This window comes from Antechinus flavipes, chromosome 4, assembly GCF_016432865.1.
Source record: "Antechinus flavipes isolate AdamAnt ecotype Samford, QLD, Australia chromosome 4, AdamAnt_v2, whole genome shotgun sequence".
NCBI lineage: Eukaryota > Metazoa > Chordata > Mammalia > Dasyuromorphia > Dasyuridae > Antechinus > Antechinus flavipes.
Window position 1 is genome coordinate 7607770 of NC_067401.1, and position 252500 is coordinate 7860269.

General features: G+C 45.6%; 6 protein-coding genes across 12 annotated transcripts in view; 5 read left to right on the forward strand and 1 right to left on the reverse strand.

Annotated features, from left to right (window-relative positions):
• Positions 1–2918, forward strand: part of LRRFIP1 (LRR binding FLII interacting protein 1) — a 180441-nt gene extending 177523 nt beyond the window's left edge. For all 4 annotated transcript variants that reach the window (XM_051999238.1, XM_051999235.1, XM_051999236.1 and 1 more), the window contains 2 exons: positions 61–165; positions 2057–2918. In XM_051999238.1, the coding sequence (XP_051855198.1) occupies positions 61–165; positions 2057–2167 (216 nt within the window). In that variant the 3' untranslated portion in view covers positions 2168–2918. The remainder of the gene's footprint in view (positions 1–60; positions 166–2056) is intronic.
• A 3300-nt stretch (positions 2919–6218) lies between these two features.
• RBM44 (RNA binding motif protein 44) lies at positions 6219–27389 on the forward strand. Of its 4 annotated transcripts, XM_051999244.1 has the most exons (16): positions 6219–6559; positions 10866–12520; positions 12720–12778; positions 13107–13280; positions 14484–14670; positions 14789–14811; positions 14979–15066; positions 16099–16213; positions 16743–16871; positions 18112–18197; positions 18324–18397; positions 21428–21719; positions 24103–24248; positions 24353–24497; positions 25632–25681; positions 26928–27389. In XM_051999244.1, the coding sequence occupies exons 1-15, from the start codon at positions 6412–6414 to the stop codon at positions 25656–25658; spliced, it is 3348 nt and encodes a 1115-aa protein (XP_051855204.1). In that variant the 5' UTR covers positions 6219–6411; the 3' UTR covers positions 25659–25681; positions 26928–27389. The 4 variants fall into 4 exon arrangements, with proteins under 4 accessions (XP_051855204.1, XP_051855202.1, XP_051855201.1 ...); XM_051999242.1 differs by lacking the exon at positions 6219–6559 and having other exon boundaries at positions 10914–12520; positions 21569–21719; XM_051999241.1 differs by lacking the exon at positions 6219–6559 and having other exon boundaries at positions 10914–12520; positions 18348–18397.
• A 6473-nt stretch (positions 27390–33862) lies between these two features.
• On the forward strand, positions 33863–81809 carry RAMP1 (receptor activity modifying protein 1). The gene is made up of 3 exons (XM_051999250.1): positions 33863–34033; positions 43780–43918; positions 81007–81809. Exons 1-3 carry the CDS (start codon positions 33973–33975, stop codon positions 81260–81262), a joined length of 456 nt encoding a protein of 151 aa, XP_051855210.1. The 5' UTR covers positions 33863–33972; the 3' UTR covers positions 81263–81809.
• Positions 81810–106142: 24333 nt separating this feature from the next.
• UBE2F (ubiquitin conjugating enzyme E2 F (putative)) lies at positions 106143–191762 on the forward strand. Its single transcript, XM_051999270.1, has 10 exons — positions 106143–106259; positions 133908–134041; positions 141800–141829; positions 144051–144116; positions 148450–148517; positions 163793–163863; positions 171959–172016; positions 180207–180239; positions 184311–184373; positions 191206–191762. Exons 2-10 carry the CDS (start codon positions 133924–133926, stop codon positions 191254–191256), a joined length of 558 nt encoding a protein of 185 aa, XP_051855230.1. The 5' UTR covers positions 106143–106259; positions 133908–133923; the 3' UTR covers positions 191257–191762.
• A 7761-nt stretch (positions 191763–199523) lies between these two features.
• Positions 199524–208848, forward strand: LOC127563065 (zinc finger protein ZFP2-like). The gene is made up of 5 exons (XM_051999271.1): positions 199524–199614; positions 201273–201328; positions 202999–203125; positions 203791–203886; positions 206617–208848. The coding sequence occupies exons 2-5, from the start codon at positions 201311–201313 to the stop codon at positions 208419–208421; spliced, it is 2046 nt and encodes a 681-aa protein (XP_051855231.1). The 5' UTR covers positions 199524–199614; positions 201273–201310; the 3' UTR covers positions 208422–208848.
• Positions 208849–229263: 20415 nt separating this feature from the next.
• The window catches only part of LOC127563068 (uncharacterized), a 31018-nt gene continuing 7781 nt past the window's right edge, over positions 229264–252500 (reverse strand). The window contains exon 6 of the mRNA XM_051999274.1: positions 229264–242016. Coding sequence (XP_051855234.1) covers positions 232817–242016 — 9200 coding nt within the window. The 3' untranslated portion in view covers positions 229264–232816. The remainder of the gene's footprint in view (positions 242017–252500) is intronic.

Below are 252500 nucleotides of genomic sequence, written 5' to 3' on the forward strand. Positions count from 1 at the left end.
GCCTGCACAAAGCGCACACGGAATAAGCCTCGAGACCTCAGGTTGGTTTTCCCCCCTCAGGTCATACGGTTAGAAGGGCAAGTGTCTCGCTACAAGTCAGCTGCTGAGAACGCAGAGCGAGTGGAGGATGAGCTGAAAGCGGAGAAACGCAAACTCCAGAGAGAGGTGAGAGCCTGGGGGGACCCTGAGCTTGGGGGGGCCCTGAGCTGGGGGGGGGGGCTGAGCTTCCTGTGGCCCTTCCAAGAGGTGGCTCCTCGTGGCACACGGTTATCACCACGTATTCCTTGTCATTCTGGACTTTACAAGGAGAGCCGAGCCCTCGGGCAGCCGGGGAGGGCTTACTGCTTGTTGACAGGAAGAGATCCAGGAGGTATCTCGTAGGTGACCCATGCGGATGGGAGAGAGGGGGCGCCAGGCTTGAGATTTCATGGGGTGGGGCCCCCCATGTGCCAGGGTAGCCATTGCGGTTCTGCAACGGCTCTTGGTTACCCGGGACACCACGTGGTCACCATGGGTCAGAAGCCAGACTTGAACCGGGCCTCCCTGTCCCACTGTAGGGAAATACTAAGTGACAAATGAAGGACAGCGGAGGTAAGTCCTGATTCTTGCTGGGAACGAGCTTGGAGGGCTTGCAAATACATGAGGGGAGGGCCACCTCGTGACCTCCAGGCCGAGTGAAAGGCTCTGTGCTCGGGATCAAAGCACCAGCAGGTAGTAAGCGCTGTTCTGGGCCAGGTTCTGGGGCTACAGAGACAATGGCCAACCTGGCCTTGCCTGCCCTCCAGCAGGGGACCGGCCGATTCGTGTTCGCAGCTGAGTTTGCTCCAAGGTCAGACTGGGGTTTGGAAGCGGCTTCCTGCAGGAGAAAATAGAGGGCGGATCTTGGAAGCTTGAGAGATTATGCAGAGTTTTACCTACCAGTGGAGGGTTTTATAGTCAAGCCTGGAGGTGATAGGGAGCCAAGGGAGTTTTATCTGGGGAGTATCCCAAGGTCAGATGTTCCCATCAGGAAAATCTCTTTAGAGGCTGAGAGGAGGATGGACTAGAGTGGGGAAGAGTCGTGAGGCAGGCCCCCTCCCCCCTGCAACTCTTGCATGAGGTGAGGAGGGTCCGAGTCACGTGGATGAAGAGTGCATGGAGCTGTCCTCTGGACACCTGGGAAAACCACCAACCAGGAGAAAATAGGGCTTCACTAGCACCGAAGGAGACACATCTCCCTCTGCAGCTGAGAACAGCATCCCTCTGAGTCATTAGGTGATAGGCAGAGTTCCAAAAAACAGATCTAAGCTGGGCAGCTCTTTGCTTTGAATGGTAAATGGACACACTCGGCTGCCTTTGTTCCTTATATCTGGGAATAAAAAAAGTCTGGTCGTCTGGGAAGAGATCAGTGTTGACTGCAGTGGTTCCCTGCGCCATAGGTGTCAGACTGAGAGGGGAACAGATGTAGAGGCGCGGGAAAAGAGGGAGGAAAAGAGGATGGATGGATAGATAAAGGATGGATGGATTAGAAGCTAGATTAAGTGCTTGTTCCGCGGTAGACACTGCCAATAACTGGGAATATTCGTAAGCAGTTCCCTGCCCTCGAGGAGTTTCCATTCTAATGGAGGATTGGAAGGGGGGGAGGGGGAGGAGGTGGTAGAGAATGGCCTGAGTGGAGACGCTGGAGATGAGGCGGCCACATGGTGAACCCAGAGTCGGCGTCAACAGCTGGAGGCACTTAGTGTCAGGGGGAATGTGGACGCCATTATGCCCCAGACGCATACCAGGGCCCAGAGGGCCGAGGAGATTCTTGCGGCCGTCCCCTAACCTCTCTGGACCTCCCACGAGGTCCCTTGGTTCCCCTTTGCGAAGGAGCCAGGGTTTGGCTGACTCCAGCTCCGCCCTCCCACCACCGCCTCCCCTGGACAGGATGTCTCGGCTCCTTCCCGGCTCTAGATCTGAGATTGCAGGGGCGCGAGAACGGCGAGCTTTGCCGCCGCCGCCCCCCCCCCCCCATCCCCAGGTGCGGGAGTCCTGCCGGGCCCTTCCCGTCCCAGCGTCCTGTGCTCTCTTTCAGCTTCGCTCGGCACTCGACAAAACCGAGGAGCTGGAGGTGAGCAACGGCCACTTAGTGAAGCGCCTGGAGAAGATGAAAGCCAATCGCAGCGCGCTCTTGTCCCAGCAGTGAGCCGGGCGGACCCGGCCCGCAGAGGTCCCTTCTCCGAGATGCTGCTTCCTCCCGGGCCTTCCAGAGGAGAAACCACCCCCTCCCGCACACGCACATGCGCACACGCACCCACAAACGCTCCTTTGTTCCGCGGGGCCAGATTCTGGTCTGCCGCCGCTGCTGCTCCCCCCTGCGGTTGCCCGGCCGCCCTCCGGCCCCGGGGGTTCTCATAAGCACATTTGGCGGGCTCTGGGGAAGCGCGGCAGCCCCTGGCCGCCATTTAAATGGCGTGGCAAGGGAAGATTAAGACTTGACTTCTTTTTATTGCATCTTGCTGAAAATTCGGGGGGAGGGAAGGAAGGACGATAATCTCCGAGGAGAGTGACTTGAGTAGTATTAGCCTAATTCTCCGCTTTTCATACACAAAGCACTGTGGAGCCATAAGCCATTACCGAGCAAAACTTCTTCATCACCGGAAACGAGAAGATGGTCATCGTCCAAGCAAAAGTGACCTTACGAGACTCTTCACAGACAACAAAGGAAGGCTTTCGAAAGGATTTTTTTTTTTTTGGCATCAGTTCAATCATAAGAATATTTTATTTCAGAGTAAATGGGCAATAGCTTCACTGAAGATGATAGCTTTTTATTTGTATTATTTAATCCTGATATTGGGAATTGAAGTTCACTTCTTTTAAAGGATGTAATGTTGCAAAAAAATTTACAAAAGGGAATTGCAATGTTAAAAAAATAAAACAATCCGGTATTTATATTATTTTCACTTTGTTCGCCAATTTTCAAGACTAAACACTGGATCGTTTGCTTAAATAGGAATCGACACCGATTTCTGAAACCATATTTGAAATAAACTGTTTCAAGTTCAAACAAAACCTCCCAGCACCAGGGGCTCTTGACAGTATTTAGTTCAATAAAACTGTCTAAACACCCTTCTCTTCCATTGCTTTAGAATGTTAAAGAGATGTCTGAATTTGAAAGCTGGTGATAAAAAAAAAAAATGATTAAAGGAGCAAAGCTGCTTGGTAACAGTTAGGGCCACCAGACTTGCAGTCAAGCAAAGCCAGTTCAGTTCCTACCTTCAGACATTCACAAGTCATAATTTGCTGGACTTGACTAAGTCACATGAGATCTCTCATTCTAAGATTATGTTCACTAAAATGGTCTTTCCCCACCCCACCCCCAATAACTGAACAGTTAAATTGTATTTTATCCATTTTTCATCAATATTTTTTTCCTTTTATCCTTCATAGAGGCAGCATGATGTGGGACCCGGGTCCCAACCCTATCTCTGAGATCCCCCTAGCTTTACGGCCTTTAGGAGTTCTGTGCTTTCAGCCATAAACTGTGCCATCAACTGGTCTCCTGGGACCGGCTTACCTACAAGTCAAAAGTGTCACCCTCTCCATCTGTGTTGGCCAAGGGAGTTCCTACATCGAGGGTTTTACTACTACTGAGGGTTTTACTACTACTCCTAAGATTGGAGGGTTTTAAATGTCTCTTCACAGCACTGCCAAAATATTGACTATTTCAAACTGTCAACAAACTCATAAGCCAATAGAAGCCAAAAAAAGACCTGATTCCCATAGCTCCTAACAAGGCACAACTGCTGGAATAAACAAGAATTAAATTCTGACATGTCAGGCTGGGAGAGACCTTAGAGACTGACTCCAAGTGCCTCGTTTTACTATAGAGGAAACTTCGGTCCTACAGTTATATGGGGCAGAGCAAGAATTCACACTCAGATTTTCATATCCTAAATGCCTCTAACAATATGATCCAGTTCAGTCCGACTGGCATAGGATTGGAGGGAGCTTTTTTCCTCAATAGCCCTGCCAATCTTGGACCAAGCCTTTTAAAAATACTTTTTGACAGTTTAGTGGATTGTAAAATAGTATCTTAAGATTATGTTTTTCTGATTATCTTCCAAAGTCTTTTTTAAAACAAAAATATTTAATGATCCAAAGAACATTTAAACAGGGAAGCGAATTAAGCACTTATGTGCCTAGTTAAGTGCACTAAGAGCCTTTTTACAAATATTCTCTCCTTTTATCCTCACAACCATCCTAAGAAGTGTAGGTGCTATAATTATCCCTATTTTATAGTGGAAGAAACTGAGGCTAGGGTCACACAGTAAGTGTTGGAGGATAGATTTGCACTTTACCCATCACCAGCTGCTTCAAGGATATTGAACTTGTTTCTTTAGTTGCAAATTTTCCATGTCTCAGCATTTGGGGAAAGGATAGCTTTGCCAAAGAGCAGTCTGGAAAAAGTCAGCAAAACCCCACCGTCCTTTAGGAAAACCCAGTCACTAATCCCATTGAGAAGAGAGGATTGTCTCCTTCAGACACCTTTAAACACTTACTGACCATGGATCATGGATCCAAGGACTGGGTTGGAAGGTGGGCACTACAACAAAAGAACCATTCCTGCCTGGGGAGCTTACGTGCTACAGGAAGGAAATCACAGCGAGTCGGACAATTCCATTTAAAAATATAGAAAACATGAAGCAAGTGGAGGAGGGGGGAATAGAATGCCGATAACCTGAGGGAGGGGAACGAAAAGGCCACAAGGCAGGCGTCACATGAGCTCAACACTGAAGGGAGCTACAGGGGAAGGAGGGAGAGAGATGGAATATTGTAAATGACAAAGACTCACAAATTTAGAGTTAGACGCGGCCCTGGTCGTCTATAGCCAACCCCCTTCATTTCACAGAGGAGGAGAGTCAGGCTAAACCAAGGTCATTGAGGCAGAAGAGCCAGGATTCAAAGGCAGCCCTCAGACCCTAGTCCCGGCACTCTCACAGGGTGGTCTTCTGCTTCTAGATGCCGAGTCTGATGCCTCTGCCCTGCCCAGGACGCTCACTCAGGGTCTCATAGCCACCAGGTGGTGAGTGTGAACCTGGCTGGAGAGACCTCCGCTCCATCCTCGGGGGCCTTCAGTCTCCTCCTCCTTACACTTGGTCCCACTGCTCTGTGCCAGTGCCTTGGTCAGACCCACAATTGGGAAATTTCTGTCATTTAACTCCTTGTAGAAAATGAAGGGAGAAGAGGCTAAGGGCAAGAAACCTAACTGAGACCACTGTACTAGCGGTGGTGAGTGGCCGGGAGGGCTGCCCCAGAGAAGGGGGCTTGGAAACGGGGAGAGGCAGAGACCCCCAACCTGGTCTGATGAATGACTGGATTGTGGTCTCACCCACAATCCTCCATCTTCTCCACAAGAAGAGGTGATATGAGAAGGGGCCATGACCTACTCTTCCCAACTGCCATTTCCTTCCCAGAAGCATCTGGGCTAGCGTTTTCCTAGCAATGGAAGCTCAGCCCGATGGCCTGTGGTTTGCAAACTGTCTCTTCCTTTTTCTCAAAATCAAGACATCTGTCCGCCAGTCTCCTGGTACTTTTCCCACAGGCCCCGGCCGTTCCTTACCCCCGACAATGATTAAGCCCTCTCAGCAGCCAGTTCTCACGGCTCAAGGATGGAGTTCTTCTGGACCCAGGGACCCTGTCATCAAGGGGAGCGAGATGTTCTCCTACTGCCTTCTCTACCTCCCCTCTGCTGCCCAGGATCGCTCCATCCACCTCCGCAAAGGTTCTTCTCTCATTCCTTCCCTCCCATTTTGGCTCAGAAACAAAAACTACCCTGGTTTTCCTTACCCCCCCCCCCCAGCTCCTTCTGAGCGTGAGCACTCCCAGCGTTACTTGCATGCCCTCCATCCCTCCCCTATACATCTTCGGGCGGGGCGGAGGCAAGGCGTCTGACAAGTCGGGTCCTCCTGACCGGGGGCGGGCGCTCCGTCCCCTGCGCCCCCTACCTGCCCCCGCGCAGCTTTATAAGGGCTCCCCGACGTCCTCCTCCCCCTCGTTCCCTTTTTGTCCAGATCGCCCTCGAGCGCCCCAGGAACTGAGGACACGGGACGTTTCTGCGGAGACCGGAAGGCGCGCCACAGGGGAGGGCCCTGGCAGCTGGGAGGCCCAGCCCGGTCTCCGGCACAAGGCCGGACTGCAGCTGAGACTCGCAAATCAATCTGGTTTCCACACAATCTCGGCAGCTCTGCTCCTCCACCACCGGCACGTGTCGTGCCCCCTGTAACAGAGCAGGGCCCCGCTACTTCTGCGCCTGCGCTCTCCCAGCGGGTTCCGGCTGGAGCCACGCTCCCTACGACTGCGCAGGCGCAGCCCGAACCGTTCACCGCCACTTGACGATTGGCGCTTACCTCAGCCAATCGTGGGGTCGCGACTCCCTCCTGGCTGCCAATGGAGGTTCACTCCAGGTCTAGGGGGCGTGGCCGACAGCCCACGCTTTCTAGCGGCCAAGAGCCGGGACGAAGGCGGCGGCGGGAAGTGGCGGCCGCGGCGGCGGCGGTCGCCGAGCAAGCTTCGCGGGCACGGGCGCCGGCGCCGGGTGAGTGCGCCGGGCGGTGAAGGAGCTGAGGCGGCAGAGGTGCCCCGCGAGCCACCCCACCGAGGCCCCTCCAGTGTATGGCACTCCGCTCCCTCTCTCCCAATATCCGACCCCCTCACCGCAGCCTCCACCCACTGAATGCCCCCAGTATTCGAAACCTCTTTAACCGATACTGCTACCGAGCCCCAGTCACCTCTCAGAAACGGGTACCCCAATACCCAGCATCCCCCAGGAACCACGCCCGTCCCTCTCCAACTGCTTCCCAGCAACCAGTGCCCCCAGAACCCCTCTGGTAATTGGCGGGCCCCCGCTCTACCCATAAGTGATGCCCCCAGCTTCTCTGTATCAGAAGAAAACCACTCCCAAGCTGCCCCCTTCAAAACCCCTCCAGGGTCCAGACTGCCCCAGTGGTGCCCCTCTAGAACCCTGCGGGGAGTCCCTGGAACCTCCAGTAACGGCTGCCCGCCCATCCCCCCAGCTCAACGGACATTGCCCCTCCCCCTCTTAGAAGGGTCCCGCCTCCCTCCTCATTGCCCCTCCCAGCCCGGGGTTAGGGCGCGGCCACTTCCGACCCCACCCCCTCTCCCGGTCAGGTGGGCCTGCTGTGGACGCTGGACCCGGTGTCCGGTTGTCCCGGGATCTCGGCCTTTTCCTTCTCTTCACCTTTCTGCTGCTTGGGATCCTCCAGATTTGGAGGCATGGAAATTAATAGAGGTAACCTTCTCTGGGCAGAGTCAGGATGGATCAACAGTGTTGGAGCTGCTTTTCTGCTTGGGTTGAGGGGGTCCAGGAATCAGGCTTTTGAGGAGTTCTTCACGTGGGTTTCCTGAGTGAGGGGAAATTGTCTTTATTTTCACTTTTATTCCCGCACTCCAGCCTCCTCCCTACTTGGGAATATATATGTGTTTGCAGAAACAAATTTCCACATTGACCACGTCCAGAAAATTTCTCACTTCTCTGAGCCCTTCATATTGTTTCCTTATGGCCAATACAGTGATCCCAGGTGCTCGTTCTTACACACTTCTTGTCCTGCAAGGTGTCTCTGAAGCCCCTCCATCATTCCTTACTCACAGAGTAGTATTCCATCACATTATATCCTTCATGCATTCAATCATTAAAGTTCATGAAAAACCTACTATGTGCCAGGCACTGTAAAAAGCACTGGGAATGCAAAAAGAGGCCCAAAGACTGTGCCTTACCTCAAGAAACTCACAATCTCACATGGGAGACAACATGCAAACAAACAACGCAAGTTTCTAGGAAATGATAAATGAATAAATAGGAAATAATCTACAGAGGGAAGGCACTGGAATTAAAAGGAGATGAGGTGGAATTTTAATTATGACATAAAGGAAGCCAGGGAGGTCTGTAGTTGGAACAGAAGAGGGAGGGCGTAGGAAGCAGGGAAAACAGGTGGACAGTCTTGGTTGTGGACCAGCCAGGAGGGAGGAAGAGGACATGTCTGGGAGTAAGATGTAAGAAGACTGGAGAGGTGGGAGGGGTGTGTTAGGAAATGGTTGGAATACCAAAGCACTTTGTCTTTGCTCCTGGGGGCAATTGAGTAGGGGTCAGTCCTGGACGACAGGGAGTGGGGAAGAGACTGAGGGCCAGCAGACCCATCCCCAGGATATTGCAGTAATCAAGGTATGAGGTGAGCAAGGGCGATAGTAGGGTAGGGGCAGTGTCAAGAGGAGGGAAAGGCCTTAGAGGAGAGAGAGAAATAAAGAGGTAAAATCCGCTAGAGATGTGGCAAAGGTAAAATCCACTGGAGATGTGGCAGAGGTGAAATCCACTGGAGATGTGGCAGAGGTGAAACCCACCGGAGATAAAACAGGTAAAATCCACTTGAAATGTAGCAGAGGTGAAATCCACTGGAGATGTGGCAAAGTTTTACAGACTTTGGCAACAACTTGGACAAGGGTTAGAGAGAGTAGGGAAGTCCAAAATAACTTCTAGATTGGGAGTGTGAGGGCCTGATAGAAAGGTGTTTCTCTCCACAATAATAGGAAAGGGAATGGGGGTGACAGAAGAAAATGAGTTCTGCTTTAGACATGTTGAGTTTAAGACTTCAGCTGCATATCCAGTTTGAGATGTCTGAAAGAATGTAGGAGAAGGGAGATCTGAGGTCAGCAGAAAGATTGGGGCAGAAAAGATAGATTTGAGAATCCTCAGCACAAAGATGGTAATCAAATCCAGGGCGACCAAAGGGATCACTCAATCAAGTAGTGAGAGGGAGAGAAGAGGGCCCAGGCCACTGTTCTGGGGAACACCTACACCTACCATTAGAGTTGTGATCTGGAGGGGGATCCAACTGGGAAGAGAACCCAGGAGAAAGGTGTGAGAGAAGAAAGTATATCAGCAGGAGGAAGTGATCAGCCCTGTTGCTAGATCTATAAAATGGTGGTGAAAAGGCTTGAAGAAGACCCCAGGGAAGGATGGCAGCTTTTGAAAGGGGAGTGTCCTGGCTCCAAGCCCAGTGCTGGTCGGCCCCCAACAGTGTCGAACAAGGGCCTCCTCCTACAGCAGTAAGGTCCCCCAAGCTTTGCTCCATGCTTTGGAGCAATTTAGAGTTAAGTTTGGCATGTGACTGGAAGCTTGAGTTCTTGAAAAAGAAAGAATTTCTCATTTTAGTTTAGACCTTGTTGACTTGCCAAGGCCAGGAGTGGTCTGGAGCAGAAGAATTCTGATGGGCTTTTTATTTTATTTTATTTTATTTAATAATAACTTTTTATTGACAGAACCCATGTCAGGGTAATTTTTTACAACATTATCCCTTGCACTCGCTTCTGTTTTGATTTTTCCCCTCCCTCCCTCTACCCCCTCCCCTAGATGGCAAGCAGTCCTATATATGTTAGATATGTTGCAGTATATCCTAGATACAATATATGTTTGCAGAACCGAACAGTTCTCTTGTTGCACAGGGAGAATTGGATTCAGAAGGTAAAAATAACCCGGGAAGAAAAACAAAAATGCAGATAGTTCACATTCGTTTCCCAGTGTTCTTTTTTGGGTGTAGCTGCTTCTATCCATCATTTATCCATTGAAACTCAGTTAGGTCTCTGTCAAAGAAATCCACTTCCATCTGATGGACTTTTATGAGGGGATGGGGCTACTCTGTTTCTGTGATTGTGTCTCAAGGCTCAAAGGGAGCTGAGCTAGGTTTCCAAGCCAGACCCTCCTGCCCAAACCATGGCCAAAGATATAGATGTGAGATTGGTTTGTGTATCCAGGGCAGTCAGACTCTGTGTCGCCTCTTCCTAGCCAAAGACTGCCACTACAGAATATTAATCATATTTATTTCTGCAATTATTGATACTTCTGCTCCTTTCTGGGCATTACCTATTACTATTCACTTATTTTTATATATAGATACAGATATATGTATAGATACATAGATATACACATCTTAAAAACATTTTTCCTGAGTTCCATTTTCCCAGTTGTTTCTTTTGATGGCCTTTTATATCTAGTTTCATTTGATGCTAATTATGATATATGTAAGAAGTATGGTCCCACCATACAGGGACATAGGGAGTCCCTGTTATCAAATACTGGACTCCCTGGGTCACTGGAGCCTGAGTCTTCCTTGTCTAAGCATTTCTTAAGTAATGCTCCTCCAGGCCAAGCACTGTACTGGATGTGGCAGATACTAAGACAAAAATAAAACTACTCCCAGCCCCAAGAAAGGGGAGGCAACCTGTCCATACAGAAGGATAGACAGAATAAATGCAAGGTCATGCCATGCAGCTGGGGGAGTAGGGAAGGAACATGTGCCCAAAATATCAGAATTGAGGAAAATGAGGGATTCTCAGAATTGGATTTGAGGAGGAAGGAGTTCTGGCCTTGGGGACGCCTGTGCTGAGGTGTAGAAATGGACCATCCTGTGAGGAGCAGCAGAAAAGCCCAGAGCATGTGAAGGATTGTCAGGATTGATCTGCTTGAAAAGTTGGCAGGAGCCAGTGGGTAAAGACCTGAAATGCAAATCAGTTTTCCTGTTGTTTATACTGTACTGGATATTCTGGGAGATTGTGGCTTCATAAAACAGGCTGAGGGTTCTGGTAACATGATGGCTTTCCTCCTCCCCCATTCCTGCTTTTTTAAAGATTTGAGTTGGGGAAGGTCTAGTCATTAGTAATTAGTAAAAGATCTAGTCTGGGCATTGAAAAATAACCCTTCCACCACCAAGAGTGTTCAGAAGTAGGGTGGGTCTCTTTGAAGGCCAGCGTGGACCCCAAAACCTGCTTACCTGTTGACAGAGACTTTTGTCTAAAGGCACATTTTTACGCTGCACTAATTTTGCTTTCAGATGAGCCATCAAGTCCCAAGAGAAAACATTTCTTCTTGGCCTCTCGTTATTATGATGAAAATGTCACTGGTGAAAGTCTGTTGACTATTTCTCGTGATCACTGCAATTTCCTAGTCTTGGAGCACCTGGACAAAGACAACATGAGCCTCTTGGACAAAGGAGAGATGTCAGAGCTGTCCTTCTCAGGGAGCCCCCCAGCCTCTCTTGACAGAGCTCCCTATCAGCTGAGTGAGCTCTCGAGCATAGCCGATTACGCTCTCTTGAATGATACCTATTCCATCCATATCTCAGACTCAGATTCTAAACTGAAAGAACATTTGTCATATCTAAGTTCAGAGGCAGATCTCGAAATGCAAAAAGAAGAGCAATTTTTTGATATGTTGAAAGATGAAAGCAAGAATACTAATGTTTTGGATGATATCTGCAGAAATCTAGATGGTGATTGTAAGGACATTATTAGTAGCGATATTGAAAAGTGTGATCTAGATGAAGATTCCCAGCAGGAATATCACAGTGCCGAAGAGCAAGATTACTCAGGTTACCATTTAGATTTTGACGAAATAAAGACACTGTGTACTCCCAATTCAGAAGTCATAGCGTTGGCAAATTCTGATTATGAAATTAATGCTAACGGTCTGGGACAGAATCATGTGAAGAAATTGGAAGGTAGCACCTTTTTCTCCTATGAAACAACTCACATCCATACCCAAGAAGATGTGGCCGAGGCGCCCAAGCTTCATGATTACCTGTCTCTGACCGAGTATCACGGCCAGAAGTACTGGAGGTGCCAAGAGCAAGAGGCGAATTTCACCAACCAGAGCTTGTTGGACGGCGTCGCTCGCTTGAGCGACACTGAGGACGGGCAGGACGCGGCCCTCGGGCACACGCCACCCTCGGGAAGCGGTCTGGAGAAGGCGCCGAAGACCCTGAAAGCTGGCATTTCCTCCGACAGGAGGAGGTCTCCGCAGACCGAAAAGAAGGATGTCTGTGGGGAAGTGGGCGAGAACAGCCTTCTGAAGGGCATGGAAAAGCCCGCTTTGTTCCTGGAAAGAGCGTCAGCGGCATCCCGGCAGCCCGGCAAGTGTTTTCAGAGTTCTGCAGCTTGTGTCTTTGATGAATCGGACGTTTCCGCCTATGACCAGTCGTGCTATAAATTCATCCAGAGCACCGCCAAGCCGGACTTAGATTTCCCCATGACTCTGCCGAAGGTTCCAGCCAAAGAGAGCCATTCGGCGGAAGGAGACGGCCCGCCGGAAGCGGCCCGCGCGGGCGTCCTGAACAAAACGCACTTTATCAGCGTGGAGTCGAAGCATCCTCAGCACTCGGGGGCTGCAAACTATGACTGCCTCGTGACCGTGAACCAGACGATCGACGCCAGCTCGGATTTCAGGGCCTGCTTCACGACGAGCCGGGCCACGAGCGCCAGGTCCTCGGTGGCCTCCAGGTCGAGCAATACGGAGATAACCATGATGAATAAGATGCGGCCCAGCGAGTGGGCACCCGAGAAGCAAAAGAGCATCGCCTGCAACACGGACTGGTCCTCTCTGCAGGACTGGGCGGGGGAGGAGGGCCGCCTGCCGGGGCCTGCGCCCAGAGGCCTAGACAAAGCCCTTCCGACTGAGAATTCAAAAGCTAATGATGATTTGTTTATTAAGGTAACTACCAGCTTTTCTGTTGTTTCTACCTCCCATGACACCTCCCTGGTTTCCTCCACTAAAATTATGGCGGGTAGGATTGATCGGAAAAGTATGTAAGAGACTACATTTGGTATACCAATGGGGGATCCCTGGTAGTGGCTTGTGGGGTGGCTTGATTTCCATTGCTGAAAGTTTCTAATTGTCAAAATCTTTTCAGGATTACCTGGAACTGAAAAATAAATATGATATCAAAGACTTAAAGAAAAACCCTGAGAGGTATGTCATATAGTTCACATAATGTTTTTATAATCAGTTATGAGTGACAAGCTCCCTCCCCTGTCTTCTCCAGTGCCAGCAGGTAAATGAGAAATCCTTACTGTAATAATATCTTAGCTTAGAAAAAAGTGTGAATGATTAATGTCTTTTTTTAAAATAACACATTTATCTTTAATTCCCCAATTCTTTTCTAATAAAGGTTACTGCGCAATTCTTCATCACTTGTAGATATTCATTTAAGATAAAAATCTCAAAAACAAATAACTTGCTCTTAATGTTAAGTAGACGTCTTTTGAGTTTTAACCTAATCCTGCTCTTTGTTTTAAAGTCAGTTTCAACCTAAAGAAGTGGAGAAGAATTTTTCACCCAAATGTTGTCAGAAAACATTGCAGAGAGCTATAAAAGCAGAGTTGCAGCTTTTAAGAGCCCATTATCAGATGTGTCATCAACATTGTTGGAAAATTTACAGACTTATAATGGAAGAAAAGGAAAGCTTTACTAGGCATGTATTGATTGCTTTTAAAATAATATCTGCCAAATCACATCAGAAAGAAATCATCTTAGCATGTTACAGAATTAATATTCATGAATTTGATGTCTAACACTGTTTTGTTAAGCTTAGAAGGGTGGAGTATTATGACTGGTGCTAGTCTGGGCAAGATCGTTAGCCCCAGAGCAAAGGTACTTTTAAATGCCTCCTCCTCTGGGATAGTGGGAATGAGTCAGTGCCAGCCCCTCTGAAGGTTCCTGCCCAGAGTGGGCTGCCACGGCCATGAACATGTCAAGCTTCCCTAGTGTTTGCCTTAGAAAGACAATCCTACTAGTTATTTCATTATTCTTTTGAAAACTTCTTTTGATTCTGGTAGAAATCGGCCTCTGTCCGTTTTGTACAATGTGACGTATGAAAAGTTTGAGAGACATAGTTTCTGGATAATAAATCATTTCATTAATTATGCTATCACATAGGTCAGGGGTACTCTCCAATGCCAAAGAACTCTCATGGAACCCATTCAGAACTTATGTGTCCTTGGAAGAGGGTAGAAATAAACTGATTGCTTAACAAAAGGGAATGGTTAACAAATAGAGAATAATTAAAGGCTGGCTTAATCTGAGTTGAGGCTGGGGGAGGAGGGATCTGATCACCCATTCTTGGATACTTCTCTCTTATCCAGACTACCCGCCAAGGGCAGTCTAGTCCTGCTTCTTAAACGGTGACCCCATATGGGATCTCGTAACTGAATGTGGAGGAGTCACAACATTTTTTTATTTTATAATTTTATCATCTTATTTTTTACTTTATTAGTAGCAAATGTATATTTTATATACCTGGGATTCCATAAAAATTTCTTGGGTGAAAAGAGATTGTAAGAACCCCTGATCTAAACAAAAGGGATCCACCTCTACTGACCCCTGACTAAGCAGAATCCAGTGGACAGGATTTCATGAGATTCAAATCTCTATCTACATTTTCCCAATGGGATCCATCTGCCCAAGATTTCAGCATCATCTCAGCCCTACTGACTTCAAAGGCTGACCAAACAGCCTACAGAAAATAAGGAAATGGAAGGGAGAAAACCTTAGTCCTAATTCAATAATTGATTGTTAATATAAGAAACCATTTTTCTCAGTGATAGTAATAAGTTTGTGTGTATAAAAGCCCAGGCTACAAGGGGTATGTACTCATCTATTCTTTATGGTTTAACAGGAATGTTGCAAGTGATTTTGCTAAAACAGAATTAGAATCTACATTACTGTCCCTTTTTGGAGATCTGAAATTTAAATATTTGAGTATGAGAGAAAAAATAATAAAAGGAATACCGTTGGATGAATTGCCTCCCCTGTCTGTAGAGTCCAAATTATCGTCTTTCTTTTCCACTTTTAATCCTTCCAAGGTAGGTGATTCAGTAAAGTGGGGGGTTTGTTTGTTTGTTTTTTAATATATATTTTTTCTGCAGAAAAGAGTCATGTTCTAATGGACTTATTCTTCCCTGTCTGTTCCTCCCTCTCCAGATAATAAAGGAAGACTCTCATATGTAAGTTATGTTTTTTCCTAATTCAGATAAGCATCAGCAAGCTCTGACAATAAACATTCTGTTTTTCCCTTTCTGTGTTCTACATTTGGTTCTTACTCAGAAATGTGATCTTTTCTCTGACATGTCCTGTTTGGACATGAGAGTAATCGGCGTTTCTCTCATTCTAGCCTTTCAGCACCAAACTCGTCCCCTGGTGTTCCTGCTGCACACAGTGCTGACCTTGGTGCCGCCCACTTGAAAGGGACCCTCTCTCAAGTGAGTTTTGGGCCCCTTCCCAGTGGGGACGCCCCCTAGTGGGGACAGTGCTGGTACCCCTCCTGGCTCGGCCGTGGGGACCCAGGGATGCTCCAGCCTGGTCCCTCTTGCCTCCAGGTCTCAGTTTCCTCTGGTTAAAGTGAGAGAGATGTCCTAGTCATTCCCTTTTCCCACACACATTATATACTCCCCCCCAGGCTGGAGGTGAGAATCACTCATTATAATCATGGCTCTTTTGTGGGATGCTTTACACCGTTCCCCACCCCGACAGCCCCTTGAGGTGGGCAGTATGGGTTCTAGATGGAGAGAACCTCACCCTTCCCCAGGCCTCCAGCCCCGCCTTTGGGTCCTTGCCTTTTAATCTCATGTGGAAGGTATCTCAGCTCAGGTATTAGATAAGCACCCAGTCTAGGCCTTCGGGTGCCAGACCCCTGGAAGAGCCAGGGAAGGCTTCCCCAGGGCTTGGGGATGTCTGCCTAGAGTATGGCAGGGGGCCTGCGAAGGAAGCATGGCCGCTGTAAGGAGACATGGGAGACCACCAAGGCTCTGGAGCAGGACAGCGGGAGCCTCTGGAAGCTTGTTCTGATCTCAGTCTCCAGACCAGAGAACCTTGTCAGAGGGACCACTCACTGAGGAGTGGGAGGTGGTGAGGGCTAGTGGCGGACACAGAGAGGAGACCCTGGCTGGCTAGGGGGCAGGGCAAGGATGCCCCCAAAGGGTCTGAGGGATCCATGGGAGGACTTCCATGTCGTTCTTGAAGGTCTCTTGGGACCAGGATGTCAGGGGCCTAACAAGGGACTCTTTAGACAGCTAGTGCAGGACCAGCGGCGGGGCCAGTCTTGTGCTTCTCCCCACTCCTGCCTCAGCTCTCTCTGCTAAGGCACAGAATTGAAAAACCTTCGCACAAAAAAAACATTTGGTGCCGTTTGTGACCAGGAGCACATGTCACCTATTGCTCGTGCAGACATTTTGGAATGGGGTGAGGCAGGGGACAAGATGTAACTCGTGTGTTTTCTTCTGATTTCTCCTCAGAACCTTCACGTGTCCGAGAATGGTCATCCCAAACAAGAAGCAGCCTCCAAGAATGACAGCAGGAAGACCCGGGATCTGAATGTTGGCTTCCGAAATCTGAAACTGGATGATGAAAGTCAGTGCCCCACGTGACCTGGGTGATGGGGGGAGGAGGGGAGTGTTCACCCCCCCATCTAAAGCAGCATCCGGGGGGCACAGGGTCATAGAGTCTCAGGCCAGGTTAGGATGGGCCTGAGACCTTACCCAGTTCTGTGACTGGACCCATCCCCACCTTAGAGTTTCCTCAGCTGTCAAATAATAATAGCCGCTCACACCCTCCACTTCCATAGAAATGTTGTGAGCAGCAGCTGGCCCCCAGTAGGTGCATAATAAATACTTGGGGCCCTCCCTTGCCAGTCTGCCCATTATTCTGTGACTTTTAGTTGCAAATTGAGAAGCCTGACCTTCTGACATGTTTTGGACCCAGAGAGCATAGAAAGGCTTTGTCCAGGCGGCCCTATTCAGAGGGCCCAGCCCTTGGAGTCCTGGCGCCGAAGGCCCTTGGCTCTTGGGCTCCGAGAAGGGCCAGGCTCCCCCGCGCTGCCCATCCCGGAGAATGGCTATAAGTCACTGCGACTGAGGCTCCCAGGGCTTCGGTTTTCCAGATTACCCAAAACGTCAGGAAAAAAGCAATGCCTGGTTTGAAGCCAAAGAAAACCTGATGGGCACCGAGTGCTTGGAAATATCGAACCCTCAGACGGAGCCAGAGCAGAGGAGCTCCGAGGTCACAGCAGGTGTGTTCTCCTCGGCTCGGGGAGAGGGGCTCAAGGAGGAGCACTCCCTTGGCTCCGGCCCTGGCCTCCCCGCACCTTATCCTGGACACCCGCTCCCCTTTCCCACCTCCCGCCCCTTAAGTCTGCTGGCTGCCTGGCCTGGTGAGAAAAGCGGCTCCTCCTTGCAGGAGGCCCCATTGAAGCCTCCTCGTCCCCGACACCCCTGGCTTGTGGAGCAGCTGCAGCTTTGTGTCCCTTGGAGTTGGTGGCTTCTGTGCTACAGAGCCTGTAGAGGGTCTAAGGAGTGTTCATGCTAATGGATCCAGCCAGTGGGCTGCCCCTCCCCTTCTCCATGCGTTAGCCATCTCTCAAGGACTTAGGGGATGATTTTCCTGGGTCCTGAGCTTTCTTGGATGGTCCTGAGCCATGTGCCGGGGCTCCAGGTTCCTCCTGGTCCAGAATAGGACCTTCCCTTGTGTAGACAACATTCTCCCTAATACAGGTCAGCTGTTTGGACCATCCTGGGGTTCCCAGCATTGATGACTGCAAAGTGCCTTGGTTACCCCTGTTACCCTGCAAAGGCCTCTGTGAGCAACCTGCAGGGTCTTTACCTGAAAAGGGGGCCTGATAGCAAGGCTGAGGTTTACTCTGTTGCTTTGCTTACATGAGTTTTTAAAATTATTTATTTCTTTTTCCCATTTCTTGTTATTTTTAACTTTTTTTTTTTTTTTAAATCATTTTGAGTTCCAAATTCTACCTCCTTCCCTGAGACGGTAAGCAAGCAGCTAGGGGTTATACACATGCAACCGTGGGAAACGTTTCCACATTAGTCATTTTGGACAGGACAACGAATACAAGAAAGAGAGAGGGAGTGTGAGCGTGCTTTCGTCTGTACTCAAGAGTGTCAGTTCTTTCTCCAGAGATGGATCCCGGGCGTCCTTGTGAGTCCTTTGAGATTGCAGGCTGTATGTGCAGCGAGCGTCTCCCAAGCTCCAAGCGCAGCCAGAACCAGCTGAAAACGGTGCACAAAATCAGGCAGAAAGCCGGACCGCGGAGTCTGTGGCCACAGGCGGCCTCCGTGGCTGCTGACCTCGGGTGCTCTGGCCACTGCCTCCGGCGCCTTGCAGACAATGGCCTGTTGTGGTCACTGGGGCCTGGAACTTGTGGAGATAACCCATTTAGACTTAAGCCAAAGTGGACGTTCCTTTCCTTTGGAAAGCACATCAGACTTAAATAATTGTCATGTTCTTTCCTCACACAGAGAAGAAGATTTCCGAACCTTCCCGTAGGGAGCCGAACAAAAGCTATCTCATTCACGTCGGCAGCTTGGGCCCTTCAGTGTCTGAGGTACAGGGGCCCCGGGCTGCCTCTTGAGACGGTTGTTGCAAGTCTTTTTAGACTGGCTCCGCTTGGATTTGTCACATGGGAGCTGGGGGGCTTTTAAGAAGTGGTCATGTGTCTTTTTCTTTCTAGACTGACCTAATGTCTCATTTCCAGAAGTATCAAGTTTCTGAAGTTTCCATTTGCACTTCTTCTCATAACTACAGGTAAATTGCATATACAGGGTAAAAAGTCTCTCATTGACCCAGAATCGGGTTTTTGGGTAACATTGAAATCAGTTGAGTTAGTCCTGTGTCCGTAGTCCAGCCTTGCAGCCCTGACCCCGCTTTAAGTCGGGTAGGTGACCTCGGGCTGAGGAACTGTGTGCCCACAGGGGCGTCATTAGAGCATCTCAGGAAGCTCTTGATGGTATGATGGACTTGGATGCTTCGTGTGCCCTCAGGATTGAAAGGGACATTGGGAGAGATGAGCCCCTTTGGTAGATCTGAGCTGGGGGACCTCCCTCAGCGGGCAGAGCTTTGTGGCAGAGGGGAGCGGCCAGTGCCTCCCAGGTCCAGGGACAGTCAGAGATGGCGCTGAAGGGGCAGAACTATGTGGGAGGGATGAGAGGCAATGGAGCCCAGGCGCAGGAGGCGTTTGTGGAGTGTGCCATTTGTGGCCCAAGCGGTTCAAAATCCTTGGATCACAAGCACTGAATTAAGACCATAGACTGAGAGCTACAAGGCCTGTTAGAGATGATCTCATCTACCTCTTCCGAGGGTCATTTGGGGCAGGGGCTTCCCCAAGGTCGCCCTAGAAGCTCCAAACAGCCTGGACCAAGCCCCTTCAGGCCAAGTGCCTGAAAATCAGGCAGAAAGTCAGAGCTGCCACGCAGGCCGGCCGGGGCCGTGTTCGCCGTCTCAGGCCAGGTTTGTCTGCACACTGAATGTGAAATGCCCAGCAGTGCAGTAAATCTCCTTTTACAGCGGCGACATTGGGGCTTTGAGGCAGAGCCATCTCCCTTTTTTGTCCTGGCCCTCTGAGGCAGACACCTGAGGAGAAGCATAAAACGCCAAGAAAATGATCCTTTTCCTTCTATTTGTCCTGTTGTTGTGATTTTCTGAGTTACCTTTTGTATTTTTTTCCATTTGGTTTATTCTACTGTTTAAGGAGTTGTTTTGTTTGTTTGTTTTCCAGACAGTTTTTCCCTTCCTTTTCCAAGCTGTCGACTCTCTCATGCGTACCGCTCATTTCTTTTCTCATTTTTTCTTCTCCCTCCCTCGTTTGCCTTTTGGAGTCTTCTATGAGCATTTCCCAGAAGCCTCTTTGGGCCTGAGCCCAATTTATTTCACTCTGAGATTTCCTCTGTGGACATTCTGTCCTCGTCCAAGTTTGTGTATTGGTCTGCCCTGTCACCATAGTAGCTTTCTTCATTCAAGGTTCTTTTTTTGGTTTTTGCTTATTTTCTTAACTTTTCTTCTGGTATTTCCTCTTTTTTACTTTTAAGGTGGATCTCTGCTCCTGGGCTAAAGTGGGGGGGGGCGCCTCCCAAGCTTCCTGGGCAGCTCTGAAACTTGGCTTTGAGCACGGAGCTCCTTGGGTTCGGAAACCCAGGAAACATCCTGGCTTCCCAGAGTTGGCTTCCTGAGCTGGGACTGGGAGCTGCCCCCCTGCTGTGCTCCTCTGCTGAGCCAGGACCGAGGGTACCTCAGCTGCTGATCTGCTGTGATCACCACTTTCACCTGCTTTCCCAGAGTCTGTCTGAACTGGGCCAAAACCCCTTTTCATCCCAGTGAAACGGACCTTTCTTGGAGTTTTTTTAGTCTCTCTTGAGCTGGAAAACGGTTTCATTCCATCAGACTCTGTTCAGAGGCTCGGTCTCATGTGGTTTTTGAGGGAAACTGGGAGCGCTCAAGCAACCTCCTGACTACTCCGCCATCTTGGTTCCACCCCCGGAACTCCTCAGCAGAAGGGGAAAGTTCTATCTGCTGAGTCTTCCTGGCTGGGTAGTGGGAGCACCCTCCAGGGCCCAGCCATGATCAGGGTGAGGTCACCCCCAGACTGTGGGCGGGCTTTGCCATCCCCTGGAAGGCTGTCTCAATTTTGACGTCTAGGAAAGAGTCGTGTTGGGGTTTTGTTTGGAGGAATCCAGTGCTTTTTCACACTCAGCTAACGGGAACGACAGAGTCCCCTGTTCTCTCCTTGCGCCCTGGCAGGGAAGGCACCTTTGGCTGGCAGAGCTGTCTCGATTCAGCTTTCATCTTGAGCTCTCATCCTGGTGTCTGTTCCCTATCCTTCCTGGCTTTTTGTTGGTTTAAGTAGCCCAAGACCTTTGTTTTGGGTGTGCCCCGTGTCATTTTTTAATTGTTCTTTTTTACTTATTAGATTTGTACCCTTGCAAAGACAGTGGTCTGACTGTACAAGCAGCTGACTCAGGGATAATTCCCCTATCCAGAATGAGTCTTTTCCTACCTTATCAAAAGGCCGCCTCTCATTTTTTGTCACATTATTAGCCATTTCCCATCCATTTCTTGAAGAATGTGCTGATGTTATAAAGGGGTCAAGGGGTGAGGGCCGGGGAGGGCGTCGTGCCTTCCTCTCTTGTTTCTTGAATGAATGAGCTCTAAGAGAACAAGACAGAGCCTGAGACAGTTGTATGATCTTGGACAGGTGTCCTGCCCTCCTAGAGAGCCTCAGTTTCCTTCTCTGTGAAATGAGTCTGCCTGACTCGATGGCCTCTGAGGTTCCCTTCAGCTCTGAATCGAGATCCTGTGATTCTGTGTGAAAGGCCATTTTCTCTTTTTTGGCCAGTGAGAACAGGATGCCGCTTTTGGATTTCCCCGGACACGGTGGGATGGGGGAAGAGCACTTGCTTGAGAATCAAGACACGGCCACTCAGGGCTCCTCCATCTTGTCCGCACTTAATCCCTTGACTCTGTAGAGCCTTAATTGCCACCTCTTTTAAAAGTCACTGGGTGCGCTCACGTGGTCTCGAACGCCTCTGTATGCTCTCAATCTGATGGATTTGTGGCCAGAGCAACAGCCTCCTAAGTAGAAAGTGCATGGAAATATAATTTTCATTTTTAGCAATTCTTAGTCGATGCACAGATGTTTAAAAAATTGTTAGTTTTTAACAAGCATTTGTAATTTAGTTAGCTGACAAGTTGATTTATGTTTAAAATGAAATATAATTCATCCATCACACACACCCCCTCTTACAGTCGGTCTTTAAGACGTCTTGTCCCCTTGTGTTTCAGGTATGCATCTCTTGTTTTTAAAAAAGCTAACAAGGCAAAAATGGCTGTGGAAGAAATGAATGGGAAAGAAATCAATGGGAAGTCAGTCAATGTTCGTCTGGTCAAAACCCCCATAGAAAACGTCCCACCCCTGTCCTTCAGGAACGAAAGCAGGCTTGCTCTCGGTGGTTCGGAGAAGATGCTGGACAGCAAAGGCTCCGGCTCGGCCCCTTCGCCTTCTAAGATACCGGCTCACGTGCTGAGGCCTCCGGCACCCGAGCAAGAAAGTGTTTCCCTTTCAGCTGACCAGAAGGTGAGGATTTGGGGGCGGCTTTTCTCTGGGCCGGGGCAGAGGCTGAGAAGCAACAGGGTCCTCCCCGAGCTTTTGTGCTCGCCAGAAGCGGCTCCTCCACCCTCGGGCTGAAAGCCTCACTCCAGGGGAGCAGGACGCTTGCGGCCCCTCTCCCCTGGGTCCCGACAGCTCACCAGACATCGTGTCCGTCACATCCGGGCTCCTCTGGGATCTTTGTCACCGAAGCCCTGCTGCTGGTCCTGCCCCTAGCACTGACTGCAATTGCCCCATCCGTCTTTTGGGGCTTCCTGGAATCATCTCCTGTCCCTCATTAAGGTGCTCTCCTGCCCCCTTACACTTGTGTGCCATGAGTCGCCCCCTTGACAAAAGGAGACTGTGGTTTGGACCCCTGTTTGTGGAAGGGCTTGGCCCTCATGGGCTCTGTGTGTGCACAGACCCCTTCCCAGAAGGGCTGGAGCCAGAAGTCTGCCGGGCTTTGGCCTTCCAGCCTCTCTGGCACGATGGCGGTGGCCATTTTTGTCCTCTTCCCCAGGTCTGCTGGAGCAGTCTTCATTGGCTTTCCACTTGTGCCTTAGTGACTTGGAGCATCTTTTCACACAATCATGGGCAGCTTGGGCTCTTGTCTATTGAGCAGAGCCTTGTTCTTGTCCACTGGGGGCCATTAGTTCAGACAGCTCAATAATCAGGCTTCTGTCCGAGAAGCTCGCTCCCCCGGCCGTGTGTCCGCTCAGAGCTCATCGTGGTGGGAGGTGGGAGAGGTGGGTCGAACTAGTGTCTGCCCGACTCCTTTCCAGTTTTGGACGCGGTTTTTGTCGAACAGGAAGTCACAGGCCAATTGACCAAGCAGCCACTGTTGGCTGACGCCTGGACCTCATCTTGCTTCTCTTAACCGAGTGCTTAGGATCTGGAATGGCCCACTGGGCCTCATCCTGCCCGTTGGGCCCCATCCTGCCTGTGCTGCCGCTTCATTCCCCTTAAGGTTTTCAACCTTTAGTTCCTCCCCATGACCATCTCCCTGCTTCCTCTGTAAGGAAACCTTTGAAGTTGGGGCAGTTCTAAACTTGGGTGTTGTGGGGGGAAGGGTGGGAGGACCGCCATTTTTATTCTCTTAGCGCCTCCCCTGTGGGACGTTGATGTCCACTCATCTCGATCTCTCTCGAGTTCCGTCAGTCGTGGTCTAGAGCTCTATTTCCAGAGCTCCTTCGTGGGTCCGGAAATTAGCTCTCAAATGTTTTTGACTTATTCTGGAGCGAATTTAAATATTTTTCTTTACCATTTGTTTTGGAATTTGTTGATAGGTTTAGACAAGCGAGTGATTTGTGTGACTTTGTTTTATATCCTGCTACTTTCCTGAAATTATTATTTCATTTAGTCGTTAAGTCTCTGAGGTTCTCTGAAGCAGCATCGTGGCATCTGGAAAGATTCATGCTTGCGTTTTCCTAGCTTCTGTCCTCCTTCCTTCCCTCTTTGTCTTACCTAATCGCTGCAGCTAGCGTGTGCCTGCTACAATATGAAATAATACTGGCCATCTTGGACCTCCTAGTTTTGGACCCAGATCTTCCTGGAAAAGCTTCTGCTTTGTCTCCATTCCATTTAGTATTAACTCTTGGTTATGGATGAGGCAACGTTTGGCATTGGGACAAAAAGGCCCACGACTCCTGCGCCTTTTGGGGTTTTTAATAGAAGTGGGTATTGCATTAAGTTAAAAGCTCTTTTTACATTTATTAATAGAATCACATAGAGTCAGCTCGATGGTGCAGCCAATAGGGCCCTAGATCCAGAGTCAGCAAATCCAGCTTCAGACACAGTTATGCGCCAGAACAACCCCCATACCTGAAATGATTCTAGAAAGAAGCATGGGAAGTCATTTGGGAGAGAGCGAGCTGGGCTGAAGCAGGGCCGGGAAGGGGGGGGCCTCTTCTCCCAGGATTTTGTGAGGCTTCATTCTGTAGAGTTCAGACACAGAGCTATGAGTGTCCACCGGACTCCCTGGGCAGCTCGGAGGACAGCTTGGCTTCCACAGTAAGTCCCTGGGTTCAGTCCAGCTTTAGGAAACTAGATTCCGACAATATCAGCAAATGATCAGTAATAATGAGCTACACTTTGTAGCTGTGTGATCATGATCAGGTCATTTGACCTCTCTGCCTCAGTTTCCTCATCTACAAACTGGGGATAATAATTACCTCTCAGGGTCATGGTGAGGGTCAAATGAGGCCATATTTCTAAAGAGCTTTGTAGACCTTAAAACATGGAGCAGTTATTATGCGATTTTCAATTTTTCATTAACATCATTTTAGACTTATTTCAAAATTAGTTTTTTCTTTGCATCCCATAATTTTTCTTTACAAAAATGTCCTTCTTTCTCTCCAAACATTCCCTCTAGAGTGGCAAAAAAGGTTTAAAACAGAATAAACCCGTGAAGTTGTTGTCTGAAACGCCTCTTCCCTACATCCCTCCAAATATCTTGAACCTGGGGAGCTTCACCAAACTTCTGAGGAAGCTTGAAGCTCTGCACCCCGATGTCAGCAGGTAACCCGAGCTCCCTTCCCTAGGTCGGGGATCGGAAGGCGGGGAAGTCGAAGGACCGGCCTGTTGGGGCCGTCTCCATTTTGTTTCTCCTTGTCCCCGTCCAGAGACACCATCATCGATGCTCTCCAAGAGGTGAGGACCAATAACAAGGGTTTTCTGAGCGGCCTCTCCCTGACCACCATCGTCGAGATGACGACCTCCGTCCTGAGAAACTCGGCCTTCAAGAAGGAGGAGAAGAAGTATCGAGAGGTGAGCGGCTCGGTGCCTCGGCCCCGAAGGTGCTGCGGCCGGGGAGGTGACGGCCACGATGGCAGGGGCCAGGGGGAGCTTCATGGGAAAAGCGGGGACCTGGCGCTTAGAAGCTGGTCCAACAGGCCTGTGAAACATGCTCTGAATCTGTATTAATCAGAGAAATGCAAATGGAAGCACTGCCCGGGTTCCACCTCCTCTCTCTCCGAATGGCCAGTCTGACAAAAACGGAAAATGCTCGGTGTGCAGAGGGTGTGGGGAAACTGGGCCAGAAACACCTCATTGGTGGAGTTGTGAAGCGATCTGGCCATTCTAGAGAGCAATGGAGCCGTGCCCGAAGGGCTGCCGAACGGGGCAGTGTCCCCACTGGTCTGGATCCCAAAGAGATAAAAAGAAAAAAAGGGAAAAAGGTTTAGAGCCACTCTTTGTGTGGCAGAGGAGTGGAAAGCCAGGCTGCCCCATCAGTTGGGGAATGGCTGAACAAGCTGCGCTGCCCAATTGGGATAGAACCGCGTCGTGCTCTGAGAAATGACGAGAATCACACAAATGGACGCAAAGCGGAGTGAGTCGGGCCAGGAAGGCGCCGTTGGCCGGGGAGTGAGAAAGCCTTAGCCCCTCTCAGCTGTGCAGCCATGGCAGAGGGAAGACCCCGTCCACCCCCAGAGAGAATCCAATAGAGGGAGGGCAAGTGCAGATGGAAACAGATCCCCCCCCCTTTTTTTTTAACATGGCTAATAACAGAAACGTTTCCTTCTCAGTGACTGAGGGACAGGGGAGAGGAGAGACAACTCAGAACTCAGAACAAAGAAATAAGGATTAAGTTTTTGTTGGTTTTAATCATTAAAGGCCTTTTTTTTTTTTTTTTTTTTAAGGGAACTGGCCCCACAGTCTTGTTTTAGAGATGAGAAAACTGAGGGCCTGAAAAGGGAAGGGATTTGTTCAGTCTCATGGCACTAATTGCCCGGAAGTCAAGTCCTTCACATGTGTGTCTTGTATGAGATTCTTACTTTTTTAAATTAGTTGATAACAAGGTTTATTGCAAGGGTCAATGTTGAAAAATTATCCAGGCGTATGCTTTGAAAAATAAAACATTTTAATAAAATAAGTTGATAAAATGCTTTTTTGTGTTCCAAGGAAATATTCAAAGTTGGAATTCATTAGACTTCTCTGTTTCTGCACATGAGGTGAGCTGTCTCAGCGGGATGTCTGATAACCTGTGCAAAGTAAGTTTTGGAGACTTCTGGGAAAACGGCAGAGAAACCACAGGCTAGCCTAGCCCCTTCTCCCACTCAGCCTGAGACAAAGGGACAGAGGGAAGCAGATGGAGAGACCGAGATGAGAGCAGCCAGTGCTGCCCGAAGGGCCCCTTGGCTGGTGGAGGTGCCCGGGCAGGGCGGCCCACGCGGAAGTGCGGCAGGCGCCGTGCCCTCGGGGGGTATCCGGGAAGGCCCGAGTCGGCTGTTCCCTTCTACATCTTTGTCAAGGCCCCCTTGTTAGAGGCAGCCTGAGGGCACCCGGACCACTGCTGGTTGTCCAATTAGGGAAGTGAAGTCCCTGCACCCTTCTCTCTGGGCATGTTCCCCTCAGGGAGTCCAGATGCAGCCTTAGGAACTCAAATCATTTGGAGGTGACACAAAGCTGGGGAACCCTGTGTCACAGAGTCAGTTTTTGACTGTGAAGGGATCAAGCATTTATAGAGCACCTAGTGTGCGCTATACATCACTGTACAAATAATAGCTCATGGCATCCTCACAACTCCGTGAGGAAGGTGCTTTGTTGATCCCCATTTTACAGGTGAGGAAACTGAGGCAGGCAGGTCCATAGCCAGTCAGTATCTGAAATATTTGGATTTGACAGTCAAATGGGCAAGTGTAGTGGTTTGTGGTCTGGGGGTCTGAGTGACCCATAAGCTCAGTGGGGAAGGGGAGCCAGGAGCTTGGTTCTTAGGTGGTCACGGGGTTGAAGCCAGCATCTCATGGCTGGGGGGGCAGGGGGGGGGTGCTCTTGGTGCGGGGTGACTGACCTTCACTCTGGTTCATTGGCTGAGGGCCCCGGCTCGGGCAGAAGTAGCTGCATCACACGGGGCCTTTCAGTTGGCACCCAGGCTAGCCCAGTGACCAGATTCATAGCCCAGGGAATGAGCCAGCCTTGAGGGCTGCCAAGAGTGACATCCCAGTTGTTAAATGTGGACCCCCACCCCATCCCAGATGTTGGGTGTGGCCCCCATCCCAGATGTTGGATGGGATCCCCTGCCTCATCCTAGATGTTAAACATGGACCCTCTGTCCCATCCCAGCTGTTGGGTGGGACCCCCATCCCAGACGTTTCCCCTGAGGGCCCTTTCCCCTTCTCCAGACCAAGTAGCTCCTGGGCCAGACCCGGGCACGGGAATCGTTACTTCTGACTTGTTCTCTCCCTTCTTGTTCCTCAGACCCCCCAGCCCTTTATCGCAGCCTCTTCTCCCAGGACCATTCTCGTAAGAAAGTTGAAGATAATTATGAAAGCCCATGCGAGAGATGGGGCTGCCGGAGACCGGCCCAGAGCCGCCAGCGAGTGCTCTGCTGCCTTCCTGTCCAGCTGGACTAGGAGCGGATGCTCACTTTGCGCCTGGCGCGATCCCAGCCAGAGAGCGCCTTCTTTAAAGCCCCGAGCCTTCCGGGGCTGCCGGGGCTCGAGGAGGCTGGTTCCAGCGACGGGGCGGCCAGTGTAGACACAGGTTGTCCCGGCATGTTTGCAGTCCCGGGGGCTCGAGGTGTGTTTGGGGGTTGGTTTGGTTGCTTTGGGTTTTTAGGCACGCTGCTGGGGCTCTGGGGCACTGTTGAAAAGTCACCAAAGAGCGTTGCATTTAGTTTTCAGGTATCATTTGCTACATTAAAAGTAGACCTTGGTCATTTGTGTTTGGCGTGTCGTGGGTCACTTCTGAGGACTCTGTTGTCTCTTAGCCTTTGAGGGAACGTCTGAACCTCCTCCTGCCTGCCGGGGTAGAGATGGGCCGCTCCAGCCAGTCAGTGACCCCTGCCACCCCCTGGGAATTTCCGGGCAGGCCAGTCTGACCCCTCCACCACGGCCGTGGCCCCATGAGCAACGGTGAGGAGGAGGTCGGGGCTGTGGCTCTGAGAATGGCTGCTCTTGCCCAGGCAGACCCGGAGCGCCGTTTTCTCTCAGACCCAGAGCAGCCGGTTTGATCTTGGTGTGACTGATGAGAAGGAATCTTCAGCCTCACTGGCGGCGGCAGGAAGGCGCGCTGACGCACTTCCTCCTGGGGGGTTTGTTACTGTTCAGGCCCAACGAGGCCGAATGCTGTGTCCGATGGAGGTGGGGATAGCGAGAGCTCAGCAGTGGGAGAAAAGCCGGCTTCCTGGGACCAGGAGAGCACGAGAGGTTCTGGAGGACGCAGAGCAAATTTCTACCTACTTCTTCCTTGGAGAGGTTGGGTGAGAATAAGAAGAACCAGTCAGTGCTCTAGAGTCTAGTCCTGGGTCCTCATCATTGAGAATCAACTGACCAAGTTCTGAAACAACCCTGAGAGCGTGGCCTGAGGCCCCCAGAGGTCAATCAGCCAGGTCTCCACCACTGGGCCACACGGCCTTTCTTCTCTTGGGCATCACAGTTTTCCCTGAGACAAATTGAGCTTGTGGGATTCAAGCAATAATTTGTAGATAATAAAAGTCGGTTCTTCCCCCAATAACCAATGAACAGTAGATGACTCAAAAATTTTAAAGAAATTCAGTCCTAAGTCCTTGAGGAAAATCCCAATCAGTTGGGGAGATGGCCGAGCTCTTGAGGATGGTGCTTCACCTTCCTGATCTTCCATGCAGAAGCTCAGGTCTATTTTTCCCTGATCCCTAGGGAAGAGGCCCCAGAAGGTTGGACCTTGTTCACAGATACCCACGTAGGGCAGGGGATAAGGTGGGACTCCTACGCAGCCTTCTAGAAGCCGTTCCTGCTGCATTTCTCCCCAGATAGTTCTCTTGGAGCTTCTCAGAATGCCTGTTACTTGACCATTTGGGGGCAGCTAAAGGCTAATATCAGCAGGTGCTGCTGCCTCAACTTCTTTTGCTTATTGCTAAGATTAGCATTTCCAGTTTAATTACTAAATAATTATTATTGAATAATGGGCATCCTTTGTTTCACAAACCTGGTCTTACTGGGAATGCTTCTAGCTTCTCTCCATTACATACAGTGATTGCTTGTAGGTAGATGCTGCTTGTCAGTTTAAGGAAAACTCCATTTAATCCTTTGCTCCCTGGAAAAAGAAAACCTTTTTCTGCCTCCATTGAGATTATCTGATTTCTATTAGTTCAGTTATTGAGATGGTCCATTCTGCCAGTAGTTTTCCTGATGTTGAACCAGCCCTGCATTCCTAAAAATCCCATTTGGTCATCGTGTATTACCCCAGGGAGAGAGAGTAATCTCTGTTGTTATTTTATTTAAAACTTTTGCGTCAGTATTCATTAAGGAAATTGGTCGGCAGTTTTCTTTCTCTGTTTTGGCTCTTCCTGGTTTAGGTACCAGCACCATATCTGTTAGAGAAGGAATTTGGCAGGAATTCTCCTACTTTTCCAAATACTTATAAGTGTTGGGATTGTTTTTTAAATGTTTAGTAGGATTCACTTGTAAGTCCAACACTCGGAAGTTTTTTTCCTTAGGGAGTTCATTGATGGCTTGTTCAATTTATTTGTCTAAAATGGGGTTATTTTGAGCATTTTATTATTTCCTCTTCTGTTAATCTGGGCAATCTTTACTTTTTAGGCCCTGTTGCCTTGAACACAGAAAAGGGGCTGGGAATGATGCATCCGGGGGAGGGATGCACCACAAATGAAAAGGCCCTCGGGGTTATTAGTGCCTAGTGTTCATGTATACTTGGAACTCGCTGCTTCTACGGACTGTGTGTCCCTGGCCCAGGCTGCTCGCTAGACTCAATCTTGTCATTGGTGAAATGAAAGGATTTCCCATTATTTAAAGAGCGATCCAAGTTCTCTCCTAAAATTTCAGCAGCAACCCGGTGGGGGAGGGAGTGTCAGTGTGTGAAAGTCATGGGCGTTTGAGGAGCTCTTCCCCAGTTAGAGCCATCCTGGGAGGCTCCCCTGCCCAAGGACTTGGATTGGTCACTGTGACTCATGGATGTTCTCTCTTGTCAGCTTTTAATCGCCTCCTAGCAACATCCTTTGAGGCCAAGGAAGAAGGGGAGGGTGGGCACTCCAAGTAGGCGCCTCGTCTTGGAAGTTCCCTTAAGCCGACGACAGATGGCAGCAAGCCTTTGGGCAGGTCAGCCAAGCCCCATTCGGAGCAGCTCCAGCCTTGTGGGGCTGAAAGGCGCTTGGAAGCTTTGGGACCCCAGAGCAACATCTCTGCCGCCGAGGAGGAGGAGGGGTCGAGGGAAGGGGGAACCCAGGAGGAATCCAAAGCTCGGGGGAGAGGGGAGGGATGGCCACGTGACACGTGCCTGCTGGTGATGAGCCCGCCCCAGCTCACAGATTTCTGCAGCTCTTTACCTAAAAGGTTGAGGAGTGGGGGTGGAAGTGGGACCAGGAAGGATGGCAAGGTAGGGAGCTGAATAGCCAGGACTTGTAGCTGCCCCTTTACTACCTCCCACATCTGCTAGGAATTGAATCCAGCCTAACCAAGGCCGTTTGCATGAGAGGGGTCAAGGGCAAAGCTCCACCCAGTCAGGGGAAGTGTGGGGTCCCAGTCCCCTGCTCTGTGTCTACGAGGGCAGAAAAATCACCCGATGGATGCAGCAAGCATCCAACTAAGCATCTGCCGGCCACAAGCACGGGAGACACGGAGGAATGACCCCTTTCCCCTCGGGGAGCTCCGATCAAGTGGACAAGTGGGCAGAGGGGAGAACAAGCGGACAGCTGACAGAGACCCTCACAGCAAGGGCCCCAGCATCAACTCGGGGCTTTCCAGGCAGAGTGCCGCCACCTTACTCGCTGACACTCCACGGGAGTCCATTTATACCTGGATGCTGGCCCCTAGCACTGGCTCTGAAGAAAATCTCTCCAGGCTTCCCTGTCTGTGCCTCCAAATAAAGGGCCGGCTGAAGGCTCGCCATGGACTAGATCGGTGGTCAGTCAACAAGCATCTCTTAAGTGCCGACTATGTATCAGGCATTGTAAGCACTGGGGGTCCAAAACCAAGCCAAAACACGGCCTCCGCACCCAAGCACATTCAGGAGGAGAAAATAAAAACCTAGATATTTATGCAGTAAGACCTAGAATCAGGCCCGAGTTCAAATCCAGACTTATTATCCCAGGGTAAGTCATTTGTCCTATTTGCCTCCATCTGTCAAAATGAACTAGAGAAGGAAATGGAAAACCATTCCTGTATTTTTGCCAAGAAAATCCCATGGACAGCATGGTCCATGGGCTCACCACCGAGCAGCAAGATATCCCCAGAGGGAATGGGAGGTCATCTCGGAGGAAAGTGAAGCACCCAGAAAGGGGGGTTGTAGCTTCATGTTCAGAAGGAAGCGGGGAAGTAGAGGAGGAGGAACATTCTAAGTATGGGAGAAGCCAGTGAAAATGCACAGAGGTGGGAGATGGATTTCATGAGAGATGGCGGTGGTTTGAGAAGTGTGAAAAAGTTGGTCCCAGTCTCTGCTGACATTTGATCTCACCTTTGCAGCTGCCTTTCAGACAACTCGGACATGTCCCTTAAACTCGGAGGCATGTCTAAAACACACTAAATCCCCCCCCAAAAAAACTCTCCCTTCTTCCTACCTTCCCTAAAGGATTTCCCCTCCTCCAGTCCTTCAGGCTCCCAACCAGTGATTCATCCTGGACTCACCATTCTTTCTCATCCCACAAATTTAGTATGCCAAGGCCTGTTGATTTTACCTCTGCAATCTTTTGTTGATTTCACTTCTGTAACAACTCATTAATTTCACCTAGGCAACATCTCTTGATTTCACATCTGCAATCTTTTGATTTCACTTCTGCAACATCTCTTTTCAACTCTGCAACATCTCTTGATTTCACCTCTGCAATTTTTTCATTTTTGCAACATCTCTTGATTTCACTTTTGCAACATCTCTTGATTTCACCTCTGCAATCTTGTTTTCTGCAACATTTCTTTTCACATCTGCAATCTTTTGATTTCACTTCTGCAGCATCTCTTCACCTCTGAAATCTTGTTTTCACTTCTGCAACATCTCCTTGATTTCACCTCTGCAATCTTTTCACTTCTGCAACATCTCAATTTCACCTCTTCAACATCTCTTGCTGATTTCACCTCTGCAATCTTGTTTTCACTTCTGCAACATCTTGATTTCACCTCTGCCACATCTCTTATTGATTTCACCTCTGCAACATTAATTGTTGATTTCACCTCTGCAATCTTGTTTTCACTTCTGCAACATCTCTTGTTGATTTTACCTCTGCCACATCCCTTGATTTCACTTCTGCAGCATCTTGTTGATTTTACCTCTGCCACATCCCTTGATTTCACTTCTGCAGCATCTTGTTGATTTCACCTCTGCCACCTCTCTTGATTTCACTTCTGCAGCATCTCTTATTGATTTCACCTCTGCAACATCTCTTGTTGATTTTACCTCTGCCACATCCCTTGATTTCACTTCTGCAGCATCTTGATTTCACCTCTGCCACATCTCTTGATTTCACTTCTGCAGCATCTCTTAATTGATTTCACCTTTGCAACATTTCTTGTGGATTTCACCTCTGCAATCTTTTCACTTCTGCAACATCTCAATTTCACCTCTGCAACATCTCTTATTGATTTCACCTCTGCAACATTTCTTGTTTTCACCTCTGCAATCTTTTTTTCACCTCTGCAACATCTCTTGTTGATTTCACCTCTGCAACATCTGTTGATTTCACCTCTGCAATATCTCTTGTTGATTTCACCTCTGCAACATCTGTTGATTTCACCTCTGCAATATCTCTTGTTGATTTCACCTCTACAATCTTGATTTCACTTCTGCAGCATCTCTTGATTTCCCCTCTGCAGCATCTCTTGTTGATTTCCCCTCTGCAACATCTCTCCCGCCTTTTCTCCTCTGACCCTGCTCCCACCCTAGTGCCCAGCCTTCCTCACACGACTATTACAAGAGCTGCTGGAAGATTTTCAGGTCTCTAGCCTCAAGTTGCTCAGTCCACCCTCCATTCAGCCATTCATTACTCCATTCAGTAAGCTGCTCTTCATCCTCTAGCCCCCTCCTGCTCCCCAATCTTCCTGACCCTCTGATCTGGTGACCCAGGCCTCTGGACTTCTCTCTGGCCACCCCCCATTCCAGGAAAACTCCCTTCTCGGCTCTGACTAGCGACCTATCTGACTTCCAAGTTCAAAATCCCAACTCCTAGAGAAGTCTTCCCTCTATTTCCTGTACATAACGTTCGCTTGTTTCCGTTAGATTGTACACTCCTGGAGGGCAGGGGCTGTCTTTTGTGGGGGGGTGTTGTTTTGGTTTGGTTTTGTACCCCCAGAACTTGGCCCTGGAGGCACAGGTTGTAGAAGGGCTTTGCAAGCCAGAGTGGAGAACAGGAGAGCCCAGGGCTGGTGTCTTTGTGTGGAAGGAAGCTCAGCCCGGATACCCCAAGGAACCTGGAGCCTCTTTCAGACCAATAAACGTTCAATCAAGGATCCAGCTGTCGTTCATCTCCCTCCGTGCCCTCGAGAAGCTTACATCGTCGGGGGTGGGGAGGGAAGCGGCGGCGGGCCCGACTCGGGCAAGTCCCAACCAATCTGGAGGGTCAGTGCGGGGTACGGGACGGTCCCCGGCTTCTGGGGGTGAGGGACTCCTGGACTTGATGGCACCTCAGCGGAAGGGCAGCGTGCTCGAGCGGCCGGGGGCCAGCCCTCCGCCCCTCCCGCCCCCAGTGCCGCAGCCCCACGCTCGCCCCTCCAGGGGATGCCCATTTGGCCGAGGCGTGCCCCGCGCCGCCTAAGCCGTCCGGTCCCTCCCTCTTCCCGCCCCCCATTCCTATCCCGGGCTATTTTGGGAAACTCAGGTTCCTCTTTAAACTTAGACACACCCCTAGAAACTAAGTGCGAGTCTCCCCTCCCCCCGCTCGGCCCCAGGAAACCTAGGTGGAGAGGGTCCTGCGGCGGCCGGAGCCGAGGCTAGCCCCCGCCGCGGGCCCAGGTGGCTCGCACGTCCATTGCCGTCCCCTCCTCCGCCCTCCGGCCCCTCCTCACCCCCACCTCCCTCCTCCCCGCCAGGCGCGCCCGGGGCTGCTCCCGGCGGAGCCCTCCAGCCGGGTGCCGGTGGTTGGCTCGCGGGGCTGTCAGGCTCCCCTCCGGCCCCTTCTCGGGCTGCTTTCGATTGCTTCCCCCTCCCCCTGCCCCGCCTCTCCTCCCCCCCCCCCCACTTTTCCCTCCTTCTTTTTCCCTCCTCCCTCCTGCGGACCGACAGGCGGGCGGCTGCTGCGGTTGCTGTTGCTGCTGCTGCGGAGGCTGCCAGAGGTTGCGGGAGCTGATCTCTGTCGGTTTGGCCAGAGGGTCTCGCCCCAGTCATGGCTCTGCCGCGGGGGACCCCGAGTCGGCCTCTGGTCGGCTTCATCTGCTTGGTCCTGGGTAAGTGTGAGCCACAGCCACCCGGTGCCGCAGGAATCCTGGGGCTCTGGGAAGGGCTGGCTGCTGGGGGTGAGATAGGGAGTAGGGAAGACCGAGAGCTCCGGGCACCGAGTCTGGAACCCCTTTTGTGTTCTGTTTTTCCATTCCCCAGCTGTGTGACCTTAGTCAAGTCACTGCCCCATTGTAGTTGCAGTTTTCTAATCTGCTCCGCGTGTATATGTGCGAGGAGTGGTTGAGAATGCTGGGGTTCGCCCTTAGGAGATGGCGGGGAAAGTGAGGAAGACGCCTTGGAAACCAGGAGGGTTTTGCCCTCTCTCCCTCCCCCACAGTCTGGGCAGCCCTAAACTGAGCCGAGGAGCGGGCAGATCTTGGGCTCTCTCTGCTGGACCCCCATCCGCCATTCCTCCCTGCCTCGACCCCTCCGCCATTCCTCCCTGCCTCGACTCCTCCGCCATTCCTCCCTGCCTCGACTCCTCCGCCATTCCTCTCTGCCTCGACCCCCCCCTTCTCCATTCCTTTCTACCTCGACCCCCCCTCCATTCCTCTCTGCCTCGACCCCCCCCTTCTCCATTCCTTTCTACCTCGACCCTCCCTCCATTCTTCCCTGCCTCACCCCCCCTCCATTCCTCTCTGCCTCGACCCTCCCTCCATTCTTCCCTGCCTCGATCCCCCTCCTCCATTCCTCTCTGCCTCTCCTTTATTCTCCCCCCTCTCTCTTCTCCTTTCCTCCTCTCCCCCTGTTGATGCCACCTGAGTCTCATTCTCCTGCCTGGGGGTGGGGGTGGGGACTGTTCCCTGGCTCCCTCCCCCAGGGCTTCCTCCTCCCTGAGAATTCGGGCGCCGAGATTGCCAGCTCCCGTGCTTGGGTGGATGATGGACCCAAAGGTCCCCCGGATTGAGGGCCGCTTATTGGGGGGTGGGGGAGAGACTCGGCCACCTCATTTTACGGAGGGCTTAATCCCGTGAAACAGCTGCAGCCAGATGTGCCATGACGAGCCCTCCCAGGGCGGCTCCCGTCTACCTTTGCTGGCGCTTTCCTTAGTCTTCTTCACGCCCTCGCTACATTCGGGCCGAGTGACCTATTTAGGGAAGCGGCCTCCGCCCCCGCTAAGGTCCGCAGACTCCAAAGCCCGCACGAGGGCAGGAGGTCCGTGAACTTGAATGGGGGGGGGGGGGTGGAAGGGGGTGACATCTATGGTCATCCACTCTGTCTGAAATCAGTCGTTCCAAAGGGATTCTGAAAGGGAGTCGTGCCCCCCCTCCACCTCCCACCCCCGCCCCTTGCCAATGCGGTCCCCCCAGGGCCGGAGCCAGAAGTGCTTGGGCTCGCTGTAACAGGCCCCGTCTCGCTTGTTTTCTGGGGAGGGAGAGAAGGTGAGAGGGAAAGAAGCCAAATCTCTGATGAAAAACAACCCCCCCCTGAACCCTCCAGGGACGTCACCCTCCCCCCAACTGATCTCCCCTCATCAAAGAAGCACGAATTAGGCTCACGTGTTTATATGGCACCTCCCCTCCCCCTGCAGTGTGTGCTCCCCCACCCCCACCCCACCCCCATAGACTCTAGGAGGCAGGAGGGGTTCCTTTCGAGGCTGCATTGGCAGTGCCAGGCTGGTCCCCTGTGGGGCAGGACCTCGGTTCAACCCTTGAGCCTTTTTTGTGGAACAGGACCGATGGGACGGGGTGCGGGAGGGGGAATGGTTCTCTCCCAAGACCTGGGTGGGAAGGGAGATGCGGCAGGTGGGCTACGGGGAGAGCAGGTTGGGCAGGGGCGTTCCCACGGTGAGCCCGGGCTGGGGAGTCACATCCATCGGCGTGGGGAACTTCAGCCCCACATAGGCTTCTGGGGGGCTCTCCAGGGCTCTGTCGGAGCAGCCGAGCAGGGCGGGGTCCACACTGCTCTCGGTAGGTCGGTAGACCTTGATTTCGGGGCTCCTGGATCCAGCGGGCGCCGTTAGGTGGGGGAGCGGTGGGCGGGCTTGCTATTGGCCAGCCGAGCTGTCTGTAGAGGGCCCCCTGGAGCAGCTGGGCGGGGCATAGGCCGCGCTGCCCTCTGATTGGCGGCTGGGGATTCGGGGATGCGGCACGGATGGCGCGGTAGCCGCCGCCGCAGTCGCTGCCGCAGTGGCCACGGTAGCCACCTTTGCTAGGGCGGAGCCCTTCCCGCCCCGGGCCGGAGGTTCGCCGGCGGGCGCCGCGGGGAGGGCCGGCCACGGGCCTCGGGGCCCTTCTCCGAGCCTCGGTTTCCCCGTCCATGCGACTGCGGCAGATTCACCTGCCCGGGAAGGTGCTCTCGGGTCCTTCCGAAAAGGGGTTAAGCTTTGTTCAGCCTCCACGTGGCAGCTCCCCGCGGCCTGACATTCCAGGCCGCTCTCCTCCTCCGGCTGTGGGCTGCTCGCTGGCCGCCCTCGCATCTGTGTTTGAACAAGAAGGGCCCCGCGGGTCCTGCCTCAAGCCCAGAGAATGGGGCGGGCCTGGCCGGCCTCCGGCTGTGGAAACGGGCGGAAAGAGCCGGAACATCCTCGCTGGAGGCCCCTCCCGGGACGGGGTCATCCCAGCCAAGGAAATGCAGACCCCAGCCTCGCCCGAGAAAACAGAATGGGAAGAATTTGCCCCATCCCCCCCAATGTCTGTAAGGCAAAATGTCCCTCGGTTAAACAGCCACGGACTCTCCCCCGCCCCCTTGCTCAGGACCGTTTTATTGTTCTGTCCTCCCCATAGGGAGCCGCTTCTCGGGAAGTAGAGGGGCTGGATGGCAAGCCTAGATCGGGACCCTGCTTCAGGCTACATGTGTCATCCTTCTTTTGAGCTTCAGTTCCTCGTTTGCAAAATGGGGCTTGGATTCCTTTCCTTTTTAAAATTTCTTTTTGGTTGCGGTATCTGGGGTTGAGTGACTCTCCAGGGTCACCCAGGGAGGACGGGTTAAGTGTCTGAGGCCAGATTGGAACTCGGGTCCTCCTGACTTCGGGGCTGGTGCTCCACCACCGCACTGGCTGCCCCGGTTTTGATTCATTTCAACGTTATTTGAAAACCAGAGCTCCCTGAGAGCAGAAATTGATTCAGTTTTGTGTGGTCTTGTCTTGTAAATTCATCCCCCGCAGAGTGTGTTACCCGTAGGCACTTAATTAATGCCCGTAGATTGTTTGAACACCATCTAGAATTTGCCTGGCACCGGGTGGGACTCTGTAGCTGCCAAGATAAAAATGAAACAGTCCCTTCCTCCAGGGCTGGCATTCGTTTTTTCCCATTAGTATTTTATTTTTCTCAATTCATGCAAAGAGAGTTTCCAATATTCGTCTTTGCAAAACTTCCCCGCCCCCAATTTTGCTCGCTCCTTCCCCTCTTCCCCCTCCCCAACAGAGGGCAAACATGTGCCCTCCCTCAACACATCTCCATGTCCACCAGGGCGTCCTTTTTAAAACCAGTCCATTGGGGCCTTTTATCTTTGTATCAGCAGCGAGATTGGGACTAAGGGGTCCCAAGTCTAAGATTATAAATTGTACAGAAAGCGCTGATGTGCATTGGTGGAGGGACTTTTCTCCCCTGGAAGTTCTGTGTCCTAATGAAATCACCTCTATTTGCCACCTCTCCATGTTCATGACTCTCTAAACCGAGAGATGAAGGGCATTCTGATTGGCCCAGGAGTTCTTGCCGTGGAGACTTTGATTTCTGTCCAGAGTAGCTTACATTTGACTAGGACTCAAGGCTTGCAAAGCTGTCTCTGAAATGATCCTCTTGGATTAGGGAGATGCTGTCATTGGGATTATTTAATAGACGGGGAAACTATTTAATAGGGTTATGGTACCTCATGGAGTACAGCTCGGGGCTACAGTGGATTGAGGGCCAGCTCTGGAGTCAGGAACACTTCCTGAGTTCAAATCTGGCCTCAAGCACTTAGAAGCTATGTGACCTCGGATAAGTCACTTAACCCAGTTTGCCTCAGTTTCCTCATCTGTAAAAATGAACTTGAGAAGGAAATGACTAACTGCTCTGGTATCCCTGTCAAGAAAATCCCAAGTGAGAACATAAAGAGTTGCATATAATCGCACACAACTGAACAACAGAAACACAAATCCTGCTCTCCTTTAATTTTGGTCTGGAGTTATGATTTCATTTGCTCTGTGGGACTCCCACTGTGGAAACTCTCTTCCCTAATACAGATCCATTACATATCTATAAAACAATCATTTTGGAGAGCCCAGGGTCCCACAGCTCCCAGATGTCAGAGGCACAGCTCGAATGCCGTTAGGGCTTCCTGCCTCCAAAGCTAGCTACTACTTAAACGCTGCCTCTCACAAATGGTCATAGTCCAATTTACAAAGGAGCAAACTGAGGCTGGAGATATGACATGACATCATTCAAAGGGGACTTTTTAAAAGATGATCGATGATGGAATTAGAGTTGGAAGAGTCCTTGGAATTCACTCTATGTAAGCCACTTATTTTTTTTATGGCGAGGGAGCCGTGGGAAGCGCTGCCCCACCTGTGCTGGAAGCCAAATGCCCCCCCGCAGTTTTCACAGTCTCAGCCGGGGGGCCGCTGGGCCCAGCCAAGGAAAGCTCTCTCCGGCCTCCTGCCTCCAGGGATCCCTCCTTGCGACCTTCCTCCCTCTTAGTCTAGAAAGATTGATGGCACGGTGTCGTTAAAACCCTCCCATCCCGGGGTCCTTCGGAAAGTCGGACAGGGACGTGTTTGGTTCTCCCGGGAATCGCACCGAGCCGGGGAATTCAGCTCCCCTTGATCTCTCTCTGGCGGCTGGACCCGGAGGGCTCTGGAGGGGAAAGTGAGGCCGGTGACCTCGCCCAGCCTCCCTCCCTCCAATCCTGATGCCGTGGTCCTCCCCGAGAAGGAAAGACAAACGGCAGCCGCAAAGGGAGCCGAGTGTTTCCTGCCTTGGAGGGTGGGAGCGTGGCAACTTTAAAAAGCAGCTCTACCTGCCCTTTGGGGGAAAAGGGGAGGCCATCAGGGAAAAGTGACATGCCCAGGGTCACTCCGCTGGCAGGTTTCTGAAGGTAAATTTGAACCCGGGTCCTCCTGACTCCAGGCTCCCTGCCTGGGAAGATTCCTTGTTAACGAGAACCCTGGACCAGAAGGACCAGAAGGATCCTTTAATTTACAGATGAGGAAACTGAGTCCCAAAGATGTTCAGTGATGTCCAAGGACCTAAGAACATCCGTTTAGAACCCAAAGGGCCTCACAGCTCTCATCCAACCTGCTTGTTTTCCAGATGAGGAATCAGACCCAGAAAACAGGCCAGGATTCCATTCCAGGTCCCTTTGCCTCTTCTCCCCCAGCGGGCCACAGAAAGCTTCACTAGGACCCTCGCTCCGGGATAATCACTCGGAAGGAGCGGGGAGGGAGCGGTAGTAGTCAAGACTGCCTGGCCACGCTCTCCCAGTAGGCCCTGCAATTGTCATGCCCATTTTACAGAAAGGGAAACTGAGGCAAGCAGTATTCAGTGATTTACCCAGGAGCACACAGTAATAACTGTCTAAGGCTCCTTTGGAACTCGGGTCTTCCTGACTCTGGGTTCAAGGTTTTATCCTTGTACTGTTCAACTTCCTCTTACGGGTCATTTAGACTTTTCATTTTACAAATGGGGAACTGAGCCCCTGAGGGATTGAACACCTCGCCTGGGATCATACAGCCGGGATTTCCGACCTGGCGGCCTTCCCTCTGAGCCCCACTGCTTCCTTCCCCTTCCGGCTCTTCCGGGCCAGCCGATACCGGAGGGACGGGCGGCCGTTTCACCTCCAGGTGTTTGGGCTGGCCTTTCATGAACACTGGTTTTGAGGCTCACGAGTCACCCCGGGGGCTGTTGAGGAGGAAGAGAGCCCTCCGTCTGGGTCAGGGAGGTTGGGGGTTCAATGCCTGAGAAAGGAACAGCGAGAGCGAGGCATTAGCTCAGGAGTTCCCAGAATTCAGGGGTTACAGCAGGGTGAGCTCTCCGCCCTGGCCATGGGCCCGGCAGGACCTGGGGTGTCCCAAAAGAGCCCTGGGGTTGGAGCTGCTACGGGGCCGAGCTGAGATTTGAACCCAGGTCCTCTAAGTTGGCATTCTTTCAGTACTGCAGCCCCCTCGTGACCACCTGGGACCCTGTCTTGCTTCTGTCGCTCACTGTGCAATCGTTTACAAGAAAAAGAAACAGCATTTATTAAGTGCTTACTGTATACCAGGCACTGTACTGAACCCTTAGCATGCAAAGGAAGGCAGTCTCTGCCCTCAGAGAGCTCACGGTCACAGGGGAGGCACCAGATCAGAAACTCATCATGGGGAAGTCATAGAGCTCTTTGAGCCTCAGTTTACTGTTCTGCCAAATGGGATGATGATAGCTTCTCTTCCTGTATCCACAAGTTTGGGTACCACCCCAGCTCTGCCAGTTCCTACCTGTGTGACCTTGGGTCTCACCTGACCTCCCTGGACCTCACTTTCCTTCCCTGGCAGTGAGAAAGGTGAAGGTCTCCTCTAGCAGGTACCTGGACATGTCAGAACCCTCGAGCAGGAAGGGGCCTCGAGCCCATTTATTCCGGCCTGCAGCAGAGTGAGGGTCTGCCCTGGAAGGGCCAGCCCGTGGCCCCCCAGCTTTCCCACCTGCTACCTGTGGAGCAGCCCAGAGCACTCTGGGACAGCCCTCACTGGGAGGAAACTCTTCGAGTCCGTCCCTTTGCCTCTCTCCTGCCGGCTTGTTCCACCTTCTGGGGCTAAAGCAGTCATCCAGCCCCCTGAGCCCGCCCTCATCCTTCCCTCCCACCTCATCATTCTCTTTGTCCCCATTTCCTCTGATCCATCCCTAGGGGACATTGACTTATGGTCCAGAATCAGCCAAAGGCATAAACCCGAGATCAAACCTCGGTTTCCCTTCTGGCATAAAAGCCAGAGATTTGTGACCACACAAACAGGAGCAGACGGACAGTGCTGTTCTTCCCGGGCTCTAATAAAAGTCTCCCACTTCCTTCTCTCGATGGGTGTAAAGGGAAACTTCCCGGGAGTCTCCGGTTAATGAGAGGCAGGCTGGGTGCCGGGGCCCGCTGGGCCGGAGGCGCTCACTGGCCGCTGCCGGGACCCAGGCCGAAGCATCTTCCCATTTCCTGGAGAGGAGAAAAGGAAACACGCCCCCTTCTCCCTAAGAGAGAAGTCCGGGGGGTTGGGGGGCTCTGGGTCCAGAATGGTGCGTACATTTCCAGAAAGCGGCTCTGGATCGGACAGTTCCCCTCTCGTTTCGCTTTTACGGGAATATTATTTCTTGGTATAATTGTCCGAATCTGCCTCTTGGCCCTTGTCGATGTTTCCCTTTTTAATTTACTGGTGGAAAAGTCTGGCAGCGAGGAGGAATTTCTCAGCCTATTCAAGGCTGGTCATCTGCCCGGCTTCGGCCCTGACCGGAAAAGCATGGAAACTGGCAGTTGGGGGTGAGAGGGAAGACTCGGGGGCAGAAGTCTGCCGTTCGCCCCTGCGAGCAGCTAGGAGCTCGGGGGACGCTGGGCGGGCGCCCTTCCCAGGACCACCTTGGCGTCCCTGCAGCCCCGCCCCTGAGCCGGAGCCGGGCCCTGCCCTAAGCGGCTGGGGACTGTGACTGCCAAAGGCTTTAGCCATGGGTGTCTTCTGGGCTACAGATGGACGGGCACCGGGCGGTCTCGGGTGGGGGAAAGTCACAAAAGGAGCAGGGAACGAAGCGACGCCGCTTGGACTTGAGAGCCGCGTCCTCCGCCATCTTTTTGCCGGCTCTTTGATCCCGGCCTTGGAGAGCTGCTCCCCTGCCTCGTTCGTGGGGCTCGGGCCATGTCCACATCATCACTGATGACCCGGCAGCTCCTGGTTGGACACGGACGCGGGCACATCCACAGGGGCCGTTCTCTTGGCAAAAGGCAGGTTATTTAGGGGACCGGGTTCCAGACAAAATGAAGGCATGAAACAGGAACCAGAAGTGGCGGGTGTGAAGTAGGAGAGCGTCTGGTGAGCAAGGGTCGCAATGGCCCGGGAGGAAGGGGACACGCTGTGGGGAGGAGGGGGCAGGGCAGACTGACCAGATTCAGCTAGAATAAGGGGACAGCCCCAAAGGTCTTCATCCCCAGCTGATCTTTACAGGTGAATTAAAGCTTCAGGGGTTTTCCCTCAGGGAGACCAGGCGGTAAAGGCCGGAAGTCGGGAGCAAGGCCCCAAGGCCCCGGCAGACCAGGTCCCGACCTGCCCGAAGAGGCTGATCAGCGGCTCAAGGAGGCTTAAAGATGCCCAGAAGTTGGGGAGGGATAATGGGGCTGCTCAAGCGTCCTCTCTAAATAGTCTGGGAATTAAGCGATGCTGGCTTCTTCCGGACGGGGAAAGAGTCAGTGACGTCATTGCTTCTTGGGGCCCAGAGTCATCGAGACACGGAACAATATATAGACCCGGACGACAGAATAATGGCCCCGGAGCCGGCCCCAGCCTGGGCCCTGAGGAACTGCGGGCCGGGCCAAAGGCGCGCCTCATTTCTGGGCTCGTAGTTCCTGCTCAATAAAGTGGAATGAAACCCAGTGTTTAAATTGTGGTTAAACAGTGATTAAATTCAGTGTTTATTAGGCTCCTCAAGTCAGTCAGTAAATATTTATTAAGCGCCTGCTCTGCGCCGGGCTCTGTGCTGAGCCCCCAATGGACAAGAAGAGGCAAAAGACCATCCTGGTCTGGAGGAGCCCGCGATCTAACGGGGGAGCAGCGTGTGGGAAATGCTGGATGGGGTGCGGGGCAGGGACCAGGAGGCAGGAGCTTCCGGGCCTGGGGGGGGATGGCCGATGTCCTGGGGCCGAAGAGAACGTGAGGAGGAGGGGCGGGATAGGAAGGGCTTTGGGGAGCGTTGGATCCTATAGTATGACAATCCCCGTCTGTGTCAGCTGGGGCAAGGTTCAGTGGGATTCTGGAGCCCAGTGGGGGCTGGGCCACAGCAGCTGTTTCAGCAGATGACTATGACACAGAACTGAGCTTTAGGGATGCCTCAGTTTACTTGTCTGTAAAATGGAAGGATCAGTCACTCAGTGACCAGCCTGATTTCAGGTCACCATTGATGAAGCGCCCGGCCCATCTGCTGAGAGGGGACAGGCTCGGGTGCAGGATGAGGCATTTAGTTTGGGGCATGAACAACGTGATCATGTGACCAACATTTTTTGCAAAAGCTTTTCTTTTCTTTTTCTGAGGGGGAGGGGAGGCGAAGAGCAGAGAAAATAAATGCTTGTTAATGATAAAAGTTCCAATGAATGAAAGGAAAGGCTTGAAGGAGAGGGCGACCAGGGCCTCTTCCCAGACTCCTTTACGCTCCTGTGTCCTGGGCAGTAACGGGCCCCTCCTGGGCTCAGTTGCCCTGCACGGCTGGTGCGGTGGGACCGCTCTCAGTTATCCTGAGCGCTTTTACCGGTCTGAAAAGGCCGGGGTCTCCAGCTGGGAAAACCCACTTCCAGAGGCAGCTGCAGGGGCCGGATCAGCTGGAGCTTCCGTCCCCATTCGGGGGCTCAGCCTCGCGGCAGCAGTTACTCTGGGAAAAGGGGGAGAGAGAGAGACAGAGATAGACAAGCAGAGATAGAGAGATGGGGGGGGAGACACAGAAAGAGAGAGAGATTGAGACAGGGAGAGAGAGACGGACCAAGGCCCTGATTCACCAACGTTTCAGCCCGGACTCAGTCAGACACTGGCCGGGCCCAGAAACGTCCCTCGTTGCTCTTTGGTCTCGGAGGGGGGACCTCGGAGCCTCAGCAGCCGGTAACTAACGGTCCTTCTCTGTTCCAGCTCAGCACCTGGTCCCGGCCACCAGCTGCCCCGAGGCGGACTTCGAAAAGCTCCTGCGCGATGTCTGCCTCAGCAAGTTCAGGGGGGAAATGGCGGGGATTGAAAAGAAGTTCTGGTGCAACTGGGACTACACCTACAAGTAAGTCCTTTCCCTTCCTCGGGTCCTGCTGGGGGGGACAAGGGCAGGGGCGCTGAGGGCTGTGCCCCGGGGGTGGAAGGCGCTGCCAGCCTCGCTTCTGGGCGTCCCGTTGCGGGTCACTGGGACGCTCTGTGTGCCCGGATCTCAGCGCAGCCGCTCTCAAAGTCCCCAGCGCCATCTTTCCAGACGAAGCGAGTCGCCGGCGTGGGGGTTCGTCCTCTGCTTTATCGTCGGAGGTTTAACCACGTCTTAGGAGAACAGACGGGAGAAAATACTCCCTTTGTTTAAGTGGAAAATCCCCAAGTGGTGCCTTGTTATTCTGTCTGTGGCCCAATTAGGGAGTTTTTGAGCAACGATCCTGGCCTGGTTTGCCATTTCCTTCCAATTTCTGATGAGGAAACTGAGGCAAGCAGGATTAGGTGACTTGTCCAGGGTCATATAGCTCATAAGTGTCTGAGGCTGGATTTGAACTCAGGTCCTCCTGACTCCAGAACCAGTGATCTATCCACGAGCATGAAACAAAGCATATGGTTTCAGACTTTTTTTTAATATAGTTGTTACTTATGCTGACTTTTTTCTATGTCTCTCTTTAGTCTTTAAAAATACATCAGACATCTTAAGTGGAAAAGGGGGGTGCACTCCATCAATAAAGTAGCTTTCATTAAGCACCTACTATGCGCCAAGCACTGAGGATACAAGGACAGAGAATGAAGCGGTCCCTAATAACGGCCCCAAGTGGACTCTGGCAAAGCCAACCACAGGGGGACTGGGAGCCCGGCAGAGAGAGGGCTCGGAGTGTGGGGAGCTCTCTAGACATTAAGAGTAAGTACAATTGGGGCAGCCAGGTGGCACAGTGGGTAGAGCACCAGCCCTGAAGTCAGGAGGACCTGAATTCAAATCTGACCTCAGATACTTCCTAGCTGTGTGACCAAGGGCAAGTCACTTAACCCCAATTGCCTCAGCAAAAAAAAGATAAAATAAAATCAATGAGTGAATGAATGAATGAATGAATAAATGAAATAAAAATACAAAAATAAAATAATTTTAAAGAAATAAAAAGTACAATTGTATTAGAGGTGAGCCCGCTGTTGGCTACCACATCAAGCCCAACAATCTTCCTCTCCTCTGACAGGTCATGGCTCCCAAATTGGAGACCCTTGCTCTAGGTACTAGGGAGCCACTGACGTCTTAGAGTTAGACTGTAACTAGCATAAAATGCTGTCCTTGTCAGAAGGGCAGCTCTTTCCTGTACCAGGATATCCCCACCCATTATTAAGTTTTGGTTCCTGAAACATGGACACTCTGCAGCAATAATGGGGCCCCTCCCTCACCCTGTTAACTGGAATTAATCTGTGGTGTTTGTTGTTGTTGTTAATCCATCCCCTGCCTCTCTAAGGCTCCAGACTGCTTTACTCGGGGTGTGTGTTATTTAGTCGATCTCCCGAAGAGCCCTTAGTGTTTTCCCAAGAAATTCTCGGAAAGAATAGCCCATGTTCCTGGAGCTCGCAGCTCTAAGGCCTCGGGAGACGCCATCACCCACATTTCCCCTTAACCCGTGTGTGAGAACCCTGGCTCTGAACAAATCGATGAGTCTCCATCTTGCCTTCTTCGGGTCATACCCTCAGCTGGGATTTTCCATTAGAACATCAGTAGTTAGCTCGTATTTGTTGGGTCCAGCCCCGGATTTCCCCCGAGAGCAGCAGTACTTGGCTACTCTCTGGGACCCACAAAATCGCAGTTGCGAGGGAATCGAGCCATCCTTCCGTCCGGTTGATCCCCCTCCCCTGGGACCTCCACGGCCCGTGTGACTCTGTACCGATGAAGGGATGGGAGCGGGCTCTGGATCCCTCTCAGCGCTCTCCATCGCGTCTGGCCTTCTCTTCCTTTGTGTCCCCATCTGGCAACGATTCCCTTTCTTTTCCTTTTCTCTGGGGACCCCTTCCAAGTGTCTCTCCCCTGAGGATTTTGCTTCTCATTGGACTGTCTGGTATTGATTTCCTAATGTTCATGAAGACCAAGGGCCAGCCCGCTTTCTTCGTGGGGGAGGAAAGAAAATCTGTTGGATCTGTCGTGTTTGTGAGCCCCACCCTCTCTCAGACTGCCCAAGTGTGTGAACCAGAACCAGAGCTATCGCACAGACCCTGCGACTGGCCAAAGAGAGAGGAAGGGCTTCCGGGCCTATGTGGGCCCACCTGAGCCATCAGCAGCCAGGGCAGAAATCTGGACAGGTTGAGTAATTTGTCCCAGTTTGTTCTATAACCCGGAGGTCTTCCTCCTCCCGCTGCCCAAGTCTGGACCATTTACACGGTCCTCGGCAACAGGCAGCAACTTGTTGACAAGATGCCGGACTATGTGACTTCCAGGCCACCCAAGCTTTGTGCGAGAGGGTAAACCAAAAATGGAGAGGGAAAATCAGAAATGGGAAAGATGGGTCTTACAGCTGATTGGCTGTTGGATCAGCTAGTCAACAGTCGATTAGACAGCATTTATGGTTCAATCATTTTTTAACTATGTCCCACGTTTTTGTGATCCCGTTTGGGTTTTTTTGGGCAAAGACATTGGAGCGCTTTTCCATTTCCTTCACCCGCTCATTTTACAGATGAGAAAACAAAGGCAGACAGGGTTAAGTGACTTGCCCAGAGTCACACAACTAGATTTGACATTATGGTAAGTAAAAAAGGAGCCTGTCCCAAGGTGTTCTGGGTGCACACAGTAGGTGCCTAGGAAATGTCGATTGACTTGACTACACGATTGAGCCAGATTTTCCTCCTTGGTAAAGTGATGGAGCTGAATTGGACGGTCTCTGCGCTGGCTCGCAGCTGTAGCTGGTGAAGGATGTTGCCCTTTTTCAGAAGCAAAAGGACCCCTGAATCTCCACAGGGAAGCTCTTGTTGAGACAGAGCTGGATCAAAGAGAATCTTGGTCCAGGGCATGGGTTCTGTTGGGTTCTGTTGGAGTTCTGTTCTTTCAAGGTCATCCACCTGCTGGAAGGTCTTCGACCTTGAGGGTCTGAGCTGCTCTTTGACACTGACCCTCTGTGAGTGTGGGGGAGTTTGGGATGGGGAGGAGGAGCATTTGCAATCAACTTGGTATTTCTATGCAAATTGTGCTGCCGAAGGGACCTGCCAGTGCTAGAGAAGGGACTTCTGGGCAAAAGATGGGCGGGATCAACCCCGAATCGAAATGTCAGAGGGAGCCGTTCCTGCGCTCCCCATCTTGCTTCAAAGCAACGCGACGTCCACTGGAGAAGAGGCTGTGTGGGACTAATTACCCCAGACACCAGCCAGGCTCCCAGACTCTGCTCTTAATTTGATCTGCGTGATAAAGAATTCAACATGGCTGGCTGGGAGCCTTCTCTGGCTGGGGGTGGGGTGGGAGAGGGGAGGGGAGAGCCGAAAGCGTGGGGAAGAAGGGAGGGTTGTTCTGGGAAGTTGGGCACCTCAGCATTAGATAAAGAGACTTCGTTCATTCTTCACCTGGCCTATGTTATTATAATTGAGTTATTTTTCTGTCATTTATCCACGCAGATCCCAGTTGATCCTCAGGGAGCAGCTTTTCTAGACAGGCTCTTGTTGATGCTGGAGTTGGGGGCTTTTGGAAAAGGGCGAGCTAACTTCTCTCTTTCATATGATCCTCGGTCAACACTTAGAAACATGAGAAGGTGGGAGGAGGAAGAGGATCTTTGCAGTGAAACAGTTTTAAAAAGAACCTCAGAACAGTATTAAGGGGAAATTTTATATCTTTAGAGGCCTACTTGAATAAAATATAGAAAGAGAAGATCAATGAATTGGGCTTGCAACTTAAAAAACTAGAAAAAGAGCAAATTAAGAACCTCGGAAGCAATGGGAAAGTGGCTTTCTGCAAGCAGGCGATGTTAGTCTGTTATTGCAGAGTTTGGTTGTTCAGAAATCCCACGTGGCTCAGGCCCTGGGTTACTCGGTACCTTTCCCTGCCTCCCGCTGCCTTTTCACAGTTTCAGCACGTGTTTGTCGGGTATTTCCTACGTCTCGGCCCGGGCTGGGCGAGTTTGCCATTAAAGCGGGCTCTGGAGCTGCCCTTTGGTCTGTGACTGTCCCTTCCATCTGCCCCTCTGGCCACACTTTCCTTCCTCTGAGGTACGAGCTGTTACTTGTCGCCAGCTTGCAGATGAGACAACCCCAGTGGAGGAGTTAGGTGATCCACCCAGGGTCACACAGCGGGTCTGAGGGGGGAGATTTGGTCATGGACGTCGGGTTCTTTGCCAGCCTTAAAGGGCTGAGCAATGCCGGTTGTCGCTTTCGTTGGCTGCCGTGGATATTTCATCGCCCGCCTGCAGGCGGCCTCCCAGCAGGGGAGCCGGGTGCCCTCCGCAGGGTGCCCGGCCCGGCCCGGCCACTGCTCTCCTGTCCCGGGAGCGGGCCGGTTTTGCCTCCTTGGGTGAGCGCCCACCGAGGGTGACAGCTGGCCAGCTCCGTTCCATTCTAGGCCTTTAAACACAGAAATCTGGGCTTAGTGATTCAAAGTGTGGGCCCGAATGAAAGCTGGGGATTTGTCCTAAAGCCGAGACTAGCAGGGGCTTAGGGGCTTGGAAAATAAATTAAACAAGAGGAATCAGGAGGGCGCAAGTCATCAGTGTTTATTGAAGAGGCTTGAAGCGAAGCCCTTGAATGCCGCCAACTCCCTGTGTGGCCCCTGCTTCTCTCAGGGCCTCGGGTTCCCAGAAGGATCCGGGAAGGGTAGATCCGGAGAAGAGAGTGCAGAGGGGGCCTTCACCTCCCCGAGGGGGCTGCCGGTGGGAAAGGCCCCGGCCCCAGAAGGCGGGAGTGAGAGGAATGAGTCGTCCCAGAGTGAAATGGCCCTTCCTCCTTGGGAGCCCACTGGCAAAGGCTGGCTCTGTGGTAGAGGGCGGGTGGTCGGCAGCGACATTCTGCCTGGGAAGAAATGGCCACGGCTTCTCCTCCCGGCCTTGGCGGAGGTGAGACCTAAAAAGGCGCCTTGTTTCCAACGGGGCAACAAAGGACAGAGAAACCGGAGCAGCGCATGAAAGCCACCCGGGATTTCCTCTGAGGAGAGGTGGGACAGTCAGGGAGGATTTGGCTTCTTCCTGCCCCTCGGCTTTTGGCAGAGAGTCTCCCGTTCAAGGGCAAGCTCTAGGTCCCCAGCTGCCCCGAGAACCATGGGCCACCATGTCCGGACCTCATCCCCCACAGGTAGGGAGGGCAGTGGGGCGAGCCTTCAGGGGCTGCCATGGCCAGAACCCACCAGACATGGTTACAATAAGAAGGAGCGGTTTGGTGCTGGGGGGGCCCTGGACCTAGGTAGGGCAAGTCATTCAGTAAAATGGGGGGGGATGGACTTCCATCTCCCACTCCAAGGAGACAGTTAAACAAGACAACTCAAAGCCCTCCCTTGATGCACCAACATGGGCTAAGTGGGAGTTGGGCAGTTGACTTCCCTTCTCCCCAGCAGAACGATGGGCCGGAGCCTCTGCGGGCCCTTGGGAGCCTGTGAGCTTCTCATGGAGCTGAGACAGAGTATATACACAAAGATAGAGAGAGGGATGGACAGAGAGACAGACGGACAGAACTCTAGCTAAGGAAGCGAAATATTAGGGAGTGGCTCATTATTCAGTAATAGAAGGTACAAAGGATACCGCAGGGATTATAGTCGGGCCTTGCTTGTCAGAGAAGACTTTTCTTGGAAGAAATGAACTTTAATCTTTTTTTTATTTTAAAATGCATTATGTTACAAATATAACACCTCTCCCTGAACCCATCTACTCTTTGTAACAAAGAAACTCAGCCAAAAACGATGGAGTATCGTGGTTGGACACCATATGTGCTACTCTGTCCCCCCCACGTCACTGCTGAGAAGACAGAGGCCATTGAATTTTCTGTTCCCTCGCACCAGGATTGGTTATTATAATTAAAAGATAATCCCAGAATCTGAGAGTTGGGAATATTAAGGGTCACATCATCCAACCATACACAAGGGAATCCCCACTGTAACACGTAACAAACAGCAGTTCAGTCTCTTCCCAAAGACCTCCGGTGAAGGAAGCTCCCGTCCCCTGGACAGTCTGTTCTCTTTGGGGCCCAGCGCTCTCCATCGTCTCCAGCTACTGTATCCATCCCCGATGTTCTCCTCACACTGGTTTAGTAACCCCATCCCAAAAGCAGATGGGGTTAGTCTGGCATGGGCAGAAGCCATCTTGGTTAGTTGTCACCATCGCTTCTCTTCCATTTGTTTAATGTACATCTTTTTAATGATCCTTTCAAGGAGTTTCCTAGGAGTCCAAGCCAAGATCGCTTGACTCTAGTCTGCAGATTTCACTTCCTTTTTTTTCTTTTTAAATGAGGCCATTTGCCTTTTTTTAATCATGTGGTACCTCTGTGTTTCCAGTATTCCAAAGATCACTGATGTTTGCTTGGAAGTTCCAGAGATCTTTTTCTGACATTGTTACACATGGCGTATGTTCTTCTCTTGCTTCTGCTTACTCCTCTGTCTGCCCACTCATCTTACCGTGTGTCTCAAAATTCCAGCCTGTTTAATGGCAAACTCATAATAGCCAGTGCATCTTTCTGCCGCATTTGGTCCATCCAGGCCCTGACCGAAGGGCTCACACGTAACCGGACTCTTTTAGTACATCCTGTCCAGTGCCTTCCCTCTGTTGGTTTTTTCTTATTTTATCTCACATATAAACTGTTTGTACATCTTGTTGCATGTTGGCCCTTCCTCCCCCATTCCAACAGCTCATGAGCTTTGGCTTTCTTTGTATTCTCAGCCTCTAGCACCTGGCGCGTGATTGTCTGGTTGTCGTCCCTTGTTTTCAGAGAGGTCCAAACTTGGGGACGGGGCACAGCGTGTCCGACTGGCTGATCGGACCAAGAGACCGCCCTAGGTCTCTACCGTAGGCCGGCACAAAATGTCCTGTGAACATCTGTAGTGGGGAGTCTCTATGATGGCAACTAGTAAGCATTTAATAAGTGCTTATTAAGCGATCAATTCATCTCCCTGATGGAATATAGACTCCTTGAGGGCAGGGACCGTTTTATTTTTGTTTTTGTTTCCCCAGTGGCAAGCACAGTGCCTGATACATGGTAGACACTTAATAAGTTATAGATTATTTACATATATGTTATTAATAAATGCCTATTCCTTTCCCAGGCATAGAGAAGGCACTTGATAAAAGCTTATTGGTAAGTTCTTAAGGAGGTAAAAATTTGGAGTGAAAACCCCAGGTCCAGCTCTCGCCCGTGTGATTTTTGGCGTCTCTCCCACCGCACGGCCTCGGTGTCCCTCTCAGGGACCAGATAACTGCCCGGTCCCTTCTGGGCCCCAGAAGGCCCAAGGCCACAGACCCGTGCAGGAGCGAGCCCAGGGCAGACGTGCTGTGGGTGAGCCTTGTCTCTGAGCCTCACTTCCCCTTCCCTAAGTGGCAAGGACGCAGCTTTCTCTGACTCTGTGGTTGCCCCAGCCCACAAACACAAGGACAGGTCCCTGGTCACTTCCGCTTTCCTCCAGGACTAAATAGAAAACAGAAACTCCCCAGTTGCTGAGAAGCAGCAGATTTCCTGAGACCACAGACAAGAGTTGGAATGTGTGCCATCCTCCCCTCAGGTTAGGACTGCTGAGCTCCAAGCTCTAGAACTGGAGTCTGTCCTTACAGACTGTCAGATTGTCCCAGTGTGGGGACCCCCTCCATTAACACAGATTGCAGCCTGCCTGCAATCACAAGGCCATTGGCGCTGGAAGGGACCCAAGAGATCTGGCCCAACTCAGTTCTGCAATTGAGTAAAATGAGACTCTGACCTTCCCAAGGTTCCACACTGCCTCTATCTGTGGCACAGTCTAGCCAGGAGCCCTGAAGGGAGGCTTGCCGTTGGGAGGCCTTTGATGGGCCCTGGCCCTCTGGCTGAGGAGCGGCCTCCAAGCATCCTTCACGGATGTAGACAGGCTGGGTTGGAGGGAGAAGGGAAGGACACCAGGATGAAGGCAGAGACAGCCTTGAATGACCCGGCCAATGGCAGGAGGGAGGGAGGGAGGGCCTCCCTGCCTGAGCCCCTTAGGGTTCCTCTGTCAGGATGATACGGGACACGGCAGAGAGCTCTTTACCGGCTTCCACCACAAGGCCCTCCATGGGAGACGGGCTTCTCTGCCCGGGTCAGGCCGGGCCCAGCCAGGAAGAAAGCCCTTGTGTGCAGAGATCCCCATTTTTCCTGCCGACCCCAAGAGGCAGGGAATGGCAAGTGCTCCCATCAACACCATGATTTTGTGTGAGCACAAGGTAACTCTAGATCTTTCAGGCAGAGGTGCATTCCTTAAGGGTTAATATGAATGATATTATTATAGTCTCAGACAGCTAATGCCCCGGCTAGCTGCCTTGGGAGCTGCGCAGACGGGCACAGGAGCTGCCGGAGAGCCTTCTGCAGCAGGATCGGCCCCGTCCTCCCGTCCCCATCCTCCATTCCCACGCCAGCATGGTTCCATACTGGGGCAAGCCAGCTGTCCCAAAGCGATTGGATTACAAGCACGTCGGTGGCCAAAAGGGGAGGCCGGCAGCTGCGAGGGATTAGAGCAAAGTCAGGTCCCCGGGACAGCCTTGTGTGGCTGTTGAGTGCCCCCCGAATCCCAAGGGGGCTTTGCTTAGGGCCATGACCTCCTTATCCTCAGGGAGGTTTGCTTAAGTCCCACTGCCAAAGCTTAAAGGCCCTTCAGTAGTGAGGACGTTGTTGGGTGGGTGTTGGGCAGGTCTCCGCTGACGCCAGGATGCAGATGGACATGGCCCGAGTGACCGCCATTTAACTCTGAGGCAGAAGAGGAGTCTGGGTGAGACCCTTAGAAAGGGAACGAAACCCACTTCTGTTACACGGTGTGCGTTACAGTGCAGAGATGATGGAACCAGATGGCGGAGGGTCAAAAATGGCCCCGGGAATGGAGGGCAGGGGCCGGAGAAGGGCGGTATCTGTCATTCAGGAAAATAAAGTCGGGAGGGGAAAGTGTGGGTGGATCTGGCCTGACACATGCCATCGAGGAAAGTAGGAGGTCGCCCCCTGCCCGATCTCGGCTGGGCCCCGTCCCTGATGCCCCAGCTTCCTGTCCGTCCCACTGAGGGGCCCGACTGGATGATGTCCTAATTCTCTTTCAATTCTAACGTTTGACAGCATTGTGGTGCGTCTGAGGTGTGAGGAGGACTCCCGAGAGGGAACCGGGAGCCGATAGTTGGGGATGTAGGACTTGGTCACGGGGTGGGGGTCTGAGGCCTTGGGAGGCAGTTACCCAAAGGTGGCTGGTGAAGTCCTGGCAGTTGGGGAAACCATCTGGCCAAGGGGGACGACCTAAAGCAGAGGGATGGAAGCCAACGGGGAGGAGGGTGTGAGACGCTGGAAGCGCCAACGTTTGGGAGGAAGGAGAGAGAGGGACGGACCCCGAGAGAAGTGGCCTCCTGGAGGCCGGAAGCAGACTGGATGCTTAGCCAGAGGCTCTGGAGCTTCGGAGGCGCCGCACAGTAGGGCTACAGAACAGAAGCAATCGGGATCCGTGTGCTTGATGACATCAGGGATCTTAGGGATCTTAGCTACATGTTCTTCCTGAAGTCAAAGTGAAAGTGTGGAGTGCTGTCTAGCACGTGGTGAGTGAGGCTATTTGGGCGGGTTTCATATCAGTGGTTTTCTGTGGAACGAATACCATTTATCTCTGGCTCAATGAAAAGGTGATAGATTTTTTATGGGCAAAGGTGATTGCCTGAGCCCCGACTGCCTCACCAGAGTTACACTTTGGGGATGTCATCAGTGTCTCCATCGGAGCAGGTCGGGGGTGTGCTGCTGTCCCCCTGTCTGGGTTGTCCTCAGAGTTGGGGAGATATGCTGCCCCCTTATCGGGGTGACATGCTGCCCCATTTTATTGGGGTGATGTGCTGCCCCCGGGTCCAGGTTGTGCTCAGGGTCGGGGAGATGTGCTGCCCCTGTATCGGGGTGATGTGCTGCCCCATTTTGTTGGGGTGATGTGCTGCCCCCGTGTCCAGGTTGTGCTCAGGGTCAGGGAGATGTGCTGCCCCTGTATCGGGGTGACGTGCTGCCCCATTTTATTGGGGTGATGTGCTGCCCCCGGGTCCAGGTTGTGCTCAGGGTCGGGGAGATGTGCTGCCCCTGTATTGGGGTGATGTGCTGCCCCATTTTGTTGGAGTGATGTGCTGCCCCTGTGTCCAGGTTGTGCTCAGGGTCGGGGTGATGTGCTGCCCCATTTTGTTGGGGTGATGTGCTGCCCCCGTGTCCAGGTTGTGCTCAGGGTCGGGGAGATGTGCTGCCCCTGTATCGGGGTGATGTGCTGCCCCATTTTATTGGGGTGATGTGCTGCCCCCGGGTCCAGGTTGTGCTCAGGGTCAGGGAGATGTGCTGCCCCTGTATCGGGGTGATGTGCTGCCTCATTTTATTGGGGTGATGTGCTGCCCCCGTGTCCAGGTTGTGCTCAGGGTCAGGGAGATGTGCTGCCCCTGTATCGGGGTGATGTGCTGCCCCATTTTGTTGGGGTGACGTGCTTCCCCGTGTCTGGGTTGTACTCAGGGTCGGGGGGCTTCAGAGTGCTTGGGGGTTTTGCCCCAAGTCACACACTTAATCTTCAAGAGGCACCAGAGTATGCTGGAAAGAAACTTGAGTCACTGGTTGTCGTTTCATCATTTTCAGTCATTCCTGACTCTTTCCATTTTCTTGGAAAAAACAGGAGTTCACCATTTCTTTCTCCAGCTCATTTGCCAGACAGGGTGAAGTGACTTGCCCAGAGTCACACAGCGAGGCAGTGTCTGAAGCTGGATTTGAATCCAGGACATCCTGATGCTAGACCCAGACCTCTGTTCACTTCTGCACCACCCGAGCGAGCCATTGGACCTGAGTTGAGATCCCTGCTATTCTACTTACTACATGTGACCTTGGGCAAGAGCTTCTATTTCCATACTTCAATTTGTTCTTACCCAAAATGAGCAAGTGAGATTATTCTGAGGTTCTTTCAGGTTCTAGAATTATGTTCCAGAGAGAGAAAGAAACTGCACATCATAGTAAATGGAACAAGAAAGAGCTGTGCCTCTGGCATATCGTGGCTGAGTGACCTTGGACAAGGATAATCGCTTTTCAGTTTCCCTCTTTGTAAAATGAGGGAGTTGGCCCCAAAGTCTCAGAAGTCCTTTCCCTCTTACGTTTTACAGTATTATGGTGAGTCTGGAGTTTGAGATGATGCTTTGGACTCTGGGTAGGGAAAGACTCTTAGTCTTCTGCTCTCCAGAACAAGGGGATCAGACTGAACTATCTCAAAGGTCCCTGCAAAGAGCCCTGACATGCTGTGAACCCTGAGTCTGGCGACACAAGTAAGCTCTTCGTGAAGGAACATGTGCGGGACTCCTTTTCTGTATCTGGTTGGCTATCCAAAATTAGTTTTAGAAAATGCATGGTGACCAAGAAAGGGAAAGTCCAGTGAGTAGGAAACCTGTGTGGAACAGTGGGTGGGGACTCTGGACTTAGAATTGGTGGGTCTGGGTTCGAATCCTGATTCTGCCACTTACTTATTGAAAATCCTCATCTACAAAACGAGGAGGTTGTATGGTATCTACCTAGCTAAAAAACTCCCAGCAGAAATGTGGACAAGAAATCATTATTCTAAGCTTGGGAGGCAAAGGGAGAGGAGGGAGCGATGCAGACAACTTCCCACTAGGTATCTGACGAGCCCACAATGCTCTTGTCTCCTCTTTCAGGACAGTCGGGGGCACAGAGTCGATCTCAGGTCAAGGATCCATCTTTGTTTATTTTTTTTAATGGATTTGCCACCAGCTTTTTTTTTTTAAATTTTAATAGTAACAAGCATTTATAGAATGTCTCAAGGTTTGCAAAATGCTTTATAAATGTTGTCTTATTTGATTCTCACAACACCCTTGGAAGATGGAGGCTGTTATCATCCCACTTTAGAAATGGCTAGCTGAGGCTGAGGGAGGTTACATGACTTGCTTAGGGCCACACAGCCAGGAGATATCTGAGACAGGAGTCGAACCCAGGACTTCCCAATTTCCAGTCTGGTGCCCTCTCCATTATTCCCATGTCTTTGGGGTTTTATTTATTAGTTTTTAACGCAACACCCACTTCCTGATATACTTTCTCTGGGAAAATACTAGTCCAGAGAGGAAAGGACAGTTGCTTTGCTTATAGGCTCGGGGGTGAGTCCTTTGCAGTTTGGCTATTTCTTGTAGGTTAAACAGATCCCGTCCCAAATTTGCGGCATTGTTAGCCTGAATGCTTGCCTAAGAGCCCTTTGTATTTTAGTGAGTCTTAGAAACTGGTCAAGTTTTATGTTTCCCAGGAAAATCCTCGATGTAAACGTGAACCAAGGAGAGTAATGTGTGTATAAGCTGCCCGAGGCTGAGGCCAGTCTAAATAAAGCCACGGTTTCGTGTCTGGGCCCTGGGTAACATCCTAGTGGGACTGTGAGACTGCACAGCCTCCTCCTGGTGTGAGAACATTAACAAACGTGGAGCCGGCTCCCCTTCCGTGAGGCTCCAAGTGCCCCTGACATCTGGGCCGGGTGGGCCTTGTCTCTGTGTACGGCCGCCTGTCGTTTGTTTTGAGCCTGCCTGGTTAAATCGGGACCTCGGGCTGCAGATGGGAGCTTAATGGCTTCCAGCAGTAGGTGATGGCTTTAGAGAGTCATCAGGCCCTAAATACCGGCTAATTGCTGCGGGAGTGGGGAGAAAATGAAAAATGATGTTGCCAGAGAGACCTTTCTGCTCCTGTTCTGAGGCTTTCCAGGCAGCTGCAGATTTCTTGGGGGTGGAGAGAGATGGGAGAGGGGGAGGGATACAGAGAGAAGGAGAGAAGAAGGGGAGAAGGGGAGTGGGGAAGAGGGAAAAGATGAGGAGGAAGGGAGGAGGAGAGAAAGAAAAAGGGAGGGAGAAAAATAAGAAGGGAAGAGAAGGGGGGGAGATGGAGGGAGAGAGGAGGAAAGGGGGAGAGCAGCCAAATATGGAAGGCGTTTAGGAGCAGCAAATCCATCTGGAGGTCGGTGCTGAGCAGGAAGAGGCAGGTTGCAAAGTGACTGGGCAGGAGGCGGGCAGTTTTCTCCTAAGGCTGAGAGCAACTAACACAGCACAGGTCAAGGGGATCCCCAAGCACCTGGAGCTGGAAGCGGGCTTAATGCAGCCCACTGGATAGAATCAGGATTTAGGAATGGGAAACCTGGGTTCGAATCTCACTTCCTATGTGCGTGATCGCAGCCCAGTCACTTCTTCAGTTTCCCTCTTTGTCAATAACCAAGGAAAGGTCTTTGTGGCTCAATATCTTTGTTCTGCACATGAAGAAACTGAGGCACAAGGGAAGCGTTGGCTTGTCTGGTGTCATCTGGGGAGTGAATAACAGAGGTGTTTGAACCCATAGATCATAGATTGGGACTTGGAAAGGACCATCGAGGTCCGCTAGTCCATCACTCCCATTCTACAGATGGGGAAACTGAGGCCCAGGAGATTGAGCCAAGGTTTGAATTTGCATCTTGTGACTAAATTCAGCCTTTTTCCCTGTGAAACTACGAACCTGAGTCTTGTGATGGAAAATTCATCTTCCTTTCCCTCACACCTGTCTTCCCATATTTATTCTCTTTTCTGCTTCCCACCTGTTTGCCCATTACCATCCAGTGAGGGCCGCCATACTGCCCAGAGCACTGGGCTCCTCTCCCTGAATTCAGACCCTGCCTCAGACACTTGGTAGCACGTGAACCTGGGAAAGCCCTTGAAACCTCTTTGCCTCAGTTTCCTTTTCTGCCAAATGAGCTGGAGAAGGAAATGACGAAGCACCCCCTGTCTCTGCCAAGAAAATCCCAAGTGGGGTCAGATGTAACCCGACAGCCGCCCGTCAGATTTCAGAGAAACATTGACCAGGCTGCCTGGTCCGAGGACCGGGCTCACCCAGACCACACCTGGAGGCAGCGGCTCAGGAAAATCAGGGTCCGGATCCCCCAGAGTCCCCTGTCCAGGCTCCCTCCTGCCTCCTTGTCCTGCTCTGGATTGGAGGTGATGCCCCGGGGAGAGTGGATGCGGAACCAGTGCAAGCCCTGGAGAGGGAGCGGTGCTGGGCTGCCTCGGGCCTTCCGGGGCCAGCTAGGACCACCTGGGGCCACCATGGGCCATTGGGGGCCACTCGGGTCATTGGGGGCCACCATGGGCCATTTGGGGCCACTCGGGTCATCGGGGGCCATCTAGGGCCGCTTCAGGCTGTCCTGGTCAGTCTTCCCATCTCTCCTGGGCCGGTTCCCACGCCGTCCTGATTTTCCTCCCCAGTTCATGAGGCTGGATAACTTAGCTGTTCCTCAACACAGGAGAAGTCAAAATGGGAGGATGGGGGGAGGGGGCACCGAGGGCCGCAGGGTTTCCTGAGACTTTCACAGGCTCCACCGACGGTTCCGGAGGCAGATTTCCTCCTCCTCATTTCCCAGGTGAGGAAGCTGAGGCTCAGGTGAAGCAGCCAGTCTTGGGTCCGGCCGCCAAGGGGAATTGAAGTCGGGAGCCCCTGAGTCGAGCATCCCCCCTCCACCCGCCTTTGGGCCTCCCTGAGCCTCAGCTTCCTCGTCTGTACCTGAGGGTTGGGCGGGCCGCCCCCCGAGACCCCCTTTCTCTCTAGGGTGACGTTGATAAGCGACAGCGATCCCGTGAGCCCCGGGGCCCCCAGTCTGTTCTGGCCCGAGAAGCTCCCCTCCCCCTTTCTCTGAGAATCTCGGCCTTGCTCCAGGCCCCTGCTCAGGCAGCAGAGACCGGCACGGGAGCCAGGCTCAGAGGCGCCTGGGAGTGGGCCCAGAGAGATGGAGACACTAGAACCGGAGCGCCGGGCGGCCCCTGGTGAGCGGCCGGGCGGCCCCAGGTGAGCGGCCGGGCGGCCCAGGTGGGCGGCCAGCCCTGTACCTGCCGGGAGTGGAGACACTTTAGTGCCCATTGATGAAGAGGAAGCGGGGCCTTCCTCACTGCGACCCTCACCTGGGCCAGCTGTGGAGGTTCCAAGTGTCGCTGCTGACACGGCCCCTCCATCCCCAGGTGGGCCCTGCCGGGGGCGGCTCTGAGCTGAGGAGGCGGGGCAGGAGGTGGGGGGGCAGCCGCAGGGCTCCTCATAACAAAAACTGGGGGGACAACGACTGAGCAAAAGCAGCCACGACACTGCTGGCCAGGGCAGCCCCGGCCTCCCTGCTCCAAAGGGGGAGAGCGGGTCCCCTCATCTCTTCCAGATGAGCTCGGGCACCAGAACTGCCCCAGGCCAGTTGTTTGTGTTTGCTGTTTACTCGACGGTCGCCATGGCTGCAGCGCCTCTTGTGTGAGAGTGTGCGAGATGTGTGGACAGGGATGGGCGTGTGGAGCACATCTGAAAGCAGGGCTCGTGGCAACTTGCTCCCCTCCCTCGTTTCCTTCCTTTTCTTCCTCCCTCCATCTTTCTTTGCCTCCTTCCCTTCCTCCTTCGTTCCCTCCCTCCTTCCTTCCCTCTTTTCCTCCCTCCCTCTCTTCCCTCTTTTCCTCCCTCCCTCTCTTCCCTCTTTTCCTCCCTCCCTCTCTTCCCTCTTTCCCTCCTTCCTTCCCTCTTTCCCTCCCTCCCTCCCCTCTTTTCCTCCCTCCCTCTCTTCCCTCTTTTCCTCCTTCCCTTTCCTTTCTCCTTCCCTCCCTCCCCTTCCTTCTTTCCTCCTTTCTTCTTCTTCCCTCTCTCCCTCCTTCCCCTTCCTTTCTCCTTCCCTCCCTCCCCTTCCTTTCCCCCCCTCCTCTTCCTTCGTCCCTTTTCTTCCTTCCTTCCTCATGGAGTTTAGAGGCCAGTGGAAGATCAGCAGAAATGACTGATGCTCAGCACTGTGGGAGCCGTGTGCTCAGGACAGAGACCGGGTGGGGGCACAGGTGTGTAGTGTGACAGGAGCATCAAGTGCCTGGGGTGGGGGAGGGATGAGATCTTGTGGAGCTTGGCCATATGCAGTCTGAACTTGATTCAGAAACAGTAGGGAGCCACTGAAGGTGCTTTTTCTGAGAGCCCAGCTGAGGAGGGAACCCTTTTCTGAAAGTCAGCAAACCCAGCTGGAAGGTTGGGACAGATGATGATGAGGAGGATGATGAGGATGATGAGGATGATGATGATGATATGATGTACTAAGCAGGGAGTTTTCCGTCATTCCCAGAGGCAGCCACGGTTCCCTGGAGTTAGTAGAACAGAAGCTGTCTGGGTTTCCCTTCACACAATGGTTCCCGGAGGCCGTGCTGGGCCCAGAATGGCTGGCGAAGGCCCCAATCCCTTCCTGTGAGGAAGCCTTGTCCCCTCTCTGTGACTCCAGCCACTCCTTGGCAGCCCGGAGTGGGAGGCACGGGGGACTCCCTAAACGGTCCCCTCCATGGAACGTTGCCGTTGTCCCTTCGAGCGGCAGCCGCGCCGGCCTGCTCAAACACGCTTGCCCCGGGACTTTCCAGAGTGAATTCATGTACATCATTAAAGAGATACAGATCTCTTTAATTAGAGTAACCTACAGATGTTCTCCCCATGGCGGGGACTCCTCCCCTTCTCTAGGTCCGGGCCCCCTTGGGCGGTGGTGGGGGGAGCTCGGCGCCCCTTCTCCCAATCAGATTGTCACATACGGAAGGGTCATAGGTTAAGGAGGAAACCAATTATATCTAAACACAGCCACAGAGTGTTAGGGTTGGTTTGTTTTCTTGATCAGACCCCGGATCAGGAATCCCTGCGCAAAGGGGTCTCTAATGCTCAGACCTGAGGCGCCGGAGGCAGCTGCGTGTTCCAAGGTGCCCTCATGGAAGACCCGAATTCAAATCCAGCCCCTGACACGTCTTCACTGGGTGCCCCAAGCAGGTTACGTGACCTCACTCAGCCTCAATTTCCTCATTTACAAACAGAGATAATAGCCCCCACTTCCCCAAATTGTTGCGAGAATAAACAGATGTAATACTTGTCAAGGGCTCAAGATCACGGGGACAGCTGGGTGGCGCTACAGTGGATAAAACCCTGGGTTTGAAACCAGGAAGCCTTGTCTTCCTAAGTTCTCATCTGGCCACATCTGGCCTCAGTTAGAACACCAAGAGTTGCCCAGGGTCAAACAGTCAGCCTGCCATAGAGGCGGGACTTGAACCCAAGACTCTCTGGTTCTTTCTATCTACTATGTCATGCCATTAAGTAAACACTTAATATTTATTCAACTTAATTCATATAATCTGACAATCCTGGGATTTTTTTGTTTTTTTTTTTTGTTGTTTGTTTTGTTTTGTTTTTTTTTCTTATTATTTTTATTTTTTTTTATTTTATTTTTATTTTTTTTTAATAATTTTTTGTTGATAGAACGCATGCCAGGGTAATTTTTTACAGCATTATCCCTTGCATTCATTTCTCTTCCGATTTTTCCCCTCCCTCCCTCCACCCCTTCCCCCAAATGGCAAGAGTCCTTTACATGTTGAATGGGTTGCAGTATATCCTAGATACAATCTATGTGTGCAGAACTGAACAGTTTTCTTGTTGCACAGGGAGAATTGGATTCAGAAGGTAGAAATAACCCGGGAAGAAAAACAAAAATGCAAACAGTTTATATTCATCTCCCAGTGTTCTTTCTCTGGGCGTAGCTGCTTCTGTCCATCATTGATCAATTAAGGCTCTCTTTATCAAAGAGGTCCACTTCCATCAGAATACATCCTCAAACAGTATCGTTGTTGAGGTATATAATGATCTCCTGGTTCTGCTCATTTCACTCAACATCAGTTCATGTAAGTCTCACCAGTCCTCTCTGTATTCATCCCGCTGGTCGTTCCTTACAGAACAATGATATTCCATAATGTTCATATACCACAATTTACTCAACCATCCTCCAATTGATGAACATCCTTTCATTTTCCAGCTTCTAGCCACTACAAACAGGGCTGCCACAAACATTTTGGCACACACACTGAGATTTTTTTGGCAACTTTTCTTTTAAACAAGATTTTTTTTCTTTCCATCTTTTGCCCTCACTCCCTTCCAAGCTTACTCGTCCCATGCCTCGTGACCTGGTTCTTCCCCCTTACTCCCTGTGTGTCCCTAGGTGAGTCCCTCTGGGCCTGAATTTGCAGTAAAATAAGAGGGAGACCTCCCTGGCCCCTTCGGATCTAGGGGCCGATGACTCATTCTCCTCGGTTTGGGTCGGGCCCCAGGCCTTCCCTTCCGTGTTGGAGCTCAGCCTCGAGGGCTCTCTGAGAAGCAGGACCTGGAAGGGCCTGGGAGGTTATGAGCGAACTCTCAGCTTTCCCATCCAGGCCTTGCTACCGTGTCGGGCCAAGGAGATTCATGTGGAAAATCCCCCTTCCACCCTGGCACCGGGTGAGAATGACTCCAACAACGCACATGAAACGATTGTGAAAAGGAAGCTGCAGTCTGAGGCATGGAAACCAGCAGCAGTCACGGCTGAGAGCTGACGAAAGATGCCTTCTCCCCCGCGCCGGGGGGGTCCTCTCACGTGCTGGGGGCAAGGCCGAGCAGCCTTGCGTGAACACGATTGTATAGACACGTGTGTCTTTACTGCTGGTTTCTGTGTCTCATGATGGGCGTTTAATGATTTTTCTTTTTCCCAAGTTAGGGATCAAGCTAGAGAAGGAGTGAGAAAGGGAGGATTGTGATGAACAGATAAAAGGCTTCATTAAAACAACACTTTTTATATATATTTTTTTTATTTTCATTAAAGCTTTTTATTTTCAAAACATATGTAAGGATCATTTTTCACCACTGACCCTTGCAAAATCTTATGTTCCAATTCCCCCTTTTCTGTTCACTTCCCTCAGCATCCAGGTCTCTCTGACATCCTCCTGCCAGTCATAAAACAACATTTTTTTAAAAAATGAAACACTCAACACAAGACATCCCTGACAGGAGAGGCTGCTTGGCAAGACTGAATGGGAGGGGCAGCCAGGGGGCGCCGCAGTGGATAGAGCACTGGCTCTGGAGCAGGAGGCCCTGAATTCAAATCAGACCCTTAACACTTGGTAGTTGTCTGACCCCAAAATAAAAGATGAATAAGGCTGCCTGGGCTAAGGCTCTCACACTGAGGGGTTTGTAGCGACGCTACACCTGAATCCACGGGGCTCTCCCCACAAATGTACTGCCCTTGACATTTTTAGATCATAAGGCAAACATCAGCACATCTGGAAATTGGGGCCTGGTTGGCAGCGGGGTGAAGAAGAAGCTGGGTCCATTGCTTTAAGGGCGATGCCTCTTTATTGCATCTGTCACATCCACTCCTGGATGTTCAGGGGCCCTGCTGAAATGCAGGGAATTCTGGTAAAACCTCATTAAGTCAGAGTTTATTAAACCAGAATAGTGATCACTCGGAGCCCGAGCTAAAGCAGCTTTCTCCATCATGTTTCAAGAGGGCTCCATTAATTCTAACCATTGCCTGCAAATCATAAATCAGCGACAATCATTCTCATCTTTTCACTGAAAGGACCAATTTAACAGCATCTAGTTGGACTAATAGCAACTGCTCTCTGTACTGGAAAGCAACAAAAATGATATTTCTTTTATCATTTTATTTTATGTATCATGTCTTTTATATATTTATCATTTCTTTTATAACATTCTCAATTAGTTAATCCTACTTAGGGTTTTTCATACCAAAAAATATAAGCACATTACCTTAAATTTAATTTTTACTGATATTTTTTCTTCTCTATAACTTTGATTTCTGAAAATATCATCACCCTCCTTCAACTCAACCCAGCCAAGAATTTTAAACAAATAATTCTAAAAGAAAGAGAAAAAAGATTTGAAAAAAAAAACGGTTCATTTTGTGCCCAACTTATGATTTCATTTCCCAAGGGAGCCTCCTGATGAGGAAACCCTCACTCCAAAGGAGGGCAGCTACTCTTCCCTAACTTGGAGTCTTAAAGTGTCGCCTCTGAGGGGTTGTTAAACGGCTTGTCCAGGATCACACACCAGGATGGATCAGAGACAGACATTCTCACCTTTGAAGTCATTTCCTTATTTACTCTCCTGTTGTTGCTGTTTTTAATTAATCTTTTGTTTTGTTTTTAATTTTTTCCATTGTTCTTACGTACTCATTTCTCAATATATGACTCCCCCTTTGCCTCTCAGAAAGCCATGCCTTCTAAGAATAAAAAATAGACAACAGGACAGCTCAGCAAACTCAACCACAAGGCATCCATCCAGCCTCCCATCTGAACTCCATCTCCAAGGCTCCTCACTTCTGTAAGAGAAGGAGCCCTGAAGGCTCTTCTCCTGGAGGAAGCTTGGATCTATAATTATACCACACTCACTTTCGATTTTTGTTGCTGACCTTCCTATTTACCTTCCTGTTGCTAAATATAAATTCCCCTGGTTCTGCTTAGCCCACTGCTTCGTCTGCAGAGTAAATCTTCTGATACTTTCTGTATTTATCATTTCTTATGATGAAATAATTTTCCTTTACTTTCCTGTCCCATAATTTGCTTAGTCATCCCCAATTTATGGATGTCTACTCTATTCCCAGTTCTTTGTTATCTCCCAAAAAGTCAACCTTGTTTTGTTGTTTCAAAAACAAACTTAAAAAAAATTTCCCAACTCTCTCCAGGAATTAAATGACAAAACCAGCAATCCCTGCTCTTACAAAGTTTACACTCGATTCTATTGGGAGGTAGCACAGCCAATACATGGTGATGCTGGGACTCACCCGAGTCCTCTGGCTCAAATCTAATTTTTACTCTCCAGGGCTCCTGATAAAGGGACAATTTATAAGAGAGACTTGAGGCTTTCCCAGCCAGTAACAGAGCAGTCCAGACATTGCCTCTGGATCTCTTTAATCCTGCCTTTTGGGGCTCCAAGAAATGCCCTGACTTAGCGTTTAAGAAAGATGGAGAGAGATGCAGAGAGATAGAGACAGAGATATCACATCTGATCCCCCAAAAGAAAGCCCCCTTCGAGACTCACATGAACTAGTTTGATAACCTCAAAGAGAAGTTTTTTCCAATCTTTTTTCTCGCTCTCCAACTCATTATGTTCCTATCCCAGAGTAGACCTCTGGAGAAAATCTCCAAAGCCAAAGTGAGATGTGGTTCATGCTTAGGATTTCCTCAAAGGGATTCCCTCTAGAAAAGGTGATCAGTAGACACAAGCAATGTCAGATAGAGGACAGTTTTTTAATTTCTTCCGTTACAAAACAATGTTTAAAAGTCAGGTGACTTTGTATTTATTTATTAAAATTAATTTAATATATTTTAGATAATTAATTTAAATATATTTTATAATTTTAAATTATTAAATGTATTGCGTATATTAAAGTATTTATTTATAATACTTTATTGTACTCTGCCAAGGGGTAAAGGCAACTTGGTGAGATTGCCCAGCAAGGATTTCCCATTCACACATTTCCCATTCACACCTCAGACCTGGCTGGCTGAGCTGCTCACAAAGTGCATCCTGGGCTGGACCTCCTGGCAGTTTTCTCTGGCAATGGCACATCTTATCCTCCAAGAAATAAGAGTAACCTCCCTGTGAGCACCTGGTACCAGCCCGGGAAGTACTGACCTCTCAGATCATGTACAAATATTTGAAGGTTTTTTGCCTTCAGTCTGGGGAGCAAATACATCAATGATGGCTCCCTGAGAGCCCATTTCTGTGTCTCTGCCCTTGGATCTGATGTTTTTGGTTTGTAAAGACTGATGCTGGTGGGCTTAGGAGCTGTTAATCACCAGGTGGTCTAGATTACAACCCCTGCCTTTCCCCAGTCCACTACAAGCATACTGTCAGCAGTAATATTGGCTAAAGTATCTAGGGAGGGATGGAGAAAAGGAGGAAGAAAAAATTTGAAACACAAGTTTTTACAAGGATAATGTTGGAAACTATCTGTGTATATATTTTGAAAGTAAAAAAGCTTTAATTTTTTAAAAATAGGGAAAAAATACAATTATTCTCCTGGATTAGATGAAGTTTGCCAACTTCACATTCCCATAGCCGACCAAACCAGTTGTTGAATACATGGGAACGGGCAGTCACACCCACCTACCATGTGCTAGCACCCACTGTGGGATGAGCACCAAGGTCCCACCGACAGATTCAAGTGTAAACTTCCTAAGAGCAGGGACTGTGTTTTTGTCATTTAATTCCCAGAATATTTGGGGAGTTGGGAAGTTTTTTTTGTTGTTTGTTTGTTTTAAAAATAAAACAAAACAAAATTGACTTTGGGAGGGAAATAGCAACTGGAAACAGAGTAGATGTCCAAATATTGAGGGACGGCTAAACACATTATGGGACAGAAAAGTAATAGGTAATTATTTCACTGTAAGAAATGATACATATGCTGAGTGAAGTAAGCAGAACCAGATCATTGCACATGGCAGACGAATTATTCTGCAGATGAACACAATGAGCTAAGCAGTTCCAGGGGAACGATATATTTATCAACAGTTGGAAGGTCAGCCCTCCCAGGACCCACGTTCTTTATGTGAACATATGTGTATGTTTGCCTACTTACCTATGTGGTATATAATGTGTATTTTAAGCAGAACCGGCAGACCAGAGGCCTGTCATCCCATCCTACATGCAGAACTCCCAGCAGCCTCCTGTTTCTCCTCAATGTCCCCGACCACTTAGACTTCATCACTGCCGTAGCCCGTGTTGAGGTTAGAGAGAGATTGGCCGTAGGAGCCTTTTGAGGGAGAACAGGAAGTCCGAGTGTTTGTTTAAAGGAAAGTTTTACAAGGGCAGGTGTCTGGAATCAGACAGAAGTGCAGAGCTCGTGATTCCAGCTGCTGACACATCCTCCATCAAATCTGGCAACAAAGATGGTTTTCTCTCCCATGGAGCTTGGGTCCAAAACCGAGTCCATCTTGCAATCCCGCAGAAGCTCTTGGATCTCTCCATGTCGTCATAAACTAAAGAATTTGCACACGAGATTTTCAGGAGCACTCAGTTCAATCTAACAAGCCAACGAGCATTTATTAAGTGCCTACTCTATGCCATGCACTCTGCTAAAAAAAAATTACTTTTGGCTCATGGAGTTTATATTTTAGTGGGGGCAGGGGGTCACGGAAAAGCTCTGCTAGAAGGCCAAGCTGTGTGTGTGGATGTCTGGAAAGCCAAAAGGAGAGTGGGGAGAGGGAATGAAGGACTGGGCAAGCATTTATTAAGCACCTACTCTATGCTTGGTATAGTGCTAAGTGCTAAGAATACAAAGAATTTTTTAAAAAAAGAATTATTCCCTATTTTCGAGAAGTTTCTAGGAAAATACAACATGTAATCAAATAAAGAAATACAAAATATACAAAGACAAAAATGTAAATCACTATAAACACAAAACACACAATTATGAAGTGATATCAGCTGGGGAAGGAAGAGAGGAAATGAAAGGAGAGATCAGAAAAGATTCTTCCAGGACATGGCATCTCAACCGAGTTGTGAAGGAAGGTAGGGATCCAAATAAGTGTCAGGAGAATTCTGGGTATAGGACCATGTGTGCAAAGGGGAGTCAGATATGGGGAAGAGGTCAGGTTATTGAAATATATGACAGAGAGAAATGTGGGGGATGAATGGGATGGCTAAAGTGGCATAATGGATCAAGATACAGCTTGGAGAAGAACTGAGTTCAGATTCATACGTCCTTGCTGTGTGATTGTGGGCAAGTCACTTCACTCTGTTTACCTCAGTTTCCTCAGCTGTAAAATGAGCTGGGGAAGGAAATGGCAAACCTCTCCACTGTCAAGAAAATTCCAAATGGGGTCATGAAGAATAAAATGTGACTAAAGCAGAGCAGCGTTTAGATTGGAGTATGGAGATGGATTGGGGGAAGAAGAGACTTGAAGCCGGGAAACCAATCATTTTGATAGCCTGGGAATGCCCCAAATTCATCAAACATTCACTCAGACACACGTTCTTTGGGCTCCTCTCTGCGCAGGGCGTTGTGCTCCGTGCTGCTGGAGATTCCGAGAACAGGAAGACTTGCCCTGTCTGCAAGAGACCGGGATGACAGGAAACTCAGTGGTTGAAGGATCTGAGGGGATTTAGGCTGGAGAAGGAAACACTCAGAGGGTCTCCAGGGCAGTGTTGGAGAAGTCTCTCTCCCATGGAGGCCAGATTGGGCCAGCTCCACCTGGCTCTCAGAGCTAGGGGGAGAAGTTTCAGAGAGGGAAGTTTAACCTTAAAATATGTCTTTAAAATAAAGAAAAACTTCCCAACCTGCAGATGGGCTAAAGTGGAGAGGGCACCCCTGGAGGCAGGAGATGCTTATGGATGCTTTAGAAAGAAGCATTTATTAAGCACCTACTATGTGCCAGGCACTGGGCTAAGCACTGGGGATACAAAAAAATAAAATCTATAAACATAATCCATGCTATAAGATGTTCACATTAGCATGCAAACAACCAAACAAATAAGGCATATTGTGGAACCCTTCATTTCTCATACTGTGGCTAGGAGTATTTACCAACCTAAAGTGATTTGTTTTAAAATTAGAGACACAAGGTACTGGTTAATCTGGTTTTTTAACCAGAGACATAAATGGCATCTTGTCAATAGGGATCATATGTTTTCTTCTTTTTTATTATAGCTTTTTATTGACAAGTTATATGCATGGGTAATTTTATAGCATTGATAATTGCAAAACCTTTTGTTTCAACTTTTCCCCTTCTCCCCCCCCCCTTCCCCCAGATGGCAGGTTGACCAATACATGTTAAATATGTTAGAGTATAAGTTAAATACAATATAAGTATACATGTCCAAACAGTTATTTTGCTGTACAAAAAGAATCAGACTCTGAAATAGTGTACAATGAGTCTGTGAAGGAAATCCAAAATGCAGGTGGACAAAAATAGAGGGATTGGGAATTCTATGTATTGGTTCCTAGTCATCTCCCAGAGTTCTTTCACTGGGTGTAGCTGGTTCAGTTCATTACTGCTCCATTAGAACTGATTTGGTTCCTCTCATCGTTGAAAAGGGTCACATCCATCAGAATTGATCATCATATAGTATTTTTGTTGACATATATAACGATCCCCTGATTCTGCTCACTTCCCTCAGCATCAGTTCCTGTCAGTCTCTCCAATCCTCTCTGAAATCATCCTGCTGGTCGTTTTTTACAGAACAATAATATTCCATAATATTCATATACTGCAATTTATTCAGCCATTCTCCAATTGATGGGCATCCACTCAGTTTCCAGGGATCATATATTTTCAAAAAATGATTTAGCATCTTCATTTAGGAGAGGGGTGGGGCTAGGGATATGGAATACTGCATATGTTTTCCTGCGGGGGCCATATATGGATTTGGTTTTTATAGTTTTTCCTTTTGTTTTTATTCTTATATACAAGGAGCAGCCACTAGGGAGCCATGGGGAAGGAATGTATTTGGAAATGTAAGTGACATTAAAACAAACCCAAAAAATCAATAAAAGGATTTTCAAATGACTCATTTAAGCAGAAATGGCAAGTTTAAATGGAGGCAATGGTGTGGTAAATCCCCCTCTCCCTCCCTGTTCCTCATGATTCATACCAGCTACTCTTCTGGTGCTGAGCAACAAAATAGCATTAATCAGAGACTCTCAGATATAAATTAATGGAACCTCATTCTGAGTCCACTTTAACCCTATTCTGACTGGAAAAACCTTCTCATATATATTCTCTCTCTCTCTCTCTCTCTCTCTCTCTCTCTCTCTCTCTGTGTGTCTGTCTCTCTCTGTCTCTCTCTGTGTGTCTGTTTCTCTCTCTCTCTGATTGTTTCTCTCTCTCTCTCTGATTGTTTCTCTCTCTCTCTCTCTCCTTCCCTCCCTCCTCCCCCGCTTCTATGTTTGTCTCTTTTTTTTCTCTCTCTCATATATACACACATATATATATAAGCTCTTAGTAATTGTTATTCAGTTGTTTTACTCATGTCCAACTCTTTTTAAACTTATTTGGGCTCTTCTTGCCAGGGATACTGGCCTGGTTGCCATTTCCTTCTCTAGTTCATTTATGAGAAAACAGAAAAATAGGGTGAAGTGACTTGCCCAAGATATTCCTGACTCATAGTATTCACTATGGTGCCCCCCTAGCTGCCCCAGGCTTTTGCTTAAAGACCTTCATTGAAGGAGACCCACTTTTCAAAAACTTTCTTGGGGTCAGACCAGAGAATTAGACCTTTTTTCCTTACGTTAAGTTACAAATCTTAGCCAATCTGAGAGGTGTGAAGTGGTGCCTCAGAGTTGTCTTAATTTGTATTTCTCTAATCTGTAGTAATTTAGAGCATTTTTTGTATGACTAGAAATGTTTTTAATTTCTTTGGGGACTCCTTTTTTAAAGGATTTTTAAATTTATAAAGTAAAATGCAAATCTTCACAAAGGAAAATTTGTTGAAATATAGTTATCAAAATATTTTTAGCAAAAATCCCTAAAAAGCAGTTTCCTAAGGCCCACACTCAAAATCACATAGATCTATTCTCTGAGACTGACTCTGTCCATAGGTTATACCACACTGCCTCTCCTTATTTTTTAAATTTATTTTTATTTACCAATCATGCTGATTGGTCTTCATCTCCAAGAAATCCAAATAAGTGGTTCCCACCCCCTTCACTGGGATAGATGACTCAGAGTAGTTGGTACCATACAACCCTGGCTTTGGATCCAAAGGACCCGGGTACAAATCTATACTCTTCCACTTGGTGTGAATCCCATCCAGCTCCTTTGTCAGCTCTGATTCCCTCAGTTTCCCAAGAATGATTAATTAGCATAACCTTAACTGGAACTTAACTGTCTTGCTGCCATAGTTAAGGCAGCCGTAATGTGTCCAGACTACCTTGTTAGCATCCTTAAGATAAATTTGATGGGAACTGGACTATCTTTTTAAGTCAGTCTCAACATCTCAACATATATCCTTGTTCTCACCTTTGTTTTTCTCTCCTCCCCTGAGACTTTCCCAGTTAGGGTGGGAAACTTCTTATATTTCCCCTATAAAAGATTCACTCATGATGTAGGTCTTTGTTAACTCCTTTTCAGGATTAAGCTCACTATGAGGTACTCTCCCTCCTCATGACATCTTCCCTTTAATGACTTCTTCCTCCTAGTTAACTATGAGTTCCATGAGAGAACTTTCCCCTTATTAATTGTTAAAAACTCTTTCCTTGCTAACTCCTGTGTGCTATTCACATCATAAATAGCAAAACTTTGTAATGTAGGGTGGATGTTTTGTCACGGTTGCTCCATGTGGCTAACTTTTATATAATATTCTCATAAAATCTATTGCTCTCCCAAATCTATTTCTATTTACCGCACCTGGTGCCTGTTTTACCTTTTCACACTGACTTGTTGTACAAAGTCACACGGCAAGTCAGCTGGAGATTTGGCATTGGCAGTGAGGTTTCAGATCCCCCTCTGGACTCACATCCAGATTCAGATCCGGGATCTGGAATCCCTCTCTGTAACATGGGATTAACACTCTCAACCTCACTGGATTGTCTGGATCAAATGAGATGATACGTGCAAAGTGCTTAAAAAGCCCACGACCCCCCATGAATGTGACTGTTGTGACAGCGACCCGCCAGTTAAACTTTCCTGGTATCAATCTGAGGGATAAATTGGCCTGGTTTCCCATATTGGTGAGGATTTGAGAGAAGCTGTAAATATTTTTAAAGTTTTCTGGGCTTCCTTCTGTGTCTCTTGTTGAATCTTTTTATGAGCTTCCAACAAGCGTTTATGAAGCAAATATTTTGTCTTGGACGCTGTGCTGGGTATTGGGTTACAAAGACAAAAAGGGAAAAGAGCCTTGCCCTCAATGAGCTTACATTCTACTGCGGGGGAACCACACTGAAATAGATGCAAAGGCCTTTCTGGGGAACAAACATAAATAGATACAAAGGACATAAAGGACTTTCTGGGAAGCAAATAGTGAAATAGATATAAAGTATTTTCTGGGGAGCAAATAGTGAAATGGATACAAAGGATTTAAAAGACTTTCTGGGAAGCAAACAGTGAATTAGATACAAAGGACTTTCTGGGGAGCAAATAGTAAAATGGATACAAAGGATTTAAAGGACTTTCTGGGGAGCAAATAGTGAAATAGATATAAAGTATTTTCTGGGGAGCAAATAGTGAAATGGATACAAAGGATTTAAAAGGCTTTCTGGGAAGCAAACAGTGAAATAGATACAAAGGACTTTCTGGGGAGCAAATAGTAAAATGGATACAAAGGATTTAAAGGACTTTCTGGGAAGCAAACAGTGAAATAGATACAAAGGACTTTCTGGGGAGCAAATAGTAAAATGGATACAAAGGATTTAAAGAACTTTCTGGGGAGCAAATAGTGAAATAGATATAAAGTATTTTCTGGGGAGCAAATAGTAAAATGGATACAAAGGACTTAAAGGACTTTCTGGGGAGCAAATAGTAAAATGGATACAAAGGACTTAAAGGACTTTCTGGAGAGCAAATAGTTAAATAGATACAAAGGACTTTCTGAGGAGTGAACACCAATAAGTTGGGGTCAAGAAAAGCCTTTTACAGAAACTGAACTCAGAATCCAGCTAAGGATCCTATGTGGTATGAGGGAAGAGAGAGAAAATTCAGGATGGGGTCTACTCTGTGCAAAGGCAGGAGATGGGATGGCTTCTGCAGGGAAGACCGATTGACTGCTCTGTCTGTAACAGGGAACGCGACAGGAAGCAGCAAGAAATCAGGCTGCAGCCAGAAGGCAAGAAGTTTGAAATGCTAAATTCAGGACTTTGAAATTTCTCCTGGCAGTACTAGGGAGCCGTTGACGTTTCTTGAGCTGAAGAATGACAGTCATACTTGTGCTTTAGGAATAATATTTTGGCACATGAGTGAAGGATAGATCGTGGAGGGGAGAGCAATGAGACTGGAGACCATGAGGAGGTCCTAGCAAGAAGCCAGGTGAAAGGTGAGAAAAGTAGCCGATGAGAGGGGATGATTAAGAGAAATATGGTGGAGATAGACATGGCAGGATGGCTCACAAGACCACTTGTTAGACAAAACAAAGATTCTCACTCAGGACCCTCCATTTCCGAAGGCCCTGAAAAGAGCCAGAAGGGGCTGTTTATGGACAGGGTAAACATCCTGGGCTGCCGTGTCCGCAGAGATGGAAGGGCGGCTCACTGCCGTCGCCCGGCACTCAGAGGAGGTGCCGCTGATAAATGAGCCGACCGACTCCCGCTGGCTCCGGGTCCATTTAATGCAGACCAGGCTCCCCCACGGAGGGTTTAAACATGGGCGATGGCCAAGAGCAGCAGGAATCGGGCAAGGGAATAACTGACATCTCGGGCTCACGTGCTCCCAACTCGGTGCCTTCCCCGGCCATCCAGGAGAGAAAAAGCCCCTAAGGGAAGGAGCTCCCAGCTTTCTTCCTCCTCCTTCTCCCCAAGTTCAGTCCTCTTGAGTGAGCTCCGGTCCTAGGATAGAGCAAACAGGGCCTTAGCCCAGGGCGCTGCCATGAGGAAAATGAGGCTGGGAAGGGAGAGTGGGGCAGAGTTATTGGGGCTGGCCTTTCTCATCAACACATTTGGGCCCAGCCCAGCAGCTTGGCCGGGCCTTCTTCCCCACCCTTTTTGGGCCACCCTTCCGATCCCCTAGAGCTGGGATTCTCCCCTTCTTGGTGACATGGACTCCTTTGGCCGTCCGGTGAGCATTGGGCCCCTTCTTCTGATAATGTTTTTAAGTGCAAGGAATATAATACAGAATATTACAGACTATTGCAAAGGGAATCAATTCCACTGAAATACAAGTATCAGAATATTTCTAAGCCATTTCACAGACAGGTCAGGAAGCCCTGATCATGGGAGCTCTCCTCTCAGGCAGGCAGGCAGCCCCCTTCTGGCACAGAGGCACCCCCGGGGGCTACTGTTCCCTGCCCCAGGCCAGGCTCCTGGGCTGTAAACCTTCTTCCTCACAGCCTGGCAATTCTCACCAGCTGAAGGATTCCAGAGCTCGGCCTGAGCTGACCTACCCTCACAGGACTATGGCTGTAGAGTGGGAAGGACCTTCGAGGTCCTCAATCTGGACCCTTATTTTACAGATGAGGGGCCTGAGACCCAGCGAGGTCAGTCAGCTTGTCCCAGTGAAGCTGGGACTCGAACTTAGGTTCTCAGAGTCGGCCCCAGCCCCTGGTGGGGCTGAATATCTCAGTGCAGCAGCGGCTAGCCAAAGGACTGTTCTTTAAGTTCTTTAAGCCTTTGTCCTGGTCTTTAACTCCCCCCCCCAAACTCAATGAAAACCCTGCGTTTGTGACTGGAACATTCCCAGGGCTCAGCGGACGCTCCGGTGGGAAGGCTTCTCCCTGCCCAGCTCCCCCCTTCCTCTGGTCTTACCTCACCCTTCCTGGCCCCCTCCTGTCAGACTGGACTCCGGGCCCAGAATCCTAAGAATGTTCCTTCAGCTCGGGGGGAACTTGGCCGGGCTGCTCCCTCACAGAGAGCCAAGCCTACGGCCTTCTCCTTCGCTCGAATGGTTCATTTCAAAGTGAAGGGCTGGGAGACTGGACCGACTCATTATCCCCCAGAACGCTTCTGGAGAAGGAGAATAACAGTCTTGTCTAATAAGCCCTGTTTACCTGCCCTGGGGAGGCCACGAGGCAGAAAGGAGCCCCTGGCCTCGGGAGCTTCCCTTCTCCAGGGGATGCAACGTGGAAGTGCCCACTGGAGGAGGAGGGCACGCACTGGGTGACCCCCGAGCCGAGCCCTGGGGACAGATCCACAAGTGGAAATAGGAGAGAGCTCCAGGAACAGCCAGATCAGGGCCTTTGCGGAGGCGTGAGGACAGGAAGCCAAGGGCCACGCGCAGAGAACTCAGCCAATTTGGCTGAAAACATGGAGCTGGTGCCCGGAGGTGAGGGAGAACGTGCCCTTCTTAAGGGTCTGCAAAGGGAGGCCGGAACCGGACCGTGGCAGGCTCGAAAAGCCAAGCCGAGGAATTCATTTCTCCTGGAGAAAACGTGGTCCGAGCTGGGATTTAGCGAGGGGCTGTGGCAGCTGTGTGGGGGAGGAATTGGAGAGAGCGGGGACTGGAGGCAGGGAGGCCACGAGGAGGCTACTGAGATGGTCCAGGGGAGACCTGGATGCGTGTTGGGAGAAAGAAATAGAAGAGAGAGCATATTGAGAAGGGAGAACCAGCAGGACGTGCCCATTGGTTGGCTTTGGATCAGAGCGGTCAATTCTACAGAGTCCTGGTCGACATTTTGGAAAAGTTGGTCCCTGGAGTCCAACTTGCCCGCTTGAGTTTCTCAGGACATCAGCCGGCCCCTCAAACCTCCCCTCCCGGAGGCCTGAGGTCCAAGAACCAAGGCTGCTTGTCACGACCGGTCATTGTCCCCAAGTAACACAGTCTTCCCTCGGCCTGCCCTCTTAGTGTCCAGAACAAGTCTTGGTCAGATGAGGTAAAGATCTGGCCTCTGACAAATTGAAAACATATTGGGTCAGATCGCCACCACACAAAGAGACGAGGATGCTTGATTAACCGTTTCAGTTCAGAAATCCAGACAAAACAGGATTCCCAAGAACAAATCCCCCACTCTGGCGTTCTGGTTGTCTCAAAATACTTTGTATTTACCTGATGGCAACGTCCTTATGAAGTGCCTACTACGTGCAATCACCAATTGGCATTCAGTCACATTTCTCAAGCATTTGAAAGGTCTTGTGAAGCGCCTGTTATGTGCAAGCACCGAGTGACATTCAGTCACATTTCTCAAACATTTAAAAGGCCTTATGAAGCACCCACTATGTGCAAGAACTGATTGACATTGTCATATTTCTCAAACATTTAAAAGGCCTTATGAAGCACCTACTATGTGCGACTACTGATTGACATTCAGTCACATTTCTCAAGCATTTGAAATGTCTTATGAAGCGCCTACTATGTGTAAGCACCAATTGACATTTAGTTGCATTTCTCAAACATTTGAAAAGTCTTATGAAGTGCCTACTATGTGCAAGCACTGATTGACATTCAGTCTCATTTCTCAAGCATTTAAAAGGGAAAGGTAGGGTAGTGGCTGGAGAGCCAGGAAATCCAAGAAAGCCGAACCCAATTTGCCTCTGGCCCATTCTGACTCTGGGCAGACTTCAGTGCCCTCTCTGGGCACTTCTGAGTCTTTCAGGTACAGAGAAGAGCCACCTGCACTTCAGGAGAGAGATTTCTTTTTCTGGATGTTCCCTATGCCATAAAATCCAAGATCTAATCCCACACCCGGAGTCCATTGCGGGTCTGACATTTTAAAGGTAGACGTCTCTATCAACACAATAGAAGTTATTTTGGGATCCTTACATCCAGCACTTGTTACATGGGATCATGGGAGCAAGAGCTGGAAGGGACCTTAGAGGTCATTTCTTCCCACCCCTCACTCCCCCCCCCCTTTTTTTTTTTTTTTTACAATTTCAGGAAATTGAACCTCAGAGTTTCTAAGTGACTTGTCTTATCATCCTAGATTTAAAGCTGAAAGAGATTTAAGTTGGATCCAACTCTCTCATTTACAGATGAGGAAACTGAGTCTGAGACTGATTAAATGATTTGCTCAGGGTCACATAAATAAGTACCCAAGGCAGAATTAGAATCTAGACTTCCTGACCCAAAATCCAGTCATGCCATACAGCCTCTCTTATAGGGACCTTAAAATGCTGGGTGATTGAGGGACGGCATTTTCCTGGCAACCAGAGAACACCAGAGAAGCCACTATCCTTCACTCCCTTTACGTGATCGGCCCTCTTCTTTGTCACACAATTAATCACACAAGCAACAAGCATTTATTAGGCACCTACTGTTGCTCCTCAAACATTTCTGATTTGGCCGACTTTTTTCTGAACTTCTTGAAGTTCTCAGACTGTAATATGCTGCAAGTAATATACTTAGAGTTACAAAACCCTTTCCTTCTCCCACGATCTTGCAAGGGAGCTTGCAAAAGGATACTTAGCCCCATTTTACAGATAGAAAAGTGAGAGAGGGGAAGTGACTTCCTCAGAATCCCACAGCTAATCAGTGTCTGTGATGGGATTTGAACTCAGCTCTCTCGGCCTCCAGCCCAGCACTGTGTGCCATACTTCCCGGATCCACGTGGAATTAATTAACCACCGATTGCCTGACTCATGGCAGCAGCCGAGGCCCGGGGACACAGTGACCAAGGCCTTTGTGTTTGGGGCCTTTTCCTTTCCTGAGACCGAGAGGAAGTTCTCTCAGCCATACTCTTTGGGGACATTCCGAACGATTTTGCTCTGGGGCCAAGGGTGGAAAGTTTCAGCCAAAAAAGGACAATTTTCATAGACTGAGGAGCAACCAAAACAACTGGATTAAAGCAAGAAAGATTCCTCCTCCTAATTAGCCCCCGTACTCCAGCGGAGCACGCTCGTCCCCAGTGCAGGGCCCAGGAGGTGACCCACGTGTCTAGGTCTCTCTCCAAGGAGCCAAGGGGGACTCCCGGAAGGGAGCAGTTCCCAAAATTCAGGTCTTCGCTAACAGGGAGAGTCTTCACCTATCAAGGTCCCCAGATTTATTGCCATTTCCAGCTGTCACCGTGGTATAAATAAATGGAACGAAGGGAGCGGCCAGCCTCCCAGCGGAAGGTTATTTTGGGGCACTGGCGGCACCGAGAGCCACAGAACAGATCTCGCCGTGTGGGGCCCAGAATAGCCCATGGAAAGTTCAGCCCAGCCCGTGGTCCCTGCGAGGACAGGAGGTACTGGGATTCACCAGTGTCAAGGACAGCCCACATCCTCTTCGAGGATTCGGAGACTTGGCGGCCGGAGAGCTCCCGAGACTACGAGGCTTCCTCCTGAAGAATTCCGTGTTCTCTTCCATCTAAGTCAAGGGTTGCATTGATTTTTTTTTCCAAGAAAAAGCACGTATCTGTTGCTGTATCTTCATCACTCCCAGAACAACCATTGCATAAGACCGGAGAGAGAAATTCTTGGTGTTGGGGGAAGGAGGTGGGGTCAGGGGGGCAGAGAGGAGGGAGGGAGGGAGGGCGAGACAAAAGACTTGGGCTTGAATTTTATTTTGTTCACTAATAACCCAATGACTTAAATAGGATCGAAGTTTGGGGGGACCTCAGAGGCCATTTTATAGATTAGGAAACTGAGGCTCACGGTGGTTAGTTGGATCATCGATCAGGAACTGGAAGGGAATTAAGAGGCCCCTGTAGTCCAATTCACTCCATCTTACATATGAAGCAGCTGAGTCCTGTGGGAGTTTAAGTAATTTACTCAAGATCATAGAGATAGAAGGAGAGTTGGGACTTAAACCCAAGTCTCCTTCCTCCTAACCTAATACTTTATCGACTGCACATCCCTTCTGGTCTCCCCTTCCTCGTCTCTGCAGGATGGGGCTAACGAGACTTTTATTATCTCTTTCCAGGGTTATTCTGAGGGAGATACAACACCTCAGCCCCCGACACTCACCCTCTGGTCCAGTGTCTCCGGCCTCCTGGCCGTCCCACAGACAAGACCCTCAATCTCCGAGCTCCCGCAGTTTTCCCTGCCATACTCTTCCTCCTCCTCTCTGACCCCTGATATCCCCGACTTCCTTCAAGTCCCCCCAAATCCCCCCTCCCTCCTCTAATTCATCGATAAACCGTTCTCTGCAGTTGGGAAGCTTCTAATTTGGGATCCAGGAATAGATTTCAAGTGGACAAGGGGTTCCTCCCTCCCTGGCCCTCCTGCTCACACATGGCAAGGAGAGCTGAGGGTCTCAGCCGGACTAGAGGCCAGCGGGAGGGGAGCAAGGAGGATGTGTTACTGTCCCCAGAAAGCTTGGTGTCCAACAGCATACAAGGGGCGGGGGCACAAAGTCCAAAAGTGACTCCGAATCTGGGAGGCTGGGAGGATGCCGGGGCCCTCCAGAGAAAGAGGGGACTCTGGGGGGAGGGAGAGGGAGTTGTTGCAATGGAAGTGCCGATAGAGCCCTGTGACTCTTCCTGTTTAAGTGTGGGGGGACTTCATATGAGCAGAAATGTTCTAGGGAGCAGCAAGGTGGCACAATGGGAGGAGTGCTCATCCTGGAGTCACAAGGGCCTGAGTTCAAATCTAGCCTCAGACATTTAAAAGCTGTGGGAAAGTCACCTGGCCCCCACTGTCTGTCCCCCAAATAAAAGGAGGAAGGAAGGAAAGAAAGAAGGAAGGAAGGAAGGAATATATTCCTAATAAATAAAGTGAGGAAGGAAGGAAGGAATATATAGGGAATATATATATATATATTCCTAATAAATGAAGTGAGCAAGGAAGGAAAGAAGTGAGAAAGGAGGGAAGGAGGGAGGGAGGAAAAAAGGTTCTAAAAGAGAAAATTTGGCTCTTGAGCCTTTCCAGCCCTGGTCTTCCTGAGCTGGGGAGTCATCTGCCTTTGGGCGGGCGCTTTCTCAGGCCGAGTTCCGAGGCAGAGCTGCCCTGCGCCGCTCCCCTGCGCCTTCCCAGAGAGGAGGAGGGAACGCCCCTGGCGCTTGCCCTGCTCGTGATCCCAGGTTACTCTGTGGCTCCGAGGGCAGCGCCCAGGGCCTGGGGGGGGTGAATGAAGATCCCTTAAAGCTGGCAAGGGGCTTTAATCATTGGCCTCCCTCCCTTTTCCTGACATCCCTGTGGTGAGAGCCTTGTGCTCATTTGCAGAAAGACCAGAAGTCACGAGCACTACCCGCTGGGCCCTAAACACGAATGAAAAACTTCCCCCCAGGAAGAGCTTTGCGGTGCCAGGAGACAGGTAGTGGGCCCCCCATGCCCACCGGTCTTCGAGGACCAAGCTGTTGGGGGCATTTATGGAGGAGCCTTCAGGCGGGTCAGGGGCGGAGCAGACGGCCCCCAGGTTCCTTCCGTCTGTGATTCCGTGACTCCCGGAGCTCCGTAACTCGAGCCCCAGTTCCTGCATGTTTCCATCCCCGCCTCGGCACTGGCTCCCCGCCACCCCCCGATCCAGGCTGAGCTTAGTCCCCAGGCATCCCTTCTCCAAATAAGATGCTCCATTGTCTGGGCTTGTTTTCTCAGCAAACAGGGAGCAGCCCGTGGGGGGCGGGGAGGGGGGGGCGGCTCTGCTTGTTTGAAATGTGACCGAGCAGGGATGAGGTAATGGGGTGGTGAACTTGGGGCATTGGAGCGTTTCCCCAGGACCTGGGAGCCACTTTCCGCCCTTGACCCAAAGGAAACCCGGCTTTCTCTGGAAGGTGCCCAAGCTCGTCCCAGGCCTGAGTGGCAGAGCCCCCGGTGGGCAGCCCTTCTGCCCCTCAGGACTGAGGCGGACGGGAGCCCTCCATGTGTTCTGGGGCCGCCATATCCTGGCTCTGGATTCTCCTCCTGCTGGGCCGGGCCCGGGGCTCCCACTCGCCAAAGTCAAAGTCTGGGATCAATCCGGCTTCTTCCTCCCTGAGCCGCTAGGCCCTCCCTCCCGTTTCACAGGCCAGGAGCTGGGCCGGGGGCTGATCTGCCCCACCTCCCACGGGCAGGGGGTGTGAATGAGGGGCTGAGAGCTGAAGCCCTGTTCCGGATCCGGGGGTCTCCACGCAGACGCACATGGGGGAGGAGGGGAGGTGGGCACTCAATGGGCATCCTGCCCCTTGGTTGGCCTGGTTCTGAGTCCTTATCAGCCCCTGGGTTTTAATCCGATAATGGGTGGAGCCGGCAGCCAACTGAGCCCAGGTAAAGGGTCGGTGAGCAGGAGCCGAAGCTGGATGAACACAGGGATCGTTTCACAAGTGGGGGGGAACAGATTCCCCCTCCTACCCCCTCACCCCCCATAGGAAGTCAGGACCCAAAGATCTGTCGCAGGAGGCAAAGTGGCCATCTAGCCCAGCCCCCTAACATGAGGAAACTGAGGCCCAAGGAGAGAACGTGTCTCACCCAAGATTCTCTAAATGATTGAGCAGGACTTGAATTCAGATCCTCTAACGGCACATTCAGGAAGGTAAAAACCCAGTCCTGGGGAACTAAGGACAGACAGACAGACAGACAGAGAGAGAGAACCTTTGTTAAGGTCTTAATTTGGGCCCAGCCCTGGGCCGAGGACTGCAGAACAGTCTCCCCCTCCAGGTTCTGACTGACCTCATGGGAGAAGGCAGCACCCCTGGAGAGAGACTCTGGGAGCGGGAGAGGGGAACGTGGGTCCCGGGCCGACCGAGCGCCCCCGCCTCCCTCCTCCTCCCCACTGAACGCCCTTTCTCTTGCAGGACGTACGGAGAGCTCACCAACTGCACCTTTTTCATCGCCGAGAAGCTGTACTGCACCTGGCCCAACCTGCAGGTGAACGACTTCTTCCTCGCCATCCACAGGCACTACTTCCGAGAGTGCCCCGTCACGGGCAGGGCCCTGAAGGACCCGCCCAGCAACATCCTCTGCCCCTTCATCATCGGCCCCATCTTGGTGACGCTCCTCGGGACGGCGCTGGTGGTGTACAAGAGTCAGCGCAACGAGGGCATCGTGTAAGGCCTCGCCCGCCCGGCTCCGGCTCCTGGGGCTTCCACGTGCATGTACCCCCCGCCATCGTCGTCGTGACCCGAGACTGTGGGGCTGTCAGACCGAGGGATGCTGGGAAGGAGGTGGGAAGGGAGCGGCTCTGAGGGGATACTCTCTGCGGGGGAGGGAGGGCGGGCGAGGGAGAGAGCATCGTGGGAGAAGACGCGAGCAGGCTGCAGACAGCCCTATTCATTCCCTCCCCACAACCTGCTCCCGAGTCACCCCAACAATATTTTTCAGTTGCTAACAGGAGAGAGTTCTACTTGACGTGAGCCCTATCTTGTCTCAGCCGGCAGGGTCCACGAGATTGGTTAAGGTTGGCCAAGGTTCCGTCAGGCAGAGAAGTTGTGAGTATAAATTATTCCTTGGGAAGCCGTTGGGCAAGTGTTTCTCTTGAAGTGTTCATTCTCCAGATGTGATCCTCCGACCTTTTGGTGTTTCCATTGTATAAATGATTTTATTGTACTGTACACATAAAACAAGCTGTGTTTGAGTGATTAAAAGCTATAATCTCAAATATGGGAAGGATTCTGGTCATTCTGGGACTCTCCAGCGGGGGTCGAAAGGGTATCAATAAGTGAAGAATAAGCCCGGTAAATGGTCCCCCACCTCCCCGATGAGTCCTGGCAACCTTGACAGAGGACTGGCAAACATGGGGGAGACGATAATAAGAACGATTCGCATTTATACGGAGACTTCCAGTCCCAATGAGCCTGATGTTCGCCACCTCACTCAAGCCTCCAAACGGTCCTGAAAGGTCGCTGGTCCTCCAACACTGAGACTCGCACCACCTCATTAGGCTCTCGCCGTCCGCCATGTTTGGTACAGTCCGATTCCATCCCGTTTAACAAACATGGGAGGCAGCTTGGCCCAGCAGGAGGAGGCCCTGAATTCATGTTTACTCTGTTCCATTTGGGGCAAATCACCTGTCTTTTCTATATCTCAATTTCTCATCAATAAAAAGAGGAAGAGGGACTGGGTGGGCTCTAAGGCACCTTCCGGCTCTCAATCCATGATCCCGACACTCTCGCACACAGTAGGCACTTAACAAGAGACGTGACTAGGACTTTGGTACCTGGTGCCAGTTGTTTAGCAGAAAGGGAAGGAAGTCCCTCCTCCAATGCCAGTCAAGTTTTCTGAATCCCTGGGAGTTCGAGTTGCTGGTTCCACTCCCTGTTCTTCACTCCCACCCTCCTCTGCCCATAGGGCCCTCTTGGACCATTCTCTGAGCCTCTAGGTACCCATTACTGAGATTCCATTTCTTGATCACATTCATAAGAAATGGATAAATAATATAATCCTACAATGTGTAAGTGTTTATGGCGTTGAAATTTCAAGTATAAAATAATTGCAGGCTTTACATAACTGGGAACTAAGTCACTATTGTAAAGATTAAACCAAAATTAATTTCCAACAATAGCGTCGTACCAATAACCATCACAATAATCTCTTTGATAGCACTAAAGTGCAAATGCAAGACGTATCTGGAATAAGCGAACAAGTCTATCGAGGGGATTTATGAAACAGGAAAAAGAGAAAGGACATCCTGCATCATCACATGTCCGGTTACATAACATAATCCGTAACCGTGCACCTCGAGGCTTAAGTAGCCTGGGTTCCATTTAGGAGGCCTCAGGAATCCAATTCCTTTTGAGCAGCTTCTCCCCCCAGGAAGAGGCCGTCCCGTGTGTTAACAAAACGAATCTGTTCCCCAGCTGTTACCGGCTCAGATTGTGAGGGATCTGATTCCTCCTCGGGGTCACAGAAAGTGGGCGTTCCTGCGCTGGTGTAATAACTACCATTCCCTGATACTTTCTGGTCAGAGGGGAGGCTCGTGGGCACCTTTCTTAGGTCTTTAACCTTAATCCTTTGGGGAGCGGGTTAAGCGGCTCCACCATCTCGCCAAGGATAACCTGGCCAAAAGGACCCGGTGCAAAAGGCATTCTCAAGAATGAGCTGTCGGGGAAAGGAGGCGGACGGCTTGGGCCGAGGGACTGAGGGGCAGACGCCCCACTGAGGTCCCAGAACCTGGAAAAATGCCTGCTATGTGCCAGTGGAGCCAGTGAACGTGCTGTTTCCTATCCCACTGTTCCTTGTGCTCACAGAGCCCCCTCTCCCCCCAGCATAGAATCCCCAGCTTCTTTCCAAGCAGGAAAGCAGGGTGCCATCCCCTGTACGGGAAATCTTCCACGATTTCCCAAAAGCTTTCCTCTTCTGAAATGACCTTGTGGTTATTCTTTATATTTTGTATAGATTTGTGCAAATCTATACAACCCACATCAGGTAACATTTAACTTCAAGAAGGCAGAGACCTTGTCCTTTTACACATACAGAGAGAAAGAGATAGACAGAGGCAGAGAGAGAGACATACAGAGAAATGCAGAGAGAGACAAGCAAAGAGAGAGACAGACAGACAGAGGGAGAGACAGACAGAGGGAGAGACAGACAGAAACAGACAGAGAGATGCAGAGACAGAGACAAGCAGAGAGAGAAAGAGACAGAGAGACAGAGGGAGAGAGAGACAGACCGATAGAAACAGACAGAGAGATGCCGAGACAGAGACAAGCAGAGAGAGAAAGAGACAGACAGACAGACAGAGGGAGAAACAGACAGACAGATAGAAACAGACAGAGAGATGCCGAGACAGAGACAAGCAGAGAGAGAAAGAGACAGAGAGAGAGAGAGACAGACAGAGGGAGAGAGAGACAGACAGACAAAGGGAGAGACAGACAGACAGATAGAAACAGACAGAGAGATGCCGAGACAGAGACAAGCAGAGAAAGAGACAGACAGACAGACAGAGGGAGAGAGAGACAGACCAATAGAAACAGACAGAGAGATGCAGAGACAGAGACAAGCAGAGAGAGAAAGAGGCAGAGAGAGAGAGACAGACAGATAGAGGGAGAAACAGACAGACAGATAGAAACAGAGAGAGGCATAGACAAGCAGAGAGAGAAAGAGACAGAGAGAGGGGGAGAGAAAGAGAGAAAGTTGCGTATAGAAATAAATTTCACCCAATGGAGAATTTGGAGAGAAGGTGGAAATGGAGCGGGGAGGGGAATTAAAGGGAGGGCGGCTAAGAAAGGAATTAGTCCTAAGCCAAATAAACTAAGGATGCAGCCCAAGATCTCTGGCAGCTCTTTTAGAGCTGCGGGGAAATGCCCATCCCCTGGGGATGCACGTCATGCAAATGGATGCGAGGGATATGATCGAGCTGTAAGAAATGACAGCGAGGGTTGGGGAGACGGCCGGGAAACTGCGCTGAGTGGAGGGAGCAGAACCCAGAGCACCAGGCGCCCGCGTGACAAGATGATAAAGGCGAAGAGCTGGGATATAGAAGGGAAATGGGCAAGCAGATTCCAGGGGACCGATAACGAAGGCCGCTGTCCACCCCTGGGAAAGCGAAGGGGGGCAGGAGGAGGCCGTTTGGAGGCTCAGCCGATGCTGAAATCTGTGCCATGATGGGTGATACGTGTTGGGAATGGGATTTGAGGTTTCGGTTGGAGTTGGGAGTGGGAGGATAACAAGAAGATTTTTGCTGAAATAGAATATAATCTGAAAGAATAAAGAGGCTACTATGAGTGAGAGGCTGAGATCTTGCACAAACGTCGTGTTTTTCCCAGGCTACTCACGCCCTCTCTGTGGGTTCCTCCTGCCTGAGCCCAGAGGCTGGGTGAGGGGATCTGCTCATCCTCTTCCCAGCCCGAAGCTTGGCCTCCAGGTGGGAAATGGCACGGAGATGTATTGGAGGGGCTGGTGTTTGAACTGGGATGGACAGTTGTCGGCCTACAGGTTAATACGACCTTTCTAGAGGTCACAAGGTGAGCAAAGGCTTGTGGGATGCCAGAGGATGCCATAGTGGCTAGAGCCCTGAACCTGGAGTCACAAAGACTCATCCCCCCCGGTTCAAATCCCGCTTCAGACACTAGCTGGGTGGCAAGCCACTTTACCCTGCCTGCCTCAGTTTCCTCCTCTGTCAGATGAGCCGGAGAAGGAAACGGCCGCCGCTCCGGTATCTCTGCCAAGCAAACCCCAAGTGGGGCCACGGAGAGTTGTACGTGACTGAGCAGCGCCAGCCGAGGGGAGCAGCAGCCAGTCCCGCGGGGTCCTCAGCAGGTACGTGACGGGGAGCTTGGAGCTAAGCCTTGGGGGGTCTGCAATGAGCGGGAGTGCCGTTCGGCCCCTGCCTCCGAGCTGACTGGCTCGTGCCCCCGCTCTCTGGACAGCACGAAGCTGTCGGACCTGATCTGAGCCGGCCGGGTTTGATTTCTGCCTCCTGATTGATTAGAAGCCCTTGGCGCTCTTCCCTTTCCCAGGACCAGCCCCATTTTGCCAACCCTGAAAGGGTTCCCTGTTCCAGAAGCATCATGTGCAGACGCTGTGGGTCGGTCTCCATGAGCCGGGCTAGTTTACACTAAATAGGCAGGAGCAGGCGGGCCGGGCCCCCCGCTCCCACCCTCCCCCGGCCCTCCACCTTCCCCTCTTCCCAAGAAAGAACAAAACCAAACAATAATTAATCTTAGCAGCAGTTCAGAAGCTGCCTGACTCATCACTTGCTTTTAAAACTTGACTCATTGCTCTATGGGAGAGGAATTGTTGGGGGGCAGTCTGCCCGGGGGGGCAGGAGAAATCCCCCTGCAGGAAGCGGTCTCCCCAGGAGGCTGGAGCTGTGTACCCCACTCTCGGGGGGGCTTGGGGAGTGAAGCTGCCTGGAGCATAGGGAGTGTGTCCTGCACTGGAGTCTGGAAAACATCTCTGTGGGTTTTTCTTGGGGCGTATCTGGCCTAAAAGTGTATGTGGGAGGAGCAGGTGTTTGTGCTGCCTCCCCAACCTGAGTCCTGGAGACTAGTCTGATTTCCTGACAGGGACCATCCCTCACTTTGGGGGCCCAGGTTCCCTTGGTATCAACCGACTCGTATTTTTCAAGCACTTCCCATGTGCCCAGGACAGGGCCTAGAGACAGGAAAACCTGAGTTCAAATGCAGCCTCAGACACTATGCTGTGTGATCCTGGGCAAGTCACTTGTCCCTGTTTACCTCAGTTTCCCTACCTGTCAAATGAGCTGGAGAAGAAAAAGGTAAAACACTCCAATATCTCCACTGAGAAAACCCCCAAAGGGGTCACTGAGACCCAACCATGGCTGACAAACAGCATTATTTGCTAAGTGTTGTGCTAAACACTGAGGATACAAGAAAGGGAGACATCTTCTTCTTTCTTTTGCTTGTCTTCTGTGATGGTGAGCTCCTGGACAGGGACTGGATTTTGCCTCTTTTTGTATCCCCAGGGCTTAGCTTAGTGCCCAGCACATAGTAGGTGCTTTGTAAATAAAAAAATAAATAAATAACATAAAAACATTTTCAGCATTCACCCTTGCAAAACCTTGTGTTCCAAAATTTCCCCTTCCTTCTCCCCACCCTTCCCTTAGATGGGAACTATATATACATTCCCACAATATTCACGCTGCACAAGAAAAATGAGCTCAAAAAAGAAAAATAAATGAGAAATAAAATTAAAACAAGCAAACAACAGAAAGAATGAAAATCCTCTGCTTTGATCCCCACTCAGTTCCCACAGTTCTCTGCCTGGGTGCGGACGGCTCTCTCCATCACAAGACCATTGGAAGTGGCCTGGTTGTATGCCCATAATAAAAATAAATGGAACACAAGGTAGTTATGGGCAGGGAGAGAAATCAGGCAGAATGTGGTTCCTGAACAGTCTTGCAGGAAAAGGGGGATTTGGGCAGTAACGGTACCAAGGAAAAGGAGTTAAAGCAGCTCATGGGATCACAGATTTTGAACTAAAAGACCTCAGAGGTCGGCGAGTTCTCATCTAGTCTTCAGTCTCCTGGTTATAAATAAGGAAACAAGGCCCGCGGAGATGATATATATGGGGTCAGGCCGCACTGGGGACAGGTTTGGAGGTAGGAAGACCTGAATTCGAATTCTGCCTCCACTGCTAACTAGCTGTGCTGGTGCCTTCTCCCCTCCAGCCATAACGGCCTTGCCTAGGACTAGAAAACATCAGCGAGCTCCTTTCTATAGCCCATCATTTATGTCCGCAAGTCCTAGGAGTCTACATCTGTAAAATGAATCAGGCACCAGGAATTCACAGGCGGAAACCAAATCACTTAATTACGGAGTTAAAAGGGCCCTCGGTGGAGATCTGGTCTGAGTCATTCCTTCCCTAGCCCGAGGTCCCCCGAGTGATCACGCAGACTCTGCGGGGGGATGGTGATTCTCACCACTTTGGGGGTAGCTGATTGCCAAAGTTTATTTAATTTGTGTCCATTCATCACTCCTGATTCCGAGCTCTGGGACCAAGCTATTTAACAAACATGCTATTTGTGTTTTTATAAGTATTTTTTTTTTCTTTTGCTGAGGCAATTGGGGTTAAGTGACTTGCCCAGGGTCACACAGCCAGGAAGTGTTAAGTGTCTGAGATCACTTTTGAACTCGGGTCCTCCTGACTTCAGGGGTGGGACTCTATGCACTGCGCCCCCTAGCTGCCCCTTATAAATCATTTATAAAAATGTTTATTTGTGTAGTGATGAGCCCTGGACCCCAAGGCTGTCCACTGAACACTTCCTGCCAAATTAACATTGAACCATCAACAGCTACTGCGTGAATCTGGCCCTTCAACCAGTTTCAAATCTAATTCTGTAATTATCTAGTTCAACTCACCCCTTTAAAAATGACATGAGATCATTAAATATTTCACTAAAAGCTACGTAAACTATGTCTCCGAGTCCACTCATCTAGCAGTTCATTTACTTTGTTAAATCACCATCATCTCTTCTAGATTGTTGCTAACCAATTTTTTAATGACTTGGCTGAGGATTTCCCCAGAAACTGAAGTCAAGTTCACTGGCCTCTAGTTTGTAGACCGTCCTCTTGTGTTTTTTAACCATCAGGACAACATTTACCCCTCTCTGATCTCGTGGAACCTCTCACATTTCCCATGATCTTTCAATGACTAACATTATGGCTCAGCAATCACATCTGCTCATTGTCTTAGTCCTGGAGGATGGTATTATTGTAATAATAATAAGGCCAAATAATTTGAATTCATCAAGAGCCTTATCCTATGTGTTCACTAAGTTGCCAAATCTCACAATTTCTTTAGGTTCTCTCTTACTCTCTTCTTCCTAGCCACTCCTTACTGACTAGATATTTTAATCATTTCTTTTTTATATATATGCATAAATTTCATTTATGTCATCAAACATTTCCCAATTACATTTTTAAAGTTTCTAACACTCATTTTTTTAAATTTTGAATTCCAAATTCTGTCCTTCCTTCTTCAGAAGGCAAGCAATATGATATCATTTTGCAAAACTTATTTGCATATTGAAAGAAAACATACTCAACAAAAACCCCAAGAAAAATAAAGTCAAAAAGTATGCTTGAACTTTTTTTAAATTTTATTTTTCTTGAAGATTTTCTTCTTATGTTTTTATGTTTGATGTTTCTGTTTCTGTTTTTCTATGTTTTCTTTTGCAACATGATTTTTATGCAAATATTTTGCATAACTTCATAGGGGCCTTTTGAATGAAGGTGGGGTGGGGAGGAAGGAAGGGAGAGGATATGGAACTCAAAGTTTTAAAAACAAATGTTAAAAACTTTTACGTGTAACTGGGAAAAATAAAATATTAAATAAATGAGTGGAAAATATGCTTTGATCTGCCTTCAAAGTTCTCTTTCTGGAGGTAAATAGCAATTTTATCATAGGTCCTTTGGAACTATCTTGGATCATCGTAGCTAAGTCTTTCACGGTCGATCACTTACAGCGTCGCTATTACTGTGTACAATGTTTTCCCGGTTCTCCTCACTTTGCATCAGTTCATATAAGACTTCCCAAGTTTTTCTGAATCCATCCTGTTCATCATTTCTCACAGCACAATAGTATTCCACCACAATCATATGCTACGACTTGCTCTGCTTGACGGGCGTCCCCTCAGTTTCCAATTCTTTGCCACCACAAAGCAGCTGCCCTATTTTTGTACGAATAGGTCCTTTTCCCTTTTCTTTGATCTCTTTGAGACACGGATCCAGTAACCGTCCCATCGTCTCTAGTGCCGAGGTCATCCTCCTCGGCAGAGGAAACAAAAAGTCTCTCTTCAAAGAGCCAGAGGTTTATAAACAGATACAAACAGTGACATCTATGGCGAGGAAGAGAAAGCTCCCAATCTTTGCCCTGAGAAGTTATATAAAGTAAATGATAGTCAGCGGCAAAAGGGCAAGTGACCAAAAAGCGCTCCCATCCTTCTCCAGTGAAAAAGTGTCTGGGCCCTTGGCTGATTCCCCGAAGCTCCTGGCCTTGGGCAGGGCATCTCCCCCGAGCTGCCTCTGCTGAACCTCCGCTGGATTTCCGGGCCAGACTGAGGGATGCAGGACCAGCGCTGGCAGCCTGTTCATTTCCATCACGAGAGACTTTTCCTTCAAAGGCGGCTCCCCTGGCCAGCGAGGAGGATGGAGGGAGGCTGGGGCCACAGGGAGCGGGAGGCTGAGAGAAGGTCATTGTCTGTGAGAAGAAAGCAAGGCCTGTCTCTCTCTGCTGCAAGCGGACGCACTTCAGGTGCAGGACACGTGGGCTAAGCGCAGGGATTCACACTCCCAGGCTGGGTGTCCTGAAGGGCTGCCCAGAGAGAACAGGAGGCTGATTCATTCTTCAAATCAACAGATCCAACATCAGCAGTTGCCATTTCCCACCAGTGGCCAAAATGCGGAGAGCACTGCAGAGGGGGAGTCAGTCACCCACACTCTGGTGAACTGGGAGCGAGCTGGGAAATCACCGGCCAAAAGACCCCAGGACTGTAAATTTAGAGCTGGAAGGGACCATCGGGTTTATCCATACCCATACTCTCCTTTTATAAGTGAGGAAACCAAGGTTTGGGGAGGCTGAGGAAAGTCATAGGATCAAAGATTTAGATCTGGAAAGAGGTCTCAGTGAGCTCTAATGCATCCCCCATTTTACAAACGAGGGTTCTTCAGTTCAATTAAACAAACATTTATTGAGTGCCTATTGTATACTCCAGGAAGTCTGTTATACTCTAGGATTACAAAGATCGATTTTCAAGGAGTTTTTGTTCTATTGGAACCAACATGTATGCAGCTAATAAGTAAACAAGTATATGCAAAGGAATTGGAAATTAAGGATGCTAACAACTGGGGAGATCAGGAATGGCTTCTTGTAGGAGGCGGCACTTAAGAAGAGCCTTGTGGGAAGCCTGGGATTTCAAGAGTTGGAGACCAGAAGAGAGCTTCCCGGCCTGGGATACGATGACTGCATGGGCAAGGAGACAGGAGGTGAAATGTCCTGTCTACTCTCTTTGCTTTTGCTCCTTCCCGCCCCTCTGCAAGCTGGCTCCTAACATCATCAGCTCCTTGAAGCTGCTCCCTCCCTGGGTTATTGCCAAGCCTGGGACGCCTTTCTTGGTTCTGGTCCTTCTTGACCTCTCCGCAGCCTCCTTAACATTTGCTTCTCTCTAGGCTTTCATGGCCCTCCTGGTTCTCGTCCCACCTCTCGGACCTTTCCTCACTCTTCTCTGTTAGCTCTTCATTCAGATCAAGCCATTAAACCGGTGCCCCCCCAGGACCTGTCCTGGACTTTTTGTTCTTTTCTCTTCGCCTGTTTCCCTTGGCCTCCTCATCGGCTCCCCTGGATCCAAGGAGCATCTCTACCCGCTAATTCTCAGAACTCTGTGTCCAGCCCTGAGCTCCGAGCTCACGTTACCCACTGTCTCTGAACTTCTCGACTCGGATGCCCCAGAAGTATCTTAAACTCAACATGTCTGAAACCGAACTCACTCTCTTTCCCCCCAAACCTCCCATCTTCCCGAATCTCCGACTGAAGGGCGGAGCCATGCACGCCAATGCATCCCACTGAAGAAGGAAATCCAGTTCAGGGCATGTTCTCATTTCTTACCTTACTACTTGCACTGTTTGGGACTTCTATGACTTTTCCATCATTCCCTGAATCAGGTACTTTTATAGCGTCTCTCACCTCCCTTTCAGCTCCTTTTGGGTATTGTCTTTCTCATCTAATTGAAAGCTCCTTGATGATATATTTTTAAGGTATCATTTGTATTTCTATCCCCGAACTTATGACGGTTCCTAGCACATAGTGGGTACCTAATAAAATGTTTATTGACTGACTGACTTCCCTCTTATGTGGAGGGCCCTGCCTTCTCCCCCTTCCCCAGGCTTGCCATCTTCCCATGACCCTTGACTTTCCTCTCACACCTTATATAGTAAATCAGGGGCCGAATCTTGTCCTTTTTTCTCTACATCTCTCATCTTGCTCTTTTCCTTCACACAGCCAACAGTTGGCTCAGGCTAGTCTTCTCCCTTGGACTATTAAAAGAGCTTTCCTAATTAATTGAACTTCCCCTCAAATCTGTCCCATTCTTAATCCATCCTCCACTCAACTGCCAAAGTGGATTTCCTAAAGCATAGGCTGGACCATGTTACTTCCCCCCACATTAAACTCCAGTGGTTCCTATTACTGCCAGGGACAAACTTCAAGTGCTTGCTTTGGCATGTAAAGCTCCTCACAGTCTGACCCCTTTGTAAATTTTCCATCTTCTCACATTCTATTCTCCTCCACAAACGCTACGGGGCAGGTAAGGAGACAGAGCCCTGAGCCTGGAGTCAAGAAGCCCTGAATTCCAATCCAGCCTCAGATGAGGAAACTGAGGCAAACAGGGGTTGGTGACTTGCCCAGGGTCATGCAGCTAGGAAGTGTCTGAGGTCAGATTTGAACTCATGAAGATGAGTCTTCTTGACTGGGCTCAGTGCTGTTGCTCTGAGGTGCCTCCACTGCCCAGAGATATGATTAGACAGCAGTTGATCAGATGGAAATAGAAGGGGAGATAGTGAGATACAAGTTCATTACAAGCCAACAGTTTGCTGCAGCAACCCCCCGAATTAATGCAATCACAGCCTGCCTGAGGAGAGCACTCAGGGAGCACTTTTGTATTCTGTGCAGATCAAATATAGGAAGCTGCACTTTGGGAATGAGAGTGAGAGGACCTAGGATGGACCAGAGTGTGGAGACTGTGCCCTGTTAGGACCGGCTCAGCCTGGAGGAGGGAAAACTTGGCCAGAACATGATTGCTGTGTTCAGGGTTAGGGATTAAGGTCGCTCAACTTGGCCCTGGAGGCACAACTGAGAGCAGCTCCGAGGGGAAGGGGTTGAGTGCAGAGGAAAGGGTCAATAGGCACTTAAAGGCTAGGTTCCCAACCCAAGAAGTTCTTAAAAATGAGAACTTTCCAAAGGTGGAATGGGCCGCATCTGGAAGTGCTGAGTCCCTCGGCGCCTTCTCAGGGTCCTGCATGACCGCCGCCCATGTGTGTAGTGAGGGGCTTTAGTGAGGGGCTTCTTTGATGGATGGCTTCCAGCAATCCTCCCCTCCTGCAGTTCTCTGATCTGGAGATTCCGAATCCAGAATTTCCAGATCAGGAGCTGATTTAGCTGGTCAGGTTAATAGAGGCAGTGACACTGATGGGCGTTAGCCTTAGAAAGCCACTAGGTGGTGCCATAGGGGATAGTGCGCTGAGCTTAGAATCAGGAAGATTCATAAGACATTTATTAGCTGTGTGACCCTATACAAGTCACTTCACCCTATTTGTCTCAGTTTCCTCATCTGTAAAATGAGCTGGAGCAGGAACTGGCAAGCCACTCCGGTATCTTCACCAAGAAAATCCCAAAAGGGATCACAAAGAGAAAACCTTTAAAGAAGGTCATGAAGGGGATAAAAGAATCAATAAAAAGAACTGGACAAGAAGAAGTTACTCAAGCTTTTGTGTGAAAATTCAGAGCTTCCCTTAATCATCTTCTACCCAAAGGGCAAACCTCCACCCTCATCCTGTAGGAGTGAGCAGCAGCCTCTCAGCATCTCCTTAATAACACCTGCTTATAATTCCTAAGACAATCAGAGAATATGGGCATTTTTACTAGGAGATTAAACACAAATTCGATCATTTGGTAGCAGTCACATTCAGATCATGCCTGATATTGGTCCTTCTGATATTGCTAGAGCTGCTTTCTGCTTTAACAGGCCAGCCCCCAGAGAAAATAGAAATGTTGGCCCCAGATGAACTCCAAAAAGGAACTGAACCTTCTGTTTTCCAGTGGACAGCACCAGCCTCTTAAACCAAAAAGGGAAAAAAAAAGAGAAAGAAAAGAAAAGGAAAGGAAAAGGAAAGGAAAAAGAAAAAAACACCCCATTTTCCAAGGCTCCTTAAGGACAGCATGAAAGAAGTTTTTCTGATTACCAGTTCAGAAACATTTTTCCATCTTCTCTAGAGACTCTCTTTGCATCCCAAACATTCTCCCTTTCTCTCCCTGCCAAAGCCAAACAATTCTAATTCGGTGTCTCTGTTTCTTAGACTTTCTGCCTTCCTTTCTTTGACTCTAGGGCTTTTCATGCTGGCTGTTTCTGGCATCAGAAACCTGAGGGCTTTGGCTTCACTTCCCTGGCTCTCTCAGCCCTCCAGTGGAGATGTCAAATGTTGATGCTGCAGGGTGGAGAACAAAGTCAATCAATTCCCCCTGCCTTTTCCTCGCCATGGGAGTTGGGAGGAGAATTGGAGAGCAATAAAATTAAATATATGTGATACTTTAGGATACTTTATAGATCTCAAATCATTTTTTGATTTTAGATATATAAAAATAATGAATAACTAGTCTTTTTTATTTAAAATGATAATTTTTTGAATAAAATTTGGATTACCAATTTGGATAAAAAGTCCTTCCACAATTTACTATAAATTATTTTGATGTTTGTCATAAATAGATCTGATGGTTTGGTGAGTTCACTGAAGAGAGTATATTTTTCAAGAAGGCAGGTTATACACATCTGCCTCTTGTTTATGTCCTCCCATAAGTTTATTATAGGTTTGGCTCCACTAATTTGGTGGAAGGCTTTCATTGACTTCTCCTGACATTGGGCAAATCCCCATTCAGGAAAGTGCTCCCAGATGATTCCCTGTTTTTGCAGTTTCAACGTGACTGATAATGTCCTTCATGCCCTATTTTACTGTGCAACTATTGATTTCTAAGGTGTAGCAGTTATCTCCACCATGGACTTCTTCAATTTTAATTCTGCAGAGACTGGTAAAATGGGCTTTTGAGCTCATAGGATTCCAGCCTTTCTACTAGGAGGAGCAGGCAAAACCCTGAGAACAGAAGCAACCGCTCACAATATAGTTAAAACTGAGAGCCATCTTTTGTGGTCAGTGTCTTCACAGTGCTAAGTTGTAGCAAAATTAATCACACAACCCCTGACTAAAAAAAAAAGGAAGGGGGAAATCCTCCATGAATATCACTTGTTTTCCTCATGGAATATGATCCTTTTTTAGTGACTTCAAATTTCATTGATTCGCAATTTATATTTAATTTTCTCTCTCTTGGGAAATAAGCTACAAAGCCTAAGTTCAAATTTCAACTTTGCAAGTCATTTAATTTCTCTGGACCTTAGTTCATCATCATCATCATCATCATCATTGTCATCTTCCTCCTAATCATTAATAGTAATCAGGGCGATGATGGCTGATATTTATATTCATATAAGATCTGCAAACTACTTTAAACAAGCTCTGTGAGATAAATACAATGGAAATCCTTTCAGCAATTAGAAATGGCGGGGCAGAAACCCCAGGGCAGCTAAGTAGCACAGAGATAGAGCACCATGCGTGGAATCAGGAAGAGTCATCTTCCTGAGTTCAAGTCCTACCTCAGGCACTGGTTTGTGACCCTGGGAAAGTCACTTAACCCTATTTGCCTCAGGTTCCTCATCTGTAAAATGAGCTGCAGAAAGAAATGGCCAACCATTCCAGTGTCTTTGCCAAGAAAATCCCAAATGGAGTTGTGAAGAGTCAGATGCAACTGAATAACAACAAGGAGAGGTAGAAGAACACATTCTACTGCCAACCACAGGTACTCTATCCTTCCCTTATTGCAAGTAGGCTTAGTCTAGAAATACCTGTCAAACATTACTTGTCCCTCCTTAAATTCCTTTTAGAATTTGTTGGCCATATTTCAGGTATTCAAAGCTCATTGCCATAGGGGACCAGCTTAATTCAATAATAAATAAAGTTGGAACAAATAATAAAGTTGGAACAGAAGTGAGTGCAAGGGACAATGTTGAATAAGTCTGAATCTATAGATAGATATCTATATTACCCACGTCTAAATCAATAAATAGATGCTAAATCAAGATCATGAGTTGTGTGTATCAGGATGCACAACGTTCTCTTCCCATCCCAATGTCAACATTGAAATGTGGAATCCAGTTCCTTTCCTAGTCTCCCAACTGCCAAGAAAGCTGAGGTCTACTTCGATCTCATTCAGAGAGACAGTCTGCAGGACTAAGGAGGTGATGGTCCCCTGGCATTCTGCCCTGGTCAGATCAACCACGTATTCGGGAAAATCATAGAATCATATACTTAGAGATGGAGGGGACCTCAGATGAGGAAACTGAGGTCCAAGAACTGATGTGTTCTGCCCAATATCACCCCCTGTAGAAGGAAGAGGACTAGAATTTAAACCCAGATCCTCTGATTCCCAATCCAGTACTCAACCACAAAGTTGGACATTAATAAGCCAGAGGGTCTCCGGAGGTTCCCAGGCCAGACATCAGCTGTCTGTGCCCTGGTTCTCGGCTTCCCTCTAGTGATGGAATTCTACCCAGCCCGTGCCATCTGGATCCCTTCCCATCATCCCAAGATTCACTCCCTAACAACTGCCTTGCATCATCCCCAGTACTCTTGACTTTGGTCTTGCTGATGGACTCCTGGCTCTCTGGAGGAGAGACTGAGACTGATACCTGCCTCACTTACGTCAGATGTCATTCCATGGTTCCACCTGTCCTCTTTGAGAACAAAGGACAAGCAACAATAATCGAAATGACTCCCACTTCCCCGGCTTTCCCACTTTCAGAATTCCTTCTGTCGGCATTGTCTTCAACTTACAGAGGAGGAAACAAACTCAGGTAAAGGGATTCAGCCCAGGTCAGTTGCAGAGCAGGGCCCAGTTCAATCCTGATTCTACCCCAACAAGTGTGGTACATGGAGAAGAGGTTGGAGGTGGTGGAGGAGACAAGGGCTGAATTGAAGAATCTTGTCTCCTCCACCACCTCCAACCTCCTGTCCATGTACCACACTCACTCTTTATGTTCATGTGGAGCTCAGACACCATTTTTCCCTAGGAAAAATATGCTATAAACGATAAATTGGTTCCCTGACAGGTCTACAAAAGGCAGCCTACCTCTCCGGCTTTTTTTCCCCCATTTTGGACTCAACCTGTAATTTCATAAGTTGAAGGAACTCCTCCCCACCCCAAGAAGATATTTATAATATCTAGCTTTAATTACTCACCTTTAATGGCTTAAAACTGTCCTAAGACTTATGGGATACCCTCTATGGCACTTTAAAATCCGCAAAGTACTTTGCATATGTTCTACAATTGGATGGGAACAACAGCCACATGTGAAGGAGATACTATTCTCATGCCCATTTTAGAGATGAGAACATTGAGGTAGACAGAGGAGTGACTTCCCTGGAGTTAGCCAGCTTAATAAGGGGTCTGAAGTCATACTTGAACTTCCTGACACCCAGCTCAGTTTTTTATCTATTCTGTCTCCAATATAAGTCATCAGTCTAGAGTATAATTTAATCTCACAACGTCAATCTTATAGATTTTATAGCTCAATCCAGAGAATCACCAAATTTCTGCTCGCCAGAATGTGTCAGCTCTTCCCAATCAAGTCATTCTATTCACTTCACCTTGCTGCCTTCCCTGTGGCACCCAAAGGAGTGCAAATGTTCTCATTTCTCATGTGCTCTCTCTGGGGCTGTTTCTCTCTCTGTAGATTAGAGCTTTGTCTGTGTGGAGTCCTTTCCGTATCTAGACCCTCTGAAATGTGACATAGCAAACTCAGGCTGCAAACAGCCCACACGACTCTGGAGCCACATTACAACATGTTTAGACAATGATCCAAAAGATTAATGGTGGAAAATGCTACCCACATTCAGAGAAAAAAAACTATGGGGTCTAAATGCAGATGGAAGCAGACTATTTTCACTTTGGGTTGGTTTTTTTTTTCTTTCTTGTGGGTTTTTCCTTTTTGTTCTGATACTTCTTTCACGATGTGATTAATGTGGAAATTTGTTTAAAAATATAATTGAGAAATGTTTAACAAAAGGAAATTAAAATACCATTCAATATAGGTCATGTTAATTTGTAGTTTTCTAAGTCAATCTATAGCCCAGGAGGGTCTGTTTCTATTTGATCTCTACACCATTTACTTAGGGGGAAGAAGAAGGAGCCCTGCTTGAAGCTGGAAGAGCTGCTTTTGTACCTTAATTCTGCTATTTATTCTAGATTTGACTCTGGACAATTCAACTCACCTTCCTCAGCCTCATTTCTTCATTTATAAAATGAAAGGGTGGGTCTAGATCAGGGATTCTTAAACTGGCAATCCCTTTTCTTTTTTATGAAACTTCAAATAAAATAGACTTTATTTTTCTTTTTTAATCATAGCTTTTTATTTACAAAACATATTCATGGGTAATTTTTTTCAGCATTGACCCTTGCAAAATCTTCTATTCCAAATTTTCCCCTCCTTCCTCCTCCTCCCTCCCCCAGATGGCAGGTAGTCCAATACATGTCAAATATATTACAGTATATGTTAAATCCAATATATGTATACATATTTATGGTTATCTTGTTTGCAATCCCTTTTCACCTGAGAAATTTTTACATAACCTCATGTACATTAGAATATAAAATAAGTATACAAATCAAACATTTACTGATGATAATAAATCATAATTTCTATGGCCCCTACATTCAGCTACAAGATCCCATAAGGGACCATGAACCACAGTTTAAGAAGCTGGAGACTGGATGATCTCTGATCTCTTATAGTCCTTTATTTCAAGTTCTCAGGAGGCCATACACCTTCCTACCAGCTTCATTTAACACAAGCTTTCTTCTCTGAGAAACTCACCCTTTGCATTTCTGCTTCTCAGAATTCTTGTCATCCCTCAAGGCTCAATTTGAGTATTATCTTCCTGAATGGCCTTCCTTGATCCCTCATTTTCAAGACACTTTCAATTTACCTCAATTTACTTGGTATTTACTTAACATATATTAAAAACTACCATTTAAATAGTACTTTCAGTTATAGATAATCTTTTATGAAGAGGGCCACAGATAGTGGGGGAACTCTGGGTAAGGTATAAGACGTTCTGCCCAGAGGAAATCTGCTGACAATGTCTGGTTTGGCTTCCCATTTCCCTTTGGTGGTCACGCCCTCCCTGATTTCTTCAGGAAAGATGAGAACCTTTGTAGGGACTTAACAAATGTACATTAAGTTGAACTGAAGTGAATTGGGTTGGCATCTTGGTCCAGGTACCATTGTTACTTCCATGTTTCCAGGAGGGGGTTGGGCTAGTGTTCTCTATGTTCTCTTCCAAGCTTTTAGTCTATGATCTTAGATCATCATTACTCCCCACCCCACCCCACTATCAGCACCCAGAATGTTCAAGCCTCTGAGAGCTGATTTGGGATCTGGGAGTGGCCATATCCTTCCCTGAAGCCACAGCATCCAGGAAAATGTCATCTTACCAAGCAAGGGTCAGTGGCTGGATGTGTCATCATAGGTCTATACTTGGAAGGGATCTCAGAGGTCATTTAACTGAATCCCCTCATTTTATAGATAAACCAAAACCCAGAGAAGTGAACCCAAATGCATTGTCCTTCCTCCAAATCCTATCCCACCTCCAAACATCCTGATTTTCAGAGTACCATCATCCTTCCATCTTGCAGGTTTATAACTTTGAAATCATTGCTGATTCTTCTCTCAAGGTGGCCCAAGAGAGAAAGCACTGAGCCTAGAGCCAGGAAAAACTTGAGTTTGTAATTACCCTCAGGCATTTTTTAAATGAGTGACCCCGGTAAGTTACATAATCTTATCTGCCATAGTTTTTCCAATCATAAAATGGAGATAATAACAGCACTTAACGTCCTAAAGTTGTTGTGAAGACCAAATGCCATAATTTTTGTAAAGTGCTTATCATAGAGCTTGGTACATAGCAGGGATTTTATGAATGCTTATTTCTTTTTCATTCCCATCTCCATCCAATCCATTTCAATCTCTATGAAATCTCTTGCACTTCTTTCCCCTTTCTCCATTTACACAAACGACCCCGATTCAGGCTCTTTTATCACATCTCTCTTGGTCTACTGCATCAGCTTCTGAAAGGCCCCGTTTAGTCTGTTAAAAAGTCAGCCCTTTCAGGATAGAAAGTAGAGAAAGTATCCTGATTCGGATTTGTATCTCTAGTCCCTATCTCATGCACATAGGAGGTACTTAAGTGCTTGTTGATTGACTACTATTCCCAATACACAGATCTGACCACACTTCCCTCAGCTTCCCTCTAATTAGTTTTCACTGACTCTTTATTGCCTCAAAATGTAAACTTCTCCACTTAGCATTTAAAGTACTTTGCAATCAGTCTTTCTAGTGTGAGCTCCCATAGGCACACTAACTTAGACCAACAACTGTAACCCAGCCTTTGGAAGTTCCCCATACATGACACTCTTTCTCTAGATAGAGCGTCCTTCCCATGACCATTCCCCACCATATCTAGAAGCCCCCCCCCTTTTCCTTTCTACCTCTGGAGTTCCTTGCTTCTTCAAGCATGATCTTCTTCATGAAACCTTTCCTAATATTTTTCCTCAACCCATTTCTTCTTGAAACCACATTGTATTATTTTTTGTTTAATATATATATATATATTTCACTAGTTTTTTCATGGATCATAAGGCTTGATGCAAAGCAAGCAAGCTTGGATATTCTGGGTGAAGATGGGGGTGGGGGTTTGGGGGAGGTAATGATGATCTAGGATCATAGATTGAAAGCTTGGAAGGAAATATAAAAGATACGTCCTTTTCCTTAAATTCAGATCTGGTTGTGACTCAATCAATGGCAGTGACTCTTTCCTCTGGAATAAAATATAAACTCTGTTTTGCTTTTGAAGCCCATCCCAACCTGGCCCTAACCTATCTTTCTCCCTCTTTGGAAATTACTCGCCCTTCTAAATTCACATTCCAGTCAAGGAGCTTTCTTTTGACTTCTCATACGTGACAAACTTGCACTAGCTGTCCCTTTCCCCCATGTCTGGGCAGCCCTCCCTCCATCCCTTTGCTTTTTGGGGTTCCTATAAAATGCCGTTTTAGCTCCATCTTCTTTCTCAATGAATCCTTTCCTTCCTTCCCAAACTTCCCTGTATTTAATTCCTTTGTATACATTTGTATTTATTAATTTTATGTTTTTCCTATATATGCACGTATATACATACATAAACACAGACACATATATTGCATGTCTCCCCCTTTAGAATGTAAATGCAATGGCAGTAAGGATGCTTTCGTTCTTCATAATTTTATCTCCAATACTACCAGAATATTTGGCACATAGTAGGTGTGTAGTAAATACTTGTTGATTGATTGATTGTCGTTGTTGTTTGTCCATTTTAGAAGAGGACCAGGTACACCATGGGATGGTTATCTTGCCTGGTGAGTGAACTGGATAGGAGGCAGAGTTATACAAGTCATCAGCGTCACTCTCAGTTCCTGAGCCATGGAAGTCCAGAGGCAAGACAAAAATTAAGATGACTGACGATGACCAGAGATGCAGTGGATGATTTTACAATCTTCATTGTCTGATCAAGCTCTAGGAACTCCCCAGCATCTGTTTCAGCTGCCATGATGGCCGTTGGAACACGTTGTTCTCATCCACCCATTCCCCTGGGGGAAGTCTTCACAAGTCTGGGGTAGATACCTCTCTAATGCACCAAGCGATTTAAGACTGCTCAGCCTCCAACCTAGTTTAGCCCGTCTGCCAGCCAAGGGTGTAGCCTTGGTGCATGTTTTATGCACAAAGGCTTCTGGGAGCCATAAGTGAGTTGAGTACCACGTGGACACCCAAGGTGGGTGAGTTCCCACGCCTAAGGTGCTGGTCTTCCCGGAACACCTCATACCTCCAGGTAGATTGATTAACGAATACCATTACAACACGTTGCTTTTGCCTAAAGGGCTGAACTACTTAACTGAGCTTGATTTACCAGATTAAGGGGAGTAGGCCATGCTCTTTTGAGCCCAGACACTTTTTCCTGGCCCAAGTTCAGAGCTATGCTAATAATTACAGCACCAAGATTCTTGCTCCCAAATCCCCATCCCGTCTCTGTTGCAACTCCCTCAAGTTCTGAAGCTTACCCATCCCTGCAAGGCAACCTCTATTTACAATTTAGATGCTCTGTCCCACTCAAAAAGGACCTAGTGAATACTTGTTTTTATCTCAGGAAGACTGTATATTATTTTCCTGCTGGGGACACTGAGGTCTTCAGGATTTCACACTTAGCTGGACTTTCCTCCCATCAAAACAATCTTTTTTTTTTTTAAAATAGCTTTTTATTGACAAAACATATGCATGGTTAATTTTTCAACAATGACCCTTGCAAACACTTCTGTTCCAATCAAAACAATCCTTTGCTGTCTCACTGAGCACGGCTCAGCAGAAAGACTGATGAATTAGGACAGGAAGCCTTTGATTCATATCCTGCCTCAGACATTTGCCAACTGGAACTCTAGATAAGTCAATTCACAGTCCTGTGCCTCAGTTTCCTCATCTGCAAAATGGATTGCTATGAGGCTCCACTAAGAAATGATCCATGGGTTCCTGTCCCAACTACTCGGGCATGTTGGGGTCCCAGAAAGAAGCTACTTTGTATCTTTCCTAGGGGTTACTGAGGAACAGGGGCTTCTCTTTAACTGGTGTGCTTAAGCCCCCATCAGAGTATTCCTCCCAGTATCATTCACCCAGCTCAGTATCAGTTAACCAATTAACATCAAGTAGATTTTATAAAGGGATAGTAACAGAGAAGACATAGCAAAAACTCAAATGTAGCAACCTCTGAAACAAGTGACCCTCTTTCCTCCACACCTGAGCCCCTGGGAGAATAAGCTCAAACTGAAAGTGATCCTGGGTATGACACAACAGTTGGATGGCTTGTTTTCTGCCTTGCTGCTGTCTTCTTGGGGAACTGACCCTCTCCTGGGTTGCATGAAACAGGGCATGACTCAGGTGTGGCTCCTTGGCAGACTCAGCTACCCACAAGCGCCCTCCAGTATGGACTTCCTGGTGGTTTTCTGATCTTTCAAAGCTCAGGGGATTGGCCCATTCTGCCCCTGGTAGTGACTCATCTAAGATCAGGAAGGAAGGAATACAACTTAGAGAAGAGAGTGCCATCCATTCACAACCACCCGATGAAAGAGCGAGTCTAGGACCTTTCCCCAAACCTGGAGACATTTAATACTTTTGCCTTGCTAAGGATCAGGAAAGAGAAAGATTTTATCTGTCCATGTCTCCCATGCACACTAAGTTCCAATTCTGCAGCAGTTAAAAGGCTTTCATCACCTTACAGAAAGCCCACAGGAAAGTCACCTGAATATGTTCTCCATCAGGGAAGGGTTCACATCTATTGGACATTCGCCAGCCAATCAGCACAGCATATCCTGCCTGCTCTAAGGAGGGGGATCTCATCAGCCAACCCCCCTTCCACTTCCCCTATCCCTGCAATAATAGAGATGATGCAAAGTGATTTACTCTAGAACTGTTGTAATTACCATGACAACACCACACTAGACTTAAGATCTAGAGCTGAAAGGCACCTTGGAGGCCACTTAGTTGAATGTTCATTTTGCAGGTGACTTGCACATAGTCACACAGGTCAGTTAGCCAGAGAGGGAGATTTTAAACCCAGATTCCCTGACTCCCGAGCTTTCGTCCATGAGGAGGAGACAAAGACTCAGAACCTGCTTCAGATATTAACTGCAAAGCTCTGGACACTGTGCTATGTTCTTTCTCTCTTCAAAGTTTCCGTAAATTTCTTTTGATATTTGACTCTACACCTCTCGAACGACCCTCCTTCATAGGAAATAATTAAGCAAAACAGATCCAGTCTGACATTATCTATATTCTACTATCTATTGAGATGAAAAAAATTTATCAACACTCCCTCAAATTTTCCTAAAACACTCTGCCTGGCTCTCCCTTTTGCCCTCAGCACTTCCTACCTTAGATTACATTTATCTGTGTTCACCTATCACTAGCCTCTCTTCAGTAGATAATGAACTCACTGAAAGCAATAAATGTCATTTTAAAGTTCATTTTAAGACACTTTAACATAGTGTCTTGCTCATGGTAGGAGCAAAAATTTGGACACTGTCCAGAGAAAGATAATAGAATAGTAAAGGGCCTTCAACTTTCTCAAGAAAATGGAGGTATAGGGTGTTGACAAGCCTTCAGGGAGCCATGATTACTAATTTTAAATATTGGAAAGGGAACTACGGGAAGATGGATTAGAATTCTGTGTGTGTGTGTGTGTGTGGTGTGTGTGTGTGTGTGTGTGTGTGTGTTGGGGGGAGGGGAGACAGATTCACAAAGAACAAATATTGCCTTGAGAGAAGGACAAAGTAGCCATGAGGAGCTCTGGGAAATGGGAGGGGCCACCTCAGAAGATTGGGGCTCCTCTTCCTTGGAGAACTTACATCATCATTTCTACGTTTCAGTATCTTTATCTTCCTTCAGGCCTCGGTCAAGCTAAAAGAAGCTAGGAGGGGGCTTTTTGCTCAGGATCAGGTGGAATTAGGTGGTCTCTGGGGTCCTTTTCTACACGGAGACGTTGTGATTCTGAGAGGAATGTATGTTCCCATGTCTGTTACAACATGAGCTGTTTTTATTTTCATGTGGCCCGTTCCCATGGATGCACATTGTTTAGTCTACCTAAAGCCACCGCCCGACACCACATTCAAGTTTATTATCTGTTTTAACAACTGCTCATGAATCTTGCCTTTTTTCCTTTTGAAATCTGCCCCACCCCCAGCAGCTAGAATGAATCACCCCACCTCCTGAGGAATGCAATAGGACATTTATTTAAGAGAGTGCTAAATATAGAACAGCCATTCAGTGAACACTCTCCTAAAGAGGTAAAGTGCCTGGAGAGCGTCCAGAAGGAAGCGATCTGGCTGACGAATGACCTTATTTTCACGGGTTGTTGTGAGGCTCCGATGAAGTCCTTTGAATGTTTCCAAGGGCTACAGAAAAGTCAGTCAGAAAGAAAAGAACTCTGGAACCCTTTCCGACTTCTAGTTTGGCTTGGGGATCATCCGAATTATGCAAATGACGAGTCCCTGTTCCAATGCAGCTATTACAATCCACACCCTAGTCAGAAGATCGGAGACTGAATGGGTTCGGTGGGGACCTGAGGTTTCACCAGAGCCTGTGCAAACCAGAAAATGCCTTAAAAAGAATTGCCCAAGAAGTTAAGGGACTTGCCTAGGGTCACATAGACAGTCAGCTCTTTATCCTCAGTATCTCACTGCCTCTCCTGAGGCAGAATTGTCAGGTAAATGGAGAAATCAGGACGTGGAATCGTTCTCACCTTATCTCCACTTATCTCCCTGATAGGGCTCGGGGAGCCCAGGGGAGGGGAAAGACTGCTGGATTGGGAGATTATTATTATTATTATTACTAATGAACAGTATTTCTGTGGGGAGCGAGGTGACCCAGTGGACAGAACAGCGATCCTGGAGTCAGGCCTGAGTTCAAATTCAACTTTAGAGTATGATTCTGAGCAAGTCATTTCACTTTGTCTCAGTTTCCTCATCTGTAAAATGCAGCAATCCGTCTGGATGGCTTCCGAGCTCACGTCACTGTTTGCCTCAGTTTCCTCATCTGTAAATGCAGCGATCCTTCTGGATGGCTTCCGAGCTCACTCCCCCCGTGTGCCTCAGTTTCCTCATCTGTAAAATGCAGCGATCCTTCTGGATGGCTTCCGAGCTCACTCCCCCCGTGTGCCTCAGTTTCCCCATCTGTAAAATAAAGCAACCCTGGATGGCTTCTGAGCTCACTCCCCGCGTGTGCCTCAGTTTCCCCATCTGTAAAATAAAGCAATTCTGGATGGCTTCTGAGCTCACTCCCCGCGTGTGCCTCAGTTTCCCCATCTGTAAAATGCAGCGATCCTTCTGGATGGCTTTGAGGTCCTTGGCCCTTCCACATCCACCATTGCTATGATCTTCTCTGCAAAATCCTCCAGAACTCCGAGGGACGGGGACGGGGGAGGGGGGGGGGAAGGAGAGGGGGCGATGCTTTGGAGGCAGAAGACTGGGTTCCAAACCCAGCTCCAGCTGCTTGTAACGGGCCCCCCGAGGAGTCTACGGTCCTGGAGGCCGGAAGCCCCCTTGCAGCCCCTCGGCGCTCTCCACGGCCGCGTGGGACACAGACGGGCGCAGCCTGCTTTGAGGCGCTTCTCTCCCTCTCCCGGCCGTTCTCGGGGGCTGGCGAATTTGAATCTTCCCGCCTCTCAGAACCCTTTCACCAATTAGAGTCTTCCCTGGTGACATCACCACGCGACCAGCACAGCCTCCTGGCAAATGGAGTTCAGAGCGTGCCTACTTTGAGCGGTGCCCCTCGAAGCATCACGAGAAGCGACGTCCCGAGGGCGGGGCCTCCTTCGCCGGGACCACGAAGTATAACCAGAGTGAGATGAGACGGAAGGGCTAAAGGAGGGATTCGAACCTGGGCTCTCTGACTCCACGTCCGGAGCTCTTTCCCGCCTCCCTTTTAGTTTCCCCCACCTCAGATGTGTGAGTGGACGTACTCGGGGAACGCATAAAGTTCTTGTTTAAAAAAAAAAAGTGCGTGTAGGCGGGAAGGAGGAGGAGCGAACAAGCCGTCAACCAATCAGAGGCGGCTGTCTTCACTGGCCCCGCCCCGCCGCTTCCGCTTCCGCCTTTGCCGCTGCCGCTGCCTGAGGGGCCGGAGCCGGAGGCCAGTGAGCCAGAGTGCGGCCGCTGCGGATCCAGTGCCAGGGCCGGGGGATGGTGTGGGGCTCCCCAGGTGAGTGGGCGACCCTGCCACCCCTTCTCTGTCCGAGCCCTCGGGGCCTCGTGACCTCCCCGCGGGGTGTTGCAATACCCCCTCCCCCTCTCCTTGGGACCCTGGGGTGGGACTGCAGACAGCCCCCCGCCTTGTGTGACCCTGTCCCCGGACCCGGGACCACGGGCACCCCTTCTGCTGTCGCCCTGCCCCGAACGTGGGGCCGCAGCCCCCTTGTAACTCCGGCCCCGCCGTGGAGCTGCCGCGTCTCCTTCCTGTGACCCCTCGGAGCGCCGCAGACACCCCCGATCTGCCTCGGACGCGGGCCTGCAGCGCCCCTCCTTTAACGCCCCCCAGGGGCCCTTCACACGGACTGCGGACCCCTCTTCCAGTGCCCCCTCCCCAGCAATTGGGACTGCGGACCCCTCTTCTCTTGTCCGCTCCCCAGCAATTGGGACTGCGGACCCCTCCCCCCGTGACTCCTCCCCTACCCGGAGCTGCAGCCCCTCCGTCCGTTCCCCTCCCCGCGTCCCCCGGACAGGCTGCGGGACTCTGGTGCGGCCCCTCCTCCCCCAGGTCCCTGTGTGAGACCCCCCGACTTCAGGCGGGGCCCCCTCTCGCTGTCACCCTCCATGTAGGGCTGCAGGACCCCCAGGTCCTCCCGGGCCCAGCTGGACCTCCCTCAGAAGGCTTCAGTGCCCCCCCTTCCCCACTGGGGGCTGCAGCCCCTGCCATGTCCTCATAGATTCCTGTGACCCTCCCCTCCCCCTACACGCTCTGGGGCTACAGATCTGGCCCTTCCCCCGACCCGAGGTGGTTCCCTGCGCCCCCAGAAGTGCCCCCGGTGCTGCCGGCCTCTCCCTCTCTTGGCCCAGGGGCAGCCCCCTCCCTCTCCCCCCCCTGCAGGTGCCCCCTCCCTCTCCCCCCCCTGCAGGTGCCCCCTCCCTCTTCCCCCCCCTCCTGTGCAGGTGCCCCCTCCCCCCCCCCAGGCCTGCTGGTGCAGGAGGGCCTGACTGCCCCCTGGGGGTCTCCCTGGGAGCTGGGCTGCCCGAGGCCCCAGAAGGCCCAGGGAAGGAGGCCCCGAGGTGTCCGAGATGAGATCATCCGGCTGCAGCCGCCCGGGGCTGGGCTAGATTTTATCGGCAGCTTGGAGGAGGGACGGTGGGGCCGCAGCTGCTGGGAAGGGCCGGGAGCTGGAACTGGGAGGGGGCCGATCCGGGCCGGAGCTCGGGATCTTAGATCCAGACTCGGGAGGGGCTCCCGGCCGCTGAGTCTCACCGGAGGGGCCTGCTTGGACTTGCTCCGGTGTCAGTCGGGATTTGAACCCAAGGCCTCTGACCAGCAGCCTCCGCTGGCCCCCAGGGCCTCAGCCTCAGTCCGAGGGCAGTCAGCGCCTCCCTCTCAGTCTGCTGCCGCTTGATCCGGGGCCTCCTGGCTGCCCCCCCTCCCCCGCCTGGGCCGCTGTCCCTCCTCCGCTTCCCTGGCTGCCCTTGAGTCCTGTCCCGAGGCCTCTGCCCCCCCCCCCCTTGGAGTTCTCCCCTAAGCCCTGATGTGTTGGTTGTCTGGAGCGGGAGCCCCCTGAGGGCAGGGACTGTCCCCTCCCGGAGCCGCAGGTGGCCCAGGGCCTGCCTGAATAACGGTGCCCACGGAGCCGGGGTCCCCTCCCCTCAGCCCCCGGCCCGGAGCGAGTGCTCCCCCCCAGTCAGTCAGCAGGCATTAATGGCGACGGCAGAGGCCAGGAAGTGAGGGCCTGAGGCTGGCAGGCCGGGCTTTCTGGGCAGACCCGGTGGCTGCCATTGCCTTCTCCCGGGGGTCCCGTTTTGCAGAGGAAGAGCTTGGCCAGCGCCGCACACTTGGGAGGGGTCCCAGGCTCCAGCCCGCCCCCGCCTCGGAGCCCCCCAGTGTGTGCACAGAGTGGGGCCGAGTGAGCCACGGCTGGAGAGCCTCTGCTCCTGTCCTCGGGCTCCGTCCCCTCCCTCCCCCCGAGTCTGTCAGGACGCTGTGGACGCATGAATCCCGGACAGTCTGGGAGAGTTTGGGGGCGCCTGGACCTCCTGGGGAGTGGGACTGGGGCTGAGCTTTGAGGGAAGCGCCTTCCGGGGAGGGGGAGGGGAGCTTGGGAAGGAGTGGGCTTCTCCCACTGGCCGGCTACTTGCTGGGGGTGTTGAGGGGTTCTTGACCTTGGATGGTGGCTGTGACCCTCGAGGCCCATCCCCTCCAGCTCTGAGGAGGAGCCTGGGAAGGCGCGATGGGCCCCCGGCCGCGGTTATGGGGGCCACGGGAAGTAATCACCTGCAAGTGAGAGGACGTGTCTAAGCACTGGGCACGACCCCTGGCACACGGATGCTCCAGAAATGGTGTTAATATTAATAGCTCAGAGCCCTGCGATGCTTTGAAGTCCGAGCAGCCTGAGGTAGCAGCTGCATAAATAATGTCCCCGTTTTGCTGGGGAGGAAAGCGATGCTGAGCCGTGACCTTGCCTGAGTTAGCCGAGCACTAGGTGTCCTGGGAGGAGCTGGAACAGCCCCGGTGGGGGCCACAGGGCAAGGCTCCTCTGTCCCCCCCCCACCTTTGTTTCTTACAGAAGGCGGTCGCTGGGGCCGGGGAGGAGGCGGCCCGCGGGGTCCCAGGCCCGCAGAGAGAGCCTGGAAGGGCAGGCCCCCTGAGCCCCGGAGGCTGCCCGGGCTGAGCAGGCCCAGGGGAAGCGCGAGGGACACGGTGTTCCACGCTTGGCTTTTCCGGCAGCAATGGGGCTGCGTTGTGTCACTCTGGCTTAGCAAGTCGGGTCTGTTAGCGGAGCTTCTCCGGGGCCAGAGGCTGTGCTCTGCCAAGCTGCAGGGGGGCAGGAGAGGGAATCTCCGTCAGACTCCGTGGGCCCAGGCCGAGCCTTGGCCCCCAGCACGCCTGCTTGTCTGCTTCGGGGTGAGCCACTTTCCGATCTGTAAAATGGGAGTAAAAGTGCTTTGCAGGGTGGAGGGGAGGGGGTGCTTCCCCACTTTGGCTAGTTTGCTTTGCTGTCTTTCTGTGATTTGGATGGGGAGAATTCAGAAGGATCCCAGTTGGCTTCAAGAAGGGGCTGGGACCTGTGGGAGAGGGAAGCCCCCTCGAAGGGCATTCCCATGAAAATGCTGTGAGGGATGTTGACTGTTGGTCACCAGCAGGGTGTGCCTGTGTCCTCTCCCGTGGTCACGCTGCCTCGTGCCAGGGGAAGGGGGCATTGGTCACCTCTGAATGAGGTGGGGGGCTGCATTCATCCCGGGGTCCAGATGCAAGAAGAGCCTCTCGTGCATCTGCTCTGGACCCTGGTCTGACAGCGGAGAGGGTTTGCTGCCTGGGGAGAGGGCTGGAGGGCCAGGGGAGCACAGGGGTGACTTGTGGAAGATGAGGAGGGGGGACCCTCAGAGATAACCAGCTTGGAGAAGAGAGGGTGTAACAGAGCTTCAGAGCTTTGGAAGATTGTTTTGATAAGAAAGAGAACAAATTTATCCTGTGGTAAACTGGCCTCTAGTCCAGGCCCTCACCCCCTCTCAGACGCCCTCTTGTAGGAGCAGCGTCAAAACTCTCCTCCAGCTACCTTCCATGGAGCCACGAAATTAATCTGGGCCTCAGTCCCCGATCTGACTCGGTCTCCTTCTGTTCAGGGCGCTTCGGCGGCTCCCCTGGCTCTTAGGGTCAGGTACAAATTTAGCTTTTCATCATCTGGCTCCAGTCTGCTTTTCCCTCCCCTTCACACACTAGGCCATGACCCGGCCAGGTCTATCAGCTCTCCTGCCTTTACGATGTCTGTCCCCGTGCCCGGAACACTCCCTCCTCAGCTGTCTCTGAATCCCAAGCTCCCTTCAAGGCTTCGCTCCAGGGCCATCTCCAAGAGGCCTTTCCCCATTGTACCAGATGTTAGTATGTTCTCCCTGCCCTCCTTGATGGGTTGAAGTGATAAGGATTCAGCTAAAATAGAAGGAAAATGTGTCCTCCCTGCTGGAGCTGTCCAGCAGCTGAACAAAAAGCAGGGAGTTCATAAGCGTTCAGTTCCTGGAAATAGTGAGCTTTCAGCTAGATGACCATTGGTCAGGGGCTTCACGGGCTAGATAGGAGGCTGAAGGGGATGGATTCTGAAATTCTGACTTGGCCAACACTGGCCTTGGAGAGAGAAGTGCTGAGTCAAAAGCCCAATTCTGTCACTTCTTCACTGAGACTATGAGTAATTCTTGCCTTTCTGCTCCTCATTCCTGTTCCTAAGATGGGGGAACTACCCTTATTTGGCTCAAAAACCTCAGAAAGTTGCTTTGTCGAATGTCAGATTACACATAAATAATCTTATTTCTCCTCCTTGCTTTTGCCACTCCCACCACTCAGTCTGACACGCCTGAATCCTGACCATCCCTTCTGGAGCAGCTTCTAAATGGCATCTTCTGGCCTCCGTGGCCCACCCTATCTACATTTGCAGATCAGTCTTCCCAGCGATAATGGCTTTGATCCCACTCAGATGTGCAGAAATTTTTCATTGCCTGTAGAATAAAATCCAAGCCCTTTAGCCTGACATCTGCTTTTTCAGCTTTATCTCCCAATTCTCTTTCACATCCACGCCACATATGTCCTCTCCATCTACCTATCCTTCAAAGCCTTGCTTAAACTGCTGCCTCTTCCATGAAACCTTGTTTGATTTCCTGAGCCGGCAGTGATCATTTCCACTTCTGAATCCTCGTAGTATGTTTTTTGATTCCTCTCCTATTTGTGCCTCATCTTTTAGTTTTTATCTGATCTCCTAGCCTGGATTATCAATTTGATGGCAGGTTATCTTTTGAACGTTTCTATCTCCCTCAGCTCTGCATATACAAGATGCCTCGTGTTTGTTGAGTAAATGAGTACTTTGTCTATTCTGAACAATAGAAGTCCGATGAAATTGTGATGTAGCTTTAGAGTGTCAAGAGCACCTTATTTAGCACTTTTAATTCCATTCCAAGTAAATATTGCCAACTCCTGGTGACGGTGATGGAAGAAGCAGTAGGACAGATGGGGCAGATAGGGACAATTCAAAAATCCTTTGTTTGATTTTGCAGCTTTTTGCTCTATTGGGAAGTCTCAAAAGTTTCTGCTAAATGTCTTTTGCCCCTGGTCACCTGTGACGTGAGACTTTTCCTGATTCCATTATCAGTGCCTCATGTTTATTTAATATATGCGTATTTGTACATATTTTCTCTCTGGATAGAATATAAGTTTTTAGGTCAAGAACAATTTCTTTTTTTTCTACATATCCCCAAGTTAAGCACATTAAGTTAAGGCTTAAATCTTTGTTTGATTGATAGCGGGGGGGGGGGGGTTGTCTTCCAAGTGATGGAGTAGAAGTGGAGTGGGCACCAATTAGAGATTAAAAATTGCTATGGAAAAGTTGATAAAAGTAGATGATTGTCATCATAATGATCCAAGGTGGACAATTAAAATCATTTTGAGGAGTTTAAAATCTCCTAGGGTCTTGGGAGCGAGGTAGCCCTGCAGTGGATAGAGCATGGGTCTGGAGTCAGGAAACCTGAGTTCAGAGCAGTCTCAGATACTAGATGTGTGACTCTGGGCAAATCACTTACTTCTGTTTGTTTCCATTTCCTTATCTGTCCAATGAACTAAAAAAGGAAATGGCCAACCATTATCTTTGCCAAGTAAAACCCAAAAGAGGTGAAGAATTAGACACAATTAAAAATGACCAAAGATCTCGAGCATTTGAATGTCCACTTAAACTTGTAGCTTTATTGATCCTAAGCTAATCACTTAACTTCCTGAGTCTTAGGTCCCTCATCTGTAAAATGGAGATAAAACTTGCATTAACCACCTCGTAGGACTTTGCTGATGTGCGGACCTTGGCGAACACTCGTGCTGCTCACTAAGACATGTCGGCAGCTCTTCCAAAGTTGTCAGAGTAGAGAGTTGCCGTGTTCCGAGTCCCTGAGCCTGCGTGTCTCCTAAGAACCAAGTCCTCCTGACTCTGTCGAGCTCCCCAAGCTCCTTTATGGGTTATTGTGAAGAAAACAGTCTCTAAACCTAAACGTCCTTGATAGGATTGTGGATTTGAGCTGGAAAGGATCCCGGGAGCCATTGAATTCAACCTAATTTTTTTTCACGGGAGGCTGAGGCCCCTAAAGATTGTCAGTCCAACGTCACCCAGGCAAGAAGATGCGCCGTTAGTGGATTCATAGGATTTTAGAACTGGCAGGGGTGTTAGTTTGAACCCATGTCCCAGAACTGGAGACTGTCGTGAGGAACCTGCAGAGCTAGTAGGAGGCAGGTAGAGGATTTCATCCCAGATCTCTGCCCTTAATTTTTCCAAATTGAGAAAACTGCGTCCCTGAGAAGCAAAGTGGTTCCCAGGGAGCTACAAGCTCCAACGACAGAGTGGATGTCCGAGGCCTTGTCAACCTGAGAACCTGAGCACTTTAAGGCTCATGGGACCCAAGCTGGGAGGGACCTCCAAGGCCCGGCCAATCCTCTCCTTTCACCAGTAAGGAAACTGAGGTCCAGAGCAGTGAAGTCATTTGTCCAGGCTAGCAGACTAAGTCAGAGGCAGGCCTCCCTGACTTCCAAGTGCGGGGTACTTCCTACTGCTCCACACTGCCTCTGGTCTCTGTCTTCCAAGAGTAGCAAACAGAAACTGAATGAATATCATTGTGTTCTCATCAAGTGAAGTCAAAATAAAAATAATAGCAACATAGAGCAGCCGCTTTCTGTTCTGCCAAAGGCTTTCTTCATCATTTAACATGATCGCTTAATGAGGGAGATTTCAGAGAGGGCAATTCCAGCTATTTAAGGGAATAGTTAATAATTAAACTGTTCCCAAGTGGAGTGGGCTTCTCTGGAAAGGGGTGGATGCCCTGTCTCTGGAAACCTGCAAGCAGGCTAGAGGCCTCCTTCGAGGCTCTGCTTGGGACTTGACTTCTCAAGGCCTTCATGGGAGATTCTGGGCATAGTGGGGATAGGTCAGGTCATCCTTGTGTTTTCTCACGGGCAGAGACCATGATTCGGAGTTCAGCTCCTCCTGCTGACCCCAGACCAGCTGTGTGATTCTAGAAAACCCATTACCTTCTCTGCTCTCAGCTCGTTGTTGAGCAAGTCAGATGAGTTAATGTTTCTTACGCACTTTATAAATGTTCACTCTTGTTAGGATGAGTTCAGCCCCGCCCTCCTCCCCTTGGCAGGGGTGACTCAGATTTTATTAGGCTTTTTCTACTATGGTTGAGCAAAAACTATAGCAGCAAGAGCCCCGTCCACTTACGTAATTGAGCAAATCAATAAAAATTAAAATTTAAAAAAATCAGAATGGAGCCAATCAGTTTATGCCTGAAGAGCAACAGGGAACTTCTTGAGAACAGGGTCATTTCTTTTGCCTTTTTTTTTTTTTCCTTTTGTAGTACTTGGCCCAAGCTCTAGTAAGTGCTTAATAAATGCTTCTTGGCTCTACCTGACTAATGGATATGGTTTTGAATGGATTTATTCCATTTCCCTCTGACTTCATCTTTCTGAATAGTACTTTAATCACATCATCGGGAGATGTTCCTTTAAAAAGGCTGTGCTTCTATTTTGAAGTGAGAGAAGTATACCATATCTTCTAGTTCCCCTCAGCACAATTCCTCTGAAGCCATGATTGGTGAGCCACTATTGTTCTAGCATGAGGGGTTAAGGTAATAAGAGAAAAAAAATGACCATAATTTTGGTTTTGTCATGAACTAATAATTTACTTGAGATATTTTATAAAACTCAAGCCTTACCTCTTTAATGCCTCCTCAGAAATCCTTAAATTCAGTATTTGTTTTCATGTTCTTATCTGTCCAAAGTGTTCTTTTAGATCTTTGGCTCTTTAAAAAATGGTCCGCAGACAACAACTGCCAATAAGGAAGTAAAATGGCTCTATATTGGAAATGATAAGAATTCATTTCCAGCATAACTACTTTCACTCTTTCCTCTTTTTTCTCTGTCTCTCTGCATCTTTATTTGTCTGTCTGTCTCTCTCCCTCTTTCTCTTTTCTCTCCTTCGCTCTCTCTCTGTCTCCTTTATTGGTGGGGTCTTTTTTTTTAAAGTCTGTCACTCCCCAAAGAAGCTACCCTTGCTGCTCTTCTCTCTCCCAGCAAACAAAAAGTACAGTTACAACATAATTACACATTCCCTGCATTGTTATATTTGCCTGAAAACATGCCTTGTTCCTCATCTGTCTATCTCCTGTCTATTGAAAAAAGTGAGACGAGCTTAGAGATGGTCCCTTGAAGTCACAGTTGGTCACTGCATCGATCAGAAACTTGATATCTTTTCGTGTCATTTCCATTTTCATTAGTTAGGTCTTTGGGTTATCCTGGTTCTGCTTATCCCATTGTGCATCACTGAATGTGTCACTGAAATTTTCAAATTTAGTATTTCCTTTTTTTTTGTTTGTTTGTTTGTTTTGTTTTGGTGTGTTTTGTTTTCGCTGAGGAAATTGGGGTTAAGTGACTTGCCCAGGGTCACACAGCCAGGAAGTGTTAAGTGTCTGAGGTCAAATTTGAACTCAGATCCTCTTGACTTCAGGAGTGGTGCTTTGTCTACTGCGCCACCTAGCTGCCCCTGAAATTTAGTATTTCTTGTAGTAAAATATTTTGTTATATTCAGATGTTAGAATTTATTTAGCTGATTTGTATAGTGGATGCCAAAGTGGAAAGTTATATACTTAACTTTCAGTTCTTTTCTCTCGCAGATAATACTGCTGTAAACATTTTTTGTAAATACGGAATATTTGTCTCTGAACTTCTTTTTTTTTTTTGATGTTCCCACAATTTATTTATTATATCACCATTTATGTCTAGATTATGTATATATATTTATTTATTTATTATTATAGCTTTTTATTTACAAGATATATGCATGGGTAATTTTTCAGTATTGACAATTGCCAAACCTTTTGTTCCAACTTTTCCCCTCCTTTCCCCTACCCCCTCCCCCAGATGGCAGTTTGACCAATATGTGTTAAATATGTTAAAATATAAGTTAAATACAATATAAGTATACATGCCCTAACAGTTATTTTGCTGTACAAAAAGAATCGGACTTTGAAATAATGTACAATTAGCCTGTGAAGGAAATCCAAAATGCAGGCGGACATACATGAGGGATTGGGAATTCTATGTAGTGGTTCCTAGTCATCTCCCAGAGTTCTTTCCCTGGGTGTAGCTGCTTCAGTTCATTACTGCTCCATTGGCACTGATTTGGTTCATTTCATTGTTGAAGAGGGCCATCGGAATTGCTCATCATATAGTATTGTTGTTGAAGTACATAATGATCTCCTGATCCTTGTCTCTGAACTTCTTGAAGATATATGCCTAATAATGGGGCTAATGTATCAGAGAGTACAGGACATACAGTTTTGTGTCTTTTTTAGTATGCTTCTAAATTGTTTACCAGAACAGTTGAACATATTCACAGCTGTGCCATCTGTATGCCTATCTTCCCACAACACCTCCAACAATGATCATTTTTGTCTTTTGCCCTTTTGGTCCATTCAGTGGGTGTGAAGTCAAACTTCAAAACTGTTTTAATTTGCATTCATCTTAGTGATTTGGAGAAATATTTGATGCAGATGTTGATAGATTATATTTCTTCTTTTGGATGACTTAAATTCAGATTTTGTCTTTGATACATACTGTGTGACCCTAGACAAGCATGTAGCCGTAGACAATTATCTAAGATTGTAGTTGTAGAAGGAGTCCTGAGGTGAGTTAGTAGAAGGTTTCTTGACCTGGATTTCATCAAATGAATGAAGTCATTGGTCTGACTAAAATAGTTAGAAAGAAAAAAAAACTAGCTCTACATGGCCAAAGGCTTCTGTTTTAAATGATATGATTTTAAATGGTATTTATATGATAAATATGCTATATGATAGCATCAGATCTAATATGGTTTGGAGAGAATTTTAACGTGTTTCTGGGAAGATTTTTTTTTTTATTTTACAATTCCCCTTATCCTATCTGCATTGATTTTCTTATAAAAGCATTTTAATTTTATGTAATCAGAATGACTTCACTGAAAGTGCCTTTATTATGGATTATAATTCTGTTATCCAATTTTGTTCCATACTTCCCACTCAAAAAACGATTGTCCTTGGTAGACGAGAAAGAAAACGCTGAGATGAATAGTTTTCCCTTTCTCCATCTATTTTTATCAAGACTAAGTAATAGTCTTATCCTGGCTTTGATCTTGCCCCTAAAGTGGCTTTAAAAAGCCCTTTTCCTTGTCCTTAGCATTTATAACAATTCTCATTTCATTTAAAGCATTCTGATATTGTTTCACTTAGGCCCACAGGGATCTCTGCTACTCATCTGTATTTATATTTAATCAGTTGTCCTTGCTTCTTTTTTCCATTTATTTCCTCTTTAGAATTTTAGCCGGTGAATGAATTCCATATGTACCAATATCTGGTCCATCTTTCATTGGAATTACTCATTTATATTACAATTTTTTCTTGAAAAATCTCATCCCTTTTGAGTCAGCCTCCCCTATAATATTTTAGCTGTCTTTCTTATCCTTTCTCTGAATTTAAAATCGGTTGTGCCAAAATCTAGGGTACATATCCAATTATTCCACACTTTCTTGGTCTTATTGATCATAAATATTAAGATGAGATAATTATTTTCTCCAAAAATTTCAGTGATTTGTACTTCTGTGACTAGTTTTTCTTCCTTTAATGGTCATAATCAATCCAGAATAGTTCCCCTCACTGCTTCTTCCAGTTTGAGGAGAATGTTGTTATCATTAAGCAAATTGATGATTTGGCTATTTTTCTGTTTTTAGCAGAAACAGAATTGCAGATAGCTGAAATCAAATTTCCTTCCCTGCCAGCTTTGAAACTTCTGAAACTCATTTATTCATTTCCAATTTTAGTCTGGCCTTTAGCAGAGGTTGGCAAACTACAGCTTCTGGGCCAGATCCTACCTAGCATCTGTTTTTGTATAGTCCACAAGCTAAGAATGGTCTTTCTGTATAAAAATATTAATTTGCCAGCCTCTAATCCAGTGGTTCTCAAACTTTTGTTCTCAGTATCTTCATGTTAAAAAAAAACTATCGAGGATCTGTTCAAAGAGTTTTTGTTCACATGGGTTATATTTACAGCTATTTACTATATTAGAAATAAAAAATAATTTTGAATTTGTAGACCCTCTGAAAGGGTTTCAGAGACCCCAACAATTCTTTGAACTACCCTTTGAGGACACTAATCTATACCCTAATCTTGTTTCCTATTTCTCCTTCCATTGATCTTTCCCAAAATATTCTCTACCATGTTTCAGTCTGGTGTGGGTACTTTGTAATAGTGTATTTCTTCCTCATAAGCCATGTTATTCTGATGTCTTTGATGTGCTCTTGTGGCCACATCCTGGTCCTGAGAAAAAACCTGCACATTTTCAGTGTTATCAGACCTTGGAATTACTTTATGTTAAAGGCTTTAGTTTGTTTTGCTTGTGACCCACATCTTGTGAAATCTGACTCTCTTCCTGAAAGTTGTCTTCTTGCTCACCCTTCGTTCTTGATGACTCCTCTGATAACCCAGACTGTCATGGATGCTTTTCTGATAGCTGGCTTACGAGTTACATGTGGCAGGTTTTTGTTTTTCTTTCCGCTTTCATTCCATCTCCAGGCAAACAGATTTTAACTGATTCACAAACTCATCTCCATTCCTGACTGAATTCCTCATTCACGTTTCTGCATTCTCAGCCCATACTCTATATCCTGTTAGCTGTTTACTTCCCTAGTCTAGTTTTCTTTTCTAGAATGCTAACTTTTAACTGGTAGAAAGGATCTATGGACCACTCATGTCCCTAAAAGTTCATTTGACCATAGAGACATAATTGGGTGAAAGGTATAAGAAAAAAGCTTTTAGCTCAACATTGGGAAAAAACTTAGAGACAATCAGAGCTGTTCCAAATGAAAAATGCTTTCTTTGTTGTAGTGAGTTGCCCATCACTGGAAGTATTCAGGCAGTGAGGCGTGCTTTGTACACTTGTTGGGGATTTTGTAGATGGGAGTCCTGTTTCAGCTATGCCTTGGGCTAGCTGGCCTGAGCTCAGCACTCAGCCCATGACACACGGCTGACCTTAGGCCAGAGCATAACTTCTCATTCCATCCAGTGTTCCTCTGGGCCATCTTACCCTCTGTCCTTTGCATGTAGTCCCCCAGTCACCTTTTATTGAATTCTCCTCTGTGCCTGACGTTACGACTGCGTCAGCATTTCGAATAATAGAATACGGACATTTCGAACACATACCAACTTTTAAATTCAGAACTAATATGTTTAATCTTGTGACTTGGAACTGTTGTGGTCTGTCCAAAGAAAAGTTGTGCATACTCTGCTATCATTAGGTCATAGCTATTCAGGTCTGGGCAATAAAAGGGGTACTGAGTGAATGAGTGGTGGGGAGGAGGGGTTCTATCTCTGAAGTCAAATTTGATTTATATATTTTAGGCAGAAGCAGTGGTAGCCATCCAGTTGTACAGTCATTTTTATGGGCCCTTTGCACCTCCAAATGAGCTTTGCCCCAGTCTCGCTGGCCTGGTAGCATTGACCTGGTTTTGCCATATTCAGAAGAGCTGACTGAGTAGCCCTTCCCAAATGATTCAGCAAGGAGAAAATAGTTTCAAGCATAAGATGAATTGAAAATGAACTTGTAATCTTCATAAGAATACCCTCCCAGTTCTCACTTCCTCCTATCTTGGATTTGTGTAACTGATTTATTTTAACTCAAGTGTAAACTACAATTCTGCATAGACTGGAGGATTCTTTGAAAATGGCCCCAACCCACTTGTTCAGCCTTTCTCCCCCCCTCCCCCCTCATTTCTTGTCTTTATACCTGCTACATCCAGCCAAATGGAACTACTGGCTCTTCTCTAAAGTCCTGTACTTTCCATCCCAGAACTAATAAAGGCTGCCCTCCCTTCACATCTCGAGCCCTCACTCTGGCCTTTGAAGCCCTTCCCCTTCTCTTCTTTAGGACCTTGCTCAGGAGCCATCCCCTCCAGCAAGATCTTCCCCAAACTTCTGCTACCTTGAGAGTGAGCCTTCCCTCTTGCAGGCTCTCCTCAAGTTTTCCTGGAGCACTTGATGAAGATCCTTTTGTCCTATCGTGCCCTACTTTGTCTCATTCTTATTTATGTTAGTCAATAAACATTTATTAAGTGCACTGTGCTGAGTGTTGAAATACAGAGAAAGGCAAGGACTTCCCATTGGGATGAAGCTAACACGAAATTGCTGGTTGTTGTTGTCCTTGCTGGAAGAGGACCAGAGGAACATCATTCTGCTATTGGAATAGAGGCGCAATCTGTCCAGCTGTGGCTGAGCAGGCCGGCATGAGCTCAGAATGCTCTGTCACAAGGCAGGCATAAGGTGTCCGACGGACACTTGGAGCGGACATGTCTCAGCGTGTGGATCTCACGGTTCCTTGGAGCTGCTACCTGGAGTTTGCTCATGGAGCTCAGTGCCCTATGTGTCATGCTGAGCGGTCCTGGGCCAGCATCTCCCGTGGTTCACAATCGATGCCAGAGTTCTTCAAAGAGACCTTGAGAGCGTCCTTGGATCACTTCTTCTGAGCTCCCTGTGTGAGTTATCTGTAAAATAATCTTTTAGGCAAATGTTTGGCAAATGTGTTTGGCATTCAGACAGTGTGGGCAGCCCAAGAGAGTTGTGCTCTCTGCAGTAGAGTCTGAATGCTTGGTACTTTACCATGAGAAAGGCCCTCACTGTCTGGGATCACAGGCTTATAACAATGAAGTCAGCCCAGTGGCTCTTCAGACCTTCAGTTTAGTAGGCAGCCTCATATCTTTCTCTCCCACACTTTCCTTTGGAGCTAGCTCTGGCATATCTATGTGTAAGTCAGTGGAAAGTACACTGCCAAGACAGTGAATTTTTCTACAGGAATAAGAATTCCTCCATTTGCTATGACCAGTACTGTGGATGAGTGGTGTGTCTCAGTTGGTGGAGAACCTCTGTTTTCTTGGTGTTGATTGTCAGGCCAAAATTTGCACAAGCAGCAGAGAATCAAACTCTTCTCTGTCGCATCTCAGCCTCAGAGGCTGCATTGAGTTCTTGGTCATCTGCAAACAAAATGGCACCAACTTTTTCCATTTTCATCTTGGCTTGTAGCCTTCTCAAAGTAAATAATTTACTGGGAGTGCAGAAGCTGACCTTGATACCATTTCCATCCTTGTTGGAAACATCCAACAATGGCACTGAAAATATCATGCTAAAATACATGGGAACAAGCATACAGCCTGGCTTCACTTCCTCGGTGACCGGGAAAGCATGAAAGCCTCGTCCTTTGGCATATGCAAGCGTCCGTCACAAAACTAGCGTACAGAATGGATGACTTCTCTGGGCAGTCATATTTTGCCATAAATCTCCACGAGCCCTCATGACTGACAGTACCACCAAAGGCCTTGTTCAGATCAGTGAACGTGGTTTGCGATTTCTTGGCATTTCAGAAATTGTTCTGCCATATCAGCTGTTCCCATCCTGGCTCTCAGGTAGGTGAATGTCTTCCAGGTGAAGAGTTAGTCAGTTAAGGCAGACTCTGACAAGAATCAGGCTCTCGTTGTCACAGGAAGCCTGTTTTCTGTTCCTTTATAAAGATTTACAGAGACCTTTTCAAACTCTTGGAGGATAACCTCCTCTTTCCATATAATCTGGAAGATTTCAGTCAGCTTTTATGTAAAGAGTGGACCCCTCTGCCTTGTAAATCTCACAGTTGGAGTAGAATCAGGAGCAGGTGCCTTGCCTCACAAGCGGAGACTAATGATGTCCAAAACCTGTTCTTCGGTTGGAAGTTTGGCTAGAGGGATTGACTTCTATTTGAGTATGTGATCGGTGGCTTCAGCATTGGTTGGTGATGGTCTGTTGAGAACAGGATGGAAGTGTTCAGCCTATCTTTCCAGGAGCATATCCTTATCACAAATCAGTGTGGCTCCATTAGCACTGAGTTGTTGAGTGCAACATAGATCTTTGGCCCATAAATAGCCTTCAGGACATGATAAAAGCACTTTGGATTGTTACTATCAGAGTAAAACTGCATTTCATCTGCTTTTACTGAGTCAGGAATCCTGCCTCTCTCTGAGCATCACTTGCACTTTACTTTTGATGGCGTTAAACACTGCCTCCTTAGAGATCTAGCTCTTTCCTTACACTAGGAAGTAAGCAGTGCATCCTTTAAAAAAAGGGGGGTGGAGCAGCTCTGACACCTGAAAGACTACTGAATCCCATTGCTGCTTCTGTCCAGTGAGAGGAAACCCTGTGGCCTGTGTGGCCTGTGTGCAGGGTTGTAACTACCGCTCCCAGGGTAACCATCCCTGCTGCTTCATCCCTTACCTATCGCCCCAGGACTTTGAGGTAGGTAAAAACGGTACATTGGTATGGATGATATCTTTTCAGTCTTGCATCAATTGGATTTATGTGAGGCTTTCACAAAGTCATTGGACTCCCTCTTTCAGAATGCATGGAGTCCCGTGGAAGACAGAAGCCAAGTGACTGGTGATCTTGTAGGATGTAGTAGATCACCTTGCTATTTTTGAGGTCTGACCAAGCTCCAAGTGCTCCACAGCACCTAATTCTACCACTTGTGGAAGAAATTACTCGCATCCACCTATACTACAGGGGAAGTTTTAATTTGCGGGGGGGAGAGGGGTTTGACACCCCACTCACCCACCAATGGATTTGAAGCCCCTTGGTTACCCTCAATCAGGTTTAGCCAGTCTCCTGAAATGGTTTATCAAGATGTACTGCTTCACAGCCTTCTGATGCCACAAGTGAGTGCTGAGTGGCAGATAGACCCCCAAAGTGAAGCAGCAACTCTCCCACCAGAGGTGCAAGTCTTCTCAACACCCACGTATTCCAACATGAAAAGCTAGCTACCTGTAAAATATATAGAGAATAGACAAAGTAATTCGAGAGAAGGCAATAACAGTGGGGGAGAACTGAGAAGAATTCCCTACAGAAAATAGGACTTGAGCAGACCCTTTTGGGTTTTGTTTTTTTACTTTCAAAATATATGCACAGTTTTCAACATTCACCATTGCAAAATCTTGTGTTCCAAATTTTTTTCTCCTTCCCTTCCCCTACCCTTGCACTTTGATGGCAAATAATCTAATATATGTTAAACATGAGCTGCTCTTTAAAAATTTTTTTTAAATTTATATTTCCTGTTTCTTATATCACTATAGTTATCGAAATATCCTATCCCATCTTCTTCTCTGAGAGCCATCCCATATAACAAATAGTCATTTTTATAAAGGAAAAAATTCAATACAATTGATTAGTACATTGAAAAAGTTCAAAACCATGCATAAAATACAATACTTGTGGAACTCCACCTTCTTGAAGGAATAGTTGGGGGTATCTTCTCATATCTTCATTTGAGTCTTGCTTAATAGTTAAAATTTTGGTATGTTATTCTTTTCATTTATGTTCTATGTATTCATGAAAAACTATGAATATTATTTTCTTAGCTCTGCCAGCTTCACTTCGCATCAGTTCATATAGATCTTTCTATACTTCTTTGTATTCATCCTACACATTATTTCTTATATCACAAGAATATTCCATTATTGTATTTACATCGTTATACCACAGTTTATTTAACCATTCTTCCGTTGATGGACATCTACTTTGATTCCAGTTCTTGGCTATCCTAAAAGTGTTGCTGTGAACATTGTAGTGAATATGGGAACATTTTTCTTATCAGTGGCTTCCTTGGGGTTTAAGTCCAGTAATGGAGTCTCTGATTCCAAATGTATGAACACTTTATAGTCACTTTATTTGCATAATTCCAAATTGTTTTCCATAATGGTTATATCATTTCACAGCTTTACCAACAATATACTAGCATAAACCTATCTTCTCACCCCTGCTCCAACATTGACTGCTACCATTTTTGCCAATTTGCAGGGTGAGAGATGAAATTCAAAGTTGTTCTAATTTGCATTTCTTCTATTATTAATGATAAAGAGCATTTTTTCATGTTGTCAGCACTTTGCAATTCTTCTTTTGAGAATTTTTTGTTCATATCCATTGAGTACTCATCTATTGTGAGAAACTTCTCAGTCTTGTACTCGGTACATGTACATATACATTTAAATATATTTAACAGTTTATGTATCTTAGGTATAGAACCTCATCAGAGAAATTTGATCCAAAAAATTTTTTTTCCTCATCAACCACTTCCTTTCTTATTCAAGATACATTAATTTTGTCTGTTCGGATACTTTTTTGTTTCAAGTAGTCATGGTTTATCAATTTTATTTTTTGTAATTGCTTCTATAACTTGTTGAGTTAAGAATATATCTCTTGGGGCAACTAGGTGGTGCAGTAGTTAGAGCACCAGCCCTGAAGTCAGGAGTACCTGAGTTCAAATCTGGCCTCAGACACTTAATTACTTCCTAGTTATGTGACCCTGGGCAAGTCACTTAACCCCAATTGCCTCAAACAAAAACGAAAAACAAAAGAATATATCTGTGAGAGGTTCTAGAGAGAGCTTTTTCTTTTATAATTTTTCACGGTATGTTCTTTAATACTAAAATCTCATATCCATTTAGAGTATGAAGGCCTAGGTTCTTCTAGACTGCTTCCTAGTTTTCCCAGCATTTACTTTTCAAATACTGAGTTATTGAGTTCTGTTGTTTCTGAATCTCCCTTGTCTAATATGTTCCATTATTTGACCTCTCTGTTCTTTTGAACTGACTCTTGAAGGAAGGCATAGGTAAGGAGGAAGAGCATTTTCCATGGGGGGAGGGTTAGGTGAGAGTTGACCTGTTGCTTTGTTGAACAGAAAAAAATCATTTCCCTCAAACCATTTCATCCCTCTATGACCACACTCCACAAGGTGACCCAATGAGTTCCAGAGGCCCGCCTCTTGGGCAGTATTAGGGAAAGGCTACCTCCCATTCTTGGATTGGTCGGATCCTCACTCCATTTTCCTGAGCCTTAGCTTTCCTGGACTTGACTTTTTATACGTTTTCTCAAAGGAAGGAGGTAGACTAAAAGGAAGGGAAAGGGTGTTAGTGAAGGGCATTCTCTCCTGAGAATTTTGACTCATAGAGCTGTCTTTAGGTAAAGAATTTATACTGGAGAAATATTTCTTAATGTTATCAGTTGAAACTAAGAGAGAGAGAGAGAGACAGAGAGAGACAGAGACAGAGACAGACAGACTTTAAAATATTTCCAGAAGATCCTTTGATTATGTCCCCACCCCACACGAGGGGGCTAAAATTTTTAGTAAATTTTTAGTGTACATTATGCTTCCTTTAGATATTCTTTTTCTGAGGCAGAGATTCTTAGCCAGGGGCTTGGAAACTTTAAAAATGTATATTTGGATAACTATTTCCATATATGTAACTTCCTTTATAATCCTCTGTATTTGATTTTGGGTGTTCAGAATTGTCATTCTGAGAAGAGCAAACTCGGGGATGCCATGAAACAGGGAGCCTCTAGAAGCAGAGGCCATTTATGAGTGGAGAAGGAGGAAAAGAGAAGTCTTTTGAAGGTCCTTTTGTTTTCTTTCATACTTTATCCTTCTTTTCCAAGAACCATAGGAAAGAAGGATGGTTGAAAAGAATGACAAACTACTTCTCTCTATTGTATATCCCTTCATCTTTTGTTTTAAATCTCCATGGAGCAGGAATAATGTTAAGGATTATTTGTGAGTTGTAATTATTCATGCTAACAGTGATGTTTTTGAGGGGAGTCTGAGAAGATGCCCTGTTTATGTTGCTTGTTTCACAGATTTTTCCTTTCCCAACAGTCTCTCGTTGAGACTGTGATTAGACAATTTTCAACCTGAAGGAGAACTTGAGTTTATTGGCATTAAATTTTAAGGCGTGTTCAGCTTTTTTTGCAGAAAAATGATGTCATTCAGTTTGGCTTCTTGCGGCTTGTCAGTGTTATAGCTTTTTATTTATCGATGTCAGTTGATATGTTTTGGGCACAAGCCTATTGACGCTCAATGATTCATTTACGGTAGCCACTTTCAATGCTCCCAATGGAGGAACTGAGGCAAAAGTCTCTGTGGAACATTAAGGACAAAGATACTACTAAATTATCCTTCCCAGAAAGTAGCTGGGGTAGATATCCTTGACAAAGCAGCAACTCTCTGAGCCTCCTAATAAAATAGAGCCACCGAAGAATTTGCTAGTTGGCACATCATATTAGTGACACATCTGGGTTGTTTCCCCATTTAATAGAGGTATAACCAAGCAATGGAAAGATCATTAGATTTAGAGTCAGAAGATTAATCGGCCAGCATTCCAGCTGGCACTGGGCAGGCTGCTGTAATTAAGACCTGGCTTTGAGTTCCAGCTGGAAAAGTATTTACTATATGACTGGAGTTTTGAGCTTCAGTGTTTCAAATATAAAATGGGTTTTAAAGTTTATGCTACCTTTTTAAGAAAGACTATGTGATGTAAATACTTGACGTCATTTAACTATGGGCTTTTTTTCTTAATGATAAAATTTGGTGTTGGGATACCCCAGTAAGCTGACGGCCTGCTCTCAGTTCAGAAGCCATTCTTGGTGTCTCTTAAGTTATTACAGTGATCCCAGTCCAAGTACATGATCCCATACTGCTTTTAAGAGATTGGAGTATGTTTGGAGAGTATAGAAGATTTTGTTCTTTTAAAGAATGTTTTATTCTGCTAGAAGAAACTAAAGGAAGTCTTCCTCCCACTCACGGAGAGTCACAGATTAGAGTGTTGTGAGATGAGAAGGCCGGGAAAGCCTGTGATCTGTACCCAAGCCCATTTATTTAATGAGCCCCCAAAGGATTAGATGGGAAAAGAGGCTGTTTTAAAACTATATAGCCAGAAGCAGTCCCTCATTTTGTTCATAGAAAAGTCTGCAGTATCTCATTTTGATCATTCACTTATAAAAATCAATCTATCGACCTATTTTCAAATGGACTTATGCAACCATTATTTCAAGTAGATATGAATATTGAAAACATTGAATACAACTCTAGACAAAGAGATAATTGCTTATCAGAATAGGAAAACATAAAGTCTCCTTGATCCAACTTATTCCTGGTAACCTCTTCCAAGAAGCAATTTAATCAGCTTATTTCATCTTGCATTTTAGCTGTCCTGTATAAACTGCCTGGTCCTGGGAAATTCTGTATTAGGTTTGTTCCCAAGGCTTTTCTGGACAGATGTTCTTCCCAGTAGATGGGCTTCTTTGGCTCCAAATCATTTGCAGAAGTCCCATAGGTTAACTAGTTCACGTGGAGAAAACCAGTTCAAATGTTATGGAGCTAACCTGACAAAATAAATTATAATAAGCAGAACATCAAAAGAGAAGTGCCCAATTCCCCTGGAATTCTGAGAATGTGAATTTTGACATAGCACTTGCTCTTCTGTCTTTACTCAAACCCTGTAACTTATGTAAATGGTTCTTAAAGAGGATTCATGGGGACCTGATTTGGAAAATGAGCTCTTCTGACTCTTGATATTAACAGAGACTTCAAAATAGGAAAAGAAACCTCATTTAAAATGTTCTTTACAATCACTAATACAATTTTAAATGTGAAATTCTTAATCTAGTTTTGAAAACCTATTACTAAAATTTTGATCATTCTAAATCTGTATATCCCAGAAAAATAAAAGAAGAAAAAGTCACCAATATATATTCAATTAAATAGATTCAATATATATTCAATTAAACCTAAAGAATGTCAAGTACTTGTTCAGCTTTGTTCTTTGTCTTGTTCTTAGTTACCTTCAGGATTAAAAGAGAAAAAAAATTATCAAAATTTATCATTCAGGAATATCATGTTTACTTATGCTTTTGTCATTATTCTTAATAGAAATACTTGAAAGCCATTCGTATACATACGTACATGTACACACACACACACACACACACACACACACACACACGCTGGTTCTTAGAGAAAACAGTATAATCATGTTGCTTTTCTCAAAATGAAGTTTCCTATTCCATTAAACTTAAAACTTTTACATAGAATTTGAAACTTAAAACTTTTACATATTTATTATATATCTTTGAAAATTATCTTCCCTTTGAGCCTATTTATATGTATATATGCCTATGTCTCCATCCATAGACACAGAGAGAAAGAGATTCTCATATCATCTAGAAAAGAAGTATTACTATGCAGACCTGAGTCTATATCTAAATGCATAATCATTAAGAAGAGGATGGCAGCCAGGTGGCGCAGTGGATAGAGTGCCAGCCCTGAAGTCAGGAGGACCTGAGTTCAAAGATGACCTCAGACACTTAACATCTCCTGCCTGTGTGACTCGGGGCAAGTCACTTAACCCCAATTGCCTGAGCAGCAAAAAAAATAAATAAATAAATAAAAAATAAAGAGGATGACAAAATAACCACTTAGTTACCTAGTTATTTAGGTTAAGAAATTGAAAAAAATAGTGACCCCAAATTCAGAAGCGTAAAATTTAAAACATTAAGGTTGTTCATTCGTCTTTAAGAAACAAAACATTTACAATTCACCTGCCCTAGTTAAAGTTTGCTATGAAAGGAAGATGGAGAGACATGGTTATAACAGTGTCAAATCTGTCTCTTCAAGGGCACAGCATAAGCATAACAGGATAAACTTCTTTGCTCTGTTTGATTCCAAGAAAGAGTTATAGGATAACCTGTATTTTGGAACAGCCAATCATTTCTCAAAGATCCACATTATTCACCAGGTATAATAACCAGGGCAGGATTTCCTAGGTGGGAAATTTTCCTGTTTAAAAAAGAGGTAACACAATATGGGAAAAACTGAGTCAAGAAGATCCAACCATTGTAGTGTCCTTCTGGAGGTCCCTGTTTGGGCACCAAAATGTAATATCTGGACTAGCTCTCTGCAGGACCATCCTTGGTCTTAGTGGAGTAGTGAGGGAGGCAGGAGAGCCACCATGATGGATGGTCTAAGCTGGAGTATCTCATTTCCAGTCTTTTCAGCCCTTAAATACCTCAATACGATTATATCATTACAACTCACTAAGTATGTGTGAGCTAGAGAACCATTATCTCATCAATCACACTGCGTAAGTGCTAACCATAAGCACCCTGCTGTTAGTATCCCTTGCTTCAAGTAGAACACAGGTGGTCACACCCTCCTTGATTTCTCAGGAAAATCAGGAAGGGAGGTGAGCACCAAAAGGGAATGGGGAGCCAAACCAGATATTGACAGCAGGTTCCCTCTGGACTAAACGGTCTTATACCTTATCTAGAGTTCCCCCTCTATTTGTGGCCTTCTACAAAGCATCAAAAATAGGCTCTCAATTTTCCAAGGTGGAGATATTCACCTGTAGCAATCCTCAGATCATACTCCCTTTGAGTAGCATGTAGCATTTTCCTTGAATGGTAGGTTATTGACATAATGATAATTCAGATGATCATACCTGAAAGCAAGACTGAGAACAATATCAAAGTGCAATCCCAAGAAGTGTTTTCTCCAAGTAGCAAGCTTTAGCAATCAGTTTAGTGGTCAGTATAATTATTATTTTTCTCATATCTCATAACAATAAGCACATATAAGACCTCTGATTCATCCTTTCTAATTTAAATCCATCTTGGAGCAGAAATAAGTCATTAGAAATTAAGAAATTAATCACATTCTCCAGTGTCACAATATAATATATGATATTTCAATCAAAACCCACAAACACACTGGTAACTAAGCTTTTAATCTAACTACCCATATCTTAAGGGATTACATTATTAACCCTTAAGGCAGACATAAAGTCTTTAAGTCTGCGGTCTGTTGAGACTAAGTTGATTTAATAGTGTAATTTTAATACATGCTCCAGGCTTAATTTTATAATTTTCATCAGCAATATCCAGTCAGATTTTTAAAAATTATAAAATAATCTTGCAGTCCTTTTACTTCCATTGTAATAGGTTTTAGTTTCTCACTTAACCATCACTTGAGAATTCTACAACAGACTGTTAGCAAGGTTAAGATTTTGTTACCTTCCCCAAACAAGGTTCTGAGGAACCTGAGCAGTCACCAAAGAACTTCACAGATAAGAAAAAAATCTATGGTCCTTTTTTCAGTCAGTAAGTTATTATTATCCATTTTAAAGCAAAATAAATCAAATTAAAGGTTCTAGGTGTAAAACCGTATTACACACCAAAATTTTAGGTGTAAAATTTTATTATCAATAGCTTAAACTCATGCAAGAGCTTCATTTTAAAAGTTACCATCTCCTGAGACACAGGCTGATACCAAATGATTGGTAGAAGGATAGTCTTCCTCACTATTCTAAACTCCCCAAATTTGCTCCAATTTGTTACTCTCCCACCTTCTTTCCTGGAAAGGATTAGAAAAGTATATTATGCTGAAAGTTGGGGCCAATACCCTCCCTTCTTGTACAAGAAGGTGAAGTTTTCTGATTATCAAAGCCCATAGATATGTCTGTAGGATGTCAAAGCCAATTGTTGGACTGCCTGTTTTTCAAATTTAGGTCAGAATTTTTCATTCTCAGGGTCTGTTCAGATGTGCTAATAAGCCATTTGGAAACAATATTGATTTTTCTATAGCCAATCTAAATCCAAGTACAGTGTTAAAATCAGATACTTCTCAGAGTCAGGGAGGGTTGTGGTGGTGATGGTGGTGGCGGGAACATAAGGATATTCATCCCCTGAATTTAATCCTATCCAAACATTTTTACAGAAATTTTTAAACTGGATTTTATATACATATATAAAGAAATCTATAATTAGAAATTATAGAAATCTATAATTAAAAATAGAGCACCAGCCCTGAAGTCAGGAGGAACTGAGTTCAAATCTGATCTTAGATACGTAACACTTCCTAGGTCTGTGACTTAATCCCAATGCAAAAAAAGAAAGAAAGAAAGAAAAAGGAAAAAAAAAATCTTTTTCTAGTTAGCCAGGAGACAACTCATAAGAATATCTTTAGAAGAAATTGAATGAGATCCTATACTTTGTGGAATATAATTTTTTTTACTAAGAATATTTGAACTAGAAACTGAGCAACCCAAAAGAAGAATGATTTTGGAACCATATTTTTATTTCAGATAGAATCACTGAAACTTTAACTGAAACCAATTTACTGAACCATTCAAAATAAATTTTTATGTCAGTCCCAAGTTTTGTTAGTGAGGGTAGGAGTAACACCATAAAATAGATAACTTAATCAATAAAAAGAAAGATTGAGCTTCCCAGATGATTTCTGTCTTATCTTCAAAATGACACAGAGGTATATGCCAGATATGCATCCTTATTAGAATCCCTTAGCCCTTGATCACACCACAGTCCCAAACACTACTAGGGGTGGATCAGAACCTAAACCTGAACCAGCTGGAAAAGAAGGTCTTACACTGACCCAGCAGACCCAGTCAAGCCAGACATAATGGCCTTAACACTTAGACAGGTATCTTGTTTACATGCCTGAATGGAAATGAGGTGTTTTAAAGAGTTTGTTTTCCCAGAAGGGCAAACAGAGCACAACGTTTTGGGGAAATGTCTTATTTTTAGTTTAAATAGATTTATTCAAATGAAAGCGACAAAAAACAAAATACAGAAGATAATTTGTCTTCCTTACAGGGAATTTAAATTTTTTTTTATTTATTTATTGAAGAGTGGGATAGGGTGGGAAGCAGAAAGTAACCATCTTTAAATATACATATATTTATATATATCTGTCTTTATGACCTGGCTGAGGTTCTCCTTCAAAATTCTCCAAATAAGCATGTCTTTCATGTACTTGAGAACTTCTGAGGTGAAAACTTTCCACCTTATTGTCTTATTTCATCTGGGTCACCATATTTGTTATGAGAGAACTATCTTCTCTCTTGAGTTCATGTAGTGGGTTAATGCTGCCAAATACATATTCACCATAACAGAAACATGGAGGTAAAAACTTAGGCGGGTTTTGTTTGGTTTTGTTTTTTTATCCTGCTCAAGCATAGATTCAGGTCTCAGAGAATATGGAAACCCCTACTAGGAATCTTACAAGCCCGGTTAAAGGCAAAATGATATCAGACTGATCAAGAAATCATTCATTTACATATTACAGTCTTGTACGTTTCTCTTAAGCCATGCAAGTTAAAGAGAAGATAGATCCATAATCCCATGCTTCTTTCAATGTCATAAAAGTAGAAGAAACTTAGCTAAACCATCATAATTTCATACATTTCCTTAGGAAATGGCCTTTTTGTCCAACGAGCTCTAGAGAAAACTGAGGGAGATTGCAGATTAAATTGCACTTAGAGGATTCACAAATAGTATTTGAATGATGTCGTCAGAGGTGTTCCTACATAGAACGCCCTCCTGTAAGATGGATTGGAACAGAGTCATTCTTCTAATAGTCCAGGCTAGCCATGAGAGCCTGAAGTAGTGTGGTATTGACAGAATAATCACAATGGAACACAAGGAGATGGCAAGAGAGTAAAAAAATAGCCTGTTTTCTATGTGGCAGATTCTAAGAGATGTGTCAATTAAGAATATGATCAAAGTTTAAAGGAAATACAAATGGGGGCTTAAACACTGAGCTTTGAGTGTTAGGACCTGTGGTTGTAGGTTATAGGGGCTAGAGCCGGAAGGACAACTAGAGGTCATTTTGTCTTAACTTAGGCCAGTAAGATCAGGGACTGACCTGGTCAGGTCACGGTGGCCATCGAACTGGGATCTAAATCTAGGCAGATCCCTTGCCTTCACGGCCTTGGCTTCTTCCCTTCCACAAGGCATCTCTCAGGGATGTCTAGGAAGCTGTTGGAAATATGATCATAGAATTTGGGAGAGAGGTCAGGACTCCAGAGGAAGATTTGGGAATGATCTGCTGAGAAGTGATAGTCTACCAGGGGTCCTCAAACTTTTTAAATAGAAGGTCAGTTCACTGTCCCTCAGACTGTTGGAGGGTGGAACTATAGTGAAAACAAAAACTTTGTTTTGTGGGCCTTTAAATAAAGAAACTTCCTAGCCCTGGGTGAGGGGGATAAATGTCCTCAGTTGCTGCATCTGGCCCGCCGGCCGTAGTTTGAGGACCCCTGTAAGCTTTGGGAGGAAAGCCTCGGGGGACACTCATTTGTGAGAGGGTAGATTCCACCCTCCTCCCCTTGAAAGACATTAGAGGATTTATTTTGTTATCTTTCCCGGAGGGCCTTGGGCCTTTCCCTGGAGAGCATCATGTCTCTCGTTTTCTTAGGCACTTATGTTTCCGATGAGGGCTTCATGTCCACTGAAATAGTAGTTGCATGGTAGTCTGATTTTGAGTCAGCACTAAATTATTTTTCCCTTTTTAAATTCAAGCTTCTTATTTTCAAAACACTCATAATTTTCCACATTCACCCCTGCAAAATCTTGTGTTCCAAAATTTTTTCCCTCCCTTTCCCCCACCCCCTCCCCTAGACAGCAAGTAATCCAATATATGCTAAACATGTGCTCTTCTTCCATACACGTTTCCACAATTACCATAGCACTAAATTCTAATTAGATAAAATATGTTATTGTGATCTAAGGTTAACTGCCTTTTGTCACTCTACAAGCAGGGACTTGGCAGTCTATCTTCTGACCAAGCTGTTCAGCCAACCTGCTCGCCACATGTGGTTCCAGATGTTCTAGACTGTGCAGAGTGGGCTGATGGGCTGATGGGAGGTAGAGTGGCCAAGGGAGAAGTTGTCCCATAATCCACTGGACTCCTGAAAGTGTCTTCTTCCTGCCTCTGCCAACAGGTGTGGTGAGGAGACAGCAGTGCCCCCTCTAACCTAAGGGTCCTTGGACTTTCAAACCCAAATTACTCATCATGGTGGTTATTTCACATTACGACAGGATAGATTCTGTTCCATGTACTTAGCTGTACTTTAAACTTTGAGAAACATCATGTCTGAAAAACCTTTTTCATCCTTAGCTATTTTCCTTATGTGGGAAGCAATTCTTCATGAGCACTTATATGGGATTTTTCTATAAAAGCATTTAAGTGTCTTGTGTAGATAAAAAGTCTTTCATGGGCCCAGCAGGACGAGGGCTGCAGCTCTCAGCTTCTGTCTGCAGTCTCCGCCTCCTCCCTCTCCCGCCTGCTCCCTCCGCTAATGGGCAGACCCCCCTGGGCTGTCTGTCAATACCATCCAGATAGCCAGCAGAGAAGTGGACACGGGCTGGTTTTAGCCAGAGGGAATGAGTGTTAACTCTGCCAGTCCCTGGGTGGAAATTTTCCTTTCCAAGTGCACCTGGCGCTTCTTCAGTATCCCACCACTTGCTTGTATATGGTAGGTCCTTTGATGGTAGATGAGGCGTCAGCCATATCTGGGCAGCTCTGTCCAGTCCTGTTGAGGGAGGTTGTTGAGGTGTTTGGCAGGAAGATCTGGGACTTAGAAGGGAGGGAGCCGTGGCGAGAGGACCCTCCTGGCTGGTGGGGGTGGGAGGCAATGAGTGGCAGGATTTCCATGATCTCTCCTCCCTCCTCAAAGAAGTTCCCCCAGGATGGACAGCACGGTAGTTAGTGTAGGTCTCCTGAGCCTGCGTTACGGTTACAGGGATTTTAGCAGCGAGGCTCTCCTCTTGTTCTCTCTAAGTGGGGCCCCCTGAGCAAAGTTGGGCAGGTGGGGTCTTCAGTCCGAGGCTCCCACCTTCGTAGGAACCCGAACCCCTTTCACGCTTGAGCTAAAGAGAATTCCTCTTGTTTCTGCTCCTCTCTCCGTTGCAGGGTAAAGGCAGCAGTAATGCTCACATTGGCGAGCAAATTGAAGAGGGATGAGGGCGTTAAAGGATCCCGTCCGTCTGGCACCACCTCGGACTCCACGCGGCGAGTGTCTGTGAGGGACAAACTGCTCGTTAAAGGTAACCGGTCAGCAGCCATCAAAACACTCCCGCTCACTGGAAGGAAATCAAGGTTAGGGGAGTTTCTTCTACCAGCCGGTCCCTGAAGGAAGGGGCTCGCTGGAGAGTCTGTGTTGAAGACACCAGCAGTTCCTCATTTGGGCTTTGCAGGCAGCAGGGGCCTGGGATCACCCAGAAGCACGGCCTGCCCCAGAGGAGAGAATGGGCAGGATGCTCCAGCTCTAGGTACTGAGGAGGCTGGCTGTGGGCAAGGCTGTCTTACGTTAAATGCCCCGGTCAGTCTTTTTCACTGGAGGCACCTGAGTCCAACCCCCTCATTTGACAGAGGTGGAAAACTGAAGCCTACAAGGGCCCTGACTTGCCTAAGGCCATGCTAGCTGTTCAGTAGCGGATCTAGATTCAAAGTCATTTTCTGTGATTTCAGGTCTTAGGGTTCCCCGTGCTCCACCCTATGGCTCCCCAGAGAAGGCTGTGGGGTGGAGTGTAGGAAGAACCATATGAGTCTTGTCTGTGCCCTTTCTCTCAGCCCCCCAGCCTCTGCTCACTGCTCACCCGGATGTCTGGCTGCTGAGCTGCCTCCTAAGTTCCATCATCCACCCTCTGCTCAGCGAGCTCTAGAGCCTAAATGCTACCTCCAGAACCAGACATCACCTCTGCTCCCTCCTGTAGCTTTGGGGCTCACTCCCCCCAGCCAGGCCTTGCCTCCCTGCGCTCTGTGACCCAGCAGCCATATGTATTCAACCACGGGATGTGCTGCCCTTTGCCTCTGGACGCCCTGCAGCGTGGATCTCCAACGGCTCCTCCTTTCTTCCCCTGGTCTTCCCCTGTTCCCCCAGCACTCCTTCCTCTTGTAGGCTGTCTGTCTGTCTTGTACACGTGGTCTCCTCAGTGAGAAGGGACGTTCCCTGAGGGCGAGGGCTCACTCTTTGTTCTGTTTTACCTCCCTTGGATCTCTGCTTAGCAGAGTATCTTCCACATAGGAAGTGCTTCATAATTGTTTGTTGCCTGATTGAGTTGAGAGACCTTCACTAACTCCCTGCCTGATATCAAGCAAAACACTTTGTCTCTTGGGTCTCATCAGGAAAATGTATTAATTAGACCCTCAAACTCTGGGATCCAAACAGGTTTTAGAGTCAAGTTTGGGAGCATCCCAATCAAAATGAAGTTTGTTAGAAGGGTAACCTAAAGAATCTCCTGAAACTATCCTTGGGTCTGTGCTAGCGGAAGGTGTTTGAGGTGGAGCTAATGCAGAATGTTAGTGGCCGGACTCTTGGAAGTTTGCCCAATTCCAGCACTCGTTCATCCGGCTTCTTTGGGCACCAAGGCCCTCTTGCAGCCCGTGGGACACAAATATGTGAGAATTCCTGCCGCCATTGAGCTTAGAATTGGCAGTTGACTTTTGTGTTTCATATTTTGCTTTGATTAAAAAGGTCTGTTTGCATTTGCTGAACTTGGCCATGGGAAGTAGGGGCTATGCTTGGCCTTTGGGAGCATTGGAGTAGGCACGGAACTTGTGCCCAGACTCGGGGATCTCCTTCTAGAGCAGAGCAGCTCAGGTGGCCGTTGTTGGGGGGTACTCCCCAAGAAGGAGGGCCGTCCCTCTGGGAATAGGGCGCCTTGGGAGGCCCTGGGCCCCTCCTACCACAAGGCTGAAGGATGACTTCTGAGGGTTTTGTAGAGGATGCAGGTTGGGCGTGGTCCCTTCCACTTCTGGGATTGTCTACAGGTCCCTCCACAATTTACAGCTTTGGTTACTGGAAAGCCAATGGAATAAACCTTGCTACTTTCCCTATAGCTGAGTCTCCTAGGTGTTGTGAAACCTAAACTCTGAAATGCTGTTTGGAGCTGGCAGCTTTCCAAGGGTTCGACAGTAAAATTAAGGTGGATTTAGTCCTTATTTTATGCCATGGTCAAGCCAAAGCAGCATCTGGGAGCATTAGCTCTTCGTAGAGCACTTCCATTATGGTGCATCAAGAGGCTAAGCATTCGGTGAAAGGGGTGGGAATCTGCTCGTAGATTCTTAGGGCACCCAAAGTTAAGCATTTGTCCCTTAGACTCTCTTAACATTCATTTGGCTGTAATTCCAAGTGGAAGAAGTTGGGAGGCCCCCCTGCAGCAAGAGCCAGAATTTGACCAGATGTGCTGAGGAGGGCTCTGGTGTGGGTCTCCGAGGTTCTTGCTGGAGCAGAAGAATTGGACTGGCCTATTCGTTTGAGCAGAGATTTCTAAGTTGACACAATTTTCTCATGTGTGGTTCCAGGTTCTTGAGGGCTGTCTGTCTGACGACAGGAGAAAAAATGTGTGTGCTGGGTGCTGTTTCTGTCCTTGTAAAGATGGCCACTTGGGCTTTGGACGGGGACATCCATGGCCCTTTTTTTTTACTTGTTCTGACCCACAGTAGCCCAAGTTAATTGAGTGCCTTCCTAAGTAATTGAGTGCCTTCCTAAGTCTAGCACCTGTATGGGGAACCTCTGGAAGTAGACAAGGCCAAAGGGCTGCCTAAAGAGGAACATTTGGAGCAGGTTAAAGTTTCTGTGCTACTTCGTGGCTGGATCAAGCCCTGGAGTGGCCACAGTTTTACAGTCTGGATAAGATGGGGAGACTTGATCTCAAAATTAATATAATGTGACAGTTTATTTAGAACCCATTTTAGGAGATTTTGCATATTGGGGTGTAAGTAGCCATAATCAGCAAGAATTTCTGTGTCTGCCTTATACCAGTAAGTGCTGGATACACATGAATGAGCCTGATCAAGTGAGATTTCCCAAGAGTCAATTAGTATTTATTAAGTGCCTCTTGTATGTTAAGTGTCAGGTGAGAGTGCCTCAAGGTTCTGGAGAGTCAGCTACATGGGAAATCAAAATCTTGTGTCCGTAGTCTTGATTTTGTAGCTAGCAAATTCTCTAAAATTGAGTTGTGGCCTTGATAATTATAAACTAAATAGCCACTCAATAAGAACAGCCTTTCAGCTATCTCTAGCTTATTTTGAATATTATATTTATTTTATAGAGTACTTATATCTTGAAATTTTTCAAGAATCTTACCTATATGTTTTCTAGAAGGCCAGTGTAATTTGAAGTTTATAATCTGCTATCATAGATAATCAATTGCTATTCAAGTGGACTGTGAGATTTTATCTTTAGTTATGAAAGAAAAAAAATCCATTTTCTTGGAAAAAGGTTTATAAAATTATGTAACGCCCCCCTCCCCTCAAGTGCCTTTCAAAAAACTTTGGCAAGTAGATAAAATCTGACTCTCTTCTTCTTGGCTCTCCAAGATGGCACTGCCAAAAACAAGAAGATTAAGAGATGGACTTATAATGTAATTGAGCTCACTTATGCTTATATTAAATGGACTCTGTGATTCTGGAAATTTTAGACCGCTTGTAAAGAAGGCTAAGGACAGCAGAAAACCTGGAAATCTGATCATATTGATTACTTCAAGAATAAGATCATGGCTGCATCTGAGAAACAGTGTTCCCAAAGCTAGTTAAGATTCCTTACCAAGAAATATCTTTACAAGATCAGTCTGTGTTTGACTTTGTGTGGTTGCATATAACAAGGAGATTTGTGAACTTTGTTATTTCCGGATTAGTCGAGAAAAGAGAGGATCAGGAACTGAAAATTACATGGAGCTTTTTCTTTAGGGCTTTGCATTTTCAAGACTGTTAAAAGAATGAAATATTTTATAATATATTTTGTGAATTTTTTCTCTTTATGAATTATTTAAAAAAAACATTTGAATGTTAACTTAGGCCAGATTTTTTTAAATGATACTTGTAATTTTTTTTATTATGAGGTATAATACAGAAAATGCCCTGCGTTATCTGGAAAGCCCCAAATAGTATTGACATTGATCACTTTTGAAGAATTTGGTGTTATGAAGCTTTAATTCTACTTTGTTAGGACCCTAGTGATACCTGAGATTGGCTTTAATTCTTCCTTTGAAGGGTCCTCTCCTTCCCATTATGGAAATACAGTCTCGAAGGACTGCTCTCTGGGAGTCCCAGATGTGGTCAACCTATGACACAAGGTTTTTAATACTGTTTTGTGCCCACACCCATTCTTTGTCCTCTTTCACCATCACTTGATTGTTAGCATAGTTAGGGTTCCCTTTCTTTTTTTTTTTAATTGAAGTTTTTTATTTTCAAGACATAGGCGAGGATAATTTTTTAACGTTGACCCCTGCAAAACCTTGTGTTCCAATTTTCCTCCCTTTTCCCTCACTCCCTTCCCTAGATGGCAGGTAATCCAATATATGTTAAACATGGTAAAAATATATGTTAAATCCAATATAGGCAAACATATTTATATAATTAAATTGTTTCACAAGAAAAATCAGATCAAAAAGTAAAAAAAGAGAAAAAAATAAAATTCAAGCAAACCACAACAAAAGAAGTGAAAATACTATGTTGTGATCCACACTCAGTTCCCATAGTCCTCTCTCTGGGGGCAGATGGCTCTCTTTATCACAAGATCATTGGAGCTGGTCTGAATCATCTCATTGTTGAAGAGAGCTACATCCATCAGAATTGATCCTCATATAGTATTGTTGTTACCTTGAATAATTATCTCTTGGTCCTGCTCATTTCACTCAGCATCAGTTCCTGTAAGTCTTTCCAGGTCATCTGAAATCCTCCTGCTGGTCATTTCTTACAGAACAATAATATTCTATAACATTCATACACCATCACTTATTCAGCCATTCTCCAGCTGATGAGCATCCACTCAGTTTCCATTTTCTTGCCACCACAAAAAGGGCCGCCACAAACATTTTTGCCCATGTGGGTTCCTTTAGGGTTCCCTTTCTTTTCTAATACTGCAAAGGACCAGATCAAAGTTTCCCCAAGAAAATCTCTTCCTGGAGTTTCATAAAACTTCGTTCTTCATAGGAAAGATTAGCTCACCAGAAGAGAAACTGCCCTATGTACAGGCTAGTAATAATAGCTGGCATTTACATATACTTCAAGTGTTTCAAAGTACTTTCCAAATGTTTTCTTAGAACACTGTTGCCAGGTCACATTTGATGGGAATTAACAACCCCGTTTCCAACTCTGGAACTCTGGTCTATGAACTCTGGTCATAGACCAGAGGAAAGCAAGCATGGCTTGGTGCATGCTAGCTACTGGGGAGAACAATTTCAGAGGTTTCAGAGAAAGGAGACAGATTTCTACGGTATATTCATCCCAGGAAAGAACCTCAAAAATGAAATCTCTGAACACCCAAAGAAATGGTTCTGATGAAAAGAAAAGGAGTGTTGTCTGAATAGACAATTGTGGATTACAGGGAGCTTCCGGCTCAGACTTTTAAAAACATAGAGAAGATGGAAGCAAAAACAAGAAACAGGAGATGAGCACAAAGGAGTGACATGGGGTGTAAGAATAGTGTCAGGAGACCAAGCTCAGAGTAACCCGAGGCTGGAGAAAAGACCCAGAGAGAAAAAAGACTCCTTCAGGTAGATGGAGTCATGATAACGTGACAGAAGGCAAAGCTGCTGAGCTCATCGTTTGCTTGTTTTCTCTGGCAAGGAGAAGAAACATTCTCTGGACTGGGTTGGACTAAGTGAAACTGGCCAAAAGGATATTGATGGCCAGGATAAGGAGGGAGCCAGCGAGCATTTCATTGCCCTTAATGAATTCAGGTCACTAGATGTAGATGAATTACACCCTCTAGTACTGAAATACTTGGCAGATGTGACCCCCTTTTGAAAGATCTTAGAAAACAGGAGTCTTAGCAAAGACGGGAAGGAGAACAAGGTGGCGGCCGGTTTGGGTTAGGTTTGTTTTAAAGAGAGAAGGGAGGTCAGATTATCACAGGCCGCCATTTTGACTTTCTGGTGTCTGACTTGAATTTTAGAAGGGTTTATTGTAGAAATGGTCACTGAAAATCTGGAAAAGGAAATAGAGATTGCAGAGATACTGCATGGCCGCAGCACGAGTTGTTTATGCCCGCCTAAAACTTTCCTTTGGGCTGTCAGATTTGGTGCGTGCAGGAGATGGGAGTTTACCCAGATTTTAGCCAGCTCCTTTGCCACCAAAGTTCCAGTCATATCTCCTTCAGCCACCCCATCCTCACGGTGAGTCTCAAGTCCAGAACTGACTTTCTTCTTGTTGGTTCAATGGCTCAGTTAGATAATAATAGGTGAATTTGGAACTGGTTCAGTGATAGTCCCAGATCACCATGGAACAAAGTTTCCAATGGAGTGTTCCAGACCTTTGCCCTTTGCCATCAGTGACCTGGATGGAGACATGGCAGTATGCTCATTAATAGATTTGCTAATGAAACAAAGCTGGAAGGAATCGCTGACACTGGGTGATTTTTTTCTATTACCACTTTGTCTTCTGGTTCTCATTCTAAGACCTAAGAGATCTGAATAGTTTTTCTTCTAATGTCTATGCTCTTTTTTTGGTCATAGTGTTAGGTGATTTCTTAATTTTTTTCTCCTCAATCTGTTTTCCAAACCAGTTGTTTTTGCTTAGATGTCTTCCATTTTCTTCTATTTTTTTCGGTCCTTTGACATATTGATATTTCTTGTCCTATAGAATTGTTAGCTTCTATTTAGTTCATTTTAATTTTTAGAGATTTTGTTGCTTGGTTAAGTTTCTGTACCTTTTATGTCTAGGTGTTAATTCCCTTCTAGTTCTTGCTTCCAGAGTCCTCATTTCTTTTCATTTTTTCCCTCCGGTACCCTCATTGCATTTATTTTAAAACACTTTTTAACTCTTGCATTATTGCTTCCAGGAATTTAAATTGACTTTATGTCCAAAGTGTGTTTTTTCTTTGAGGCTTTGCTTATAGTACTTGGGAGTCATCCTCTTCTGCCTTTCTGTCACCCTGCTAGGTTTTTATGGTAGGATTGGTGATTTCTTCTTCCTGGCTTCGGGCTTGATATTGGCTCTGCCGTGCTCCTGGAGGGAAGGCTTGGCTGCTCCTGTTTTTGCTTTCCCAGAGTACTGAGAGTTATGATATTCCCGGATCTTGGAGATAGATCCTGCAGGCTTTCAGAATTCCCAGGCTTGATCCAGGCAAAGTCTGGTTGTTGCCGCTTGGAACTTGGCCAGTTCCAGGGCCAGGTTTGGGCCTGAGCAAGAGGAAATCCTCCTGGATTCGACCCCTCCTGGTCATCCGGGAATATCCACGTTCCTCAGGATGTATGTCCCCTTATAGACAGCCAATTCCGTCTGCTTCTGTCAGGTTCTAGTAGTTTATAGCATGTCTGCCAATGGTGGTAACACAGGAGGTGGATTGGCCAAGTCAGCCAAGCTTGACCCTCCCTCTTAAGCTTCCACCATGGCTTTTCCCCTAGATCTCAGGGTTCCTGATGACCTTCCTCCCCTCCCCGACCCGTCATTATGGGTTACAGTCCCTGGGCTCTAGCAGTTGACGCTCTAATGGAGAGACAACAGTACATACCTGGCCACGGTCAAGGTAGACTGGAAGGAAACCTAAGAGGGAACAGTCCCTCTGCTTTGGACAATGCCTTATTTTCGAATAGCTGCTATGATAACGTCGGGTCATTGACATTCAGGAAAGGCCATCTTTAGGGAGCACGTCAGCTTGCTTTGTCCTCCTGCCTTGTGTTACTTCTTTTAGAAATCAAGTTCAGAGTTTTCACCAGCTTAGTATCAAGCTTCTTTGTAATTAGTCCAATGTTCTGAGGTTTTTCAATATTCTAGAAGCCTCTGTCTGTTTGGGACAGATTTTGTCTGAAATTGCATTCATGAACTGGCCCTAACCAGAGTCTTTTTGTTTTCCACAGAGGTTGCAGAGCTTGAAGCCAATTTACCTTGTAAGTACAGAGCTGGACATGACAGTGGCTCGGTAGATGGGCGTTGCGTTCTTTAATCTTGCAGGAGGCCTCCCCGTTACCCGCTCTACCCTTACTTTGGCTTCTGAATTTCCATTGTGAGGGAGGTTCTCCCCACTCCCTCCCTATTTTCTCTAAAGGTAATGCTGCTGCCTTTTGTAAAGAACAAATGAAAACTGAGGTCTTCTGAGGGCGGCCACCGTGATCTCATTAGGCGTAGACATTCTATAAGTCTATACTCCATTCTGGGCTCGGAACAATCATTCCAAATAGAGGGAAGGGCTGGGAGAGGGAAATGGCCTTCTTCCACCTTAGTTCACTTAGTTGTACAAATGTCCACGTTTCAGACTTCCCCTCAGCCTCCGTACACAAACCCAGACAGCTCTTCACATTCTCATTTCAGAAAGGTCACCGTTAGCCATCATTTTTTTGATGGGTGATGTTGACAATGTTTCATTTTAGTTTTAGTTTATAGAATTGTAGCTTTGGTTCCATTTTATTAGCCAATCTAGGAGGAAAAATGAAAACAGATCTTGTCCTTGAAAGAGGATTTGATTCAATCCCCTTACTATTGAAAAGCACACCCAGCTGTCCTTCCTCAGCAGTGGAGACAGATGGGTTTCAGCCTTGCTTCACGAAGTCTTCATCCCCCCAAAACACCCAACGCTAAAAAGAGAGACAGTTTTACCTAAAAGTATTCCTTGCTGACCAGAGTCTCTGTGGCTCAATCTGAGGCAGGACATAAAATGCCAAACGACATGCTTTTGTTGTGAATTTAAAAATCTGTTCACAAATCCCACAAAAACAAGTAAACAATTTCATTTCTTGTTGGAAAAAACAGAAACAAAAATGGCATTGCCAGTAAATGTATCTGGCCTACAGGGTCTCCTGTGTCCCCCTTTACAGACTGATCACCTGGCGGGGGAGAAACTCTTTTTGGCCCGAGAATAAGCTCTCCCAGCTCTGGATCCCATGATTCCGTGACCTAAAACCATCCCTGAAAATGTCGTATCAGCAGATTGACAGATAAAATTGTAGAGAAAAGCTTCATTCAGGCCTAGAGAAACGTAAGTTCACGAACAAGACAAAAATGGAAAATGAACCGCTTTGTTTTTAGCTCCCTCTGCCCCAAAGGCCTCCTTTGATGCCGTGTTGCACTGCGGTGAGGAGATATTTTGGGCTTGGGTAGCGGGCCCTGCCAGAGGAGGGATCTTGAGCTTGAGCCCAGCTCAGCAGGCCATAGGCCCCGAGTCACAAGAGAGCTAGAGTGTGGTTGGATACCGCCCAGAGAGCCAGGCGGGAGGCCGGAGGGCTAGTGGAGCCGTCCGAACACCAGCCCTGGGCCTCTGCTTGGACTCCTCAGAGCACCCGGTGGTGGTGCTCATTTCTAGCTGCTCACAGTTCATGCACATTGAAATATGTGAACGTGAGGATCCACATAGAGAAACAAAGTCACATGAAAGGGATTGCCCACCAGCGGGTTAGCAGTTTGGTCCCCAGCAGGGCCCTCATCCGGGCATTTCAATCCCGTAACCATCAACATTGTCCTGCCGGTACCATGATAACAAGATGCAGATCGGACTAATGAATTGAAGGGCGATTAGCATGCCTTTCATACTTAATGCTGACAAATCCTGTCTGCAAAATGGGGTTCAAGGTGTTAAGGAGAATTTAATACAATTAAAATTCCTGCACAAGTAAATGAGCTCTCTCCAGTATTTTTATATTTTGTGCCTAAGTCATCTAACAGTCTGCTTGTGCTTATTAAAAAATTATGTAGTGATACAAGGACAATCAAAATCCTGATACATTCAGGAAGGGACGAGTGCCATCAAATGAGAGAATTGTCTACCTCAGTGGCTTCTGGGATTCTAGATTCGCCCAGTTTTGCTCCTTTCCTTCCATCATTATTCTTGGGCCTGCTCTCCCAGAGGACACTGATTCTCTTCCTTTTCATGTGCAAATAGCACTTAGCCCAGTGCTCGCACACAGTAGGTACTTAATAGAGGTTTCTTGATTTTTCCGACTGGAGCCTTTATTGTGGCCAGGACCCGGCGTGACTCGGAGCGAGTTTGCCTGTGCCTGTGGCCCGGCCACTCACAGTCCTGCTGTCGGGTGGTTGTGGCCATGGGCCACGGTCCCCACTGCGCTGCTGTCTCCTCTCTGGCTGTCGCACTCTCCTCACAATTGTTCTCTTTTGTAGGTACATGTAAAGTGAATTTTCCTGATCCAAACAAGCTTCACTACTTTCAGCTAACAGTCACCCCAGGTAATGTTTCTGGATAATTTGTAGATCCATACGTGGCGTTATTAGTGGGGCCCTCCCTCCTCTTAGGCTATATATGAGATCTTTCCTGCTTCTGGGATCTCTGCCGGGCTATTGTGGGCATTTAGAGAAGGATGCACATGCAGGAAAGTGTCTAAAAAGGAAAGAGAATTTTTAAAATGGTTAAACTTTGAGAAAACTCTTCCAGGTTTTAGTCATCATCACTTTTTGCAATGATGTAATTTATCTATTTGAATCAGCTTTTGGTATAAATCTCTCTGCTCCCTCATTGACAATGTTTCCTTTGGTTTTTAAAAGTTATTCATGGTGGGCGGCTAACAAACGATGGAAACCAGACATGGTCAAAAAGAATTTTTGCTGTAATCAGATAAAATTTACAAGATAAATTAGTGCAATTTTTTAATGATAGATAATCCTTGTAGCAAAACGATTAAGCATAAACAATAAGCAGGTCACATAAAGAAATAGTATTACTTCTGTCAGAATGTTCTGGGGTTACCTCAGGAGGAGAATGGGGGACTTTGAAGACCTTTGGTAAGATTGGGTTGGGACTCAGCTCTACCCCTTTCCTTCTCCATGGGGGAATACATCATGGGCAAATCATGGCAGGTCCTTACCTGGGTGTCCCAAGAGCCAGGCTTGTCTTGGGGCAGACATAATCAAGACCAAAGGAGGTTTCCCACTCAGCAGGGGGGACAAAGGATGTCCAGATGGGGTCCAGAGCTGGACTTCAATTCAGGTTTCTTGTAAGTTAAGCTCTTACTGTTTTCATTCTCCCTCAAAGCAAGCCGAGGGGTATGATTTTAAGCCCTCCAGTTTCTCCCAGTTACACATTTAGGTTAATCAGTCCCACTTTTGGGAGGATCACAGCAGTTTTTTTTTTTTTTGGGGGGGGTGGCGCGTGGTGGGAGGCAACCCTCACAGCCATTTAGCTAGCTCATTCAATCAATGGATCTGATGGTTATATTTGACTACTGATGATTTTTCCATTTACAAAGCACTTTGTACCCATTAGCTCCTTCATTTCATCCATTAGCCCTGCATGACAGGCAGAGCAATCATTCTCTGCGTTTTTCAGATAAGGAACCTGAGGCTAGGAGACTTGGGGTGCCTTGGCTTGTCAGCGTCCTCGCCTTTGTTGAAATCAGTGCGGTGGTACATTTACTTTTCTGCAGAAGGAGAGCCACCTTTATGGCTGAAAGGATGGATACAATAAGTCCGCACATCTACAATCAGTGCTGGCCAACAGAAGGAGAAGGCAGAGGCTTGAAACCTGGGGCTGTAAATCCTGTAAACCCCCTTATGGGCATCTACCAGGCCTTATCTTTCCAGTTTCTAAGGTCCAGATTTTTGTTACTTGAGACTGACCTGGATTTTGGAACAAAGTTGGAACTGAATGCCTCAGCCTTTACTCAAGTCCCAAACCCTCCATGAGAAGAGATCAATATCCCTTCAGCTTACCCTGATTGGGCCAAATTTAGGTCATGGAAGCATTTGTCCCCCTCCACTGTGTGATCACATTCTTAAAAATTCTTCAGAAACTGTGCTGAACGTGGCACTAGGCAAAGCAAAGGATCCAAAGGAAGGGACACCATGGATGGAACAGACTGTTCCCAGAGCCATCAGAGCCTGCCGGGGTGGAGGGCAGTCTTCTGGCGCCTGAAACCTGGCTGGCCAGGCTCAGGGGTCTATGTGATTGGAGGACAGAGATGCAGTCTGGGACGTTACTTCCTCCAAATACCTTTTTATTTGAGGATTAGAAAGTCATGTTTCATTTACAACCTCACAAGTGTCAGATAAACCACTTTTTAAGTGAGGTTTTTAATCATTTTTAATTAAATATTCATGTGGGATGTTTTAGGAAATTTGGTGAATTTAATGTTTAGCCTTAGGTGTTAAATCTTATTTTCTCCTCAAAGATTTATACTAAAAGCAAAAATATGCCCGTTGCAAGGAGAAAACTAGAATGTTCTTATAAATTTCTCCTGCTTACTGATTGTTCTTGAGACTGGGATGTTAAGAGCAAATTGGAGTGAGAATGAAGAACCCATCCAAGTGATGAGGCAAGTTCAGGGACATCCTGCCTGTGCCTGAAGCTGTCTGATTTCTTGGGTGGAAATATTTTAAAAGAGTTCTGCCACAAAAAGGGATGAAGGGAAATCTGATGAGAAAGGAGATCAGTGTTGTCACCTTTTTAACACAGAGCCCCCTGTATTAAATGGACTCTAGGATAAATGTTTCTGTCTTGTCGATGAGGCTTTGTACACTAAACAGCTGAGAAAAATGATGGGATGGTAAGAGGGCTGGGGTGTGGGAGCAGACTTGGGGGCAGCCAGAAGTGACCTTGAGGTTCAGGGGGTTATGTCAGGATGGAGTCACAATGAGGGGCCCTGCCCGCATCCTGGCTGCTCGCTTGGACTCTCAGCCTGTCTCATCTCCTATTCCCGCTCTTCCTCTTGGGTTTAGACCCTTGTCATTTTGTAGAGAGTAAAACTGGGCCTAAAGCTAAGGCCTTCTTCAGCCTCCATTTCTGGAATCTCAGCCACTGTAATTTCTCACTGGATTGTCCTTAGATCTGGTGACCTTGTGGATGTGTGCGCATGAGTAACTGAGGTCAGGTTTCAGATTTGGGAGGCAATAAATTGTATAGTCCAAGAAATGACTGGCTCACTCACCGCACACCCAGAAGGGCCTTGCCCACAAAGGTTTGCGCCATTCCCAAGTTTCAAAGTATTGTTAAGCCAAATTTATAGAGGAGTTGGAGCAAAAAGAAAGGAAAACTGTTTATTTGCAAAATCAGAATTGATTACCCTATGTGTGAAGGGACTGGGAGTCAAGAAAGCCAGCAACGCAGAGGCAGCTTGCCGTGCCTCTGGGCTTCGGTGCCTCAGTTAAGTCCTCAGCCTTCCTCCATGTGATATGGACATGGCACCAGCCAGGTTCCGGCACTCATATAGGTGGCAATACTATTACCTTTGAATCCAAAGGACAGAGACCATTTCAGCTGTTCCAACTCCTTCTCAGGAGCCACACACAGCTTGTGGAGGAAATGGAATTTAAATTATGGGGCCAAAATGGCAGGGGGTGAGGGAGAGAGATCCGTATTCTCACATGGTAGGAAATGAAGGAAAGAGCCGGGAAGCAGAGAGAAAAATAGCAATGGCCAGACCTCTCTTCCCCAGCAGTGTTGGTCTTCCTCGGGAGTCAGTCACTATGATGGAATCAAGAAGGTCACCTGAAAAATCAGATTGTAAATTTTGAACATGGAGGCTACCAGAGAGCCCACGGTACGCTATATGTCACATGCTTCAGCGGAAGCCTATTATGGAAATGGGATTGGATGACAATTGATTTGTTAAAACTAAAGAAAAGAAAAAGACCTGTTGGGTCTTTATTTGATTTGAAAGGAAAAAAAATAAAACCTCTGCCACTTTGCCAAGACAATAGATATATTGGAACGGGGAGAACCCTTCATTTTATCCAAAGATGGCATCCAGATTTTCAAATTATAGAATTTACGTGATTAACAATTCATCTGTTTGTTCTCACTTGAATCCTCTAATGAAAAATACTTTCAGCTTTGAATATCACGCGCCAGACTGTGTCAACCAGTGTCAAAGAGCTCAAACTGTTGCAAATACTCCAAATAGATGGGGCAGTCCTGGGTATAGTGGTAGGACTTTCAAATGTGGGGAAATAGAGAAAAAGCTAAAAAGAATTGACTTAATTTGGGGGCAGGAAGAAGTTATCCATTCTCTTAAGAGGATTTTACCTGGTAGAATTTGGAGGGAGGGTCCATTGATCCATCAGCAAACATTTTTAAACCTGGGCTAGATGTAGAAGATAAAAAGAGAAAGAATGTCCCTGTCTGCCCTCAGGAGCTTATACTCTACTAAATAAAATGCCGGGTAGGGTGAGCAAGGAGAGCTCTAGGAAGGGCAGAAAGAGACAAACAAGGGGGAATATCAGGGGAAGGCTTCCTGAGAGAGGCAGTGCCCGAGTGAAATCAAGCCCTCCCTTTGAAGATGAGGGAACAGCCCCACGTGCTCCCACAGATGAACAATTCATTCTTTTGAATATTTTCTGAGTATGTATGTGCTGGTTTTATCTTTGAAAGTCAGGGAGAAAATCATTTTAACCAGATTTCTTCAAATGAATGAGGTTGTCATTCTTGGCCTTTTTCTAATGCTTGACTTCCTCGTGTCGTTTTTTTCCAAACATTAATCATTTTCTCCTCCTTATCCTAACATGGTATTTGGTTTTTTGTTTCATTTTCTTAAAGGTTTCTTTTTCTTTTCTTTGTGTTTTCTGCTAGATGAGGGTCACTACCAGGGTGGAAAATTTCAGTTTGAGATAGAAGTTCCTGATGCTTACAACATGGTGGTGAGTAGCCAGCATCTTTATCTGTTTGCTTATTTTCTTGGAGTTTTTACACTTGAGACACCAGCCACTGCCTCTCTACTACTTTGTTTTTCCCATTCCCCATCGTGACATGGCATTGCAGGCGGTGGGTGAAGGAGGGAAAGCTCTCAAGAGCTAAGACTTCTATGGTCGGTCACCCAGCACTGTGACCTAGGCCCTGGTTTTTTACTATGACCATTTAAATGTGATTATGCGCTTTTTGAATTGATGCTGACAGCCAATACAGCCTAAAGCGATAGCTTTTATAGGTAGGATTTCATTAGCTATGCTCTGATGATTATGAATAAATTAGACCTGAAATTGGGTCAGAAACCATATACCAAGTGGCCTTCCCCTTCCTCTCAGGGAAGGATTTTCCAAAGGAATACATCCTGCTTGAATAGTCAGAGGAAAGGGGGTGTGGGGGCGGGTGCTAATTAGCAAGGTTATTTATATGCATGTAATTATTATGTAAAAATCTCCAATATAGCAAAAATCTACAAAATGAACAATTCCATAAAATTGTAGGCCAAAAATTAAGCCACAAATATTCTCTCTCTCTTGCAAGTCAGTGGCCGGCTCTGTCCCTCAGGCCTCTGGGATCATGTTGGTCCTTGTGCCAGACTCTCCAGGGCTCCTGCAATGGGAAGATCCTGACCTTCGATGGTTTCATCCTCTTGACTTTACAAGGTGGTCTCTCTCCTTTTCTTTTACAAGACCCCATGACATCATACACTTTCTTCCCCTTTATTTCATCTCGGTTCCCTAAGACAACGTTTTGTACTTGTTTTCCTTGCCTTTGAGTTTGAGATAAACGTCTCAGGATGTTGGCTGGAGCGGTTCCCCTTTGCCCAGCCCCACACTGGACTCATTATCCATACCTAGAATATTCTTGCTCTCCTCACCATGGGCTTCCAGGCAAAACAAAGGGTCAGAGAGGAAAATCAGGGCTGGTTCCTAACAAAGCAAAGTCGAATGAGGCCATATTTAGGAGGGAAACTGCCATGTTTGTGCTAACAAGGGGAGGCCCTTATTCAGGCCATCAGCTTCCTAAGAGCAGAGATTCTGAGCTGGGAAGAGCTTCAGTGGATGCTAAAACTAACCCCTTGTGTTATGGAGAAAGAGACCGAGGTCCCAGGAAGCCCAAAAGAACCTCGGGCTTATCTGGGCCAGCCCCTCAGTGTGCAGAGGAGGATGTGCAAGGGCACCCAGGTGACTTGACCAGGTGACTTGCATTGATTGTAACAGTTTGACCCCAAATGCATTGCTCTTTCTACTCTTCTGCATGAGGATCCCCATTCTGAACAGTCTCTGTACCCCTGGACCTTACTTGTCCAGAGGTTACTCCATGTTCTCAGATATCTGCAGAGCAGCTAGATTGAATCCCAAAGTGGAGAAACCAAGGTCTTTTTTTTTTCTTTTAGAGATTATTTTTAGGTGGAGGATTGTCTCTTTTTAGCTGACATCCTACAGCACATTTCTCCTGGAGATCTTTTGTTTTGTGTTCTGGTGAAATCCCACCGCTTCAGTCCCGGAGAAGAGGCTAGAGGTTAGCTCCGAGCATTTCTGCCCCCACTTTGTCCACCCCCTGCCCAGACTTCCCTTCCCGTCCCCTTTTGTCTCCTCACCACTTCAGGCTCTTAGAGACAAGCTGCTTATGAAAGCCTCCCTGTCAAATGCAGGTGGGATCAAGCTTTCTTCTCCCTGACTTGCTGATTCCTTTGAAGTTTCCCAGGTCTTTAGTAGCTGAAGGACATTGGTCCTTAAGTCAAGGCAGTGACATCTTTAAAACCCCCGAAGCAAATGGAAGCAGGGATCAATCCAAGACTCCTCCAACTGTCTTCATTGGCTATTTCTGCAGCAGAAATCTTTCTGTTGTCTGCTGTGTCCAATTACAATTTCTTCTGTTCCACATAATTCCCAAGCGAATGGGAATTGTGGATCAAGCTAGATAAGAGTTCTGTCTGACGTTTCTCTAGCAAAAGAGACTTTTCAGTTTAACAAATGGTCAGTTTGGGAATATTATAAAAGGTTAGTGTTGGAGCTGGAGCCGTGTAGGAAGACAGAGTGTGATAGAAGTGTTGATAACCAAAGCTCATCTTGGTACATGGGGATGTGTGGAACAGAAAAGAAACAGATCCCCAATTATAAGGGTCAAAGCCAGATGCTGAGATAGACGTTAAGCAAACTTTCTACTGTGACTTTAATCAGTTTTGCTCAGAGATCCCTCATCTCTTATTCTGTGCTTCACCTACCACTTCCTGATGAAGGGATTCCTGACCGGAAAGTGACTGCCTCTGGATAGCCTCCCTGCCCTCCAGAAATCCTGCCTCCCTTAAGCCTGTGGGTATTAAAAAGGCCGGACAGCTCCTGCCAAGATTGCAGACTCCCCCAACCAGGAGGAGGAGGGCATCTCATCAGCTTTTGCTCTTCGAGGACTGGTACAATACAAAAGAAAGGGAAAGGAAGGTGACAGAACATGGATAGAGAGTCAGAAGCAGCGAACATGAGCTTGGACAAACTTTGAGAGAGAGTGGAGGACAGAAGGGCCTAGGATGCCATGGTTCATGGGCTCACCAAACATCAGACACACCCGAACAACAGGGAATTTCTTTTCCAGAGGTCAGGCGAGTTCCTGTGCTGGAGGTCTTAGCTAGCCAGGACATCAGGAGAGCATCTGCTGAGTTGGCAAAGATGGGGCCACTCTGGTAGTTTTAACCAGATTTGTTATTTAGGAAAGTGAGTCCAAATGGAAAGAACCTTCCTCTCTTTTCCCCTTATTTCACCCTAATTTTCTAAGACGGTATTTTCTACTTTTTCTCTGTAGCCATTGAGTGACGGGCCCCACTTCCAACTGCACCAAATGCACATAGTCTGCTCCCATGAGCTTCCAGACCAAACATTACAAAGGGTTAGTGAGGAAAATAAGCACTCATTCCTTCCCGACAAACCAAAGTTGATAAAAACTGTATTTGGCCACAAAACTGCCCCACTGGTGACATTCCATTAGAATTCACAGAGGCCTAGAAGTATGTTGACCGTCCAAGTCAGAGCAAATCTGAATGAAGTCACTGCAGAGATGTGATTGTCCAGGGGCCAGAGCCTCACAGGCCAGTTGGGGGGTATGGGGGGAGGAAAGCCTGCTGTGGAGACCTGCCCCCAGCCCATCCTGGCATCTGGGCCAGACATTTCTTCTCTCGGGGCCTCAGGCAGCCCTCTACAGCACTAATGTCAGAAAAGCTGAAAATGTGTGGAGGTGGAGAGCCTTGCTTCACTGGGAGTTCCTTATTCCATCCAAGGGCTAGACCATGAAATTTCCACAACTTCAAGGGCAGCAGAGCCCATATGGGAACTGGAGATAACAGTAACTCTCAGGTCAATCAGTAGAAATAGGGATACAGGCAAGAATCTTACCTTAACCCTAAAACCTTGTCTGATTGTTCTTGTGGGTGCCCTTCATTTTGGAGTTGCCATTATTTTTATTTTTATACCAAAACGGGGAGAAAGATATATTGATCCCATTCTTTAAACTGCAAAGATATACTCCTGGCAGTGATGGTTGATGGTTAGGAAATGGGCCGGCCTGCTTGAAGCTTGGTTACCAAAGTTTGGAAACTCTTGGGGATGCAGTTAATGACCCCAACTATTGCTCTTGGTGGTCAGGAGTTTCAGACAAATTGTGAATGATTGCATTAACCAGGAAAGAGCAGCAGCAAGTATGAGAATGAGGATGAGGGGATGGGAGCATGCTCTTCACTGGGTCACGTAGAGTTCTCAATGTTACAGGAATAAATTGCTTTCATTTTGGAGGATCCTCTCCTGCAGTCATGTACCACTTAAGCTTAATTATTAAAAAGATATAAATGAGTTCAGTTTATTAAGGAGCATTCACTCATGTGGTAGGACAGATGAATTAATAAATTTGAAAAGAGCAGAGTAAACAAGTAGGAATTGCTAAAAGCAAAGCAAATATCTTTTGGCAGAAGCCATTTCCTTAATGGAACTTGGCCTTAATAATTGCCTCTACATTATATATATCAAAATTAAATTTATATTGCATCACATTTTATTAATTTTAAATATTAATTTAGGCATTAAGATGGTTTGGGTTCTTTCGTAGCAAAGAGCCCTAAATCTGTTGTGAATATGAAGGGTCATGACTTTAGTTTTAGAGCCACTGAATTCAGATTTACAGTCCTAAATGTATCCTAGTTCTTTGTGTGGTTGAAGAGTAAATTAAAGCATTTGTTAGTGTTCGTGTGTGTGCGTGTGTGTTTGTTTTTCTCTTCATGTAGGTTAACTCTGTCAAATACTGATTCTCTTTTTATTTTTGGAAAAATCATCTTTATTAGGAATAGTTGAGCCTTGTTCAAAAAAATAGACTTATTCAGTATAAATAAGTTTCATTTCAGGTTCTCATTATCTGAACATATTTTTAAAACCATATGTGTACTTCCTATTTTCTGATTAAATTCTTCCCTTTACATTTAAAACTAAGTCTCCTTTGTCCAAACCTACTATAGGGACAAAATAGTGTCCTTTATAATTTTAAAAGTATACTTCATTTTTCCTGCTTACAAGTTAAGGACTTTACACTCTACTTTAATTTTTATGCATCAAACTTCAAACATAGCCTAATTTTTGAAAATGTTTTAGTGACTTTAAAAAATATCATTATCACTTTTCAATAATTACCACCACCTTCCTTATAATAAAGACATAAAATTAATCAAAACTAACTAGGCCTCTGACCATCCTCTCTCTAGTTAAAACACACAGATCTTTTGGGGGTATAGAAATAGCTTTCCTCACAACCTCAATTGCCTTACAAAAAAAAAAAAAAAGAAGAAGAATAACAACAAACTTTTTAAAAAATATATCTTTCCTCTATCTTGCTCTCAAATTTCCCCATGCCCCATTTTATCTTGGGGATATTCCTTGGATCCCTCCAAATCAGCATTTCCAAGTTCTTTCACTTTATATGTTGAGCCCTAAATTAGCCTGTGGTCACATTTATTGGGAAATGCTACTTTGGTGATATAAAAGTCAGCTCGTTCAAGTTGGAGTAAAAGATCAAGATTTTACCATTAACATAGTCATAGTCTCCACTAACATCTGACAGGGTGCTAGAAATTCTAATTCTAGCCATTAAAATAAAGAAATTAAGGGACCAAGCTCGAGTAAAAAGGGACAAAACTGTTCCTTCTTGCAGATGATGTGATGGTTTATGAAGCCCATCGAGATAATTAAGTGTTTTGACAGAGTAACTGGACTTAAAATAAAACAAAGCAACAAAATCCATAAATAGTTTGATTATGTAACATTTAAAAGCTTTTCAAAAACAAAATCAGTGCAGCCAGAGTCAAGAGAAAAGTTATGGCTTGGAGGTAGGGGGAAGGCTTTCCATCAAACATTTCTGATAAAAATACAATATCCAGATCTGTGAGGAAATGAGTCATTCCCCAGTAGATAGGTGGTCAAAGGAGATGAACAAACAGTTCTTAAAAGAAGAGTTGCAAACAATCATAAGGAAAAAAATGTTTCAGATCTCTAATAAGAAGGAAAATGTCAATAATAACCACTCTGAGATTTTACCCATCACCCCTAAAATGGGCAAAACTGATAAAACTTAGGAATCATAGTTTTAGATGAGCTTTGGAAAAGAGGGCAATAATCTCAACCTGCTGGTGAAGCTGAGTCTTGGAATGATGGCGGGAGAGGGATGAAGGTGGTCACTGACCCAAGAGAGTTACTGCCATGGTTTGGGATCAAAAGAAAGGCCCCGTAGAAATGAAAACCTAAGTAGCGGCGCTTCCGAAAGAGCAAGAAAGGCTGGAAACAAAGTAGATACCAGTGGACTGGGGAATGGGGAATTTGTGGGCCATGAACAAAGAGGGATGCTGCTGTGCTTGTAAGAATCAAGAATCTGTGGGTGATCTCAGAGAACTTATATAAATTGGGGAAACACTGTTCATAATGACTACAGCCATATAAGGGGAAAGAACTCACAAAAACAGTGTTCATGGAATATGTGTCATGATCACAGAGTTTGGGCCCCAAAGAAGTGAGATAAGGAGATGCTTTTTTCTTTTTTACTGAATCTTTTGGTTTGGGGAAAACAGCGTATAGAGCATTATCAGTAACATCAGGCTTAGTGTTACGGAATAGCTTTGTTTTTCTGGGTTTTATTTTTGGTTATGAAGACTCTAAGGCAGGAAGAAGGATGTTTTGGGAAATAGAGGATTATGAGGGGAGGAAATAAAAGATATTAATAAGATTTTTATTTTAAAAAATAAAGTTATAAAAATTAAGAAAAATTTTTTTCATCAAGCATTTCTGATAAAAGTCTGTCATCTACAGTCTGTAGGGAAATGAAACATTTCCCTCAACAAATTACTGGTCAAACAATAGGAAAATGTTCAAATCAAGAAATGCAAAAACTCAATCATATGAAAACAATTTCAAATCACTAACAAAAAGAGAAATGTTTATTGAAACAACATAGTCACTCACACCCATCAAATTGGCCTAGACAGCAAAAGATAAAATGTATTGAACTGGCACATTCATTAATATTTCCTATTTAGAGCTACAGATTGGTACAATGGATGTGAAAAACAATTAGAAGTTACTAGTGTTCTATCCTGTGACTCAGAGATCCCACTCCTGCAAGTTAGGTCAGATGGAAATAGAAACTGGAACCACTAATTGCTCTACTCACATACTGACTTAAAGCCCACATATTAATATCACTTAAGTTCTATTGTATTTGTATTTATTTTGTTAAATATTTTCCAATTACATTTTAATCTCATTCTGCCAGCTGGTCACAATGTTTGTTTGATCTCTCCGTACTAGAGGATTTACACCTAAAGGAGACCAATGGCAGTCAGCCAGTCAGTAAGCATTTATTAAGTACCTACATGTACTGGGCACTGGGTTAAGTGCTAAAGATACACACACACAAAAAAAAAAAATCATAACAGTTCTAGTTTGTAATAGCAAAAAGCTACAAACAAGTTACATACCCATTCACTGGGGAATAAAAAATAAGTGAACAAATTATGGTATATGAATAAAATGGCATATACTGCAAGAAATCAAGAATATGAAGAATTCAGAGAAACAGAGAAAGACTTGTATGAACTGATGTAAAGAAAACAGAAGAAAAAGAGCAACATGTACAGTTCTACAATAATATAAATATAACAATTCAGATGAAATCCAGTGGCTGTTTTTAGTTTCAAATAACTGATATTCAAGCAAACTCTTTTTTTTCTTTTGTTTTGGGGTTTTTATTTTTGTTTTCTCTGTGTGTGTGTGAGAAAGAGAGAGAGAAAGACACACACACACACACACACACACACACACACACACACACACACATACGCACATACAGAGGACTAATTGACTTGCCCAGAGTCATATAGCTAGCTAATAAGTGTTAAGTATCTAAGAGTCAGATTTGAATTCAGCTCCTTCTGACTCTAGGGCCGATATTCTATTCACCGTACTATGTAGCAGCCCCTTTTTTTTTTTCTTTAAGGAATTATAAACTACAGGAACAAAACAAAACAAAACAAAAGTCTGTTCAGTTATGACCACTATAATATAGTGCTTAACTTTGCTTAACTTTTTTTAAATACCATGGAAAAGTACTCTAGGTGTGAGAGAGGGAGAAGGAGGTTCATTCTGAACATTTTAATACTAAGTCCTACTTATTTGGAACTTGAAGATTTATAAGAATTTAAACATTTGATGCAGATTAGTCAAATATTAAATCCCAATTTCTTTAGAAAATGTTCTTAACATCCATAAGATAGACTGGGGCAGCTGATTTTTGAAGAATAATTTACTTAACAAAGAAACACAGAAATGAACATTTCAACAGATTGAGGGAATATCATTACTCCTAAGGAGAAGGGAAGGGGGTCTAGACTCAAGATCTCTTCAGTGTAGAGTTGTCCATTGTCCAGTGTAGAGCAGCCCCTGCCCTGAAACTTTGTAATTATAGAAATTTTCTGGGGCAGAGTTTAAGTGACTAGCCCTTGGTCACATGCCTGTGTGAGTCAGAGGCAAGCTTTGGACCCAGGACTTCTTGACTCTAGTGCTGTTCCTCCACATACTATTCCATTTCCTGCCTCAGCCATACTGTTTTCATATGAAAATGGGAAGGGTTTAATCAAGTGGAAAGTCAAGTTGTTCTCTCCACTAACTTAGAGCTACCCCATCAGCCCCATTTCCAAAAGAAAGAAACCATGGATTGTCACACACACTATCAGATATCGTCCAGAAAGTCAGAGTGAGCAGCAAGAGGATTTTGCTCATTGGCATAGGACTGATTAATCTCATGGGGCTGTTTCATTTGCTAGATTTGACTGCTGAACAGGAAGTAAGCGGCGGATTTAAACACAGGTTTGCATTGGATATTCAAATGGGTTATTTTATGTCCATTGCTCTTACAGGGGACTCCCTTTTTAAAATTTAGCAGGAGGTCGTTAGCTTCACTGTGGGAAATGATCCTCTGGAGAAGCTCCAGAACTCATGATGCTTAGCATTGCCCCAAGGGGCAGGAGATTGGAATCAGCCGACCGTGTCCTTGAGATTGAGGTGACGCCCCTACCCAGAACAGCTCTAGTCTATAAAATCCAACATTGTAGCTTCTTCCCGATTCATCTTGTCTCTATAAAGAAACTCTTGAAGCCCAAAGCCTCTTCTTGGGAGCCACTTCCTTCCAGCTCGTATTTGGGTAGCTGGCTTTGATTTTTTGTTTTGGTTTGGGTTTGGTTTTGAATTTATTTAGTATTTCCCCCCAATTCCATGTAAAAATAGTTTTAGTATTCATTTTTAAAACTTTTGAGTTCTAGATTTTCTCTCTGTCCATCTCCTCTCATTGAGAAGTTAGTCAGTTTGATATAGATCATACAGAAGAAAAATAAGTTTAAAAAAAAAGAAAGATGCTTCAATCTATATTCAGATGCCTTCATTTCTTTCTTTGGGAAAAAAAAGTCCTTCAGAATTGTCTTGGATCATTGTATTGCTGAGAACAGCGAAGTCATTCACAGCAGATCGTCTAGCAATGCTGCTGTTACTTTTTTATACAGTACATTTCACTTTGTAGCAGTTCACGTAAGTCTTTGCACCTTGTATCCCCATGAGATGGGGAGTTCCTGGAGAACAGGGATTGTTTTTGCCTTTACACACTTAGCACAACGCCTGGCACATAGTAGGCACTTAATAAATGTTTATACCCCATCCCCTCCCCCTTGCCATTCATTTCCCACTCTCAGGTCATGTTTCCTTTTCCTATCGAGCAGGTGACAAAAAAATATAAAACTTAAAACTGCCTCTCACCTTTCATCCTTCTTCTCCCCCACCTGACACTCCTTCAGAACAGAAGGATCCCAGATTTAAAGCTAAAGAGAACTTTGCCTGATTTTGTGACAGTTGCCCTGCTGGTCTCTGCCTCAGATCTCCCTGCTCTGCCCCTCTCCAGACCATCATGATCATCCTGATCATGTTCCTCTTCTGCCAGATTCTGGTGGCTTCCTGTGACTTGGGGAGTCAAATGAGAGTTCCTTGGTTTACCTTTTGTTTCCCTTCCCACTTTGTCCCAGCCTCCTGGGATAAGACGACTGTCCTTTCTCTGCGCTCTGCCATCTTGGTCTCCTCCCTTCTCCAGCTGTCCATCTCGGGCCCTATTGCCTTTGTCCTGGCTGACCACCATCCCTGGCACGTGCCCTTTCTCCTGGACTTTCAGAAAAGTCACTGCTCTCAAACACCTCTGGGTTTATTTGTATTTATTCTCTTTATTGTATCTGTATGTATGTGCATATGTGCACAGACAAACATGCATATCGAGAAGTGTTCTTATTGTCTTCCCTGCTAAAATGTAAACTTCTGGGCGATAGAGATCGGTTTATTTACTGAATTTCATGTCCCCATCAGTGCCTGGCACCCAGCAAAGAGTCAGTGCTGGATACAGTGCAAAGAGCCTCGTTCAGTGGCAGCCTCAGTCACATAGTAACCTATTAACTCTGGCAAATCACTCCACCCTCTTTGCCTGTTTCCTCTCCAAAATGGGAATGATAATCACAGCACCGCCCTCCCAGCATCCTTGTGAAGATCTCGGGTGACAATGCTCTGAGCGCTTTGTCTGGCACGTCTTATATAAGTGTTAGCTGTGATTGTGTTATCAGAGCCCAGCATGTAGTTGCCACTTAATCAGTGCTTGTTAATTGATTCACACCCAGGTCCTGAGCCTGCGTGCCAGTGCCGTCTCCAATCAGTGCGTTTCTCTTTTGTTCTTGAGTTCTCACTTTCTGATCAGTTATTCGACTTTTAGCAAAACAGAACTTGCTATTAACAATAGGACCTTAAGATTAATTGTAAAGATTTCAGTTAAAACTGTCCTCTCACATGACTAGTATGGAAATACATTTAAAATGATTGTACACGTATAACCCTGATCAGATTGCTTGTTGCCTTGGAGAGCAGAGAGTTAAGCAAGGGAAGGAGATAAAAAAAATTGAAACTCAAAATCTGTTGACCTTTGAAAACTATGTTTACATGTATTTGGGAAAATAAAATACTATTGAGAAAAAAATAAATTTGTTTTACAGTAAATGAATAAAACAAACAAAAGTAAAACAAAACAAACAAACAAACGATGGCCTCCTAAGGCCACTGGCTTTATGAAAGGTTTGTCCCAGACTTGAAGTCAGGAAAGATCTATTACTTCACCCCTCAGCTCTAGGTTCTTCAATTCTAAAATGACCTCAGTAAAACCTGTAGCAATTACTTAAGAAAGATGATTTGATGATCAAAAGAGATAGTGGATACTCAGTTTAAAAAAAAAAAAATTAGTTCTCCAGAAATGTCAATGATCTCATCTAAATGACTTTTGAGTTTCTTTAAATGAATTTTTAAGTGCCCACTTGTTCCAGCCCAGATATAGATGTCATGGTCCTCTTCGAGAATAAAGGACAAAACAACAAAAATAAAAATAACTGTTGAGACATTATGCTGAGTGCTTTAAAAATATTGTTTTGTGTGATTCTCATGATGGAAAAATGCTATTGTTTTCCTCATTTTACACTTGAGGAAACTGAGGCAGATAGCAATTAAGTAGTTTGCCCAGAGTCACAAAGCTGGTAAGTATCTAAAAGCAGATTTGAACTCGATGCTCCTAACTCCAGACCTCTTCGCTCTACCCCCAGCTTTCTGGAGTATTCCCAAAGAGTATTGGTACAGAGTGGGATTTCCTTACTGACTAAATTCAATTCAACAAGCAGTTATTAAATGTTTAGTGGGTGCAAGAAATCCAGCTCAATAACCATGCAGAAAAATTTCCAAATCAGTGATAGAGAAATGCAAATTGAAGCAATTCCTGAGTCTGACGTCACACCCACAAATTGACAAAAATGACAAATGTGGGAGAGGCTGCGGGAAAACAAGCACCCGTGAGTACCATTGGGTGGCTGTGAATTGATACAGCCATTCTGGAAAAGATATTGAAACTATGCTCCCAAATCACTAAACTTTGCATCCCCTTTGAAGCACTTATACCATTTCTAGGCTTGGATTCAAAGAGGTCAGAGGTAAAGGAAAAGGATTATGGTTACAAAAATATTTACAGTGATTTCTTTTTGTGGTGACAAAAACTGAGGAACTAAGGAGGCAGCTGTTAACGGGAGTAGCTGAAAATTATGATATATAAAATCAGTGAAATCTGGGAAGACTTGAAAGAACTGATGTGAAATGAAGTAAACAGAACTAGGAGACCGATCATAATAATGTTGTAAAGAAAAACATTTTGTAAAAACTTCAGATTTTGGATGAATAATTGAAGAGATATGCAGTATGCTAACTTGAGGAACTGCTTAGGTCTTTGAAAAAAATTTGAGCAGAGGGAGACTTGGGGTGAATTTGTAGTCATCAAGGAAGGAAGCAGTCAACTCTGAGAGATTAAATACCCAGGTTAGGGTAGTCAGGGATAGGGCAGTGGCCCAGAGAGGCTAGAACCAAGGCCTGAACTAAAAAACTCACCAGAATGGAATAAAGCAGGAGAGAATCAGACTCTATAATATCACTTTGGTCCCACTGACTTCATTGTGTAGCACTTAGAAGGAAATAAAATGACTGAGTATTGCTGTGATCACAGATTTGGTTCTTGGCTTGACCTCCTCATTATTAATGGCAACAATTGATTATGAGTATTTTAATCAAATAAAAATAATCTTGTAAAGCAGGTACTACTAACTGTGGCCCAGAGTGGGATCTTGTGTAAGGTCAGAATCAAGATTCAAACCTCTAGATCTCTTCTGCCCACAAATCCACCACTTCTCTTTAGGCCATCCCGATTCTTGGGAATCAGACCTACTGCAGAAGCGAGGGGACCTCAGCAGCCAACTAAGTTAGCCCTTTCCTATACAGGTGAGGAAACTGAGTTTGCTTTTGTTCTTGAGTTCTCGCTTTCTTGCTCAGATTCCCACGGGTCGGAACCAAGGTGGGTTTTGAACTTGTCTCCTCATGCCACATTGGTACCTCTGTGGGACTGAAGTCTAGTCACTTCAACTGTGGGAGCCTCAGTTTCTTCATATGTAGAATGGATGCTTGCATTAAACAGGATTGTATGAGAATAAAAGGGATTTAAATGTAAGGTATAAAGAATTCTAAATAGGGTTGGGCTTGGACTACCATAATGAGGCCTTTTTATTGGCATTCTCAGCTGTGGGGCCAATTCAAAGAAAAAAAGAAAAACAACTTTAAAACTACCTCCGGCCTGAGCTGGTTGTTTATTTTTAGGCAATGGTCTGAGATGAATGACCAGATTTCTCCTTGTCAGGAAAGAATTACATCCAGAAGTGGAGGGGGGGCCTTGCTGAGCCATTTCACTCTTGCTTGGTTCTAGTAAATGGAAACTGATTCTTCTTTTCATTCTTTTGCTTCATTAATTTTCTTCTTTCTACTGAAAGTTTCATGTACTTAAAAAAAAAATCTTTAAGTAGGTCTGACCCCTGCAAAGTTTTTCTAGACATATAATTCAGATCGATAAACTTCTCAAAATTTTTTAGAGTTTCAGTGGGATGTTTCATTAGAGATTTCAAGATCATCTGTCCATAAGATTATCTTTTTGCATTCTTAATAAAAAACATTTCTTATTGTAGAAAAATGGTTCCATTGACATAAACTTGCAGAGACATCTTTTTTTTCCCCTCCTCTTTTTAATCCTATATGATAACCTTGAAAATCATTCCAGGAAAAGATTAATCAAATTACCTTTATGTAATATGGTTATACTTTTTCCCTACTTAATAATATTTTATTTTTTTCCAATTACATGTAGTTTTCAACATTTATAAGATTGTGACTTCCATTTTCTTTCTCCCTCTTTCCCTCTTTTCATCCCTTCCCAAGATGGCAAGCAATCTGATATAGGGTTATACATGTACAATCATATTGAACATTGTATTCAGTTTTACTGCTAGTCTCATCCCCTCCCTCAAATGACCTTGTATTTCACTTTTATATATCTAGTACAATATTTTATATGCAATATAAGTATACACACACACATTCATCTCTGATAGAATGTAAGCCCACTTAGGGCAATGACTTTCCTTTTTTTATTATTATTACTCCTAGTGCTTGAGATAATAAGTACTTATTCCTTGATTTTGTTCTTAAATGATTTAATGCTGACTCTTAGATACCACTGAAAATTAGAAAACAGATCCATAATGATTCTTTGAGATCTCATTTATCTAGCAGGGAAGGAAGGATTCCATTCAAATACTAACTTAATTCAAATATTCCTAATTAGCAATTTCTTAAATTTTCTTTTCCTGTTTTTTTTAATACAATTTCCCTTCCTCTTTAAGTACAAAGTATAGATACCCTGCATCCAATAAATCTCTAGAAAACCAATTCCCTTTATAGGAAGCTGGTACTAATGAAAAAGCAAGCCTCATAAATCACGAGGTGGCATCGGCCCTGTTTGTAGACCCCCTTGCTTCTCTTAGTTCCCGCCTGCCAAGTCTTGGCAACTGGGAAATCGGCCTTCTTTGTTGGTCTTTATATACTTTTTCTTCTCTAGGAGACTCTTTTCAGGTTCCAGCAATCTTTGGAATTCTATCCTCTTTCCGGAAACCAATGTGGCCCAATGGAGAGAGCCCTGAACTGCGGGGCAGAGGCATCTGGTTCACCCCTCCTTTGTGACCTTTGGTAAATCACTAATTGCCTTGGGGCCTCAGTTCCTAGTCTTTAAGATGAGAGGATCAAGCTAGATGACCCTTTTGGTCCTTGCCGCTCTAAATCTGTGATCCTATTATACTAAGCAATAGCGAGAGCTCTGATCTCTTTGACCTTCCCACTTAAGTGTTGCCACAGTCACAGAGAACCCGAGACTGTGCAGTCAAAAAGAGATCTGGAGCTCTGTCTTGCCAGCCCATGCCTGGTCCAGGGGTCACTGAGCCCCTGCAGCCTCCATCTGTTTCTCTTGATTTTGTTCTCTAAGGACAGGAAAAGTAGGAATTTGTACCCCTCCTCAGATCCTCAAAGACTACTCCTCATTCTTCCTGGCTTTCACCCCCAACTTCCTCTTTCAGACTTCAGTTTCTTGAGATCCTTTTCCTGGAGCCTGGAGTCCTGTTCTCTCCCCTTTCAGTGTCCATATCATTTCTGAAATGTAGGGTCCAGAACTGAGTGTTCTCTTGGTTTTGGGGGCCCCAAGCCACATGATTGTTGACTCGTGAACTCACAATCTATTCAGCACCTCCCATTTTTTCACAGGAACCATTTCTCGCCATGCTTTCAGCATCCTAGATCCCATTTCGTTTCAGAATACAATCACTTATGATTTTTAGCTGTAATTTGTAGAATTTAGAGTCCTAGAATATTGCATAGGAACGTCATCATGGTGTAATCAAACTCCAGGGTTTTATAGCCGAGGAGACTGAGGTCCTTTTATGGACCTTTTATTGGAGGGCTTAAAGGTTGCTTTCAGACTCAAATAATTCTTTAGCTTATAGGTCATGGAAACCTTTCTTAGTAAAAATATAACAATGGATTCTGGGTTTAAAGACAGTTGTACTTGGCATAAGGTATTCACATTTCAGATTTGGAAAAGGACCTGGCCTGTCGAGCTGAAAACAAAAAAAGACCTTTGGTGAGAGTTGCTGACGATAATATAGCAATATTGTCACAATGACTTTGTCTGCTTTAGAATGCCATTGTAACCTCTCTCTGTCTTGCAGCCTCCCAAAGTAAAATGTTTGACTAGAATCTGGCACCCTAACATCACGGAGATGGGGGAAATCTGTCTGAGGTAAGTTTCACTACCTTCTCTGTATTCTCCACTCCCACCCCGCAAAGAAAAAAGGAACAAAAGGGATAAAGAAAGGAAAGTCATCTCTGTGTATAATTTTGAGGAATTTGTCAGGGGGATTTTTTTATTATCGAGTTTATGGTATATGAGTAGCTAGGAGGCTAAATGGATGGAATACTAGGCTTGGAATCAGAAATACTAATCTTCACGAGTTAAAATCTGACCTCAGACATTTACTATCTGAGTGGCCTGGGGCAAGTCACTTTACCCTGCTTGCCTCAGTTTCCTCATTTGTAAAATGAGCTAGAAAAGAAAATGGTAAACCCTTCCAGTATCTGCCAAGAAAATCCAAATGGCGTCACCCAAGAGTTGGACACGGATGAAATGATGAACAACAACAACTAATTTCCTATGACCTGTGACCATCTGCATATATCTCAATGGAAGATGACCTTAACAGTATGGGGCTGGCCCGTAACATGGAAGAGAATTCAGTAGCGTGTGTCAGGCTGCCGGGAAGCTGCGGCCATTCGTCAAAACTGGCAAAATATAGAAAGTTTGTGGATCTTTCCTTCCCTTCCTTGGAGCTCCTGGCTCTTTCCCAAGCACCCAGCACCCTCACATTTTTTCTTGCCCGTCTGAAGCAAGGTCACAAACGCATGTGTTCCTCATCTATCTGCGGCTAGATGTGTTCTTTTCATTGTTGATGTAAGCCCAGATCCTATACCCGGCTTTGGTAAAAAAAATTCTACTTTTTCTTATAGGTGAAAGTTACAGGGAAGCAGGGTTTTGGTCCAAGAGGAATTGGATAACAATTTGAGTTGCCTGGTAGATACCTCCTGGTGCTTGATTCTATTACTCACCTCACAACCATTCAGTTGCCAGATCTTGTTTCTTCCTTCCCAACATCTCGCCTTTCTCTCCACTTACGCAGCCGCCATTTTTGTTCAGGCCGCCCTCGTTTGGCCAGACCATTACAGGAGCCTCTTCATGGGTCTTCCTGTTTCAATCCCCCACTCCAAGCCTTCTTTAAATCAGTGCTAGTGATTCCCCTAAATTAGAGTGGCAGGGTGACCATCCCCTACTCAGGAACCTCCCAGTGGCTCCCCCTTATCTTCAACGTCAAATACAAATCCTTCTGTTTGACATTTGAAGTTCTTCAGGACCTCCCCCTTTCCTGGCTGTTCAGTCTTCCTATACTTTACTCCCCCATGTACTCACGGCCTTGCCATTCCCCCCACACACAGAGCTCCCTTCCCCACTGCTCTGCCTTCATATTGCCTCCCGAGTGTCTCCCTCCTCATCTCAACCTCTTAATTTCCCAGCTTCCTTTAAGACACTTTGCAGGAAACCTTTCCTGGCCATGGTAACTGTTGTCTGCAAATATCATCTGCTTTTATAACTACTCTCTGTGATGGGTGTGTGTATCTCTATAAGTTTTATACCTCTCGTACCTCTGCCCTCAGCCCAATGCTTTGTGAGTACTTAAGAAGATTCGTCAGCCAGCTTCTTTATAATGAAAGAGCCTTATTTTCTCTGATATCTTAAAAACCCAAAAATGAGATTTACTTTTGTACATAAATCACTAAAATCCCAGTTAATTAGACTGCCGAGACCTGGAATGTTCTCGTTAACCAGAAACCCCTTTTGGATTTAGTCTCATTTACTGTGTCATAGTTTTAGAGCTGGGAGGAGCCTTTGAGGTCATTAAGTCCCTAAATAAAGAAACAGAGAAGCTCGTGCTAAGCCCTTCTTTGTTAATTAAGGATCTTTTTGTGGCTGATTCCATTCCAGCATCAGGTGAATGAAACGTGTGAATGGCAGTTTGGCCCCAGAAAATAGCACGGAAGTTGTTGGATTTGTGCTGAAAACTTCACGATACGTTGTTTTCAGGTTGTATAAAAATATCAATTTGGATAAATGGATAAAAATCCACTTAGGTCAGGTTGATTAAATGTTAGTTTAACTTCTTCCTGTTAATTATGTGGAAGTTTCTGGAGAGCAGGAACCAGTTTGCCTTTGTATTTCTACCCTCAGTGCCCAGAACAGTGCCTGACTCATGGTAGGCACTTAGTACATATTTAGGAGTTGATACCCATTTTCTTGGACTTAACAGTTACACATAGCCCCAGGGTTGGTATATTAACCTGCCATATCCCTGTGCCAGGTTATCAGTGTGTGTTTGTAGTGGAGAGGAAGTAATTTCCCCTAGACATGACATCCAAAACCCTGTGGCAAGGTTAGAAAAGGAAAACTTCCAGAATATGTGGAAGTCCCTTTTCATGATCAGTGAGCAACAGCCGGGAAACACCAAGATCCTCGTTAATAATAAAAGCATTCACAGAGCTCGTCAAGGTGGGTGGAAGTGATCCCACATCAGCCTTGTGATGTAGATGCTATGGTCATTCCCCTTCTGCAGATGAGGAAACTGAGGCACAGAAATGACTAGGGTCACATGGTTGGCAACCATCCAAGGAGAGATTTGAACTCAGGTTTTTCAACATGGAGGCTGCTGCTCTGTTGGCTAGGCCCCCTACAGGGAGGCTGGAGGATGGTGCCACCTCCGGGGATGGTGACTCCCCTCCTTGGAGGTCTTCTCACAGGCTTATTGGGGGGGGTAGGGGGTGCTGAGCACCCGCTGGTCACTTCTCTGCTGCTCGCTAACATGGCTATTAGTCTTTTCTCAGTCCTCACCCTTGACTGCTGCCTTCAACATGGTGTTCTTCCTCTTCTCAAAGGCCCCTGCTCATATTTGTGTGTCAGATCTCTGCTTTTTTACCTTTCTGAGCCCGGAGAGCCTCCCACCTGGGAACCGTAAAAGTCCCAGCTGCTACGTTCCCTTCTCTTCTTCCTCTGTCCTGTTTCATGATCTGCTCAGCTCCCATGGGTTCAGTTGCCATCTTTGTGCAGAGGGCCGTCCGATCTGCTCGTCCTGCCCTGACCTTTCTTGGAACTCCAGCTGTCCAGGAAACATCTTGAACTCAGCGTGTCCAGAACTGAACTCAGTATCTGTTCCCCTAATTCTTTCCTCCCCCTCATCTCCTTATTTACTGTCAAGGACACACTGTCCTCCTGTCAGTCACCCAGGCTCAAAAACAATCATTTCTGTTTTCATAACATCTCTCACTCGCCTCCCCTTCTCTCTAATCTGGATCACAGTAATTGCTGCTGGTGGGATCCCCTCCCTGAGTTAATATGGTAGCCGCTCAATAAAAAGAACAGATCAGAAATCTTTTTTGACCTCAGCTTCCAATTAAATAATAATCAAACCCTAGATGCAATTAGAAAACTTATTCCTTCGATGGTTGATAACGAGAGAATTTTTGAAACTTTTGAGCCATCCTGGAACAGGGAAAGAATCTGTCCCAGAATCTGCCATCTCTGGTTGGTTGGTTAATTGGGCTTTGGGTGATAAGGAAAATACCTGAATTCCAGACAGGTTTATGGAGCTCTCTTTGCGAGACAAGATCATCCTCAAAATGAGAAAATCCTTCCAAGACCTTGGCCTTTGCCCTTGAGCAGTTGATGATGAGCAGTTACTGAAATCTTCACTTATATTCTGGGGGATAATATTACAGGCCTCTCTCGTATCTCTCAGGCAGCAAGCTTAGTAACTCATGCCTGAAAACATTCCTTGTTTTCCCATTTTAAAACCTTCTTTCCCATGAATGAGTAAGTTCCCATCCCAAATTGAGAGTTTAGCTATTTTAATTTTCTTAGCCAAGATTTTATTCTTCTTAGTTCTAAAAATACATAATTATATAGGAGGAAAATATTGAGTTGTATGGCACTGGAGAACGTGTATACCATCCTTTCTTTTATATACACAGTATTTCATTTTTTCAAATACATGCAACATTCACCTTTGCAAAATCTTGTGTTCCACATTTCTCTCCCTCTCCTCACTCCTCCCTCTCTTCAAGACAACGAGCAATCCAATATAGGTTAAACATGTGCAATTCACCTAAACATTTCTATATTTATTATGCAAAAAAAAATCTGATCAAAAGGGAAAAATCATAAGAAAGGGGAAAAAAACTGAGCAAACAACAAAGAAAAGATGAAAATACTCTGCTTTGATCAACATTCAATTTCCACAGTTTTCTCTGTGGATGTGGATGGCATTTTCCTTCTCAAGTCTATTGGAACTGCCTTGAGTCATCTCATTGTTGAAAAGAACCACGTCCATCCCAGTTGATCGTCACATAATCTTATTGCTGTGTACAGTGATCTCTTGGTTCTGCTCACTTCACTCAGCACCAATTCATGGAAGGCTCTCCAGATCTCTCTGAAAGCATCCTGCTGATCCTTTCTTTCAGAACAATAATATTCCATAACCTTCATATACCATAACTTAGCTGTTCTCCAATTGATGGGCATCCACTCAGTTTCCAGTTCCTTGCCACTACAAAAAAGGCTGCCACAAACATTTTTGCACATGTAGTTCCTTTTGAGATACAGGTCCAGTAGAGACACTGCTAGATCAAAGGGTGTCACAATTTTCTAGCCTTTTGGGTATAGTTCCAACTAGCTGTCCAGAATGGTTGGATCTGTTAGCAACTTAGGGCTTCTGTGTCCCGCCTGGATGCCTGCAAATAGAGCTCAGAGATGGAGGGCGCAGTGGAGCAGCCAGATCTGCCCCTTGGCTTCCTCCTGAGCCCTCAGGTTAAAGTCCTCAGAAGCTGTTGTCCTCCCTTCCCGTGTTTTTGGCCAAGCTTGATTGGGATCCGAAGTCCCTCTCCTAGCCGCTCCAGCCAGATAGGTCTCCATCGCCTCCCCCCTTCTCCCCAGGACTGCTAGAGCAGCTTTCTGTCAGTCTGTTTGTGGGCCAAGGGCTGGGAGGGAGGCTCCCAATCTCCCCCCTTTTGGGAGGCTCTGACCCGGGAGCTGAGGTGCCCTCTCCAACTTATACCTGCAGCGAGAGGGATTTGAGTCCAAACATCATGGGCGCAGCCCTCCGGCCAGAATTGAGTGATGTCATGTGGAATGGCGCCGGTCCGGGCAGCCGCCCCAGTGCGCTGTGGTCTCCTAGGGCATCCGATTTGGGTGTTCCCCGAGGTGATCCTTCGTGTCTGATGGCTGGGAGGCCTGGAAAGGGGCAAAGGGAGGGGATCGAGCCGCACATCCCATGAGTTCCCTCCATAAACACCCAGCTGGCACTCGGGGTGGCGAGGTATTTTTAGGCCTCTGACCTGGATCCATGCCCTGAAGTCTTCTGAACGACAGCAGTGTAGAGAGAGAGGGGCGGCCTTTGGCCCAATACGCTTTTTAGTGCAATTAGTATTTATGGTTTCCAAGTCAACATCCGGGAGGTGAGGTGAGCTCCGGAAGAGACACCATTGGTTCTGAGTCTTGGCGAGATCGTGGTTGTTCAGTCGCTCTGACTCTGTCACCCCATTGGGGCTTTTCTTGGCAGAGGTACTGAAGTCATTTGCCATTTCCTCCTCTGGCTCATTTTACAGATGGGGAAACTGAGGCAAACAGGGTGAGGTGACTGGCCCAGGATCATACAGCCAGTAAATGGCTGAGGCAGGGTTTGAATTCGGTCCTCCTGACTGCAGGCCCAGCGCTCTGCACTGCGCTGCCCAAACTGCCTTGCTATGAATAGTTACCTCAGATGGGACTCGCACCCAGGACTTTCGGATGCCAAATTCTAGCTCCCCCCATGCTCCACATGGCCCCCAAGTACAACCTGAGCCAGATTAAAGTGTAACTGGGGAATGTTTAGCCAGGTAAGTAAAACTGTAACAAAAGCCAGATGATGTTAGAGTTCGTTCTCCCGTGGGGCTCCTTTTGCACGGAAGGCTCTTTACCTGTGGACTGGAGGCCCGTGGGTCAGGGTTCTGCAGCCCTGGAGCTGCCCAGGCTTCGTGTGTGACGGAAACTGCTACTTTTGCAGTAAATTCTGTACGAAGTCTGAAAACGCCCGTCCTCCAGGTCACTCTCCTCTCTTTGAAAACCTTTTCAAGCAAAAGAACTGATTGTCAGAAATATGCCCGATGACTCCCAAACCACGAGTAATTAGTTCTCTGGAATGATGGGGCGGTGGCAGCCGACAGAAGTCTTCTCTACCTTTGACCTTGTGCCCACCATGGTGCGTCAGCCTCGGGTTGGCCAAAGTGGTCACTAAAGTCATTGAACCCTTTATGGGATCCCAGGGCCTCGGGGTGCATGTGCCCCTGCAGTTTTATGGGTGCCAGAGCCGAGGCCCGGGGGAGCCAGTGACCGGGTGTGTCCAGGCTCGGGCCCAGGGCTCCCACACCTATAGAACACGCTGCCTGCTCCCTCCCACCCCCACGTCTGAAAGCCAGGTGTCCCCCACCCCCATCACATCCTCTGTCACAGATTACCATCGCTCTGAATAGACACTTAAAAGGAGGGACACTGAACACCTGACCACGTAGATGTAGGAACAGAGGGGAAGGGGGCCAGTCACAATAAGCCCCCCGTCACGATAAGCTGCCGTGATCCCTTGGAGCATCCCCCAGCCTTGGGGAGGATGAATGGGAAGGCGTGGCGGGGGCCAAATCATGGGGTTTTAGAGCATGGAAGGACTATGGCATTTGGTCTGAGTTAACAGGCTAGAGCTGAATAAATGGGGGGGCAGGGGGCAGCCGGGCTAGCAGAGTGAATTTGATTCATCAGAGCATGGGTTCTGGTCCTATTTCTTAGCAGACGGTGACCTCACTGAGTCTCAGTTTTGTCATCTATAAAATGGGGGTGGCAATATCTGCCATCAGTATCAATAAAGTTCTCCCTCCTTAGTTTTGGGGTCAGCCAACATTTACTAAACATCTTCAGTGTGGCGGGCCCTGTAATGGGAGGGTGCAGACACAAAGAACAAAACGGTCCTGCCCCGTGAAGTGCTCAGGCTCCATTGGGAAGGGAAGTGTGTGCATGTGTGTGGGTATAAGTGCCCCCCAAGAACCAGAATGGCATCCGGGGAGGGGGGCATGGGGAAGGCTGTGAAGTGGCAGATGAGAGGGCCGGGAAACTTCTCGGCCTGACCCTGGGCCCGCTGCCGTCCATGGGGGCTCCTTCCCGCAGAGTCTGCCGGCCGTTCTTCTTTACGAGTGATGGAAACACCCTTCCCCACACTCAGGCTATTGGCCAGGTGGCCGCAGGATGGGGGCGAGCCTGGAAACCCAGAACGTCCAACAGAAATGAGGGGGGACGGGGGCCCCAGATGAGGTATGGCTGTGGCGCAGCATCCCAGGGCCTGCCCAGACCCGACTTCTGCGGCTGCGAACATAACTGGAGATTTCTCGACCTCCAGCCCCGTGGATCCTGCTTCTCCATTTGCCGTTAGGAAAATAAACGTCTGAGATCCAGGGCCTGAGGCTACTGTGGGGACAGTCAGGAGCTGATTTGTCCAGAAAGTGTCCTGAGTGGGGATGAGGGCTCAATGTCAGCCAAAAGATGGCCTGCTTTCCATTTTCCTCATCCCTAAAAGATGCTGCCACCTGGTGGACTCGAGAGGTCTGGCTTGTCTCCTGAAAACAAGGAAACTGATGTTAGATTTAGAGTACTTATGTTACTGCGATCACCCCAAAAAATCACCACATTCGCGGGTAAAAGCCCCCTCCCCGCAGTCTCCTAGTCTCTGCCACATGATAAAGAGTGGGGTCGATCCAGCACCTGCACCCCAGGTGTTAGATGAACAGCTCTCCAGTGGCACTGCCGTGGCTGGGGCCTGGAAGGGCAGCTGGTCCGAGAAGGGCCTGCACACATCGGGCGAACCCGAGCCCTTGGTGGGCACACGGTGAGGGCAGCAGGGTCTGTGGCTCTCTAAGGGAGCCTGGGCAGGAGGACCCCACAGCGCAGAGGAAGTGGGAGGCTGTAGGCCCGTCTTTAACTCCCAGGAATGGTCCCGAGGGTTCTTCTGGAGCAGAGTCTTCCCCGTATCGACAGCTGAGCTCTGCTCCAGATGTTGGCTCCTGGAGGCCCCTGCTCGGGAGGAGGGCTGCATTCTGGGGCTTTGGAGGAGAGGATCCACACCAGAAAAAGCCAGATCTTTAGGTGCGTTGTGAACTCCCCCTCGGAGGCCCTGTCCGTGAGACCCCAAATAAGCAGCCTGTGTTTTCCTGTCTTTCAGCTTACTGAGAGAACATTCAATCGATGGCACTGGATGGGCGCCCACCAGAACGTTAAAGGTACGGAACCCCTTTTACCTCCTCTGCTACACGGGTCAGAGTATCCCAGGTGCCCCCGGCTTACTCTCTACCTGTTTGTTCCACGTACCCAGTTGTAGTCTAGAGCCTCAAGGAACCCGGGAATCCATTCTGCTGAGGAAGAAGAGGGCCCTGGGGGGCACAGCCTGGTGGGAGGGCACTGCCCGGGCAGGCTCTGGCTTTGACCCCTCCGAGTTCCCTCCTGCCCCTGTGCAGGGTCAGCTCCGGGAGGGCGCCTTACTGGGTGCTGGTGGCTGTTGGTGGGCAGGAGCTCTTCCCTGCATGTGGCGGCCTTCCCCCTTCCCCAGCTGCCCTCCTCTGGGCCCAGCCTAAGAACTTGTGTATCCCTGCCCGGCCTCCCCCGCATCCAAGGAGAGAGTCCGGAGAGGCGCTGAGGGACCGGGCCAGACCGGTCAGGGGGACGGCCCTGCCGGGGCCACTCCGGGCAGCCTCCTGCCTCGTACTTAGCGGGGGAGGGGGGTGTTAGTGTTAGTAGATGTCTCTGGGGTCTATGGGGAAAAGCTCGGAGTCTGACGGGGCTGAATCACTCAGCTTTTACTGGGACCTGGCGGGTGCCGAGCACCGGGGGAAGCGTCCGGAAACCGGGCGCCGGGGGGAGGGGGGAGACATCCTGGGGCACGGGGGCCGACGGGTCAGCGGGGCCTGAAGAAAGTGCCCCCGAATCGGGCTGGGGGCAGCCCCCCCTGCTTTGAGGCTGCCTCACGTCCACGAGGCGTTCTTCCGCGGCCTTCAGGCCTTTGAACCCAGGCTGGGCGCTGGGCTCGGCTCGGGGGCTCTTGCGGTGAAAGCGGGGGTGCGCTCATCAGGGTCCCCCCGCGTGGGGCGGGGCTGCAGAGGCCGCTCCCCCCCGGCTCCGCAGCTCTCGCCTGCTCCGCGGCGCTCAGCCTGTAGGGGGCAGCAAAGAGCAAGGAGCCGAGCCGCGGGGGAAGGCGGGGGGGGGGGGGGGGGGGGGGGGGATGCAGGCAGGCAGCCGCGCCCCTTCCTTGGGCTCAGCCCCGCCAGCCCCCTCCCCTTTCTCCTCGCCTCGGATCACGGGGTGTTGAGAACGCCCATTCCCGGCCCGATCCGAGGTCCTGGGGCGTCTGCCGGGGGGCAGAGAGTGTATCACTCCAAACCTGGCCCCCGGGTCGCTTAATGCCCGGGCAGGCCGGGACCCCCCCAGCCCAGCTGGGGCCGAGGGCTTCAATCAGCCTCTTACGGCAGGACGGGGTTGGGGAGGGATGCCCGGGGCCGTGGCGCTGTCGGGAGCTTGAGGGCCTGGGACAGGATGGAAGCAGGGGGAGAGACGCGGCAGAGAAGGCCGCCCAGGCAGAGTCACCGGAGAAACAGTCCCAGGGAATTACTGGGGGGAAAGGCAACGGAGGAGATGGAGGACAAGGAGCACCGGGAAAGGTTTTAACAACCGGCTCTCCGAGGGGGCGGGGGAGGAGAACATACACCCCATCTCTCAGTTTAACCTCCATCACTTTCTTAAGTCAGGACAATGAATCGAGGCCCATTTGTCATGTTTGCGGATGTCTGATCTGTAAATGCTCCCACTGAGCGGCCGCTGGGGTGAGCCAGGACCCCAGGTCAGCGAGAGCCAGAGCTGGGAAAGGTCCTTGGTGACCTTGGAGAGGCCCCTTGGTGTGGAGCGGGAACAGAGGCCGCCTCAGAGGTTCCACCTGCTCCTCTCCCTAGGTGGTGATTAAGCGGGCAGGTGGCGATGAAAGAAGGGACTCATTGCATGAGCTCCTCCTGACCCAAGACAGGCTGGCCTGGCCTCTGGCTCCTTGTCATTCAGCCCCCTGTGGCGGCATAGAGAGCGTTCTTGTTGAGCTGCAGGACAGGCTGGGCCATGGCTGGGGTCCCTTCCCACTCCGGGGGTTCGGGATTCTGTGAATGTGTTTCCCCCAAACAGAGCCTGGGGTGGGCTCGGGGTGGCCCTCGGTAAGCTCAGGAAGAAACACTTGTGCCGTTCCCCACCTCATGGAGCCAGGTTCGCCAGCCCAAAGCCTCGATGGAATTGATAATAATAATAATAAAATTACCCTTGTCTTGCTGTAAGATTTTCCTTTTTAATTCCTCCTATTTCCCAAAGTATGAAGTTCCTTTAATACTCTTCATAAATATGATGAATTCTGGGAGAAAAAAGTATATATATAATATATATTAGTAGAAGAAATTATATATTCCTGAGTATGTCTTTTCTTACTTCTTTGTAAATCATTCTTTGGTTTTGCTCCTACTTTGTTTACTTTATTCTTTTTTCTCCCTTTCATCCCCGTCCCCAAGAAAGCTACAGTTGAGGAAAGACACACACACACACACACCCCTTTCCTATCCTCCCCTGACCCAAGGGTCCTTCCCTTGTCCACCTTCCCTCACCCTGTTGCTTCCCCATCCGCCCATCCCTCCCCCCAATTTCTTTATAGATTTTGGAGCGTGCTGTACTCCTCCTGATTAAGTATGTAGTGTTGCCTATTAAACCCACTCCCAATGTGAAGAGGTTTTCAGAACTGAGCCCTTCCCCCTCCTCTAATACCTCTGTACCTCGTTTGTATAACACGATTACTGTTTTTGCCTGAACTCTGCCAGTCTTTCTTCTGAGCTGCCCTATTGTTGATGTCCGTTTTAAACACATGATGTGTATTTTTTATGGAAGAAAAAACCATAAACCATATGGAATTCCTTGAAATGTATCTTTGATATTGACTCTTACATGTTAAATTTTCTGTTAAGTTCAGATTTGGTTGATAGAAAATCCTGAAAATCTACAAGTTTGTTGAATGTCCATGTTTTCCTCATTCAATATTAAGGATAATTTTGCAGGATGTGATATTTTGGGGCCACAGGCCACTTCTTTAGATTGTCAGTAGACAAGATTCCAGGACATACTGTAGTCTTATATTGTGGCTGCTGCTAAGTTCTATACAATTCTCATTGTAGCTCCAATGTATTTGAATTGGGTTTTGTTTTGTTTTTGTTTTTCCCTTGTTTCCTGCAAAATATTCTCTTTGATCTAGAGCTTTTGATATTTGGCAATAATGTCCCTGTGTGTTTTCCACAGAAGATCTTGTTGAGGTGGTGATTGGTGGTTTTTTTTTCCTATTTCCCCTCATATTCTATCATTCCAGGACAGTTTTCTTGGATTATTTCCTGTATTATCGTGTCAAGGTTCTTTTTTTGGTCACAACTTTCAGGCAGTCCAGTTATTGTTAATTTTCTCCTCGTGATCTGTTCTCCAGATCTGTCATTTTCTTTAAGATGTTTCACATTCTGTTCCATTTTCTCATTCTTTATCATCTGTTTTGTTATTTCTTGATCTTTCAGAGCTTCACAGACTTTCTCTTGCCCAGTTCTAATTTTCAAAGAATTATTTTCTTCTTTAAGATTCTGTATCTCCTTTTTTAGTTGAATAACATTTTTTTCATGATCTTCTTGTTTTTTCTTGGATGGTTTTTAGTTATTCATTTTTCCTCAGTGTTTCTCATTTGATTTTTCAATTTTTTTTTTTTTTTTAGTTCTTCTATAAATTCTCTGTGGGCAGGAAGCCATTTCACATTATTCTTTGGGGTAAAAGCTTTTTTTTACTTCCATGTCCTCTGAAGATGAACCTTGGTCTTTCCTGTTCCCATAATATGTTTCTGTGGTTGGGTTCTTTTTTCTTTTCCAGTTTATTTTTTTTAATAAGAGGTATTAGTGTAAACACCTCTAATCCTAAAATAGAAGGGGATGGTGGCTCAAGCTTTCTTCTGCTTTCTCCTCTGACCAGGAACCCCAAACCAAGTACTCCATTCTCCTGTTAGTGCCTATAGTGAGTAGCATCCCTGCCTTCCTCTGCCCCTTCCCCCATTCCCAGTGTGCTGCTTCCTTCCCTTTCCATTCTGCTTCCCTGACTGGGGCCTGGCTGAGGTTCCCTCAGTCTTCCAGGACTCAAACCTCCCTCCACCAACTATTGGGGAGGCGAAAGTCTCTGCAGTTCCTGCTGAGTTCCAGGTACACCCAGCTAGCTCCAGGGGTCCCCACTGCTATTACTGTGGAGCTAGCCCCGGAGGTGTTTGCACTTCTCTCAGATTAATCCCAGTCTGGGGTCCTTCTTCTGATCTTCTTAAATTGTATCTGCGGCTCCCTGTTCTGCCCAAGTCTTCTTGAGTTTTCACCCATCTCTGTTCTCCTTGAGGCACAAATTTGTTCTATTTGGGGGGAAAATCGGGAGAGCTTGAAATTTACTGATCTACTCCACTGTTTTCCCAGAATCCTTCTCCTCGGTCTCAGATCTTGTATCATGAAGAACAAGACTAAGGATTCATCATTCAGAAGAGGTGGGGGTGGAGGGAAACATTAACGACTTCCTGAAAAGTGATTCTTTCCTCCCTGAAATCTAAATTATTTCACTGATTATTTGAGAATATAAGTGATTTGGAAATAGCCTAGAATTTCTGGGAAAACTAAAATGTCAGAACTATATCCAACAAGCATTTCTGAGCACATACTATGTGAAAAGCAGTTTTCAAGAAGGCTTTTTAATTGAGATCCAGTTATAAGTTTCTTCATTCAATGGCCTCAAATATGTACAAATTAGCATTCTTGTAGGTATAGTGCATGGATGATAATTATCAAATGCATGTTCTCCACTTCTCCCATTTATTTCCAGTAAGAGTCCCCACCAGGTCTTATTTGATTCCTTGCTTTCAGTCCTATCGTCATTTGGGGTTTTGTTGGCCGAGATACTAGAAGGATTTGCCATTTCCTTTTCAGCTCATTTTATAGATGAGGAAACTGAGGCAAATAGGGTAAAGGGACTCGCTCAGGGTTACACAGTTGGTGTCTGAGACCTGGTTTTATCTCAGAGAGAGGAGGCTTCGCGACTCCAAGCCCAGCACTCTGCACGGTGAAGTCACTAGCTGCTTATTAGCAGGATGAAAAAGGATGATGTTTTGATAGAAATGAGGGAGGGCTTGTGATAGAAAAAAATTAAGATAATTTGGGTGATAAATTCTTGATTTTCTATTCATCTTATTAAGAAAATGAGGCGTCCTCTGTTTCCTTATTGATATTGAGGAGACTGATTAGGTTTTCATTTCTAATCCATTACCTCTTAGCTCTAGATTAGCATCTGCAATATCCGTTCAGGTTTAAAAAGCGCTTTTCTGGGAAGTAGGAACCAAACCGAGTAACCAAGGAAGTGTTTCTAATTTAAGAAAGCTTAGTGCTTTCAGAAGCCTTTCTCTCTCTTCTGAGCTTAACATCTAAAAGGAGCATTGTGCACAGCAGTATTATATATGAAATTGTGACTTTCCATTTTTTACCATTTCCGTTTCTTAAAGCATATAATTAAGCACAACTGCCCCACGGGTCTGTACTTCCTGCCAAATCTCCTTCTGTTCTCTTCTTTGCATTTGTTTAATCTTTTCAGCCTTTTGGGAAAGCATCATTATTGCTAACCTTCCCTTCCCACCTTCAATTTAAAGTAGAACCTAAAGAAAACCATCGGGACAAATAAACATAGTCAGGCAAAATACTTCTACCCAGCAGCGTTGCCCAAAACTGCGTGTGTCTCTTTCTGCGCCGTCCGCTCCGTCCAGAAGTGAGTCAGTGCTTCATCATCCATCCCATGGAGAGCCGGGTGCTCGTTGCTCCCAGCAGAGTTCTTAAGTCTTCAGGAGCCAGTTTTTGTTGCCCTGTTCTTGTCCTCATACAAATTGTTCCAATTCTACTCGTTTTGATTGGTACCTGTTGATGCTTTCCAGGATTTCCTGTAATCAGTTAAGCCACATTTATTAAGCACCTACTATGTGGTATGCATTGTGCTAGGCCCTGAGGATACAGAGAGAGGCAAAAGGGTTCCTGCCATTTTTCCTCCATAAGATGATCCCCAACTTAGGGGCAGCTAGGTGGTGCATTGGATAGGGCACCACCCTGAATTCAGGAGGCCCTGAGTTCAAATCCGGCCTCAGACACTTAACACTTCCTAGCTATGTGACTCTGGGCAAATCACTTAACCCCAATTGCTTCAACAAAAACAAAAAGAAAGAAAGAAAGATGATCCCCAACTTGGTCGGATAGGTCAAGGCCATTCATGATTGTGGGCTTATTTCTTTTGCTTTTTGTGGGCTTGTAACCCAAGATTTCTGCTTATTTCTAGTAGAAGCTTCTAGATATCGACTGACCCAGTTTGAGGGCCTCATACCTAAACGGTTTCTGACTTTTTGGAATATTTTTTCTCCGACTCGGAGGCCGCAGATTTGGGCAGCGATGCTCTGAGGAATTTTCATTTGGGTGTTACTTTCCTGAGGCAGCTGGCGAATTCTTTCCAGTTTCCTTTTGCCCCTTGGCTTTAGGAGCCCTCAGTGGCTTCCATTTTTGAATCCTGCAGTACATGAGCCTTTTTTAGATTTTTTGATCGTGGTGTTGAACACAATTTTCCTTATGGTCTCCCCCGGGCAGTCAGGCATCCTTAGGAAATATGACAAAAGGAGTTTATTAGCTCAGCCGAGGGGGCTGGGCTGTGGGACGGCTGCCCACCCTGAGTTCAGACTGCCCACCACTTTTGTGGACAGGCAGGAGCAGCCTCCGTGTCAGGGCCGCTGGGTTTTACTGGGTATCATAATTAGGAGGGGATGGTTTCCATGCGCCTGTGCTCTTGGCAGACTAACAGTCCCATGCCCAGAGGCCCTCCCTCTGCCCCAGTGGCTTTCAGGAGACCAAGGAGTCTCACTTGGCCCATTTACTCTGCTCTTTTTTCAAGATCATTCCTTGTTGTCTTGATCTACTCTGCTCCCAGAGTCTGTTACTTGCGACCCCTGTTTCCATTTCCCTAGGGCTTGACTATGATGGTGACCTTTTGCCAACCTCATGCTCAGGCCCTTCTGTAGACAAGCTAGGGGAGCCTTCATCAGCCACTTGGGGGAGACGCCAATGTCCAGCTGCCTGTCCTCCTTGGAGGCAGCTCTGGGGCTCATAGCTTTCGGGACCCATGATTTAATGGGGGCTTCTGTGAAGAGCCAAGGCCCAGGGCACGGGCTGCAGAGAGGTCTCCTCAGTCCTTGAGTGCACAGAAGAAGGGACAACTTTGACTGCTTATGAGCCCCTTGTGGTTCCTGTGCTAGGTGCCAGCCAAATGGGGGGGATGAGAGGAAAAGACAGGCTACCCCGAGGCATCAGCCATTCCAGATGGTGACAGGGTAACATGGGGCAACAGTTCCTCTGCATGGTGACAGAGTGCTATGGGACAGCAGCCCCTCCACATGGCAACAGGGTGCCACAGGGCAGCAGCCCCTTTCCATGGCACAGGCAGAGTGGCCACCACGTGGTGTCAAAACAAGCAGCTCCTCTCCATGGGGCCGGCTGCCTTCCCTTCCCACCTTCCCACAGGTTGATAAGCAACAGCCTGTCTATGCTTGGAATACTAAAGGGCATTATGACCGCTGCCTTCAGGAAGCTGGAGAAAATCCCAAGAAGGGAAATGAAATGATGGAAGGAACAGCAGACAGCAGGGAGCTGCAGAGGGAGGCAGCGGGGAGGCCAGGAGGGCCCCATTATGAGGCGCCCAGACCAGCTCCCTCATTCAACCAAGGACGGGCCTGGGAGTCCAAGAGGAAAAGGGACTTGGCTGCAATGATTGGGGTCAGGCCTGAGGCGCTCTGTCTCACCTCACTGCCTCGAACCTTTCCAGGGAGGGACGTGTAGCAGACAAGGAAGAGGGAGGGAGAGAAGGCAGATTTTCAACCATCAAAAAACATTTTTACTTTTCCCAAAAAGACAGTTTTACCTCTCTGAATCATTAGCTTGGAATTAATGCCCCAGAAGCAGGGAGCAGTGGTCAGCTACCATGACTAACAAGGGGATTTGCTGGAGGAAGACCAGAGTCTCTGTTGGCAGTTTGCCCCCTGACCCCAGATATCGGACCAAACGATCCTTAGAACCAACTCCTAGTCAGGCTGTGATACAACTCAGTTGTACGTCAGCCTCCATTCTTGTCTCAGCTTAGCCCGACCAGCCCAGAGCTTGTTTTGTCCCATGTGAGGCTTATCTTAATCTGCTTATTAGAAGTAAGAAATCTTATCAGAGGCCATTTTATTGTCACATAGCATGTGTCTGCCTTATGAATTGCTATTGCGCTTTCACAGGAGCCTAATATAATTTGTTGTTGTTTTTTTTTAATTTCAGGATGTTGTGTGGGGATTAAACTCTTTATTTACCGTAAGTATAATCATGAATTTCGTGTGACTTTTTGTTGATTCTCCTGCGTACTAATTTTAGACATTAGTCGAGCACACGCCGGTTTTCCAGTTGTCTGTGATTTCCTCGGCACCGGAAACTTCCAAGTTAAGTGACTTGCCCACGCTCACCCTGCTAGTGTATGTACACCAGCACCATCGCCGAATGGCCTCCACTGCCTCGGTGTCCGTCGCCCTGCCTGTCCAGTCTTTCTGAGGCCGCCTGGCCCACACACGTCCCCCTTCCCACCCCAGCGCCTGTGCTTGCATTTGGAGTCTGCGGCGTTTTCACACAGTCCCGTAGGAACTCGGCTTTCCACAGTGGCTGCTGGTCAGTTTCAGAATTAAAAAGGAAGCCCCCGCTGTGGGCCCTGGAAGTTTTCTGATCCACCCTGCTTCCTTTAGCTGCATTAGGCAGCTTCTACATCAACTCACAATCTTGAGTGTCATGTAAAGTTCTCTTTTAAAGGCCTTGTGGGTGACAGAGAATTGAATGATTTCCCATGACATTCTACTCGTCAGCACATTGAAGGTGCTCCGGCCCAGGAATTTAATAGCACTTCCTGCTGAGATCCGACCCTCAGCAATCCTAGGAGGAAGGAGAAAGTGGACAAGAAGAATGATATGGACTTGATTTTTTGAAATGTTTTCAGGCAGAAAAGCCATCATTTTGTGGTGAATCTTTATCTCTGTCTCTGGCCCTTGAATTCTAATGCCTTCTCTTTCTTCCTAGTTCCGATTTCTCTTGTCTACAGCTCATTTGTACAAGCTGAGAGCAGGAACTGTCTTTTGCCTTTATTTGTGTCCCTAGTGCTGAGCACAGTGCTTAGCACACAGTAGGCACTTAATAATTGTTTACTAACTGACCAAAGGAATTACTAAGTGTTTACTAAATGCCACGTGCTGCACTAAACACCGGGGATGCAAATACTAGCAAGCAAGACCACCCTTTCCCAGTTTATATCCTACAAAGGGGAGGCGCACAGAAAGGCGAGGGGAAGGGAGAAGAGATGGATGGGGGGAGTTACGAGGAAGTGGGGAGGGGTCTGATTCTGAGCAAAACAAGGCAAAAGCAACCAGCAAGCATGGCGTAGGTCCTATGGTCCAAGGACTGGGCCAAATCCTGGGATACAAGGAAACATTCACCCCGCCCCCCACCCTTCTTTAAGGAACCCACATTCTAGTGGGAAAGGCTACCTACAGAATAATACAGAATAGATGGGGAATTGCCTTAGAGGAAAAGGTGCCGGCAGGCAAGGGTTCTTGGTAAGGAGGATGTGACTCTAAGCACTTCCTTAGATGACTTAATTGTGCAAATTGGACGATCTGATGGTTTAGTTTTGCATTCATGCATTTGTTCTTCAGCCTACACTGAGCTGATTGAGAACTTTGGCCAGATGGGGCTGGTTGAGGCTGGCTTTTCTGCCCTATCCTTGTGTTTGGTGTCCTTTTGTTGTGTTTTTAAAAATGGATGTTACTCTAAGGAAATGCAGAGAACAGATAGTTCCTGAAGAGTGGCCTGCTGCCATGGCTGTGAAAAAGTCAGATATTTCAAGGATCCTTCAGAACCAAGCAGCAGACTCTGCCCTACAAGAAGTAAAGGGGGGGCAAGAGCTAAAAAACAAAACAAAACACCGAGAACTGACAGTCCGGTTAATTCTCAGAAAAGAAGCAGAAACTCCACAGGGACACGGCAGCAGAGGATTGTTACTGATCCCTCGGCAGACTGGCGTAGGCTTCTTGGATTAGGAAGAGCATCAAGAAGACCATGGGAAAACCAGCTGCTGAGAAGGAAAAATGCTCGTCACGGACGCAGCAGTGCAAAAACTAGGGGACTTTGGGAAAAGGTCATTTTCACTGCCAAAACTGCCCAAAACCACGATCACAAACAGCCCAAGTAAAGCCTGTGAGATCTGGACATCTTCCTCAAAGCCCTAGAAGCTTTGTCCTCCATCTGAGAGAATCACGACCTCTCGTACATATATTGATGATAAACTGAAAGACAGACCTGTTCTGAAATTACATGTTAGGGTACAACAGAATAACTCTGTACCATGCCAAGTGCCACGAACAACTGGGAGATTTACCCAAACAATGGAAATAGACATTTTACAGTGGCCTGGAAGCGCGAAAGCCCTTTGAAAACCTAGTAAAAGCTCAAAATAATAGCTTATATTTACATAGTATGTTATCTCCATTCTCCAGGTGAGGCTTTTGCTTCAAAGGGATCACAGAAAAAAAGAAAAGCTGTTTAAAAATATTTCTAGCAGCACTTTTAATAGCATTAAAAAATTGTCAACTTCCCATTTTCATTTGGGGAGTAACTGAATAAATTATGGTATATGGTTTAAGCATCAAGACTATATTAATAACATAGAAAGAAGGTAAAGCTAGGTGGTGCAGTGGATAGAGCACCAGCCCTGAAGTCAGGAGGACCTGAGTTCAAATGTGATCTCAGACACTTAACACTTCCTAGCAGGGGGACCCTGGGCAAGTCACTTAACCCCAATTGCCTCAGCAAAAAAAAGAAAGAATGTGGTAGAACTCCTTCTTTTTTCCTATTTTCCCACATATTTTCTATAATGTTGTGAGTAATTGTACTTTAAATATTTGAACGATTTTGTTTATAAACCTGTCTGCATCCAAGGTTGCCCACTCCTCTTTCCTTCCCCACTCCCACCCCCAGGGGAGTTCATTTATGGCTTCTTCAGTTTCTTTTTCTGATTTGGGTTATTTAACTCCTCTATTTCTTGTTCTGTTCATCTGGGCATTTTATAATTTTGTAAATATCATCTATTTTATTTAAATTATGAGTTTTGGGCACATTAACTGGGCAAAATCGTTTCTAATAAGTTCCCTTTGTGGTGAATTAACCTTTTTTAAATTTTCAATGCTAGTAATTTGGGTTTTTTTCTTTCTTTTAACCAAATTAACTAATAGGTTTTTTAAAGTTTGTATACTTTGTGGAGGTTTAAATGTTTCTAAAGAAGTGTATACCCGTACCCCTGGAGTCCTCTTGTACAGTCAGGGTTTCTAAGAAACCACAGGAGTGAAGAAAACTTTGGCAGAGGCAGGCGGTGGGAGGACCCACATTAAAATCACCCTCCTGACACTTGCTGGCTTTGGGGACTGTGACAGGCAAATCCCAGGGGGATCTAGAGTGTGCATCAAGGACATGATTTTCACTGAGATTTCACCCGTAGAGTAATACATTTTTGCCCTGGTTTTTGTACAGTCATTCTGCCTAGTGATTTAAAGGGATTGTCTCTGCAAAGTGATTTGACGCCTAATCTTTGGTTGGGACCACAGCGCTGAGTCCAAATATCCCTTTGGGAGAAGGAGGCGCATTTTACAGAGAAGTCATAGATCACACGGTGTCCCAAGAATCCATCACAATGATGTGTTGAGGAGAATACATTTGGCATTTGTTTGTCCTTGAAGAACTTAGAAGAGCAAACCTAACTAATTTCCCCCCTTCCCTTTATTCTGCCAGTCCCTTCTATACCCAGCCCTCCTGAAGCAAACTCTGGGGTTTGGGAGTTTTGTCTTGTTTGGGTATTAGGCCACATTTCTAGCCCCCAAAAAAGCAGAATACTAAGTGAATTGGTCCAAAAAAAAAAAAAAAAAAAAAAAAGGAAGTAAATATACTGTCAAAACAGGGCTTTTATTAAGTCTTACAGTTAAGAAATTTCCATTTTCTTTTCTTAGATTAATTTCTACTTATCCCCCTCCCAACATTTGAAGTGCCCCTAAGGCTCACAGAATAATTGCTTTTCTCATTTGAATTAGAATTTGCACATAGGTCCTTTGATCTTAGGGCATTACTTTTCTACTACACCTTTGTCCAGTTATCTGAGAATCACGTGACCCTTGTGATGTCCATTTTCCTATTGAACGGAGAATTCTAAGTTAGCATAACAGGAAGGCGGGGCCTTTTCTTCCCTTTCTCCTTCTGAATCAGGTCCGGGGTCCCTTGGGGTCCCCTGTAGTTCCTGTCATCCATTACTTAGAGGAAAATGACATTCACAAACTCATCATTTCTCTTGGTTTTAAGGACCTTTTGAATTTTGATGATCCTTTGAATATTGAAGCAGCGGAACACCATCTGCGGGACAAGGTGAGTCATTGCCTTGGTGAACAAGTAAACCTGATTGTTTTTCCTGGTTTCGGGACTGTAAGCAAACGAATCTCTTCCTGTTTCAGGAACGTTAGGTCTTCTACTGAGTATAAAATCATAAGCTGAGTGACTGTGGAATCCTTAGAGATCATCTAGCCTATCTGCCCCCGTATGTTACAGAGGTGGAAACTGAGGCCCAGAGAAGAGAAAAGGGGATGTACCCCAGCTCATAGTAACAGCTCCTCCACAGTCCTAATTTCTCCTGAGAATTTATTATGACTGTTACGGAGCCTGTTGTAAGCAGCTACATGTCTGTCCAAGAGCCTTCTCGGAGGTAGCCAAGCAGTCGAGACCCTGCAAAGCCAGGTCGCCAGGGTCCCTGCATTACCCAGAGCCCTCGCTTGTTGAGCTTGGACCTGAGCCTGGATGGCTGCTTTGCTGGGGATCGCTTTGATCACAACTCAAGGCAGTCTCCCAAAACACAGAAAGAAGGCCAGCGAGGAAGTGGCCACCCTGTGAAACCTGAGGACCTTCCTTGATGTTTTTTTTAGTTTTGCATTTCTTTACTCTTACTTCATGACATTTTTAAAGAATTTTTTTAAAGATTAAATGTTTTATTGAAAACACAAAACTGAACGCCAATGGAACCGCCCACACTTGTTGCAATTTGCACTCAACTTAATTTCAATTAATAAAATGTCATGACTTTTTTCCCAAGTCTCTTACTACCCATACACCCAAATTGTGTATAGTTATACAAAATAAATCAAAATCTTAGTTGTGTACAAGAATAGGTCTGATTTGGGGCAGCTAGGTGGTGCAATGGGTAGAGCACCGCCCTGAAGTCAGGAAGACCTAAGTTCAAATTTGACCTCAGACACTTCACACTTCCTGGCTGTGTGACCTGGGCAAGTCACTTAACCCCAACTGCCTCAGTACAAAAAAAAAAAAAAAATAGTTCGGGTCTGGTTCTGTATATCTGCTCCATCACCGTTCTGACCCAGGAATTCTGAATTCTCAGCCTTTTGAATTCAAGATTGGTCACTACTGAAGTCAAAATTGCGACTCTTTCTCCCCCCCACCTCCTCTTCCCACTATTCTTGTTTGGTCACTGTGTTTTGGTTAACTTCATTTTGCATCAGTTCATATAAGACTCTGTATTTCTCTGAATCTGGTATGTGACTTATTTCTTACTGTACAGTAAAATAACTCTGAATTCAAAAACCATTTATTGAGCACCTACTGTGTGCCAGCACTAGCCTAAGCACCGGGAATACAGAGAAAGAAAGAGCACACAGTCCAACAACCTATAGGTGTACTTACTGGGTTTCCAATTTTTTGAAACAGCAGAAAGTAGAGCTAGAAATCTTCCTGGACTTGACTTTCTGTCCTTGTCCTTGGAGTACTCGCGTAATAAGTGTCACTGAGCCAAAGGATAAGGATGATTTAGTGACTTTCTGGTATGGATGCGGACTGTTTCAGGAATGGCAGGTGAAGGCTAGCCTACCAGGAGGGCACATTCAGACCCCATCCTCCCACAGCCCTTCCCCCAGTGGTTATTTCACTCTTTTGTCGGCTGGCCCATCCTATGGGGAGGAAGTCGAACCTCAGACCTGGCCTGCCTTGGCTCTGGTCAGCCAGCCTTTATTTCCAGAGCCTCTGTGTCTCTCCTGGCAGAGACAAAGCATGAGTCAGGCCTTCCTCCTGAGGAGTTTCCATTCTAAAGAGAGGAGAGAAGGGTTTATGTGGAGAGAACAAATACAAGATGGCTCGAGAGGACGAGCAGGAGCGTTTGGGGGGATCAGGAAAGGCTTCCGGCAGAAGGTGGAGTGTCTGAGGCAAGGGCATGGGGCCAGGTCCCTCTGGTCCTGTAGACGAGTCATGGGTAGTTTTCAGCCTTTCCTTTCTCTCTGTTCACTTCTATCCTGTTCATTCTGAGCTAAGAACCAGATGAGCGTGCCATCTGTCTCCTTGGCTCCCTGCAAATTGCCCAGTAAACATGTCGAGCTAAAGACAGAGGCCTGGGGACTCAGAAGAGGGGGAGATCTCCAGGTTCTGTCAGTTAGCAATCTCTGGATCTGGTTCTTCAGTAAAGCTTGAAATCCTTCAACCCTCCATGTACTAATCATAGCATCTCCGAGAGAGAGAGCAGCTCAGCGTGGAGCTCCCCCTTCATCTGAACAGAATACCTTCTCTACCCCCTTCTGGAGACCCTTCTCCAGGCCCCTGGCTTCTGGCTCAGCCCTCTGAGCATGGAGCCAAGTTCCTCTGCCTGAATCATGGCCAGCTCGCTCCCTGAGCCTCTCTTCTTCCAGTGATCCCCAAGGATCTGGCCATCAGTTTGTTCTCCCTTCCCTAGGGGAGCACTGGCTTGTAGCCCAAGATGATCCTCCAGACATGGACTGGTGAAGGCCTGACCGGAGAGACGCCCCCCTCGCTGTGGGCCCTCCGACCCCCAGGACCACCCAGGACAACATTAGCTCTGTAGTGACCCCTTTGGAGGATGGAATTAGTGATGGCTCCTCAAAGGCTTCTCTCCAAAGCAAGGTGATTGAAGGCAAAAGGTGACGGCTTAGAAAGCGAAAGCTCTGTTTGATGGAGCCGAATTACGCAAAATCCTGCGGCTCTGAAGATGGGCAGTCTGGCGTCACAAAGGGTAGCAATCTGCAGCCATCAGGGCTTGTTTTTAATTTTAAGATCTTTTTCTTTGCTAAAGTGTTCTTTTTTCCACATTTCTTGACATTTACTTCCCATTACAGAAATCTGTGCAGATAAATAAGCTACTCTAAATAGCTCTCCAGTCAAAAGGAGCTCTGAGGGACTGGGCCAGTGGAAGTGGATGTTCTCTCAAAATGCAGGTCTTGTCCCGGCTTTTACAATGTCTCCTTAGAATTTGCAGAGTGATTGACAGAAGTAGGAACTGAAGCTTGAAATCATCTATTGTGTGTGATTTCAATCGTTTTTTCAAGATTCTCTATCACTTAAGAAATATCTGATGAGCTGGTATAATGGGATGACTTGACAGACAAAACGGAGAATGAAATAAATGGGGGAATCTTTTCGTTTCCTCTTTAATAAAACATTATCTTCTCCCCTCAGCCATTTTCTGTTGATAGCCCTGCCATCTTCCCAGTCACTTAAAACCTTGAAGACAAGATGGCTGCTTCCTTTTTTGCCCTAAGTTACCAAGTTCTGTCATTTCTGTCTCGGCCAGCTCTCGCCTCCATGCCCTGAGCCTCCTGGTCCAGTTTTCCCTTCCTCTCCTTGTTCTTAGCCTTCCTAAGAGACACCTGATGAAGCATTTCCTCACTCCCAGACCTGGCAGACGGACCCTCCATCATCTTCCTGTTCCCCACACACCAGACTAGAGAATGCTGGTTGCCCTCTGCCTTTGCTCCCGGTCTGGGACCGTGCACCTTCGCCTTGCCTAAGTGCACCCCAGGCCGCCCCAGCTCAGCATGCCCAGGACAGGCCGCTCCTTTAATAGAAACTGATTTTTTTTTTAACTCTAAAAATTCTTAATTGTTTGGAATGGCTCTCTGGGAAGAGGATAATGGAAAGAGATATAGTGGGAAATTTAGTCTGTGAAAACAAAAGATTGCAGTCAAATTTTATTTGCAAAAATCAGAGGGATTGCCATTCAAATTAACCTTTTCCCCGGAGCGGTCCTTTTTGATTTAATGAAGTTTTACTCCATGTAATCTTATATCCTGACATTTAGTGAGAATCGTATGACGGATGGAGACTTCATACAGAGAGCAAGAATGATTCACTATTAACATAGAGAGGATTGTTTTTCCAGGCCAAGAATTACAGTTTGACGTGTTCCGGTGATTCAGGATGGAAATAAATGAGGGAAATAGATGATGGATGCTAATTTAGTTATGTTTTCCTAATTAGAATTTTCTTAGAGCTAGAAACTGCTCCAAGTGATGTTTATGTTCCTCATTATGAACGTTTTATTTTGACGAAATTACCTAGTGACAAATTAGGTAATCACCGATGGATTAAGAAACCAGAATCCCTGGTGGACAAGAACACTGAGGTCACGGACCAGCTTCCCGTCTATACTGTCCCACAAGCAGCCCCCCAGCCTCTCTGTCTGAAGACCCTTTGATCTGGAGCCTGACTGAGCTCTCCATGCTCCTTCCACTGAACCAAGTGGGTCTCTTTGGACCCCATTGCTGCTGGTCAGAAAACTTCATCCCCATCAAAAAACAGAAACAAAAACCTTCCTGTTCTCGAAGTAAGTCATCCGGTGCCTCTCGTGGGCCCCCCAGATCTGCAGGCCCCTCTGGCCTGGCCGGAGACACAGAGTCCTCCTTCCTGAAGCCTCCCAGGGTCCCGGCCTCCTCTCCGGAGGCACCACCCTGAGATGCTGCTTGTGAGTCACCTAGTCTGAAAAAGCCTTTTTCCTTGGATGGATAGAAACTCCCTCCCAGAGGCAAGGCTAATGAAAGTGCCCTTGACCCCCAGCTTTCTGGATCAGATGGGGATAGCTAGCAGCCTCCCGTACAAAGGCAGCATTTAACTCCTTTCATTTGAATTCTCCTGGTCTTTGGGAGGCCGTTTCCTGCTCCAGAGCCTGAAAAGAAGGGGGGTTTCTGGTACAAACCTTCAGAAACTCAAGTAAATAAAATCTGCCTTTGCATTTCACCCAGCCTCCAAGATTTAATGACTGAGGCTCCACTTGTTCTGGGCAAGGAAGACCTCCAGACTCTGCTTTTCCCTTCTTTGGGGAGTAGTTTTTTCTCAAGAGAGAAAAAAAATCAGCCAGAAGAAATGAATCTGTTTCTTTCCTGAAGGAAGCAGTTTTTTAGGACGTTTGTTCAATGAGCAGCAGCATAGAACATTGGCGTATGCTCGCTTCTCTCTGGGCTGTCCCGGGTTCTTAAAACGAGCTGCGTTCCCAATGTTTACATGCTGCTCCTGCCTCAAATAACAGTGCGAGCGGCGGCTCTATTTATAACCCAGACTCCTAAACCTCGGCTGGAAATAGGAGGGGACCGGCTGGGGCAAGCTTGGGGCTGTGGGGAGGAATTGTGGGTGATCACGAAAGGTCCTCACAGGGAGAAGGGGGAGAGAGTGGGCAATGGTGGTCAGAACTTAAGTGCCAATTTATCAATAAGCATTAATTAAGTGCCTGCTGTGTGCTAGGTTTGGGGGATACACATTTAATAACTGAAGTGATTCTCACAAAGCAACAAGAGTATGTGGAATAAAAATAGAGAATTATTGCAAAGTGGGTAAGCACCAAGACTTTGAGAGGGAAGTTACCAGCTGTTGAGGGGATCAGAAGAAGCTTCGTGTAGAAGGTGACGCTTCAGCTGTACCTTGAAGGAAGAAAATTATCAGTTTCTGAGGGAGAAATGGGTAGAAAGTGTATGGGGGGATGGGACTGGAAGGGAGGAAAAAAGAAATTTACATGACTTTATCATATATTTAAAGGGAATGGCAAGTTGTACGTAATTGATTTATTATGTGCAATCATCTTTTTTCATTATATATGCTGTCTTGTGGAAATGCTTAATTTATTCCATAAATTAAAAAATAAATTTTAAAAAGTTTCAACAAAATTAACAAAAAATAAAATTGGTAAATGACTAACCCAATAAGTAAAAAATAGAATACAACATTTTTGGAAGTGCATTCTGGGTCTGGAGAAGATGGGGCTAGGGCCCACGACAGGTGGGTCTGTTTGTCCAGACTCCCATGGAGTCACCTGCGGTGAGGTTAGAAAGAGGGGGTCGGCCGGGGTGTGGCTGGCTGTAAAAGCTGAACAGGAAAAGCTCTGTTTGATTCTGGAGGAGACCGAGTCTAGAAGTCACATGGTGGGGCACTAACGCCCTGGCAGTTGGCGTGAAGATGGATTGTGATGGGGAGAGACAGGGAGGCCAGTAAGGAGGCTCGGGCGCTGGTCTAAGGCAGAGCTAAGGGGGAGGCTGGAAGAAGGGGGCCGCCTTGGATAGAAAGAGGCAAGTTTGGAGCGAGGGAAGGAAGGGTAAGTTCAGTTTGGGATCTCTGGGTTGGAGACATCTCGGGACAGCCAGTGTGGAGGACCCAGAAGGACTTGGGGGTGAGGGCCGTTTTGACCAGAGGAATGGCACTGATCTTTCTGATGAGAATGGAGGGAAACGTGGTCTGGCTCAGACAGTACCATGGAAAAGGGTCTCCCTCAAAGTTGTGGATTCAAATCCTGACCCTTATCCTTCTCAGTCCAACCTCCAGAAAACTCAGGGGATGTTGTCAGGCTCGCAGCCGCCCGGCAGTCCGCAGCTGGTCCTGCCCCGTCATCGCGGGCCCAAGGGACCCTTCCCAGAACCTTAGACTTCCCTCCTGGGGGTCTGCAGCCAAAAGTCAGTCCTCACAGCTGACCCCAACCCCCAGAAGCTTCGTGCCCCCCCCCCCAGCCAAGCTCCCTCTGCCCGGGAGTGTGCCCGGGGGCATTTCAGGGTGTCACTTCGTCCCTGGAGGCTGCTGGGACACTGGCCCTAACTCCCCTCCCCCTCCCTCCTGCCCTGACCTTGCCCCCACTACAGCAGCGATCCAGCACGAAAAATTTGCTTTCTTGGACCCCCCAAACTCTTCCATAACAGGGACACAAATACACTCATGTCCACTCAGTGGCTGGAGACGGGGGGTGGGGGAGTGAGGCAGTAAGTGACCGTGACTTCCCCTCCGACCTGATGCTGCTCTCCTGGGCTTGGCCCGGCCCGGGCGGGGGGGATGGACGAAGGGGTCCCCGTCCCGGCCTCCCTGGAGCCTCTTGCGGTCGAGGCGTCGTCCCGGAGAGCGCGCGCCCCTAACGCCCTCCCTTCTTCTCCCCGCACAGGAGGACTTCCGGAATAAAGTTGAAGATTACATTAAGCGTTACGCCAGATGATGAAGGACGGCGGCGGCCTGGGTTTGCACCTCCAAGTTGTATCTATCACTTACAAAATGAAAGAAAATCCAATATTCAGCATCCTCCTCCCCCCTCCAGCCCCCCTGCGCCCCGCTGGCTTGTACACGTCCCGTGACCGTGTTGTACCGAAGAAGAGAACCTTCCTGATTGTCCATTTTACATGGAGACCTCCACATAAATACAGCAAGAACTTGTGTGTATTTGGTTTAAAAAAGTTGTTTGCTTTAAAATGTTTACTTTTCTGAACCCGTACTGTATAGCCTCTTGATGATATTCTTGAGAAATTTAAAGAGATCAGTACCAGCTAGAGCTTGCCTAGACTTTGTCACCGCCACAGTGGGGTCGGCCGGCGCCCGCCCGGGCCCCCCGCGGACCCCTGGGCCGTGGCGCGCCACGGGGCCGGGGATCACCCGTGTACAGCTCCTCATGGAATGTTGATGCTATTTAATGTAAGTATATTTTGGAAGAAATTTGTAATTTATCTACCTGCTGCTTCGGTCCTTTTTTCTTCCTCTGTCGTCCCGGTCTGCATCGTCGCCCCAAGCGGCCCGGCGAAGGGGGCTCCGAATTGGGGAGTGGGAAACCTCAGGGTCTTCTTGTTGGAGAGAACCCAGAAAATCTGACGGGAAAGGAAGCGAGGTCCTTTCCCTCCAGATCTGGCTATGGCCAGAACACTCTGGGCCCCATCGGGGGGCGTGGGCCAGGCTGGGGGTGCTGAGGGTTGGGAAGCCTGATCCCTCAGCAGCCCGGAGCACTTAGTGAAGGAGGGGGCCCGGCCCAACGTCCGGGGGTCTCTGCCTGAGGAGGCGGATCAGTGAGCTGTGGCGTGTGCGGGGCCCCCCAGGGGCAGGACCTCGGGCCCACTGACCCTTGGGAGCCACAGCGACTCCATCTCAGACCAGGCACCCATGGGCTGTCCGGCGTTAGGACAGCAGGGGCTGAGCCACTTTGACCTGAGGAAGCACCCGGCTCTCTGCCCATCACGGTGGCCACCCTCAGCCCCCCGCTCCTGGCTCAGCGGCTCCCTCTTAGATGGTAGTTTTGCTTCTCCACCCACTCAGACACATGGCGGCCACTTAGAACTGGCCATCGGCCATCGTGCTGGGGTCCCTGCGTGCTCCTCCCGACTCTGGGGAAAGCCCTGCCACCCCTGGCCCTCAGTGCCTTCCCTTCATGGGGCCAGACCCCCCCACCCGCTGAACTACCCTGGCCCTCAGTGCCCTCCCTCCATGGGGCCGGATTCCCCCCAACCACTGAGCTGCCCCTGGTCCTCAGTGCCCTCCATGGGGCCAGACTCCTCCCTCACCCACTGAGCCGCCCCGGCCCGATCCAGAGCAGCCAGGTGCAGCGTTCCACATCCCACCTGAATTACCTCAGTCCAAGAGCTGCCCTGGCTCCAGCCTTTTAGGCCCAGACTTTGCCCAGGGATGGAAACTAAGCCATTTGGTGGGTCAGGGAAGCCCCTGTCCAGACTCACGGCCCAGGGTGCTCCCTCAGCTGCACGGTGGCCCTGGCTCCGGACCCCGGCCCTCCCTGTGGTGGGCCCCAGACGGCAGCGCCCCCGCCCAGAGCCCTGAGGGCCACGTGGGTTTGCTCCAGAGAAATGGCCTCTGACCCCAGAAACAGGAGAGAAAGGGCTTGTGTCTGTTGTTTGATGTCAGAGAAGCATCCTTGAGGGGCAGCACCTTGTGTGTCCCTGGGCACTGCCCACGCCCCTCCCTTTCCCTCCGTCCTGACCCCCTCCTCAAGCCCACAGACACTTCTGCTGAGGAGGGGGCGGGGCCTGCCCACTCTAGGCTGGGGGGGTGAAGGATCTGCCCACTTTAGATTGGGCACTGCCCAGGCTAGGCTGGGGGGGTGAGGGGGCTGCCCACCCTAGAGTGGGCATAAGTCCAGGTGCCAGAGGGCAGCAGTCCCCGCTGCTTAGGGTTCCGTGCCCCCGAGCTGTCTCCAGGGCTCCTGATCTGGCAGTGACCTTGCACAGCCCTCCCTCGTCACGGGGTCCCCTCCCTCCCCGGTGTCAGGGCCAGGGACACAGCAAGGACGGACGGAAAGACATTGGGACATGAATCGGCCCAGAGCGGTTCCAGGGAAACTTCCAGAAAAGGCGACACTTCAGCTGAACCGCGATGCAGGAGAAGGTGGGGGAGGCGCCCAGGCCTGGGGAGCAGGCACAGAAAGGGGGGCCCGTCTGGGAGGGACGGGGCCCGGGGGACAGAGGAGTGGCCAGTGCGACAAGAAGCTTGGTCAGGGCCGTAGGGAATGGGGGGGAGGCAGCCACGGGGACTGCGTGGAGGTGGGTGCCCAAGGCCGAGAGAGGGACAGTGACGCAAGGGGTCTTGTCCATGGTTCCAGAACGACCAGGGCCCAGGGAGGGTTAGGGGAGGGGCTGCATGGAGGGGTGGCCTTTGTGACCCAGGAGAGAGAAACAGAGACAGAAAATGAGAGAAAATGGGGGAGGGGGACAAGGCAGAGGGACGGGAGGAAGAGCCTGGGAGGTGGCCCAGAGTCGGGGAGCACCGTGTGACAGCTGGGGGACAGGGGACCAGAAGGCAGTTACACAAAAACCCCGAGCAGCTCAGGCCCCCAGGGGTTGCCAGGTGAACCTCAGTGGGGATGACTGTTAGTGGGGATGACTGTCAGTGGGGATGACTCCCGGGCAGCTTGTCCCGGGAGCCTAGTGTCCACCCCCTCCTTCCCTCCATCAGCCAGTTAACACTGAGGGCCGCTCGCTGTGCTGAGACCCACCGCCTGCCCCAAGGAGCCAAGGGGCCCCGGGGAAGCCCACGCGCTCGGCCCCGCACGGAATTCAGTGGGAGATGGGATGGGGGGCGGGGCAGCTCCCTCCCAGGGGGCCCGGGCTGGGCCCTCGGCTGCAGAGGCGGCCCCGGGCGAGCTTCCGGCGCTCCCTCCCCCTGAGCCAGGCGGGCGCGCCTCCAACAACCACCGCCTGCGCATTTGCGCTAAAGCTGTGCGGGGGCTGGATCTCCATGGTACTGGTCTCCATGGTAACCCAGCCGTAACATGATGGATGTACCAAAGGGGTCCTTGGACCCGCCGTCCGCAGGGGCCCAGGAGGCTCGCGCCTCATTTCCAAGGGAGAAAATGAGCCGGGAGGCGGAGGGAGGCCCAGGGAGGCGGAGGGAGGCCGAGGGAGGCCGAGGGTTTCAGGCCTGACCGCCCAACTTCCCTCCCGGCCCCTCAGCCGCGTCCCTAAGCTATCCTGGGACCTAGACCGAGCCCTGCGATCCATCCTCGCGCTCCCTCCTCACCCCCCAGAAGTCCCCGACTCCCCTCAAGGTTCAGCTCGTGGACACTCTCCACATGATTCTTTCCTGGTCGCCCCCAGCCACTAACTTCCTCCCTCCCCCACCAGGTCAACACAACAGCCAACATTTATTAAATACCGACTGTTTACTGTGTTTCAAAGAGATGGGAGAGGCAACATGCAAATGACTGTACAAACCCAGGGCGTAGGGAATAATCCCAGAAACACCTTGTACGAGTGTGGGGGCAGCTACGTATGGGGGGGGTGGGGGGGAGTGGACAGGGCTCCAGGCTGCCGGCAATAAGACCCGAGTTCGAATCTAGCTGTGAAGCTGGGCTGAGGCTGGGGAGGCCAGCATGAGAAGACAGAAAGGGTGGGAAGAGCCGGGGGAGGGAGAAAGCTGCGACAGGCGCGCACTTGGAAAGCCATTAAAAGTAATAACCAAGGCAGCCGTAACAACGGGGCAGGTGGCGAGACCTGGGCCGGGGGAGGGAAGTGGGGGGGGGGGGGGTGTGATACGGAGCATAGGACCTCGACACCCGGGGAGAGTCGAGTCAGGAGAATGGAAAGGGACGAGGCGGGCCGGGAACGGAGGGTTTGAGCAGCTCAACAACATCCCTTGGAGAGACTGACTGGAAGTCACAGGGATTTAGTGTTAGCGTTTCAGCACTCACTCCCTTCCTGAATCCCGGTCTTTTCTTTTGGAAGATGCTGATAGCCTGGGGGAAGTGAGGGCTACTCACATACTTATCTCTACTTATGCAAGGGTCAAGTTGAAAGATTACCGGTGCACGTGTTTTGTAAATAAAAAGCTATAATAATAATAATAATAATAATAATAATAATAATAATAAAAATCTCTGCTTGGATTATCTCGCTGCTGAGAACCAAACCGGCCTTACATTGACATTTTCTCTCCTTTTAAGAGCCTATATTTTACGTAGGGCTCACTGTCCCGTATCTGAATTTCGATCTACAGCGTGTCCCAGTGAACGCTCGTTTCTTTCCATTCTCTCTTTTCTGACTGATGGGACCCAGGTTAGATTTGGCCGATCTTTTGGAGCCGAGACCCCGTGTTGCTCCTTTCTCAGTCCCGAACTTCTCTATTCCACATCGGGTCCCAAAGCATTGTGAGGACCAGCTCCGTTTTAAGCAGCTGCCTCTCTCTTTTGCAAATCAGCAAAGAGCTTCCGTCGCGTGTCTCGGCTTTCGTCGCGGAGTTTGGCTTTTCTCCGATCGGCGTCTCCTCACAGCGCATGAACCGCTTCCAGTTCGATTAAGGCAGAAGTTCTCTTGGCCGTGGCTCGGTCACCCGGGGAACTCGTTCGCTTCGGTCGTGGTCCGCGGGCCAGCGGGCAGAAGCGGCGCTCTCCCGAGATGAAATCTGGCCGTCCTCCCAACAATCAGCCTTGTCCATTTAAATCCACCCGCTTCTCGCCAGGCTGGAGGAAAAGCTAAGAGCCGCTGAGACCTTCGCTGAACCGCGGGAGGCTGGGACTCTAGGCTGAAAATCACTTCTAAGTTTGGGGAGGGGGGAAGTTAAGGGGAAGGGGGGAAGGTGTTTCTCTTACTTTTATACCAGCTTCAATTCTGTTTAGTCTCCAGTCACTGAAACCATCATCCTCCACTGCACTAAAGCAATAAATCTTTCGACCTCCAGGGAAGGGCAAGTGTTGGACGGGTCTGGGGTGAAAGGGCCATTTGTTTGCAAGTTCCAGAAAGTTTCTGCTTTTTAACATTCCCAGGGAGCTGCACTCTCAGTCCCGCTGGAGTATTTCAGTACGGGGAAAATTAATCAAAGCAACTCCGGGATTTAAAAAAAAACATTACACTGAGGTCAACAATTTAATCTTCATAAGCTTCTTTTTTTTTTTTTTTTTTCTTTTTTTGCTGAGGCAATTGGGGTTAAGCGACCTGTTCAGGGTCACACAACTAGGAAGTGTTAAGTATCTGAGATTAGATTTGAACCCAGGTCCTCCTGATTTCAGGGCTGCTCTCTATTCACTGCACCACTTAGCTGCCCCCACCAATTTAGTCTTTAATTAGTTTGCAATCCCATAAATTTCTACAAAAGGGGGAAAGATTCTCTCTTCTAGGCCCCCCCACCCTTTTTTTGTCTCATGTTTCTGCCCCTCTCAATCTCCCTCCTTCCCTCTCTCTGCCTCTCCATTCCTGATTCCCAACTTGGCCACAATAGAGAGTTCTGAAACTTTCATCGAAAAATCGCTCCTTCTTTTCCTCCTTTTTTCTTTGGCTCATGAGATCACAGGAAAAGGGCAGCAGGCTTTGTCAGGCCATGGAACCACCACTGCTGAGAGCTTACTCTCTGCCTTACAGACCCCAAAATCTAGATTAACAGAACATAATCCCCTAAAGTTCCTGGACAAATGATGCTTAACTTAATTCAGTGCTTTTGCCGCCATGTTGGGATGCTGCATGGTCTATATTCCCCTGTTTTTATTCTTATTTTCCATTTCCATGGGGGTAAAAACCACTCATTTCAGGGAAATGGAGCTGATTTTTCCCTTCTAATTTCTTAAATAGAAAATGCTCTATGTCTTTAAAAGAAGTGTTTTAAATTTAGGTTTCAATGGTTTTGACATTTTGGTAAAAAGTCCTCGGTCCCCCAGCCAGCGCTCCAGGTTCCTCATCTTGCTCACCCTTGTTTTATCATATTCCCCACTAGTTCTCCATTTCTCTAAGGCAACACTCTTTGCCTTCCAGAACCCATTCTTTCCCCCTAGTTTCTGGAGTGAGAATTTCTCTGTGCTTCACAAAGGTGTATTTTTAGGCCCTCTGGCTGCTGACTCAGTGTCCCTGTCTGTACCAGCCTTGGGGCTTGGGATTTGTCCCAGGTCTACACCAGTCTGCCCCCAGCTGCTTCCCGGTCCCCGCCTTACCTCTATGGCACTCTATGGTTTCAAAAGGTTCTTCATTCTCCCTATAATTATTGGGAGTTCAGGATAAGGAAAGCGTACACAAAACCGATTAGCCATGACTGGCCATTAGAGACTCAGAGACATGGAGATTGAGAACATCATTTTTTAAGTATGAAAGTCTGGCCATTTCTGGAGAGGGAAAGGGGCCACAATGGCCCCTCCTCCACATCCCCACAAGCCATCCTGGTGGTTGCTCCCTCTGCACTGCTCTGTTGCTCCCCCAACAATAAGTGCTAGTCAGTGTCTCCTAAAATATCATGAATAAACAGTTCAATAGAGAGCATTTCTGTAATTGATATTTTTATTAATTATGGCTGGCAGACAATGAATAAAATGGTCATTTGGCTTTTTCTCATAGACCATCATGGAGGCCTCTCAATACTTATATTGAGTATATATACGTTCCCTACAGGTGGAAATCAACTCTGATTGATACCAGTGAGAATGAATATCATAAGGGGGGAGCTATTCAATAACTTTGATGATGTTACTCCTACCCCTCTCTACCCAGACTACCCCCAGCCTTGGGCAATCTAAAGGGATCTCTCTCTCCTCTCCCTCTCCCTCCCTCTCTCATTCCCTCCCTCCCTCCCTCTCTCTCTCTCTCCGTCTCCCTCTCCCTCCCTCCCTCCCTCTCTCTCTCTCTCTCCTCTTCTTCTCCCTCCCTCCCTCTCTCTCTTTCTGTGTCTGTGTCTCTGTCTCTTTCTGTGTCTCTGTCTCTCTCTTTCTCTCTGTGTCTCTCTGTCTCTGTCTCTCTCTTTCTCTCTCTCTGTGTCTCTGTGTCTCTCTTTCTCTGTGTGTCTCTGTGTCTCTGTGTCTCTCTGTCTCTCTCTCTCACACACACACACACGCCACAATTCTATCAGTAAAACACATGGGCTGGAATTCACCCAGATTAAATTCTCTTTTATACTTGAATGGAGTAAAAATCACCCCTAGAAAAGATGATCCAGGTGGGGTCAATGTTAGAAGAAATCTTGCGAAGCTCCCCTTTGAATGAGAAATGGAAAAGAAAAAGCCCTGGGTTCCTCTCCCCCGTGTTAATTGATTCTGAAAATAAGAGAGAAATGGTCTCTCAGTGTCCGGGCTCCAGGTCAGAAAGGAAGCCCTGAGTTAGTCCCTCCCGATCCTGTCTCTTCTCCAGCCTCTCGGTGGAGGCCTCGGGAGCTGAGCCCGAATTCCTGGAGGGCCAGAGCCGACCTTGGAAAAGGGCCCTGAGCCAACCACGGAGCGCTCAGTTAAGGGGCGCTAAACTAAACTGCTCTCCCTCAGTGCCTCCCCTCGGCCGCTCTTCGCTTCCTCTCCGTCCAACACCCGCTGAGACCCTCATCAGTGTGGGGGCGTCTCATACCTGCCCCCTCCTCCCCTTCCCTCGGAGCCCCGCAAACACTGAGCCCGAGCTGGCGACGCCCGCATTGGTGAGCGTCCTGGCCAAAGAAATAAACCCTAAACTTGCCCTGTGTCCCCTGCGCCGGGGAAGGGCCCGCCCAGCACTCCCGCCTCCCGGCCAAGGGAACCCGGCAGGGTCAGGAGGAGTGCGGGGCGCCGCCAGGGGCGGGGGTAACAGCAGAAGGGAGAGCATTCGGGGAAGACTCGTGTCTCCGCCAGCAAAGCAGAGGGAGTCCGGGAGAGGGCCGCGGGGCCCCTGGGGGATGGAGTCCGGCAAAGCCAGGCGCCGGGTGAACCAGGCTGACCCTTCTCATGCCCGGACTCCATTTCCCAAAGGGTCCCGATGCCTTTAACTCCAGCTGGCGCGATGCATGGTGGGAATGGCTTTTCCGAGTCCGGAGTACGAGTTTCTCCTAGTGTGGTGAACACCGATTACCAGCCCCGCTCCGAGCCGACTTCTGAATGAATGGCTGATCTGGGCGGGGTTGGAGGGTGGGGCGGAGAAAGAGAGAGTGCGCAGCCGCAGTCCGAGGTTTCACACTCCTCCATCCTGCCCTCCTTACTCCAACAGGTCCCGAGAGAGACTGCGCATGCTCAGCATCAGTTTTTTCTGCCCTCCCCAGGCTACTAGTGGGCTAGCGTGAGGATGCGCGTGCGCAATAGTAGAAGGGGTGGGGACAGCGCCCACGTGCTCGGCCCCCGAACCCAGTTCTGCCGGAAGAGAGCAGAGTGGGTTGGCTCGTGAGTATGCGCCGGGTGTTTGCGGGGCGGGGCGGGGCGGGGTTCCTACAATATACATGTAGCGGCCGGTGTGCAAGCCCGAGGTGGTGTGAGGGAGAGGAAGGGCAGGGGTCAGTGTGGATGGAGGCGTGTGACTTCCGGTATATGGGCAAGGGTCCGTGGGGGGAGGGAGGTGGGCCCTGGAGGCCCAACCCCCCCTTATCTCCCCGGGTAGCAGGAGACGCCCCCGCAGTGAGGGGCCCGCGGCCCCCTGTGTCCCAAGTGAGGAAGTTGTGATTGGCCCCTTCAGCCTGTCGGGGGCTGAGCCCGGCTGAGAGTGAGGGGGGGGGGGGATACACGTGTAAGTGTGTGTGTGTGCGCGCGCTTGTATATGTGTCTGTGTGTATCTGTGTGTTTGTCAGCTTCAATTAAGCGCCTGGGTCAGTGTGTGTCAGTCAGCTTTGATTAAGCACCTGTGCCGATGTAGCTATGGATCCGCTTTGATTAAGCACCTGCGTGTGTCTCAGCGTTGATTGAGCCCCACTGTATGTCTCAGCTTTGATTGAGCCCCACTGTATGTCTCAGCTTTGATTGAGCCTCACTGTATGTCTCAGCTTTGATTGAGCCCCAGTGTATGTCTCAGCGATGATTAAGCACCACTGTATGTCTCAGCTGTAATTGAGCCCCACTGTATGTCTCAGCTTTAATTGAGCCCCACTGTATGTCTCAGCTTTGATTGAGCCCCACTGTATGTCTCAGCTTTGATTAAGCACCACTGTATGTCTCAGCTTTGATTGAGCCCCAGTGTATGTCTCAGCTGTAATTGAGCCCCACTGTATGTCTCAGCTTTGATTGAGCCCCACTGTATGTCTCAGCTGTAATTAAGCCCCACTGTATGTCTCAGCTTTGATTGAGCCCCACTGTATGTCTCAGCGTTGATTGAGCCCCACTGTATGTCTCAGCGTTGATTGAACCCCACTGTATGTCTCAGCGTTGATTGAGCCCCACTGTATGTCTCAGCTTTGATTAAGCACCACTGTATGTCTCAGCTTTGATTGAGCCCCAGTGTATGTCTCAGCTGTAATTGAGCCCCACTGTATGTCTCAGCTTTGATTAAGCACCACTGTATGTCTCAGCTTTGATTGAGCCCCAGTGTATGTCTCAGCTGTAATTGAGCCCCACTGTATGTCTCAGCTTTGATTGAGCCCCACTGTATGTCTCAGCGTTGATTGAGCCCCAGTGTATGTCTCAGCGTTGATTGAGCCCCACTGTATGTCTCAGCTTTGATTGAGCCCCACTGTATGTCTCAGCGTTGATTGAGCCCCACTGTATGTCTCAGCTTTGATTGAGCCCCACTGTATGTCTCAGCGTTGATTGAGCCCCAGTGCCAGTGTGTATTTTGACCAAGCACCTCATGCCAGTGTGTGTCAGTCAGCTCCGGTTAAGCACCTGGGCTGGTGTATCTGGATCAGCTTTGATCAGGCCCCCGTGCCAGCATGTGGGGGTGAGGTTGGCAGTCACCAGAGGAGTCCGGCTGGACAAGAGGGAATTTCCCATTTACCCCAAGCTCAGGGGAAGGAGCAGACCACCTTAGAGTTTGGGGGAGGGGGAGGGTCCTTCGTGTTCATGAGGACTTTGTGGAGGCTCCTTCCCCCCCTCATCGCTCTGTTCTTTTCCAGCTCAGCACCCTCGAGATTCTGCCTTCGTCCACGAGAGAATGACTGCCATGTTCCAGGTGAGTCTCGGGTCCTTTGTTCTGGATAATTTCATCCTGTATCATTTTTAAGTGTTTTAGAGTGATTTCTTTCTATTTTCTAAGTCCTTTGGCATTTCAGATCTATTATCTCAATTCATTCGAGTCCCATCCGGGGACCTGAGCCTCCAGTATTCTCTTCCAGAAAGTTCAGAAACCATTTTAGCCAGTGTCCATCATGGGGCATCAAGGTGGCCACAGGGCATGGTTCACTGACCCTGGAATCAGCAATCTGAGGTCCTAGCTGTGTGAACCTGGGCAAGTCACTTTACCAATACATAAAGAAATTAATGAAATATATCTGTCATACAATGAGACAAATTTTAGTCTGAATGTGTATCATTTGCTAAGGAGGGCTTTTTGTTGTTGTTGTTAAAAATTACCCCAGGAGCAGTGGGAGAAATTAAATATCTGCACATTCCCAGAAGACTCCTGACTGGATCAGGGGCCCCTTTCCACCCAAGAAATTTTTAAGCGACCCCGCTATATAAGTATATAAAATGGGTCTACAAGCCAAACATTTATTGATAATAAATTACATATGGAATCATGACCCACAGTTTTGTTTTTTTAATTTTCAGGAGTATTTTATTTTTCCAAATACATGTAAAGCTAATTTTCCACATTCATTTTTGTAAGACGTTGTGATCCAAATTTTTCTCCCTCCCTCCCTTATCTCTCCCCTCCCCAAGACAACAGGTCATCTAATATAGGTTAAATATGTGCAGTTCTTTTAAACATAGGAAATGATATTTTTAAAAGGTGGGAAACTCTCCAGTGAAAGAAATCAAGAATAGAAAGTGTGTGTGGAACCTCCCTGTTTTGAGAGCTTTGAGGAGCAGTGCTATGGATCCTAAGAAAGCATTTTCTCACCGCCTGGAAAAGACGGGGTTGTTAGTACTTCTGAAAGGATTAGCCCATCTTTTGTCATCTTTGCATTTTGCAGGCGTGAGCTACAATATCAGAGTTTGATCAGCACTTCCCTTGTATTCTTAGTAATTTGGAGCATCCTTTCACTCTGTTAAAGTGTTTTTGGTTTTTCTTTTGCGAACCATTGATAATACTGAAGTATTAGAAAATGACTTGGCTATCTATGTACATACAGATGTTTGTGTGCTGTATATATTCTTACATCTCTATAAATGTGTGCAAGTATCTTTGTCTATCATAGGCTTTAGAGAATGTTGATTAAAAAGGATGATTTTTTTTTATCGGTCACAGATCTTAGAGGAAATATCAACTTAAAACTTAGTGCAGTGTTTGGCCCATTTTAGGTAAATAATAAAATAGGATTTGTAATGTTGGGGAATAGGGGTTCCAGGTCATAGTACAAAGGGAGGAATGATCAGCTGTTAGGGTTTGAAAATGAGGGGCCTTCTTAGTCTGCCCAGAAGACAGTAATGATGAATTCTTATTTGGGGTATTATGGGTGATGTGTATCTGTGAGATGGAAGCTGATTCTGAGGTCAGGGCTGTTGCTTAAAGTGCTTGGTCTTGTTGATATTCACTTCTGGAGAGGAAAAGTCAAAATGAACTTAAACAACTGGGAAAAACTCAGCAGCCCGGTGTCTCCGGTCCAAACTGAGGCGTAGAATGATCATCAGGTTGTATTTGGGGTCTTGGTCCCTGCTAAGCACGTGTGTTTGCTTCAGACCTCGGTGACCTTCCAGGATGTGTCCGTGGAGTTCACTCGGGAGGAGTGGAGGCGCCTGGAGCCGGCCCAGAGGGCCCTGTACCGGGATGTGATGCTAGAGAACTATCAGAACCTGGTCTCTGTGGGTAAGCGCGCTGGCCCCCTCCCCACTCCAGGAGGCTCCCCTGGTGCAGACTGTGCCAGTCAGCTACAGTCTGGGCAACTTGTGCAAGAGTATTCAAGGTCACAGAAGAGAGGGGAGCAATCCCAAACCTTTTGTTGGCCTTTAGACAGAATGTTCCGATCCCAGGGTAAGGACCGTCCTTGTTTGTTGTCTAGACCAGAGCCACGGCTCCCTCCTGTAGGAGATGACCTAAGTCCTTTGGCATTTTAGAGTCTCTCCTTTTGGAAAGCTCTTCTTTCCTCAGGATCTTTGCCTGAAATCTGTTATTTCCAGATTAGATGATGCAGACGGGCTCTGTGTTCGAGGTCAGCTTTGCATTTCCCCCAGCGGGATTCTCTGCATGTAGTTGGCACTTAATGAAAGTCTGGTGCCTTAAAAAGGTGACATGTGTGGCGACTCTGCTGTGCCCCGGGAACGCCAGTGGCTCCCAGTTACTCCAGAGCCAACCTTTAACTCCGGTTTTGTGCCCGGTGCCGTTCGCTGTATTCCCAGGGTGATTGCTCTTTCCCTTGTGCTCCCTAGACCTTTTCTTTCTGACCAGGACACGGCTCTTTTACCTGCCTCAGATACAAATGAGTTCTTTGCTTTGGGTTCCCACACCTTCCCTATTTCTATTTCTGCGCACAGGGGTCCCTGTCTCCAATCTGGATATTCTCTTCTTGTTGGAGAGAAAAGCGGCAGCTTGGAGGCCTAGAGAAGAAGGCCCCACGAGCCTTTGTCCAGGTGAGTGAGCGAAAAGCACAGAGGTCACTGTCTCTTCTCACATTCGTTTGGAGCCAGTCCTCTGCAAGGATGGACGATGATTTCTCTTAAAGGCCCCTAGGCCTCTCTATAATTTCTCAGGGCCTAATTTCATGCAATACAGTTCCTACAGTTTATGTGGCCATTCTCCATTTTTGTCACATGATCATTTCTACGTGTTTTCCATTAAAAAGACTTCCATTAAGGGAAGTAGGCGATAGAGAATGTGATGTTGAAAGACTTCAAGAGTAATTAATCATTTTATTAATAACATAAGCATTTTAATAATAAAAGGGTCAGTGACACTCTTTTGGATGCCAACGGCTATCATGTCTATGGGCTCAGTTTATCTGTCTTTGGAAGAGAGAGTGCTCCTGAGGTTGGCCATCAACTCTGATTAGTTAATGATTAATAAGAGAATGAATATTTCACTGAACGGAAGACCTATCCTGATGAGGGGCCTGGGGATATAACTTTGTTTTATGTCATTTACTTCTAAATTACCCCCGGCCCTGGGCCATCTAATCCAAGTTTTCAGCCCACCCAAAATCTGAGTAGGATACTGTAGGCAGGAAGTCACTCCAAGAAAAGATGGTCTAAATGGGCTGAATTTTTGGCAGAAGTCAGTAAAATTCTTCAAGGGCTTTGGTTCAAACAAGGAAATGGGCCCAGGGAAAAGCCTGGATTTCTTCCATAACAGATTGTTAATAAAAAGGAGGTCTTTTTACGTCATCAGTAATGTCTTAGGGTATATTCTAACCAGTATTGTTCAGTGTGAGGGTATGTACAGTTTTGTAGTTTTTACTGCCTATTACTTTCCTCTTTTCCAAAAACATTGTACCATTTCATAGCTCTAACAATGGCGTGATATTGTGTGGCTTTCTTCAGAGCCCAATGAACATCCAATTTTGTAACTCTTTTCATGGATCTCATGCTGTTTCTGTGTCATTTTCATTTGAATTTTATATAATTGTTGTAGAGTTGAAACTGTTCCTCATTTTAAAAGAATTCATATATTTTGTTTTCACACTACTATCACTCCCAGATATGTGCCTCCCCAGTCCTTACTCAGTGATCCATCCCTCATAGCAAAGAATAAAAAAGAAACAACAACAAAATTTCTGCCCAACTCCTCAGCAAATCATTACCTGAGTCTAACAGTCTAAGCATTGTTCCACACCTACAGCTCTTCACTCCTGTTAAGAGTGAAGAGCAATAATGTCTCCTCTCTCCTTTGGAACCAAATTGTGTTACCACATACACGTGAGGACCTGTGTGGCCAGGGTATTCACAGTGCCCCCAGTTCTGTCCTTTGGGGCACCTAAGAACCCTTCAGATACTTTCAGATTTCTAGGATGTCTCTTGTGGATCTTTTCTAAGACAAAATGGAGTAATAGAGAGAAGGCCTGAGAATTAGGCTCTGAAGACCATAATTCAAGGCCCAAGTCTGACACATCTTAATTTGGCTACCACAGGTACCCAAAAAAGATCTGGGTGTCCTAGTGACCTGTAAATGGAACCTCAGTCCTCAGGCAGCTTTCTTAAGTCTTTTAAGTTTTTGTGAAGTTATTAATATGCATTGGTAAAGGAATTTCCTCACCAGGAGTTCCCAATTAATATTTCTTTAAAAAAAAAAAAAGTTCTCTGCATGCTAAACATCCCTACTTTAGTCAAATTGTTTATGGGACGGCTCCAGAGCCATTCATCATGCTGGCTTTGATGTGCTTCAGTTATCGACACCCTTCCTATGATGTGGCACCCACAATGAGACACCCAATAATCCAGGGCAAGATTTTGTATTTCTCTTTAATGCAGCCTAAGGTCATAGTAGCTGTATTAACGTCCATGTAAAATAATATACCTGTGTTGAACTTAAAGGTCACTAGGGCACCCAGATCTTTTTCAGATGAACTGATGGTCTAGCCATGTATCCCCTTTTTTGTACTTGTGGAATTGTTTATGAACCCCCATGTAGAGCTTTGCAAGTATTTCTATTATATTCTTTTTTTTTTTTAGATTGATAAAAGAGGTTTATTATTGAATAAGCAAAGTTAAAGTATAGGCGAAGATAGAGATAAGGAGGGCAATGGACAGAGGGTCCAGTGGACAGAGGGTCCTCACATGGTAGCCATGTTTGGAATCTCTGCCTCTATTATATTCTTCATAGTTTCAGTTCATCAGTCTAATGTTTGAAGTCTTTCTGAATTCTTAATATTTCCTATATTGGTAATTATCCCTTACAGCTTTTATTGTGTCTTTTCAGATTTTATCGGTTTACCATATTTAACTTTAATAAATTGATAAAAACCAGATTTTATGAATATTGTCCTTAATCTCTTAACTTTTATCCTATCATCTTTAGGCTTTTACCTTTTCTTATTTCTGTAGATAATCTTATGCAAGTCAGATTGATGTCATTTGATCTGTTTTGTCTTTAATAAAATCACATACATTTCTCAAGGAGGAAAATCCCTTACTACTAAATGAGCCTTCTTTTATGGGTGTTGGTTTTAAAAATCACTTAGTACATTGCCTGACACATAATAAGCATTATATAAATATTAGCTTTGTTGTTTTTATTATTATCTTGTCTGAATTTGAGCTCTCTTCTCTTTGATGGAAGAAACACAAACAAGAACTTATTCTCAAAGCTTAGCAATAGTGGCTAGTGAATTTTTATAATTTTATAATTCTTTGTTAAATTTCTTTTAGATTTTTGGAGTCAGGAGACCAAGTTTAAGCTACAGAACTTAAGTCTGACACAGCATAGTTGCCTAGAAGCGTCATCCAAGAAAAGAGTGCCAGAACACCAGCATGAGCAATCCAAGAGGAGAGAAGCCAAGGAACGTGGTGTTCATGTTGTAAAAAAGACGAGCACCCTGATGAGTCGGTCCAGAACCATCACTCGTAGGAAAGTTTTTAAGAGGACTGTGCCTCTTTGTAGTACTTTGGGGAGAAATCTGAATTTGGGTCTGGGTTTTCATGCCTTATGGAGAGGAGTTATGAGAGAAAACCTCCATAAACTTAGAAAAAACTTTAGGGATTTTCCAAACTCACTAGCATGTAAGAAATCCTCCTTAGGGAAGATCTTTACTACCTCTAGCACATACAGGAAACCCTTTTGTTACCACTCAGACCTAGTTAAATTTCATAGGGTGCGTTTTGGGGAAAAGTTACAAGAAGCCGATGAATGTGGAAACGCTTTTGGCAGAAGGTCAAAAGTCGCTGGACAGCTAAGAATTTGTATGGGGAAAAAATATAAATGTAATAATTATGGGAAAGCCTTTTTGGGAAGTTTGACTAAACAGAAGGGAGTTAATATTCAGATTAAGCCTTTTAAAAGTAATGAGCGTAGGAAATCCTTGAGGCAAAGAGGAGGTCTTCTCACCCATCAGAGAACTCATAAGGTGGAAAAACAATTTGAATGTAGTGAATGCAGGGAAAGCTTCAGCCAAAAAGCAGACCTCCTTCGACATCAGGGCACTCACGCGGCAGGAAAGCTTTTTGAATGTAATGAATGTGAGAGGGGCTTCAATCGGAAGGAAAACCTTCTTGCCCATCAGAGAACTCACAGTGGAGTAAAACCCTTTGAATGCAGTGAGTGCGGAAAAGGCTTCAGCCGGAAGGGGAACCTCATCTCCCATCAGAGAACTCACACCCGAGACAAACCCTTTGCATGTGAGGAATGTGGCAAAGGTTTTAGCTGGAAGGCGAACCTCGTCACCCACCAGAGGATCCACACTGGAGCCAAGCCCTTCGAGTGCAAGAAGTGTGGGAAAGCCTTCAGCCAGAGGGGCCGCTTTATTGACCACCAGAGAATCCACACTGGGGAAAAGCCTTTTGAGTGCAACGAGTGTGGGAAAGATTTCACCCGGAGGGAAAACCTTGTTTCCCACCAGAGAACTCACACGAGGGTGAAGCCCTTTGTGTGTCCCGAGTGTGGGGTGGACTTCAGCTGGCGTTCAGGCCTGATCACCCACCAGAGGACCCACACAGGTGTGAAGCCCTTTGAGTGCACCGAGTGTGGGAAGGGCTTTCGGCAGAGGGGCCACCTGGTCACCCACCAGAGAACGCACTCTGAGGTGAAGCCCTACGGGTGCACCGAGTGCGGGAAAGCCTTCCGTGACAAGGGCCACCTCCTCAAACACCAGGTCACCCACACTGGGGCAAAGCCCTTTGCCTGCAGCGAGTGTGGAAAGGCCTTCAGCTACCGGAGCTACCTGGCCGATCATCAGAGGATTCACACCGGAGAGAAACCCTTTGAGTGTGAGGAATGTGGAAAGTGTTTTAACCGCAAGGGAAATCTCATTTATCACCAGAGGATTCACACTGGAGAGAAACCCTTTGACTGCAGTGAATGTGGTAAATCCTTTATCACAAAGCGAACTCTTACTGGACATCAGAGAACTCACACTGGAGTCAAACCCTTTGAATGTAGTGAATGCGGGAAATCCTTCAGTAAGAAACAAAGCCTTATTAAACATCAGAAAAATCATCCTGGAGTCAAAGCCTTTTGAATGTAAAATGTGGGAGAAGTTTCAAGCCGAGGGTATAATTCTTATCAAAAAGCTAACAGAATTTGAAGTCAATGGATGTAGAAAAGGCCTAAGTTAGAAGGGGTGCTTTTCATAGACATTTAAGAACTCCAATCAGGATACTTTGAAGGTTTTAAATATTTCCAAGGACAGGGCGTACCAGAGTAGTGGAGTAATTGGAGAAGGACTAAACAAATGGTGACATAAATAAAATGGAACATTATGGCATTGTTGAGTAGGAAAGAATTTAAAGAAATAGAGGAAAACTTGTGAACTGATACATAATGAAGTAAACAGGAAAACACCCTACTCAAGGGATTGAAGGAGTCCTACCAAACTCCTTTTATGACACAGATATGGTACTGATACCTAAACCAGGTAGGCTGAAAACAGAGAAAGAAAATTATAGACCAATCTCCCTAATGAATATTGATGCTAAAATCTTAAATAAAATATTAGCAAAAAGATTACAGAAAATCATCCCCAGGATAATACACTATGACCAAGTAGGATTTATACCAGGAATGCAGGGCTGGTTCAATATTAGGAAAACTATTAACATAATTGACTATATCAACAACCAACCAAACAAAAACCATATGATCATTTCAATAGATGCAGAAAAAGCATTTGATAAAATCCAACAGCCATTCCTAATAAAAACACTTGAGAACATAGGAATAAAAGGACTTTTCCTTAAAATAGTTAGGAGCATATATTTTAAACCTTCAGTAAGCATCATATGCAATGGGGAAAAACTGGAACCTTTCCCGGTAAGATCTGGAGTGAAGCAAGGTTGCCCACTATCACCATTATTATTCAATATTGTATTAGAAACACTGGCCTCTGCAATAAGAGTCGAGAAAGAGATTAAAGGAATTAGAGTAGGCAATGAGGAAACCAAACTATCACTCTTTGCAGATGATATGATGGTATACCTAGAAAACCCCAGAGATTCTACTAAAAAGCTATTAGAAATAATTCACAATTTTAGCAAAGTAGCAGGATACAAAATAAATCCCCATAAATCCTCAGCATTCTTATACACCACCAACAAAATCCAAGAGCAAGAGATACAAAGAGAAATTCCATTCAAAATAACTGTTGATAGCATAAAATATTTGGGAATCTACCTACCAAAGGAAAGTCAGGAATTATATGAGCAAAATTACAAAAAAGTTTTCACACAAATAAAGTCAGACTTAAATAATTGGAAAAATATTAAGTGCTCTTGGATAGGCCGAGCAAATATAATAAAGATGACAATACTCCCTAAACTAATCTATTTATTTAGTGCTATACCAATCAGACTTCCAAGAAAATATTTTAATGATTTAGAAAAAATAACAACAAAATTCATATGGAACAATAAAAAGTCGAGAATCTCAAGGGAATTAATGAAAAAAAAATCAAATGAAGGTGGTCTAGCTGTACCTGATCTAAAATTATATTATAAAGCAGCAGTCACCAAAACCATCTGGTATTGGCTTAGAAATAGATTAGTTGATCAGTGGAAAAGGTTAGGTTCACAAGACAGAATAGTCAACTATAGCAATCTAGTGTTTGACAAACCCAAAGATTCTAAATTTTGGGATAAGATTTCATTATTTGATAAAAACTGCTGGGATAACTGGAAATTAGTATGGCAGAAATTAGGCAAGGACCCACACTTAACACCACATACCAAGATAAGATCAAAATGGGTCCATGACCTAGGCATAAAGAACGAGATTATAAATAAATTAGAAGAACATAGGATAGTTTATCTCTCAGACTTGTGGAGGAGAAAGAAATTTGTGACCAAAGATGAACTAGAGACCATTACCAATCACAAAATAGAAAATTTTGATTATATCAAATTAAAAAGCCTTTGTACAAATAGAACGAATGCAAACAAGATTAGTAGGGAAGTAACTAACTGGGAAAACATCTTTACAATTAAAGGTTCTGATAAAGGCCTCATTTCCAAAATATATAGAGAACTGACTCAAATTTATAAAAAATCAAGCCATTCTCCAATTGACAAATGGTCAAAGGATATGAACAGACAATTTTCAGATGAAGAAATTGAAACTATTACCACTCACATGAAAGAGTGTTCCAAATCACTATTGATCAGAGAAATGCAAATTAAGACAACTCTGAGATATCACTACACTCCTGTCAGATTGGCTAAGATGACAGGAAAAAACAATGATGAATGTTGGAGGGGATGCGGGAAAACGGGGACATTGATGCATTGTTGGTGGAGTTGTGAACGAATCCAGCCATTCTGGAGAGCGATCTGGAATTATGCCCAAAAAGTTATCAAACTGTGCATACCCTTTGATCCAACAGTGTTTCTATTGGGCTTATACCCCAAAGAGATACTAAAAAAGGGAAGGGGACCTGTATGTGCCAAAATGTTTGTAGCAGCCCTGTTTGTAGTGGCTAGAAACTGGAAAATGAATGGATGCCCATCAATTGGAGAATGGCTGGGTAAATTGTGGTATATGAATGTTATGGAATATTATTGCTCTGTAAGGAATGACCAGCAGGATGAATACAGAGAGGCTTGGAGAGACCTACATGGACTGATGCTAAGTGAGATGAGCAGAACCAGGAGATCATTATACACTTCGACAACGATATTGTATGAGGATGTATTCTGATGGAAGTGGATTTCTCTGACAAAGAGACTTAACTGAGTTTCATTGGAGAAATGATGGACAGAAACAGCTACACCCAAAGAAGGAATACTGGGAAATGAATGTGAACTATTTGCAATTTTGATTTTCTTCCCGAGTTATTTTTACCTTCTGAATCCAATTCTCCCTGTGCAACAAGAGAACTGTTTGGTTCTGCAAATATGTATTGTATCTAGGATATACTGCAACATGTTTAGCATATATAGGACTGCTTGCCATCCTGGGGGGGGGGGAGGAGGGAGGGAGGGGAAAAAACGAAACATAAGTGATTGCAAGGGATAATGTCGTGTAGAAATTATCCTGGCATGGATTCTGTCAATGCGAAGTTATTATTAAATAAAATAAAATTTATTATAAAAAAAAAAAAAAAAAAAAAAAAAAAAAACACCCTACTCAGTAACAATAAAAATTTTAATGGGAAGAGCCTTCAGAAATCAAACTTGGGAACTGTATAATCCCCTACCCACCTGGGCCTTGGAGAATGACAAAATGTAATTTCTTCCTTTCTTTGCAGTCGTGTGCTATTACTGATGTGGAGCCTTGCATTTACTATGTATTTTTGATGGCTTGCTTAGCTTTTATGCCCTGATTTCTTTTCTCTCTAGTTATTATAAGAGCTGGCTCTGGTTGTAGAAACAGAAAGGGTATTTTTGGAAATAAAGATGGTCTAACATCTAGTAAATGTGTTTCTTAATTAATAAATTACTGATTATGCTGGATTTAATTTAATTCTAGTCATCTAAGTTGAGTAGTGGATAGAGTACTGAACTTCAAGTTGGGAAAACTTCAGTTTAAATGTTCAAATAGTTATTAGTTCTGTGATTTCCGGTTAATTACCTTTTCTCAGCTCCACTTTCATCTGTAAAATGGGGATAATAAGAGCCTTTATCTCACAGAGAATCTGATAAGTGTAATATGCTTTGCAAACCATAAAAGTAAATGCTAGCTACTGTGTTTCCTTTTATGATAGGATTTCTAAATTGGTAAAACAGGGAAATGTGAAAAAGTCAGAGATGCAGCCTTGACAAAATAAAAATAGATCTTAAATAGTTTAGATAGTTAACTACAAAAGGTTGTTATTAATGATTTTATGTTATATTGGCAGCCCTGTAGTAAAGTGGTCCAAGTCCGTGAGCTACTTGAATATTGGTAAAGACAAATGCCATGTTCATCAGATCTGGGCCTGTAAACATCCTGGATGATGAGTCAGGATCCATTAAGGTCCACACTCCAGAATATTTTATGGAGCTTCAAAGTTTGAGTGTTGTAGGAATAAGGAATAAGGGTTATTTGAATTTTTAAAAAATCTTCTAAATTTTAATATTGGATAGCATGGATTCATAACAATTTGGGGAAAAAAATGTGGTTTTTTGGGGGGCAGACTAGAGCACCTGGGCAGCTAAAACGTAATGAAATGTAAAGTGTTTTAGAGGAATGGTTTCCAGGAATAAAGAGGCAATAGTCCTGTTGTACTCCGTCTTGGTCAGACCACAGTTAGTTAGAATATTTGTTTTCATTCTGGACAACAAGTTTTAAGAAGGATTTGCTGAAGGGTTTTAGGTCCATGCCATATGAACATCATCTGGTCACAAGTTTGCAGATATTTAACCTAGAGGAGATTTGGGGAAAAATTATACTTGTCTCTGAGCACGTGATAGGTTATGTGAAGAGGCGGTAAATTTGTTAAGCTTGACTCCAAAGAAGCAAAATTAAGTGTTATCCTTCAGGGGGAAAATGGATGTTTAACGACATAGAGGACTTTCAGATGTTCCTGTTTTGGGGGGGAAATTGACTTTCAAATACAAGATTCAAGAAGAGCATAAAAAGGTAAACAGGAAAGAGAAATCTTCTGAGACTCAGTAAAGTTAAATGGTTTACATTTTTACATGGAAATATGATGCTTCTAATTCCCAAGAACTTTATCATCATTAGGACATTTAGAAATAAAGACAGGACATGGGTGTGAGTTAACTGTGATAGGATGATATCTAAATAAAATTAGAGGGGTGAATAATAAAAAGGGATGATTGTGATGGAAATGTTACTTAAAAAATAAATTAAGGAGCAAGAAAGATATGCTGGGAAAAGGGGAAGGTAGATTGAAGGTAAATTATCTCACGTGAAAGGTGCAAAAGGGCTTTTATAGTGAGAAAGATGGGGGAAGGAGAGATGGAAGGAGTAATCCTTGAATCATCAGAATTCACTCAAAAAGGGAGTAATATGCACTCGGTTGGGCAGAAGAAAGTAGGAAGGGAAGGGATGAGAAGGGACCTGATAGAAGAGAGGGTAAATTTGGGGAGGCAGTGTTCAGAAGCAAAACAGTTAAGGGATTGAAAGGAGAGAAAAGAATAAACAAGAAAATAGGATGGAGTAAAATGCTCAGCAAATATATGAAAAAAAAATAAGTTTCTCTGATAAAAGGCTTATTTCTCAGTTACATAAAGTATAAAGAACTGAATCAAGTTTTTAAGGAAACAAGTCATTCCCCAACTGATAGTCAAAGGTTATCAACAAGCAATTTTCAGATGAAGAAATCAAAGTTCTCTATGTGGAAAAAAAATATTCTAAATCACTATTGATTAGAGAAATACAAATAAAGTGACTCTTGAAATGCTGTTCCACACCTATCAGATTAAATAACATGACAGAAAAGGAAAATTACAAATATTGGAGGGGATATGAGAAAATTGGGACATTAAAGCCCTGGTGGAGTTAAGAACTGATAGAACCATTCTGGAGAGCAATTTGGAAATAAGGGCTATAAAGCTGCATACTCTAACCCAGCAATACCATTCCTAGGTATTGCATTCCAAAGACATCAAAGAAAAAGGAAAAGGACTATAAACAAAATATTTATAGAAGCTCTTTTTGTGGTGGCAAAGAATTGCAAGTTGAGGGGATGGTGGAACAAGTTGTGGTGTGTAGTTGTGATGTAATGCCATTGTGTTATAGGGAAGGATGAGCAAGATGCTTTCAGAAACACCTGTACTTACATGAACTGAAGCAAAGTGAGCAAAACCAGGAGAACATTGTATATAGTAACAACAATATCGTACAATGATCAGCAATGAATGACTTGGCAATTCTTTCTCATCAGTACAATGATTCAAGACTATTCTGAAGGACTCAGATAAAAAAAAAACAAAGCTATCTACCTCAAAAAAGAACTGATGGAGTCTGCAGACTGATGGAGTTTACCAGGAACATTTGTTTTTCTTGGGTTTTTTCAACATGATTAATGTGGAAATACAGTTTGCATGACTGCAAAAATTGCTTGCCTTTTCAAGGAGGAGAGAGGGAGAGGAAGAGATAATTTGGAACCCAAAAGTTTTTTCAAAGAAAACAATGTTAAGAATCGCTTTGATATGTAATTAGAAAAAATTAAATATTCAAAAACAAAAAACAATCCCATACTTCTTTTAGTGTTCTAAAAATTGGATAAGTTTAGTTAAGTGAGCCATAATCTCGTACATCTAAGAAAACAAACCTCATTAAGCACTCTGTAAATACATTAAGTCAGGCTGTAGATTAAATTATATTTAAAGGATTCCCAGTAGACTAATTGAGAAGGAAAATTTACATATCACCAAGGTAACCAAAAAATTCAGACTGAGAAATAACACAGATAGTGGAACTAATAAATAACTGAATCACTTTGGAGAGCTCAAATTCCCCTTTGTCTTCTTTCTAAGGATTATAGAAATAATTTTTGCTCAACACTATTATTCCATGAGTCACATTTTGGCCAGATGAGATTAATATTAATAGAAGACATGCCTTTCATTAGCCAAAACTTGCAGGAAAAATGGTCCTGATGCTTAAACAATAAACTATAAATGCCTGAGTTTGGATACATACCTCTGCAGGCAAACCAGGAAAAATGAAAGCGAGAATAATACAAAAAGGATCATCATTATTAAATATTAATAGAGTCTTTCCCTGGTAATCTTCCTAATGTCTGTTGAGTCAGCATATTTTATTTTATGAGATGTCTGTCCTATATAGTCACCTGATCCTTGGAAATTCTGGAAAAGACATTGTTCCCAAAGCAGATCTGGAGAGATATCCTTCCTAAAAGATCCACTTTCCTGGTTCCAAATTACTTGCAGAGGTTCCTGAGGTAGTGGCACTAAAACCCGCTACTGAGAAAACAATACTAATTAGTAAGGCCAAGCCCAGCCTCTTAAATTTGCTTGTCCAATAATTAGTTCACTTGGAGAAAACCAGTTTACATTTTATGGATATAAATTCATTTTTCTTTTTTTTTATGTAACAATTTTTTATTATAGCTTTTATATACAAAACACATGCATGGGTAATTTTTCAATATTGACCCTTGCAAAAACTTCTGTTTCAATTTTTCCCCTCTTTCCCTCCATCCCCTCCCCTAGCTGACAGGTAGTTCTATACATGTTAAACATATTAAAGTATATGTTAAATACAACATATGTATACATATTTATACAGTTATCTTGTTGCACAAGAAAGATTGGATTTAGAAAGAAGATAAAATAACCTGAGAAGAAAAAACAAAAATGCAAGCAAACAATAACAGAAAGAATGGAAATGTTATGTTGTGGTTCACACTCATTTCCCAGAGTTCTTTTGCTGGGTGTAGCTGGTTCTGTTCATCACTGATCAATTGGAACTGAATTGGATCTTCTCATTGTTGAAGAGAACCACTTCCATCAGAATTGTTCATCATATAGTCTTCTTGCATCAGTCCATGTAAGTCTCTCCAGGCTTCTCTGTATTCATTCTGCTGGTCATTTCTCACAGAACAATAATATTCCGTAATATTCATATACCACAATTTATTCAGCCATTCTCCAGTTGATGGACATACACTCAGTTCCCAGTTTCTAGCCACTACAAAGAGGGCTGCCACAGACATTCGTGCACATACAGATCCCTTCCCCTTCTTTAAAATCTCTTTGGGATATAAGCCCTGTAGTAACACTGCTGGATCAAAGGGGATGCACAGTTTGATAGCTTTTTGAGCATAATTCCAAATCGCTCTCCAGAATGGCTGGATGGATTCACAACTCCATCAACAATGTATCAGTGTCCCAGTTTTCCCACATCCCTTCCAACATTCAGCATTATCTTTTCCTGTCATCTTAGCCAATCTGACAGGTGTATAATGATATCTCAGAGTTGTCTTAATTTGCATTTCTCTGATCAATAATGATTTGGAACACCTTTTCATATGACTAGAAATAGTTTTAATTTTTTTCTTTTTTTCTTTCTTTCTTTTTTTTTTTTTTAATAACTTTTTATTGATAGAACCCATGCCAGGGTAATTTTTTACAGCATTATCCCTTGCACTCGTTTCTGTTCCGATTTTTCCCCTTCCTCCCTCCACCCCCTCCCCTTCCTCCCTCCACCCCCTCCCCTAGATGGCAAGCAGTCCTTTATATGTTGAATAGGTTACAGTATATCCTAGATACAATATATGTTTGCAGAACCAAACAGTTCTCTTGTTGCACAGAGAGAATTGGATTCAGAAGGTAGAAATAACCGGGAAGAAAAACAAAAATGCAAGCAGTTTATATTCATTTCCCAGTGTTCTTTCTCTGGGTGTAGCTGCTTCTGTCCATCTTTGATCAATTAAGGCTCTCTTTATCGTAGAGATCCACTTCCATCAGAATACATACTCAAACAGTACCATTGTTGAGGTATATAATGATCTCCTGGTTCTGCTCATTTCCCTCAGCATCAGTTCATGTAAGTCTCTCCAGTCCTCTCTGAATTCATCCCACTGGTCATTCCTTACAGAACAATAATATTCCATAACATTCACATACCACAATTTATTCAGCCATTCTCCAGTTGATGGGCATCCATTCATTTTCCAGCTTCTGGCCACTACAAACAGGGCCGCCACAAACATTTTGCACATACAGGCCCCTTTCCCTTCTTTAGTATCTCTTTGGGGTATAAGCCCAGTAGAAACACTGCTGGATCAAAGGGGATGCACAGTTTGATAACTTTTTGAGCATAGTTCCAAATTGCTCTCCAGAATGGCTGGATGTGTTCACAATTCCACCAACAACGTATCAGTGTCCCTGTTTTCCCACATCCCCTCCAACATTCCCCATTATCTTTCCCTGTCATTCTAGCCAATCTGACAGGTGTGTAGTGGTATCTCAGAGTTGTCTTAATTTGCATTTCTCTGATTGATAATGATTTGGAGCATATTTTCATATGTCTATAAATAGTTTCAATTTCTTCGTCTGAGAATTGTCTGTTCATATCCTTTGACCATTTATCAATTGTAGAATGGCTTGATTTCTTATCAATCAGAGTCAATTCTCTATATATTTTGGAAATGAGGCCTTTATCAGAACCTTTGATTGTAAAAATGTTTTCCCGGTTAATTGTTTCCCTTCTAATCTTGTCTGCATTTGTTTTGTTTGTACAAAAACTTTTCAATTTGATATAATCAAAATTTTTCTATTTTGTGGTCAATAGTGATCTCTAGTTCTTCTTTGATCATAAATTCCTCCCTCTTCCACAGATCTGAGAGGTAAACTATCCTATGCTCTTCTAATTTATTTATAATCTCGTTCTTTATGCCTAGGTCATGAACCCATTTTGACCTTATCTTGGTGTACGGTGTTAAGTGTAGGTCAATGCCTAGTTTCTGCCATAATAATTTCCAATTTTCCCAGCAATTTTTGTCAAATAATGCGTTCTTATCCCAAAAACTGGGGTCTTTGGGTTTGTCAAACACTATATTATTAAAGTTATTGGCTGTTTTGTCCTTTGAACCTAACCTATTCCATTGATCAACTAGTCTATGTCTTAGCCAATACCAGATGGTTTTAGTAACTGCTACTTTATAATATAATTTTAGATCTGGTACAGCTAGGCCACCTTCATTTGATTTTTTTTTTTCATTAATTCCCTTGAAATTCTTGACCTTTTGTTTTTCCATATGAACTTTGTTGTTATTTTTTTCTAGTTCAAAGTAGTTTTTTGGGAGTCTGATTGGTATAGCGCTAAATAAATAGATTAATTTAGGTAGTAGCGTCATCTTTATTATATTTGCTCGCCCAATCCAAGAGCATTTAATATTTTTCCAGTTGGTTAGATCAGACTTAATTTGTGTGGAAAGTGTTTTGTAGTTTTGCTCATAACGTTTCTGATTTTCCCTTGGAGTTTTAATTTTTTCAACTGAAAATTGTCTGTTCATCTTCTTTGACCATTTATCAATTGGAGAATGGCTTGATTTCTTATAAATTAGAGTCAATTCTCTATATATTTTGGAGATAAGGTCTTTATCAGAACCTTTAGCTGTAAAAATTAAACTCATTTTTCTTAACAGATACATTTGAAAGCCTGCCTTATGTATGTATTCTAGTTCTTAGTAAAAACAATCTAATCATTATATTTTTTCCAAACACTAAATAATTATTAATTTGAAAACAAAATTAACCCAATTAAATACTTGACCGTTTTTTGTTGTTGTTGGTTTTTTTTTGGGTAACCATAATGAAAACAGTCTCTACTGGTAGCTTACATTCATGATTTCACAGTATTCTGATCAGAAGAAGAGCTAATTTTCTCATGACACCATTGCATCATCCTCTGGATATTATTTTTCAAATTATAAGGATTTTTTTTCTTTTTCTTCTTTTTTTAAAATTATAGTTTTTTTATTTACAAAACATATGCATGGGTAATTTTTCAGCACTGACCCTTGTAAAATCTTCTGTTCCAAATTTTCCCCTCCTTCCCCCCACCTCTTCCCCTAGACAGCAGTTATTCCAATACATGTTAAAATACATGATTAACAGCATTTCTTATACAAGAATTTTTTTTAAAAAAGCACTCTACAAGAAAAATTAGAAGCCTAACAATAATATAGACAATATTATGAATTTAAATAACAAACAAAACTTTGCTAGTCCAATAACATCAATTCAGTTGTACTTCTGAATCATCCTACACAGAAAATTACTTCATCCATCTGTCAATCTGATATTCTATATTAATTGCATTCAAAAACCAGTATAGAGCAATTCTGAAGCAACTACACTTACTCATTCAGTTCTCGTTCATACAGTTTTTTAGCATACCACCTTAATGCCAAGTATCAAATGTATTTCATATTAAGGTCTAATCTCCCTAAAGAGGATCAAATATCAATTGTCATAACAGGAAAATACACCTCACTTTGAATGTCCATATTATAATTTACTTTTAGGTAAAATTCAAATCAAATCTCTATTTTTATCACAAGTGGTATAATTTAAAACCTCAATTTTTCCAAGAGCCATTAGCTACCCATACCCCAAATTTTAGAGCCCATTGGTTTTAATCAGTCCAATTTCAAAGACTTATGGCAGTCTCAAATTCTTATCTTTCCTCTGAGTACCATGAGGCTCTAAAGGTTGGAACACACCCTTCTGATTGTCCTTCAGGAACAAAATTTTAGTGTGCTATTTTCTATCCTAAATTGGTAACTGGCATTTAAGCATAGAAAGTTTCTCTTGTCCTAATCTAAAAGAGATTAAAACAACAACAACAACAACAAAAACTCAAATCTCTCTTTCCAAATCCTTCCAATCTTTCACTCACACTGCCAGGACAAATAAACTCCAACTTTTTTGTTTGTTTATTTGTTTTTAATTTAAAACCCATCCATCTCAATTTGCTTAACCATTGTCTTTCAATAGACTTTGATTAAAGACTCCAAACTTCAAAACTTTCTCTTTCTTTTCAAATGCTCTTTCTTATTTAACATTTCACTTACTCTCACTACTTTTCCTTAGTCCATCCATTTCAATTTTTTTTTTTTTTGAACAATCACATCCCAATCTAATATTGTACAAATTTTCTTATACCATGGACTAATTAAGTACAAACTTTTATATCGTGATTTGCATAACCCTATTTAAATTTCTTTCAGAGGGCACTTCCACTTTACCGAAACTATTAAATTCTGTTGAATTATTCATAGAAGAAAATACAGTAGCAAGGTAAATAATTCTCCTAAGAATCAATTTTCACTTGAGAAGGCCTAAAGACTGCAGACTACAATCCATTTTTTTTTCTTTTTTCTTTGCTTTAAGGGTTTTGTTTGTTTGTTTGTTTAGCAGTAAAATTAAAATTATGAATCTCTCACCTTCCTAGAAAGAGAGTGATAAGGAAAGAAAAATCTTAAGTGCTAATAATGTGGAAAAGATTCCTTTCTAGATTCCCACCCCCTCCTAGTTAATAATGTAAATTACCCTTTAACTCACAAATCTTGGTCCCTTTGAATTCCAATAGAAAATCGGACCTGTCCCAGTCCCATTGGGATCTGAGCCAGCTTTGGAGCTACACCCAAAAGCCCCTCGAGCTAAATCTCCCATTATAAAAGGGAGACACTGGGACCCCCTCTTTGCAGAGATTCCAAACATATTAGCCATGTGAGGACCCTCTGTCCACTGGACCCTCTGTCCTCCTTATCTCTACCTTCACCTATCTCCTTACTTCCAAACCCCATAATAAACCTCTTTTATCAATCTAGCTCTCGGGCCAATAAATGCTTTTATTGGGGACTCGCGCTGCTACTAGACCCCATTTACCGCCGTATCCTTGCGCCAAATCCAAGGGGGTTGCAGGGGATCTTTGTTTGACTCCCTGTGCCCCAAACCTGCCACTGGATCTCAAACCCTAATCTCATTTAGGTTCCCCCATATCTAGACTTCAACACTATTTACATGTAATCTGTAATATTGGTCATAGAGAGTTGCAAAGTTCCTCACAAAATAACCCACTAACATATTTCAGCAGTTATAAAAAACATTCAGACCAAAATTCATAGATTTACAATAAAGATGTTACCCATTTAGTCTCCAATGCCATACATTTCTACAAATCAGAAAAAAGATTTTCTTTGCATTTTGTCTGTCTTCATCTCTGTAACCTTGACTTGTTAAGTCTGAGAATACAGAGCTATTTTGCATTTTAAAACTTTATCTCCCAAGGAAAATCTGATTAACAAGTCAATGGAAGTAAGTCTTCACTTAGTAGGGAAGAAAATTTAGCATCAGAATTAGAATACATTAACAGATAGTTGTTTTAGGTATGAAACTTCATTAATTTTCCCTGCCCTTCTAAGCTCACATTTTGCAAGTTTTTTTAATCCCAGTTTTTATGGCTCAGCCTGGTTTTCCCCTTCAAAATTCCCAAGATAAATACACCTTTGCACATAGGAGAATTTCCTCCTCATTTTTTTTTTTTCAATTTTACTGCCTGTGCTCACCCAATTTTACCTTCCATTATTAATCTGGGGTCTTTTAATAGTTGCAGGAAGGTTGAAGGGAGAACTGCAGGAAGAAAAAGGAAAGAGATAGAGACAGAAACAGAGATGGAAAGAGACAGAGAAGAAGAGAGAGAGAGGGAGGAAAGACAAGACAGAGACAGACAGAGACGGACACAGAGACAGAGAGACACAGAGACAGACACAGAGAGAGATAGAGGGGGGAGGGCGAGGGAGGAAGAGAGAGAGAGGGAGGGAGAGACAGAAAGGAAGGGGGGGGGGAGGAAGGGGGAGGGAATAATTCCCCAGGCGAAGGCCAAACTCAGCCCCCTATTTTTCTGGACAAGCAAGAGTCCTCATCCTTCAGGAGCAGCTTTAAGCAGAGTCGCCCCCAGGATGCTCGGGCTCTCACTGAGCCCTTCATCCCACACAGGCCCGACACACTCATCTCGATCCTGAGAGCTCAGAAACTTGCTCAGCCTCCGTTGCTATGGAGAAACCTGGAGGCTTCTTGGCTTAATCATCAGGGCTTCCTGTTGTGATGTCAATCTGTAGGTAGAGAACAAACCCAAATTTGCACCAAGATTAGAAACTTACTGTGCTGTTTTGAAAGTCTTGAAACTGTAAGTTTTACATTATGCAGAGTTCAAGGTCGTGAGGAAACACCAGCTGAGGGGCTTCCGTGTGGGCAGAAGGTCCCCACTCCCCTGGGGATGCTAGTTCTCCCCCTTGCCCCGGGGCTGCAGCCAGGACCATGGCTTGGGCCAAGTGTGGGAAATGCCACGGGATCCTCCCGGAGGAGCCAGCAAAGGCGTCCCCTTCTGCCCGGCTGTCCTCCTCTCTCACCATCTGTGGACCGAGAGCCTTAGAAGTTGCTACTGAGTCACTTGCCCCCCAGACCCGATGCCTGGTTGCTGGGTCTGCAATGGACTTCTCTCTTACCCCGGCGTGATAGGACTGTCCTGCAAACCCAAATTGTTGGGAAATCTGTGGCTTTTGCTGCCCCGGAATTTGTTTTGAGACAGGCCGAGATAACTCTTACAAGGCAGGTTTTGGACAGTTCAGGTGAACCCTGCCTTTTCTTCATCATCTTGGCTCTTCTTCTGCCCCAAGGAGATCAAAGAAGGAGGGAAATGACCCACATAGAAATATTTGCAGTAGCCCCTTTTTTGTGGTGGCAGAAAATTGGAAACTAACGGGGAGCCCATCAATTGGGCATGGCCAAACAAACTGGCATAGAAATGGGATGGAATATTACTGGGCTGTGAGAAATGATGGAGGGGATGGTGTCAAAAAAACCTGGGAAGACTTGTATGAGCGGACACAAAATTAAGTAAACAGAAGCAAGAAAAGAGTTTCTAAAGTGATAGCAATAATGTAAAAATGATTTACTTTATTTAAAAGTTCTACTGAGTGGATGCCCATGAGTGGGGGAATGGCTGAATAAGTGCTGGTATATGAATGTTATGGAATATTATTGTTGTATAAGAAACGACCAGAAGGAGGATCTCAGAGAGGCCAGAGAGACATACATGAATTGGTGCTGAATGAAGTGAATAGAAACAGAAGATCATTATTATAGCAATTATACGATCATTAATTCTGATGGACGGGGCTCTTCAACAATGATATGATTCAGGCCAGTTCCAATGGTGTTGTGATGGAGAGAGCCAGCTGTCCCCAGAGAGAGACTGTGGGGACTGAGTGTGGGTCACAACATACCATTTTCACTCTTTTTGCTGTTGTTCGCTCATTTTTTATTTTCTTTCTCATTTTTTTCTTTGATTTGATTTTTCTTGTGCAGCATGATAATTGTATAAATATGTTATACATATATCGGATTTAACATATTTTTACCATGTTTAACATCTGTTGGACTATTGCCAACTAGGGAACGAGTGGGAGAACAGGGGTGGGGGGAATTGGAACACAAGGTTTTACAAGGGTTAATTATCCATGAATATGTTTTTTTAATAGCTTTTTATTTACAAGATATATGCATGGGTAATTTTACAGCATTGACAATTGCCAAACTTGTGTTCCAATTTTTCCCCTCCTTCCCCCCACCCCCTCCCCTAGATGGCAGGATGACCAGTAGATGTTAAATATATTAGAGTATAAATTAGATAAACAATAAGTATACTTGACCAAACCATTATTTTGCTGTAAAAAAAGAACCAGACTCTGAAATATTGTATAATTAGCCTGTGAAGGAAATCCAAAATGCAGGTGGGCAGAAGTATAGGGATTGGGAATTCAACATAATGGTTCTTAGTCATCTCCCAGAGTTCTTTTGCTGGGTGTAGCTGGTTCAGTTCATTACTGCTCCATTGGAACAGATTTGGTTCATCTCATTGCTGAAGATGGCCAGGTCCATCAGAATTGATCATTACATAGTATTGTTGTTGAAGTATATAATGATCTCCTGATCCTGCTCATTTCCCTCAGCATCAGTTCATGTAAATCTCGCCAGTCCTCTCTGTATTCATCCTGCTGGTCATTCCTTACAGAACAATAATATTCCATAACATTCATATACCACAATTTATTCAACCATTCTCCAATTGATGGGCATCCATTTATTTTCCAGTTTCTGGCCACTACAAACAGGGCTGCTACAAACATTTTGGCACATACAGGTCCCTTTCCCTTCTTTAGTGTCTCTTTGGGGTATAAGCCCAGTAGAAACACTGCTGGATCAAAGGGTATGCACAGTTTGATAGCTTTTTGAGCATAGTTCCAAATTACTCTCCAGAATGGCTGGATGTGTTCACAATTCCACCAACAATGTATCAGTGTCCCTGTTTTCCCACATCCCCTCCAACATTCCACATTATCTTTCCCTCTCATTCTAGCCAATCTGACAGGTGTGTAGTGGTATCTCAGAGTTGTTTTAATTTGCATTTCTCTGATTAATAATGACTTGAAGCATCTTTCCGTATGGCTAGAAATAGTTTCAATTTCTTCATCTGAGAATTGTCTGTTCATATCCTTTGACCATTTATCAATTGGAGAATGGCTTGATTTCTTATAAATTAGGGTCAGTTCTCTAATATTTTGGAAATGAGGCCTTTATCAGAACCTTTGACTGTAAAAATGTTTTCCCAGTTTATTGCTTCCCTTCTAATCTTGTCTGCATTCGTTTTGTTTGTACAAAAACTTTTCAATTTGATATAATCAAAATTTTCTATGTTGTGGTCAATAGTGATCTCTAGTTCTTCTTTGGTCATAAATTCCTCCCTCTTCCACAGGTCTGAGAGATAAACTATCCTATGCTCTTCCAATTTACTTATAATCTCATTCTTTATGCCTAGGTCATGAACCCATTTTGACCTTATCTTGGTGTACGGTGTTAAGTGTGGGTCAGTGCCTAGTTTCTGCCATATTAATTTGCGAGAGTACTTTCTAAAGTGGGGGAAGACATGGCTTCTTTGCAGTGGGCAGAAAGCACAAGGATTACAAGAGATTAAAAATATGTGAGTGGCAATGATGGCCATCTTCTAGGGAAGGAAAGCTCTAGTAGGATCCAGGATCCCTGGGGAAGCATTTGCCTGGGCAAGAGAAGAACTTCTTTATGTGAGAGAGAACAAAGGGAGGGACAGAAAGAAAGACATCTTCAATTTTTTCAACTATATATGACATGAGACATGTTTAATCCAATCTCCTCTTGGGAAGAGGGAAGGGGAGAGAGAGGGAGATAAATGTGAAACCCAATGTTTTGCAAAGGTGAATGTTGAAAACTACCTTTGCATGTATTTGAAAAAATAAAATACTATTAAAAAAGAAACATGACATGGAATTCAATGGAAAGCTTGGGAAGGAATGAGAAGTTTAGAAGAGACACTAGTAAGCAGAGAATCAAATTCATTATGGAGGCATAAGGATTGCCCTGTTGCTGGGAGGGCCCAGGTGAGGTTATGAAACCCAAATTGGTAGGGGATTCGGTCAACCAGTTTTTGTGATTTATGACGGTTCTGTGGGATTAGCACAAAGGAGAAAAAGGGAGGGGGATAGTCTAGAGTTGGACTGACTTAGTGCTGTGAGATGGGGGAGGGAAGAGAGGCGGTCCAGTCCTAGAACCTCGTGTCCAGATGGCCCAGGAAAGAAGTGAGGGATGGAAGGATTGGAGGCCACGGTGAGGATGAAGCGATGTAGGAATGATAAAGAGGAAGACGAATGCATTTCCGAGGTTGTGGACATGGAAGTGGAACACTTGAGGGGGACGGCAAGATCTGGGGAATGACCCTGTCTGTGTGGAGCAACTCGTGAGAACCGAGGGGGAAGCCAGGGAGGTAGAGAGGAAGGGCTATCATGGCCCAGGAGCAAGGCAGGAACTGGTGGCAAGAATAACTGGGCTCATTGAGGAAAATAGGAAAAGGAGCTCCGGACTCCAAACAAGGAAGATGATCCAACTCGGTAGAACTCGGTGGTTATCACAAGAGCCCGGGGACCCCAGAGGGAGACAAACCACCCCCTTAAAGGTGGATGGGGCAGACCCTGGACCTGTCACAAAGCCCCGTGGCGGGGATTAAAGCTGGAATGGCGAGTAATCCCCCCAAGGAGAGAGTAACTCTTTAACCTCAGGAAAACAAAAAGGATTTTCCTTAGGAACTCTGGGATCTGGAAGAATAAATAGGTATTTAGAAACCAAAAATCTGGAGGAAAAGAATGGAAGGAGAAAGTAGTTAGAAAAGAAAGTGGTACACTCCCTGAAAACTAGAATAACCCTAACAGAAATGTCGCTTTATGAAACACTAAATATTGGAACAAAATTATATAAACAAATATATATAGTTATATATCATTTCTAAGTTTCTAAACTTTTCCTATGTCATCTGCTGGTCTTTGTGTCATCTATGACATGAAAAATTCCCCTCGAATTTCTTCTTTTTCTGTTGTGAGGAACTGGGGTTAAGTGACGACCTGGCCAGCATTAAATGTCAAGTATCTGAGGCTACCTTTGAACTCAGACCCTCCTGACTCCGGGGCCAGTGTTCCATCCCATTGATTTGCTGCACCAGCCTGTGATATAGTGGAACAGAGATGGGGAAAGCCCCAGTGTGGAAGGGCTCGCTATGTTTGTGTCTGACTTTGCAGGAAAGTTCTGGGTGTAGGGGGATTCTCCGGTGTGAGGCTCGAATTCGAGGCTGCTCCTCCACCTTCACCCAGCTCTCATCCTGGTTGTTATCCCACTTCCACGATTCGGGAAAGAGGCTGATGACTGTGGGCAATCCTGCCCCCCTTAAATCCAGTCTACCTGCAGGTCCAACATTACCCCTCCCCGAGGTCCTTTACCCTCTTTGAAAACAAAAGCTAAATCACAGCATTGAAGGCTACACGTCTATAAGGACTTGTCTCCCCATTAGAATGCACGATGAGTGGGAAACAATTTTCCTGGGCTCTGCCCCCTGTACTCCAACCCCAGATTTCTGGCTCCTTTCCCTCCCAACTAAAATCTGGCTTTTTACAGGAAGCCTTTCCTCTAGGAAGCCCTGAATTATTTCTTATTGATCTAATTGATTTCTTATTGATTCTCGCTCACTTGTATTTGTTTGGATGCTGCTTCCCCCACTCGACTGTAAGCTCCCTGAAGGCAGGGAATCCTTGCCTTTCTGCACTCCCAGCACCCAGCACAGAGACTGGCACATGGCACTTACTATTTCCTGAATGGAATTCTCTGTCCGTGTGTCCTGAGCATCCAATCCCGGGCCTGACATTGTTCAATGAACATTTGTGGAGCTCTTCTGGGCGACAGATCTGCTCCCAGCATCCAGCAGAAGCCCAGCCGTCACCAGCTTCAGCAAGTGAGGACTTAAAGGGCAAAGACTCCCTCTGCCTTCAGAGGAAAGGGGCTCCTGGTGGGAAGCGGAGCAGCCATGACTGCCCAAGAAAGCCGGCTTTAAGGAGGGGGAAAGGCCAGCCAACATGATGGGCCCGACGCTTGAAGGTATTGTGGCCAACACATCTTTGATGTGAGAAGATGCAGGACGTTAAGGGGTGGTGATATTTTGAAACGGGAGGAGACACCCAAACAAGGGGCCAGGTAGCTCGATTCTAAACTTCATCCCTTTTATTTTCGTAACAAAACATGGAAACCATGGCACTTACATTCTTTGGAGTATATCTGCACAGATACCTGGATGGGAAATACTGTGCACAAAAAAAAAAAAAAAAAAAAATGTTGAATATATTGGATTACTTGCCACCTAAAGGAAGGGGTGGGGAGGAGGAGGAGAAATTGGAACACAAGGTCTTTCAAGGATCGATGGTGCAAAGTTATCCTTGCATGTTTTGAAAATAAAAAGCTTCAAACAAAACTATGAAGAAAAAAAAGAGTTGAGTAAACCAAACCCTACCTTATGTGAAACTTTTCCCATAAAAGAAAAGTGAATTGATGCTTGGAGATGTATGTATTGTGATTTTATTCAGATACTGAATCTAATTTATTTTCTAATTCATCTTAGCTCATTCAGACAGCCCCAGTGAGGATTTGGGGGTACGGGTGGGAGGTTTGGCTATTAATATTGTTGTTAGAATCAGTAACCTGTAGCCTAAGTTTCCGGTCAATCCAGGAGAAAGGAATAATAAGATAAGGATAGTGAGGGAGGGCAGACTTTAAAGTACATGTTTCCTGCAAAAAAAATATAGTGAATTCAGCACCTTCAAGGCTCATCTGGTTTTAAAGTATTATCTTAATGTTGTTGCAGATGGAAATTTTGTTTTGGGGTTTTGTTTGTAGTTTGTTATTGAGTCATTCCAGCTGTGTCCAGCTCTTCATGAGTCCCTTTGGGGTTTTCTTGGCAAAGATACTAGTATAGTTCGCCATTTCCTTTACAGATAAGAAATTGAGCTATACAGGGTTAAGTGGCTTGTCCAGGATTACTTAGCTAGTGTCTGAGGCCAGATTTGAACTCAGGAAGATGAATCTAAAAGTCCAGAAGAAGCCAAAGGTAAAGATTGATGGTAATTGTTCTATTATATATTGATTTAAATCCTTGTTTTGACTCTATGACTAGGAATAAAACCTGCATACAATAAGCAAAAAAAAAAAACCAAAAAAAGTATTATCTTAATGAAGTCGGTACTTTCCATATGTATTTGAGCTGAATGACCCTCTGCGGAAAATTAAGTAATAGTGACCAAAATGTCTAATCATAAAAGGGATGGTTTGTTAATTGAGATATGCTAATGTTAATTATGTTTAAGGGACAGCTTGAAATGAGAGTTGTTTAAAAAAAAAAAAAGAATACCATGATAGAGATCTGAATGGGGGGCACGGGCTGGTGACTACTGTGTTTCCCTTCATTTGTGTTGTCATGCATCTACTTGACCACAAGCTCTTCTGCCGAGATGTGATTGATGTATGTCATGCTAAGAATAAATGATACACACACATACATATATGTATATATACATACACATAAATGCACATAAATATATAGATAGATCAACTGGGGAATGTTGATAAACAGTGGTATATGAATGAGGGATTACTGTACCATGACTTAGTGGTTGCTTTGAGAGAAACCTGAAAAAACTCCTAAGAACTGCAGTAATATGAAGTTAGCTGAACCAGGAGAATAATTTATATGACCCCCCCCCCCCCCAAAAAAAAACCCTCCTTAAAAACTTGTAAGAAATAGAATCGATGCTAGAGGCCTGACGAAGTTGCCCTCTACGACGAGACATACATTGCCAGATCCGGCTAATATGGGAATTTGTTTTATCTGACGACATGAATTTGTTATGAGGTTTTTTGTTTCCTATAAATTGGAAACTGGGAGAGGACTAGGAAGAGAGTTAGGAAAAAAAAGGAAAGATAAGGGTACTGACGCATTATTTTTAAAAGCAGAAGACAAAAATCACACACAAGCAAGACAACTTTGAAAGTTATATTTTAATTTATTATATAGTTACAAACAAACACAAGCCAAAATAATTGAGATTCAGTTTCATATGAAATCTTGTTTCTGTTCTATTATGAATATGGAAATGCTAGCTTTTAACTGGTGTTTAAGTTCAGAATTCATCTTTTAAAAAGATTCACGGTTATAAATAAACATCGAGTAAGTGCTCACAATACACCAAGCATTAGGCTAGCACTGGGGATACAAATAGAAAAATCAAGACCTATCTGCTCCTGAAGAGCTCACACTCTTAACACATCAAAGACGGTTCAGGTGCAGAGCAGGCGGGTGCAGCAGCGGGGCAGAGGGCAAGGCCAGCGGGTCCCACACGACAGACCTTCATCCAGGTAGTTGAGATGGCGGGGCCGGCGGATTTAGGGGATCGAGGCACAGCATATGGTAAGGCTTGGAGGATCTCGGGGGAAAGGGGCAGGTGAGGCAGTAAAGCCAGAGGGAGCGCCATCGCATCAGAAAAAAGCTGAGGACTCAAGAGGCCTGAGCAAAAGGGGAAGGCAAGACGGACGCAGAGCTCTGGTGCTGGTGGCTATTCGTGATACTTTCTGGAAAGGCTTAGGGTCAAGAGATAGGCAGTCTGGTCACCACCGGAAGGCTCAGAGACGGCCCTAAGCCCCTCTTTTTCTCTTCATTTGTATATGGAAACGATTATGTTTGTTGCTATCTAGCAAGTCAGCTTTTTAAGACACTGAAAAAATCAGCGTGACCATGTCATCTTAATGAGTTTTTCTAGTACAAGAAATATAGAAGCCACAGTGGGGAAAAAAAATGATAGAATGAAACAAATGAATAATATAGCTTGGCAAAAGAAGGGCTGGTAGCTATGAGAGTAACTGTGGGTCCACCAATAGCAGAAGATGGCCGCAGAAGTGCCAATGATGGCATATGATGCATCAGGCTGATGTCGGGGACTTTTCCAATGAAAAAAAAGACCTGAATCTATCTCGGAGCCATAGAAATTCAGTCCCATGCCCAATAGCATTTACACAGATCTCATGCATTAGGATACAATAGCAGTAACAGGGATATAGATATTTGCACAAAAATACTCATAGAAGCATTATTCTTAATAGCAAAATCCCTCTTCATTTTCTTTGAGGGAAATGAGTAAACACATTTTTATGAAAATAATATAATAATGACGTGTCCTAAGATACGACACATCTAATAATGAAGATGATGATGATAGAAGCTCGCATTTACACAGTGCCAGGTTACACGCGTCAGGCACTCTGTCAAGCAACTTACAAATATCTCATTTGATCCGCATGACAACCCTGGGAAGTAGGTACTATTATTATCCCCATTTTATAGTTGAGGAAGCTGAAACCAAATGACCCACCCAGGGTAACACAGCTAATAAGCATCTGCGGTCAGATCTGAAATCAGGTATTCGTAATATCTACTATCATCTCATCTGATAATTCCAAAGAAAAAAATTTGTATGAAATAATACAAAGTGAAGAGTAAAGACTAAGAACAATATACCCACTGAGGATGATTATATAAGGAACAACAATATCACATCGATATAAATATAAAGAAAATATCCAAAAGTCAACAGGCATTAAGCACACTTACAATGTATCAGGCACTGTGCTAAGTACTGGGGATACAAAGAGAAGCAAAAAGGCAGTTCATGCCCTCAAGGAGTTTACATTCTAATAAGACAACACATAAAAGGAAACTGAAAAGGTAGAGAGCAAACCTGGTGATAAAGTTCAGAGAACAAAAGATGGCTGGTCTAGACCCTTCCCCAAATGGAAGTTCACAGGGGCAAAGGGGAAAAGCAGCTGAAGCGCAGTGGCAACGGAAGCAGAGACCTTTTTTGGTCATGTGAAAATATACACATTTGTTTTAACTAGAAATAAAACTTAGTGTTTCTACATGGATTTTATTCTTGCTTTCATCTTTGATTTTGCTGTTACATAGAATAAAAAATAAAATGAAAGAAAACATGGGTAAATTTACCCTTAAGTAAACAGAAAAGATTGCAGTAATTTGGGGAAAATGATCGAGAAATCAAATCCTGACTCAGTCACATTTGCTCCACTGATTTGTGGAATTCTACTGTCCCTAATGGTATCTGGGGATGTGAAGATACCATCCATCCCATTCAGTCACACAGCTGTCCACCTTGCCACAGGCCTGTTGCTGCCCTTTTGCCCCTATCTGCAAGGGCATCCCATGAGCAAAAAGTCCAGAGACCAGGACCCCAGTCCTAGAGTGAGTTGATCTACTCATCTTTTGAACTCCTCCTTGGGGGTTCTGCTGTGTTTTCTTTGTCAACTGATAAACATTTATCACCTACTGTGTGCCAGGTTCAAAATATAAAAAGAAAAAAAAAGGCAAAGGACGGTCCTTGCTCGCAAGAACTGACGACCTAAGGAGGAGATAACATACAAATATGTACAAAGTAAGCTATGTACAGGATGAGGAGGCAATAACAAAGGGAAGGCACTAGAATTAAGAGGATTTGGGAAAGGCTTCTTGGAAAAGACAGAATTTTAGTTGGGACTAAAGGAAACCAGGAAAATGCCCAGGAGAAGGCTGGGTCTTGTTCATGGAACAGCCATGAGAGCAGGGTCACCGGATCAGCGAGAACATGGTGGTGGGTGAGTTTAAGACTAAAAAAGTACAAGGGGCTGGGTGAGGAAGAGCTTGAATGCCAAACAGGGCATTTTGTATCTGATCATAGGGGCAACAGGTGCCGCTGGAGTTTTCGGAAGGACATGGGCAGACCTTCACTTTGAGAAAATCATTGAAGGAAGGGTGGATCGTCATGAAGTCAGACCTACCAGCAGGCTATTGCAATAGTCCAGGTCTGAGGTGATGAGGGTCTGCACTACCATGGTGGCGCAGTGTCAGAGAGAAGTGGGCACCAATGAGATGTGACAGAAGTAAAATCAACAGATTTTGGCAATAGCTTGGGATACCCGGGGCAGGGGGAGGACACATGAGACAGTTCAAGGTGACTCCTAGGTTATGAGCCGGAGAGATTGGTGGATAGATAATAGGGAAGGTAGGAGGAGGAAAGGTTTAGGGAAAAACATGAGTTGTGGGTTGGAGATAGTTAGTTTAAGATGTCTACTGGACCTCCAGTTTGGTGTTGAAAGGCAGGTGGAAACAAATTGGAAGTGGGGGCAGAAAAAGCAGGTAAGAGTCATGATTGGTGAATGAGTGCAAATTGCACTGGGATTACATATGTATAGGATATATATCCTATATTATCCTACACGTACATATATATGTTTATATATATGTGTGTGTGTATACATATAGGATAATATCTAGCTTTCAACCAGACCATCTTGTCAAGTGTTCAAATAATCCAGTAATTCTCCCTGGAACAGTTCCCTTTCTCTCCAGTCTGACATCTTTGGTGGCTTTTTAGTACTTTATTCTCACTAAAGACTTTCCCATATTAATAAAAAATCAAAGGCTATCAATTCCGTATTCTTTCTCTTCTGTCTGATGATGGTCTGCCTCTCACCGAAAGCCTATCCGAATCCATTACGCCGAACAGGACTTTGGTGAAGCATGAGTTCTCTTATGTCTAAAAAGCGTTTGCCTCTCAATGAAAGTTTTCCCACATTCTTTACACGCAAAGGGTTTGGCTTCGGTATGAGTTCTCCGATGAGTAAGCAAGTTTGCTCTCCAGCTGAAGGCTTTTCCACATTCATTACATTCAAAGGGCTTCTCTCCAGTATGAATTCTCTGGTGATAAATGAGATGTCCCCGCTGGCTGAAAGCTTTCCTACATTCATTACATTCGAAGGGTTTCACTCCAGTATGTGTTCTCTGATGGGTAATAAGGATTGTCCTTCGGCTAAAGGCTTTCCCACATTCATTACACGCAAAGGGTTTCTCTCCAGTATGAGATCTCTGGTGGGTAATAAGATGATCCTTCTCGCTGAAGGATTTGCCACATTCATTGCATTCAAATGGTTTCATTCCAGTATGAGTTCTCTGGTGTCGGATGACATGTCCTGTTTGGCTGAAGGCTTTGCCACATTCATTACACATAAAGGGTTTTACTCCAGTATGAGTTCTCTGATGGATAATAAGGATTGTCCTGCGACTGAAGGATTTCTTACATTCATTACATTTAAAGGGTTTCACTCCCGTATGAGTTTTCTGATGTCTATTAAGGGTTCGCTTTTCACTAAAGGCTTTACCACACTCACTACATTCAAAAGGTTTCTTTCCAGCATGAATTCCCTGATGATAAATGAAGTGCATCCTCTGGCTGAAAGATTTCCTATATTTATTACGTTCAAAAGATTTCTCCCCAGTGTGAATTATCTGATGTCTAACAAGGTTTTCCCTCCGGCTAAAGCTTTTTCCACATTCACTACACTCAAAGGCTTTCTCTCCTGTATGGGTTTTCTGATGTGTAATAAGGTGTTCTTTCTCACCAAAGGCCTTCCCGCATTGATTACAGCCAAAGGATTTCTCTCCAGTATGAATTTTCTGATGCTTTTTGAGGGCTTCACTCTCACTGAAAGCTTTCCCACATTCATTACAAGTGAAAGATTTCTCTCCACTATGAGTTCTCTTATGAGTAGTAAGACTATCCTTGTCATTGAAAGTTTTCCCACATTCGTTACATTCAAAGAGTTTCACTGAGGTATGAGTTTTCTGATGAGAAATAAGGTGCTCTTTCTGACTAAAGGCTTTCTTACACACATTACATTCAAAGCGTGTCTCTCCAGTATGAATTTTCTGATGCTTTTTGAGGGCTTCACTCTCATTGAAGGTTTTTCCACATTCGTGGCATGTGAAAGATTTCTTTCCACTATGAGTTCTCTGATGTTTTTTGAAGTCTTTACGCTCGCTGAAGGCTTCCCCCCATTCACGACGTGAGAAAAGTTTTCTCCCAGCATGGATTTTCTGGTGTATAATAAGATGATCCCTCTCACTGAAGGTTTTCTCACACTGAATACATTCAAAGAATTTCGCTGAAACATGAGTTTTTTTATGAGAAATCAAGTGTTCCTGCTGACTAAAGGCTTTTTTACAAACATTACATTCAAAGGGTTTGTCTCCAGTATGAATTTTTTGATGTGTTTTGAGCGCCTCACTGTCACCGAAAGCTTTCCCACATTCATTACATGTGAAAGATTTATCTCCAATATGAGTTGTCTGATGTTTTTTGAGGTCTTGACTCTCACTGAAGGCTTCCCCACATTCAATACACGTGAAAGGTTTTCCCCCAGTGTGGGTTTTCTGATGGGTACTAAGAGAATCCTTCTCACTGAAAGTTTTCTCACTCTCTTTACGTTCAAAGAGTTTCACTGAAGTATGAGTTTTTTGATGAGAAATCAAGTATTCCTTCTGGCTAAAGGCTTTCTTACACACATTACATTCAAAGCGTGTCTCTACAGAATGAGTTGTTTGATGCTTTTTGAGGGTCTCACTTTCATTGAAGGTTTTTCCACATTCAATACATGTGAAAGGTTTTCCTTCAGTATGGATCCTCTGATGGGTACAAAGGGGATCCTTCTCACTGAAAGTTTTCTCACTCTCTTTATGTTCAAAGAGTTTCACTGAAGTATGAGTTTTTTGATGAGAAATCAAGTATTCCTTCTGGCTAAAGGCTTTCTTACACACATTACATTCAAAGCGTGTCTCTACAGAATGAGTTGTTTGATGCTTTTTGAGGGTCTCACTCTCATTGAAGGTTTTTCCACATTCAATACATGTGAAAGGTTTTCCTTCAGTATGGATCCTCTGATGGGTACAAAGGGGATCCTTCTCACTGAAAGTTTTCTCACTCTCTTTATGTTCAAAGAGTTTCATTGAAGTATGAGTTTTTTGATGAGAAATCAAGTATTCCTTCTGGCTAAAGGCTTTCTTACACACATTACATTCAAAGCGTGTCTCTACAGAATGAGTTGTTTGATGCTTTTTGAGGGTCTCACTCTCATTGAAGGTTTTTCCATATTCAATACATGTGAAAGATTTTCCTCCAGTATGGATCCTCTGATGGGTATGAAGGGGATCCTTCTCATTGAAAGTTTTCTCACTCTCTTTATGTTCAAAGAGTTTCATTGAAGTATGAGTTTTTTGATGAGAAATCAAGTATTCCTTCTGGCTAAAGGCTTTCTTACACACATTACATTCAAAGCATGTCTCTCCAGAATGAGTTATTTGATGCTTTTTGAGGGTCTCACTCTCATTGAAGGTTTTCCCACATTCAATACATGTGAAAGGTTTTTCTTCAGTATGGATTCTCTGATGGGTACTAAGGGGATCCATCTCACTTAAAGCTTTCTCATTCTCTTTACGTTCAAAGAGTTTCACTAAAAAATGATTTTTTTGGTGAGAAATCAGGCGTTCCTTCTGGCTAAAAGTGATCTTACACACATTACATTCAAAGATCTCTCCAGAATGAGTTGTTTGATGCTTTTTGAGGGCTTCATTGTCACTGAAGGTTTCCCCACATTCAATACATATGAAAGGTTCCCCCCCAATGTGGGCTTTCTGATGGGTACTAAGGGGATCCTTCTCACTGAAAGTTTTCTCACACTCTTTACGTTCAAAGAGTTTCACTGAAGTATGAGTTTTTTGGTGAGAAATCAGGTCTTCCTTCTGGCTAAAGGCTTTCTTACACACATTACATTCAAAGCGAGTCTCTCCAGAATGAGTTGTTTGATGCTTTTTGAGGGTCTCACTCTCACTGAAGGTTTTTCCACATTCAATACATGTGAAAGGTTTTCCTCCAGTATGGATTCTCTGATGGGTACTAAGGGCATCCTTCTCACTGAAAGTTTTCTCACTCTCTTTACGTTCAAAGAGTTTCACTGAGGTATGAGTTTTTTGGTGAGAAATCAGGTATTCCTTCTGGCTAAAGGCTTTCTTACACACATTACATTCAAAGCGGGTCTCTCCAGAATGAGTTGTTTGATGCTTTTTGAGGGTCTCACTTTCATTGAAGGTTTTTCCACATTCAATACATGTGAAAGGTTTTCCTTCAGTATGGATCCTCTGATGGGTACAAAGGGGATCCTTCTCACTGAAAGTTTTCTCACTCTCTTTATGTTCAAAGAGTTTCATTGAAGTATGAGTTTTTTGATGAGAAATCAAGTATTCCTTCTGGCTAAAGGCTTTCTTACACACATTACATTCAAAGCGTGTCTCTACAGAATGAGTTGTTTGATGCTTTTTGAGGGTCTCACTCTCATTGAAGGTTTTTCCATATTCAATACATGTGAAAGATTTTCCTCCAGTATGGATCCTCTGATGGGTATGAAGGGGATCCTTCTCATTGAAAGTTTTCTCACTCTCTTTATGTTCAAAGAGTTTCACTGAAGTATGAGTTTTTTGATGAGAAATCAAGTATTCCTTCTGGCTAAAGGCTTTCTTACACACATTACATTCAAAGCATGTTTCTCCAGAATGAGTTATTTGATGCTTTTTGAGGGTCTCACTCTCATTGAAGGTTTTCCCACATTCAATACATGTGAAAGGTTTTTCTTCAGTATGGATTCTCTGATGGGTACTAAGGGGATCCATCTCACTTAAAGCTTTCTCATTCTCTTTACGTTCAAAGAGTTTCACTAAAAAATGATTTTTTTGGTGAGAAATCAGGCGTTCCTTCTGGCTAAAAGTGATCTTACACACATTACATTCAAAGATCTCTCCAGAATGAGTTGTTTGATGCTTTTTGAGGGCTTCATTGTCACTGAAGGTTTCCCCACATTCAATACATATGAAAGGTTCCCCCCCAATGTGGGCTTTCTGATGGGTACTAAGGGGATCCTTCTCACTGAAAGTTTTCTCACACTCTTTACGTTCAAAGAGTTTCACTGAAGTATGAGTTTTTTGGTGAGAAATCAGGTCTTCCTTCTGGCTAAAGGCTTTCTTACACACATTACATTCAAAGCGAGTCTCTCCAGAATGAGTTGTTTGATGCTTTTTGAGGGTCTCACTCTCATTGAAGGTTTTTCCACATTCAATACATGTGAAAGGTTTTCCTCCAGTATGGATTCTCTGATGGGTACTAAGGGCATCCTTCTCACTGAAAGTTTTCTCACTCTCTTTACGTTCAAAGAGTTTCACTGAGGTATGAGTTTTTTGGTGAGAAATCAGGTATTCCTTCTGGCTAAAGGCTTTCTTACACACATTACATTCAAAGCGGGTCTCTCCAGAATGAGTTGTTTGATGCTTTTTGAGGGCTTCATTGTCACTGAAGGTTTCCCCACATTCAATACATATGAAAGGTTTTCTCCCAGGATGGGTTCTCTGATGGGTAATAAGATGATCCTTCTCATTGAAAGTTTTCCCACATTCATTACATTCAAAGAGTTTCACTGAGGTATGAGTTTTTTGATGAAAAGTCAGGTGTTCCTTGTGGCTAAAGGCTGCCTTACATACATTACATTCAAAAGGCTTTTCTCCAGTATGGATTTTCTGATGCTTTCTGAGGGCCTCAATGTCATCGAAGGCTTTCCCACATTCATGGCATGTGCAAGATTTGTCTTCGCTTTGAGTTTTCTGGTGTTTTTTGAGGTCTTTACTCTCGGTGACAGCTTCCCCCCATTCACAATGTGTGAAAGGTTTTCTCCCAGTTTGCGTTCTCTGATGGGTAATAAGATGATCCTTCTCACTGAAGGTTTTCTCACCCTCATTACGTTCAAGAAGTTTCACCGAGGTATGAATTCTTTGATGAGAAATCAGGTGCTCCTTCTGACTAAAGGCTTTCTTACACACCATACATTCAAAGGGTTTCACTTCAATATGAATTTCCTGATGCTTTTTGAGGGCTTCATTGTCACTGAAGTCTTCTCCACATTCAAGGCACGTGAAAAATTTGTCTCCACTATGAGTTCTCTGCTGTTTTTTGAGGTCTTTACGCTCGCTGAAGGCTTCCCTTCCTTCACGATGTTTGAAAGACTTATCTCCACTATGAGTTCTCTGATGTTTTTTGAAATCTTTACTCTCACTGAAGGTCTCCCCACATTCAGTACATGCAAAAGGTTTTCCCCCAGTATAGGTTCTCGGATGAGTAGTAAAACGATCCTTCTCACTGGTATTCCCACCTTCATTATGTTCAAGGAGTTTCACAGCAGTATGAGTTTTTTGATGAGAAATCAGGTGTTCCTTCTGGCTAAAGGCTTTCTTACAAATATTACATTCCAAAGATTTCTCTTCAGTATGAATTTTCTGATGCTTTTTGAATTCTTTAATATCACTGAAGGCTTCCTTGCATTTAATACATGCGAAAGGTTTGTCTCTAGTATGACTTCTCTGAAGGGCATTAAGATTATCCTTCTTATGAAAAGTTTTTCCATTTTCACTATGTTCAAGAAGTTTCACTGCAGAATGAGTTCTCTGATGGGAAAGCAGGTGTCCCTTCTGACTAAAAGCTTTCTTACATACATTACATTCAAAGGGCTTCTCTCCAGTATGAACTCTCCAATGCCTTTTGAGGGTTTCACTTTCACCAAAAGCTTTGCCACATTCACTACACGAGAAAGGTTTCTCTCCAGAATGAGTTTTCTGATGTCTAACAAGAACCGTCCTTCGACTAAAGACTTTCCCACATTGATCACATGAGAAAGGGTTCTCTTTCTTATGAGTTCTCTGATGAGAAACCAGGTGGCCCCGATGATTGAAGCCCTTCTTACATACATTACATTCAAAAAATTTCTCTCCAGTATGAATTCTCTGATGCTTTTTGAGGGCTTTACCCCTACTGAAGGCTTTTCCACACTCATTACATGGGAAAGGTTTCTCTTTAGTATGAATTCTCTGATGGGTAATAAGATTTGTTCTTCGACTGAAGGCTTTCCCACATTCGTTACATTCAAAGGGTTTCTCTCCAGTATGAATTCTCTGATGGGCAACGAGATAATTTTTCTCAATGAAGGCTTTCCCACATTCATTACATTCAAAGGGTTTCTCCCCAGTGTGAATTTTCCGATGTCTAATAAGGTTTGCTCTCCAGCAAAAGCCTTTCCCACATTCACCACAACAAAATCGCTTCTCTCCAGAATTAGTTTTTGGTTGGCTTTGGGGTATTTTACTATTACTAGAGGTTTCTACTTTTTCAGTACTGTTCACTTTTTCAGTACTGGTCATTTTTTCAGTACTGTTCACTTTTTCAGTACTGGTCACTTTTTCAGTACTGTTCACTTTTTCAGTACTGTTCACTTTTTCAGTACTGTTCACTTTTTCAGTACTGGTCACTTTCTCAGTACTAGTCACTTTCTCAGTACTAGTCACTTTCTCAGTACAAGTCACTAGTTTTTCAGTACAAATCATTTTTTCAATACAAGTCAAAGGTTTTTCTGCAGTATGAGTTTTCTGATGGCTAATGAGAACTATCTTTTGGATGAAACCTTTCCCACATTCATTGCACGTAAAGGGTTTCCCACCAGAATGAATTTTCTGATGAGAAATGAGAACTGTCTTTTGGGTGAAAAATTTCCCACATACATTGCATGGAAAAGGTTTCTCTCCAGAATGAGATCTCTGATGGATAATGAGGCTTGTCCTTTGGCTGAAGGCTCTCTTACATTCATTACATTTAAAAGGTTTCACAACAGAATGAGTTTTCTCATGTCTACTAAGGAGTACCTTGTCACCAAAGACTTTCTTACACTCGCTACATTCAAAAGTTTTTGTGTTAGCATGAACTTTCTGATGATAAATTAGTTGTACCTTCTGGCCAAAGGCTTTCCCACATTCACTACACTTGAAGAGTGTCTTTCCAATGTGAGTTCTCTGATGTCTAACAAGGTATGCCTTCCTCATGAAACCTTTCCCACATTCATCACATGTAAAGGGCTTCTTTTCAGCATGACTTTTCTGGTGATTTTCCAGTATCTCTTTCTTATCAAAGGTTTGTCCACATTCAATGCATTCAAAAGATTTTTCTCTAGCGTGAGATCTCTGATGAGAAAGTAGATGGCTCCTCTGACTGAATGATTTCCTACATACATTACATTCAAAAACTTTCTCTTCAGTATGAATTTTCTGATGGACAATAAGGCCTGTCCTTCGACTGAAGGTTTTCTTACATACATTACATGTAAAAGGTTTCACTCCAGAATGAGTTTTCTTATGTCTATTAAGGGTTCGCCTCTCACTAAAGGCTTTCCCACACTCATTACATTCAAAGGGTTTCTCTCCAGTATGAATTCTCTGATGAGATACCAGGTGTGCTCTCTGCCTGAAGGATTTCTTACAAACATTACATTCAAATGGTTTCTCCCCAGTATGAGTTGACTGATGTTTGACAAGATTTTCCCTCTGGCTGAAGCCTCTCCCACATTCCCTACAGTTAAAAGGTTTCTCACCTGTATGAGTTTTCTGATGTGTACCAAGGTGTTCCTTTGTACGAAAGACTTTCTCACACTCATTACATTCAAATCGTTTCTCTTCATTGTGAGTTCTCTGATGTTTAACAAGGTATGATTTCTGTATGAAGCCTTTCCCACATTTATCACATGCATAGAACTCTGCAGCATGAGTTCTCTGATGGTCTTTGAGTACATTACTATCACTAAAGATTTCCCCACATTCATTACATTTATGAGTTTTCTGATGAGAAACCAAGTGTCCCTTCTGACTGAAGGATTTCTTACATACATTACATTCAAAAGGTCTTGCTGTAGTATGAGTTCTCTGATGAGAAATCAGGTGTCCCTTCTGACTGAAGGCTTTCCTACATATATCACATTCAAAGGGTTTCTCTCCACTATGAATTTTCTCATGGCTTTTAAGAGCTTTACTCTCACTGAAAGTTTTCCCACATTCCCTACACAGGAAAGATTTCTCTCCAGTATGAGTTCTTTCATGGGCACTGAGGTGTCCCCTTTCACCAAAGATTTTCCCACATTCTTTACATTCAAATGATTTCACTCGAGTATGAATTTTTTGATGTCTAACAAGATGTACCTTTCGTTTGAAACTTTTCCCACAGTCATCACATTCAAAGGATTTTACTTCAGTATGAGTTCTCTTATGAGTAATAAGATTTTCTTTTCGGCTGAAACTTTTCCTACATTTATTACATTCAAAACGTTTCTTTTCAGTATGAATTTTTTCATGTTTTTGGAGCATTTTTTTTTCTTTAAAAGCACTCCCACACACATTACACTCAAAGAATTTTACTCCAGGAGGAATTCTCTGATAAATTAGTTCTCCCCTCCGGTTAAAGACTTTCCAATATTTGTTACGTTTGTAATATTTCTGTCTTATAAGAATGCCCAATTTTTTAATAAGATTTGATTGTCTCCCAGAGGCTTTTCTACATTCATTATTTTCATGAAGTTTTGCTCGAGCATGTAGTCTATGGAATTTAATTAGGTCTGAGTGGTAACTGAAAGGCTTCCTACATTTGTTATACTTAGAAAGGTTCTTCTTTATATCTAGACCTGAAAAATGCCCAACACTTGTTCTACGTGTCTCATATTTTCTGAGACGTTTCCTTTTCCACAGTGGAACTGACCCCAAGCTAAAATTTTTGCTGGGTGCCCTCCCTTTACTAACAGTTTTTCTGGGAGTGATTGTTATTTGTCTGGATTGTCTCTTTGGGTTTCCCTTCTGTTTCTCTAAATTAACATCACATTTTCCAGCATCTGTCATCTTGGAATGCAAAGGAAGAACCTTTGGTTGTTTTTCCTTGGATGATGTCTTCATACAAAAGTCCTGCATCTGATCTGTTATCTTGGTTCCAAATCTGGACTCTTGATTAATGGAATCTGAAAGAAATAAAAACAAGTAACTAGCTATTTTTCGGTTGTACTGACAAAAAGAAACATTGGTGACAGCAAGTTCAGTTTATTTTACTTCCATCAAGGAAACAATGCTCAATTTGAAACAGGTAAAATAAACATTGTTGAGGAAGAACTGAAATAAAAGACAGGTGAAATACTAGACAAACTATGCTTTTTAGACATAAAGTCTTCAATAACTGGAGTGATATTAAATGTTCATGGCTGAACTATGTAATAAAATATATTAACAAAGTGGTTGGTCAATAAATATAAAGGCTGGCCAAAATAATAAAAAATGACACTATTACCTACACTTACATAAAGATTCAGGACTAATTAAACTATCAAGGATTACTATATAGCATTACAGGAAATTCAAACAGGAAAAATAAAAGTCATGCTGCCTCAAGTATAAAATAGATAACAGATTTGAGAGAGAAAAAGGAGAGCCAGGATGCTGGAACAAGGTTATCCTGGCTCGGGAGAGTCAATTATGAAATTTTCAGCATGAGCATTTGTTTACCTTGAAAATCAGCAAAGGCTAAAAATCTGGAATGATTTTTCTTTGTTTACTGTCTCTAGACTGAAAGTGATGAATAAGACATTAAGAATGCAGATGAAGCTCAAAAGTATATTGTCCACACATTACACCACAGAGGGTTGTTTATAAGCACTTCTCTAGAAGAAGGCACCACCAGCTAGAGGATGGGAAACAGGAGAGGAATTTATTTAAAACTTTCCTTGAAGAAAATTAAGTATTCTGAGAGATAGAATTGAAAAGGATTCCTTCTCCAATTTCAAATAATCATGGAACTCAGTTCAAAGATAGATAAGAGATAGAAATATCTGAGATGAAGTGTATGGAGAAACAGAAAGGGGGCAAGGTAAATTGGAACTAGGTTATGAAAGACTGTGAATGCCAAATAGTTGAGTTTATACTTAATCCTTGAAATAACAGAGTGCCTTTGGAGTAGCTGAATAAACTATAGTATATTAATAGATATGAAAACAAAAAGAATAGCAACAAAATATTTCTAAATACACTATAGAGAGAAGGAAATTCAGAAGGGGTATGATATAGACAAAGAAGGAAGAGTTACCATGTTCAATTTAATATATGATTTTATTTTGAGGTAAAAAGATTACAGGATTAAAATAGTCATAGCAGCTTATAACTCATTTTCAAGGCAGCAAAAAGTAAATTCTCTCTGTCTTTCTTTCCCTGTTCCTTTGTCCCTTCCTCCCTCTCTCCCTCCGTTCCTTTCTCTCTTTCTCCCTCCTCCCCTCCTTCCCTCTACTTACACACACACACACACTGGGAAGGAAAACTAACAATATATGTATCAGCTAGGATTCAAAAAGATTTCAGAAGGCCAAATCAGTGGGCTGAAGTAATAACTGGAAATATAATAAACAGATGCAAAAATTTATATTTGGGTTCAAAAATCCATTCCCTCAGTGGAGGGGGGGGAATTGTGGGGAGAAGAGGTGTGACTAAAAAGTTCATTTGAAAATATATGCAGGTTTTAGTGAACTTTAAATTCAACATACATGAAACATTTTACATGACAATCACAAAGCTAATATGACATCAAACTTCACAGAGTGCAGGATGAGAATAGTCAAAAATCCAGTCCAGGCCAAAACACATTTAAAATACTATATTTAGTTTGTGGTGTCACATAATTCCAACTAGCATGGCAAAAGAGTCCTAGAGTGGAATTCTGTACAAAAAATTAGGGAACTTTAGCCTGGGAAGAAGAAAAAAAAAAAAAAAAAAAAAGGACCGGGATTTCATTGGTGTATTCTCAGACCAACACCTTGATCTCAATCCCAGCTTCTTAAATTGTAATTGAGAACCCCATGTAGGGTCTTGTAATTGAATGTGGGGGGTGCTGTGAAATTATGATTTATTATCAGTAAATGTTTCTTTTGTATACCAATTTTACATACCTATATACCCAGGGTCACATAAAATTTTCACATGTGAAAAAGGCCTGTGAGTAGAAAAAATTTAAGAAACCCTGATCTAGCTCTTTTGATAGCTGTAGGACCTCAACTGGAATCTACCAGACCAAGGCAAGCTCCCCACTATTATGTGATGTTATTCTAGAAATCCCACTGCTAAATAATATAATAGAAGGAAACTAAAGACAAACATCAATAAAGAGATTAACTAAAGTATCCCATTGCTGATAATAGAGTGGTCCATTTGGAAAACCCCAGAGAATCAGTAAAGAAACTAAATTAGTAATTTGAATAAAATAGGATACAAAATAAATCCACAAAAATCAGTAACATTTCAATATAGCAATAACAAAAAACTATGAGTAAATATTAAAAAGGGAAGTTCCAATTAAAATAAACACATAAGGCAAAAAGTATATGAGACTCAATCTATAAAGGCACACATTTGAAGCTCAAATATATACAATTCCAAAACATTTTAATAAAATTAAGAATTTATATTTAGGCCCACTAAGTATAATAAAAATGCTGATACTGCCTAAATTAATTTATAGACTTAATATGCTACTGTGTGGGATATAAAAAGACCCTTATTCAAATTGACTATTCAGAGAGCACTCAAAGTAGAAAGCAGAAAGATTATTCATTAAATTCTCATGAGAATGAGCAGTCCCACCACTAGATAAACTCACAATAGGAGAACTGAAGAATTAATAAAGATACACAGTTTTTATAGATTTGGTTACAAGAGATTACATCACAAGTAAGAGCGCTTTGCGGGGGAGGCATCTAATTGGGTGTTTTTATTCGGAGAGATTGGAATGGAAGGTTTCTGTTTCCCTGAAATCACCTGATTTCTGGGAAACAGAAAATCAGGCCTTCAGGCTTTAGATAATCAAGCAGACAGTGGTCAAGCTAATAGACTAAATATTGATAAATGTCAAACACTGATAAATGTCACCAACTTAGGTTAAATAAATATAGGCCTGTATCTAACCAAGGCTAAGTAAATATGCCTGCACATATTATATTTATGCAGGTCATAGGGGAAACACAGGAATAATGAAAATAAAGAAAAAAAGAATTCACACATTACTGTAAGTTCTTCATCTCTCCATTCCATACACTACAAATCAAACTATCAAGGGGATAATCCATTGAGTTAAAGAAAATAATAACAAAATTCACTTGTATTCATTTGAAAAAACAAAAAGTTCACAATTTTAAGGAAAAATAAGTCAAGAAAAAAATTTTTTTGAAAGAATGAATGCATATGAGACCTTTACATTTATGATTTCTAGGGTAGAGAGAGAGCTCTTAGTCTATATCTATACATATATGTGTCTAAGGAAAGTCAGACAAATACTAGTGATAGAGCTGTGAACTGGTCTGACCATTTTGGAGAGCAATTTGGAGTTATACTGAAAACATGATTACAAAAGCCATATCAATGATCCAGAAATCACCCTGCTAAGCAAATACTTAAACTGAAGAAAAGTTATAACATACTTTGGTGTATTTAACACATACACCAAAGTATTTAAATAACACCTTTTGTTTTCATTTTTTTCTTTATTAAAGCCTTTTATTTTTTAAAACATATGTGTGGACAATTATTCAACATAAGCCCTTGCAAACCCTTGTGTTCCAATTTCCCCTCCTTTCCCTCACCCCATCCCCTAGATGGTAAGTAGTCCAATATATATTAAACATAACACCTTTTGTTTTAACAAAGAACTGGACACAAAAAAAGATTCTCAATGACTGGTAAATGGCCAAACAAATAACCACGATATATAACTGTACCACAGAAGCACTCCACTACAACAATCAATGAACCAAATAAATTCAGAGAAGTACTGAAAGATTTATATGACTTGATGCAGAATGAAATAAAAAGAACCAGGAAGAAAAAACACATCTACAATATAAGTGATAAGAATTAAAAAAGTATAATTTGGAGGCTGTGGGTATAGCTGTATGTAGATATGTATATCAAAACACACACATGTATATATAAAATATCTATGTATATATACACATACATATACACTCATGTATACATACATGTATGCAAGATAAAAATTATATAAACACATTTTGAAGATAGGTATATTTTGGGGGTTTGTATATATGCATAAATAAGCAAACATACATAAACCACACATTATATGTATGTGTGTGTATACATACATACACACACACACACACACACACACACACACACACACACACAATGATAATGATCTTTTGACCCTAAAGAAATGAGAGAATTAACCTTTCTCTTTTTGTAGTAGTGGAGACTCTGAGTTGTATAATACCATATACACAGGACTGTCAGGATCAGCTAATATTTGGGGTAATTTTCTGAACATTTATTTAAAATTTTCTTTTTTATTCATTATTGTAAGTAATGGTTCATTGAATAGTAGAGGGAAAGAAAACATACTTGGAAATGAAGATGATGTAAGAATAAAAGGAAAAAGCATTTTAAAGAGCTATATAAATTAGCAAACACCACAAGAAAACTTTTCAAATTATCAAATAATCATTAAAAACTTAAATAAAAAAGAAAAACTCTAAAATGTAACATAAAATACATTAAAGAATGTATGAGAGGTATGGAATAATCCAATTTTTAAAATGAAATGTGCAATCAAAAAACAAATACAAATAATCTATTCATACTTTTGGATTTACTGATATCACTATTAAGAATAGAGGTGTCAAACTTACAGACTCCCACATGCCATAATTGGGAAATGTTTTAACAAAACAGATAAAATATAATTACAATATAGCACATGTTAGTTTGCAAATTTTTTTTATTTTGGCTGAAGCAATTGGGGTTAAGTAACTTGCCCAGAGTCACATAGTTAGGAAGTGTTAAAGTGTCTGAAATCAGATTTGAACTCAGGTTCTCCTGACTTCAAGACTGGTGTTCTATCCACTGCACCACCTAGTTGCCCCTAGTTTATAATTTTTTAAGTCAGCATGCAACCACAGAGACTCTTTTCTATTTCAGTTTAACATCACTGCTCAATAGTATATCCTGGGAATGATGAAGAAAAGACCTCTCTACAAAACTGCATAACAGCAGTATTTATAATAGGGAAACCTGAAATAAACCATGTATTCAACAATTGGAAAATGGCTAAATATGATTGAATGAACTCAATCATAATTATGCTAAAAGAAATTATAAATAAGAATACAAAATAATAGAGTATAAGTAATATAATTATGCTAACTTTGTATTTAAAAATTCATTTAATTTTGAGGTTCCTACTTCAATGCTTATCAGATTGGCAAAGATGACCAAAAAAAAAAAAAAAGGAAAATGACAATTTATGGAAAACTGCTAGAAAATTGGTACATGAAGGCAATACGGCTGGAGCTGTGAAACAGTACATCCATTCAGGAAAGTAATTTGAAACAATTTCACTTTGATAGCTTTTGATCTAGGGATAACACTTGTCTCTATCCCAAAGATATCAAAGAGAAGAAAGACCCATATGTACAAAAATATTTTTAACAGCTCTTTTTGTAATAGCAGAGAAAGAAACTAGGGTTATTCTGATATCAACTGGAAAATACTGAACAAATTATGGTCTACTAGTATAATGAATCTTTTATTGTAAGAAATGATAAAAGGGATGATTTCAGAGAAAATTGAGAAGACTTATATGAACTGGCAGAGACAACAGAACCAGAACAATAATGGAATTGTTCTTGTAAAAACAAACAAGGCTTTGAGAATTTGGATCAATGACCAACCAAGAGTCTAGAGGAAAGATAATTATGTCTGACACCTTTCACTGTAGACCATAATGAAGTGCACGTTTTCTGATATGGCCACTGTGGGAATTCATTTTGCTTAACTATGCAGATTTGTTAAAAAACTTAACACCATACCAAGATAAGATCAAAATGGGTCCATGACCTAGGCATAAAGAACGAGATTATAAATAAATTAGAGGAACATAGGATAGTTTATCTCTCAGACTTGTGGAAGAGAAAGAAATTTGTGACCAAAGATGAACTAGAGACCATTACTGATCACAAAATAGAAAATTTTGATTATATCAAATTAAAAAGCCTTTGTACAAACAAAACTAATGCAAAAAAGATTAGAAGGGAAGGAACAAACTGGGAAAACATCTTCACAGTTAAAGGTTCTGATAAAGGCCTCATTTCCAAAATATATAGAGAACTGACTCTAATTTATAAGAAATCAAGCCATTCTCCAATGGATAAATGGTCAAAGGATATGAACAGACAATTTTCAGATGATGAAATTGAAACTATTACCACTCATATGAGTGTTCCAAATCACTATTGAGCAGAGAAATGCAAATTAAGACAACTCTGAGATACCACTACACACCTGTCAGATTGGCTAAGATGACAGGAAAAAATAATGATGAATGTTGGAGGGGATGCGGGAAAACTGGGACACTGATGCATTGTTGGTGGAGTTGTGAACGAATCCAACCATTCTGAAGAGCAATCTGGAATTATGCCCAAAAAGTTATCAAACTGTGCATACCCTTTGTTCCAGCAGTGTTTCTATTGGGCTTATACCCCAAAGAGATACTAAAAAAGGGAAAGGGACCTGTATGTGCCAAAATGTTTGTAGCAGCCCTGTGAGGTTATAATCTATATTTGTAGAAAGAATATCCACATGGGTGAAATCACTTATTTTTAAAAAGTAAACTCTGCATGGTCACAGTTGATATTTCATTTACATTAAGCCTACATTAAATTGCCATAATTTAATTATCATGAAAATTTAAAAAATAGTTCTTTTCTTCCATCTGTCAATTCATTCTTTGTAGTGGCTAGAAACTGGAAATTGAATGGATGGCCATCAATTGGAGAATGGCTGGGTAAATTGTGGTATATGAATGTTATGGAATATTATTGTTCTGTAAGAAATGACCAGCAGGATGAATACAGAGAGGACTGGCGAGACCTACATGAACTGATGCTGAGTGAAATGAACAGAACCAGGAAATCATTATACACTTCGACAATGATACTGTATGAGGATGTATTCTGATGGAAGTGGATTTCTTTGACAAAGAGACCTGAGTTTCAATTGATAAATGATGGACAGAAGCAGCTACACCCAAAGAAAGAACACTGGGAAATGAATGTGAACTATTTGCATTTTTGTTTTTCTTCTTGGGTTATTTCTACCTTCTGAATCCAATTCTCCCTGTGCAACAAGAGAACTGTTCGGTTCTGCACACATATATTGTATCTAGGATATACTGCAACATATTTAACATATATAGGACTGCTTGCCATCTAGGGAAGGGGGTGGAGGGAGGGAGGGGAAAAATCGGAACAGAAGCGAGTGCAAGGGATAGTGTTGTAAAAAAATTACCCTGGCATGGATTCTGTCAATATAAAGTTATTATTAAATAAAATAAAATAAAATATTAAAAAAATTGGTTATTTTATATTTCTTTTTTTCAACTGTTGGGATAGTGTGGGAAGAGAAGGAAGATTAGAGATAGGGTTAAGGAAGGGGAAGAGAAAGAAAAAAATCACTGAACTTTTTTTAATGCATGAAAGAGGATAAAAGGAAGGGAAAGAAGAAATCCCAGATAAACAGTATAGCTTCAGAGGTTACAAAAGTGGTAGATTTGTTTTATTTTCAAAGAAAAGAGTAAGCTATATACATCATAATGTGAAATACTCTTTTTCTGTTCTATAGAGACGCTCATTTTATTTGGTAGTTGTCAAATTTAAATACTACACACACAAAATGGAAAAAGTCACAGTAACTTCAGTTGGTCTCTCACTGCAGTAAAGCAATCATTTTATTTAATTTAATTCTGTGCACAGAAACGATTCCAAATCTCCCCTATCTTAAAGCTTCTCATATCTTCTCTCTTCACTGTCTCCCACCCAACTCCCCACTCCCACCCAACCTGCCTTTGGTCCATTAAGCTAAGGATCTTACCTTTTCCTTTACTCAGAAAATTAAGGTCATTTGACATGAACTCCCTCCTTTTTTTCTCCCCAATCTCAAAACCCCTTGAAACTTCATTCTCTCTCCTTTTCCTTTCCCCTATTCTTTAAAAATCATTTGGTGATCCTTTTCCTGACCAAAGCCAATCCCTCTATGTGTGCACTTGAACTCATTTCATCTTGTCTTCTCCAACAGATTTATGACTTCAATCCTTTTCTAAGCAAAACTTCTAAAAATGGTGGTCCGCATTCACTGCCCAGATTTCCTCTCCTCTTTCTAACTCTTTAACCCTTTGCAATCTAACTTCTGCTTTCATCACTTAACTAAAACTTTCCTCTCCAAAGTTGCCCCAAATCCCAAGATTGCCAAATCTGATGGTCTTTGTCTCAGTCCCTGTCTTGAACCTGCTGCTCACTCTGTCTCACCTGGGTTTATGTCCCCAGGATCTCATCAACAACAATAACTTCTCTTCCATCTCCTCTGCTGGACCCTCTTCCTTACAGCCTCCTCCTGCTCCCTGGCTAGAGCAGCCCCCCACGATCCTGTCCCAGGGCCATCGTTCCTCCGTTCTCCACCTCATCAACTCCCAGATAGAGCTCTCCATCTCTAGCTGTATCTCCACCAGTCCCAGGCTCTCCCTTGAACCCGAGGCCCTCCTCAGCCAACACCTCCGGGACCTTTCAGACTGGACATCCCTGAGACATCTCAAGCCCATGTTCTCCTCTCCCACTCACTCCTCCCACATACGTCCCTTTTGTGCAGCAGACATCATCAATCCTCCAAATTCCTACGCTCCCTTAATTTACATAGCCAGCTAATTACTGGTCTGACTCCACTGCTTCCATCTCCACGTCATTTATTTCATCCAACTCCTCTCTGAAGGGCTCCTATCTCAATCCAGGTGCTCATGACAACTTCCCTAGAAAACTGTCACCGCCTCCCACATGGGTCCACATGTCTCAAGCATCTCCTCACTTCAGTCAATAAGCATTTATCCAGCACTTAATCTCTTCAAGGCAAAAGATCTACCTTCAACAAGCTCACAATCTAATGAGGGAGACGATAAGCAAGTTATACCAACTAGTTATATACAGGAGAAAGAGATGATAATAAACAGAGGCAAGATGCCAGAATGTAGGAAGGATTAGGAAGGTTTTAAAAGGCAGGAATTTAGCTGGAACTTGAAGTAAATCAGGGAATCTGTACTAGGGAGGCAGGGGTGAGGAGGAAGAGGATGACAGATATGGGGGACAGCCAGAGAAAATGCCTGGAGCCAAGAGGTAGAGGCTCTTGTTTTTTGAAGAGCTAACAGGCCAGGATTATTGAATCAAAGAATAAAGGGGAGGAGGGAGGAGAAGGGACTTCTTGCAGGCAGATGCCTAGTGGCAAGTCTATTGGATGATTACAATATTCCACCTAACAACCCCTAATTCTGAGGTTTCTAACCCCAATTCTGTTTCCAATTCCATTTATTCCATTTATAATTAATTCCAATTCTGCCCCTAATTCTGTCCCCAACTCTTCCTTAACTAGGTACCTGGCATATAGTAGGTGCTTAATAAATGCTTGTTGATTGACCAACTATAGAGAACTGAATCAGAATACAAACACACCAACTATGTTAAAAAAAAAAAATGAAAAAACCACCACAATTTTAAGAAAAAGATACACAGAAGAAAACAGTTCAGTACAAATTTTTTCTATCTTGTTGAAATTAATCTAAACTTACAATAACTGAAAGTGATGAGAGCTTAGAGATTGCTGTATGACCACTTCATATTAATTGTATCTATGCATTTTAAAAAATATTTTTCATTGATAGCTTTTCTTTTTACATCCGACATTTTCCAACTTATACCAACAGATCAGTAACATTAACCAACAAACTAAAAAAAGCCTGATTTGAAAAACAGTGTTCCACATTCCAGGGCCCAAGAAACCAAAGGGAAAAATACTTATTGGCTGTCCTTCATGCATTCCTAGAAAGCCTTCTTTTCATCTGGCCTTCCTTCAAAATTCAGCTCAAATCCTACCCTTTTCAGGTCTCTTTTTTTTCCCTCCCTCCTTTACCAAATAGCTGGTGCCTTCCCTGTGAGACCACTCCCATTTACACTGTATACACTTTTCTTACTTAAATGTTTATTTTTTTCTCCAATTACATGTAAAAACAATTTTTAGTATGTATTTAAAATTTTGAGTTCTAAATTCTTTCCCTCCCTTCTTCCTTTTGCCCCTTATTAAAAAGGCAAGCAATTTGATATAAATTATACATGTGCAATCAGGCAAAACATATTTCCATGTTAGTCAGACTATGAAAGAACACAGACAAAAAAACCCCCCAAAATCCTAAAATCCAAGGGAAAAAAAGGGAGCATTTTCATCATAAGTCCTTCAGAACTGGCTTAGATCATCGGATTGCTGAGAACAGCTAAGTCATTCCCACTTGACCATCACACAACATTGCTGTTACTATTTATAATGTTCTCCTAGTTCTGCTCATCTCACTTTGTATCAATTC

Bases quoted from the DNA above. Each gene is read 5' to 3' on its own strand.
- RBM44 (XM_051999244.1), top strand. From the start codon at position 6,412: ATGGAGGTTCACTCCAGGTCTAGGGGGCGTGGCCGACAGCCCACGCTT. The intron at 12,779-13,106 runs GTATGTCATATA...TTTGTTTTAAAG, and splicing joins TTAAAGAAAAACCCTGAGAG to TCAGTTTCAACCTAAAGAAG. The intron at 18,398-21,427 runs GTAAATTGCATA...CTTGTGTTTCAG, and splicing joins ACTTCTTCTCATAACTACAG to GTATGCATCTCTTGTTTTTA.
- RAMP1 (XM_051999250.1), top strand. From the start codon at position 33,973: ATGGCTCTGCCGCGGGGGACCCCGAGTCGGCCTCTGGTCGGCTTCATC. The intron at 34,034-43,779 runs GTAAGTGTGAGC...TCTCTGTTCCAG, and splicing joins CTTCATCTGCTTGGTCCTGG to CTCAGCACCTGGTCCCGGCC. The intron at 43,919-81,006 runs GTAAGTCCTTTC...TTTCTCTTGCAG, and splicing joins AACTGGGACTACACCTACAA to GACGTACGGAGAGCTCACCA.
- UBE2F (XM_051999270.1), top strand. From the start codon at position 133,924: ATGCTCACATTGGCGAGCAAATTGAAGAGGGATGAGGGCGTTAAAGGA. The intron at 134,042-141,799 runs GTAACCGGTCAG...TGTTTTCCACAG, and splicing joins GGACAAACTGCTCGTTAAAG to AGGTTGCAGAGCTTGAAGCC. The intron at 180,240-184,310 runs GTAAGTATAATC...CTTGGTTTTAAG, and splicing joins GATTAAACTCTTTATTTACC to GACCTTTTGAATTTTGATGA.
- LOC127563065 (XM_051999271.1), top strand. The intron at 203,126-203,790 runs GTAAGCGCGCTG...TTCTGCGCACAG, and splicing joins TCAGAACCTGGTCTCTGTGG to GGGTCCCTGTCTCCAATCTG. The intron at 203,887-206,616 runs GTGAGTGAGCGA...AATTTCTTTTAG, and splicing joins CCCCACGAGCCTTTGTCCAG to ATTTTTGGAGTCAGGAGACC.